Source organism: Maylandia zebra, linkage group LG17 (assembly GCF_041146795.1).
Source record: "Maylandia zebra isolate NMK-2024a linkage group LG17, Mzebra_GT3a, whole genome shotgun sequence".
Taxonomy (NCBI): Eukaryota; Metazoa; Chordata; class Actinopteri; order Cichliformes; family Cichlidae; genus Maylandia; species Maylandia zebra.
In genome coordinates, this window is record NC_135183.1 from 8,002,250 (window position 1) to 8,290,607 (window position 288,358).

Genomic DNA, 288,358 nt, shown 5'->3' on the forward strand with positions numbered 1-288,358 from the left:
TTTCAGTTTGACTTACTTACCTTGTTGACAGGCATACCTGCACAAAGTCAGGGCTCCTTGTCTGTTTTGGATCCACACTTTGTGCTTTGTCCTTTGTGTCAAAGATGCCCTACCTATCGTAAAAACCTCATAGTATATAGCACATCAATTCAATAGATCACTTCAATGAAGAACTTTGTTGTCAGACTCCAGGGTTACTAGTGGTTACTAGCGTATTTAAAAGTAGACTGGGTGGCAGAGGTTAAGCCATAAGACCCTCTCTACTTTTAAGATTAGGCTTAAAACTTTCCTTTTTTGATAAAGTTTAGAGTTAGGACTGGATCAAGCAACCCTGAACCCTCCCTTAGTTACGCTGCAATAGGCCTAGGCTGCTGGGGGCTTCCCATGTTGCACTGAGTATTTGTTCTTCACTCACCTCTTTTCACTCTCTGCTATTATTAAACTCTGGTTCTCTTCCAATTTTTTTCTTTTGTCCTATCTTCCTTCCTGCACCACAAACTTGTCGCAGCCGCTTCTGCCGGAGGATTTTTCCTGTCAAAAGGGAGTTTTTCCTTCCCACTGTTGCCAAGTGCTCGCTCATAGGGAGTCATCTGATTGCTGGGGTTTTCTCAGTATTATTGTGGGGTCTTTACCATATAAAGCAGTTCGAGATGACTGTTGTTGTGAACTGGTGCTCTATGGTAATATAAATAAACTGAGTTGCAGATTTTTATATTTGTTGGCACTTTAAACATCACATGATTGTGTTTTAAGGGTCTAGTGAATTGCTTTCAAATTAATTATTCATAAATAATGTCATTTTCTATTGTAGCTGAACGTGTAAAAGTACTTTTAGTTCAGCCTCGCTGTGTTTTCTCTTGTAGCCTATCCTTCACAAGAAATCTAGAGAGAAATAGCTACACTATAGGCTTGCATTTGAAACAAACCCCAAACTCTTCTTCTCTATCACTGTTGAACTAACACAATAACTGTTTTCTGTCCATTTGAATAATCATGACTTTTATTTTAATTGTCAGACTGGCTGCTGTTACGTCACCCTTGGAATCTGGCTCCATTGCATTAACAAAAAGGCCTTGACCTCCGCAACTAATTACTGTGCATAGATGTAACATTAATGACTTACCAGATAATGCATGATCTTGACTACATTAAAGTGTTCAGAAACGCCCTTAAGTATTCACCCAACTTATAATTTGTAAACTGCAGTGTAGTGCACTGCTTTACAAAAAAAAGAAAAAACAGAATAAAAGGTCTGGTTTTTAGTACACGACTCTACAAGGGCAGTTTCTATCAGGTCAGCTCCTTTGAGAGATTTTCACAGCTAACGTCTTCACAGAAACCCCTCTGAAAATGTTCAGCTTTAGAGGACAAACCTCTGTGTGCTTCGGCTCAGTCACATACCAGCTGCACACAAATTTTTTCCTCTTTCTATCTCAGCCAAACTCAGCTCAGTTTAAAATGTACTTCCGTCGGTGATCTTGTGTCAAGCAGAGTATTAATTTTAAAGTGCTTGAGTATGAGTTACCATCCTTCTACTTCCCTACATTTTAAGGAAGTATTGCACTTTTTACTCCACTCTTACATTTAGTGCTTATAAAATATATGTATTTTATAAAATTTAAACCACTTTACAGACTAGTCAAAAAAGAGTCAGTACCTTTATTGATTTGTTGACAATTGATCTGGTTTGAAAAGCAGTTAGTGTGATGGTGTTATCTTTGTAACTATTTTACCCACCAAATAATCAACATTTTATACATTTAAAAAAATGTTGCTCAAAATTCTGATAACTCATTAAAAATTCAGTAATACCTCTGGAGTAAAACCATTGTGCATGAGTCAGTGGGACTATTTTTATGCACTGTGTTCTTTAGCCTTTAATATTTAGGTGCACTTGCCTGGTCATACCTGCGTATGTAATGGAGTTTATTCATGCAGTACTTTTAGTTCTAATGACACACCGCTAGACTGACTGATCTGTCAAACAAGTAGTAAATGAATGAGTAGAAAGTAACACTTAGATACTATTTTATTTTCAGTCCAGTGGTGGGGTACTAACTGTGAACTCCTGACCTCAGTCTTAGCACTGCCTAACATGCAGATGACGTGTGAAATAAAAGCTTCTTCTCTTTAGCCTTCAGGATGGTGAACTCTGACCTCTGCTTTAGCCTTGTATCATTTATGAATGAATCAAGCACACAAATCATCATTTTCTTTAAAATGGGGGCATATTTACTTATTGCATTCCATTTTAAACAGAAAAAAAATCTACATGTAAATGTAGAGTTCTAATGTATACATTTGCAACCCTAGCCTTGACCTTTTGACCTTACCGGAAGTACTCCGGAAGTGACTAATCGCATCCGGTGAGAAAAAAAAGGAGGGGTGGTTCCTGGGGGGATGGTTGAGGGATAATTCTGATCAGAGAGGGAGGGGTATGGTTCCTGGGGGGAGGAAAAGTTCAGGGGGGTGACGCAGCAGATTTCTGATGAGTCAGTGGAGATCGGAGCGCATGCTGTATAGAGAGACAGAGCGGCAGTTAGTTTTTCACAGACAGACTCATAGTTTGAATTCTGTTCAAATGTTTCAGTATTATGACAATGATCTTGATAACCATTTTCTCGGTAAAGAGCTATTTCTTTTTTCCTATAGCGGTTTTTATTTTGCTTTCTTATATCATCCTTATTACAAACGCAATAAAATACTACAAAAATTTGCATTTCCTGCGAAAATGCTGTGTGGATGCTGTAAAGCTGAAGCTGTGTGCTGAAACTAGCTGAAAAAGCTGAAAAGTTGCAGAAATTGTAAAAACTTTGCCGAAATACTTAGAAGAAATACAATAACATAGCAGAACTTCTCAGAAATATTGTAACGTAGCAGAAATATGATAACTTCTCAGAAATACAAGAAGTTAGGGGAAAAGTATAAGATAACAGAAATAATATATTTAGCCAAAAATACTTAAACATTATAGAAATACTATGATTTAGAAAAATACTACACCATAGCAGAAATACTGAGATTTAGCAGAAATACTGTGATGTACCACAAACACTGTAATTTATATTATGTTTTTGCACAAATACGATAATCTAGCAGAAAGTCTATCATTTGGCACAAATACTCTGGTTTTGCTCAAATATAAAAACATAGCAGAAACACCATTATATAGCAGTAATGCTATATTTTAAAACAAACAAACAAATAAACACATAATTTAGTAGAAATACTATGATTTAACAGAATAGTAATAACTTAAGTGGAAATATTGGAAAAGTAAAATGACCAGCTGAAAAATGACCAACAATCTAAACTAATTGTTGTTCACTTGTGAAAAGAAAATAAAGAAATAAAAAGAAATTTAAAAAACAAAAACAAGAAAGAAAGAAAGAACAGTCAACAGATACACAGAATTGCAAATATGGACACATATGGAAACACACATGCACAGAGGGACACACACACACAGGATCTATGCCAGTCAACTAGTCTGAATATATTCAATTTGAATCCTACAATGAGATGCTACCAAAAACGGGTCTCTCTCTCTCTGTCACTCTCACACACACACAGCAGGAAGTGAACAGGGGCTGTTAATCCAGTTGTAAAGTCTGACGTCACTAGCAGTGTCTGGGCTCAAACTCCGCTGCAGGTCCATATATCAAACGATCACTATGGCAATACTGAGAGTTGAAAAACTGTCTAAAGTCTTTCATCTTTAATAAAATGATCAGCGTTCTGCTCTACCAGGTGTAACAATTGAGTTTAACATCCAGGCATCCATGAAAACGGAATTTATGACATTTAACGGAGTTAGAAGTTAGCAGGAAGTTAGCTCGCTAGCTTATATCTAAATACAATATAGCATGTCCTGATTGCGGGTTTTGGAAACAAATTAAAACGTACAGCTCTGTTATCACTTCCAACATAAATGAAGACAGAAAACTAAACAGCAGTGATGTTTGTAGGGTTACTGAAGTTTGGCTAGCTGGTATATAATGATGTGCTACGTGACCGCTAGCGACACAGCTATGTTAGCATAATATAAACAAGCTAACTTTTTTTCCACTCGATAAAAGTTAACCTGGGTGTTCTCGGTGGTCAGGAACAAATGTAATCGCATGGCAGGATGCTGTAAAAGGACCAAACTTCAGCCAGGAGAACAACTCAGATAATCCATCCACAATACAAGGTTAGTAATTCATATACTGCTGCATGGGCTGGGCTGTAGTTACATCCTAAGGTTTTAGAAACTGAGCTTAAATAAATGATTAGCAGTAATAAAAGCCGAGGGAGGTCAACAGTGATCACTGACTGTTTTAGGAACTTTTTGAGATTAAATAGAAGAAAATACAAAACATTAAACATATTAACAACACAAAAGCCATATTAAACGCAGACTACTTTAGGCCCGGAAGTAGGATTCGTCACGTCATCACTGAACGATCGGATAGTGTTGGCAGCATGTTTCTAGGTCAGTCAAGAGAAGCGAAAACTGCCTCGACTTGCCCTCAAACAACGTCTTGTAACTCTGAATCTATATGGAGCATCGATATCATTATTTCACCGTAAGAGACAGCAGGCTTTGGTGAACTGTCATGGAAATTTTCAGGTCTCTGTTTAAATCCATCAAAAAGATATGACGAGAGAAAAAAGTGCCTCATTTCCAGAGTTTGAAATCTGAAGAAACCTGAGCAAGGGACAAATTTCCTACTCTCAAACAAACGTAATTCATGGCCAAACGGTAATAGTCTTATGTCTTAACTTTGCTTCGTTAAGGAGATATGACGATTTGAAAATGTCTCATTAGAGAAGCAGCTGTAGACTTTGTGTTGCTCTGAGATTTGATAAAAATCTGTAACTCCCACAACAATAAAAGCGACATTTTCTGAAAGCCAGCAAAAATACCTACATTTTGATGTATTTTCTGAAAAATCATAAAAATGTGACCAAAAACTTAAACATGGTTTAAATGAAATTGGTAATAGATATGAAAAAGCTGAATTACCCATAAATCAGTGCTGTAATTTGCACTAATAAACCAAACAATTGTTATAACTTTATTTTTCAATTTATATATGTATATATAAATACATAAACAAAAAACTGTACTTTAATCTTAATAACTGGACAGTATTCTGTTTTTGTAACTATACAGGCTATACAGGCTCTTGGTAAATGCATTAAGGAAATTAATGACTGGTTGTGCCACAGTTTTCTCCAGCTAAACAAAAACAAAACTGAAGTAATTGTCACGGTCCTGGGTCTTATGACCCAGTGTTTTGAGTTTCAGTTCTTTTGATGTTCATAGTGTATGTTTAAGCTTATCAGGTTTCCTAAGTTTATTTGTTATCATGCCTAAGTGTTTCTAGTTCGTATTATTTCCCCCTCGTGTTCCAACTATGTTAAATCTCCCTTGCCCTTCGTGTGTTTCATGTCTGTTGTCTTATGTTGTTATGTCTGCCTCTCATGTTCCTGTTTCATTTTGGAGAGATCTCGTGTTTTTATATTATGGATTATGTTTTGAGTCCTTTGTGGTACTGTTTCGTGTTTCCCTAGATCTCAGTTATGGTTATCTTAGGTTTTGCTCTTTGGCTTCGTCATATGGCTTCCCTGTGTTCCATGTTATGTCCACTGTGATGGTTTTGTACCATATTTCAGGTTCCTATATTCTGTCTCCCCAGTTGCTGTTAAGTTTGCATGTTTAGAATTCAGTCAGTGTGTTTCCTGTTTTACTTTGAAGGTCCATGTCTCATGTGAGTGTTTCTAGTTTTGCTTCCCTTGCCTCGTCCTGCTTTATTACCCTCAGCTGTTCCTCCATGTGTTCCCACTTCCCCTAATCACCTCCTGTGTATTTAAGTCCTCTGTTTTCAGTGTGTGATGGTCAGGTCGTCTGTTGTCCACGCCATGCTTCCTATGCCATGCTTCCTATGCCATGCTTCCTATGCCATGCTTCCTATGCCATGCTTCCTATGCCATGCTTCCTATGCCATGCTTCCTATGCCATGCTTCCTATGCCATGCTTCCAAGTTTCTTGTCTAGGTTTTTCTTATTGTTTGTTTAGATTTCCCAGTTTAGGTTTGTGTTAATTTTGCTTCAGTTTGCCTTGCCCTTTGTTTGTACCTTTTTTACCAGCCATATTAAACGGCTCGCTTTTTGTTAACATTAAAGTTTTGTTCCCTGTTCCTTGGAGTCTGCATTTTGGGTCCTTTTTCAATTCATACAGTCTGCCCTCGCCAGACTGTGACAGTAATAGTCTTTGGTGCCAAAGAAAAACGATTACTTGTCACCAGAGAACTTGAATCTATACACCTAAAAACCTCCAACCAGGTGAGAAATTTGGGTGTAGTGATGGATGCAGACCTAAACTTAGAAAAACACAGACAATAACAAAATCAGCTTACTATCACCTCAAAAATATATCAAGAATAAAAGATCTGATGTCTCAACAGGACCTGGAAAAACTAGTCCATGCATTCATCTTTAGCAGGCTTGATTACTGTAACAGGATCTTTACAGGTCTACCTAAAAAATCAGTCAGACAACTACAGCTCATTCAGAACTCTGCTGCTCGAGTCCTCACTAAGACCAAAAAAGTGGACCACATCAGTCCAGCTCTGAGGTCTTTACACTGGCTGCCTGTCCGTCAGAGGATAGACTTTAAAGTTCTGATGCTGGTCTATAAAGCTCTGAATGTTTTAGGACCAAAATACATCAGTGACCTCCTGACCCAGTATGAACCTTCCAGATCCCTCAGGTCATCTGGATCCGGTTTTTTATCAGTTTCCAGAGTCAGAACCAGACACGGAGAAGCTGCATTCAGCTCATGCTCCATATATCTAGAACAAACTCCCAGAAAGCCTCAGATCAGCTGAAACACTCAGTTTATTTAAATCCAGTTGAAGACTCACCTGTAATACCGCTGCATTTGAGTAAAACACCAAATCCACACTTTTAAGCTTAAATTTCAAAACGTACATTTTTACTACTGATTTTATCTACTGTTCTGATTTTATCTACTGTTTTTTTTAATCAATTTTAAATCATGCTTTATATTTGTTTTTAATGTCTCTGTAAAGCACTTTGAATCACCTTGTTGTTGAATTGTGCTATATCAGGGGTCCCCAAACTTTTTCCAGTGAGGGCCACATAACTTTTTCCTTCTCTGATGGGGGGCCAGGGTCAGTTTGTAACAGAAAAAGTGTGACGATCGCAGGTTTGCCAAAAATGTAAACATTTATTGTTTTCCAGAAAGCCACACATAACCAAATATTAATAACCCTTTCCGAGATCAAATAACCCTCTCTGGGTTCTTAACAGAAAAAATTAACTTAGTGTAACGTGCGGTGGAGATGAAGCCAGCCGCGGAGGTGTGCAGGTGGATAGTGAATGAGCAACAGCTTCTGACTTTCCAAAAAGTACTCATTTATTTACAATATCAAAAATAAAAGTGCTACCTCTACCACACATTACTAAAGAGCACACTAGTCCGCGTACACACGGGAGCATCCATTACAGGAGGAGTGCGAAGAAGAACAAAAAGGGGGTGACACCAGTCGTGAGACAGGAGGCGCCGCCATGTGGTGATACACTGCATTACAATAGCAACTGTTACATAGTCCCCTCTGGTGAGAAAAAGGCTGTCCTCAGCCGTACACAGCTGAAAAAGCACACACCACACCTAACAGTACCCTATACATAAAGGTTACAGCTAAGAATGGTGCACACACACAGGGCAAAAGACCATTTAAAAATGAAATTGGTGAAAATAAGACGAATATGTACAGTGGAAAATCAGTTTTCTTAGTTTTTTCACTTTTTTTTTTTAAGTAAATGCCAAGAATGAACCTTAACACACTAAAGAGCCATAAAACTGGATTAAGTAAAGTAAACCGAAACATCTACATATCATGACTCAAAGTAGCAATGCAACAAGACAGCATCAAACAGGTTTAACCAAAACATTTCACTTCAGATCAAGCCTGGTTGTGTGAAAATCATTAGTCCATCTTTTGTTGCTCCAGCCAGACGTAACTCTGGGGCAACGTCTGGGCCTGAGATTGTAATGTTTACCAGCAGCTGGGTGCTGGACAGATCTGGGTGAAACACTCTCTGGAACAGTGCCCACACCAGAAGAAGAGTCAATGTCCGGTAAATCAAAGGGGAATGGCTCAGAGTCAATGTCAGTGTCTGCAGGGGGGCCAGGGTGGGCCTGAGAGTCAGAGTTCAGACCCTCTGCGGTCTCTCTCTCAGCAGGCGATGAAACAGAATGTTCTTTGGAAGTGAGAGAGTCCCAGGTATGGAACGGTTGCATATTCACAAGATGATAAACACCTGCATCCACACCGGAGTCCACCCAAGTGAGCCTGTAATTAACATCGTTGAGTCTCTGAGATACACACAATGGTCCCTGAAACAGTGGTGCAAGTTTAGCAGTAAAGTTAGACTAAGCGTCTGACCTGGGGTGCGTCTTAACTCTCACAAGTTCACCAACACGAAACGTGGCATGTCGATGTCTCAAGTCATAGTAATGTTTTTGTCTGTCATGGCTATAGTCCTTCTGTCAACTCATGTGTTTCGCCTCCACGGGATCCCCGCTGAAGTGGTCTCGGACCAAGGCCCACAGTTCACGTCACGTGTTTGGAGGGAGTTCTGCACCTCCTTAGGGGCCCAGGTCAGTCTCTCGTCAGGTTTTCATCCACAGACCAAAGGTCAAGCGGAACGGGCCAACCAAGAACTCAAAGCAGCTCTCCGTTGCTTGACATCCACTAATCAGACCACCTGGAGCGAGCAACTGACGTGGGTGGAGTACGCTCACAATAGCCTTACCTCGTCGGCCACAGGCGTCTCTCCGTTCGAGGCCTCCCTGGGGTACCAACCTCCCCTGTTCCCTGCAATCAAAGGTGAGCACTTTGTGCCCTCTGTTCAGCAGCACCTGCGGCGGTGTCGGCGCGCATGGCGGGCCACTAGAGCTGCCCTTCTTCGCACGGCGGACCGGAACAAACGGCAGGCAGATCGCCACAGGACTCCGGCCCCGGCCTACTCACCTGGACAGAAGGTTTGGCTCTCGACCCGGTATGTGCCTCTCAGAACAGAATCGCAAAAGCTCTCCCCCACCTTCATTGGACCGTTCGAAGTGACTCCGTTGTTAACCCCGTTTCTGTGCGTCTCAAGCTTCCCAGGACCATGCGTATCCACAATGTGTTTCATGTTTCCCAACTCAAACCCCACTGTTCCAGTCCTCTGCGCCCTCCTTCCGGACCCCCTCCACCCGCCCGGGTCATCGCTGGCCGTCCGGCTTTCTCCGTGCCCCGGATTATGGACGTCAGGCGCCGGGGCCGTGGCCTGCAGTATCTTGTGGACTGGGAGGGCTATGGCATCGAGGAGCGTTCCTGGGTCCCGCGGGTGGCTCTGCTGGACTGGGCCATGGTTCGGCGGTTCCATGAGGCTCACCCTGGGTCGCCGGGAGGCTCCCGTTGGGGGTGGGGGGGGTACTGTCACGACCTGCGGGATCGGCAAGGCGCTGATCAGCATCTCTTCACTCCTAGCCCCCCTTCTCTTCTCTTTTTCCTCTCCCTCTCCCCTGTTTTGCCGGGGCGGAACTCATGGCGGGTTCACGCCCTCGGTCCACGCCTTCTCGGATCGTGCACACCTGGGCCTCATCAGACCAGCTGGTATATTAGAAGGAGGAGATCAGCTGTTCAACGCTGGATTGTTGTGAAGACTCTAGTCAGTACACGTCAAGCCCAAGTTTCGCATGCTTCCGTCTCAGAAAGTTAACGTGTGTCTCTGTGTTCTAGATTCCCCGGACCTGTCCCCATGTTTCCCTGTGTGTAGTGTGGAAGGAGTGACTGGTCACTAGCGGAGAGAGAGAGGTTGGAGTGAGCGCGTGTGTGATTCCCTTGTTTTCCCTGGAGCCCTGGAACCCTGCCTCTCACATCTTGTATATAGCACTATCCTTGCACTGTCTGTTAATACACTTGGTGACGATCTTGTAAATAAACCATCTCTGTTAAAACACAACTCCGGAGTCCTGCGAGTGGATCCTCAGAGCAACCCGTGACAAATAAATAAATCATATAATACAAAAATCAACTATTTACATTTCAACTTTTAACTATTTAAATTTTCAGCTTTTTCCTTTTACAAATTTAAAGTGAAACAACACAAAACACTGCAAGCCACAACACAATTAAATATAAATTAAAATATGAAAACAAAAAGAACATGCATATTCTCTGTCATATGGACCTGCATGAATAAACTTTCTGAATCCTTTATCATCTGCAACTGAAAATAGTTGTGGATGATTACTATACCTTTCTAATGTGACGTTGTTGTCCCTGGCTCTTTCTCTCCCTCCTGCTCTCCTGTGTGTCTGAGTGTAACTACCGCCCCTCCTCCCTCTTCCCAGCATAAAGCACAAGGCTCGCGTGCGGAGTGAAGCGGGAAAAAGTGCGAGAGAGAGGGTGAGAGAAAGAAAAAAACCCTAGGGCTTGCGATAAGGAGCGTCGTTCACGTCAAAGACCCGGCTCTAAGAGCCATTTCGTTCGTGACCGACCCATCACTACGGCATAGAAGTCAACGAGACTGTTGGGCTTGAATGCGTCTTTCAGAACATCGGAGTTCTGTAACTCGGCCATCTCAAACTGATAAAAAGGCTGGGCTTCATCGATGTCGGCAACAAAGGGGTTTTGGAAAAGACGGATTTCTTTTGCATGAACATGTAGTTGACGGAATCGCACACTGAACACCGCCTTCAGCATTTCCAGTGCTTCCACACACTTTTCAGCTGGGAACAGGACCACTGGGTTCTCTGCAGAAACGTTTTGGGTAGCAGGGAGATGGGTGAAGTTGTGCTTTTTCACTTATTCCAAAAGCAGCGCTAGTTTCAACTCAAATGCTTTTTTGTGGGAATACATGTCGCAAGTGAGTTTCCCCTGGCCTTGTAGCTGCAAGTTAAGGCCGTTCAGCATTTCTGTCACGTCTGTTAAAAATGCGAGGTGCCACTTCCATTCTGGGTCGATCAGCTCTGGGACCGTTTTGCCTTTTGAATGAAGAAATGCGTTAATTTCGGGTAGCAGCTCGTAAAAACGCCTCAAAACTGCCGCGGTTCAACCATCGGACCTCTGTGTAGTACAGCACATCTCCCTACGCAGATTCCAGTTCAGACAGGAATTGTTGGAACTGCCTGTGTTTAAGTCCATTTGCTCTGATGAAGTTTATGCATGATACCACAGCCTTCATGACAGAATCCCACTTCAACACTTTGCAGCAAAGCGCTTGCTGGTGAATTATGCAGTGGACTTGTAGAGGGGCGGTGAGACCCCGTTCTTCCATCTCGCGGTTCATGCGTCCTATTAGGCCCCGAGATGCGCCCACCATACAAGGAGCCCCATCAGTCGTGATTAGGGATGGGTACCGGTGTCCGGTGCCATGATGGCACCGGTTCTGACATAAACGGTAGTAACCAGACCGAAAAGCAGCGCACCTTTCGGTGCTTTATTTCGGTGCTTTTTTTTCCTGAGCTGTGATACACTTCTAGCCAATCATTTTACGTTTCCGAGGATAGTAGGCGGGTCCAGGTACGTACCTTCTTTTAGAGCAGAACTACAGATTAAAAATGCCCAAGGCAAAGCGGTCAAAAGTCTGGCTGTACTTCACAGCAAAATATGCAAACTCAGCAGCCTGCAACAAGTGCTTTAAGCTGATACTGTGATATTGTCAAAGGAGGTAACACCTCAAATCTGATGAAACACCTGGCGACGCGCCAGCGTTTTTTTTTTTAAAGCCGAGAAATGCGCCGTATTTGATAGCTTGCTGTGAGACCTCACACCGAGCACATCTACTGCGGGTGTGGTGCCTGTTATCGGACCCAGATTTAGCAACATCCCCCAAAAACCCGAAGAGGAGAGTCCTGGCCCCTAGCCCTGCCAGTGTAGCAGAAATGATGAGGATGATGATGGCAGCAGCAGCCGTTCTTCTCTGCGTGAGTAGCTTAATGTTGTTCGTGTGTAATTTATGTTGAGTAGACTAACCACGTTATTACATTAATGCATGTAAGGTGAACTAGCAAACATCATCATAGCTACATGCGGCTGTCTTCTTGTTTGATGGCAGATACTCCCTGCACCCTGGCCAAAAAGGCTAAAATGACCAAAGAAAAAGAGGGAAACAGCTAAACATGAGAGGTTTTTGGACAAAGTTTGTGTTTTTTCCATTGTTTAAGCACTGCTTCCACCCAAGAGTGATACCATATATGCCCCATAGCTGCAGAAAAGGCTAACATTGTTATCTTTTTACAAAAAAAACAGCTGAACATCAGAGGTTTTTGGACCAATTTTGTGTTCTCCATTCTTTAAGCACCGGTTTGAGCACCGTTTGAGCACCGGCACCGTTTCTAAAGTACCGATTTGGCACCGGTATCGGATAAAACCTAAACGATACCCATCCCTAGTCGTGATGCTAGCAAGCTTTGCCCAGTCCAGATCCAACTCTTCCATTGTTTGACATACTTTGTCGAAAATATCCTCCCCGTCGTAGTGCCTTTCAGACTTTGGAGGGCTGCCAGCTCCTCACACATCTCAAAGTTTGCGCTAACTCCACGAATAAAAATAAGAAGCTGCGCTGTGTCCTGCACGTCTGTGCTCTCATCCAGTGCTAATGAAAAAAAGTCAAATTCTTTCGTCTTTTGCTGCAGCTGGGCATATACATTACCCCCTATTTCTTCCACGCGTCTGGTGATTGTGCTCGCCGATAGACTCACAGCATTAAAGACATCTTTCTTATCGGGACACACCTCCTCCACGACAACATTCAAACGTTTCTTGACAAACTCTCCCTCAGTGAAAGGTTTATCGTAGCTTGCTATCAGTTGAGCAACACGAAAACTGGCCCGAACTGATGACTGGTTCAGCTGAGTTTGGCGTACAAATGCAGTCTGCTGAGCTAACAGTCCACTTTTTAGCTTTGAAATTTTGTCTGTTCGCATTTGGCCTTGCAAGCTATCATACTTGTCTTTGTGACGGCATTTATAATGTCGGCGCAGATTGTATTCTTTGAATACCGCCACCGTCTCTTGACAGATGAGACAAACAGCCTTTTCTTTGCATTGAACAAAAAAATAATCGCGTGTCCACTGCAGGTTAAATACCCTGCATTCTGAGTCAATTTTTCTCTTACCTAACCTTTGTGCCATTATTCCGTTCTGGGGGGGGGTGTCACGTTCACGTTCTGGGCAAAGTGAGGTCGTAGTAGCAAAAAAATTTTTTAGCGTGGTTCACAATTCAAATCAAATGAGCTTTATTAACATGAGGAAACATTTCCAGAGATTCAGTCGGGCAGGCCCACTACACCCCAGTGTTCTATGGGTGCATTAGTGTTGATCGCGTGGCCAGACTGAAAAAATAATAATGCATCTCTAATATTGTTCAGGGGGCCGGGTCAAATGTGGAGGGCCCGCGGGCCGTAGTTTGGGGACCACTGTGCTATATAAATAAACTTGCCTTGCCTACTGTCCATGATGTAAATGTTTTGTTGTTGTTGTTTTTTGTTCCTGCAAAAATTGCGTGTTTCAGTGCTGTTTGCATATGTGCTTTTCTTCTGCTGCTGTTACAACCTAATTTCCCCTTTTCGGATAATTAAAGGGGTGTTCTATTCTATTCATATATATTTAAATATAGAGAAATAGCATTGTTTCATTTAGCCAAAGTCTCAGACTTTCCTTCTTTTTTGTTTTTGCTACACTAGACAAGAAACTAATTTTACATTTTTCTACCTTATCACCTAAAACAAAGCAGACAACAACGCTCTGAGCTGACTCTGAACTTATCATCATCAAGGTTGCATGATGAGAGCCACTTCAGAGGTAACAATACTTCTTACTCTGACAACTTATTAAAGAAAGATTCATACAACATGCACAAAACTCAGCATGAGACACAGAGAACAGCCACCAAAATTTTACCCATTATTTGAGGTCATTGAAGTTTGTTGTTAATAGTTTGGAAATCTAGCTATCGGCAGTTACGACGTATTTTGTATGCTGTTTGAGCAACTGGTTTAAATTCTTTGAACAAACCAGATTTGGTTAAAACCCTCTCTAAGAACTGAAACGTTTCTCTGTCATTGGCTTTTATTTGAAAATGAAATTTGAATTACAACATTTTAATATGCTTGGATAAGACTTTAATAATTTCATGAAATAGTTTTACATACATTCGTAGAAATGCTCATTTAGGTTCGAGGGATGGGGAGTGCCTGAAACGCCTCCTACACTTTTGACAGATGTTTCTCTCCAGTGTGGATTCGCTGATGATGCTGCCGATGTGATGACTGACTGAATTCCTTGTCACACTCATCACAATAGTATTGCTTCTCTCCTGTGTGGATACGCTTATGCCTCTTCAGATGTGATGACACACTGAAACCCTTTCCACACTGATTACAGGAGTGGGGCTTTTCTTCAGTGTGGGTATGCTGATGAACTTTCAGATCTGATGACTGACTGAAGCGCTTGTCACACTCATTGCAAGAGTAGGATTTTTCCACAGTGTGGATACGCTGATGACGCTTCAAATGTGATAAACTCCTGAACCTTTTCCCACACTGGTCAAAAAGGCAGAGTTTGCCTCCATGTTGGCTGGGAAGATCAAGCTGTTCTTCAAAAAAATCTACCCCAGCCTCCTCATGAAGTCTGTCTGGGATGTTCTGGTTTTAAAGAGAAAGAAGAAAGAGACAGAGTAACAACAATCTAAAACATTGTCACGTCAGCTGAGGCAGATGGTGTGGAGATGAGAAAGTGTGGACACAAATGCAGGAATCAAGCTTTTATTTTGGGCTGCACAAAACACTACAAAACAAAGGGCGAAGGGAAATTGAGATAAACTAATAAAACCCTAAATTGGGGAATGCTTTGGTAGACATAATTAGTGTATGAATTCTAGAGTAATGGCTGATAAAAAAAGTGTTTGGGTTTAACTCTAATATGTTCCTCCTTGGCAAATTTCATTCAAGTCTATTACTCTGTGTCACACACTAGCATCTCTTCTTCAAGTGTCAGCAGGTTATTACATAAAAAAGTAATGGTTGGACTGCAAACAAAAGCCAGAAATTTAAAGGCAAAGAAAACAGAGCATGTCACAAAGCCTCAAATACGGATGTCAGCATAAGTAGATGTAATCTCTGTGAGCTCAGCAGCCATTTTGGAATAAATTCAGGCAGTTATTTCACAGCTTTGACTTAAGTAAGTGGAGAGAGATGTGTTAGGCATGTGTTACGCCTGCCTATGTGTTGTGTTCTGGCGTGAAAGTAAGAGGCAGCAGACAGCACTGGGTCTTTGGCTCTTTACTGCACATCTGCAACATAGAAGTAAAAGTCTGACCTGAAAAAAGGTGCACGTTGTTAAAAACTGCAGCGACTCCGTTCACCTGCCGCTAGCGACCAGGCTAACTTAGCATGCTAACATTACAGCTGCGTTCTCGGCTAAAACTCATTAAAAACCTAAATTATCTCCCTCTCTGTCTTTCACTCACACAGATACGCACACCACCACCATCAACTTTGCTAAATTGCTAATGAAAAACACTGATCAGGCAGCTGTGATTGAGCAGCAATGTAAATCCAACTATTTTCATGGTTGTTGTGGTCGTGATAATTTTGTGAGGCCACATCGAAAAGGCTCGGATGTATGGGCTCAAATTGTGGTCATAAATATTTTGTACTTGTAAATCAGTTTTGTACTTGTAAATCAGGATTTGTATGTGTAAAAAGAATTTGTGTGTGCGTAAAAAAGATTTGTGTGTGGACTTAGCCAAAAAATACGTGTGGAACTCTGCACTCAACTTTCAAGTTACAAGTACGAATTTTGTCCCTATTTTTCTTCCTTTGATCTGATTGGTTAATGTCATGTCAATCACAAATTTAACTATCCAATCAGAGAACAGATGGGTTTGGCTGTCAGAGGGGCGCTTTTTTGAACTGCAGGTCCTTGAAGGGTAATACAGTTTGAAGCTGGAGGATCTCTATATAAATATCCGATAGAAGCTAGTTCCCCTAACTTTCAGTAGCTGTTGAAAGGATACAGTTGTGATATTTCAGTGGTTAGAAATACCATTATTACTTTATCGCGACCGTGGCTCAGGGGGTTGGGAAGCGTATCTGTAACCGGAAGGTTGCCGGTTCGATCCCCGGGCTCTCTGTCCTGGTCGTTGTGTCCTTGGGCAAGACATTTTACCCTACCGCCTACTGGTGTTGGCCAGAGGGGCCGATGGCGCGATATGGCAGCCTCGCTTCTGTCAGTCTGCCCCAGGGCAGCTGTGGCTACAACTGTAGCTTGCCTCCACCAGTGTGTGAATGCGAGAGTGAATGAATAGTGGCATTGTAAAGCGCTTTGGGTGCCTTGAAAAGCGCTATATAAATCCAACCCATTATTATTATTATTTAGGATTAGTTTAACACAAAGTCAGGGCTGACCCGGGACCATTGCTGTGAGTCACAGTGCACAGCATAAAGGTCCTTTCACATCGGACGCAGCATGTGCTGCTAATGCTAACTGCTAACTAAAAGCCAAGGTTCCAGAATTTGTTGTGCTGGCTGCTGAGCTCTGTGAGTTTTTGCGGCAGCTCTACCTGTATTAGATGCACCTGCTCCTTGTCGTTTCTATCTCTGACTTTATGTCCTCTACAAGAGTTTCTGTTTTTTTTGCTGGTTCTTCAAATGTTCAATAAAAACATGTATCACTAATCATAACGAAGAAAGCTTTGTAACTATCCCCACTAGTGAAGACTGTGTCATTTCCACATCAAAAATCACTAAACTCAGACCACCACCACACTGTTTTCCTCCCTGGTGATGAAGGAAAACGTTGGGCTGGCATGTAGAAGGGCATTTATTCCCTTCAAGGACCTGAAGCTCCATAAAGCACCCCTCCAATAGCCAAACCCATCTGTTCTCTGATTGGATAGTTAAATTTGTGATTGACATGACATTGGCCAATCAGATGAAAGGAAGAAAAATAGGGTCAAAATTCGTACTTGTAACTTGAAAGTTGAGTGCAGAGTTTCACATGTATTTTCACACACAAATCTTTTTTACACACACACAAATTCTTTTTACACATACAAATCCTGATTTACAAGTACAAAATATTTATGACCACAATTTGAACCCATACGGATGAGCTTTCCAAAGTTCTACAAGTTGTGCCTCCATCGCTTGTGTCCAGATCACACGCTGCACTGCCGTGCTGCTCCGTCTTTTTCACCAAGGCCCTTTCTCAATTCTCAAGTACGCGAGTACGTACTCGCCGAGACCACACGGGAGTACGGACTCTCGATTTGTACAATTGGAACACCAGCGTACTTGATGATGTCACAGGTCCGGAGTTTTTACTGCCGTCCCCTCTTAATTTAACTGTGAGTAATATGTTATGAAGCTTAACTTTAATCACAGCCAAACCGGTTTACTCAGGAACAAATAAAACACTGAAATAAACCAAACATTAACATTTAGAAGTGATCTAAGTGACTTATATATCATGTTTTACCTCAGTAGTGAAATCTCTATTAATAAAAATAGTGTACATGTACATACCTTAATAAAAACAAGCAGGTGAGATGTTAGAACGCTTTTATTTTTATTTTAGTGGACACTCAATACAATAGACAGCTACTGGGGTTTGTTTAACCTGAGTAGCGAAAAGACCGCGGCGGGGTTGAAAATGATGTGCCGGGAGTTTGCTGTTCTCGCCGGCTCTAATAATCCTTGACCTCGCTGTCTGCTATGGAGCTGGCGGCTCACAGACGTCTCCGAAAACGTCGGGGCACGTTTTGAAATATATGATATCTTGATGAATCGAGCAGATATTTGAAGTCTACACAGCTACATTCTCGCTTGAAAATAACTTAAAAGTTAATTTTGCGACCCAGAAAGAGTAATATTTAAAAGTTTTTAGCCCCGCTCGTCCGCCATTGTAGCGTTTGAGTTTTGGATGGAATGCATTCTGAGATATTTAGCTGTACCAAGTCCACACAAGTCACCACCGATGCATGCTCGATAAAACGGGCGGAGCGAGAACACATCTGGGACTTTTTCGCGTTCTCGGCTTGATGCGTACTTCGAATTGGAACAGTACTTGGTCTCCGACTGATGACGTATCACGAGTACACGAGAACGCAAGTACGCACAAGTACGCATATTGAGAAAGGCCCCGACATTTATGTGTTTGCGTGTGCGCAGTTTGAGCGCAGTCGTGAGGATTTCAAACGACCGTCGTGAGGGTATCACCACAGCCGCTCATTGTGGGTACGAGTGGCAATCAAAACACTGCATCAAGCGCTAGCATTTCCAGCACCGGTAATCATTAATTCTGCAGTTTTAATCCCTACTTGCATTTTATTTGCCCCAAAAACACACGACCGAGAACACGGCAGGTCCATACAAAGACAGACTTCACGAAAAGGCAAAAAAAGTACAAGGTAAAAATCAAAGGAGTGAAAGGGTTAGACTCATACGAGCATACAGAGTGGACTACAGACGTTTCCGTGCTGCCCAGCTTTCATCACGCACATATTTATAACTATATGGTCCTAAGTGTGAGTGCATACACTCACAAAATGTTTAGTAACTTCAGATCCCTGCAACAAGCCCAGGTCCAGTTTACTTTGGTGATTTGGACTACTCCATTTCACAGCTGTTGTTACATTTTTTTTCTTTACCTCCTGCACAGGCCAATGCAATCTATTTGTCTTTTCAGGTTGTATTATTAGGCAACATTTTCAGATCCAATAGAAATAAAATAAGTGTTTTGTAATTCATTCAATTTATTGTCTTTATTTAAAACTGGCATTATTATTTCCTTCTATTATAGAATCTTACAAGAAAGAGGCAAAATTGTATTCCATTGTGCTTTATTAGCTGCTTTGGTGAAAAACAAATTAACAATGCAACAACAACAACAAAAAAAACATTGCAAAACAACATACTGGAAAACAGTTATTAATCACTTGATTGCTTCAATACAACACTTGGGCACATATATGCAGGACTTTTCGTGGCTGTTTTGATCTCGCTCTCTCTCTTAACCGATCAAATCTGGCTGTGGTAGCAGCTTTAAACTCGGTATGACCCAGGTTGATAGAATCGCATTCCAGCATTTTGTAGGCTGGTTTTCCTACAAAACACAACAAACATTAGCCCGCAAAGCCACAGTGAACAAAGCAGCATAGCGCAACGAATTTAATTCAAATCAATATAAGACTTATTTGTAACCTACATCAACAATTATGTTATGATAAATTACGTAATGACTACAACAGAAATGCGGATTGTGGAAATGCTTGGAGCAGACTGACATGTGAGCTGGAGTGTGCTGGAACGTTATATTTGGTCTTCAAATGGCTGCAATCCAGGCCATCCGTCAGCTCTTTGTTACTTCGGAAACATGGCTTAAACAATTTCTCTTCCACAACGTAATCTGATAAAAACCGTTACGCGTTGGCTTCCCGTGGCTTTCATGCGACCGGCTATTGCAGTTAATAATATAACAGCTTCTTTTTTTTTTTTGCCTGTCCCATTTGGTTCTTTAGCCGTCAGAATTGTTGTCTGAAGACCAACAAGGATACCCAATGGATTTATAATGGATCATCATGGCATTGCCGTATTGGTCCATTTGATCAACCTTTGTTTTTATTATTTATTTTATTTTATTTTCAATTGTTACAGACGGGACAGACATGAGTGAGGGATAGGAAAGGGAGAAAGAAAGAGGAAGGAAAAGAAAAACAGAAGGGGAGAGGGACAGTGAGAAAGGGGGAAAAAAAATCTCCTGGATCACCTGTTGAGAGAAAAAGAATAGAAAACAAGCAAAAAAAAACAAAGCAACATACTAAACACAACACCATCGCATTAATCTAGCTAAGTGTAAACAGCAGTAAATACTAAATATTGAATGTTGTTGTGCAGCACGCAGGACAGACAGCGCACAATGTGCTTTGAAGTAGCAGCCAAGAAAGGTGTGATTTAAGTCCAAGAACAGTGAACACCCGTGTGCACACCTGTGTGGATCAGCGCGCTTGTATTCAAATGGTTTCCACATGTAATGGTCTGCAAGAGGATGTAGAGAGCCATAGCCCTGTCCCCCAGGGCATGAAGCAGGCATGGAGGAGATCCAGGCCCCAGACATCCAGAGGCCCCAGAGTGCGAGAGCCCAAGGAGGACCACCGGAGGGGCATCCGTGCCACCCTCATGGGAAGGGCTGAGGATCCCCAGACGAGGGGTCACCCAGTAGCCACCGAGCAGAAGCTAGAGGGGCCTGCACCGGCATGCCCGCCGGCTCTGCCGGCAGCCAGCTGTGCCCAAGTGGACCGTGCTGCAGGCCCAGAGGCCGGAGGCCCGAGGGCCCCCCACGCCCCGGAAGAGGCCTGACCGAGCAACAGGCGCCAGGCCCTGCCAAGTAGCCACCGGGAGTGAGCTGGTACATACCTGAGCGCCCAGCCCCGGACACCAAGAACCACCAATGCTCCGACCCCTGAGGGCATCAGTCACCGGCAGGGAGTGTGGTGAGGGGAGATAGGCCTCCACACTTTGGAGGGCCTGGGAGTTCCCAGAGAGGTGGAGTCTAAGACCCGACCTGACATATAGACACAGACAAACAGGCACACACAGACACAAACATGCATTCCCACCCTCATGCGCACATATACAAACACTCAGCACTCACCCAACGTAAGGATTGACATAAACGGACATGTACACACTCCCCAAACATACTCTATACCCCGGGTCCAGGTACCCTCGCCCCCAGAGGGGGAAACGGCACCCAGACTCAAGAGATGTTACCCTTCCCCTCGGGGTGGAGGCAAGCAGACCGTCCCAGGCTCCGCAGCAGCAGGGAGGCCAATCGGACAGCCAACATCTCCTCCCAGCCTCCCCGCCCCGATGGCTAGTAGAGAACAGGGGTGTGTGAAGACCCCATACCTCCCTCCTCCCGCTCATGTGTAGTGTTGCTGCGTGTTGCTCTAAAGTGCATTTAAAACAAGGGAGAGCATGGTGCTGCTGCCAGAGAGCAGCAGGTGTTAGCACGGCCCCTCCCGAGAACCCTCAATGTCTACATGGATTTAAAATTGAATATATTAAATATATATATATATAACAGCTTCTCACCATTCTTTGTGTTTCTTTTTATCGCTGTGTGACTGTTTTCATGTGAAAGCCTATGTGCGCCACTTCCGGAGTACTTCCGGTAAGGTCAAAAGGTCAACCTTAAGGTCATCAATCAAATTTTGACACAAGGTGGGTATCTTCTTTTTTTCCCAGGTAACCCCAGATAGATGTATTAATATAAAATAAAACAGAACTTTGACCTTGCAGTGTTAATATGTGTGCACGCCACATTGGCAGGTGTAATTAAAAAAAAATACATTTAATAAAGAAACAATATTGGACAATAAGTAGAATATATTTAAAGTGGTGACTGCAAAGTAAACGAAAGTGAATCAACTGGTGGTGAGGTGTGGAGCTTACCATGTGTGACTTGCCATCATAATAACACATATACACCTATACCAATTTCAAATTCCCAAACCTTTAAAAAGATCTGAGTTTTTCATAGAAGTAATGAACACCAGCATAGGATATATCGCAGTTTTGTTTTTTTAGCCCCAAAAGTTTTGGTGTTGAGTTAAAGTGAATAAAAATGACTCCTCAAACATCAAGTACTTTGCAGGGCTGCACATGCAGTCATCTGCCCAGCTACAATAACAACAACAACCTCCATAAAACAAAGAAGGGATGCTGTGGCTGCTGAAAGCTGAAATATTCAACACCCATCCACACCTCTGACAGAGAGAGAGAGGGCTGAGGACTTGAACTCCTTTTCTCTCTCCCACATCTCTCCTCCTGCTCTGCACCACATACTCACGCATGCCAGTGGGTTGCTAGGCAACTGTAAAATAAAGCAGTCAGCTCTGAAGTCATAGAGAGAGAGAGAGAGACACGGAGAGATAGGAGAGAAAGAGAGTTCACAAGTACTGCAATCCACTACTGTTTTCTTTGGCTGTGTACATGATCCCACCACAGCTCTCAGCACCCATCTGTAGATCTGCGAGGAGGACTTGTGACTTCTGGTTCTCTGACTGACGACCAATCAGGGTTGGCCAGGGGGCGGGCTCAGCAGTTCCCTGGGTTACCCGTGTGATTGACGTCCAGCCTCCTGCAGCGGAGCGCGCGGCAGTGTATCACTGATGCTCCTGCTTCCCCCCGGAGCCTGTGGAGAAATCTGGAAGAGAGGAGAGAAGGAAAGAAAACAGAGCAAGAGAAATGATAATTATCTGAAGTCCTTCACTCTTTCCCTCCTGCTCGCTTTGCTGGAAAGATGAAAGCTGGAGCTCTGGAAGAAGCCGGCTGAAGGGAGAGGAAAGGAAGGATTCTTCAACAAGGGGGAGATTTGTTGGTAAGAGAAGCCGCATGCTACTTTTCTGTGTCTTGGCTTTAGTCAGTCACCTGTCCTTGCCAGCACTGTGAAATATGGGATAGCAGGTAAAGTGGAGGGGGGAGGTCTCTGGATTGTGTGCGCTTGAGGCAGATTTTCCTGCATCCTGCGTGGCTGTACAAGGCTGTTTGGTGTTACTGTATGAAACCTACATCACACATTAAGCCCGTTCTACAGTCTCAGGTATGCAAATGTTTTAGCTGAGTAAGAGCCGCTGGGTCTGAGGCAGGGTGATTCCAAAGATTCTGTATATGTGAGCTCTAGCAGGAGTACAGTTACAGCTGAGGCCAGGAATTTAAGGCTTGTCTACTGTATCTGCATAGGAGGAGGAGTATTAATTACATAACACTTCATCTATACTCTTGTATCAGAGCTGTGCAGCACCATGCTGTCCCATCAGTCCAGAGAAACCTCACTGCTCCCTTCCTTTCTACTGTAACCTAGAAAGACACAAAGGCAGTTTCTAATGGGATAGGCTGATCTTCAAAGGACACTTACACCGAATTATCCATACCTCTTTATCTATATGTATGACTGCATCACCCTGTTTTCAGTTTAAAGCTTTGCTGTGCTTCAGCTGCGCTTCACTGCTGTGCGCAGGCGAATGTTTGATCCTCTCGATGCAATTTAAAGATCATAAAGAGAGACGGGTCATGCGCGAGGTCTGCATTGCTCTTAGCACCTGGGGTCTGTGCCACCAGGACTTCCTAAAACCTCCATTAGGAACCTCGGGCCAGGCGACAGCTGGCTCTCCCCCCTTGCCCCCAGGACTCAGCTCTGCACCATCAGGGACTTGGCTTTCTGCTCGGCTGCTCTAACGTTGCGAGTCCTCTTCCCGACCACCTGAGGACACCTCAAAGGCTTGAATGCTGTTTTGGATCAGGTGTGAAAACTTTCAGCAGGAGGAAGTCTTTATTTATTTATTTTCTTAATTGTCTGCTTTGGGGGGCTTTTTTCCTGAAGTAAAATAACCAAAACCTTCAATTTAGATCCAAAAATGTTAAATATCTGGAGTTTTCTGCAAGGTACAATTGATGTTATTCAAAAACATGATTTTAACATACAAAACTCTGAATCTTGTTATCACTGTGGTGATAATGCTGATATCTGCATGGTGAAATCAAAGTATTTCGTCTATGCTTTGGCATGTGAGTCACAAAGATACACATGCTAAAACAGTTTTATCTAGTGGTATAGCACAAAAAAAAGTCTTAACAATTTAAACAAATCTTACAGATGTACGTGATGAATAGATGAATGGATGAATGACGATATTTTCTATGCCAACCATCTTGATGTGAGATGACTCACGCCACTCATAAAACTCCATCTTGTCTCCTCGCTAATGTTGCAGCCTAACAGATTTTTGAGGTTTGACGTAGGCAACCTTTAACGATACCCTTTACAGTTTGGACCTGATAGTTCTTACAACACTGTAATCTGTTATCTTTGTGACTGCAGGTCTGGTATCGGTCCGCTCGTTGAATTCAGATGCTTGTTGCAGATACAAATCTAAAGAATAAATCTACGGGACGGCAGCTCGTACGGAGGCTGCTTTCTGTGTGCCATCACTGAGGCCTAATCAGATATTCCATAGCATGAGAGTAGCTACAGTTGGAGGTGTTTGGGTCTCTAGAGCTACTGCCTGTCTGCCTGCCTGCGTAGGAGGAACCATCTCTTCTTCACAGCTCTGTCTACCGCAGATATAAAGCTTTGGGATTCGTTTTTGCTTTCTGCTTGTTTTTAGAGCACTGCAGGGAAAGATGACAGGGAGAAAAAGCGAGGGGATAGGGGAGACCGCGAGCCAAATTTCAGCCCACAAATTCACAAGTACTGAGATATTCACCTTAACCCACAGATTCACTGGGATGTCCCTCAGCTGTGGAATTCTTCTAGCGAACTGTAAAGTAACATCGGCATAGTCCTGCGATTGCAGCCTAAAGGCTAACCTCAGAATATCACCTGATCAGTCCTGACTGGTAAAAGCATGGCAGTCGTGTTTTAGCATGCCTGTTGGATAACAGGATGACTGTGTGTCAGTGACACTGCGTAAGTGGCAACAGGAGGTGCAAAACTCTAATTAATGTCAAACTCAGTTGTTGAAAGCTAAAGAAAAAGCTTTTATATAAGAAAACAAGTCTGAAAATTGAACCAGCTTTGCATTCATATCACATAGCTTCGATGATACTAACATTGATGTGTGAAAAATGAGAGGAGGGGCAGTTTCTTGTGCAGCTCTTTACAACCTTGTAATATTTGGATTTGATACAGTGGCTCTCTTCCACTTTCAGCTTTTGGCCTGTCCTCCTCCACTTACCCCGGACCAGTCGCACCAGATGCCTGCTCGTCCCTGAGCCTGCTCTTCTGCAGGTTTCTTCCTGTTAAAACAGAGTTTTTCCTCCCCACCCTTGCCAAGTGCTTGCTCAAAGCGGGTCGTCTGACTGTAAGACTTTTCCTTCCAATATAAAGTGCCTTGAGGTGACTGGTATTGTGATTTAGTGCTATATAAGTAAAATTAGATGGATTTGATGGATTAATGCAGCCAATAAGAATAAATGTCAACTCAAACTGATTTAGGCAGAAGATGGAAAATTATAGTCAGAATGTTGCGGCTTCCCTTCAGTATTTGTTCCATAGTTGCTACATTGGCATACATGCAACCTGCTTCATCTGACAGATCGTCTTTTCTGCATCCAGGTTTTCAGCTTCGAGGTAAGGGAAAGTTTTCAGTTCTAGGAACAGGCATCCTTTTAACTCTGCACAAGTTATACTGCGTTTTCACTCTGTGAGCCCTATCTGCTTTGCGGCATATTTCCCTAAACAAACCACAAGTTCCTTTTTGCCTCCTCTCCTCCTGCCGAGCATGAAGGTGCCATCTGACACACCATTTAATTCCCTTATTTATACAGCTGATATCATATGGGAGAGCGTTGATCTTTTGCTGCTATTGGCACCTTGTCCTTGTGAGGTTACACGTGAATTTGAAACCAGGCAGCAGGACTTCAGGACTAGTGTACTTCTGCCAAACTTACTTTTCTCTAACTCAGGCTGCTTCACCGTTGATGCCGTGTTTTAAAGATGGATGTGTACCGCTACGTATTAATATTTTCCTCCAGTGGGTTAAAATGGAGGCTGTGCTTATTATTGCCATGGTGATTCATAGCATGTGAGCATCATGATGCCTTTCCTTTTAAAATTTCCCTTCACCATGCACACACACACTCAACTGAACTTTTAGATAAACTATTTTCTGAGCCCATGAACTAAATGAAGTCAAACCTGCCTTCTAGAACCGGCCCTTGTTGTTACTGTCTGTATGTATTTATATCCAGATGATTATCCTGTCTGGTTTCAAGGTCACAGAGACTTTCTAAAGGCGATCTGGTCATGATGACACCCCTGTGGTCCAACCTCCATTGTGGGATATTCTTTTTACATCCCACAGTCCGATGGCAATGTCAAAGCTGCGACAGCAGATGTTTGAAGCTTCAGCAGTATAACTGGTTATCTCAGGTTTACATTGTACGTAACCTGCTCAGCTGTGTCCGTATTCTCTGAAGGTGTTTTTCCACATTTGAACAGCTGTACTGAACTGTGCGGTGTTTGATTTTATCTGTGTTTCTCGGGGAAGATGTGTACTGTTGCTCATAAACCTGCTAATTAAGACTTCCAGGGAATGTGGGAAGGTTTGATGCAGATTGAAAGATTGGAAAGATTGTGGACTAGTTCTTCTGAGGTGTAGGGATCTGGGAGATGTAGGATATTCTGCCACTAAGATTTATTAGGTCTGGACACACAGACATGTTACCAAAGGAACTGCACTATGAAGTTTTCACTCCAATGGTGTTGCAGCAATACACTGTGCACAGGAGCAGGCCAGCAAACCCTTTTTTTCCCTTTGTCTGATAAACATCAATTTGACAGATTCAGATTCTCTAAAGAAGGAACTGCAATTTGTAAACAACACAAACCTAAAACAGAGGCACCTAAACCTCATCCGGACACCTATCCAGGATGTTAATCTTCCTTACAAGCTTTTATCTGTTTTTATAGTCGTCTTTTAACTTCTCCCATTTAATGCCACTTGGGTTGAAGCTGAAGGAATTTGCACATTCATATAGTCTCCGTTTTGGGCTGCCTTTTCACAGTTTTTTGTAATGAATGCAAGTAAGGTGTGAGCAAAGCAACAGTAACAATATAAATAACAATGCACCAGTGGCTGAGTTTATGAAATGTCAGAGCTGACCATCCAGCCTAAGCATGCAATATACAAGAGTGAGAGCTTTAAAGTGAGAGGTTTCAGGTTTGTACTAAAGGTAGTATCCAGTGTTTCTAAGCATTGTGGAGAGGGATGCATATAAATGAGATTACCTTAATCTAAAACTGACATTTAAGTGGAAGCTACAAGTCTCTTTCTTGCCTCAAAGGACAGCGGGGGACGCTTCTCCACCAGTTGCTTGAATGCAGTGAAAAAGAGAAAAAGGCATCAGTTATAATGCCTGCGTGTTTATATTCAGATACTAACTCAGTCTCAGAGCCCTGGAATGTAGCAGTTGTGTGGCTTGTAGTCTGTATTTTACTTCTAAATTCCATATATTTCTTTTTGTTTGTTTGTTTGTTTGTTTGTTCGTTTGTTTGTTTGTTTGTTATTTTTGGTGAGATGGGAGCACTAGAATTGCGCATGTTTCTGATCTTCTGGTGCCAGCACCAAGCCTTTGGCATGAACGTGGCTGCAGCCACATTCTGATACCCCCCATCGTGTGACTGCTTAGAGAAACCGGATCATGGGAACATATTCCGTGAAAACCTGAAATGGTTTTTTTTAGAGCAAAACGTAGATTAAATCATCTCAACTGTGGTGATACAGAGCATGATCATTCTCGCTCACAGAAGACACGTATTCATCACAGGATAATGGCTGATTCTATTTCACTGAGCTGCTTTGGTTTCAGGTCAGTGTGACACTGTTATGACTTCATGGGTAACTTAAACGGGACAGATGTATTGTTAATGTGATTGGGAACATCTGTGCTTATGCTACTCTGACAAGTCAACATGACTGCTGTGGAAAATGCCTGTTTTGTTAGGCTGCTATCTATGTTTGAGTCAGAAAAAGAAGTTGCATTTTATAGAAATCATTCAAAGATTTGTCAAATAACTTGTAGTTTGTAGTTTCCAACAGGATTGGCAGAATAAACGCTAAATGGCCTGTGCTGCAATACAACAGCATTTTTCTTTGTATTGTAAAAGAGTTAACAATTAGGGAACTGTCATTTCTTGGTTATAATACTGTATTTCATATTTTTCCCTTTTCTTTGATTGATCCACCTCAGGGTGTATTGATGATGACCACATTTGAAATATAATGTGTCAATAATATGTCAAGGATAATCGGGCAGTTGTTCTTTATGTATGTTACTATAGCACGAGTTTAGTTCCAGACTCTGGCTACCTCATTGCACTTTGAGTCTAATTTTCAGCACATAACAACCGTTGTGGTTCATTTTGACTCACTGAATGACAATAATCTTGTCACTGTGAACTCTTTTGGGGCACGATATCTGATGTCGTGAGCGTCCCAATGCACCACAGTAAATGTGTCCATGAAGTGAAATGTACATTGTTATCCAATTTTTAAACGATACAACACCAGCCCCTGTCCCCTCGATGCCTCTTTTTACTCAAAGGAACTAATTTTCTTGCTGCCATGTCTTGACAGAAAGTAGTCCGTGTGAGACCATAACTCAATCCTAATGTTGCACCCGTCATACTCTGTGCATCATGCACTGTACGTACCACATAGATGCCTCACACTTGTCATTAAGCTTATTGGCTCTCGTAATCCTACCCTGGATTTTACTTCTTTTTTGTTGTTGTTGTTTAAAAGAAAGTATAAATGTGCTTTTTGAGTGAAATGTAAACATAGTGGATAGTAGTCTAAGGAGCTTGGAAAGAAAAGCATCTGGACTTCTTTAAGTTTCCTTGAAGACGTTTCATCCAAGAAGCTTCTTAAGTTTTAAGAGCAACTGGTGGAGATAACCAGATTTCAAGCCCTATGGGAGTGCAGTGCCCCCAAGAGGGTCATGAACCCCCCTATGGATTTTCTACCTAATCACACGAGCCAAGGTGTGAAAGTGGGTGTGGGTCACAATCAGCCGAGGTTTTGGGTGAACCCATTGTGAAGCCTAGCCCCACCCTATCATGTGATTTCCTGAGGTCAAATGGCCCAGGATGTGAGTGGGAGTTAAGGCGTCTGGGAAGGGATCTCAAAACTGTATTATAGATGACAGACAGTTGGTGTCGTAAGCCACCGCCTCTGTTCATCCATCTAACACAGATGGTTAGAAAGAGTAGTGAAAGAAGCCATCGATGTCCACTGTGAACGACCATCTTGGCTCGTGTGATGAGCCAAGATGACCATCTTGGGGACACTCCCATAGGGCTTTAAATCTGGGACTCAATCACCAGTTGCTCTTAGAACTGAAGAAGCTTGTTGGGTGAGAGGTGAAGACTTAGACTACGATGACCTGGATGACTGAGAACCTTCACAGACATAATGGATAGTAATAAACTGGATTTTAAAAATTCCTTTTTTATCCGAGGACCAAAATCGCATATAAATTCAGAACCCATCGTGCTCTTTAAAGCTAATTAATTTCTAGTTTATTAAATAAGAAAAAAAATAAACTCTGTGTGGCCCTGTGCCATATGTTGGTCATGCAGTCCTTTGCTTGGAATATAAGGTACAGTTGCAACTTGGAAAACCACTTAGATTTATTTTTGAAATCCTTCAAAACATCACTTAGTGCTGTTAGACGAAATAAAAACAGCTCCTTCATTTGAAAGTAATAAGCAGAGGCTTTAGCGTAACTGATTCTGCTCCTGCATCTATTAGAGCAGGCATATGTGCTTGTTTTTAGTTTGTGAGGACTGGAAAAATCGGTAAGCATTCAGTGTAGGTACACAAGTCTAATCAGCGTAATAAGAAAAACTCTGCAAACCAATCTACTTAAAGTAGGCCCGGCTACAAGTGAAGCATTCTGACCCACATATATGAAGACAGACGTGCAATCCAGAAAAAGAGAAATGGTGCTAGAAAGAAGGTTTTTCATCTGTCCATAAAATTCAGGCTAAGTGCAGATGAATTGCTTCCTAAGTAGTCTGGTTTAGAAAGATTATGTGTGTGTTTGCGCTCGTCTGTCTGTACAGTTACTGTATAGTTGCATCATTCTCAGCTGGATTACGAAACAGTGAGAAATGAGCAGAGACTGGGAAGAAAGAGAGCGAGAGACAAAGGAGGCGACAGATGAGAGAAGCAAAGCTTGTCAGGTTTCCACAATATTAAACATAAAAAAACGATATTTAATTTTTCTGTCACAAGTTATAAAAACAGCAGAAAGAAAACGCTGGCACAGTTTAAGGAGCCTCGGAGAGGATGACTCATTCAAGTGATGAGCTTTCAACAGTTCCCGTTGCTGAAAAACATGTAAGCGCGTTAATCTGCGGTCAGCAAAAAACAGCCCATAATCGATGTTTCTGATTATCCTGCAGCTTCAGATAAACAGCATCTGTCAGGTGTCATTACTGCGCAGATTAAGGATTCAACACAATCATACGACAGACAATCAGACAGCCTTTTTAATCTTATGACGTGTTTATTTTGCAATTTCAGAAACAAAATCCCCCAGATCCATTTTTTTGATTGAATAAGAGAATAACAGTGACAGTTTCATGAGTATGAAAACCCTGCTTAACTGCAGTCATCCCTTAGGCTTACACAGATTCTTTTTCTCACTCTCTTTTGAGAACATGTCTTCTTGCGTGTCCTCTGCTATATTGAGACCAATTGCCACTGTTATCTCTGCACTAGTCTCCTTGTGGAAATGTGTTATCCACAGTCAAAATGGACTGGTTAACATTCACAGGTGCAGGGAGGATATTTACTTCCATGCCTGTTACAAAAAAATGCCTCACCCCGACCAGAGGTGAAGATAATAACAGTTCACAGACATGTGTGGATCACTAAAAAGAAACCTAGAGCGTTCAAGGTGAGGAGCCCCAGATTGAAATTCAATTAAGCTAAAATACAAAGACATGAGGGAGGCCCAGTGTATGGCGATTGGCACCAAATGTTCAGAGTTCACACAGATTCTCCATGTGCCTGTGTGTGTTTTTCCTCCCACACTTCAAAAACAGGTTCTCAATACTTTCATATTTGATTCTGAACTTGCTTTAGGTGCAGATCTACTCAGGATGTGCCCCAGCTCTTGACCTTTTGGAAAGGCTCCACCCTCAACCCCAAACATCCACACAATACTAATACGTTTAGACTCGTTTCAGCAATATTCCTTTTTTTCTAAGACCAATACTGATATTTAGGGATTTAAAAATATTTTCTGTATGTTCAGTGTTGGGTAAGTTACTTTAAAATAGTAACTTAGTTACATTACTAGTTACTTCTCTCAAAAGTAACTCAGTTACTTCAAGTTACTCGTTACTTTCAAAGTAACTAGTTACTAGGGAAAGTAACTTTGGTTTTACACAGAATTCTCTTGTTAATGTGTTTCTTCCATAACTTTGCCAGTCTTCTAGCTTGCTTACTTGCCACAAGTGCACTGTGCCACCGACCAATAGAAAGGAAAAGATAATGTGCATATTTCCACGAGAGAAATCCCACGCCTGGACCGTCATTGACTGCTGCCATGATTCTAGCCTACGTCACAGCATCATGCGCGCCTTTTACATCCAACACAAAAACTGCAGTCGTGGTGCTTTCGATTGTACACAGAACTCAGAAATTCTGCCTTCTGAATAGGAAGATGTAGGTAACAACAGACTGCAGATGAGCTGCATACAGGGCTGGACTGGGACAGAAAATTGGCCCGGGCATTTTGACTAGAGACCGGCCCACCATTATAGGAAAAATCATAAAGCCTTTGAATGAAAATAAACACTGTTGTGACAGTGATGTACACTGTTTTGATGGTATATATGCATCAATCTATCAATCGTTTGTTGTAAGATTCAGATAATTATTTTTTAAAAGCTAGACATTTTAAATGAGAATAAGAAAGAAAAGTATTTCTTTGTGCCCCCTCTCCCTGTTAATGCCCTACATGCACCCCTGGCAACACTTTGCTAGACCCGCCCCTGCACAGTTACCAGCTGTCAGCTACCTAAAAAAGGATCCTGGGGTTATTTGTCTCTCAGAAACAGTTCATAACTTCCCTTCAACTCATTCATGTCACCTAAAAGGTAAACCTGTTTCTCCATCACCTGTTCAGCTCTGATGATTCAGTAAGGACATCTCCTGGTTTCATCTTCATGTTTCCCTCTCACCAGATAACCAAACCATATCATGACCAGCAGGTTTACAGCTGTGGCTCCAGCAAACATCAGCTGATACTAGAAATTAATATTAAATAAACTCTAACAACAGCTGATCAAGCTTAAACGTGCTGCTGTTGTATAACGCGACATCCGCTGGTTTCCTCTTTCGGCGCAAAGTGAGCGATAAACAAACAAGAGAGCCGATCAGCTGATCATTGATCAGTTTTCATGACTGAAGTAGAAACGGGAGAGGGAGGGGGGAGAATGAAAGAAGAAGAGGCAGCTGTGCAGCAAAGACACAGAATAACTCCAGCTTTGTGCCTTTTTCATTGTAGCTGAATTACGGGACAAACTGTTCCTTTTCACCTCAATAAGAAACGCTTAATATTTTCTCTGAATACCAGACGGGACGGTTGGCAACTCTAATAACTTATGAACAAAATAAAGTTCAACATCATTAACATCATAGCACCCACCCAGCTGTATAGAAACTCCGTCATGCTAGCTAGCACGCAGTACGGAAAAAGTCAGAATAACAAAAATAAACTCCACCTAAACTTGGTTCATATCTGACCCAGAGAGACTGCAGGTCATAACTTCTTACCTGAAGTTCAGTTCACACTTGGACCGTCGGCCGCCTCGGGTCTCTTTTCCTTCTGCCTCCCTTTTCCTTCATCCACCTGCTGCCTCCAACACTTGCTAATGTTACTGAATCTGTGGAAGCTCCGCGATAGCCACCACACGAAGTAACGAGTAACGACCCTATCTAAATCCCAGTAATGAGTAACGCGTTCCTGATTTTGGCATAATAACTAGTTACCGTGCTCGTTACCACAATAATAACGTAGTTACTGTAACGCGTTACTTAATAACGCATTAGTCCCAACACTGTTTATGTTACATATTTAGTTTTGTTATGTTGCTGCCAAGTCATCGATTACTCCTTTGCCTGACTATGCTTGGATCAGCTGTTTGTTGTTGTTTGTAGTGTCACAAACCCATTTGGCAACAGGCGCATTGGAGAGTGCCCTCTGGTGAACAAACTGAGCAACATCCACACTCTTAATGTGGTTGAAGGGTGTTTCTTCGGTCTCTACTTTACTTTTTCATTTCAGTTTTCAGTTTTTATAAATGTGATACTGATATATCAGCTAATAGCTGACATCAGTCGCTATATCACTCGGGCTCTAAATGTATCTTTTAGTTTATTCAGTTTATTATTATTGTCCCCTTTTTAAATTATACAATAAAACAGTGTCCCACTCCTATTCAGAGGGCTCAGATCCCATCCCTGCTCCATACTGACATAGGACCATACCATGTTGTGATTAATTTGCTGCATTGCGCTCCAGGGCAGACATTATACGAAGAGAATTTGGAACAAAGAACTGTTATGTTTACAGCCTTGCAGTTCCTTTGTTTATGGCCTCAGCTGTCACAACAGCAAACAAAGCAGAAGTCCGCCCACAAACAGTTTTTTGGTGGTTGATTACAGAAATAGGAGGGGGAAACTGTTTCTGCCAGACTGCTATGATAAGATTTGGTGCGAGCAAGGTTGCCTCTTCTTCCTTTACTATGTATTCTTTTACAATATCCAAAGTTTGACAAAACTCTAAAGGAAAGTCACAGTGTAAAACATAAAGGTGTATATTTGCAGCTGTAGAGTATGTAACAATAAAAGTCTTGCATCTAAATACATTTAATTATCACCAACAATTAGATACTTAGTACACAAAATCGAAATTTCTCCTTGTTTTAAGTGAAATGCGACATTTATGCGATGTAGCTAAGAAGACTGCAAAGCTACAGGTTTGGGTTTTTTTTACTCTCTGATTATGATCACTGAACTGTTTAGACAATGGAGACAACCACTCAGAGCCAAAGCATTTTAGATAAAGACGTGCCATCAAAATGCTTCACTGACAATCTAAAAATATCGCTGCAGGGGTGGAAATCCACCTGATGCATGATGTATGCGTGTGCCTCTGCATCTAATATCACCTGCCAACAAAAAAACAAACCCACTTACAGCGACTGCAGGTTTAGACACACAGTGTGATTCAAACCGGGTCAAACATGGTAAAACACCGCCTTACTATGTTTTTTCAAACTGCTTTTGCTTTATCTTCCATTGTGATCGTTTTCCTTTGCTGAGCAGTATCGCGCAAGAGTTCTTGCAGGACTGAACAAGAGGAGCACTCCTGTGACAAGCTAATGTGAAGCAAATATAATGATTTGACATGATCACTGCATGGTTTTGCATTCTGACATTAGCTACTTAGCATCTGGATGGATGAGCAACTCAGTGGACAGTCAAACTTTTGACCCGAAAAATGGTCAGATCACTAAACTTCCTCTAGTAGTTGTTGAGATATTTGGTTTTGTCTAATGATGTCTTGTCTTGAGAAGAAGAAAACTCGGAAGGTTAACCAAGGTCACTTTGGGAGGAATATGTCTCCTCTCCTCTCCTCTCCTCTCCTCTCCTCTCCTCAGCTCTGTAGGTTACCATAGCACCCGGGAGAGAAAAAGTCAACCCACACAGAGTCTCCTACCACTCATTCTCTTCCGCTATCTCTCTCTTTCTCTCTTTCACTCTCATCCTAGTGCACCATTGTGTCTTTCAGTTTGCTCCTTCACTCTACCACATGTTTCTCTCTCACAGTCCTACCTGCCTCCCGCTGTTCTGATCTGAAGACCATCATTTTGTTGGATTTGTAGTTGTTTTTTTAAATACTATTTGCTCTACTCTAACGGTAAATTCGGCATTACCTGGGTATTTGCGTGCAGGTTTGTATGCTGTAGATGCTCAGTTATGAATATGCAGATATGTTCTGCCCAACGTGACAACTCAGTTTCACTGTCCACCCACACACACAGGATGCCCATGGACACATACACATTCGCAGAGCTCCACGGGGGGAAGAGTGGGCTCTCACTGAGGCTCTCCAGACTCCAGAATTGTTGGCAGTAGCAGGGACAGCACAGGCCACTAACTTGTGTCTTCTCTCGTATTTTTTTTCGTTCTGTCACTAGTCAAGTGTTGCTGTGCTGCTTCTGTACGATGCTAACATTTGCTGGAAATTTGTGTGAATCATAGTCTGAGTTGGTGTTTGCGTGCATTTGATGCTGTTGACAGAGTGAGTCATCTGGGACTTTTCACAGTTATTGCTCAGATAAATTGAACAATTTGGGATTGCCAGCTTGGACGACTATATATGCTTGTAAAGGTGTGCAAGAAAAACTCCCAAACATAACAGAAGTGTTCAAGATATTTCAGAGTTGAAGAAAAAGAGGGAAAAAAGGAGGGACCAGTTTGCTCTGGGAGCCCCTTAACTGGAAAATGCCATCTGTTGTCTGCTCTATCCAGTATTAACTGTATTAAATAATCCATGTGGCCGGATGATCATCAGGATTGTCCCAAGTGCTAATGAATATGGGAATTGTGGAATTTGGCCAGTTACGTAGGTATACTGCAGAGATCCTACAAAGAAAGATTTATGCGTGCATTTCAACCTATAGACTGTATTTAGATGATGAATGTTGTCATTGTAGTGTCACTTATTGGCTTGTTGAAGCCTCCCCTTTAAGTTTATGATTGTCACCCTGCTGGTTGTATGGACCCATATTTATGTCAGGTGCTAACTTATCTGTTAATGTCAGCAAGCTTTGGTTAGCAGGTTGTAAAATCATGTAGACATGCTAATTTCCTCTCTGGGCATTTTATCATGCAAATCTAGCTGATGTTCAGACTCGAGTGGCTGTTCAAGAGACTGCAGTTTTTAGCCTTGCTGCCACTTTGTTACCTTTACCTTTAAAAACCACCGCCAACAAAAGCAGTTACCTACCTAATTTATGCACGCTCATTTTATTTCATCTCATTGTGAGCAGCCATGTTGTGTTTTTCCATTGTTCAGATAATTAACTGTTGTTCAGGAGAAGTGCTCATGTTGTAGTGAGCACTTCTCCTCCACTCACCTCTTTTTCACTCTCCTCTACTGCACGTCATAAACTTTATTGCTTCTCCCTTGCATGGTTTGCGCTTTATTCACATTGTTGTTCATGATCTGTCTCTGCCTCTCTTTTATATTTTCTCTTCTAATTTCCTCTCTCATCCCACTGCTAGTCCCAGCAGATAACTGCCCCCCTCTGACCCTGGTACTGCCAGAGGTTTAATGGGGGTTCTTCCTAGTCTTCTTAGTCATTTCTTAGTCATCTTAGGATCACCGGATCACTCATTTCTGTCTCTTTCGCTAGTACCATAGTGGTGTTCTGTGCTATATAAATATAACAGAACAGAGTGTGTTTAGGTTCCGGTGGCACATCTTGGACTGATGCATGTATAGAAACCGTACATGCTATCACGCTATTACCAAAGTCGTTTAGATCTTTTTGGTGTTTTGGGGAGGGGTGTCATCCTCTGCCAGAAGGATCACCTCAAGTGTTAAAAGTTTCGTGCATGCAGGCATGCACTCATGATAGAGTTGACACATGGCAAAAAACATCCCACCTGCAGTTGAGCGGACCACCTGCATGTCTGTGTGGGAAGTAACAAATCGATTGATGCTGGAAACAGGTTGGAGAAGTTCATTGTTGCAAATGTGTATGTTCACAAGCCACAAGCAACTGACTGCAGAGGTGCATATAATGTTTGATTATTTTAAAGGAGGAGGATTTTGTGTGCGTGTGCATTGCCTGTTACCATGGGGTTTACACTGATCTGTCCTCCTGTCAGAATCCACACTTCCTGTTTTGTGAGCAAGCAGGGGGGAGGGGGGAGTACTGACAGCTGTGTGTGTGCACTTTTGGATGGCTCTTCTCTTTGAGGACCAGTCGGAGTTTTAGAGCTTGGGAGCGGAGACAGCTTGACTCACCCTCACTTTTGGGAATTTCAATAAAGGTTTGTTGGAGTTTTAGGGTTCAGCTTAGAATCAGGTGTAGGTTAGAGTCGCAATCAGGAAATTGATTGATTGACTATTCAAGTTCATAACGGGGCTCGTAAGGGGCTCAGGAATGCATTGTGCCAGTCAAGGTCCTCACAGTGATAGAAATATACAAATATATGTGTGTGTTTGTGTGCTCCGTCGTATGCAGCAGGTGGAGCTCTGGTTCCAGTGCTGGATGTCACACGTAAGCCTGCATCTCTTTGAGTGAACACACTAAGAGAATTTACCCTCAATGAAGTAAAATCCGTTTTTTGGGTAAAGAGGACACGTGTGTTGGTTAAAACAACACAACTGACCTAACATGTTACAAAACAATTGTGCTTGTGTGTAGGAGGGAGGCACTGAGGAACTTACCTGTTTCTCAATTACACAGACTTCAGAAAAACAAACTGTTTTCTCAACATTTTATGAGAAAAGACTCACCTGGAGGTTTAAACCTGAAATTTGCAAGAGAGTCCTGAAACGACAAAATATTAATGTGACATGCTTTTTCATTAGTTGGAGAAACTGGAGCTCCTGGAGAAAGCCTTGCAAGCACAGAGAGAACATGCAACCTCCACACATGGAGCTGCAATGTTACCTCTTGCTGTGAGGAAAAAGTGCTAGCCACTGAACCCCTGCTCTTGTTCTGTGGCCATGTCAGTGTCAAACGGGTCTTCGTGTTATCCACACTGAGCGCATGATGTCGAGATCAGGGTTCTGTGTCCTGTTGCTATGTTTCTGAACAGAATTTGGAAACCATCCTTTCTTTTAGTTCAGGCCAGAGTTTAGGAAATGCAAGCATTTGCATATATTGCCACACATTTCTTGCTGCGAAGTTATACTGTTTAATTAACTCTATTTAATTACTGAGATCTAAAGCAATTATGGCAATATGTAAAACTAACAAGCGAAAATTACTCAAGTTATTCATGTTAATATGCGACAATAGGTAGACAGATCGGAGATAGATCAAACTTCCTCTCCACTCTCTCTCCATTATAATCATCTTTTCTGTGCTCTCCTCATTAGTTTCCATGGTAACGGAGTGTTGCTGAGCTGGTCGTCAGGCTGCCCACTCAGCCCGCACGGCTTTCAAATACACACACACATGACACACACACTTATGTAGTACACAAACTCATTCACCTACAGATACTTATACACACACACACACACACACACACACATATGTATATATATATATATATATATATATATATATATGTCAGTGACACAGTTACATATAGAAGAACAAACACTGTGTTACATTCATACTAAGAACACAAATAGTAGATCTTCAGTAATCAAATGCTTGCAGGTATGCAGGTCCCCAACATGCACTCAGACACATACATATTCCAATTAATATGATCTTCAAAAGAAAAGGAATCCAAGAACGCTCACATATACAAAACTTGTGCTGGTGTACTGTGTATCAGTTAGCTAGCCCACTCAGAGCGCTGCAGAGACAAAGACAGAAACAGAAATACCAAAGTAGGTTAGAGCAAAGCATTCTGGGATAGCAGGATACCCCCTGGGCTTCTGCAAGAGGCTCTCTTTCTTTCTCCTTCTTACTGCTTCTAGCTCTGACTGACTCTCTGTTCTTTCCTTTCCTTTTTCTCCCACATGTTTTACTTCTTGCTCTATTTCTTCTCTTTTGCGGTCTTACTTCTCATTCACCTCATTTCTTTGTGTTTCTGCTGTTTGACTTGCTTTTGTCTGTCTTCATGAAGTTGTGTGTGTATGCACGAGTGTGAGATGAACATATCTTAATGACAGAAGTAAAAACAGATGTACTGAGTTGAATAAATATATTTTATCAGGTATTTTTATTACATTTTTGATTGGCTATTATTTCTATGACTGTATTATAGTGAGATTAGTGTTCCACTTTCGACCACTACTCGGAGTCGAGACAAACATATCGCTCTGTGTGATGGAAGGTACAAAGCCGATGCACACATAAGTGTTGAAACTCTAATATTTCATGATTGGGAACTTCCTAAAAACAAAGTTTGCTACTTTCTAATTTTGAGTTATTTTTTTTTAAATAGAAGGATCTACACAAGATGGCAGGGTACACAAGACTGGGCCTCATTTCTTAGAAGTATGATTGTGAAAATCTAATTTGCAAACCTTGTTAAGCTGACAAGGTCGTTCCAAAAAATCTAATTGCTGAAGATGTTTGTAGAAGTAGTCATAATTTACTAGTTTTGGAAGCAGTGAGGGTGTTAACAGGTCAAAAAACGAGCAACTAAAACTGTTAAAACTGTTTAGGCTCTTTTTTATATATGGACACCAACGTTTTTGGTAATTAGTGTGTAATGGACAATGCAAGACAATTAATCTTAGAACTGCAGCACAATACAGTTATTCTGACCAAATGCTTGAATACAAGTCATGAAGAAAAGAACAAGGTTGGCACATAAATCAAAGTTGATTGTTAAAAGCTGATTTCCACATATAAACTTCTATTATAAAGGGCTAATTTTCTGACCCTTTCTTTGGATACTCGGGAACAAGGAGAGCCGAACTGTCATCTGATCACTACGTGGTGGTGAGTTGGATCGGATGGCTGAAAGGCCTGGCACACCCAAAACTACAGTGAGTTTGAGCGGTAGTTAGTGTGTCTGGCAGAGTCCTGGAGATCTTCAACAGCAGTTTCCACACCAGATGGTAAAAAATGACGGTAAAGTGAGCTGTCAAGCTAACAAGGAATCTTTTCTTATTTAGCTTGTGGGACTCTGAAGGCAGCTGACATGTACCAGCAAGCCAAGGAAAGTGCTGATTTGGCAAATGTTGAACAAAAAACCTGGGTATAGTAGGAGTTTGGTGAGGCTGTAAAACAAGGCTTTGGATCAGCCTCAAAGAGATTTTGGCAAACACTCAAGAAGACTGAGGAAGGGGAGTGCTGTTGGTGTTGCGGTTGCTGAGCGCAACTTTGATTTGGCAGGCTGGGTTGTTTGTTCCCCTTTTTAAAAATGCGAATTAAAGGGTATGCTGCAGTTTCACACTTGGCACTGCTGGCTAGGTCTGTACAAGAATACTGAAGATGAGGGTCCTCCATGGACAGTCTCAAGACAACGCAGTATTACGCAAAACATGTAACACACAGTACGTCCACTGTGTCTATTTCACACTTTGCCTCCCCAAAGCATGATATGGACACGCATGCAGAAGTTGCAGTAACAGCAGAGATATTTTATTTCAAGCGACATGAAAATAACCACAAGAAAGCGTTTTAAGAGACATTATTATTAACACGTTTATATGTAAATACATATTAGCCACCTAGCTTAACCCTTGTATGGTGTTCGGGTCTGTGAGACCCGTGTTCAGTTTTTTTCAAAAGAAAAATTAAACAATTAATTATTTTTTCACGTGTAAATGTGTTGTGTCTTTCCACTCACTCCACTTGATTATAACTGATTTATTTATAACATTTTATATAAAAGAAAAACGAGAAGCACATTAATTCATAAATGTGATCTAACAAAGGTAAAGGGAAAAAATTAACCATGTTTGCTGTTCATATGTCTTGTAATTGGGATGAAGTAAACATCTGTTGAGTAATTTAACATAAAATTGTTTGATAGTGTTAATTTGGAAAGCCAAAACTCTAGCGGGTCCACCAGACCCATGAACACTGGCTGAGTAACAAAAATACGAACACCACACAAGGGTTAATTGCTGCTCGCATAGAAGGACCCTGGAATGTACTTCAGGCTTTCCTTGGTCACTACAAATTTCTTTGCTTTAAATATGTTATCTCCCCCAACTGGTACTGCAACCTCTGCATGCGTGTCCGTTTTGACGCTTTGGAGAGGCAAATGTGAAATGAACACGGTGGACGGGCGTGTGTATTACATGCTTTGCCCGTGATATCGTTATGGTAATACTCTCGGTGTACCAAACAATATAAGTTCCTGCCACCAGCCACAGGCAGCCATAGGTGTGTAATGTAGCAACGGATGCCTCTTATTTGAGGCATTTCAGATATTTCCTGGTAGCTCAAGGATCGAAGCAGGTTTTAGTCATAAATGCTGACTGCTGTTTGTTGCTGTGTTCACTGAGGTGTATTATGACCTGATGGCTTTTCATAATTTAGTGCGTGTTTTGCTTGTTTCTGTGCATCTTAATAAAGATTCACTCTGAGTCTTATCTTTAAAATCTGTCTCTATTTCCTTCCTAAAATGACCTTGATCTGTTGTATTTGCGATGATGATGATGATCTCTGTTTTTAGATGGGTGTTTTTAAAGTAATTTCTGTGACTAATGAAATGAGTTTGGGCACGCTTTTGGTTCTTAGAAACTTAGACAGGAAAGATGTTTTGCCTAATTAAAGTCGAGTGATGATTCTGTTATTCAACTTTATTTGCCTTCACCACCATTAGCATGTGTCGGCATATATCAACATTTAGCAGGAACTTATTAAAGGGACATAAATCCCACCTGTCACTTCCTGGTAGCACAGCATTCAGAAACAAAAGAAAACATAGTTAACTTTGCACCTTAAATAATCCTGTTGTAAACATTGAATCATCCGTACATTTACAAATTGCACTTCGCCTCTTGGTTCAGTCACTTAATTTCAGTCATTTGGCCCTTTTCTTTCTTTGTTTTAATTAACATATTGCTTGAAAAAAATGAGAGAAGAAAACAAAGTGATGGCCTGAGAGAGAGGAAAGATGGAAAAGGGAGAAAGGAGGAAAAAAGGGGGGGCTGGCAAATCTGTTATGGAAATCCAGAGAGTAGTTGAAGTCTTGCTGGCTTGGTCCCCAGTGTTTGACTGTGCCCACTATAACACTTTGAATTGCAATGAAAGTCTTCAGGGACTTTTTTCTCTGGCTAAAGGAGGCTTAATTGGTACCAGCTTTTATTGTTGTAGGCCATTGATAAACAATACTCCCACCCCCCGGCTATAAAGCAACTCGTCACATTGTTTACTGTATATTTGCAGATGAACCAGGATACTTACACATATGTGTGTGTGTGTGTGTGTGTGTGTGTGTGTGTGTGTGTGTGTGTGTGTGTGTGTGCATTAGATGGTCAGTAATGCCAGAAGCTGACAATAAAAGATACCAGGTTCAACTTCAGAGATGAAAGGTACAACTGAGGGTGATGTGAAAAAAGAGCAAAGAAAAGAAGTAAAAGGGTGAAGATGAAGAGGAAAGGTAGTTAAGGAGACAGGAGGTGCCACAAAGAAGTCAAACAAAAAAAAATATGGGATGAGAGCAGAACAAAAGGAGAGATGAAAGAAGACTAGAAGAAAGAAGAAAGTGGGGGAGGTGGGAAGTGAGGAAAGGAAATGGCAGGTGAGAGAAGGAAAGGCGGAAAGGCACATGCAGAGGACAGAAGTTTCAGGAAATAAAGACATGAAAGGAAAAGACAAAGTGATGAGGGAGAGAAAAGTGAACAGGAGAAGAAGAAATAGGACATGAAAGGAAATGAAAATACAAATACGTAAAGAAGAAAAAGAGCAACATGGAAGAAATGGGAAGGAAAGATATGAGAGTGGAGGAATCACAGGGAATATGGGAACATTGTGAGTTTCACCGCCTCGGGCAAAACTCTCCATGCATCCCTCCTCACGTGCCTCTTTGCCCACCCTCTTCCTCCTCCTTTTGTCTTCCTCATGTCTCCGCCTTTCTTCACTCCACCTCTTCCCCCAGCTCCCACATGCATGCAGATGATGGCATGTAAGGATTGTTGCCCCTCTGTGTCTCCTCGTCTCATTTTATCAGCACACTAAAGCCACACAGGCCTCACATTTATGTGTGTCAGGGTCTTTATGTAGATCGTGTTGTCATTCGTGCGCGTGGATCCCTTTCTCTGTGTGAGCGTCCCAGAAAAGACCGACCTCGGGGAGTTATGCTCCACTTTCCCTCCTTTATTAATTCACCCTTCGCTCTCACTCTTGTTTGCCAGGCTGGACGGCGTGGAGGGAGAGAGAGAGAGAAGGAGGGCGTAAGAGAAAAAGGCAGGACAAACAGAACAAGTTCAAATCAGAGCCGAGACAGACAGTAAACACTCGCTTATTCGGTTCCCTGGCACTTGTATTTTTAGTAGAGATAAAAACATTAATGCAAGTTGTACTTTGCTTCTGAAAATATGACACTGAACATTTTCGTTCTTTTAAAAGCAACCCATTTTCACCATCAACAATCGTTACACAAATCCTTGGAAAACTGCAGGTCTTTGTCCAACAGGAGGCAGTGGATTTGTTTTCTTTTTTTTCATTCCACAGATAAGAACAGGGTGAAGCAGCCAACAGACTGTGGGTGGGCAGGGGAGTCAGCACTGGAAAGAAAAAGACTGTATGAGCTTTTCAGTACTGATGGTGAAAACCACTGAATAGTTTCCTTCCATTTTTTTTGTCTGTGCACCCATTTGTTCAGTGTAAAATCTCCACTCCAGAGGTTGATGACAGTTTTGCAAATGCTGCCATAGACTGCTGAATTAAAGTTCTCATCCAAAGAAAAAGCTTGGCCCACTGGAGCCAGTTGTACATTCTTTGTTTTGTTTGATAGCCAGGCAAAGCTTGTGGTTTGTTCGGGAAATCAGTTACTAACGAGCCACAACCTGTCTCTTTGTGTTAGCCCTGCAGTTGGCTGGCACCCTGTCCAGAGTGTACCTCACCTCTCAGCCCAATGTCAGCCGAGATAGGTCCATTCTCCACATGACCCTGAATGGGATAAGTCATTTAGGAGATGAGATTTGTTGACATCACAAAACATTATTTATATCAAAGCCTCCTTAATGTAAAGTCGGCATTGTAAGACACAGTTGGAAAGCAATCATATAATCCTTGCATTAAGAATGGGCTGAATGGATATCACTGTGGAATAAAAACCAATTAAAAAAAAGTTTTTAAAAAAATCAAGACAAGACAAGGGCTAGCCCATGCTTGTTGCAACATGGAAGTGGCATAAAAGAATGCCAGAAAACACAAAAATTGATCGATTGCATTGATATCCAACCTGAAATCCCAGCATTAAAAACTGCCATGACCCTTAAAATGCTTATTCTTGACACTAGTGGTACATTCAAAAGGAGACTGCTGCTCAAAGAAAGACGAATGATCTGAGAATTTCACATTTCTACTCCTTTTTTGCAATGGTTACATTAATGCCTACTACCACCAGCAGAAATAAAAAATGATATTTGTTAATAATTGAAAGGTTTGATTTTTTTAAAGATTCCATCAAGATGTTGCATGTGAAGGACTTGCAAACTTTATGCAACTGTTTCAGCAAACATCATATATATACTTGAAATGTTATCACAAGCCCCTGAATTCATCACAAAAAACCACTCTGTGCCAAAGAATGACCAAAGCTCTTGCTGGGTGACCATGTATCGCTTAAAGTACCAGCTGATGCAATTTTGCATTACTCTCTTTGCAAGTCAAAAGTATCTGATGCAACCTGTAAGAAGTGTTGCCTTCTACTTTTGTTGCGTTCCGATGCAGACGACACTTCTAATTTTAAAGCAGAGTGCACTTTCTTTGAACTTTAAACTAGCTCTAAGTGCTTAAACTCATGTGATGCTGTTGAACTTCTATTATGCATTAATAAACACGGTAATATAAATGAACCAAAACAACACTATACTGATCACACACTGATCAGTCACACAATGAAGAATGCCGATAATGTGTGACTGATAAAATCAATCATAAAATATTGAGTAGACTGCCATAATAGCTCCAAAACAGCTCTGACCATGGACATTTGATATCTGAGGTTATCATTTGGCCTCCCTGAGATGAGAATCCTGGAGATACACCATTAGATTAGGATTTGAAAGTTGGAGACTTGTACCTCGAGCCATTACTGAGCAGTTTTTTTGCTGTCGAAGGGCACATTGTCCTACAGGGTCAACCAAATGCTGTTGGGGAATGTAGATGTCAGTGTGTGCTTTGTTTACATTATTGTAGGTGATACATTACTTTTAGATAAATGCCAAAAGAAGGCTTGAGTTGAGGCTGATCTGTATACTTGAAATTCAATCAAGTCTCAATGTTATCAAGTCTTTAAGTGATAACATATGAACCATGCTTCTGGGTCCAAACTACTCTGAGTTTATTAAGGCTGTTGTGCTTTTAAGATGTTGTAATGCTTTGTATCTTGTTCTGTTTAATCTGAACAAGCCCCTAAAAAATGCAGTGATCACTGTCGGCCTCTCTGTTTTTTTATTACCACTATTCATTTTAAAGCTCAGTTTTTAAAACATTACGATGTAAATACATGCAGCAGTATATTAATGACTAACCTCATATTCGGATGGATTATCTCAGTTGTTCTCCTGACTGAAGTTTGGTCCGTTTACAGCATCCTGCCATGCGATTGCATTTGTCCCTAACCATCGGGAACTCTCACGTTAACTTTTATCAAGCGGAAAAAAGCAAGTGTTCACCTTCCAGTGTGTGTGTTTATATTATGCTAACAAAGGTGTGTCACTAGGGCCGACCGTGGCTCAGGGGGTTGGGAAGCGCATCTGTAACCGGAAGGTCGCCGGTTCGATCCGCGGCGAGCCCTCTCTGTCCTGGTCGTTGTGTCCTTGGGCAAGACACTTTACCCTGCCGCCTACTGGTGTTGGCCAGAGGGGCCAATGGCGCGATATGGCAGCCTCGCTTCAGTTGTCAGTATGGGGCAGACTGACTGCAGCTGTGGCTACAACCGTAGCTTGCCTCCACCAGTGTGTGAATGCGAGAGTGAATGAATAGTGGCATTGTAAAGCGCTTTGGGTGCCTTGAAAAGCGCTATATAAATCATTACTAGCACATCACGTAGCACATCATTATATACCAGCTAGTTCAACTTCAGTAATCCTCACTGCTGTTTAGTTTTCTGTTTTCATTTATGTTGGAAGTCCCTCAGTCCCTCATGGTATATTATGTTTAGGTGGAAACTAGCGAGCTAACTTCCTGCTCATTTTCTAACTAACGCCATTAAATTTCATAAATTCTGTTTTCATGGATGCCTGGATTTTAAATATATTGGACCCGGAAACGGCGAATGACATCAGACTTAAAGACCAGATAGTTGGAAATCTTTAAAGATGTTTTTTTTGGTATATATAGCCTCTTAAACTAATATTTGGCATATCTCAGCATAGTATGCAGTGCATACAAAAACAAATCTGAGGAAGCTGATGGAGGTCAAAAGAAGATGTGGCGGGACTCAAAAACTACAGCAATCTACAGCAGAAAAAAAAGCAAAGATAAAATGGAACGAAAAGGAATCTAACATCCAAAGAAGACCTTTGAATGTCCTTCAAGAATCCTGGACTGTTTCTAAAAACTGCTACAATAAAGCTTGCCTAAGAGAGTTCAAGCTTTGTTGAATAATAAAGATAATCATACCTAATATTGACTTGTTGACTAGTTTTATAGCTGGTATTTCCATATATGTTTGCACATTTCAGTAAATCACTGCACATATTTCCCATTTCCTAGCAAAATGAGGGTGGCTCAAGACTTCGTGCGCATTCATGTAATATTTGATGTGATTTGTGTTTTTCAGTAAGCAGCAAGGAGATATCTGTGTGAATCATGTCAAAAGTTGATTGATTGATTGATTTATTTTTTTATGGATTTATAAGTTTGTACATGGCTATTCATGCTTTATTATTGCCAATGACCAATTTCCTGGGGAAACCTTTAGTTTTGTTGCTTTAAGCATCTGAACCCATCTTAATCTACTGACAGGGGAACTTGTTGAATGACTACTTTGGTACCTGAACTTGGCTAAATTGAAATGTTGATATTGTATGCCTGTTATACCTATCACACAAGATTCCCAAAAAGGTCCAGAGAAGGAGAAAATAATCTGTAGAATAAAGTGAAAAGTTTCACCAGTAATTTAAAAATATTTAGTTGATAATTGAAGCTCTCAAACATCAGCATGCTTTAGACAGTACAGCCACAGTAGTCACAATACAGAAAGGGGAGTACGCCAAATGCAATATAACCCTGCAGAACTGTTTGTATTTGGAGATTTTATTTAAGATGATTGAAAAAGAGAGGACAGTTCTACAGTGAGACTGCATTGTCTCTAGATGGGACGCTACATTTCTGTCAATATACAGTACAGCTGTGTTTGTGTGTGCTGGTATCTGAGCTAACCTACTCTGTCTCTAATTATAATCATACGTTTGACACAGCCTTTGTCTCCAGAACAGACCTCACAATCACTCATTCTTTATTCCCATGGTAACAAGCATCCCCATTATTGGATGTCATTTGCATTACTTGGACAGACAAATTGACCCACAGACAGACTGCCTCTGTTGCTGCTCTCTCATTGGTTAAATGTACTTCACTACCAATGGAAATTTTAATTTTACTTTGCTTAGCAATAATAACAGTTCACTTGTGATAATGAAGTGAGTTTGTACCATATTGAGGGGGCAGTGGCTGGGGCCATGTACCGTAAAATCTTGGTAGAGCACCTCTTTCCCTCAGCCTAAACATGAGTCGGGGATAGATCGTCCACCATGACAGTGACCCAAGACATACCATCAAGCCACCAAATGAGTGGCTAGAGAAGAAGCACATTAAGGTCATGGAGTGGCCTAGCTAGTCTTCAGACATCAGTACTATAGAAAGTCTGCAGAGGAAGCTAAATGGTAAATGGCCTGTATTTATATAGCGCTTTTACCCTAAGGACCCCAAAGCGCTTTACATATCCAGTCATCCACCCATTCACACACTGGTGATGGCAAGCTACATTGTAGCCACAGCCACCCTGGGGCGCACTGACAGAGCCGAGGCTGCCGGACACTGGCGCCACCGGGCCCTCTGACCACCACCAGTAGGCAATGGGTGAGGTGTCTTACCCAAGGACACAACGACCGAGACTGTCCGAGCCGGGGCTCGAACCGGCAACCTTCCGATTACAAGGTGAACTCCCAACTCTTGAGCCACGATCGCCCCAAGCTAAAGCTTAAAGTTGCCAAGCAGCAGCCAAGAAACCCAAAGGATTTGGGCCAAAAATGGCTCCTGAGACGTGTGCAAACCTAGTGACCACCAACAACAAACAGCTTTACCATGTGCTTACCAACAAGGGTTTATCCACCAAGTTCTAAGTCATGTTTTGCTTGGGGATAAAATACTTATTTCACTCAATGACACGCCAACCAGTTATGACTTTTGTTGATTTTTGCTCTCTCTCCATAAAATTAAGAGACTGTTCATTTCTTTGTGAGTTAGCCAACCTACAAATTCAGCAAACGATCAAATAATTATTTCCCCCACTGTAATCTTCATTAGTTTTGCATTATGGATTTAATGTATCTTTCATGTGACACGTTTTTAAAATATAGCAAGAAAGAGTGTTCAAAATATGTTTGTTTGTGTGGAGCAGTAGAGTCCATGAACTCATGAACGATTTAAATATATAAATTTCGGTAACAGCAGCACAGAAAATCAGAGGCATGTTGTACAATTTGGCTCAAAGTTGAATTTAACTGACATTTGCGATTTTTATGTAAAGCTGGCGATGGAAAGAAGAGAACCTTTGAAAGCTCACGGTCTAATAGCATAATATAAAGCCTGAAAAACAGATGATACGGCAACTTGGACCACAATGACATTCATAGCATTTAGATAAACTATGTTTACATCTATTGTGGCTGGGTAATTGGGGTCTGTATGCTCAATAGCAGAAAGAATATTATATCCTAAGAAGTATGCAAACAGAAGGCTCATGAAAGAAATCAAAAGCTACAGGAGCAGAAAAAAAACATCAGTATTTATAACCCTTCATTTCAGTCTTTACTTAAGACTGCTGTTGTCTTCCATCAGTGCCACAACACTCACTTTGTTATACCAGAGATCTGACAAAACACCATCCCAGCATTGTCACATTGAGATTTTATGCGCAGCCTAAATGATTGTGTTAATGTAGATAAAAGATCCACTATGTTTTTTAAGTGACAACTGAAATAGCATTTTGAGTTAGAGCAAACACAAAGTGTACCATAGATCCGTGTCATTCAGGGGGTTTTAAATAATATATGATATTAAAATTCAGTATATTATTTTATTGAATATAATACATTATTTGTGTTTTTTATTGTAATTGTGGCATTTTTCATACACATATAGAAGAAAATCTTTTCTCTATGTAATACAAAGGTTGCAATGTGGTAAAGAAACAGTTTTACTTTATCATTGTTGGGTTTTTCTTCATTTTTTGTTTTTAATCCACTTTCAGGACTTGAGTATGACAAATGAGATAATACTACATAGGCAAATATTAGCAGCTTGTTATACAAACAAATTGTTATTTAAAACATAAGAACACAGTATATAAATGATGTGTCATGTAAAGATAGTGCATATACTTTTAAATACTGATAAAATAAGCTAACAACAGTTATTATTTTTGTCATTTTTGCTAATTAAATCCAAGATAATGGCTTCAGCTGCTTCTGTCTGCCTAGGTCTGACATTTTTTAAATACTTTTTCAAAAACTTCTAAGAATGTAGGCGATAAATCTGCAATTTTTTATCATTAATTTAAAACATTGTGTTGTGGTACACATGTCCATCCCTGCTTGATTCATTCTCTCTACAGCGCACACTGGTGCAGGCTTGATAATTTGGTACTATGAGGCGTCCTGGTTTAAATGTGGCCACCTTCATCTGGCCACTGTCATCTTTGACTTTGAGGGTCCAACTGTGGACTCTTGGACTGAAATCTGTTGGAAACTCTTGGTCATATCCAATGACCATATTCTCACATAAAAGCTTTGTCATTTTTTAAAAGATCCAAGTGGTCCTAACATTATTTCTAGGGAGCGATATAAAAATAGCAGCTGAAGGTGATCCTGAAATGAATGAGATGATGACATTGAAGGGGAAATTAGCAAAAGTTAAACTTTAAAGAAAATAACATTTGTATTTGTTGATTCCCCAAACTTTTTGAATTAATTAGAGCATGACTGTCATGTTTCAGCCAGGATCCTCTTATTTGTGTGCCCATAGAGCATGAGCATTGCTGTGGTCTGTGGAGAGCATGTTTATTATAGACTTAAATTCAATAAGCAAGCTGATTTCCTGTTGGTCCTCTGATCGTTTGTGTTTGTGTGGGTCAGAATAAGGGGTCATCTACGCTTTATGGGCCAATATGAGCTGTAGTGGAACATATGACCATGACATTAAAATTGTTGTGTTGCCCAACACTGCCCCTGGAGGTTGCATTTGGCAGGTGTAGAGGTATGAACAATTAGCTACTTCACTTCAAAAACCATTTTCTTTTTTTCTCTTCACATAGGAAAACTGTATGAAGACGACACAAGAAGAATCAGCTCTGACAGACGGACAGACGGGGAGCTTAACAAAAACTGAGAAACAGCTCAACAGAACGACAAACACAAACATGTTCAGCAGAGTGTGGTACCCGAAAAGCCTTGTGGAGGCCCAGTGGGTGGAGTTATAAGGAAGCAGAGATGAAGCTGACCAACCACAGGCCATCACCCGGGGATATAAGCTCCACCCACCACTAATATCCAGGGAGACTGATAGACAGACCAACACCTCTTGCAGCGGCACCTGAAACATCATTGGCCCATAGAACAGGTAGGAATTGCATTTGTCAGTGCAGCAGCTTTTCATCTTTGTCCTTGATTGGGTCGGACTGGTCGGAGAGGAGGAGCACACAGGTTGCTTGGGCAACTCTAAAAGAGAAGCAGCCGGTGGATGGCATTTGTTTTGTCACATGAGCCATTGTATTGTCATCAGAACTTTTAAACAAAGACCATGATGTACAGCAACTTCCAGCCAAGTCAAGTTGGAGGCATATCATTATTAAGGTCTATAATCAAGAATGCCTTTATGAATACACATTCAGAGGGTTTACAGGAAAGTGCAAACCACTGGTTACACTCAAGAACATGTAGGCCAGACTACACTTTGCCAGAAAACATCTAAAGCAAGGCTGCCCAGCTTTTCAAAAATTTATAGACTAATGAAAGAAAGATAAAGTTTGTACCAGAAAGATGGGAAGATAAAAATACAGAAAAAGGAAGAAACATGATCTGAAGCATACCACATCATCTGTCAAATTTCATGGAGGCAATGTTATGACACAGGCATGTATGCCTGCCAGTGGAAACAGGCCACTAGATTTTAATTGATGATGGTGATAGAAGTAGTAGGATGAACATTAAAGTGCACAGGGCTGTACCCTTTGCTCATATTCAGCCATATGCTTCAAAACTTAATACACTTGCACTTCATAGTCCAACACAAGTTTCTCGGATGAAAAGAAATGAGATAAAACACCTTCCGGTTACTGAAGATAAAACTAAATGCAGAAAGACCTACAAAGAAGCAGCAACTGAAGGTAGCTGCAGTGAAGGCCTAGCAGAGTATCTAAAGGGAGTAGAGTTGGATGTCTCGAGACCGGTCTCAAGACCACTTTTACGTGGTCTTGGTCTTGTCTTGGTCTCGGATCCCTCGGTCTTGTTTAGGTCTTGCTGTCTCAGATCGATATAGTCATCAGGAGATTTGGAGTCAACAGTATCCATGACACACAACGTAACGTTCGATAATGTGTCATGCGCAAAAGCATCAGCTCTAAGAGCTGTGCTTAGAGAGTGCTTTGTAGTGAATCAGAAGAGTCAACTCCTCACTTCATTTCCTTTCGCTGCTCAGCTCTCACACAGTGGCTCATCTATGCTCCAATCCCTCCATATTGTGGCCAATCACATGCGAGGATATAGGATAATATCATTATGTGAAAAACAGAGAGGGTGAGGCTGCAGTTTAAAGACTTTTTTGTCTTGGTCTTGGTCTTGGTCTTGACTCGGTCTGTCTTGGTCTCGTCTTGGTCTCGGTCTTGTCTTGGTCTCGGTCTTGTCTTGGTCTCGATACCCTCTGGTCTTGGTATTGTCTTAGTCTTGGTTTAGGCGGTCTTGACTACAAGTCTAAAAGGGAGGAAACAGCATTTGGTGATGTCCATGGCTTCTAGACTTCTTGTTACAAAAATAATTCCTTTTTTTAAAATGATGTCCAATAACTTCCTCTAAATTTAAAAATGGGGCACTTGGGTAAAAATAGTTGTAATCCCTGAGCAGTTAAAGCAAAACTGCAAAAACTGTATTAATTTAAGGAACAATGAAACACAATAAAACTAATGAGTGTACTTAAAGTTGTAAAGTATACTTTTTTTGCTGTTGTTGTTAACAAACAACACAATAGGTGACATATATGTTTTGCACGTAACCCTTATTGGGTTTACACTAAAACGTAAAGAATTTATAATTCTCCAAATGTAGACCTTCATTTCAATGACACGACAGCTGCCATTTTAATAATATCAAACAAAATATCTGGATTATGTTACACATCTGATGAACAGACCTTTCAGTCATCAGTTCTCTGAACGAGTGATTCATTCACACTTCTTCTCCTCGAGTCCTTCTGATATTCATTGGATTGGAGCAAATTGCTTAGATAGCTAAATAAGCCTCAGTTAAACAATCGGAATTGGTGCAGCTTAATGGATTCCTGGCTTCCAACAACATATTAAAAACAGAGTAAACCATTAAAATGTGACCTTTGTGTCATGATACCACCCTTGGTTCTGTGTGTGTGTGTGTATTTCTCAGTGGGTGTTTGTGTGGGTGTACAAGGGCCAACCTAAAGTTGAAGTTTCATTGTGTTTTTCTCCCTGTGACTTTCCTTTCTCTTCTTCTTCTTCTCGTCTCTGTCACTCCCTCGCTCTGTATTTTCTGTCCATCTGGTGTTGCCATGGGAACCCTGCCTACTAATCCCTGTTCACTGAATCAAGAAATGGAGGGTGTAGTTTTACTGGGGTGGTCCTATCAGAATCACTAGATGGCATCTCAGACCCATCTATCAATCCTGATCTAGGTGCTCATTGCGGTTTTGGAGATGTCAGCCACATGTTTAATCTGCACACAAAGAGAAATGTAAAAAGGTCAGTTTGGAGTTTCTGGAACTTTTACAATTTGTTGATGGACAAAAGCCAAATACAAGAATGTGTGCTTAAGTCAGATTAATGTTTCACCAGCTATATCAGGCTTACCAAAGTTTCAGCAGATTAATGCATTGACTGAGTGGCATCAGGCTTCGCATCTCACTCTTCAAATGACACAGATTGATTTTACTTCTCAAAATGGCAACATAGCCCTTTACAAAATAAATAAATAGATAAATTGACTGCAATGGGGGAGTGGACAGGGCAGTGAGTGTCAGGCAAGTGTTAAAAATGCTAAATGTAAAAGAAAAATTAACACAAAACCAAAGGGGGGCAGTTATTTGTGCACGGTTTTCCACAATATTTCAATCAGGTTGAGGTCCGGGCTTTAACTGGACCGTTGTATCACCTAAATTCTTTTGTTTTTTCAGCCATTCTGTTTTAGATATGCTGCTGTGCTTGGGATCATTGTCCTGTTTCATGATCCAAGTTTGGCCAAGCTTTAGCTGGCCTCATATTTGACTCGAGAGTACTTTGGTGTAAAGATGAGTTCATGTTCAACTCAGTGAGTGCAAGGTGCCCGGAACTTGTGGCTGCAAAATTAGCCTAAATCATCACCACCGTGACAATTGGTATTAAGTGTTTGTGCTGATATGCAGTGTTTGCTTTTCATCGCCAAACTTTGTTTCTGTCTTTCCGAAATGCCTTGTTCCAGAAGTATTTGTGGTTTGCTCTGATGCAACTTTGCAAAAGAAGAGGCTTTCTCCTGGCAATGCTTCCAAACAAGCCATACCTGTTCAGTGCTTTTATAATGGTACCATAATGACTGTTAACTTTTAACATGCTGACTGAGCCCTGTAAAGTCCCTGTAAAGATGCAGTTTGGGGGGGGGGTTTCAGGTTCTCTGAGCATTTCATGGTTAGGTGTGAATTTCTGGGAATATCAGTAACCAACAATTGCATTAATTGCTTATGTCTTTCCTCCTTGGAAATGGGTTAAACACACACTCAATGCTCCAGACAAGCAAACTGCCATAACTTATTTTTAATAAGGTGCTCACACTTGCTGCTGATCAATAATCAAGTCCTTTTGATTATCATCACCTTCCCATGGAAGAAGAGTAAGGCAGTAAGGCTGTACTTACTTTTCATACACACTAGTGCAATATCTTGGGTTTGCTTTTATTCAATACATAATGGCATAGTGTAATATGGCAGGATTGGTAGTTCAGCCAAGGTTTCATTTACCTAATTTTAAGACCCGCTAAGGACCAGATTAGATTATGTCCTGTTATATAAAGCCTTAAAATTTAAAGAATGCACACTTTCCTTTAACAGTGACTATATGTGTTGTATTTAGAGCTACATGGCAGTCATTACAAATGCCATCTAAGCTCTGAGATATGAATGTGCATACATGTTAAATCCACATATGACTTGATGGCAATGCCCATGAAGGCAGTCTCTTGACTGTCTGAAGCCATTTTTTCATGCAAACTCGAATATATTTCTTGGTTTGAACTAGGGCTGGGCCATATTATACCGTTCACGGTAATACCGGTATAATGTTAGGCAACGATAGGAAAATGAAATATCGCGATAGAATGGGAGTAAAACGCGCATGCGCAGTGCCTTTGTTTTCATACGCACATGGCCGATTGTTGAGTGAAACAGATGAACCAGAATTGGTTTGTAAAAATGGTGCAACTTCAGTGATGTGGAACTGGTTTGGTGTTTGTCCGTCAGATACACAACAAAGCACATTTTTTTGCAGAACATGCAAGCGGCCGTTGTTATGTTCCGACATAAATGAAGACAGGAAACTAAACAGCAGTGACGTTTGTAGGGTTACTGAAGTTGGGCTAGCTGGTATATAATGATGTGCTACGTGATCGCTAGCGACACAGCTATGTTAGCATAACATAAACAGTGAAGCTGGAGGACGAACACTAACACTTTTCCACTTGTAAAAGTTAACGTGAAGGTTCTTCATGGTTAGAGACAAATGCAATCGCATGGCAGGATACTGTAAACGGACCAAACTTCAGTCAGGAGAACAACTGAGATAATCCATCCACAATACGAGGTTAGTCATTAATATACTGCAACAACATGGGAATAGAGCAGCTGCCAGAGAATTCAACATTAATGAATCAATGGTACAGAAGTGGAGGAAGCAAGAAGAATGAGTTTAATAAAGTTTGATTTATCTGACTGCTTTGTTTCGCTTAATGTGCCTTATAATCCCGTGCACCTTATGGTGCGAAAAATACGTACTGCACACTGCAGTTTAATGTTGCAAAGCACCTCTTTTTAACTTCAGTGGATATTATACATGGTTATGCTCAGGATATGTCAGCCCATTTCTACTGGAAATGCCTTTTGGTTAAACTTTCAGCAAGGAATTTGCATTTGCACTGTTACATTTTTATAAAGCTTTAATGTACATAAAAACCAGCTTCTTGTTTAAGTGAAAATAAATGGAAGGTTGTCTTTTTGCGCTAGTAATGTTGTGGAGTTGTATTTTGTCTCGCATCAATTATATCGTCGGTTATATCGTTATCGCAAATTTTCAAATATATATCGTGATAAATATTTTTGGCCATATCGCCCTGCTCTAGTTTGAACTTTATTAGTTATTCCCTGCTACCTTGATAGTCTTGGAGTCACTGAGGTGGTGTAGTAACCACATCTCATTAGATCTCTATCTCCTCCCGGCTGGAGGTTTCTTCCTGTTAAAAGAGAGTTTTTCCTTCCCAGTGTTGCCAGGTGCTTCCTCAAAGGCCGTCATTGCCCTAAATTCAATAAGCTTAATTGAGAGAAGTAGTTGCTAAAGAAAACCTTCTCTTTTTAGCTTATTTCACTCTCAAAAGGATTTTCCAACATAATGTGATTCTCAAGAAATGTTTGAGTCATCACTCAAATAACATTCAAAGAACAAGAAGCGAAATCCTGCAGAGAGGAGTGCGATTAAAGGTGTGTAAATAACCTTTATATCAACTGTGCTTTAACCAGCCTGCTACATCTGCAGGCTATGATATAATTAACTGCATCAGTGGCTGTTTTTTGGGGGTGGGTTCAAAAGTGTACACAAACACACTCCTGTGTTATCCCTTGAGAACTACGTTTTTTCTTGCTGAGTCCTCAACAGACTCAGTGGGGGACTCACTGACATGAGGGAGCTGTAATTAATACAGAGAGAAGGGTGTACTTCGTGTACCATGATACACATGCAAAAATGTTAATAATTTAGATTAGACTGTTTCGAGGCTTAATATGAAGGTGTGTGTATGCAAAATGATCTTAGCAGGACTCCTGTTTGTATTTGTTTAATCTGCGATTTAAAATGGCTCCCTTTATTTGCAACACATGCCATAATTTGGATGGTAGCGCAACAGAGAACAGTTGGGCAAGTCCACAGTTATTGAAGCAGTTGCAAATGAATCCCGTGAGACTGAATCTTCAGGCTGAGCTGAACTGAACTGAGTTAATGGCTTTTGTGAACAACTCCTGCGTGACTCACTCCTGGGGCCACATTACAGGAATATCCGAATGAGAAAATCCTTTCTTGATCTCACTTAAGAAAGCAATTTAGAGTTTCTCCGAGACAGAAAGAGTGTTGCTGAATGCAACGTCAATCAAGCTGTAAAGTAACAATCGGCAAATCGCGCTCAATCTGCTGCAGAGGCACAAAATAATTTGATGTGATAGCGCGATTCATGACTGACTGCTTCGAATATAGCAACAACAAAAAAAATACTGTGCATGGGCCTGTGTGTGCCAACAGATGAGCTGCTCTGAAAAGACAAGTCATGATTTGCTTCATTATTTTAAAGCTCATAAAGATGTGAGTATGAGAGGTTACTCATCATTATGATGGCTATCCTTAATAGATTTTTTGCAGTGTGTGATGTTAAAGGGCTGTTTAATTTAGAATAAATTCATTTAAACATTTTAGGAAGCTCACATTTGAATTGATTGATTTATCGCAGCAGCATAATTTTGCATCAAAGTTCCAAAAGCACCATTTGAATCAGCTGTGTTGGATCAAGGACACATCTAAAACCTGCAAGACACCGGCCCTCGAGGCCTGGACTTACCTACCACTGCTTAGGGTCAGGGGTCTCAAACTCCAGGCCTCGAGGGCCGTTGTCCTGCAGGTTTTAGATGTGTCCTTGATCCAACAAGGCTGATTTGAATGGTTAAATTACCTCCTCAACATGTCTTGAAGTTCTCCAGAAGCCTGGTAATGAACTAATCATTTGATTCAGGTGTGTTGGCCCAGGGTTGATATCTAAAACCTGCAGGACACCGGCCCTCGAGGCCTGGACTTTGACACCCCTGGATTAGAGGGTTGAAGGCAATACTGTATATATAAACTATGACTTCACCTATTGGTTTTGGGCTCTGCATTTTAAGGCTCTATTGGTGGCATATACTATATTGTTTTTCTTTTCTTTTTTTTTGGAGTTAGAAGTGGCCATATTTGGAAAAGAGGATGGAGTTCTAAGTTCTAAGGCTACTAAGATACAAAAATCATCTTGGATAGGCTGAACCTCACACTCCATAAAAAGTACTCCAAAAGGCCTCAGTACTTTGGAGATGTCCCCGTTCAGTGGTTCAAACATGTGGTCATGAGATAGATATCCACTCGTCCAGTATCCCCCCAAAAAAGTACAACTGTTGTATGAAGGGGGAAATTGCCTTAAGAGAGCAATGTGTTTTTCATACTAGGTTTTGTTGCATAGTCTCACATTTAATATGTGATTCTATATGAAAAAAAACCAAACATTTTTTGAGCCACCCTCAAGTGGCTGCTATATGAACTGCAACTTCTGATGCCTGGCTTAATTTTTCTGCACTTGAGGTTGCCACTTGGCAGCGATGCAGGGCCGCAGCAGCGCTGACACATCAGAGGGTGAGATGGGAAAAGTTGCAGCTTAAATAGACTGCCAAATTGGCAGGATGTGTTTGCTGTATCACGTGAAGAGAATGAGGCACGTTGTGTGTGTGTGTGTGTGTGTGTGTGTGTGTGTGTGTGTGTGTGTGTGTGTGTGTGTGTGTGTGTGTGTGTGTGTGACGCAGTGTCGCCGGCCTTTACTAACTTGCATGCGTCACTCCACGTAATATGAGGATACATATTTTCTTTTATTTTTTTATTTATACATATTCTCTTTCCTTAAAGCGACACAGGTTAATTGCACAGCGCAGTGACATGAAACACTGCAGGTGTTCATGTGTGTTAAATGGCAGCACTTACAGCAGCACAACTCATATGGCCGTGATTCGACTGAGGCAAGAACATGCTTAAGGCGTAGCCACTGTTATCACACTATGATTAAGATAATGTGATCATGCACTTAGCCTGAGCATTATCACATTAACATATTGTTGCTGCTGAGTAACATTAGAAAACACTTGCAGGGATGGACTAAAAAGAGAGCTATGCAGGTGAATAAATAATCAGCTGTAGAGATGTCCTGGAGTATAAATTAGAGTGAGAGAGTGAAAAGCAATCACGGCTACCTTCTAAACATGGATCATTTGGGGAATTCCCTCTTTGGCTAAAGTGTGGGGAGTTGGAGCCATTTGGAAAGCTCCCTGCTGGAAGTTTTTCTTTTTTGGTCCACATATATTTGGGAGTTTGGCCAGATTCATTTTTAGAGAGTTTTATGAGCATCAGTGAAGAAAAAACATAGAGTCCTGCCAGTGACTTAAAATGTAGAATATCAACGATAATCACTTAGTTTGCTAAAGTTATTTTAACATCAGTTTGCAAGAAGTCAAAGAAAATAGCCATAAAATAAAGATAGCTAATTTAATGTACATGTCTCCTGACGGTCCAGACTCTTTTTATTAAACGGCATTTCAACAACACAGGGTCGTTTATCCCCACAGGTATTTTTCAAACCACTTTGTCACTTTTTTCTGAGATTTTTTAGATTAAGCTGGACCAGTTGTTCTCAAAGTAGTCCCAGAACTCCTGGAGCTATTGCTAAGGGTTCTGCAAAACATTACAGTATGCCATAAATTAGCAAATTATGATGCATTAACAAAAATTGCACTCAGTGTTGTTAATCATTCGTGGCAAAGGAGCACATACTTTGTGTCTGTTGAGCCAATTCAATTTCTGATATGACCCCAACATTGTTCTTTTAGTAGAAATGATGGTATGCTGCTGCTTTATCAGTGTTAGGATGATTAGGAGTCCTTGGTTATCTTTCTTGTCCGTAATATTTCACCTGTGGTTTAAAAACCACAACTGAGTTATTTATGATGAAATAATTTTGTCATGGGTTTTATCCGGGTTTTTAATGCTTTGTGTCTTGTTCTGTTTTATCTGAACAAGCCCCTAGAAAAGGCAGTGATCACTGTCAGCCTCTCTCGGTTTTTATTACAACTATTCATCAACAGCATGTTTTAAAGCTCATTTTTAAAACCTTACAATGTAACTAAAGCCCACCCCATGCAGCAGCAGTATATTAAATACTAACCTCATATTGTGGATGGATTATCTCAGTTGTTCTCCTGACTGAAGCTTGGTCAGTTTACAGCATCCTGCCATGCGATTGCATTTGTCTCTAACCATCGGGAACCCTCACGTTAACTTTTATCAAGCTGAAAAAAGTTAGCGTTCATCCTCCAGCTTCACTGTGTTTATGTTATGTTAACATAGCTGTGTCGCTATCGATCACGTAGCACATCATTATATACCAGCTAGCCCAACTTCAGTAACCCTACAAAAGTCACTGCTGTTTAGTTTTCTGTCTTCATTTATGTCGGAAGTAATAGCAGAGCTGTACGTTTGAATTTTTCAGAAATCCCTCAGTCTGAACATGCTATATTATGTTTAGGTGGAAACTAGCGAGCTAACACGCTGCTAACTTCTAACTCCGTTAAATTTCATGAATTCTGTTTTCATGGATGCCTGGATGTTAAACTTAAGTGTTACCCCTGGTAGAGCAGCAACGCTGATCATTTTATTAAAGATGAAAGAATTTAGATTTTAACTCTCAGTGATGCTGCTGTGTTCATTTGACTTTGGACCTGAAGAGGAGTTTGGACCTGCAAGCGGCTAATGGACGTCAGACTTAGAGACGGGATAGACAGTTGTATTGATTTAAGTAGGAGTGTGTCTGTTCTACTAGACATGCGTGAGAACAACTTAAAAAAAAAGAGAGGCTCAAAGGAACCTCTTGTGTAGAGACAGTGTAGTGCTTGCGTTAGCTGTTGCATGGTTACATAAGCTTATATAGGTACACAGGGAGTTGTTAAATTATTAAGATTTGTGGTTTAGTAAAGGAATTTTATTAATTTATTTATTAATAAAAGTCAAAAAGTTTTGTCATTATATCTGGCCAATAAATCCGTCCTGTTACCTCATGAAATGGTAGCCTGTGACCCTTTTAAACTAATGTTACTGATATTTATTAGACTGACTTGAAGTCTATCTTGTCATTTAACTCTCGGAAGAAAGCAAATGTGCTCATTTCCTTTCATCTCCAGCTATCCTGTTTTGATCTGGTCAGCACATTGTATTATTGTTGTATTATTATTATCACAGTCTGAAGTCTAGAACTCAATGCATTCATCCATCCGTCTTCATCTGTTTGTTTGCTCCTCAGCTGTCTTCGCTTCCTATCCTCAGGTATCTTTTCCTTCCTCTGTGATGGCAGGAATGGTCGCCATAGAAACAGAGAGCCTATGGTGAAGTGAGAGAAAGACTGAGGAAGAAAAGAAAGACAAGCAATGCGAAAGATACAAAAGGAGGGTGGGCCAACTTTAAGGCCTGCACTTCATCCATTTTTGCCTCGCAGCAGTTCCCTACTCTTTCTTTTTTTTGGAACTTCTCCTGAAGCTTTCATCTGTTACTTCTATCCATCCCCCAGCTTTGTTTCTAATCCTTCATCTGTCCCTCTGAGTCCTGGAGTTAAGAGCCACTTATACCTCTTGGGTCTGACAAACAGTTTATGATACACATAACTAATGTGTGCTTTCCATGCAGCAAGACCACCCCACCTTGATTGTAAACACGGGAGGATAGATTCTCGTTAAAAAAGAAAAAGAAAAACTGTAAAAAGTGCTTGTTAGCTGCAGCATTTACTTCATGCTGTAGTTGCTCTGAGCTGATTTAAAGTGACAAATCAAAGTACAGCACTTGTGTCTCCTGAGTGGAAGGCTGCATCATCATTAAATGGCTTTCGCTCGGCATGTTTCTTAAAATAAATGCTGTCAGTTTAAGGTCATTGTAAACTAAAATAACTACAGCGATGGAGGCTTTAAGAGACTCATACCAGAAAAAAATGTCTAAATGGTGAAATGCTTATGCCCCTGTGTGGAGGAACCTATGTGCTGGCGAGGGAAAAGAGTATGTATTTGTGTGTGTGTGTGTGTGTGTGTGTGTGTGTGTTTCACTGTTTTAATCTCATTCATATATTCATCAGCAGGCAGAATGCTGACGCAAGTGAGAAGGAGAGGAGGCATGGAGAGAGTGAGAGGCAGAAAGTGTGAGATAAAGTGCGAGGAGGAGAAACAAATCCAGAAATTCATCGTCCATCTAGCTATCTATCCAGCGCTAATGTGACTCTGTTTTTTGGTGTACACATTAAACATACAGAAGGGAGAGGAATAGCAGAGGTACCAGCAGAAAGACAAACATAACAAAGGTGAAGTATCCCAGAAACATGTAGACATACGGAAAAGAGCTTCTCTTCTGTTTACAACAAATCCCTTTAACTGAATCTGGTCAGTGCGAGAGACATTTTTTGACAAAAGTCCAATTAACCTAACATTGTTAGCACACACAGACAGATTTGCTTCAGCTTGAAGGCTTACATCTGTGGGCCTCCTTCTCTCTGTTGTATCTAACTCTGTTTGCTCTGTGCTGACAATGTGAAAAAAACACAATGGAAAAAGTGCAAAAAAAATCACAAAACAGATAACAGGAAAACAAGGAAATTAGTGAAGAAACGGTGACTATGAAACAAGAGCAGACTACAATGACAGGATGAGTTCCTGATCTTTGACTGTGATCGTGTCTGTCATTAACCACAGTCCATCAGGACCCTGTCCATTCGCTGGACAGCTGGCTGACTCTGAAAGTCAAACAGGTGTGACATGTTTCTCAGACTAGAAAATGGCAATTACACTAGTGAATGATGACATGCTGGATTGCAGTAAAAATGCCAGAGAGAGGCAAAAGGCAAAATATTATAGTTATGTGATAAATACGCTCATATTTGAGTGACAAAGCCTACGATGACATGAACAAAGTAGATGGTCATGTGAATTAGTAATCCATACATACAGGGAGTGCAGAATTATTAGGCAAATGAGTATTTTGTCCACATCATCCTCTTCATGCATGTTGTCTTACTCCAAGCTGTATAGGCTCGAAAGCCTACTACCAATTAAGCATATTAGGTGATGTGCAACTCTGTAATAAGAAGGGGTGTGGTCTAATGACATCAACACCATATCAGGTGTGCATAATTATTAAGCAACTTCCTTTCCTTTGGCAAAATGGGTCAAAAGAAGGACTTGACAGGCTCAGAAAGGTCAAAAATAGTGAGATATCTTGCAGAGGGATGCAGCAGTCTCAAAATTGCAAAGCTTCTGAAGCGTGATCATCGAACAATCAAGCGTTTCATTCAAAATAGGCAACAGGGTTGCAAGAAGCGTGTGGAAAAACCAAGGCGCAAATTAACTGCCCATGAACTGAGAAAAGTCAAGCTGCAACATCACTGGTTTGGGCTGGTATCATCAAAGATGAGCTTGTGGGGCCTTTTCGGGTTGAGGATGGAGTCAAGCTCAACTCCCAGTCCTACTGCCAGTTTCTGGAAGACACCTTCTTCAAGCAGTGGTACAGGAAGAAGTCTGCATCCTTCAAGAAAAACATGATTTTCATGCAGGACAATGCTCCATCACACGCGTCCAAGTACTCCACAGCGTGGCTGGCAAGAAAGGGTATAAAAGAAGTAAAACTAATGACATGGCCTCCTTGTTCACCTGATCTGAACCCCATTGAGAACCTGTGGTCCATCATCAAATGTGAGATTTACAAGGAGGGAAAACAGTACACCTCTCTGAACAGTGTCTGGGAGGCTGTGGTTGCTGCTGCACGCAATGTTGATGGTGAACAGATCAAAACACTGACAGAATCCATGGATGGCAGGCTTTTGAGTGTCCTTGCAAAGAAAGGTGGCTATATTGGTCGCTGATTTGTGTTTGTTTTGTTTTTGGATGTCAGAAATGTATATTTGTGAATGTGGAGATGTTATATTGGTTTCACTGGTAAAAATAAATAATTGAAATGGGTATATATTTGTTTTTTGTTAAGTTGCCTAATAATTATGCACAGTAATAGTCACCTGCACACAGATATCCCCCTAAAATAGCTAAAACTAAAAACAAACTAAAAACTACTTCCAAAAACATTCAGCTTTGATATTAATGAGTTTTTTGGGTTCATTGAGAACATGGTTGTTGTTCAATAATAAAATTATTCCTCAAAAATACAACTTGCCTAATAATTCTGCACTCCCTGTAGACTGTAATGAAAAGATGGATGAAGCTGGGTAAACGCCTAGTAGCCCACAGGAGGCAAGTCCCTGCTTTCTGGATGAATTTGTGGGCTCTGGCTTCAGATGTTACTGAGTTAAGCATAATGTACATGATCTAAAATATGGGCATTGTTACGAGTTAGAAAGCGTTCCAAATTACTATGCAAATAAGATTTTAGTGTCATAAATGTTTTTGTGTTCAGTTAAACTCATGTCTCTCGGCTCTGTGGATCACTGATATCAATCTCAGACAGCTGTCATAATTAGTTTGGAAGGGGATGAGTCCAATAAAATGAAAACTAGTTAAGAAGGATGTTCCACATCATTAAGCATGCCACAGGTTTCAAGTAATATGGTAAAGTAAAAGGGTCTGTGCTGCAGATATGTGATGAATAGTGTAATACCTTGGAAGAGGTCTGAAAACATTAGGTATTATATGAAAACTTAAACGTGATCATTGTACTATGAAGAAACTTGTGGCTGAGTCAGAGCACAGACGGGTTCGTGCAGACTAAGGCATAGAGATGAAGGTTTCTGCCAGACAAATTCATCAGATTCACAGAACAGCTGCTAAAATGCCATTACAAAGCAGCAAGCAGGTATTTGAAGCTGCTGGTAGTACCGAAAACCTCAAGCTGTAGGATGCTCCAGAGGCTTGCAGTTGTGCATGAACCTACCATTCGGCCACCATCTAACCTATACTCACAAGCAGGAATGGTTCCAGTAGGCCCGGAAATACATCAAGAGTAATTTTCAAGCTGAGGAAGGCTGTGCAACCCTGGATGGTCCTGATGGATGGATGGATGGATGGATGACCATTTTTAGTTCATTACAACCAATAAAATGTTTTAAAACTCAGTGCATTTTGAGGGTTTTTTTTATTTGTGCAAAACCACAGCTATCAATGGGAGGTTTGTTCAATAAAATTTGAATTGTGCAGTTGATGACTTGAAAAGTACACTGACTGTCATTTGAATTGAATATATAGGAAAGTCAGTAACATATATCCTTTGCATTATGAAATTTCCCCTTGTGGGACTAATAAAGGTATATCAAATCAAATCAAATAATTTGAAAAGCAGTGTGTATCAGGCTTGCTCATCACATCTGTTTTCAAAACACCAAGATGGTCATTAGTGTTGGATATACCGTACTATGTGACTGACAGTATGTGACTGTGCAGTAACCCTCAGTGCTACAGTCAGCTCCACCCCATGTTTGTGATTTCTGGTTTCAATAATGGTGACAGGAAAACTGCTTAGCATGAGGCTTAAAAACAGGACTTCACTAATAAATGGGTGTTATAACTGTGGTTATGTCCATCTTTAATATACAATCTTGCTGAATTTTTTTCTTCCACTGTTGCAGAATTCTCCCATGTATTTCACTTCAGGATCCTTTGAGTGCCAAGTCTTTCTCTTATATTGCCTCTGCTTCTGCTTCAAGCCTCAGTTGAGGATCTGTATTTTCAGGAAGTGTTGCTTTGGCATCATTTTAGAGCCACAAAAGTTGCTGATTGTGCAGAGCAGCTATTACCAAGAGCGCTGTGGCTCACTTAGAAACCAGATAATCCTATGGGGCAAGCCCAATTTTAAATCTTCCCTCCAATCAAAATACAATAGAAAGTGATGCATTATTACTTGAACATTTTCTGACAACACAGGGCAGTTGGCTAACTGCTAACGCTCTCCAGTCATATGCAAACTGTCAAGGCCAATGCTTGACCACCTTGCCAGTGAGACACAAATTTCAATGCAAGATCAGTAAATTTAAGTCCTGCAAGATGGTTTTAGTGGGCAGGGATTTGGTTGGGGTAGATGGATGTGTCTAAGAAAGACTGAACCTAAAAACTCCTTCCTCATTTATACTTAAAAACAGTTATCATGCACTTTTATTTGCTTTTATTTAGCACTTTTTTCCTTTAATTGCATAAAGTAAAAATAAAGATCTGGCTACATAGCTCCGACCTGAAGAACTGCAGAATTTCCTGCATGTGGTCCCTGTCTAAAAAAAAAGCAAGCTTGAAAAGAATATTACAGCCACCCATGAGAGGATCAGTGAAGAGGAGTACAGATCTGGAACCAAGTTACTGCACCCACCTGCAGCTCAGTGTTGGAACGACTGGAGCTGCCATCCTCTGTCGCCATCCAGCATGAGGAGGTGGAGACTGCAGACTCGGATGCTCTCATCCGTCAGTGTGTGCGCTCAGCTGTTCCACATGTTGGTTGCAAGCAGTGCACCATTTTTCCTTATACTGTTCTGTCAGGTGTCAAAGCTGCTCCCAGAGGATTCAGAGTCTCTGATATCGGACCGCAGGAGCTTTCAAACTTGAACAATCTGGAGAGTTTATTTCCACAGCACTGCTCTGGCTAATCGCTGCTCACTTTCCATGACCTTTGCAGTGAAGAGGCGGATGAGATGAATGTCAGCTTGAAGGCTACCCGCAGAACTAAATGACAACAAGCCAGCAAACGCAATTTTGAGTTCAATACTGAAGAGTCCTTGTAGTCAAGAAAAGTTAAACTCACATGGCTCCTATATTCATAATTCTTCTAGGTACCTCTGTAGTTCCACTACTTAAAACACTTGTTTTAAACCTTAATCATCCTAAACACAAGAATCAAGTTGCCACGCTTTACTGCACTGCAGTTACCTAGCAACACCCATTCACAAAATGCCATATATGGCATAATGCAGTAGAGAGAGACTGAGTGTACTCTAAGATTCAGAAAACCAGGCAGAGTGAAAGGACATTAAAGAGATGTGGCTTTTTGGAGGATAAATAACAAACAAGAAAATAAGCAGTTCTACATGTGAAAGGTTAAAGCTGGCGTTTGTGGATGCTCTGCAGGCTGCCGAGCACTGATTCTTGCAAGGACGTCTAATCTGCACAGCACGTCACATGTCGTTCAACCTTCTTTCTTGCAAACTGTCACCGTCCTATAATCCTGTGTATTCCCCCGTCTTCTCCGTCTCTCTCCACTGTTAGTGAGTCGTTCAGCCTGCTGGTCAGCCAGCCAATCAATTAGTCATCTCAGTGGGAACAGACTAAAACTTGGTCTCATCCCACACGTAATACCTAACAGATCTTAAGGCTTACAATAGAGACAGAAATGGGCACTGTGCACAAGGCAGCAGAGAAAAAAAACTGTGATTGATAAAACAGTGTTTCCATAGAAACCCTGGATATTTCATATTGACAGTAAGAAGACATTGCTTTTTTTCCTCCTCTCTCTGCTCTAATCAATTTCTGTTGTATTCTTAGATCATTTTGGCATCAGACCGCCTGATTGTGTTGTCCTTGTCATGCAGATCCTGTGTGTAATCATTTCAGTCCTGATTAAATGTCTTTAAATGAACAAATTATGCATTTCCTGAGTCTGCAGTGAGATGATCCTGGGTGCTACTGCTGCAAGATTTGTTGCTACATTCAAGGATTTTTCTGACATTTTTCAAATAAATAAATGTACCTTCCACTTCATAGAGAGGTTGTAAAATGCTGGCTTTCTAAGTAGTTTATTGAATACTGCTGCATGTGTAATGTGTGTCATATTATGGGTAGGTTTCTTTCTAATGGGGTCAAAAAGGAAATGCCATAAATGTAAATTATTGAACATTATGGTGAAAACGTCAGCCTCCAGGAAATTAACATAAGTCACTTTTATCTTCTTGAAAATTCACACGTACACGACTGTGTGAGTGTGTGCGTACATGTGTGTGCATGTGAGGCGCTGCAGATTGGAGTTGTTACTCTCCATGAATCACATTGCATTAAGACTTCTCATCACCTATTCATAAGCCTGTGAGATAAAGAGCTCTTGAGAAATTCACCTGCAAGGACCATCATACTGTTGATGAGTGTGTGCCATGTACTTTTTACAGTTTGCAGAACAGCAGTTGTCTGTGGGTAGTTTGTGGTTTTCCTGTAAGACGGTAAATACTTACTGACTTGCTTCCACAAACTAAGAAAATGTGTTATTTGTAGAACAAAGCAGAGCATTCTTGAATTGTTGCTTTGTAAAACCATAAACCACAGAAAAATGCACAGAAATGGTTTAAAGATCTGTTTGTAATAACCAGTGTTGGGTAAGTTACTTTAAAATAGTAACTTAGTTACATTACTAGTTACTTCTCACAAAAGTAACTCAGTTACTTCAAGTTACTCGTTACTTTCAAAGTAACTAGTTACTAGGGAAAGTAACTTTGGTTTTACACAGAATTCTCTTGTTAATGTGTTGCTTCCATAACTTTGCCAGTCTTCTAGCTTGCTTACTTGCCACAAGTGCACTGTGCCACCTAACAATAGAAAGGAAAAGATAATGTGCATATTTCCACGAGAGAAATCCCACGCCTGGACCGTCATTGACTGCTGCCATGATTCTAGCCTACGTCACAGCATCATGCGCACCTTTTACATCTAACACAAAAACTGCAGTCGTGGTGCTTTCGATTGTACTCAGAACTCGGAAATTCTGCCTTCTGAATAGGAAGATGTAGGCAACACCAGACTGCAGATGAGCTGCATACAGGGCTGGACTGGGACAGAAAATTGGCCCGGGCGTTTTGACTAGAGACCGGCCCACCATTATAGGAAAAATCATAAAGCCTTTGAATGAAAATAAACACTGTTGTGACAGTGATGTACACTGTTTTGATGGTATATATGCATCAATCTATCAATCGTTTGTTGTAAGATTCAGATAATTATTTTTTAAAAGCTAGACATTTTAAATGAGAATAAGAAAGAAAAGTATTTCTTTGTGCCACCCTTTCCCTGTTAATGCCCTACCTGGCCCCCTGGCAACACTTTGCTAGATCTGCACCTGCACAGTTACCAGCTGTCAGCTACCTAAAAAAGTATCCTGGTGTTATTTGTCTCTCAGAAACAGTTCATAACTTCCCTTCAACTCATTCATGTCACCTAAAAGGTAAACCTGTTTCTCCATCACCTGTTCATCTCTGATGATTCAGTAAGGACATCTCCTGGTTTCATCTTCATGTTTCCCTCTCACCAGATAACCAAACCATATCATGACCAGCAGGTTTACAGCTGTGGCTCCAGCAAACATCAGCTGATACTAGAAATTAATATTAAATAAACTCTAACAATAGCTGATCAAGCTTAAACGTGCTGCTGTTGTTTAGCGCGACACCCGCTGGTTTCCTCTTTCGGCGCAAAGTGAGCGATAAACAAACAAGAGAGCCGATCAGCTGATCATTGATCAGTTTTCATGATTGAAGTAGAAACGGGAGAGGGAGGGGGGAGAATGAAAGAAGAAGAGGCAGCTGTGCAGCAAAGACACAGAATAAATCCAGCTTTGTGCCTTTTTCATTGTAGCTGAATTACGGGACAAACTGTTCCTTTTCACCTCAATAAGAAACGCGTAATATTTTCTCTGAATACCAGACGGGACGGTTGGCAACTCTAATAACTTATGAACAAAATAAAGTTCAACATCATTAACATCATAGCACCCACCCAGCTGTATAGAAACTCCGTCATGCTAGCTAGCACGCAGTACGGAAAAAGTCAGAATAACAAAAATAAACTCCACCTAAACTTGGTTTATATCTGACCCAGAGAGACTGCAGGTCATAACTTCTTACCTGAGGTTCAGTTCACACTTGGACCGGCGGCCGCCTCGGGTCTCTTTTCCTTCTGCCTCCCTTTTCCTTCATCCACCTGCTGGCCTCCACCACTTGCTAATGTTACTGAATCTGTGGAAGCTCCGCGATAGCCACCACACGAAGTAACGAGTAACGACCCTATCTAAATCCCAGTAATGAGTAACGCGTTCCTGATTTTGGCATAATAACTAGTTACCGTGCTCGTTACCACAATAATAACGTAGTTACTGTAACGCGTTACTTAATAACGCATTAGTCCCAACACTGGTAATAACTTTGGTAAGTCTCCCCTTCCATTATTAAAAATTGCTTTATGCACCACAATTTGGTTCCTGCAAAAAGCAGAGATATAGACCTGGTCATTTCAGGTTCAGTCATGGACTAGCCTTCCAAAGTGTAGTTGAGTGAGGGATAAATGCAGATTTACAGGTGTGGGGCTAAGGCAGACCTCTTCTTATCATATGTTTGCTTTAGAATTTGAGTGACAGCAATGTATGTAGTATTATTACAGTATTAGATATCTGTTTGTGTTTAGTAGTACGGAATATATACTTATCTATGGGGCATAACATTTTTAAGAAGGGACTAGATTTGTCTCCTGCTGCTGGAGACTTCTGCCCGTGCTTGGGCTTAGTCCTAGAAATGATGTATCTGACCCAGATATCCTCAATTACAATTTCTCTGAAATCCAAACCTCACAATGTCACCCAAAGTCTCTTTTTTTCCCTTTTTTTTCCAGTGAATTTGGTTAAATATCTCCCTTCTGGCTCTCACTGTATTTGTGTTGCTTGGCAACATTAACTTAGCGACTGTCTTAACAGGAAGCAACTGTGGAGGCTTCAGCGATTTAATGACCCAAGTCTTCTCGCTGGCTCGGCGCGAGGCTGTTCGTTCACAGCATGGCATCCTGCTACCTGCAGGGTCCCATCACATGCTCATATTGTCTCTCTGGGATGCAGTTATGTTTTTGCATGTTGAACAAACTCATTTTCTCAAGTTGCTTATGAATATGGTTCTAATAGTACAATTAGCTTAATGGTTATCCATTGAGGCGCACATGTTTATATCACTACATTTACCAAGACTATTATTACCCACAATCCTAATCTCAGCCATCATAAATTATGTTAAAAAAACAAATAGTATGCTTTGCTTACCATGAATCTAAACCTGCACCGTAACTGATTTTTACTCATTTAAGCAGTATTGTGATGTGGACATATAATAAGATACTGTATTATGTATACACCATACACATAATACAGTATTGTAAAAGGCAAAGTGGCAAAATAAGTTCATAACTTTAATTTTTCTTTGCTGTAATTGCATCAGAAAACCATAATGTTACTTTGTAACTGAAAAACAGTACTCATACTGTAATACTATACATTTAAAATACAATAATAATATTGTAAATGACAAAAAGTAACAATGTGGAAAATGAAAACATTAATAAGTAGTAACGGTATAAATGAAAATACAGGTCTATAGGCCTGGTGAATAAGAAAATGTAACCATGATGTAAATGAAAATGCAGTAATAATGCTGTGAGCAGTTTAACAGTAAATTCCCAGCTTCCAGTTGCCAGGAATTTACTGTCATATTTAGAACACCTACTGTCACCTTGACTCAAAACTGTGACTTTAAAGTAAGATAACTGGTACTCTCAAGGCACAAACTGATCCTTAGAAAGATGTAATAGTCCACAGTTTTGTAGATATGACCCAGCGCTGCAATAAGAAATCCATGTCCACTTTGTGTAATTCATTAGAGCCAGAGTTTGGACACCACTGATAAATCTACTGTATCAACAGAGCTGGGAATCCTGCCATTGTGTTATTATGGGCACTATTGTATTATTTGTGGATAGCACTCTTAGAATAAACTCAAGGTGTTTAAGGAGCTGCAATCTAGTGCCAAAAAATAGGCAAGCTATCTAAATGTACAGCTTTGTGATGTATGTTTATAGCAGATGCGTGCGTGGCTTCTAAACCAGGGTGCCCCAAAATAACCCCTGTGGGCAAAATCAGTTGAATCCAAAGTGCCTGAAATAGGACCTGTGTGCAGAAATTGGCTCTCATACTGAGTTTGGCCCACCAAAGTATTACACTGGGTACAAAATGCAGCATCTCTCATTTATTTTCTTTAAAACTGACATTTCCTCTGAGTTATTTGAAAGCAAGCTTTCTGTAACCTTTCCAAATAACCCCTTGTGAAAACTTGGGTCTAAAATGACTTTTAAATGTTACAGTAAAAATATATATCCAGAGATGCCACTTCAGGTTTTTGACTACAATGTTTTATCTTTTACAGTTTTAAAACATTTTGTCTCCAACTGAAGGATGCTCTTCTTGTATTTGCAAACTACAGAGACGTTCATGCACTCTTTTTTTTTTCTCCTGTTTTAGAAAGTCGGGCTGACATAAAGTAAAAATAAAAAAACTGTTAACAAGACAAATTATATAAATGGATGCCTATAGGAAGGACTTCCTTGTATGAAGTATCTGAAGTTAAGTGGTTTATTTATCCACCTTTTGGCTGGAACTGCTTGACTAGCTTAGCCGCCAGTCTGTGACCATCTGGTAACCACCGGAAAAATGTGTATTCCCTGACTGGATGGTCAGCAGTTGCTGAAGGTTGCTGGCACTCACTGTGAAACTGATTGCTAGATCTCCATGCATGCACGCCTGGCGACTCCTCTAGTAACCCTAGTAACAGTGACCCAGGTTACTAGGGACTCACAGGTTGCTAGGGAAAAGTGTGCGTTTTGAAATTTGGTGGTTGCAGCAATAATTTCCCCGTGACCGAAGCAATCAGAAGGACATTTCTGATGCATCTCTTTGTGACTGATTTCACTTGGTTAAAGCCAGCAACCACTACCAAATGGTGGGGAATCCCAATTTTCCTCTAGTGACCGGAGGTTGCCAGAAGGCCGCCAGCTGGTCTATGTGACTGTGTGAGGTCTTAACTGGACGCTATATACATCCAAAAGTCTTGATAATGTCCCTTTTTATGATGCAGACTGTCAAGATCTACCCCCATTTGTGTGATTGATGTCATTCATCCTCAGGTTTTACCTCAGTAGGCCAATTTGTTTTCTTGTGACCACCATAAACTCAAACATCCTCAACATGGTGCCACATACTTACTGGACATAGCCTCCTCTAACTTCTCTGTTTTACTGCACATTATTCTTCTTCACAGCAAGGAAGGAAGGAAGTGTTAAGGAAGTGCTCACATCTGTCACTTTGTGTTAAAACACAGGGACAGATGTGAGGTTAAAGAGATACTTGATACCCAGCTGATGGGCACATGCCTTGAACAACTTTGGGTGGTTTTAAAACCCTTCTCACCTTGTTTTGCAGAGATGGTCAGCACAGCACATTTGAGATATTATTGCTGTCTGGCAGCTAATCAGTATGATCTTGATGTTCCTATTGACAACTGGACTTTTAAGCAGTGATCTTCACTCCTCTCCAGCGCTCCCATTCGCTATGAAGAAATGGAGCTTGTGTCTCCATCTTTCTAGTCTCTTTTGTCTGGAGCAAGTATTAACGTGTTTTTTTTAAGGGAAAAACCCCCAAATCATTTCCAGGATGTAACAGCTCACAATGATCACAAGCAATAACTGAAAAAAAAAAAAAGAAATAAAAAAGAAACACACAGATGAAATAAATGGAAAAATAAAGCAAACTAAAAAAGCAACTGCAGCAGGCTGCACATACTGTACAGTCAGTGCATGTACACATTTTGCATTATCCATTTTTCATCTGGAGCTTTTTTAGTTTGCTTTGTTCATTTGCTTTTGTAATTGGTTATGTATCCATACCTGATTTCCTTTATAGAGTAAAGAAATGTTAGAGTTGTTATATCATTTTATAGATGTAGAAATTTAAAATGAAACCGTACCCAGTAAGGTCTGATTGATTGCCTCTATTTCTGTTTTTATTATATTTGTCCAATCTATTTGAACTGTTATCAATTTCAGATTATGCAGTGATTCAGATGTGACCCCAGATGTGGTTCCAGATGTGAAACAAGGCTATTGTGTTGTTTAGCCTTGTGAAACAAGGCTAAACAACACTTGTAGTAGTGATGCATTTAGGTTCTGACAGTCAATAGGCCAAAAACTGACCGTTGCTTATCTCTGTGTTTTAAAGGCAATGCAAAGCTAGTGTGTTAAGCTTTTACCTTGAGAAGCAAACATACGAGAGATACTGTATATCTCATGCAACAATTGTGGGGAAGACTGCTGACTTGACAGTTGCCATGACAATCTTTAACACCCTCCTCCCTTCTGAGAGTAAGCCACAGGAGGTCATTCCTGCAAAGGCTGGCTGTTTGCAGAGTGCTGTATGGAAGCATATTGCTGGAATGTTGATGGGAACAGCGTCCTCGTAGTAACAGGTGCTCAAGCAACAAAGATAACCAAAGCTTTGAGAGTATTGTCAAGGAAAGTCGATTGAAGAACTTGGGAGAGCTTCAGAAGGAGTGGACTAAGGCCTGGGGGGCCACAACAAACGTGGGGCCTCAGGAAAGGTGCTACTGTACAACGGTCAGATTCCTGATATCAAGCCAGGCCTGAGTCACAAACACCGTCAGAAGCATCTATCTGGGAAAAGGCACAAGAACAGGATTGTTACTCAGTGGTTCAAAGTCATTTATTCACATAAAACTAAATTTTATATTTCATTTGGAAATTGAAAATGGGAAACTTCATTGGAAATGAATGTCTAAGAGTATGGACCAAGCGTGGAGAGGCATAGACTCCAAGGTGTTTAAGGTCCAGTGTGAAGGTTCAGGGGCCTCTGATGTTTTGGGGTTCTGGTTTTGGTGGTGGTTGGTCCAAAGCTACCCAGCTACTGGGAGATTTTAGTGCACTTCATGCTTCCATCTGCTGACAAAACGTTATGGAGGTGACGATTTTGCTTTTCCAGCAGGACGCAACACCTCCCCACAGCACCAACATTACGACCAAAGGGTTTGCTGACCATGATATTACTATCAGCAGACAGATATTGCCCTCGAGTGACCTTGACCTAAAAGAAATGAGTTGAAGGTGGCTATCAAAGCAGCCTGGGCTTAAATAACACCTCCACATTGCCACAAGTTGATCACCTCTATGCCACCATGCACCGATATAGTAATTCACGGTAAAGTACTGCGTTTATAAACAAAAGTACTTTTCTGATGTATGTGTGTGACTTTCATGAGCTATAATAATAATGGATTGGATTTATATAGCGCTTTTCAAGGCACCCAAAGCGCTTTACAATACCACTATTCATTCACTCTCACATTCATACAACAGTGGAGGCAAGCTACAGTTGTAGCCACAGCTGCCCTGGGGCAGACTGACAGAAGCGAGGCTGCCATATCGCGCCATCGGCCCCTCTGGCCATCACCAGTAGGCAAGTAGGGTAAAGTGTCTTGCCCAAGGACACAACGACCAGGACAGAGAGCCCAGGGATCGAACTGGCGACCTTCCGGTTACAGATGCGATTCCCAACCCCCTGAGCCGCAGTCGCCCCTATAAGCCATAGTCATCAAAAGGAAACAGTAAATATTTTGCAATGTTTCACTTGTAAGGAGTATATAATACCTCAAAGTTGACCATGTTGTATTAAATAATGGAGAATAAAAATAACATTTTCACTTTATTTTTATTTCTTCAGCTGCACGAGTACATAATCAGTGGCTTGAGTCTCAAAAGAGGAGCTGCTCACCATCCTTTCAGCAGTAGACTGTACTGTGTTTTTAAAATGTTTTTCCATTTGTGCTGTCATCCGTGTTCTAAAAGTAGACTTCTTTATTGTAGGATGTCCTCTTTTGAAAACAAAATTATCTAAAAAGCCTCTATATTTGGTATCTGTTGTTGCCAGGCAACAAAATGCAGTCCCAGCTGAATTTTTTTTTTTTAGACCCTGAACATTTTAAGCTATTTAACCAAATACTTAAAGGACTGACATGGAGTTAAAGTGGATGTGTAGTGGGAAAGGAAAAAAGAAGGGCTAGACAGAAGAAGATGACTAGCTGAGTGACAGGGTGACGGGCTGGCCGGCTTCCTGGTTTCTCGCAGACTGTTGTCAAACTCAGTCGATCTTGGAGAATCCCAGTGCTGCCATCTGGGTTTAACGGGAGCTTCATCCTGGCACTGCCTACTGGTACAGATGGCATAAGGATACTATGTCACTGTTACAGTAGACTTGAGTACAATAGAATAAAGCAGAGCTGCAAAGTCACAGGTCGGTTTAAGTCTTCACGGGGAGCCACAAGATTTACTGTACCTATATCTAATTTTTTCCAGGGGCCAACATAATTACTCTAATTGTACTACTCTAATGGTACTTGTTATCATGTTGTCATGACCTCCCACACAAGCAGTCCAGACCTACAATATAATTTATTTCACACAGTGTTTAAATTGATCGAAAACACATCCTGACTGTCACTGCTGTTTTGGAAAGAAACTCTTAGCATTCGGATGATTGGGAAGAAGTATACTGAAATGCTATTAAAACAGTCTAACACCCAATGTCTAATCTTATTTATTTTACAGCATTAAAATGGGTCTAATCTGTTGTATTTGATTATCGAATCCTATTTTATTCATGGATTTGACTTCCTGTAGAGCAGATCTGCAGGTATGAGTGCTCTTCTGCAGTAACACACATAACGCACTCACACAGTTGCACACCTAAAGCTGCCTACTGCCAATGCACTGTGTCATGCTGGCCTCTGAGCAGCCTCACTATGCCGTTATGGGCAGTAGAAATAAGGCAGGGACAGCTGCTGTCACCCTCCTTAGGCTAATTTGTCCTGATGTTCCTGCCACAGTCCTGCTTCTCAGATCTCAAACCAGTGCCTCTCTGTGTGGAATGATTTGCAGAAATGTAAAGTGTTGATTTAATCGAGGATTTTGGAAAATGACGATGCTCATCTTTGCTAATCCGCATGAAACGTGCAGCTGAGGTGTAAAACCGCAGGCAACAGATTACACTTCAGAGTGAAACTCTGAGCTGAGACACAGGCGTACGTACAGGAAGTTTAGCTATTACTTCACTGCCAACCTGTTTGTACTTGTGTTGCCAAGACTGAAGAAAGTGGGCATTTCTGTAAAGTGGATTTAAGCTCTGCTGAGTGAAATTGAAATAAACAAATAGTATTGAATTGGCTCGTGCTGCCTGTGAATGAACTGATTAGACTTAGAAGCCTCAAAACAGCAGCCCACTCAGATGACTACTGAATGTAAGCAGCAGTTTGCACCACACTGAGCTCTGGGTAAGGCTGCTCACTTAGCATCCATCATGTCGTCCACAATGCCAGCAGGGTCCCCGGCTGCTTCCACCACTGCATCACATGTGTGGCTCGTCTTTGATGTTTGTGTGTCTTGTGTCATGCCACTATAGGCCAGTCAGTGTGGAGATAGGCATCATTACCAACAGTTGTGCTGTGAAATTAAATAATGAGCAAGCGAGAATAGCTTAAGATTCAATGACAACGTGGCACCGTTGCCTTTCAGATTCACATTTCACTTTGGATGCTAAAATGATGGTCAGGAGGAGGAGGGACACATTTATCACAGAGGCCAAAGATTAGTGTGTGTTTAGCAGGGTGGGTTCAGATACTGATATTGCTGGTGACTTGTCATACGTAATTTAAAGAAAAAGAGACGCTTGTTTGGAATGCAAATAGTTACAGTATAAAGCACAATGGATAAGTCATTTATAAATATAAGGACTGATGGATTACTACTGTCTGTTCGTATTAACTTCAATAAAGGGCTTTCTTGGTTTATCATTCTCTAATATGCCATCAAATCCAGTTATAAATACTACAAGTTGGTGATTAGTGGATTTTAGTCCAGGCTTATTTGCAGGACCCTTATAATTAAGTTAATAATTGTTAATAAGAATCTTTTAACAACGTGGCAACTCATAATTGGTTGTAGCTTGTAGCGGAACTATAGAGTTAAAAGATAATTTCTTAATAGTTAATAAGACATTATTACATCATATCATCCGTTAAAAGACATTGCCTTATAAGAGCGTGGCGTTTGTTTAAAATAAACCTTTTCATTGAATATTATCTCTAATCGAAACCGGGCTATTTTTGCGCACCAAAATAGAAAAAAAAAAACCTCATAGGAAAAGATGGAGGCAGCATGGCAACAGTCTCAGAGACAACCTCGACTTCACGTGCACGTGCACGCGCACCTGCACAATGAGATAAAAGACGACTTCTCCTCTTTGCTCTCACAAACTCTCACCCGTGCGCGATTACCGCACACAGGCACGCACATCCACGCGTCCTCGTTCCATCTTCATCCATCTTTCCTCCCCCTCCTCTCTCTTTCTCTCTCTCTCTCTACGAGGGACGTATGGGAGGGGATGCTCGTGCTGAATGTGTTTTTTCCTGCAGCGTGCTTTACGGTACCGGAGAAGAAGAAGGAGAAGCACGCCGCTCCCCTCCGTTGGTCACGGAATCTGTGTTGTGACATTGCGCGCCTGCTTCTTATTTTCTAAATGGACCGAAGGGGATGTGACTGAAAGCAGTGTGTAGTCTGCGCGCGTGTAACCGAGTTGGATTTAAACCTGACCCTGAGATGAATCACACTGCCCCGGTTGATGCGCTCATCTCCTCCGTCTTCTGGCTTCGGGGGCACTAAAGATGCGGCTGATAGCGCGGGTACCTGTCCTGGTTTCACACCGGTTCGGTTTGTCCCGGTAGACTGATCCCGTCCGGTGCTGCGGTTTCCAAAGGGGCGAGCTGAGTGATTTTTTTCTTTCTTAACCGGATCCGTCACCAGCAGCCTGCCAGATGGATAACTACTCTACTTTACAACGTAAGGCGACAGTGACAGACACATACCTGCTGCCGTAGCCCATTTCATGTTAAGTCTGTGCTAATGATGGAGTTCCCTTAATGAATAACCACATTAATCTGGGGTTAGCAAAGACTGCAGCTGAAGTCAGATTTTACTGGATAAAAAACAGAAAAAAAATAACTTAAATAAATATTAAAATATCCTGTAAATGTCCACAGGAGGGACATTTGATGGTTTTCCCTCATGTTTTGTCACGACCATACATTTTTCTTGGGCTGACATCACGTGACAACTTGAATGGCATTTTTCAGAATTTGGTGAGCTTTGCTACTGAGCATCTGAACAGTGGCACTGTACACCGTATTTAATAATTTGGCGCTTAAATGTATGCACAAATTAAGCCCCTTCATCCTTTCATAGACACCCCCCACCCAGGGCCTTTGAAGCTCCGAGATGAGCTAATGAAACAACCATGACTGCAGGATCAGGGAGAGGTGGGGTGTGTGGGGGGATAATATATGATGCAGTGTCACATACCCTCTTGTCTTGACATGTAGCCCCCAGCCCTGTTGCCATTATAACGTCATGCTTTCATATAATGCACCACATTCACACCTGTTAAATCCACCACCTTGAGGTATGCTGTGCTTATTAGACTATCTGCACCATTATTTAGCTGGATCGGTTTGTCATGCTTGTTGTGAGCCTGTAATGACAAAGGCTTATTAACCATCTGCCTAAATGGTTTATGGCTGCAGTTATGCACCTGTAGAAGGTTATGGCTTTTTATTAACTGGATCATAATTTTTACAGATACAAGCTCTAATTTGTTGTCCATGTCTCTTCTGTGTGTGTATGTATGTGACTTACAGGGCTGTAAACCAACAAAAAGAGCCTTTTTTCCTTTTTAAAATCAAAGAGAATATTTAATTCCAATCTCAACTGCAACATATTTTAAAGCTCCTCTGTCTTTGTTGCTCCTAAGACGGTTCTATTTATACACTCTTTTTCGACAGGGCTTTGAAGTCGCTGCTCATTTTGGTGTCATTTTGCAAAAAAACACTATTATGTGTTCAGCACTGGTTTCTTTCTTTGGGCACACTGATCACAACAGCTTACATGCTGCATGTGTAATTCTCCAGACATGGAGAGTGATCTGCCACATCTTCAGGATACATGAGATATAGAATACCATGTAGATTTTTTAGGGACTATAAAGGGATTTTTGAGAGGTTGTCAGGTAGAAATGTGTACCAGTAATGGAATCTAATCAAGTACCTTATAGCCATGGATTGTATTTAACGCCTGTATGTTGAAGATTACTTTTCAAACCAAACGTTCACTGAGACTTTCGAACACAAACCACTGGACTGATCAATAATTTTCAAGGGAACAATTCACAGGACTCAGTTACTGACAGATGGTTGTAAAACTGATATTTTTTTCAAATAATAATAAAAAACTGACCTTGCAAACACTTCATGAAGTAGTTCACAGCAGTTGATCTGTTATAATAAAACTCACACATTGATGAATCTCTGGTGTGGTTACATGTATAACCCCTTCTTGCATTTGCACATTGCTGCTCACACATTTCCTAAATTATCTCATGAATAGATAACAGAACACTTGCAGTAGTTTTCACTGTTTCCCTCTTTGTGGAATTTGTTTTCTCCTTTGAATGATGATCTGCCAGCTGTTAGCAACAGCTGGATTAGTCCAGTATTTAGCAGCTGCCACAGCTTAGTCGATATTGTTTCACCTTGTGAGTCTGTATCTGTAGCGCACAAAAATATGGTCCTGGCTACATCTACCATAGCAGGAACTACCATTTTGAGTACTTCTGCAGGTGTTTATGTGCCTATCTGTGGACAAGGTTTTTCAAGAATTGGTGTCATAACCCTACAAGATGCCGTCGTGATAGTTTACAAGTAAGCAGCAGTCATGAAAATCAAGTTCAAAGATGGTTGCAGTTTGACCCATGGGTAATGATTATTTTAAGAATGCACAGTGTGATACCAGTGCAAGATGGTCAATAGTCAGCAACTTAATAAGTGGATCTTTTGATTATTGCTTGGTTTCTATAGAGTAATATTTTCAATTAAAATGGCCAAACATTATCCAATTCCACCTTCTCAGTGTGAGAATTTGCTGTTTTTCATCATCTTATTGAAACAGCTTTTTGGTTTTTAGACTATTGCTTGGGCAAATCTGTGTTTTTATGCCTGTCTGTTATAGCTGAGCAAATGAATAATCTGTCAGTTGTCGAAATAAATAGCCATCTCATTTATACTGAAAACCCTAATTATTTATTAATATACTTTATGGTTGGTACTTAATCCCTTGTCTTTGGCATTTGGTGGTTCCCGTTTATGAGAAATACTAAAGACAGAAGAAGGTTTTACATACGAGCACTTAGTGATGGTGAAATAAATAATATTCAGGTAACTGCAATCTTGTCATCATCAGTTTTCCGTATTACTTACATTTAAACCCATCTATAGATGTACTCATTTTGTCAGTCTAAATTAAGCATGCCTAGTACCGAGTCTTCAGATCTAAGAAATGATAAATGCATTAACATTTCCTCTTCAAAGAGAAAACTTGCATACAGATAAAGAAGGATGAGTGGCTCAGTGTTCTACTGCTGCTCCACTTTAGCTCTGACAGGACACTGCTGTTTCTTGCTGCTGCTGCTGCTCCTGATGCTGCTGGTTGCCTAGTGACTGTATCCATGGAACCGGCTCCCATCGTCATGGTGATGGGCCAAGGGAGAGAGACCCAGTGAGGGAAGGGGGACAGAGATACCAGTACATCTGCAGTGTGTGCTACAATGATGAGGATGAATTGTAATATCATGAAGGATGATGATGATGAAGACTGTAATGCTCTGATTGCGATATTCTGGTGTTTTCAGATGTAGCGATACCACTGAAAAGCATGGAGAGGCTAGTTTGAAACAGAGAAAATGGTTATGTGGTTGCCAAAATATGAAAAATATGTCAAATGTAAATGGTTAAATGTAAAAGCCGTACTGCTATCCATGGATGGCTGAATCGATGGGTCGATGGTCTGTAATAGCATTGCAATAATTATCAGAGCTTAATTAGCAAGATTAACCTCGAACTATGTTCATAATATATTTATTAAGGTAATTTCATAAACAATCATGTTATGGCTAGCTGGCTGAGCACACATGTTTGCTAGTATTGTTGAAAGGAAATTTTTGTTGTATATTTTTACTTTGTTCCATTAAATGATTTACAGGTGTCTAAAGCAATACTGTTTGATATAGATCTAACAGTATCATTGTAATATAATTTACATTGGGTGGTGAAGGATATTTGCCAAGCTAGCCATTGAGATGAGATATAATTTTTCTAGTGCTAAGATTAGCAAGCAAGATACATTCATCTATCTAGCTGTAACTTAACTACACAGCACAAATCCACTGTTATCCACTTAAGACTTTATTTTGCTTTGTAAGGTAGTTTGCAGTTCATCTGTGTTAGCAGTGATGCTAGCATTAGCTAATATTAGCTAGAAGATAAAACGTCTTCTAAAAACAAAGCAATACCGCCATGTATCTAATGCCCTGCTTATGTCAGCCGTAGCTTTACCTGATAGCCAACTTCCTGAAGCTCAGACAGGTTTTGTTAGATAAAACTGGCTACCCTTCTGAGTTATGTTTGGGCTAATGGAGCCCAATTGATTTATTGGCAGGTCGATACCATCTGACGAACTATTTGCTGATCTATGTGTATGAAGTAATAACGGTCAAAAAGTGAAAAAAGAGCACTCTAGAACTTCCCTGTTGGCAACATGTATTTGGAATGCCACAAACAGGACAACCAGCTGATCCGAACAGTCGGACCAAGTGTAAACAAGTAAATAAAGAACTCCATATAACAAATGTCAGGGAAATGCCTATGGTTCGTGTGTCCAAAACAAAACATATACTTAAATACCATAGTTTTAAATCACCAAATATCAGACTGTAAAATCCTAAATCGGTCAGGCTCTAGCAGATAATTTGCTTGATACCTATAGGCAGTATACAAGATACATTCTGGGTCGGAAAAGTGAAGTCAGCTTAGACGAGGCTTACACCAGCGCTCGTTTTAAAGGCTACCGGTGACTGACAGCTGTGATTGCAAAAAGCCTTTGGGTCCTATAGAAGTGTGTGGCAAGTCAGCCCTTGCATCTGACCTCAGTAAATACTTTTGTGATAAGTTTAAGGGCTCAGTGACTTGTTTTGTGTTATAGTAAATAATAAATAAAGTTCATTTTGTAATTTTCGTCAGAGTCAGAAAGACTTCACAGTAAGAGTCGCCGCTCATACATTAAGTTTGTTTTCAGTGTGCCAAGATGGTGGAAGTTGCTTAACTTTCATTTATTGGAGCATGACATAACACTTTCATTGTGTTGATCAAAGCTTCAAAGATAAGTAAATACATTTTGAAAGCATAGCAACAATATCTCTTCCCAAAAAGCTTTACCTGGTTACTTAATAATGACACTCGCCAACATTTCACCCTGCAGAAGGAACCATCCATGTGTCCATTAGACATTAATAGCATCCCCTTTGGCTGAGCTAGTGGAGTACTTGCACTTCCTATGTTTGACAGGTGTAGTTTGTTTGAAGGAAAATATTTCCTACCTAAAAGTGCTGACAACAAGGTTTGGGTAAATGTAATCAAGAGAAAACCAGAGTCTAAAACTGGGCAACTAAAGTCAACCCTGGTCAAGAAATGGAATGTTTTAACAAGTATCAGAAAACATTTTTATATTTTTTTTCATGTAAGTGTTCATGTAAGATTTTTGGATGGCATGTGGCTTAAGCAGCCATGTGTAAGCCCAAAAGACAAATGAGACCATTTTTTTCTATGCTTCTTAAAACCATATTAGCTTACACTAGGAAACCCTTGCAGGATTTTAGAGGAGCTCAGAGGAGCAGAGCGAGGAGTAGAGTAGAAGGGGGAGGGAGGAGGAAGAGACAGAAACATTATCCTCTTCGTCACGGCACGTACTGTACTGTAGGTTCACACAGGCTGTATGAGTCCGTTCCAAACTGGTCTCACAGAGGATAAATTTATCTCAGTCTTGTTGTTCATTTCTCTGGTTTAATGTGATTTCAGTCTTTTTTAAAAATGTGAGTACAGATTTGTTCAGGGAGCATCCGTTCCGTCCCTTCTCTAGTCTCCGTGGCAGTGTTGCCATGGTTGCATCATTCACATTGTTCTCTTGAGGGTGACATAATAATTTGGCTCAAGTTAGAGATTGTGGCTCCTTCACAGTATAACAGGGACATTACATTTGCTGTTAATATTAGTATTTTTTTTCCCACTGGAGTTCCTCTTCATTAGTATTTTTTTAAAAAACATTGAACACTAAAGAATTGACCAAAACAATTCCTTGAAAATATTTATCCTGGTTCAGGCTTCTTAAATGCAACAATTTATTTTTTTAATGTCACTGGAAATTGAATGTCTTTGGATTGTGACTGTTGTGTAGATAAAACAAGACATTTGCAAAGGAAACTTGTACATTTTTTACAATAAATCTCAGTCTATAGACCAAATAACTGGTCATGTCATCTAATATGAGGTGAGTTATCAATACGTTGTCTTGTACTTATCACAGGTACACTGCCATATAAGTTGTTTTATACATGTCAGAGCTACAGAGCAGAGCTACTCTAACTCAGCTGTTGCAACAGGCCAGCGACAGAGTTTGAATTGAGCAGAGTCAAGCTGTGTCTTCACGGTGAGTTGCTAGTTTGGCAAATTCATTGCTACAAAGTATCCAGTGTTTCAAACTAAGTAATACACAAGAAATCAGACACGCACTGTGTTATTTCTGCTGTGCTGTGCAAGCATGTTACAGGAAGCACAACCAGATCCCTGCTGTAATCGTCCTTATTATTAAGTCTCCGTGGCTGCTGAAATAATATTCCAAACTGCAGAATGCCTGTTGTAGCAGTGTCATACGTGTCCTCGGGCTTCACTTTAAGATCCACAGCTGCGGTGCACCAGGAGCATCTTTTTTTGGAAACACTGACAGGGCAGGTCGAGAAGCTTCTGGTATTTCTTTGTCACAACCGTAGTCTCCCCTGATCTAATGTGACAGCTACAAGAACACTAAAGAAGATGACTTGTCATTGACAAAGAGGAAGTCAGGCCAAGAAGTCTGTTCTGAGATAATGGATCTTTTCAGGGGTGCGGAAAGTAGGACAGTGGTGCAGGCACACAGGTGCCACAGCACAGTTCTACAAAAACAAGGAACGGCTTTTTAGATGAGGACACAATGGTAGTGGGGTATTGAGTGGAAATGAACAGGTAAAAAACCCCCACCATAGGTAACCGTGCAGTTGCTAAACAACCTGGCAGGCTGGCAGCAAGCTGATTCACACGTTACAGTACGCACAGTGTGTGTAAGCGTGGATAATGGAAGTGTGGAAGTCTTTCACACTTGACCAGTATGTCACTCTGTACAACCTGCTGTGTTTGTGTGTGTACCTGTGTTTGTGTGTGTGCAGTTTTACTTTGCTCCATGTTGATGGGATGATGGGAAATGCCTTCATAGTAAAACAGCTTTTTTTTACGAGTTCCTCAAATTTCCACACCTTTAGAAGCTAGAGAGATGACAAGATTTTATGTGAATCTACAACTTGGTGTGAAAAATACAATTTTAAACTGAGGAAAAATCCATCAGTAACCTGTAATGGAAAATGTTAAAATCCTTATTGGCAGCTGCGGTACTTAAAGCTGAGAATCTGTAGTCAGCTTTGGACTAATTTTCTTGGTCTTAACTAAACACAAGTGGTCTGTATAGTATATAGTGTTTGGTCACTGGAAAATATGTTAAAGTTAACGCTCATTAAGCACCAGCACAGAATTGCAACCCAAACATTTTGCAGAGCCTCTCATGCTTTCCACGTTAGAAAGCAGGAGATGATCTCTTTTACAAAGATCTGCAGAGCTCGTGAACTTCCTTTGCTGATAAAACAGCAGTAGCATGGCTGATAAACTGGATTTTATTTTTTCTAAATTGGATGTTTAGCTCAGATGAGAGCATCAACATTCATTTCCACAGTCACACGGATACAAAACTGGTGTAAAATCACCAGTCAAATGTGATTTAAAAAGTGCTTTTAAAAAAGTGCCAGAAAAAGAAGAGGAATGGTTCAAATCCTTCTGCTATGAATGCACACAATTTCTAACATCGTGGCTTTGTTCGGTCCAGTACCAGTTCTGCTCCTCCCATGAGGGCACTTCAGAAACGCCATACTATTTCACCTTATGAATACAGGAAATGTCAGCCTGACTGAATTAATGGCTACGATGTTTCCTGTTTAATTGCCTCTTCGTGGGCAGCAGCAGGACAGCTGCCTTCTTTTGCATTTCAGAATTGTCTCGTAGATTTCTATTTGGGATCCTTTGAGTCGCTTCCTTTTTTGACCTCCAGTATCTCTCTCTGGTCATACATCATTACCTTACATTAATAGTAGCTGGCTTATTCTAACTCCCAGTCCGCTGTCTCTCAGTACTGGATCTGACAAATTAGGTCACTGAAAAATATAAAATCACAAACTTTTTCTTGTTTTGTTAAAAAGTCCAAATTTATTCGAAAACAGCTGGTAGGTCATCCACCCGAGTACAAGAGACTAAATTAGGGAGGAATAGTTGAAGATGATGGAAGCAGGTTGGGTGAATGAGCGAGTATTGGTTTGTCGGTTTGGTCCTGGTTTTAATAGAGTGCATAGAAAGCACTTTGCATCTTAGCTGTCAGCTAATCTATTTTAGATTATATGAAAAGTGACTACTACTTATGGTAAGGATGACATTTTTAACTCTTCCAAAACATGTGCCAAGTCTCAAGTGATGTAGTAATTGCTGGAGAGGACAGTGTATTGTGTGGGTACCTCCCAAGAGATTGAGGGATGAGGCAGGTCTTTTTGACCTTGTGCTGGTTTGTCCACGTGTTGCCATAGGCAACCCAGTCTCCTCTTAATGGGGCAAGAGCTCTGCCAGGGCGACTTTTAGAATGCCACTTTGTTTGAATTTAAGTACGAAACAGACCAAGAGCAACCCTAAGGCCTCTATCATAGTCTTTAAAATCCTTTCATCTGTTTCAGACTCGCAACATTTACAATCTTTTAGTGATGGCTGTTTCTGTTTAGCAAAAATAAGCGCAGCCAAGATGAAAATAAAAGCAGAACAGAATCTGACATGGGTACGGTGGAAAATCCATAACTGCAATTATTTTGTAATTAGAGGTAGTAGCATCTTTAACTGTCTGCATTACTCCGGCGTAATTGGAAAACAATTTGTGAAAAAGTCTCTGGAGAAAGTTTTGGAAAGCAGCAGAACAGAGTGCAGACAGACAAATGGGCAGGAAGGAGGATGGACGGGCGATGGAGTAATCTCCCTAAGTCGACAGCATCTGTCTACTGTCCCGCTCTGTCTGTCTCAGCTCAGCTGTCATGGCTATCAGACAGGAAGAGACTGTGAGATGGCGTGTCTCGGTGTTCGCTTGGGTTTGGCACACTTAGGCATTTTATCATTTCCATAGGACAGCTGTTTCTCTGTAACCATCACCTCTCCATGTTTATATTTTTAGGAGGCAACTGACATTTTTCTTTTTCATTTTAGATCAAGTACCAGTTCCATTTCACACCAGTCTTTGGCAAATGCTGCTCTCTGGAGACTATTTTGAGCTACAGGTTAGGTGCATTTATGAATAGCAGAGCAGTGTATGTTGGATCGACTCAATGTTCGTTCGCATATAAGGTAATAGAGGAACTGGAGGAATAGAAGAGTTTTTGGAGAGGAGCGCTCAGAAATAAGGATTTGGCAATGCCATCAGTACTCAAGAGTTCTTTGTTGGCAATCAAAGAATAAAAGGAATCCCTGAAGTTTAATATATAAAATGTGTTCAAGAGCAACTTTTATTATGTTGGTTTCACTGTAATTGATGGTATAGTTCTCTGGCCAGATTTACATTACAAATCATACGTACAAGGATCAGATGCCGAAGTGGTGCCATAGCTTGATGCCACTTCCTTTAAGACTGTGGAGGAAGGTTTTTCTACCTTATATTCATTGATGAGTTCTAAAATGCTTTACAGTCACAAGCTCAGAAGGATAATAAAATACAATGTTGGTTATTTCTGCAGTAGACAGGTCTTAAAATGTGCCTCCTTAGGTAGAGGTACATTGCTGGTGCTGCAAGATTGGTGCTGTTGCTGCCCATTACAACGTAGTGTGCTATCAATGATCTTGGTGACTGTGGTCCCAACGGCCTTCAGATCATTAACAGCCTCATCCCATGTAGTTTTGGGCTGATCTACCACCTTTCTCATGATTGTACCCATGAGGTGTGATCTTAGATGGTCGTTTATTATTTCTTTCATTTCCGAAAAATCTTCCCCCCAAGCGTCTTGCTGATGGTTGTGTAGCCCATTCCAGCCTGGTGCACGTCTACAGTCTTGTCCTTGATGACAGCTCTCTGGTCTTGCCCATGGTTGCCCAGAGGATGGAAACTGATTGATTGATTGAGTGATTGATTGGTTGACTGACTGATTGTAATCTATGTGCTCCATGGGCACAAGGCCAATCTGTGAGAGCAAGAATGGCGGCTGACTTTTAGAGGATCAAATACTTATTTCACTCAATGATATGCAAATCAATTCATAACTTTTATGTTATGTGTTTTTATTCTGGGTTTTCTGTCTCTATCTATTAAAATGAAGCTATCATAAAAGTGAGAGATTCTTTGTTTCTTTGCAAGTGAGCAAACTTAGAAACTCAGCAGGAGCTCAGATAATTGTTTCTTGATTATATTTTGCATCATAACTCTGAATCGCAAACTCTTCAGAAACTTGGAATATAAATGTACTGAATTAAAAGTACAAGTTTTCCAGTTTGCATTGCAATTGATTAGATATGCACTTTATACACTAGCAGAAAGGACTTTGAAATCACAGTTATGTAAACACACTGACCAGATTTCTCTCTAGCTTTGCATGAAAACATTACGAGCAAAACACCTCTTTTTTTTAAATTACACACAAGCATGCCTGACATTAATTACTGCAGTATCATTATTGCAGAAATCATTGCCTTATTTTCTCTTAGCAAGCTGTATTTTAAAAACTCATTATTTAACAGTTTTGCCCGTTAATGAGCTCATCTCCCAGATGAAGTGTGGTACAGTTGTTTTGTTTGACAGCAATTATTCTTTACATTTGAACAATGTCCTCAGAGTCACTGTAAGCACTGATATGTGGAGAATGTTAATAGACTGCTCCACTCCACGTGACTGAGGGGAGACTGCACTTTACCAGCAATTTAGCCATCCATGCGATTATATAAATCACATGTGTGTGTATCAGTGTATGTGTGTGATAGAGAGAGAGGGAACTGCTGACTGTGAATTTTCACGTCATGTCACCATTTGATTTCCTGTTCAGAAAATCTTTCACATTGACCATTTTCACTATTAAAACAACTGCAGTGATGGCATTTATTCTCGATTGATCTTGAGCGGTTGATCAAAGGACTGATTGTTCAATTAGAATTGAGTTTTGTCTGAAACAGTGTACAGATCTGCTGTGTGAACAACTCGACCTGTGTTCTTCGAGAAAAAAGCAAAGGAGTCAAGAGTGGCAAATGTTGCCATTTTGGAGTTTCTGGCATGACAACTACAAATGACTTGTGGTCACTCTCATCAAACCTTACTTTGGCTGTGTCATGGGCAGAGCAAGGAGGCACACTAAGCTGGTCATCATGTGCTGCACAACACAAGAGCCACTCACACTGAGCAACAGCTAGCATTAGCTTTCCTGCCCCTTCTTATGTGACTTACAAGTGTCCGCGCAAACATTTACCAGGTAAACGTGCTGTCGTGTGACACTGAGGGTCAGCTGCAGCCCTTTAAAAAGCAAACATTGCCAAGGTTAGTTAAGATGCCGATGCGGTCCTTATTATCAAGGCCCCAGTCACACAAGCGTAGAGATCTCCTAGCCACCATCTGGCAACCACCCATCGCAAACAGAGAAATGCGTGTTCCCCGACCAGTTGCAGTGTGGCTGGTGAACGTTTTTGGCAGTCGTGCTCCAAACAGAAAACTTGACCTCTAAATTTGACCTTGATGTCAAGGTTACTGAGATTCAACTCCTAGGTCGTCTCGATCTGTGTCCGCGCCACCTGCCCACCCGGCAGTATGACAACAATACCCATCAGCCTTTGAGCTGATGGGTAAAAACTAATCTTGCGTGTTCACTACATAGACTTCTTCCTTCATCCTCTCTCTCCTCATGTTGACTGTCTCTTTATCTCTGTAAAGCACAGATTACATTAGGACATGTGGCTCACGGGAAGTCCCAGACTTCTTGTGGGGTCTATAGGTTTGCTTTATAACAATTTCAGCAGGATTTAAGCTCTTTATTACTTCATACTCTTCGTTCTAATTACATTCAGAGCAAAGATTTTAGATGGTGACGGGAAATCTTGCTGCCTCTCATATGGTGACAGGACAGGCTTTGAAAACAGCACAAAAGCATCCATAAGGAGCACCATATGGGAAATAAGATATTAAAACAGCTCAAACTGCAGGAAAGTCAAAATTTCCCACATGCCAACTATCCAGCTGACTGCCCCCCAAACTGCACAGGAAACAACAACCGACCCAGCAGCAGACGTAATCAATTCAGGAGTAAAATTTGAGCCAAATCTGCGCAGTGTCTGCCAAGATTTACAAAGCAACATAAAAATGATGACTTGAAATTAAACTTTTTCATGAATAAAAAGTGCTTACAATTACTTTATATGTTTGCGCAGAAATATGTGGACGTGTTACTTCCTTTAATCGGCCGGCCTTCGGATCCTGATGCATTAGATATATGAGTGTGAGGAGTGACGAGCAAATACAGAGTGTGTTTCTGGCAGTGACGTATCATTCCTTATATTATCCACTAACAACTTAAGTGTGAATGCTTTGAGTTAAAGTAAAAAAAAATAAAAAATACTGCAGCAACAAAAAGTGTCGCTTCACTCCTCCTTAGTTTATTTATGAAACGCTGCTCTACAACAGTGATGTATTATTTGTGCGAATGTGCTTTCGGAGCTCTGCGAATCGTGACGGTGAGGTTTGATGGGCTCGCGGACGTGGGAGTGAAGCGCCTCGACCTTGACTGTCTGGCCTGAATTTGCCTTGTGATGCCCACATCGCCACAGCAGCGGCACCGCGTTAAAGCGTTTTCTGCAGCAACTTTGTGTCGTGACTCGTGGGCTTAACATCAGCGTGTTCTCACAGAGCTTGCTTCCCGCTCTCACTGTTTTCCTCTTGTCTCTTTCTGTCCAGACAGAGAAGGTGTCTGCATTTATTCTGCTGTGCAACAGGCTGTGCTAAAGCACCACATACCCTCAGTCAGACACTTTATTAGGTACAGGTTGTTATTACTGGGTTAGACTCTCTTTTTCCTTGAGGACTGCCTTAATTCTTTGAGGTGTAGATTCAAGAAGGTGCCTGAAACTTTCCTCAGAGATTTTTAGTTCATATTGACATGGACATGGTTAGCTGCATGTCCTTTTGAATATCGTAAGCGTAAACTTTTGAGAGGATTTTAGGTTTGTGACATGGCATGTTACCCTGCTGGAAGTAGTCATGAGAAGATCCGTGCACTGAATCCTTGATCCTTGAGCATGAATCCTTAGAAATAAGTCACAGAATAATTTATTTTGTGAGCATCAATACTATTACTACTGTGATATCACTTCTCTTTGTGGATTTACCCAAGTGAACATAATATAAGCAGATGTTTGACCAGCTGTATGTATGATTTCTAAGGGTATAAACAGTCGAATTTAGAGAGGTAATCGAATCAGCACCTCAAATATAAATTGGTGTCTGCTACCCTTGATGCGACCTAGATGTAACCAGTCCAGCTTAGTTCATCACTGCAAACTTTATCTCAATACTACAAACTGTGCAGTGTAGCCTGCACTAAACTGCCTGGTACATTCATGCTATGTTTAAGAGACACAAAAGTAGTGCACTTCAGTTTGTTTTGCTAGATGTTTCACAAAAAACTAAATCCAGCAGCACATTTGAAAACTAAAATGAATCAGGACATTACATATAAAATCAAAATTTGTCAAATTTCTTCTGCTCCTGCCCTCTTTGTCTTACAGCTTTCACCACCTCTCAGTGTTTCGCATTGAGGGTTTTTGTTACTATGTAATACAGGGACAAACTGCACAGAAAAAAGTTTGTGTGTTTGATGATATTTGTGAGTTGTTTGAAAAGCTGCATTTGAAAATTGTCTGGTGCTTAAAAAACATTAATCTGTTTAGCGAGAAGGAAATGAGAAGGAAAAAGAGATGTGTTTGGAGCTGGAAGCAGACTTTGGGAAGTCGCATTATTTTTCCTTATTTCTAAGCATGCTGTCTCTGGAGGCAATACCAGGCTGCAGCACATGAAAAATGAACTCATTCAGTAGTAACATGCATTAACCTGCCTATCAGATTTAATGAATCATTGAGTGAAGGTGCCAGAGTGCTGTTCTGGATCGTTCTGGCCCACTTTTTTGTTTTGTGTTCAGATATGCTGCTGACTTCCTGTCAGGCTGCCCTTTTCTCTCAGACTTGTATCGTCAACAAGGCGTTTTTACCCACTGGATATTTTCACTTTTTCACATCATTCCCAACAAATCTTAGAGATCCTTGTGTGGGAAAATTCCCAGCAAATAAACAATTTCTGAAATACTCAGACCAGCCAGTCTGCTCCACGAACAACCCTGCAACGTTCAAAGGCACTGAAATCACCTTTCTTCCCTATTCTGATGCTCAGTTTGAACAGCAGGTCGTCTTGTGATCGAGTGATTAGATATTTGCAGAAACGTGCAGTTGAACAGATGTGTTGTTGAGTGTATTTGTAGTGTGTAATTTAAACCTTATATGAACTTTTTTAAGGGGGCGTATGCCAACATCCCATATTACCTTGACATAAGCTAACTGTTATGTACAATAATAGAATAGAATAGAATAGAATAGAATAGAATAGAATAGAATAGAATAGCCTTTATTGTCATTGTACAGAGTACAACGAAATTGGAGTGCCACTCCCTTGGTGCAAGTTTCAATAATAAATATAAATGTAAAATATAAAAAGTACAAAAAAAACAATCGTAAGTACTCAAACAATAGTATGTACAATATATACAGGATAGCAGCATTAATATAATGACAGTATGAATAGCAGCATAATATAATGACAGTGACGGTATGGAATAGGTTCAATTGTTTTTGTGCTTATTTACTACGGTGATAGCTCTGGGAAAGAAGCTATCCCTGAATCTGTTTGTCCTGGTTTTATGTGACCTGTACCGTCGGCCTGACGGTAATAGTTCAAACAGTTGGTTGCTGGGGTGAGAGTGGTCCTTGATGATATTGCCAGCTCTGCTGAGGTACCGAGAGTTTGCAGTGACCTCCAGGCTGGGCAGATGTTAATAACTGGCAAATGTTGAGGGAGCTGGCAGCATAAAATATACTAGAAAAGCTGTTTGGTAATTTCTATACTTCTACTTTATAATGCTTTATTTAAATTAAACATTCACCGGTCGCACACAGTTGAAGAATGCAGTTATGTGAACCTGCGCGTTTGTGGTGATCACTCCAGGAAACGTGTCACTGTTTCCATTCATCAAATGCAACAATACAATGCTCCAGAATATATCGATGTGCTTTTTTGATTGGTACATTTTGGCCGTGTTTTGTTTCGCTTTCTGTCTGTGTGTCTTTACCAGCAAATTCAGAACCAGAGTTATTATAAAAGAGGTTTGGATTTGTCATTTTATGCTGTTTATGTTGTTTTAGCCGTCTCCGAGGAAGTTTAAGCAGCACTGAAATGTTTTCCTTGATGTATTTTTGGCAGATTAAACGTGTAAATAGTTTGTGAAACAAATTCAATGGGATGTTTTCCAATTTCAGTAGTTGTGAATGTCTCCAAAGCATGCTGATATTGACTACATAAACTAAGGTATGCATAAAATTGAATTGCATAAATCTTTTACACCCGTAGAAGAGAGATTGGTTGAAATGAATCAAGTGGTGGCAAAGATTTGTCAGATACACAAACTGAATATAAGACGGATGTAGTCACAGAGTCAATGTGCCAGTGCCCTAAGTCTGGATTGTTTCCAGTGCCCAGCAGAGTTTGATTACTCTAGTTGGGTGGCGTTATGGTGGGTGTTTCTATATTTTCCACAGTCTTAGAAGCACTCAACAGCTTTTTACCTGACATACTTCACACCTACACTCAGATGCAGCGTGTTCAAAGAATTAGAACATGTCAAACATACTGAAATAACTTCCTTTCCCAGTTTATTTTCCCCACCTGAGGGACTAGCTCAGCAGTGTTGCATAAAGCTTGTCAAAATGGTGCTCTTAGCCAAGGTTTTTGTAATTAGTGTTTTATGGTAATTTTGGGCAATTGAGTCCCCAGTTACCATAGCAACAGCTCAATGTGCAATTTCCATGGACTGTTAAGGAAAGCTTTAGGGATAAAACTTACTAAAGGGTGTTTATGCAAATGGAAGCTGTCATGCAGGATGAGCAAACCCTGCAAATGCGGGCAGGGTTCGGGGGAAAGAGACGCTCATAGGTTTGAACCCTGCAGGTCACAGTGTGCATCAGCATTAGTGTGACCTTGAGGAAAATAGTAAAGCAGATCTCACTGCTGAAAGAGCGTGTAAGCTGGAAGATACCAACGCGCAGATAAAAAAGCCGTGGCGTCTAATCTTTCTTTTTCATCTAGAGAGGAGAGGAAAACAAGATGAGGGGAGGATAGAGGAGTGACAGAGGCAGCAGCAGGTGATAGATGGAGTGAACGCATGAATAGAGATCCAGACAGTCATGCACAGCTATCAGCTGGCAGTAAAAAAGAGAGATTGACTCCCGGCCAGAGTGAGAGAGAGCGAGAAAGAGGGAGGGATGACAGAAAGATGGAGAGGTTATTCCAGATAGCAGCAGGTCTCACAGTGTGTTCATGGAGACTTTTTCAGGTGAAGGTGAACTGTTCTCTTGCAGTCGGGACTGTTGGATCTGTATTCATCACATAGCAGGGAGACAAAAGTGGAAACCACGTCACACAATGGGGCTCAGCAATGTAATCGAGGAAAAATAACACTGTTGAATAGCTGGAATTTTTTATTGAGCATCTCTCAGCTCACTGCTTTATTTTTAGGGCCAGTGACTCTATTGTTCTGGTTCACTCTCAACTACTTTTCAGCATCATTACCATTCTCTTCAGGCAGCTGCATTAGAAAGAAAATGATTCTGATAAACCCACGGCGTGCTACTGAGCAGGTCGATAAAGTGGTGCGTGTGACCTGCTTAACAGTCAGATAACTCTGTTAGGCATTGGTGGAGACCAGAGGGCAAACAAAAAGAAGAGTGAATATTAGACTTCTATTTCCCAAGTGGTTATAGATATGAGTTTAAAGTGGGTGATGCTTTCTCTGAGTCTCTACACGTGTACGCGTTCAGCTGGTTGTCGTAACATGCCGCAACCGCCTTTTACACGATGACATGCCAGCCCTGTGTTCCCGTTTGCACACGTTTGCAAAGTTGCCGTTTTATAGACCTTCTCAGATTGTCTGAATATTTTAGAGGTCTGAAAAAGTCAAACTATGTACTCCAAAATGTAAAAAAGTAAACCCCCGTAATAAATCACTGGATCAGATTGTACTCTACTTGAACTGGTGCATTTTGCGTTCCTATTTAGTCTGCAGAATCAAATTACCCTGAAACTTTGAGTAACAAGTGTCACTCTGTTCTATGATCTATGAATAGCTCCGAGCTTCTAGGTCAACAGTTTTGAAGACATGGCGCTGTTATCATAGACATCCGTATGCCTGTGTGTGTGTGTGTGTGTGTGTGTGTGTGTGTGTGTGTGTGTGTGTGTGTGTGTGTGTGTGTCTCTGTCTTTCTGGCTCTGAGCATTGGACGAGTTGCTGGGACACCAGCATGGCAAGGTGACCTCTAATAAATAACTAAATAACACGGAGACACACACACACACAGACTCTTACTGGCAGTCTGAGTCCATGTTTTCAGCCCAGAAGTCCAAAATGTATACAGTAAATCAACAGTTCATAATTTTGTTTAACTTTTCTTATCAATCCTAAAGATACACACACGCTCCAGAAGTATGTGGTGTATGTTTCATATCCTTTTTTTCCACATGATGTAAGATCGAGGAACATTTGAAACGAGTTGAGTGAGAGCAGCTATTTTTGTCAGTTTGTGCTTTAACCATTTATCACAGTTAGAAAAAAGCAGAAGGTCAAACTAGTGACCATCACATGTGCGCTGAAGTAACAAAGAGAGATGCAGGCTCCATTTGTGATCTAGTGCTGACCAGCTTTGACTTGTTAAACCCTCTGACGCCCAAAACCCAATGGCTAATGGGTCATCAGGGCTTTGTGTGTTGAAGTTAATTAGTGGTAAAAGAAGCATCTCTTACAAGAGATTTCAGCTTTATTGGCTGATTTCTGAGGGGGGGGGGGTTGTAAGTCTAACCTGCCAATTCTATTTTTCTTTCCCAGAACTATAACTGACAGCACATACAAACAAAAATCATTACTTCTTCAATTAAAGACACTGAAAGAAATGATTAAACTTTACAATTCTTCTCCCAAACTGCACTAAGTCACAGGATTTACTCTCACTGAAACAGCTGAAAATAAAGTGCTGCTGGAAAGTGGTAACCATAACTAAGTCACCCTTACCTGACATATATGAATTTACTAAACATGAGTAAAGGCATCAGATGTATATTAAAGCAACTGTCAGGTACTTGCATCATTTTCCACTGTGTTTATAACTTAACGGGACACTTTGGTCCTTTGCTCATACTGAGGCTGCTGGCTTGTGGTTGGCTCTGAGCTCTGGATTATTGTCACAAACGTTTTCGTGTTGGTGCCCCCACGGTTAACCTTGGTGAACTTTGTGTCTTCACTCAGAATGAACAGGTTCCATGCTAACAGTGTGTGTGGATTGAAGTGTGTGCACGACTATTTCCCACTCTGCTCAAGTTGCACATGCTAAAATGGACTGCCTTACAATCACACGTGTGGAAAGTCGATCGCTCAGTGGTCCGGGCCGAGAACAGGTGATTCTGTTCCTGGCCGGTCAGTAAAAAAAAGACTAAATGGGTAGTCTTCTAAGTTTATAATTTAAAATAAAAATATTTGTGCTTTTATTTAGAGGTTTTAATCGGGTTTTTTTACTTGTCCTGTTAACAGAACATATGTAGGTCAGCCATAATGAGCTGCAAAGTCTTTATTTAAGACTGTACACAGTCAAAGTAACCTCAGTGCTTTTAATGTGTTAGGAGTGTAGCTTTTACATGCTAAACAGGTCATTGTGAAATACAAAACAAATCCAAAATCTTTGGGAAAATGTGATCATATTCAGCAGAAATTGGCTTGTGCTGAGGTGAAGTTCTGCATTGGGTTTATGTGGAAAGACAAACTTTAATTTTGAAAAATAGCACAGATGCTTTCCTCTTTTCCTAATGAAGACAGGAGGAGGTTTTTTACTGCTCAAACACAGGATGATAAGTTTGCCTTCCCATTAAATTGCCTTCTGGAATTCAAAAATGGTTTTAGATCGAGCTGCTCCTGTATAGAAGAAACAAAAAGTGCTGTGCCTGGGTTTTAAGATGGCTCCCCTGCTTGTCTCTTGATAGAGGAAGCGATGGAGGAGGAGAAAGAGAAAAAGTTAAACCTGGAGACAGATTGAGGAAAAGCGCTGAGACACCGAGAGAATGAAAGGGGGAAAAAAGGAAGATAGAGCGAGGAGATGCGCTGGGGCATCTCAGGCAGAAAGAACTGGGCCACTGAGCACAACTCTGGAAGAAAAGAGATGGAAAAAAAAGAAAAGAGTGGCCTGGAAAAGAGGGAGAGACAGTGAGAGATGACAGAAGGAGAGGAGAGGCTCATGTGAAGCCTTTCCTCTGTGAGCTTCACATATAGGCTACTGAAGAACAGTTGGACGAGCGAAGCCTTGAAATGAAAAACCAAATAAGTTGGTCTGGTAATGTTTGAGAACAGCCAGCTGTCTCTCTGTTGATCAGGATATCACTTTGCACTTTCCAACAAGCTGTTTTCAAGTCTGACTTTGGATCTTTAGACGAGAAGTCCATTTTCTTGTAACTAATAAGCACCTACAACTAGTAAGCTGATCATCTTTATTATGTTGAATAGTGAAAAATGATGGAATTTCCCTGTCTCAGAGAAATGTTGTGGATTGTCATCTATTAAGTAAATCGGTGAAAATCTCATATCTGTTACTTTTGGGCTCTGAAGCCTTTTCTATAGGAAAATTACCAGAAAGCAACCAGCTAGCAACCAGTTTCCTCGGATTGTGCTCATTGACAGACTCATTCATACTGATGGCAGAGTGCTGGCAACAATCTGTCTGCACTCATTAATAAAATAGCACCTTCTGTGAGAGTGATTGCAGTTAAGTCAGACTGCAACTGTTTGCAGAAAGGTTGCCTCCTTTCAGGCGATCTGTGCAATCGCCTTCCAATCACAAGTTGTTCGGAAGGCGATTGCAATCAATCAGTCACAGCACATTGCAATCTGGTGCAGAATGACAGAAGTTCAATTCAATTCAATTCAATTTCATTTATATAGCGCCAAATCACAACAACAGTCGCTTCAAGGCAAGTCAAGGCAATTAACAGGCAGCCAGCACAGATGTCCTACTTTTTATCATTTGACTGATCCATTAGCGTGCTCTGAGTTAGCTTTTTGATACCAAGTGTGTCCAATGTCGGATGGTTTTTCAGTTGAATAAATGTAATGTAAGCTTGCTCAGCTAACACTATTTCAGGATTTTGGTGCATAAGATGAGCTCTCTTGTTCATAGTATTCCCAATGTATTTCATTTTATTGAGCTAGCATTGGCAACATCCGGTCTTCCCTCTGCAAAGCCTTGCAGCCATGGTGGTAACTGTTGTGGATGAGAATTGTGGACAGGACTATGGATAAAGTTATTCTTCAGATTGTCTATTACTGTACACCAACGTCAGTTTAAATCTTGCTGTAGTTTCCTGTCAGTTTTGAGCTATAAAAGACTGACAGCTTTTGAAGTAGTGTTCATAGTTTTTCTCAGTTTTTCTAGAATGCCCAGTAAACGGGTTCATGACTTTTATGACCAGATATTATCCATATTAATGAGAACTAAACTGGTACTTAAATATCATTTTCCTTCAGTAAATTAGTGCTCAAAGCCTGTTTTACAACAAACCACATTTACCTTTGACAAACCACTCACATCCCCTTTAAGCTCTTTCTAGGCTTTGGTGATAAAAAAAGTAATTTTTTTATATCAGTCAATATCAATAAAAATATCATAGTTAGTAGTGCTATTGTCATTATCATTTGGCCTTTCATGTTTTCTGTCAATGAACTCTTAATAGAAATATAAAGTTCACAGAAGCCATATTTCTATTGAAGAAATGTGTTTCACAATAATGATTTTAATAGTTTGATCGCTCAGCCCTACTTTCAGTTGCCCACGGCCACACTTTGGCATATGGACCGGGGAGCTTAGTATCAACCCACTGACCTTTTGATTACTTGGCAACCGTCTCTACCTTGTGAGCCACAGATGATAATGAAACTCGTTATGAGGTATTTCATGTGCTTAAGCCTACCAATTTGAGCGCTTTTTTTATATAGCTCAAAAATGAAGGATACCTTAAATGACACATCAGATCTTGATAAATTAAAGGTTTCATTTGAAAAAGGGTCATTAGAATTTTATGCTATTTATGCCTTTTTTTGCTGCTCTTTTTTAAATTTATTCTTTTTAAACTGTATTGCTTATTGCACTGTAGAGGCTGGTGAGGAACAGTATTTCCTTTCAGGCTGGGTAACACCATAAGGAATGATAATAAACTTCTTTAGTCTTCTTGAGAAGTCATGATCATCAACCCTTTGAGGTACAGATTTAAAAAATTAAAGACTTCCCTTTATTTTATTTATGTATTTATTTATTTGGAATGTTGCAGAAGCAAATTTATGAGAGAAAAGGCTGTGGAAACACGAGCACACTTCTCTTCGACGCCGATGCTGTCGATAAAATGTCAATAGTTGCCACCAGGGTTTGCTGCAGGCCAGGATGCGTCGCATATATTGCCCCAAACTAACAGAGTCATGTGCTATTCTTGGCTGACTTTTTAAAATTGCCAAGCATTCCTGTTGAGCAGCTAATTAATAAAAAGATCTATTAGCCGCCATATGAAAACAGTGTACATGATAGAATCCCTGCAGTAGCTCGGATACGTTCATATCTGACAGCATGATTCTCCCTGACTGCCTGTCACGCAGCCCTTTTCTGTCTGGCTGCTTGTTTATCTGTCTTTATTGCAAACTATTTATAAATCCCACTGTTTGTCTGTCTAACTTTCAGTCTGTCATTTGTGGGTACTTGTCACTGAAGGCAGTCACGTCCTAAAGTTTTTCTGTGTACACAGTGAGAGTCATAAACATCTTTTTCAGGTCACTCTGTGGTTTCGGTAACAACGCTTTGACTCATTTGGCGCGTTTGTATATTTGTTCATTCATGCATCTGAGCATAATTGATTGTCACATTTCGGGTGCAGGTGAATTGTCAGCTGTTCTCGGCTTTGTTGTGTCAGCTGATTGTTATTTTTAGTGTGAGTGATGCAAGGGTCGTTGGGTTTTACAGACGTGCCACCTGGAGCCACAGTGGCAGGCAGATTGGACTGGCTGAGAGTGTGAAAACGCCCAGACTGTGATTCATCAAGACCGTGTTGTGATTCCTCGAGGCTTTGTCCTCTTCAGAAAAATGCAAACCATTTGTTAGAGCACAGATAAATGTTTCCCTGACAGCAAGGCTTTTTAGGGATGGGAGCGACGGGATGGAATGAAACGGTGAGAACTGGGGATGGTTTGGGGGAAAAGTGAGGTAAAATATTTTATTTGTATCTGTTTTTTCACTTAAATCAACCTAAAGGTAGGGAAATATGAGGCGGGAATAAAACTAACCCACACAACTTCAGAAATTTACAAAACCTTCACACTGCGCCTAACTAAAATAGACAATTAAATTAAATGTGATCTCCAAAAAAAGCTACTAACTATTCAGTAAACCCTGTTATTAGTGATCTTCAATAAATATTACCACTGTTTTGTCTACGCTTATGAAAGATGAATTCATAATTAAATTAATTAATTAACGTCTCACTAAATTAAGTGAGACTTTAATTCTTATGAGCATTATAAAACTTCCAGAGGTAACCAGAGGTAATTCTGACCTTTTAGCCACTGATCAGTGTATTAGCAGACTGATATTTTTTCAAATTTATAATAGCCAGTAAATAAATCTTAAAACTGTAAAGAAGAGATGGCGGTGTGTTGATGTTGCATAATTCGTCCACAAGAGGGCACTCTCAGTTTCATTGTTGGCAATGCACCTGTTTGGAAGGACAAACGTAAACAAATAAATAAACAAATGTAACACATTTTAGGGAAATCTTTTTGAGTTTTTGTATCTAAAGAAAAAAGACTAAAATTGGGAATTATATCAGAATATCAGCATCTGTCTTAAAAATCCTACATCACTCCTGTATGTCGATGTTGCCATTAACATAAAAACCAGGATGTCACACATTCAGAATGTCAAAAAAACGAAGAAACACACAAACGAACGGCAATACTCGAGACTTAGGGTCTAATTTAAAAGAGCTCCTGTCTCATCTCCTTCACCTGCTTCTCGCCTCTCATGTGAGCTATTATGCATCATCTAAAATCAAATAAAATGTTAAAGATTTGCATTTTCTTTATTTAAGGAAGTACAGGATAATGACTACCATTTAAAACACTGAATTCGTTTCAGCAGTTGAAATTACAAGTTACAGCGCGCTGGACCTCAATGTGAACCAGCGGTCTGCTTCACAAAAAGGATGGCATAATAAGCTGGCAATATAGTTTTATACCACAACAAAAACAAGAATTATCATGGGAAATGACATGGCGGTCCTTCTGCCTCCCGTCTGACCTCGTCTGCATCTGCTCCTTTCCTGGAAAAAGACACCTCCCTAGCCTAACCTTGCTGCATTAAAATCAGCTAGCAATTCTTAGCCTGTTGTTTTCTACTTATTATCCAAGTCCGGGACAATCTGTTCAGACTCTCTTGGACCAGAAAAATTTCACCCTGACTTTAACTAGTTATGATGTGTAAGCATGTTTGCAAAATCCCTCTGCAGCTCAACATGTCAGCCTCAATAATTCAATTCAATCATAGCACTGAATTGATCCTTTTGACCCTATTTACACAGAGTGCCAACTCTTAATGAGCGCAAAGACAATGAGTATATAATAATCACAAAAAACAGCTTTACTTAATCATTTTATTCCTAACAGGTATGACTTTGTAACTTTAGACAAACAGCTTTGACCTGTGATGCCAAAAAAGAGCAATAAAGTCCTTCATTTTTTCTATATCAGTCGTACGGTTTTTCTATTCCAAAACAAGATAACACATTTTTTTTAATTGCTCAGATACATATCATGGATCAGCCTATCCGCTGTCTTTAATGCCTTTTAAGGTCTTTAACATTAACTTTGAAAGCAGCCCTGAACGTTGTGTGGGATATCTGGTTAAGTCAAGCTACCGAAGCTTAACCAGATCTTAACCTTTGAAGTAGCAGACGACAAGAAATTGTTTCTAATTTGATATATTTTCTGTGATACTTATGTTTTGTGATTATTGCCAACAGAGAAAATACCCCAGTTTTTTTCTGGGGGGTTTTTTCCATCAGATTATTCTTCCAGACTTTGCTGGCTTGCTATTTATAATATTCATCCGGTACTTATCAATCAGTCTCTTTACATTTTTTTCATTATATTTTTCCTACATGAACTTATGCAGTAAATAACCAAACAAATTGTTTGGGGGGGTCTGATATGATGAGAAGACATTGTGCAACAGACAACATCACGAGTGAGTTTCCCCACATTTTAATATGTAAGAAAATATCAGAAGATCGGGGCGTTTGTCATCACTGCAAAGTTTATTTGTGTGTTGAAATGTTAAAGGTTGTGGAGCAGCACAGGACAGTCTGACAGTCAAGCAGCAGCTGATACGGGTAGCCTGCTCCTTCTACTGGTTAATGCCTCATTCAGTGCTGGTTGTCCGGCCACGCTGAAGGGTGAACGGTTTGATTGTGCACCAAAGTTCCACAAAAGCAAGCGGAGGCAAAATCCACTCAGTGATGACGCATCGTTCAGACTCACTTTTTTATGACGACTCTCTTTCAAGCCTTTTTTGCAGCCAGATGCCTTGTTATCCCAGACTGTGGATTTGTCTAAAAAGCTTAATATCTACTATCAAAATCAGTCCTCCAATGATAAACCTGTGCCTCAGACTTATATAACTTTTCACTATTCCAGTGTACGTATGTGGGATGACAGCACATTTCTATAGGACTTTTCAAAAAGAACATCTTAAAATGATGTTCTCTGATGATCAGAGACTCAAGCACAATTGAAATCTGCATGTGTGTGTGTGAGTATTTTCATGTGGTGGTAGTACAGGTAACTGCCCAAAGTGCTTATTTAATGTTTAGTAAATGTAAAAAAAAAAACAACAACCCAACAAAACACAGAAAGTGGCAGAACAAGCTGTTCTTGGCCGCTAGATAACTAACTGCCTCCCACATGCACACACACACTCACACTCAGGGATTTGCTTGACAATGTGGAGCACTGGGATGTGAAACAGGATCTTCCGTGTCCTCTCACCGTCACTGACACAAGTAAATGAGTCAGCATGCATGACTGTTTGTGTCACTGATTTGTATGTGTGTGTGTGTTTCACATGTGCTCGTCCGCGATAGCGTGCGACTGTTGTGAGCGAGTGCAGAAACCCTGGGGCGATATCCACAGAGCGCAGCTCTCCCGCCTTTTGCGAGAAACAGAAAAGGAAACACGAAGCGGTGGCAAGGAGCTGTTCTCGGGCTCTTATTCAGGTGCTATAAAAGTGTCTGACATATCTGAGTCTACATTAAGCGTCGCAGAATGTGGAGCGCTCGCCCACCGAGTGCAGCATGTTCTGTTTTATGACACAGAAGAGAGAGACAGAGAGAGCAGGAGAATGAGTAAAAATACACCCAGCTCCTGGGAGACGGTCTCTATGGCAGCGGTTACCGTGGCGACAGTGAGGCTGCACGTGAAGCGATGGCTGTCATGGCACCCCTAGGGGAATTCACCCTCTTGAGCTGCTGGAGGACATGCACAGATATTCACAAACACACAAGCTTGAATGAAGAGCAGAGGGAGGAGGAAAGCGACCGCTCGAGGGGAAATTCAGGAGAACTGCCGATCGCTCGCTAGCTGTGGTAAAAACTTAACTCTGGGGGACTGCCGAGCTAAAGCAGAGTTTGCTTGAACATTTTATGAAGCTATATAATTTTAAAAGGAAATATTTTTACCAGCTCAGACAGTGCAGTTGAGTTTTGTGTGACATTTCAGCAAAGTGTCCTGCAATTCAGTAGTTGGGACCAACGTTAAAGATGGTTTGTTTTGACTTATTAGTAGACAATAAAGGGGGGTCAAAAGTAGTTTTTGTGACTCTGTGAAAAAGGTATGTGAAGAAATATTTCTTACATTGCTTGGTGTGTTCCCAGTGCTTACTGTATATGTACACTGCACAGCCAAAAAACAAAAAGTCCCACACTCTAATATTTTCTGGGACTGCCTTTAGTTTTATAGGCACTACACACTCACTGAGGAATTGTTTCGAGATATTTACAAAGTGTATTTAAATATTTTTTCAACAAGATCTTGTAACCATGATGAGGCAGTCAGACTGCTAAAGTCTTCTGCAGCACATCCAGAAGATTCTCAGTGGGTCTAAGGTCAGGTCTCTGGTGATCCCTGAGCCAGTGAATTCTGTCATCTGTCATCTTGGAACGTGCTCGTGCCGTCAGGGATGAAAAAAAAAAATATTGATGGAAAATCCTGGTCAGTCAGTACAGTATATTTAGCAGAAAAACAATTGTCTTTTTTTATTAACAAACACCTGATCATTTCAGTGTGGGCATTGACGGTGAAGGGAGGGAGGCAGGACAAAAGACACACTGTGGAAGAGAGCCAGAGATTAATAACAACTAATAATTAAATGCAGAGCAGAGTATTAAACACACAGAGAGTATAAAGAGGTGAATGAAGAAAAGAAACACTCAGTGCATCATGGGAAGCCCTCAGCAGCCTAGGCTTATAGCAGCATAACTAAGGGAGGATACAAGGTCATCTGATCCAGCACTAACTATAGCCCTTGATAAACTGTAAGGACCTTTTCACATAATGAAGTCTGCACATTTTTACCAATACTGCTGCATTTTTACTTTCTCCTGAGTTGGATTTTTGGCTCTCTCTCGAGTATTTTTAACAGCGTGCAGTGTGGCGTTAATACTTCTTCATCACAGTCTTCTTCTTTTTCACCCGCTGCTGGTGTGTAAAAGTGTACATGTGTGGAGGTGCTTAAGTCTGTGCGTGTGCACATGTGGGCGGGTGTATGTTACAGTAGCAGTTCTTGTAAACCTTCTCACTACATCTTTGTTTTCTGTTTTATGTCATAATTATTATGATGATTACCAAAGCTATTTAAATGTGTGTGTGTGGGGGGGGGGACTTGCACTTGCACACGAAGCATTGCCTCTGCAGAGTCAGTCTGCTCCGTCATGCTGTTTCCATAGCAGCAGCAAGAGCCAACACAGCCAACCACGCTCACTTCCTTGTTTCATCCTATTGGTACTGGCTCATTCTGACTCCCATCCAAATTGTATTTCTTTTTTTTCTTTTTTGTGCTGCATGCTATCTGGATGTCTGGGCAGGACTGGACACACTTCGGCACCCCCTTTACATTCACTCTAGCAGAGGTGATCAGTGTGTTAGAAATAAAGACAAAACCTAACGATGACTAAAATATTTCACTGCATCCATGAATGGCCACGTGGCCAAGTCCTTTGCACTGTTATATTGATATATGGGTCACACAGAGCAGTCTTCATCCTTGTTATTTGTCTTTTGGTGTGATATCTGTTGTGAACAGTGGCAGCACAGCGCCCTCTTCTTTTCCTCATGAACTTCAGATAATCAGTCTGTGCAGGTGTCTGTGTCATGAAGGTGACTGCCCACAAAAGTCTCTCACTGCTGCCCACGTAACCCCCCCCCCAACAGACACACACCCACACCCATATTTGCTATTTGTCACCCTGCTGTTGTTAATACTTGCCTGGGCGACATCAGCTCCTCTCTCTCGTTCCCTCTCCGCTCCGTTGACAAAAAGCTGTTATTTTTAGTCTACTCTGTCTTTGTAAATTAAGCTGTTACATCCATAACCGTGAGGGCAGAGCAGGCAGCTGCACTATCAGTAGCTTATAGAAACAGATTTCTTAGCAGACGGCGAGCTCATATTTTGCACATGTTTTCAAGACAAAAGTTTTTTTTCTGTGCTCCTTTTAGTGAGTTCTGTAATTACTCAAAGTCACCTCAGTCAGGAAAACAAATGTTTTTGCTTATGTGTGATGGATCACACACACACACACACACACACACACACACACACACACACATACACACACACACACACACACACACACACACACACACACACACACACACAATGAATAATGATAACTAAAGCCAAAAACCTCCAGAGTCAAAAAAGGCACGTTATAGATGGAAAATGAGTTTTAACAAACTCTGATTTGTGGGTCACGTCACCTGTGGTTAGTGTTACTGGTTTCTTTGGAACATAATACTGGGCCATCTGGCTTAATGATTCGAGGATGCTGTAGACATTGAAACTGATTTTGCATGTTTGCTAATTATGTATTTTTAAGCCCAACAAGCAGTCCGCCTGCCTTCTTACTCAGCCACTGAGAAGATCCTTAGTGCTGTGTAACCACGATGGAGTGTGTCAGCTGACTTCTGCCGCCTGTGCTCAGACAGCCACACTAGCAAGCTGATGTTCTAGCAAGCTGAGCGTGGACACATGTAGTGTGTTACCTCTTTGTTTAGGCATCTTTATATTGCAGAGAATCTAATAAAGATTGTAAAGAGCAGCAGGATGTATTGACCTGTGGTGTAGTTTGCTCCAGGCCCGGATACTGTTAACATTAAATGTTTCTGAGAAAATGCTGTTGGGACAGCAATGTTAAGTCCCAGCCAAAATGGTTGTGGTTTGATTGGGGAACTTAATTATAAAGCAGATGACCAGAGGGCACATTGTTTCCAAGTCAGGCCCTTTCTTAGAAATCAGGAAATATGGATCACATCAGTGTAGTTGTGTAGCTATGAAAAAAAGCAAAGCAATACATCTGTATGTGTTTTCTTTAATATATTTGATAGAGAGTCTTTTTGGTAGTTTATTTGGTAGTTAGGGTTGGATCAGGTGACCCTGAATCCTCCCTTAGTTACACTGCAATAGGTCTGGGCTGCTTGGGGCTTCCCATCAGTGTTTCTTTTTCACTCGCTATATGTTTATACACCACTCTGCATTTAATCAGTAGTTATTATTCATCTCTGGCTCTTTTCAGCATGTCTTTGACTTGTTTTCCTCCCCTTACCCCAACCAGTCTGACAGGTTGCTGCCCCTCCCTGAGCCTGCTTCCTGCAGAGGTGTTTTTCCTGTTTAAAGGAAGGTTTTCCTCCCCACTGTCGCCAAAGTGCATGCTCAAAGGGGATCATATTATTGCTTGGGTTTTCTTGTTTTCTTTGTATTGTTATAGGATCTTTACCTTACAATATAAAGCACCTTAAAGCAGTTGTTGTGATTTAGCACTATAAGTAAAACTGAATTGAATTGAACTGAATAGTGCCGCGCAGTACTGCACTGTAATACTTTCAATAAAAGGTAGACATCTGATGTTAGCATGGTTTACAGTTCTCATATCTAGAAGAGATATAGCATTAATATTCCATAATATGCAGTGTACATCATGATTATATTGATTATACAGTTTATGTCACAGTAGTGTAATTAACACATCAATTTCTTCAAAGTCTCCAAAGTGACGTAGTTAGTTATATATTTAAAAAATATATAAGAAAACATTAGGTTAAAACTTCTTACACTTTCTTAATAGCATCCACGCTATTTGCTTTAAAACTACACTCTCCAGCCACTTTATTAGGTACACCTAATTAACACAAATTAGCCAGTCACATGGCAGCAACTGCTTGCATTCAGAAATGTTGAATGTGGGAAGAAAAGTAATTTTAGTGACATTGAATGTGGGAAAGTTCTCGGTACATTTCAGAAACTGCAAAGCAGGAAAGCATGGATCCATCTGGCCTTGTATCGATATTTCAGGATGATAGTGGTGTAATAGTGTGGAAGATATTTTTTCGTTGTACTTTGGGCCCATTAGTGCCAACTGAGCCTTGTTTAAACACCACAACCTACCTGAGTATTGTTGCTGACCATGTCCATCTCTTTACAACCACAGTGTAGCCAACTTCTAATGGATTCTTCCGGCAAGCTAACATGCCATGTCACAAAGCCCAGTTTAGGCTCAAATGGCCTCCGATGGCCCTGATTTTAATCCAGTAGAGCACGTTTTGGATGTGGTGTAACAGCATATTCACACTGTGCATGTGCAGCTGATAAATCTGCAGCAAATATGACATGCTATCATATCAACATGGACAAAGATCTTTGAGGAATGTTTCAAGCATTTTATTGAATCTATTTCACAAATAATTAAGGCAGGTGTAACTACTGAAGTGGCCGAGTATCTGCGGTAAAAAATAATACACAGACAAGCCGCCGCCAAACAGCATCGTGAGAAGCACTGACTGCCGGGTTTACACATAGAATAGGCAAACAGTAAATGTCAGCTGGCCTCATTACACCTGCACTGAGCATGACTGTGGATAAGGATGCATTGATTTTAATGGTCCAGTCCTTTTAGATAAACAGTCCTGCAGGATCTGCGACCTTTTTATCTGATTTCAGTGGCTTGCAAAAAGCTAGAACAGATAACACAGTGTACTCGCAATGTTCAAGATTACTCTCTCTATCGTCTGAATTCATCTGGTCTCACTGTGCTGGACATGTGTGTGTTTATAGCCAGATAAAGCTGCAGGTCTTATCTCTGAGCCTCCTGGTGTTCCTCTCACTGCTCTCTACACCTTCTTATTTTCACGTTCTCTCTTTAGTTTCCTCATCTCTTTCTTTTCATGCCGCTCTGCAGCTTCTCATCGCATCCAGTTGCTGTTGTGCTCGATGGCAGTTGAAGATCAAGCAGGAAATTGAAGTCCAATCACTGAAAACTCGCTCTTTGTTCCGTTTGAAAGGGCTGGCGTTAAAATGTCTTTATTTGTCAATAGATTGAGCGCAGCGAGCGAGTGGGTTTGCAATGATAAAGCTGAATGATGAGTCCTCACTCAAGGACTTTAATAACCATGGTTAGCCTACTTATGCCATTCAGCCTCAAGCTTTTTAAATGGAGTTGTGTAATGGAGCGATGTTGTCGCAGAATTACAAAGGATTCGGTCTAATTATATGGCTCTGGCTTGTTGTTTGAAAAGACCATGTGTGTGTGTGTGTGTGTGTGTGTGTGTGTGTGTGTGTGTGTGTGAGACAAAGCGAGCCGAGCCTCAGCCTGCTGTGAACTGGGTAACTGCTGGTTGGCGGGGGATCACTGTGATACCCATCTGCCATGTGAGTTTTACATCTGCCTGACAGTCATGTGAAGCTTTTAAACTAATGTGGGTCCTTCAACACCTGTGACCTAAAGTATAATTTCACATTTTTCTCTGCCTTGGAACAATCTTCACGTATCCAATATGTACAGTGGCTGTTCAACACGGTTGAATTAAAACACAAAACAAAAACAAAACATAAAGGTCTGAATAAAAGTTGAAAAAAACAGAATGGAAGGGGAAAAAAAACAAAACTCACAAAACACAGCTGATGGATTTTTAGGTAAGATGGAAAAGTTGTGGAAGTGACAGAAACCAAAACATGTAAAAGAATTTACTGAGACATACTTGAAAAGGATTCAGAAAAAGATGCAAGGTAATGTGGGCGATCGTGGCTCAAGAGTTGGGCGTTTGCCTTGTAATCGGAAGGTTGCCGGTTCGAACCCCGGCTTGGACAGTCTCGGTCGTTGTGTCCTTGGGCAAGACACTTCACCCGTTGCCTACTGGTGGTGGTCAGAGGGCCCGGTGGCGCCAGTGTCCGGCAGCCTCGCCTCTGTCAGTGCGCCCCAGGGTGGCTGTGGCTACAATGTAGCTTACCATCACCAGTGTGTGAATGTGTGCGTGAATGGGTGGATGACTGGATATGTAAAGCGCTTTGGGGTCCTTAGGGACTAGAAAAGCGCTATATAAATACAGGCCATTTACCATTTAATCACATAATTCATATAATATTGTAAACATTTGTTTGCTTTTAGCCGTTTTCTGTTTTGTCTCCCCAAAACACTTCTCTCGTTCTTCTTTGTGAACTTTTACTGCATTATTTTTTCTGTTCTTCTGTTGTTTTTGCAGCCTTTTTCTATTTGCTGCAGTTTCAGTGCATTTGAACTCACAGGGCCACCGTACACATGGCCTTTTACATTGGTGCAGTTTTTTTCTCCTATCCACAGCAGGAAAATCCACATTCCTTAATCTATGCAAAAATGTCAAAGTTTACGTGAAGTTAATATGTCTCACTTCACAAAAATGTGGTGCTAGTGTAAATGATATCGTTCTCTAAAGTCACTTATAATACGACTTCACCTGCAGTTTTGGTTTGGTTGGACGGGGACACTTAGTGTCAATACCCACATTAGTTTAATTTTACTGTAAGAGCAAACCTTTAGCAGTGTCCATGTCTGATCTGGCTCAGAGTCGGTCTATTTCAAAAGGATGTGGGCACTGATTCCTGTACTTGACCATGGACTCAAATCTGAGTACAGCAGTAGTTCATTCAAATTCAGTGTAAGAAAACAGCTCAAATAATCATTCAGCAATTTTAGATCACCGCGTTTATATTTTTTGGTAGACTACTTTGTTTTTGTCTCTCACAGGGTTGTCAGTCAGCCACACTCACATTTACACAAACTCAATTAAGAGTCAGGATGAGGAGAACGTTCAAACTTGACACCACACAGAGAGGCTCGAGCCAACAGAACGATTTGGTACGTGCAGATTAAAATACTTTGTATGCTGATTTTGAACTATGGTTTAGATTTAAAAGGATCAGCTCACTAATTTTGGACATCAAGATTATCTTATCTTATTATTAATGTTGTAAACCACTAACCAAATTATGAATAGATAACAAAATCTGATATTGTTTATGTTTTCACAAGTAAAAATAATGTTTTGTGTCCAGTATTTTTATAGAAAAACCATGAACCATACCACACACATCCTGTGTCTGGAAGACCCTATCTCTACCTTTAGGATTAGGCCCTTAAGCCCAGCATAACTAATGCAGCATAACTCTCTTAGTTATGCTGCAGTAGGTGTAGACTGCTTGGGGAATCCCATGATGCATTGAGTATTTCCTCTTTAGTCACCTTTCTAACTCACTATGTGTTAATAGACCTCTCTGCACTGAATCATAGTTATTATTCTCTGGCTCTCTTCCACAGCATGACTTTATCCTGTCTTCCTTCTCTCACCCCAATCGGTCACTGCAGATGGCCCCGCCCCTCCCTGAGCCTGGTTCTGCTGGAGGCTTCTTCCTGTTAAAAGGGAGTTTTTCCGTCCCACTGTCACCAAAGTGCTTGCTCTTAGGGTGTCATATGATTGTTGGAGTTTTCTCTGTATTTATTACTGTAGGGTCTACCTTACATTATGAAGCGCTGTTGTTGTGATTTGTCACTGTATAAATTAAACTGAATTAAATTGAACTACAGCATTTGAAGCCTAAGCTAGTGTCTAATAGAGGTGGGGGGAAAAATCGATACTGTGTAGTATCGTGATATTTTGTTTGCTAATAATGTATCAATACAGGGACAGCAGAAATCGATATTTTGTTGCAAAAAAAGTTTTTGTGCTCTGACTTCAGAGCATGTTGATCAGCTCCTTTTTCTGAGCAAGAATCCTGACATTCCTTCACTGTCCAAATGTGTTTAACTTTTTTTTTGGCAGCAATAAACATGACAGTTTACTTATTTTAATTTAAGACATGTTTTATTTTAATTAAGTTTAAAACTTTTTTATGTAATGTAAAATTATATTTTGTTTTAATTTACTTTCAAATTCTTCAGTTGCTGAATGGGCTGCATAGTTTTCATAAATTACATAGTTCAGAATAGCTATAATTGTACCAGATGGTTGCATTCAGTTAAGTTGGACTAGACTGTAATACAAACCGTTCAGTTTGTCAACAATAAAACTGACTGAAATGAGAGAAAGACTGAGTGCGAGACTTTGTTATTAGATAAAATGAATATTGATAAAGTTTACCTTTATGTACAGAATCTGAATATCGCAAAATATTTTAAAAAATTGCAATAATATTGTATCGTGCGTTAAGTATTGTGATAATATCGTATCGTGGGATGTATGGTGATTCCCACCTCTAGTGTCTAATGCCTTTCACTGGCTTTGCATTGATTTGAAGGTTGAGAAGGGCAAACATTTCAGAAATTACTCTGTTGAAAGTAAAGGTTGCTCACCCCTCTCTCTTTATCAGTTGATATCTTCCCTTCTTTCCATGGTCAGATGAGGGTGCTATGTGTATTTGCAGCATCTGTTATCATCTGGTACACTTGCATTATTTTTTCTGTAGCAAAAAACACCAATATGGACTTGCCTCACCATTTATGAGACTTTCACACAGTCCATCAAACGTTTTTGGTTTCAGCCTCAAAGGAATGCTAGTTTCTTTTCATGCTTGTTACTGTTAGCTAACTAAGCTTGATGATGAATTTGGACAGAGGAACTCTTGTCACCCCAGACTTGACTGAAGCTATTGAAGCTTAGTAGTTTCTGCTGATACTGTTCTCGCTTTTCCTCAGGTGGTTATTGGTGGGGATCAAAGTGTTGTTAGTTGTAGGAAGTGATCAAATTTTTTTGTCACATATTTTGTCATTCTTCTTGTCATGAATTGGGGCTTTGATGTGTCACACTGTATAAATTACCACCATTTGGTGGGATCAAGTCTGAGCAGGCTTGATTACTTTTGACAGCTTGCTTCTGTATTTATGAGGACCTACAGAGTGCCTACAGATAGAACAAGTCAGTAATTCATTAAAAATTATATTGCAGTAATAATGCATGATTGCTACAAAATCCCAAGACACACTAACGTGACTCAGCAAACCATTTGGTCACCACTGGTTTCTCATCCTCTGCAAGGCTGTGGAGGGCTCACTATGCATAAGATGAACAGTCCTCCTGTCTATGCAAGGCATGTAGGTGATATTTGTACAATGAAAAGCTCCTATATCTGATCCCACTGTGTTTAACACATTGTTTTTTGCACTTTGAGATTCAAATAGGCACATTTTTTCCTTCTGCACAGTATGAATAATTTTGCAGTAGGTGGATTGTGAAAATGTTTCTTTGTGCATTTATTTATTTCATTACTCATCAAAAGATGCAAAATCTGTCACTGTGAATGAGTGCAACTCACATTTTTTATCACGTAGTTTTTAGAATTTGTTTCCCACGTTTTATAGAAAACCCCACTCACGATTTTTTCACTATCGAAACACTTTGTATAACTAGTTTCTTATATCAGAGCCTGTCTTTTAGTACGCTAATCTGCCCATATACTGTTAATGATGCTATCAGACTGACAAGGTTCTACACAGAAGAACTCCATCAGGTAGCATAGCATAGCATCTTTATTTATAACGCACTTTACATCCAACAGTGTTGGCTAAAGTTCTACAAATCTAAAACAAAGAGAAAACAGTTTAAATTACATATAGAATATCTACAATTTAAAAATAATATAATTAATAAGAAACAGGTACAACAAACCTGTTAAAATCACGAGCTGCTGAACCTTAAAGGCCTCTAACATCATGTCTGTTCTCTCCTTTTCTCACCATTTCAGTGCAGTGTCTGGAAATGACCACTAAACGGAAGCTGATTGGCCGGCTGGTGCCGTGCCGTTGTTTCCGTGGTGAAGAGGAAGTGATCTCAGTGTTGGACTACTCCCACTGCAGCCTGCAGCAGGTCCCCAAGGAAATCTTCAGCTTTGAGAGAACTCTGGAGGAGCTCTACCTAGATGCCAACCAGATTGAGGAATTACCCAAGGTACCCCTGAGTCATATGTTAATTTTTTCCTGATATAACTCTTCTTCCTTTTATTGACCTCTTTTGGGGGGTTTACTAATCCTTATGCCTTTTTTAAAATTTCTTCTTCTACTATTAAGCTTCTACTACTAAACTAAAATCTGCTTTTTCTGACAGTTGATCAAATTCACAATTAATAGCTGTTCATCCACTGGTACCCTGAGTAACAATTAGGGATCACAAACTGCCTTTTCACTTCACCCACTCAGGTTTATTGAGCTAGTTCTGCACCTTTTTTGTACAGTTGTGTGTATGCAATGCTGACCATTAGTCATGTTGCTTTGTTTATGATTTTTTCGAATTTGGATTTCGGATGTGAAACACTGATGCTAACTTAAAATGCCCTCTCACTATTTTGTGGCGATACCCTTACTGGGCAATATTGATACATTAATATCCATGAGTTCACACTGGGAGCTGCACAGAAGCAGCCCACGTGGGGACTGCTGATGCAGAACGCCCTTCTAAAATTTCAAGGAGAATTACAGGTGCTGCTTATTAAAGGGCCATCACATTTTATGGATATCCTGGCCTGGTTTAAATGACAAAGATGTTGAATTAGATTTCTAAATATAGCCAGCATGAATGGAGACAGTCTAATAAGGATGTATGAGATGAGATGTGCGACCTCGCATTTAACTTGCACAAAAACATTCTGCTCAGTCTTGACAATGTATGTCTGTGCCAGCAATGCATATTAAGTCTCTGGCTCCAATGTGAGTGAGTTGGGCAGCTTCTACATGTGTGTGAGTGTTTAGAAGGCTCTGTTACAGTGGCCTGCTGTGACCTCTCCACTCAGAGCAGATCTGTCCATTTTAGAATATATATGCTGTGGCTTATGTGCTGTACTTTTTACTGAAGAGAATGTCCTAGAATTAATGAAGGTGACATATTGCCTGGTCAATAAAATAACAAAAATATATATGATCTTCAGAATTAAAATCACCTGCTTAAGATTGGGTCAGTTCTTCCCCCAACATGCCTCCAAAGTAGCTTTGGTATGTCTGGGCATGGACAAGGAAACCATAGATGTGTCACTTGACGTTGGTCTACAAGTGATGGCAGCAGAGTCTTTGGATCCTGAATAAGCCCAGATCTTTAATCAAGTTTGGATCTGGGAACAGTGCAGTTGTTAGCACTTTCACTACGTAGCAAGAAGTGGTTTTAGATGTGGTCAGGGTTATTTCTGTGTGGAGCCCGTGCTGCCGTAGTTTCTTTCTAGGTACCTCCCACAGCCCAAAAACTTGCACATTGATCTGCAGGAAAGAGGCTGCTGCCTCTTCAAATGTTTTGAGGGTTTTGCAACAATATACTACAGCTAGCTAGTACTTTTTAAAGTAGCATAGAACACATCACATCAAGAAGGTCCTGAGTAAATGTGGTTATCCCAGCTGGACTTTTGTCAAAGTTGGGAAGGCACCTATAGAAAGTTCCAGCTGATCCAGAAGAGAAGGACAACTGCTGCCTAAGCGAAAACCCTTAGTGACCCATACGTGTCAGGAGTATCGGAGCAGTTGAGACGCATTTTTTCTAAACACCGTGTCTCTGTGGCTTTTACACCCCAAAAAACGCTGAACCAAAAATTGGTCCACCCCAAGGATTGGGTCCCCTGACACAAACAGAGTAACATAGTGTACGCTGTTAAGTGCCAGGAGGACTGCCAGGATTTATACATCAGGGAAACCAAACAACCTCTGGCAAAGCGGATGGCACAACACAGAAGACCAAACTCGTCAGGTCAGGACTCTGCAGTCTATTTGGGGCAGGGATAGCTCAGTAGGTAAAGTGGTCGCCCCATGATCGGAAGGTCGGCGGTTCGAATCCACTTAACGGCTACCCTGAGGTACCCCTGAGCAAGGTACCGTCCCTACACACTGCTCCCCGGGCGCCTGCTTAGTGGGCTGCCCACTGCTTCACTGAGTGAATGGGTCAAATGCAGAGAAAAACAAGTAATTTCCCCATGGGGATCAATAAAGTATCCATTATTATTATTATTATTTACAACTACAGGCCAGTGGACACTCTTTCAATGATGAGGATGCACACATCCTGGACAGGGAGGAACACTGGTTTGAACGGGGCGTCAAGGAGGCCATTTACGTGAAAAGGGAAAGACTATCTCTGAATCGAGGAGGGGGCCTGAGGGTACATTTTTGCCATCTTACATGCTGTGATTGCAGCCATTCCTCAACTCTCTGTGAATGGTACTCATGGCCATTGATCTCACTGATCAATGGCCATGAGTACTGATCAATGATCAATAGTCTTTGATCAGTGGTTGTCCATCAATGGTCATGAGAATTTGCATCCCTGCAAGGGCAGGGATAGCTCAGTAGTAGGGTTGCCAACCGTCCCTTAAAAAACGGAATCGTCCCGTATTTAGAAACAAAAGTTCACGTCCCGTATTGAGCTAATAAGGGACGCACTTTATCCCGTAATACAGTGAGAATCAAAAGTAGTCTATAACTTTTAATGGAATTAACACTTTGTTTGAAAACATAATTCCCAGCCCCTCTCCTGCTTTGTGACCAATGCGCTGACAGCACACTTATGACAATTCGAGTATGACAAGTCAGATTATCGCTTATCTCATTGGTCGAGGAAAGGTCGCTTACGGAGAAAATACCGGCCAACAGGGAAACAAACGCCGACACTGCGGTGCAAGTCTCGGACAGCACACTGTGCCTCCATAAAATGAAGGTTATAACAGAAAATCTGTCGCTCTCTCTCTCTGTCTGTCTTTCACTCACACAGACACACCACCATCAACTTTGCTAAATTGCTAATGAAAAACATTAATAAGGCAGCTGTGATTGAGCAACAGTGTAAATCCAACTATTTTCACGGTTGTTGTGGTCGTGATAATTTTGTGATGCCACATCGAAAAGGCTCGGATGAGCTTTCCAAAGTTCTACAAGTTGTGCCTCCATCGCTTGTGTCCAGATCACACGCTGCACAGCCGTGCTGCTCCATCTTTTTCACCGACGTTTATGTGTTTGCGCGTGAGCAATGTGAGCCTCACGAGCGATTGATGATCGGGAGCTGGTTGTGAGGTGTTAATCGCTTCTCGTTACCCCACGTATACTACACAATGCACGATGAAGGCCAAAATCGGGCCGATCACCAAATCGGTCGCACGACTCAAAAATCGGCTCAAAATGGGCCAAAAAATCGCACAGTGTAAGCCCAGCATTAGAGCAGCAATGTTTGTTCGCTCAGAGAAAGAAAAAAAAGGCTGCAAAAGTACAGGGAGGAATGGGAAAAGGAAAACACCTGGCTGGAAAAGTGCACTATAAAGCGCACTGCACTGTGTGCTGGCGCACTTTTTCCATAGGCATGCTTCTAATGGTGGGCACATGAAGAACACGAGGGGCGTGAAAGCTCGGGGAACCCTTAACCAATTTCTTGTCCACCAGGCCACGGCAGAAGCAGATATGGTATGTAAACACTGGTTTGTTTTTTTAAACCCTCTGGTTAAGGTTAATATGGGCATGTGCAGTGAATATCAGCGCTATGTGGCCAGAAGTGTAATAATATAATTTATTTTGTGTAATAAACAACTGCAAGGATAAATGATTACAACAAATAGATGACTAATACATAAAAGTAATACATAGATGAATGATGATGATGAGTTATGATGCGTAATCATGGGAACAAGCGGGTTTACAAACAGGAGCAGCTGATTAGCATTAGAAAAGCTGAAATAATACCTCAGCTGAAGCCAATTGTACTAAATGCACTATATGTGCACTGTTACAAGAATATTTTTGTTCTATTGCTTTCTATTAATTTATATAATTTTAAGTTAAGCAGGACAGAGTTCTTTTAAAGAAAGATTTACTTATATTCTCAAAAGTTAAGCATGACAGGCTTCTGTTTAAGAAGGAGACCTGTTTTACTGTGTTAATGTTGTCATTTTGAGCTAAAAATAAATGGCTAAATGATCATTTGTTTCACATATGGTCATATCACAAAGAATATGCATCTGCTTAAATCAAGTTCAAGTCAAATGGTTAAAAAATAATTTCACACACAAAAAAAAAGCTACCACACTGGGAAGGGTGAAGACAACTGGGTTGCCCAGCCCTGGCCACGAGGTGTCCCTTATTTATTTTTCAGGGAGTTGGCAACCCTACTCAGTAGGTAGAGTGGTGGCCCCATGATCGGAAGGTCGGGGGTTCAACTCCACTGAACTGCTACCCTGAGGTACCCCTGAGCAAGGTACCGTCCCTACACACTGCTCCCCGGGCGCTGCATTGGTGGCTGCCCACTGCTTCACTGGGTGAATGGGTTAAATGCAGAGGAACTATTTCCCTATGGGGACTAACACATACACATTACATTACATTATGTTACATTACATATTAATGATCTGACCTCACAGTTATTGTGCAATGTACTGTTTATAAGACTGGGGAAACCTGCAATCAGCTTAGAGTGAAAAAGTCACATGGATGAGTGACGAAACATTTCTTGCATTGAAAACGCTTTGTCCAGATGAACAGAATCAACCTTTTGGGACCAGGGACCCACGTTTCCAAAAAGCCATTGCAAAATAATAAGATTATTAGTTTAATCCACTTTGTATGCTATTGGGTTTTTTTGGTGTGGCTAATTACTGTATATTCATGAGGGTCATGTTGCATAAAACTAAAAGTGCAAGTACTACACTAAGAACATTCAATGTTCAATTCTTCTATAAGTTTGGGAAGAAGTTTAGAGAGACTGTATTGTATATGAGACTACATTAATTCAGGGTATGCAAATTTGTCATTTTATCTTGACAATAGCTGTTAGCATATCTTCCTGAAAACCAGCCCATTCTTTTATGTCTTCTTTAATAGACATTTGTTTTTGGTCTATATCTTTTGATGTATTTGAGTTACCCTAATAAGTGATGTTGCGCTCAGAAGAGGACATTGTGGCCTTTCCAATGATATCTCATGTGTTCAGGTGGCCTCTTTTAGCTCCAAATAGGCAGGACATTGAAAGATATTTGTTTCCTTAGGTCTCGGGAGGATATAATAGCTTTTAATTAGCAACCAAAACCGCTAATATTGCAGTTGCTTTACTATTGTTATATTTAAGCAATGAAAATATTCCCACTTTGATGACATTCATATAAAAATAGCCATATTGGCAAGCAAGAGGATTATAACCCAGCTACTGTAGCTAGCACAATGTTTATTTTTTAAATTGATATTAGCTAAAACTTGAAATATTATTGCTCTACTGGCTTATTATCAGCTGCCTTATTGTTGCTATATAATAATCAGATACATTTATGAAGAGAAACACCTTTTGGCTTCATACCATAGTGAGTCTGTAGAAAAACTGTCAAGGTTAGCTTAGCTTGGTCATTGAGAGTAATACGCTTGCTGAGCCCATATACTTCACTATTTGGCCTAAAACTCTGGCCTTATCTCTGGATGTTAAATGCAGCCGTTATTGATTCTAGCAGGCAGCAAGAGTGATTGAAAGTTTTGTTAAAATGCAGGGAGTGAAGATTGAGTGAAGCTGTTTTACTATCTAGTTACGTTTTTTCTTAACCATTGTGTTGCTGCTCATTTAGAATCTGGTATACAAGAATCACCTTTTAGTTTTGACCATTTGCTTTGTTATAATTTTTACATGGGTATTTCTGAATTCCTAGAGCATTTATCGCATTTACATACCCCCAAATTCTTTCATTTTTGTATATATTTTCTTATTAGCATAATTTTTCTGTTTAGGAGCACATTTGTCTAGATGTCTTTTCCTTTCAATCTATAATGTGTTTTGTCCTGTGGGAAGACATTACATTTGCATTATTAATAGACAAGTGCTGCTAAAGTGGCCTAGCTTTTTGAAAAACATTAAGTGCCTCATGCCTCCAGGTGACGTTCTACACCCTGCCAAGATCATAATTCCTTTATCGTCCCTCTTTGTGTTCCCACAGCAACTCTTCAACTGCCAGGCCTTGAAGAAGCTGAGCATGCCAGATAACGACCTGTCCAACCTGCCCACCACCATCGCCAGCCTGGTGAACCTGAAAGAGCTAGACATCAGTAAAAACGGTATCCAGCCTAAACAACCCTGGTTTAAAATAACAGGACGAAACCTCATAATTGCAATACCGAAACTTCACAACGAAGAAGAAGAAACAAAACCAGGTGGTCCAGACTTTTGTGAAACTAAACATCATGTATGACTCTCTTCCTGTCAAACAGGAATCCAGGAGTTTCCAGACAATATAAAATGCTGTAAAGGCTTGTCTGTGGTGGAAGCCAGTGTCAACCCCATCACCAAGTAAGACACAAACTGTACACTCTGCACATTACTGCACAGCTGAACCTGTTACACATTACTTCAGTCTCTGGTTTGATGGCTGTCAACCTTAATGTTTACAAGCTAGGTTGAAAAATTGAACATTGTGCATCTAATTACTCCAAGCACGCAGCCTCTGGATAACAACCACGGTGAAAACGCTGACTGCATCATCATAAGAACAAACATCTCTAAGACGTTCACTTTGGCTTGGTTATATTTAGGAAGCAAATTTCAGTTGAAGAAAGGAAAGCGTGGTTCAAGTTTGTTTGATTGCAGCGTTTCACACTTTTACAGGTCACCCTGCTTTTACATATTCATATTTATGTAGCACCAGAGAGGCTGAATATTTTATAATAATTGGCTGCATCCATAAACCCTGTACAGCCATGCTCTTGTATTCATATCCCGTAGAATCAGTATTGGCCTGCAGAAGAAGATGTAAGTATTTCAGTAGAGCGCTGGTGTTGTTTATCATTATACTTTGAGCATCAGGTGTTACACTTGTAATTGCTGTTTTCTTATTGGTGTGTTAATGCCACGAAGCAAAACTAGAGTCAACCACACAGTATCCTGCAGGTTTCCCATGCTTTGTGTGTGTGTGTGTGTGTGTGTGTGTGTCACTGTGTGTGTGTGAGGGAGCGTGTGCACGCAGCAGATGAGTCATCCGCAGGCTAACAGCAGTTAGCTGTTTCTGCAGGGGTTGTTTTGGGAACTTTGTCCGTGTCTTGTTCCACTGAGGCCGTTCAAGGACGCACACCTTTTTCATCTTTCTTGTTTTGCACAATTTCTTTCTGTCTTTCTTTCCCAGACTCCCAGATGGTTTTACGCAGCTCCTGAATCTGACCCAGCTCTTTTTAAACGATGCCTTCCTGGAGTATCTGCCTGCTAACTTTGGGAGGTAAACTGACTGTTTCTGATAGCTTGTGATTAAGTACTTTGGTGAACAGAGTCTCTATTTTTGTGCACATACAGGTTCATTAGCCTTCACAGTTTGCTAATGAATTTGTTTCCAGTTAACCAGTTATCCATCTTTACCTCATCACTATACATTTTAGCATTTTATGCAGGTGATAGTGTGCTACTGTTTGCTAGAGCATATGAAAATCTATATGTTGCAGGTATTCTCTGAATGGATGAATACCAGTGGGTGTTGATCATATGTAATGCTTTCAGTGTCAAAATGGGTTTGGCACTGTTTTGTACCAAATTAAACGGGGCTTGTTTCTCTTATTTGACCTGATGTAACTTCCCAAGCATTAGCTGTTGCAGTCGATAGATTGTTATTGCATTGAATTAAGTTTCATGTGCCTTCTGGCTTTTCAGACTCTCCAAACTACGGATCCTGGAGCTGAGGGAGAACCACCTGAAAACAATGCCAAAGTGAGGCAAACTGCCATATGTGTTTTTGAGTGTGTGTGTGTGTCTGTGTGTGTGTGTGTGTGTGTGTGTGTGTGTGTGTGTGTGTGTGTGTGTGTGTGTGTGAGAGCGAGAGAGCGAGAGAAACATTTAGTCTCATGTGTTCCTGAGTGTGCGATTGCATTTCCAGATCCCCGGATAAAAACTGTATTTATCTCTGCAGCTGTTTTCAAATACTGACGAAGCCTGATATAACATCAGTGTGTCACTCATAACTGTTTTAAATGTTTGCGGTTTAATGTTATGTAGCTGACTTTATCCTCACCATCACCACAGAGGACAGCTCCACTACAAACTGCTTCTAGACTCAATAACCTTGTACAGCACTTGCAGATTAACAGTGATTTCAGTAACAGTGTCTTGTGAAAAGTGGTAATATTAATGCCAGTTACTCTACCAATGCAATTGCTAAACTTAATCACAAAAGCTAATGAAATTTGTGTTCAGTTGATTATGTCTTTGTTGTAAAAATGCGTCTTGGAAATATATCTTATATGACTGGAAAGCCTGCTAGTTTCCCCTTTAAAGGATCCACATTTGTAAGGAAAATGCATCTGTGGGTTAAAGAGCATAGTTCAATATGTGGGTTGTGCCTATGAAAAACTTGCCAAATGTTCTCTGCCTGTGCTAAACAGTAAATTCTGCTGTATACGTATGCTACATGCTAAAGTCACCGCAGTACAGGGGTTTGCATGGGCTCAAAACTTCTAACAAACTGAGTAAGTTTGTCAGAAGTCACAGCGTAAGAATTCACTGTGTCCAAATTCAGATGAAGTATTTAAAATTTTAAATGTGTGCTGTGAGGTCTTCGGTGCGTACAATTTTAAATTTATGTACAAAATGTCAAACCTGTACTAATCAGTGGATTCTTTCCTCTCAGGTCCATCCACAGACTGACACAGCTCGAGAGGCTGGATCTGGGTAGCAATGAATTTTCTGAAGTGGTGAGACCAGCTAACGCATGTTTTAGAAATGAAATTAGCAAATGTGGACATGGAAAATTAAGAGAAGCAGAAACATAAAAGGTTGAACTATACAGTGCTGTGCATGCAGTATGTTTAAGCTACTAAACAATAAAGTAACACAACCAAAAGTGTTATCTGTAAATGAACTGCAGAAAAGAAAGGCTGCACCTGTACATAATTAGTAGTCTCAATATAAATGCGAAGTCTAAATGTATAATTTATAGCGTGTGTTCAGTGAAAATGTCGGTTTTTCTTTGCGCATGTCAGCCGGAGGTGTTGGAACAGATCCACAATCTGAAGGAGCTATGGCTTGATAATAACTCTCTGCAGACTATACCAGGGGTGAGCAGAAGTTGGGACAAAAAGCTTCATGTGAGCATATACAGTTGAACATGTCTATGCTTTTTTCCGATTTCTGCTTATTCGTCTTTACTCTGTTCTTTTCTCCCCGCACAATAGTCAATAGGGAAGCTTCGTCAGTTGCGGTACTTGGACTTGGCTAAGAATCGTATCGAGACATTGGACGCGGACATTTCGGGCTGCGAGGCTTTGGAAGACCTGCTGCTATCCTCTAACATGCTGCAGCACCTTCCTGACTCTATAGGTATACACATATGGACACGCAAACGCACACAAAAACACTATGAGTCATTCAGAAAATGTTACCTACTTTATACTTTTACCAAACTGGTCATTCTGTTGTGCTTTTGTGGAGGCCAATTTAAGATTTGACAAGTAAAGCTAACATTGTTAGCTAAGTAGCATAAATGCTGAAAACAGAGAGAAACAGCTAGCCTAAATTCTGTCATTTTCCAAACATAAACAAAGACTCTGGGTAGCCTAATGACTTTAAAAGTAATGAAAGCAAATGGAAATTTGTTAGCTTCATTTTAAGTATATACCAGTAGGGCAGCAGCACATATTTAAATAAAATATTGGATATTTTAGCATATTTTTATTCAGCGATTATTATCCACACAGCGTTATTGCCACAGGCAAAAGGCAGAAAAGTCACCAGCAGCACTGAGGGTAGCTGGCTGTTAGAGGTGGGAATCACTAGGCACCCCATAATATATTATATCAATACTTTGATACTATAGTAACATTGTACAATATGCCAAGTATTGCAAAACCATACCTCAATTTATCATATTGTTTCAACTGTCATCAGAGTTAAACTTTGTCAACAAGACTAAATTTATCTCACTTTAGTTATTTTTTTGCCATAAAATGAGATTGTCAAGCATACCGACACGAAAACCTCCCAAACCCTACCGTAAGGCCACTGTTGGGGGTAACGTGTTAATCACATTACATTTTTCAGTATTGCTGTAGTTTATTACATTCAGTAATTACAATACAAATATGATTATATTGTTACTGTCGTGACAAAGGTTCTTCACTTATCTAAGCTTCAGGCGGATAGAAAGAAAAAAAGCCTCAAACAAACATGTTTTGTCTTCCTGTGCGTTTGAGCTACAATCAGCTGATTTCAGTTTGGTAGAGCTGATGTAGGGAAATCTGGAAAATCTCATGATGGTGGTGCATGCGATGAGCCCTCTTGTTCATAGTATTCCCAGAGTATTTTTATTTTATTTAATAAAATATTGACATTGCCATCCCTATATTAACACAATATTGCAAGCATATTGATACTACTAATAAATGCCACACATTATCACTGTGCTGTAGTTTGAATTCCTAGGTGTGTGTGACTGTGCTGACTGGGGTGTTTTTCCATTCATTGCCAAGAGGTTTGCTGAAAGAGAATTTGGAGCTAAATAGTGCCTTGTTTACCTGCAACCTAAGCATCAGAAACTGTTCAGTAAATTGGTCATTGTTTTCAGAGATATTTGCAGTTACGATAAGAAACGCTGGAAACATTAAACCCCAGTTGTTTTTGATTGTGGCATTGCTTGGCTGTTTTTCATGTGTAGCCAGGATTCTTGGTCAGCTTTTCACAGTCTGTAGATAACGTAAAGCAGGGGTGGCAACTCCAGGCCTCGAGTGCCAGTGTCCTGCAGGTTTTAGATGTCCTTGATCCAACACAACTGATCCAAATTGCTAAATGACCTCCTCAACATGTCTCGAAGTTCTCCAGAGGCCTGGTAATGAACTAATCATTTGACATTTGGACACCGGCACTCGAGGCCTGGAGTCGCCTACCCCTGGTGTAAAGAGTCACTTTACACCAACGGTTGAGGTGTTTCTGTGTGGAGTTTGTATGTCATGGTTGTGTCTTGGTTCTCTGCAGATACTCTGAAATCCTCCCACAGTCCAGAGACACTCATACGTTTTTTTAAACTGCTGTTTATTTCCATATTCATCTATCTTCTTTTTCTAACAGCCACAGGGAGCAAGTGGAGATGAATGTACTGCAGCACCTGAGCCACAGGTTTGAGGCCCCTGCTCTAGGAACAGAGTAATTTTGCATGTGTGTGTGTTTGCAGGAATGTTAAAGAAGCTGACAACACTAAAGGTAGATGACAACCAGCTAACCTCACTGCCTAACACCATTGGGAGGTAAGAAAAATGCACACACACTCCATCAAAGCCAAATACACATCTATACTTTTATAGTGTATACTTTTTTTTCTTCAAAAAACTTTAAAAGCTCCTTCAGCAGAACCTGCTGTCATTTTAGATGATCTCGAAAGGTGACATGTATCGTTGGTGGGTTGTTGTTTTCCTTGTTTATTGCTGTTAGCTGCTGTGTTGTTATGCTGGCTGATGACTGGGGGGGGGGTTCTGTGTGTTGTATTTGCTGCATTGCCGCGGCGTTAGTCCGAAGCCCAAGCAAGGGTGAGTAACATTAGCCTCCTGGATCCGGGGGTGTGTTCAGAGACAGACAAATGTTCAGCTGTGTTACAGATACAAGAATTCCTGCTTGCTGCCACATGCTGTCCATGTGGGAAACATCTTCACATTAATACATGAATTACATGCAAACATAAACACGACTTTGCATTTTCTTCTTGTTGGGACATTTGGACGTAACGTTTGAGTAAGACTCTCACTGAAAAAGTAGCATACCAGTAAAAATCTGCAGCGTTCAGATGGAAATGATTGCATGTAAAAATGATTACAGTAATGTGATTACATTCTCATTATTATCCATCACAGTCCAGATTTGGTGGCAGTAATTCCATTATTTGTTTTGGGAAAATATGAGCATTTATTAAATTAGGCAGAAGATTTTTGTTTTCTTTTTTTTTTTAAATTCCACTTAAAGTGCTTTTCTTTCATCTCTCTCTCTATATTTAGAGATTAGTTAGAAGTTATGAGCTGGTAAATTGTTGACGAATGCAGTCCAAAATGGCCCAAAATTCGAGTGATATTAAACTACATCAGTTTGGATGGGAATAATTTGATTCTGTTGGGTTTTTTGGTTTGTTTGTTTGTTTTTACACGTTAAATCGATACTTTTTTCCATGTGGCTTTATGCATAAACATGTGCAGATGCCATGTTTAACATTATCATTACACTTTTGCAAGATTTGTATCTGAGCGCACTGGAAACATTTTGTCTTCCTGGACAGGTCCCAGGTTTTAGCTTCAATAAGTAGTGCTGTAGATCCATTAATTCCCCTTAAAAGGTCCTTTTCTTACCTTTAGTTTTTAAAGTGTTTCTTACTAATGATGAATGTGATCCCTTCCCAATGTTTCAGTTTCCATGTAGAATAAATAGACTTTACTGGATATGTGTCAAATCCACATAGAACATAAATAAATAGAATGAATACTGCTGCTGGTACTACTACTGTTATTGTTTTGCTTATTAAAGTCTTAAAATGTTTAAAGCCTCTGCTACATTAGACATAAGAAAGGTGCCATCATGGCAGTGTACACTCACTGGTCACTTTATTAGGTACACCTTGCTAGTTGAGTCCCCTTTTGACTGCCTTCACATTTGGTAAAGATTCAACAAGTTGCTGGAAACATTCCTCAGAGATTAGTAACAGACAGCTTCATGTTTACCAAAGTGTGTCAAGAATATATCCTAAAAATCATTACACCTACAGCACTGAACTGTTGATACAAAACAAAGTGGAATTTTATTCTGACATTATCATTAAAATGTTCCCCAGACCAGGCAATGTTTTTCCAGTCTTCAACTATGGTGAGCTCGTGTAAATTGTGGACAGAAGGGGAACTCAGTGTTGTCTTCTGCTTCTATAGCCCATCTGCCCTTCATACCTTGGTTGTACTGAGTGGTTATTTGACTCCTTCCTATCAGCTCGGAGCAGCCCAGCCATTCTCCTCTGACCACCGACATCAATAAGGCATTTTCACCAAGAGAACTGCCACTTGCTGGATATTTCCTTGAATTTGGATGATTTTTGTCAACCCTAGTGATGGTTGCTTGGGAAAACCCCTGTAGATCAGCAGTTTCTAAAGTTTCTGTCCTGCACCAATAACCACGCCATTTTCAAATTCCATAAATCACCTCTCTTCCCCATTCTGATGCTCGGTTTGGGCAGCAGTGCGTTTTGACTATGTCTATATGCCAAAATGCACTGATTATATTTGCATAGTAACTGCAATATTTGCGTTAACAAGCAGTTGGACAGGTATACGCAATAAAGTGATTGGTGAGTGTATCCTTTTATATATTTACTACGTATCTTAACTTGTTTGCTCATGACTAATGCTTCTATGAATGTGCATCTTGAGTATTTAAACCAGAGGGAACTGAGTTTTTTTTTTCTTTTTTTGTCCTTGGAAAAGGAGGATTATAATCTTGTGATTGGGAACACAAGCAACGCTAAATGAAAGAAACTTGAAGTTAAATGTGGGGTGTGAAAGTCCTTTCCTCTTTTCTCCTCTTGTCTCCTCTCCTATCCTTTTCCTTCCTGTCAGACCGTATGGTGGCCCAGATGGTCCGGTCTATCGGGAATAATAATAGCAGACTAATGCAATGTTAACAGTGACAGTACATTAATGTAAAATTGTTGTCTCATTAGCATTAGCCTGCTGTTAGCGTGATGCTAGGACAATGATGGCAGTCAAAGGGGGCGGTCATAGTGTCCTGTAGTGGGCCTTCTGTGGATCTTGCTGTATAACTGAGTGGAGTGGAGAAATTGAGATCCAGGTTGAAGAATTTTAAGATACCCAAAGGGGATGAGATGGGTGGCCATCAAATGAGGCCAAATTCATATTAAGTCATTTATTGATTGATGGATGGATTCTTCAATGTGTTGATCTTTTCCCTCTCTCTCAACACTCGCCACTTATTAACTGGTGCAAATTTTCCTTTTCATCATAACACGTTTAAAGATGTGGCAGCTGACAGTCGTCATGTTTGTTGCTGTCAACAAATCCCATGAAAAGTCTGAAACTAGGTAAACATGTCTGTGGAGCTTACTCCAGCACAAACCTAAGCAAAAAACTTTGAAAACATTTTGTGTGTAAATGCCTCAGAGATATACCTTCTGTACAAATGTTCATTTAAGTGAGGTAACACACTATTTTAATACTTTTAATTTATGGTGATAGTGTGTGAGGCTGACGTGTCACCAAGTTAAATGATGAGGCTCATTTAATGATGTGTGTGTTGGACAACAATAGTACTCTATTGCTCAAACAAAAAATATATATCAGGCTTTGGATACATATACAGTACTCCCCACCCCCCATCCATTCATTCCTTGTTTCAGTCTTATCACATGATGTGTTGACAGCTGTAGGAATAACGAATACTGCAATTCTTATTCTTTCATGTCTGAGTAATTTAATGTTACAGAAGAGATTGTGTTGCCTGCAGAATGATTTCCTTTCTATCTCTGTCATGCTCTCTCTGCCTCTTCCTTCCTGCCTTTGTTCCTTCCACTCAGTCTGTCTCTACTGGAGGAGTTGGACTGTAGTTGTAATGAGTTGGAGTCGCTGCCTCCCACCATCGGCTACCTGCACAGCCTGAGAACCTTCGCTGCCGATGAGAACTTCCTCTCAGAGCTGCCCCGCGAGGTATGGAGATGAAGACACATCTTGAAATCTTTGCACTTCTATGTCCATTACTTGAAAAAAAAAGCCTTTTGAAATCAGATGAATCTTTTTGATACAGCATGTATTATGTGCACGAGTGCACACGGTTACTTTTTTAACATGGCAGACTTCTCAGCAACAAACTGTGTCCGCTGGCAGTGACTTACTGAAGTCTCTGTAAGCCTGTGAAGCAATTTCTACCCAGTGATATTTTCTGGTTTCTCTTAATCTTTTAATGAGATTATGTGCGTTAGATGATCATCTCCTCAAATTCTTTGTAATTTTACTTTGCAAGATGTTATTATGAAGCTGTTGAACCCCTCCCTGTCCATAATTCTTAAAGCCAATCTGGGCCACTCGTTTTCCTCCTAACCATCTTCCTAATTAACCTAATTAGCTCCCACTAATGACGTTCCCCTTGGTGTTTCTTTACATTGAAGAACTTTTTGTCATGGTCCTGGGTTTTTGTGTCCTTGTGTTTTGGTTCATGTGTTGATCATAATTAATAATAGTAGTTTCAGTTCCCTCAGTGTTTCCTGTCTCTTCCTTCTTGTGTTTCAACTTCCTGTTAGTGCCTTTTGTCTTTTGGTTACTTCCTGTTTTACTTTGAAGGTTTGTTTTTTGTTGTTCTTATTCTAGTTTCCATTTGTTTTTCCTTCCTTTGAGATTGCCAGCTTTGCTGTAATTGTCTTCACCTGTTGTTGATTGATTTCACTTGCATTTGGGGTTTTTAGATCATTGCTGTTCCTTTTTGTGGTCAGTTATTAAAACGTCTTGTTAAACTACTTAGCCTTCACTGTACTGTACAGGGAGTGCAGAATTATTAGGCAAATGAGTATTTTGTCCACATCATCCTCTTCATGCATGTTGTCTTACTCCAAGCTGTATAGGCTCGAAAGCCTACTACCAATTAAGCATATTAGGTGATGTGCATCTCTGTAATGAGAAGGGGTGTGGTCTAATGACATCAACACCCTATATCAGGTGTGCATAATTATTAGGCAACGTCCTTTCCTTTGGCAAAATGGGTCAAAAGAAGGACTTGACAGGCTCAGAAAAGTCAAAAATAGTGAGATATCTTGCAGAGGGATGCAGCAGTCTCAAAATTGCAAAGCTTCTGAAGCGTGGTCATCGAACAATCAAGCGTTTCATACAAAATAGTCAACAGGGTCGCAAGAAGCGTGTGGAAGAACCAAGGTGCCAAATAACTGCCCATGAACTGAGAAAAGTCAAGCGTGCAGCCACTTGCCACCAGTTTGGCCATATTTCAGAGCTGCAACATCACTGGAGTGCCCAAAAGCACAAGGTGTGCAATACTCAGAGACATGGCCAAGGTACGAAAGGCTGAAAGACGACCACCACTGAACAAGACACACAAGCTGAAACGTCAAGACTGGGCCAAGAAGTATCTCAAGACTAGTTTGTCTATGGTTTTATGGACTGATGAAATGAGAGTGAGTCTTGATGGGCCAGATGGATGGGCCCGTGGCTGGATTGGTAAAGGGCAGAGAGCTCCAGTCCGACTCAGACGCCAGCAAGGTGGAGGTGGAGTACTGGTTTGGGCTGGTATCATCAAAGATGAGCTTGTGGGGCCTTTTCGGGTTGAGGATGGAGTCAAGCTCAACTCCCAGTCCTACTGCCAGTTTCTGGAAGACACCTTCTTCAAGCAGTGGTACAGGAAGAAGTCTGCATCCTTCAAGAAAAACATGGTTTTCATGCAGGACAATGCTCCATCACACGCGTCCAAGTACTCCACAGCGTGGCTGGCAAGAAAGGGTATAAAAGAAGAAAAACTAATGACATGGCCACCTTGTTCACCTGATCTGAACCCCATTGAGAACCTGTGGTCCATCATCAAATGTGAGATTTACAAGGAGGGAAAACAGTACACCTCTCTGAACAGTGTCTGGGAGGCTGTGGTTGCTGCTGCACGCAATGTTGATGGTGAACAGATCAAAACACTGACAGAATCCATGGATGGCAGGCTTTTGAGTGTCCTTGCAAAGAAAGGTGGCTATATTGGTCGCTGATTTGTTTTTGTTTTGTTTTTGAATGTCAGAAATGTATATTTGTGAATGTGGAGATGTTATATTGGTTTCACTGGTAAAAATAAATAATTGAAATGGGTATATATTTGTTTTTTGTTAAGTTGCCTAATAATTATGCACAGTAATAGTCACCTGCACACACAGATATCCCCCTAAAATTGCTAAAACTAAAAACAAACTAAAAACTACTTCCAAAAACATTCAGCTTTGATATTAATGAGTTTTTTGGGTTCATTGAGAACATGGTTGTTGTTCAATAATAACATTATTCCTCAAAAATACAACTTGCCTAATAATTCTGCACTCCCTGTATTTGGATCCACTCCAGGAGTGACACTTTTCCATGCTTTTGTTCCCATGTCCCAACTTTTTATCAATGTTTTTCTCCCATTTAGTTGAAAATGAGCATTAAATTCTTGTCCTTGTCCCAATTTCTGTTATGATTTAGTAATGATTTGTACCTAATTTCATTCTGTTTTTCTTAATCATTATTTTAGCAGTCAACCTTTTGGAAAGTGTTTTTTTTGTTTGTTTTATCTGGTTCAAAGTGTGATGACAGATGTCAGCCATGTTGCAGATGTTCTTTTTCGAAGTTATTATGATGCTAGGTATTACTAGCTTAGGTTGGCTGAAGCCCATTATTGAAAGAGAAGATGATAAATCTGGATGCATTAAATATATTACATGTTTGAATGGAAAACAAAAATTATGGTCACTTTAAAAACAACATTATTACATTTTGTAAACGTAAGGTGTTGAACATTATCAAACGCACCTTACAAAGATGCACAAAAGTCTTATACTATCTGTAATTTAACACTCATCAGTCTGAAGATGTCCAGTGTAATATAGGTTAATTGTGATGCTGTGGATCTTGCTCACTATGCGATGTTTATCTAATGTAATCTGACTGTCTGTGTCTCTGTGTGTTTCAGATCGGTAACTGCAAGAACGTGACCGTCATGTCACTGCGGTCCAATAAACTGGAGTTTCTTCCTGATGAGATCGGACAGATGACCAAACTGCGAGTCCTTAACCTCAGCGACAACAGGTACACCCACGCACACACACATACACACACGCAGAGACCAAGCTCCTTTATGACTCAGTAGTGAATAGATACAATGCACACACGAGCGCAAACTTTTTCAATGGTCGTTTCGGTTCGGTCTACTGTTTCCATGGGAATGGCTGAGTGTGTTGCTATGGTTATATGCTCTGCGGGCTGTACAGTGCGTGGGTGATGAAACATCTCTGTTTTTTTTTTTCTTTCTCACCTTCCCTCTCTCCCCCCCTCTCTGTGTGTCTCTCTCGATTAGGTTAAAGAATCTACCGTTTACCTTCACTAAGCTGAAGGACCTGGCAGCTCTGTGGCTCTCTGACAATCAGGTATCTCTTTCTCTCTGCCCACGCTCTCCAAGAGAGCACGTAGCTAACAAATGTGTGCTAACAAATGTGCAGCACAAACACACAACGAAATCGACATTGTAATTAAATTACCACAACTATGATATGGCATGTTTTATAAAATTGTGTTTCTCTGATAGACTTTCAACCTCTTTATCCTTTCCTTAGTTTCTATCACATATCTGAGTTCCCATATTTAACATAAGGTCAACATATGTTCAAGTACCGCCCATGAGCCACCTCTTCTACTCGTGGCTCTGTGTAATGTCAGACAGTACATGTCCCCAACATGGTCATCTCAGAGCACAGAGGCTCATCTCACCTGCTGTTCACGGCTGCTGCTCAGTTTAACCAGTCAGTAAAGAGAGTTGTTTTAAAAAGAATGGGCAAAGGAGCTGAAAGGGCCTGCACCGAGGTTCAAATAAGGATTACTCTTCACTTTGATGATGCAAAGTAACTCTGGCAGAGCTCGAGAGTATAAATATGGAGATGAGTCACTAACAGGTCCTTTTTACTTGCCTGTCACTGGAAGGTTTTTATTGTTAATTATCAATTAGTGTCACGTTTCATTTCTAATGGCTTTTTATCAAAACGGTGTGGCAAAGATAAATCAATAAAATAGGGAGATTTATTCACAACAGGGTGATAATGATGAAAAATACACATGCTAAATATTTTATGTCAGCTCCTGTTCATTTTCTCACTATTCTCTCCTTTGTTTTGTTTTTTAAAGACACTACAATGAACTGATAATTACTTGATTTTGTGCTTTCAGTGAGAGTTTGCTGCATGTTAACCTTCTCAGTGATAAGACAGATGCTACATAGCAATGAATCATTTTATGGGCCCTCTGAATTTGATTCTCTCTGCGATGAATGCGCTATATACAGCACAGAGTCCACAGAGAGGATGCAGTTTTAGCTGTCATTCAGAAAAAGCAGCCAAACTGTTCTTCAGCTCTTTGAGACATTTGCATTTTTATTTTTAAGTTCAATCAAAGCCATTAAACGAAATCATGAGTCCCAAGAAGCTCGGAGCGTTATTTACCTGCTGAAGAGGAAAGCAAATTTAAAATTCAAATGCAATTTGTTTAATGGCAGAGCGTTCACACATTTACATTTAATATCACCACTTATGTCGGCATATTCTGCCTCAGTAATGAAACTCATATTCGCTCATGCTGTTTGATGCATTACAAGTGGCGACTCTGACGTCATGGGAATTCGGTCCGCATTAAAGTTTGCGAGGAAGACAGAAAAGTTTACTAGCATTGTATCCGAAAATAGAAAATGTAAACTATAATGTCTTGGTGCAGTTTTAATTAGGATGTGTTGTGATATTTGTAATCTGAATGCAATGAAACATTTATTTTCCCTGTTGGGAAAATTGATTCGCAAATCCTTCCCAAGTGATTTGCATTAGCACTCGGCAGGTTTCGTTTGAAGTCGAGCTCTGCTGCAGCTGATTGTGTGAGCAATTTAAATGAGCAGCAGGCAGAAATCTTTGTTTTTAGGAAAAGGGGTAGGTGCAGGTTAAAATTAGACATAATGGAATAGATGTCATCAGTAAAAGTTCCTACAACAATACTGTGTGTGTGTGTGTGTGTGTGTGTGTGTGTGTGTGTTTGCAGTCCAAGGCTCTGATCCCACTGCAGACAGAAGCCCACCCAGAAACCAAACAGAAGGTTTTGACCAACTACATGTTTCCCCAGCAGCCGCGACACGATGAGGGTACGAACTCCTTTTGTGTGTGTGTGTGTGTGTGTGTGTGTGTGTGTGTGTGTGTGTGTGTGTGTGTGTGCGCGCGCGCGCGCGTAACCCAGGTAAAGATTACCTGACTATAATTTTAAACCCTCGGCTGTTAATTTATGGTGTGTGTGCAGATTATCAGTCGGACAGCGACAGCTTTAATCCTACGCTGTGGGAGGAGCAGAGACAACAGAGGATGACTGTGGCCTTCGATTTTGAGGACAAGAAAGAAGAGGAAGACAACTCTGGGAAGGTCAAGGTCAGCTATATCTGTTTTGGGGTGGGAGGTGGGGGGAGGGGGGGTCGTATGAGATGAGTAGGGTGTCTGTTTATCTTTGTTTTTGCTATTGGAGCACCTCCAATATTAAGATTAATATGACATTTTACAAGTAAAGCATTAGTTGACTGATTGAGTGACTGATTTATTTTGAATATACAAATATTAATATTAAAGTAACAACTATAAACATAGAAAACAGAAAAGAAAGTACATACAGTGGCTTGCAAAAGTATTTGGCCCCCTTGAACTTTTCCACATTTTGTCACATTACAGCCACAAACATGAATCAATTTTATTGGAATTCCACGTGAAAGACCAACATAAAGTGGTGTACACGTGAGAAGTGGAACGAAAATCATACATGATTCCAAACATTTTTTACAAATAAATAACTGCAAAGTGGGGTGTGCGTAATTATTCAGCCCCCTGAGTCAATACTTTGTAGAACCACCTTTTGCTGCAATCACAGCTGCCAGTCTTTTAGGGTATGTCTCTACCAGCTTTGCACATCTAGAGACTGAAATTCTTGCACATTCTTCTTTGCAAAACAGCTCCAGCTCAGTCAGATTAGATGGACAGCAGTTTTCAGATCTTGCCACAGATTCTCGATTGCATTTAGATCTGGACTTTGACTGGGCCATTCTAACACATGGATATGTTTTGTTTTAAACCGTTCCATTGTTGCCCTGGCTTTATGTTTAGGGTCGTTGTCCTGCTGGAAGGTGAACCTCCGCCCCAGTCTCAAGTCTTTTGCAGACTCCAAGAGGTTTTCTTCCAAGATTGCCCTGTATTTGGCTCAATCCATCTTCCCATCAAGTCTGACCAGCTTCCCTGTCCCTGCTGAAGAGAAGCACCCCCAGAGCATGATGCTGCCACCACCATATTTGACAGTGGGGATGGTGCGTTCAGAGTGATGTGCAGTGTTAGTTTTCTTCCACATGTTTGCTGTGTCCCCCACATGGCTTGTGGCAAACTGCAAACGGGACTTCTTCTGGTTTTCTGTTAACAATGGCTTTCTTCATGCCACTCTTCCATAAAGGCCAACTTTGGGTGGCTGTAGCTCAGGAGGTAGAGCAGGTCACCTACTGATCGGAAGGTTGGTGGTTCGATCCTTGGCACCTCCAGTCTGCATGTCAAGTATCCTTGGGCAAGATACTAACCCCAAGTTGCTCTCCGATGCATCCATCGGAGTATGAATGTGTGTGAACGTAGTTAGATAGCACTACGTATAGGTAAAGTGCTTGTGAGAATGGGTGTGATTGAGTGAATGTGGCATGTTGTATAGAGCGCTTTAGAATCAGTCCATTTACCACTTTGTGCAGTGCACGACTAATAGTTGTCCTATGGACAGATTCCCCCACCTGAGCTGTAGATCTCTGCAGCTCGTCCAGAGTCACCATGGGCCTCTTGGCTGCATTTCTGATCAGTGCTCTCCTTGTTCGGCCTGTGAGTTTAGGTGGACGGCCTTGTCTTGGTAGGTTTACAGTTGTGCCATACTCCTTCCATTTCTGGATGATCGCTTGAACAGTGCTCCGTGGGATGTTCAAGGCTTGAGAAATCTTTTTGTAGCCCAAGCCTGCTTTAAATTTCTCAATAACTTTATCCTTGACCTGTCTGGTGTGTTCTTTGGACTTCATGGTGTTGTTGCTCCCAATATTCTCTTAGACAACCTCTGAGGCCGTCACAGAGCAGCTGTATTTGTACTGACATTAGATTACACACAGGTGCACGCTATTTAGTCATTAGCACTCACCAGGCAATGTCTATGGGCAACTGACTGCACTCAGACCAAAGGGGGCTGAATAATTACACACACCCCACTTTGCAGTTATTTATTTGTAAAAAATGTTTGGAATCATGTATGATTTTCGTTCCACTTCTCACGTGTACACCACTTCGTGTTGGTCTTTCATGTGGAATTCCAATGAAACTGATTCATGTTTGTGGCTGTAATGTGACAAAATGTGTAAAAGTTCAAGGGGGCCGAATACTTTTGCAAGCCACTGTATAATCCCCCCAATGCTATTTAATTTACAATGAGCGTTCCTCGATATAAAATATAATCAGACATTTTATATACAACTCTACACACACAATATACATAAATAAAACTATATATACTCCACATATATAGTTCATGCTTTACATTGAGTCAGACACTCTGGGATTAGCACCCCTTTAAATCTTAAGAAAATAATCTCTGTTATGTTTGGACACAGTTCCATAATTATACACCACATGTGGATATAGAAAAACTGCTTCTGGTCATCCGCATACTTTGCACCTTAGAATTCAATTTACCCCTAAAATTAAAACGTTATCACCACGCAGATGTCATAAATGAATCCCTGCAGTATCACACAGTGCACATAAAAAATTATGCATTTAACAAGACATTGGTCAGGTAAATGATGTTATGTGTTCTTTTACACATGTGACAGGTCAGCTGTTACAGATTTCAGGTTTAAATGCTACTAGGATTCATTCAGAGATCAGCTGCTTCGTCAGACTGTAGATTTCCCCCCAGTATTGGAAGCAATTGTCCTCCAGTTGCCTCTCCTTGATTTAAGTTGCAATGCTGTTTCCTGACAGAAACACATGCAGAAAACTGTGCACTTGTATGCTGAATTATGTTTGCAAGATTTCAGATAATAAGTCGTGCTTATTCTTGCTCCCTTATCAGGTTTACTTGTTTGTGACCAACGCCTTTATGCTGATCTTGGCAGATTTAAATTTGCTACTTCACGCCCTGTTTATTAAATATAGTCCTAAATGTCATGTAGGTGGAGATAAACCTAAAACGCTATCCAACACCCTACCCTGAGGACCTGAAGAACATGGTTAAGTCAGTGCAAAGTCTTGTGGGCAAAAGCGTACATGCCGGACACGCCGGTCACGCCGTACACGCCGGACACGGGCACCAGCACCAGCACCAGCTGAGCACAGGCACCGCCACCTCGGCAGGAACCAACATGGAACATACACACCTCAGCAAAGAGCCATATGAACCACCGTGGCCCCTGCCTCCTAAAGAGGTACAGATTACACATACAGACACATACAGGAGGTCAACAAGCATTTAGTCCCAAATGTATTTATTAGCAACAATGTCGCAGGACACAGACATCATGCTTGTGTGTGATAATCTGATAACGGCTCTCACATGGCAAGAGCTTACCTGAAGTAAGTTCATCCAAGTCTCTGATCACTAAAACAAAAGACAGCTGAGAACAACAAAAGCTTTTCTTATGTTTGTGTTTGTCCGTTTGAAGCAAATCAGTGCACAACTCAAAAAATGGAGTTGTTTTTCAGGTGACAGACAGAGAGATGCAGGACTTCTCTCAGACTCAGCTAATGGATCAGGGACCAATGCACAACTCTGGCATCGATATTCCTAAGAGGAACGACAAAGAGGACTTGACAGAGAGCTCTGAGGTTTGTCTCTCACTCTCTCACAGAAACACACACAATCCAAAAAGAACTGTAAAGAAAATTAATTAGGTATTTTTACTTGGTTTGTGGACTTTTTATAGCTTTTATATCCAGAAGATACCACTGAACACATCCAAAATTCAGTGCTAGCTGTGTGACACTGCACAGATTTCATCACTCATATGTCTGTAAGTTCAAGATGTAAGAAAGTTATGATATCTTTTGAAGTCACTCTAACTCTCACTCACGCTCTGACCTTTAGTGTTGTGAGGGTTTTGTGAGGACCCCAGTGAGGATTTGCAGACAAACAAAAGTCATGTTTGCATTTAGAGCTAAACCATCAAACTTTGTCGGAATATGTGTATATACATCGTAATCAGTGCTTCAGTTCAGTTTTTACTTTCTCTAACAAGGTGATAATATCTTATTTTTCAGAACTGTATTCAAATAGTGCAGACTGTACTGAACTTGGTTGTTTCTTACAATAATGACTCCACGTGGCCTTACATAAGAGAATCTGAGGCATCAGTGAAATCAAAACCCCAGAGGGTTAAAAGCACGCTCCATGATCCTACTGGGGATCAGGAACTCCAGAACCTGCTGAAATACTTACCAAAGTTTGTATTTATTTAACAAATGTATGTATGTTTGATGCCAGTCAAGCAAAACGAATTGTCTACATGAGATTCGTAATCATTTTTTAAATCACAGAAGCTGCCTTTTCTTCTCTACTGTATATGCCTGATGCTTTTTTCCCCCTTCTTCCTCAGGATTCAATGGGCGGCTCTCCGAACGACATCCGGATCTCTGACATGAGGCCCACCCTGGTGGAGCCACCAATGTACAAACCAAAGGTGGTGTTGCTGGGGAAGGATAAGAAAGGTACTGTATTATAGCATAAACGTACAGCTTTAAGGGAACATGTCGGAGTCATGTACATACATGTCGACAACAAGGCTGCGCAGTTATTTAATGTGGGTCTTATAAAGAGCTTTGGGGCATGTTGTAAGATGAGGGCAGAGGGAGCGTGACGAGGAGTGTGCATAGCGAACCTCTAAAGTGAATGTTTGGCCATTTTTACATCATTTGCCCTGATGGCTTCGGTTTCATCAGAGAAGAAACAAAGCTCACTTTTTACTGCCTTATCAAAAATCTGTCTCCACTCTGAATAACTGAGTGTCTAATCGCATTTTCCAAAAGAAACAGTTTATTATCAGCTCTCCGCAACAATCGACAGCTTTCACTAATACGGAGCTTCATCATATGATCCACTCCTCCTTAAGAAAGCTTATTGCAAAATGATTAAAGCTCAAACAGCTTGTCTGCCTCAGTGGAGTATCAGTTCTTAGTGGAGGCTCTTACGAAGTAAATAAAAAGCTTCTTCTGGTTTGTTTTGTGAAGATTTGACTAAGTTTGACTCAGGAAGTTTTCAGATTGTTGGTATCTACACAGTGCACGTCTGTCTGCAGCCAGGTCAGCTCTCCAACAGCAGCTCTTGATTTCAGTTACAGCAGCCAAGTTAAATAAAGATTTTAAAAAGCCGTGTTTTATAACCAGGCCACGTCTTGCGTCAGTGCTGTGGACTAAATAGTGTCCACATGCATAATGAGAACACTGCAGAGATCTGGGTTAAGAATCTGATGACAACACGAAGGAAGCATGCAATCCCTTCACTTTCTAGTCAAGTGTTCGAGAGGCCCCTGAACACAATTCTGGTTAACGACTCAAAGAAGTCTTTGATCCACTTTTTGATTTGGTTGTAGTTCTGATTTGTTTTATAGGTTTGGGGGTTTAAAAGGTCACAGGTGAGCTTTGAAACTGAGCAACAGATGAGAAGTGTAAAGTGCGTTTGCATGTTGATTCAAATATTAGAAAAATATTAGAAAACTTTGAGATGCCAGAACTAACAGCTAAAGAGATCAAAAGTCATCAAAAATGAAGATGATTAAATATCTATTAAAATGACATTATTATTGGGATATGCCTTTACGCTTTCCTTTAATGTTGGTGGCCATTGGGCACTACTTAGCTCTGTTTAAATACAAAATATGTCTCGGTCATAGAAGACCGCATATCCCATAATTCTGTGAATTTTAAGACAGAAGGAGAGTCTAATCCTTACCTCAGAGCACATTTTTAAACAAGCTAGCTCTTTCCCTCTCATCCTTAACATGTATTCGTCTGTGTGAAATGAATGATGTTCAACATTTTTGCTGTATTTCCATTTGCGTCTTCCAGATAACGCTACTTTTTGAGAATGAGAGCTTTTAGAAACCACTACAGGGAGTGCAGAATTATTAGGCAAGTTGTATTTTTGAGGAATAATGTTATTATTGAACAACAACCATGTTCCCAATGAACCCAAAAAACTCATTAATATCAAAGCTGAATGTTTTTGGAAGTAGTTTTTAGTTTTAGCTATTTTAGGGGGATATCTGTGTGTGCAGGTGACTATTACTGTGCATAATTATTAGGCAACTTAACAAAAAACAAATATATACCCATTTCAATTATTTATTTTTACCAGTGAAACCAATATAACATCTCCACATTCACAAATATACATTTCTGACATTCAAAAACAAAACAAAAACAAATCAGCGACCAATATAGCCACCTTTCTTTGCAAGGACACTCAAAAGCCTGCCATCCATGGATTCTGTCAGTGTTTTGATCTGTTCACCATCAACATTGCGTGCAGCAGCAACCACAGCCTCCCAGACACTGTTCAGAGAGGTGTACTGTTTTCCCTCCTTGTAAATCTCACATTTGATGATGGACCACAGGTTCTCAATGGGGTTCAGATCAGGTGAACAAGGTGGCCATGTCATTAGTTTTTCTTCTTTTATACCCTTTCTTGCCAGCCACGCTGTGGAGTACTTGGACGCGTGTGATGGAGCATTGTCCTGCATGAAAATCATGTTTTTCTTGAAGGATGCAGACTTCTTCCTGTACCACTGCTTGAAGAAGGTGTCTTCCAGAAACTGGCAGTAGGACTGGGAGTTGAGCTTGACTCCATCCTCAACCCAAAAAGGCCCCACAAGCTCATCTTTGATGATACCAGCCCAAACCAGTACTCCACCTCCACCTTGCTGGCGTCTGAGTCGGACTGGAGCTCTCTGCCTTTACCAATCCAGCCACGGGCCCATCCATCTGGCCCATCAAGACTCACTCTCATTTCATCAGTCCATAAAACCATAGACAAACTAGTCTTGAGATATTTCTTGGCCCAGTCTTGACATTTCAGCTTGTGTGTCTTGTTCAGTGGTGGTCGTCTTTCAGCCTTTCTTACCTTGGCCATGTCTCTGAGTATTGCACACCTTGTGCTTTTGGGCACTCCAGTGATGTTGCAGCTCTGAAATATGGCCAAACTGGTGGCAAGTGGCATCTTGGCAGCTGCACGCTTGACTTTTCTCAGTTCATAGGCAGTTATTTTGTGCCTTGGTTTTTCCACACGCTTCTTGCGACCCTGTTGACTATTTTGAATGAAACGCTTGATTGTTCGATGATCACGCTTCAGAAGCTTTGCAATTTTGAGACTGCTGCATCCCTCTGCAAGATATCTCACTATTTTTGACTTTTCTGAGCCTGTCAAGTCCTTCTTTTGACCCATTTTGCCAAAGGAAAGGACGTTGCCTAATACCGTATTTCCCGGACTACAAAGCGCACCTGAATATTAGCCGCACAAGCTAAAATCAGGGGAAAATCCTGTTTTGTACATACATTAGCCGCACCTGACTAAAAGCCGCAGGTGTTTCAATGGTGACTTATCATATGTAAGAGAATATGCACAAAGCGAATTGTCAGGAAAGAGATGGCTGTTTGGAGATGCATCACTTTTATTAATATTTTGAAAAACAAGTTAGGGGTACATACGGGGGCCCCACAGGGAACGGTTCTGGCTCCGTTCCTCTTCACCATCTACACTGCAGACTTCTCCCACAATTCCACCCAGTGCTTCCTGCAGAAGTTCTCTGATGACTCTGCAATAGTCGGCCTCATCACTGATGGGGACGACAAGGAGTACAGAGGTCTGACCCAAGACTTTGTGGACTGGTGCCAGCTGAACTACCTCCAGATCAACGCCAGTAAAACCAAGGAACTGGTGGTAGACTTCCGCAGGCACAAGCATTCTCCACTGCAACCACTGAACATCCAAGGTATGGACATTGAGGCTGTGGACAGCTACAGGTACCTTGGTGTTCATCTGAACAATAGACTGGACTGGACTCATAACTCAGACGCCCTCTACAGGAAAGGGCAGAGCAGGTTGTACCTGCTGCGGAGACTCAGGTCGTTTGGAGTGGAGGGCCCACTCCTGAAGAAATTCTATGACTCTGTTGTGGCTTCTGCTATCTTTTATGGCGTGGTCTGCTGGGGCGGCAGCATCTCTGCTGGGGACAGGAAGAGACTGAACAGGGTGATCCGAAGGGCCAGCTCTTTTCTAGAATGCCCTCTGGACCCAGTGGAGGTGGTGAGTGACAGGAGAACGGCGGCTAAGCTGTCATCCCTGATGGACAACATCTCCCACCCCATGCAGCAGACTGTGACAGCACTGAGCAGCTCCTTCAGTGGGAGACTGCGGCACCCACGGTGTGGGATGGAGAGATTTCGCAGGTCTTTCCTCCCCACTGCTGTCAGACTCCATAATAAAGACTTTAACTGATCAAGCACACACATCCACACATATGCAATAATACTAAGTGCAATAATCCTTTCTGTCATCGTTGTATTTTTACTCAGTTGTATATAGTATTTGTATTTGTATTCTATTTTTATCTTATTGTATATTTATTTTATTTTATTCTACTGTATATAGTATTTTATTTTATTCTATTCTGTACAGTTGTGTACTGTATTTATTCTTATTGTATTCTAATTTTTGCCTCATAACTTTTGCACTGTCCACTTCCTGCTGTGACAAAACAAATTTCCCACGTGTGGGACTAATAAAGGTTATCTTATCTTATCTTATATTTGCATAACTTTTTAGGTATATGTACAAGTAGCGGTAATTACAAGTACGAAACATTTACTGTGATATCCTAAGACCAAGGAACCACGGAGACCATGTTTAGCTCACAGTTGCTTCTTTATTAAGAGAACCGGGGCATGCACCCCCACAGACTGAAAGCTCCCCAACCACCGTTGCCCCCTGGTGGACAAATCCCTGCCACAACATAACATTCCTCCCCCCTTAAACTGGAACTACTCTGTAGTTTTAATCACTACAGAAAATACCCATAACCAAAAACCTTCACCTTTATAAAAAAAAAAATGCAACAACCCCGTCCCCAACCTTTATTGAAATTTCACTCCGGAATAGTGAACCTTTAGTCCAACAGTCTTAGGTTAACCTATAACAGTTCACCGTAATCACGGCACAAAGTCTCTCAGGTGCTCCGGCTTTCTCTTGGTCCTTTGCGATCGCCGTAACCCAGTGGCAGGTGATTCCAGCGAATCACTACTCTCCATATGTGGCTTCACCACTGGTGTAACTTGCACCTCTATGTGTCTCTCATCCTCGTCTGGGTGGCCTTCAGGCATTCCTGCTGCCAGGCACGGCTCCAGGCGGGCAAACAGCTGATCGACGTGACGCCTCACCACTGTCCCATTGCCCAGCATCACCAAGTAGGAAACAGGCCCCGTCATCTCCTGTATAAGTCCTGGTATCCATTTGGGTCCTCTGCCATAGTTTCTGGTATATACTGTGTCTCCAATAACAAACATGCGCTCCTTGGCATGTCTATCATGATACAGTCTTTGGCTATCTTGTTTTGCTGTCACTTTTTGTTTCAAGTCAGGGTGTATGAGATCAAGAGTACACCTCAACTTCCGGCCCATCATCAACTCAGCGGGAGACTTCCCTGTTGTGGACTGTGGTGTGATTCTGTAACTAAACAGAGCCCTGTTTAACTTGGTTGCCAGTGTGTCTCCAGTACTCTTTTTCATGAGTTCTTTGAACGTTTGCACTGCTCTTTCTGCTAACCCATTGGAGGCGGGGTGATATGGAGCGGAGGTGACGTGAGTGATTCCGTTCTTTGCCATGAACTCTTTAGTTTGTGCACTTACAAAACACTGGGCATTATCTGAGACCACCATCTCAGGAAGGCCGTGCGTGCTGAAACAATTTCTCAGGCAGTCTATGGTTGCAGCTGCTGTAGCGGATGGAACTGGATACACATCTAACCATTTGGAGTGGGCGTCCACTATTACTAAGAACATTTTACCCAAAAACGGGCCAGCATAATCGATATGTATCCTTCTCCAGGGCTTTTCTGGCCACTCCCAGGGGTGTAGCGGTGCCTCTTGTGGCCTGTGTCTATGTTCTTGACATGTACTGCAGGACCTCACCTTGTCTTCAATGTCATTCTCCATATGCGGCCACCACATGTAGCTTCTGGCCAGGCCCTTCATGCGGCTCATTCCTGGGTGTGACTGATGTAGCTGTTCCAAAAGGGGGCGTCGACCTCGTTCTGGTATCACCACCCTCGCCCCCCACAGCACACACCCATCCTGCACACTCAGCTCCTGTTGTCTCTGTCTGTAGGGCTGAAAATTAGGATGCTGCGTAGTGGGCCATCCTCTCATAGCATACTCACGCACTCTGGAGAGTATGGGATCTTTGGTTGTCCATCTTTGCAGCTGCTCAGATGTCATCACGCCCTCCTGGTCCTGATCTACCATCAACACTTGGTCCTCAGCTGCCACCTCTTTAGGGAGGTTCTCTGGAAGAGGGAGACGACTCAGACCATCAGCATTACTGTTATTTTTGCCTTCTCTGTATTTAATGACATACTCATAGGCTCTTAATAACACTGCCCATCGCATGATCCTCTGTGACGCCATCTGAGGGACGGCCTTCAACTCATGGAACAAACTTATCAATGGCTTATGATCCGTGATAATCATGAACTTCCTGCCGTACAGGTACTTATGAAAATACTGTACACCAAATATCACAGCCAATCCTTCTTTATCCAGCTGTGAGTAGTTCTTTTCTGCTGCATTCAGGGTACGTGATGCAAACCCAATGGGTTTTTCCTGACCATCTGGCATGTGGTGAGCTAGTACTGCTCCCACTCCATAGGGGGACGCATTGCAAGAAAGAATTAAATCCTTTTGCTCATCATAGTGTACCAATACACTGCTTGACTGCAACAGTTCCTTTGATTTGCCGAAAACCTTCTCCTGTGCTGGTCCCCAACACCATGGTTCCCCCTTTCTCAGAAGCTTGTGCAGTGGGGCCAACAGTGTGGACAAGTTTGGCAAGAACTTATTATAGAAGTTCAACAACCCCAAATAAGCTTTGAGCTCTGTCACTGATTTTGGGGGTGGCGCCTCCTGCACTGCTTTCACTTTTGCCGGCACTGGATGTAAACCGGTCTTATCCACCCGATGTCCTAAAAATGTCACTTCCTTCTCCATGAATTGACATTTGCTCCTTTTTAAGCGCAGGCCCGCCTCCTCCAAGCGCTGCAGCACTCCAGCCAGTGTTTGAAGATGTTCTTTGTCATTCTTTCCCGTCAGGATGATGTCATCCAGATACACTGCGACATTAGTCAGACCTTGCAACACACTCTCCATGGTGCGCTGAAAAATGGCAGGACTTGAACTCACACCAAATGGCAACCTGGTGTATGTAAACAAACCCTTGTGTGTGTTCACTGTGACATACTTTCTAGATTCCTCATCAAGTACAACCTGTTGATATGCGTGACTCATATCTAACTTGGTGTATTTTTCTCCTCCCGCCAGCCCCGCTATCATGTCCTCCATTCGTGGAATGGGGTATTGTTCTACAGGCGACACCTTGTTAACAGTCAGTTTGTAGTCACCACAAATTCTGGCGCTGGAGTCTGGCTTTAGTATGGGTACAATGGGTGCGGCCCACTCTGAGAATTTCACTGGTTGGATGATTTTCTCCTCCGACAGTCTCTCCAGTTCCTGCTCCACTTTCTTTTTCATAGCAAACGGAACTGATCGGGGCTTATAGAAGCATGGTTTGGCATCACTGGCTACATGTATCTTTGCTGCAAACCCCTTCAGCGTTCCCAACTCATCCTTAAACACTGTTTCATGTCTGGCCAGTATCCGCTGTAAGGCATCATCTCCGCCTTCTATCTTATGTACAGGTTGCCAGTCTAATTGGAGGGCCTTAATCCATCCCCGACCCATCAAACTAGTTCCAGCCCCTTCAACCACCACCACATCCAGTGTTTTCTTACTGTCTCTGAATTCCACCTGCACTTGGGCTGCTCCCCACACGGGTACCTTGTGGCCTCCATACGTTCTCAGTTTGATTCCACACTTGCTTACTTTGGGCGCCTTACTGCCTTCAAAAAGTTTTTTAAATGACTCCTTCGACATGATAGTGTAACCACAGCCTGTGTCTACTTCAAATGTCACATTCTGTCCATTTACTTTTAGCTTCTGTCTGATGGGTTCTTCCCTTGGGATGCTAATCTCCTCATGCACATTATACATACTTGCCTTTATGTGGTGCATTTCAGCTCCTTCTTCCTCACTCTCCACATTCTCCTCTTCCAAGAAATGGGCTTGTTTACCTTGTCTGCCACGCCCTCCTTTTTGTTCCATTTTCATTCGGCAAACCCTTTTTATGTGTCCCACCTTTCCACAGTTGTGGCATTTTTCTGAAACAAACCTGCAGTCCTTGGCCACATGATTTAGCCCTCCACATCTGTAGCACTTCCTGACAACCTGTTGTGACGTCGAGCCGCCGTCCTCCATCTTGTTCACGGCTCCTAATCCTTTAGTGAATCGCGACTGTTCTGTCATGCTCTTCAAATCCACAATGTCTCTGTTAGCAGCCTCCATTGCTTGAGCAAACTTCAGCGCCTTTTCAAATGTTAGCGAATCCTCTGCTAACAATCTGCGCTGTATTCTGTCGTCGCTTATTCCACATACTAAACGATCCCGCAGCATCACCGTCAGGGAGTCTCCAAAGTTACAGTCCTGTGCGAGCTTCCTCAGCTCCGCTACATAATCGCCCACACTTTCCTCCGGCCTTCTATTCCGTGTGTTAAACTTCCACCGCTGCACAATTTCACTCGGCTTAGGGTGAAAATGATTGTTCAACAATCCCACCAACTCAGCATAAGAACGATCCCCTGGCTTGACCGGACTGAGTAGGTTCCTAATCAGGGCATAGGTCTGTGCGCCCACGCAACTCAACAGTACCGCTCGCTTCTTCTCCTCCTCCTTAATATCATTCGCCACAAAGAAGTAATCCAAAATCTCACAATATTCCTCCCAGGATTGCAGCTCGCTGTCGAACGGTGCCACCGAGCCCAAAGTGGTAGCCATTATTCCACACCGAGGGTTACGCTCCACTTCCCACAGATACTAGCGCTGTACCACTTGCCAACCTCAGTTCATAAGTCACTTAGCACGGTGTAACTTCACAGCAAAACCTGGCTTTTACCCTCGTCGCCATATGTGATATCCTAAGACCAAGGAACCACGGAGACCATGTTTAGCTCACAGTTGCTTCTTTATTAAGAGAACCGGGGCATGCACCCCCACAGACTGAAAGCTCCCCAACCACCGTTGCCCCCTGGTGGACAAATCCCTGCCACAACATAACATGTACTGTGCTTCATAAACGAGTAACAAATGTAGTACATAACAATAACCTACAGCACACCAGAAAAATAGATTCAGACCACCTTTTAGGCTCAGGTGCAGTGACACGGCTTTAACAAGAAGAAAAGTCAGTCATTCACCACCATCTTTCTCTTCTTCCTGCCCACTAAAACCACCAAAGTCCTCTTCTCCAGTGTTGGAAACGAACAGGCTCAGGATGGCTTCGTCATCCACTCTCAGCTTCTTTCCTTCGTTGTCACTTTCAAAACCAAAGAAATCCTCGTTGTCAGTGTCAGAGTCGAACACCCTCAGAAGGGCCGTGGCGGTGTCCTCCTCTCCATCATCAGTCCAGCCCTTAGAAATCCGTTGGTGATCGTGGATGTTTTCACACTTTTCCACGCTGTCAGAATCCACTGGTGGAGTTGAGCATAACTTGCTTTTCGCAAGTTTATCGCCGCTCATCATCTACGCCTCCCGCTGAACGCGTAGCGCTACTTTGAAGTTTGCTTTTCGTGCTACTTCGTACGGCACTACGTTGCCTGGCGAACGGACATGTGACCAACATACCACTCTTGAACCCCGATCCTTCCGCCAGGCAACGTAGTGCCGTACAACAGCGGAACAAATAAAGCAAATCGTCTTACAATATGACAAAAATCATGGACAATCCATAGAAAAGCCGCACCCAACTAAACGCAGCAGGGTTCAAAGCTTGTGCAAAAAGTAGCGGCTTATAGCCCGACAATTACGGTAATTATGCACACCTGATATAGGGTGTTGATGTCATTAGACCACACCCCTTTTCATTACAGAGATGCACATCACCTAATATGCTTAATTGGTAGTAGGCTTTCGAGCCTATACAGGTTGGAGTAAGACAACATGCATGAAGAGGATGATGTGGACAAAATACTCATTTGCCTAATAATTCTGCACTCCCTGTACAGTGTATTTTCCTTAATACCAACAGTGTATTCTAGTCTCTGTAGTAAACACTGGGGTCTAACAGGACAAACACAGAAATGAGTCCACTGTCAGAGGGCAGAATGTCATTCATAATCATCATTAGTGCTGTTTCTGTTTTAGTGTGAACTCTACATCCTGACTCAAACTTCTTGAAAAGATCATTCCTCTGCAAATGATGACCCAGCCATTTTACAACTGCTCTTTGAAGATTTTTCTGAAAAAAAAAAAGAAGATTAGAAATCGGCCTATAATTAGCTTAGACACCTGGATCAAGTAAAGGGTTTTTAAGTCGTGGTTTAATTATAAATACCTTAAAAACCCGTGGTATGTAGCTAGTTAATAGAAATATAATGATTGGTATTTGAAATGTAAGAATGAATCAATGGTGAGTCTTATTTTAACAGCCTTGTAGGAATTGGGTGTAATAGACATGATGATGATTTAAAGGAAGGCATTATTATTATTTCAGAAAGATTGATAGGAGAGAGAAATAAATCACCACAGTTATTAAAATTAGTGAACGTAATCATTTGTCCTTGGGACGGCTATGAGGGCTATGAAGTTTTTTCCCCTAATGATTAAAATTTTATTTATGAAGAAATTCATGAAGTCCTTACTAGTTAAAGTCAAAGGAGCACTGTTTGTCAGCCTGGCTACAGTGCTGGAACTAAACCCAGTGTTGTTCCTGTTTCATACATCCAGGCAGTGAGGATGTATGACACTAACAACAAGATAATAAACCTCTGTGGGAGTAAAGTTTAGGACGCTGCTCTGCGTTGTGTTGGCACGTTACATTGAAGAATTCTTTTCAATTGCTTTATATTGTAAGGTAAAGACCCTACAATAATACAGAGAAAAGCCAACAATCAGACAAGCCCCTATAAGTTAACACTTGGCACCAGTGGGAAGGAAAATTTCCTTTTTAAAGGAAACCTCCAGCAGAATCAGGCTCAGGGAGAAGCAGCTACCTGCCACGACCGGTTGGGGTGAGTTGAGTGAGGCAGGACAAAGAACACACAGTGGGAAAAAAGCCAGAGTTTAATAATAACCAAGTGAATGAATGAATAAATAAAGACAAAATGGTGTAAAACAAAGAAGAAGATAAAAATGAAGGGAGCACTTTTTACAATCTCATCAGAACATTTTCAGAAAGACGTCTAGTCCTTTGAAATTGTTTTTCTGGTGCTCTGTAGTCCATTATTGTAAAATGAAATGTTATTAGGATTCTCAGGCAAAAAACTGTGTCTATACCACATGTCAGTACAAGATCGTGCTGTGACCAGGTTACTGTAAAGCAAAATACATCAATATTTTGATCAACTCATGTACTGACAGAGACATAGAAGAGAGTTACCTGATGTTTAATAGTCCACATTTAAAAGTTTTGCTGTTTGGCTGGAATAGTAATATTTTTCCTTCTTTATAAGGGTTTGCTTTTCTTTTTGCTGGTATTTTATTTATTTTTAGGTGGTGTGGGAGGGGGGAGGTGTTTGGGGCAGTGATTCTGTTGGAATAAACAATTAAAGTCCTTATTAATCTCTTAAGATAAGAACTCTTTCATGCCATGCATTTTCAATTTTTCTTTGCTATTTGGGCTGATTGGGTCCTGATGAATATAAAAACAAAGAATGACCTGATTTTTTTTTTTTACCTGATTTTTGTTTCTGAGATCCACATATGAGGATATTCATTTTAAATTTTGATAGAACAGTGGCAGTATAACGTCCTCGTAAGTGGAAATCAGGCCCTTGTAGAGCAACATTTTGTATTTTGCTCTAAACAACCCAAAATGTGATGTCCACATATGTGGATGCCAGGTCCTAGGAGGTTAAAGTGCATTGGCTGAATTCCCAGGTAATTAAATTGGGGGACAAAAACTCAGAATAGGTCGGACCCAGAGGACATTAGATACTGCTCAATCGGTCACCTGATGGAGTGGAGCCTGATCTGTAATTGTAGCAATTGGGTGGTACATGTAAGGGGCCAGAGAAAGGTGCAGCATGGGAGTGACATAGATATAGTTGCAGAAAACATGTACTGGCGGTATACCGCAGTGCTCACCCTCAGTGCTCCCAAAACAATTTAAAGTATATCTGCCAAAACTGGTTTTGAGCTTCATTTGGTCATTTTTTTCAATTAGCAATATAGTAAAGATAAGTTTAATATAGTTAACTAACAATAATACAAAAATAGTGTGATTATGCTGTACTGAATCGAAATTTAAGGAAAGAAAACTAACATGAAGCAAGCTTCTGGTACCAAAATGCAATAGAAAGCAAAAGTTGAAAATGAATAACATGAAGAACAAAAGTTCAATGGAAAATCCAAAAATATAATGATGTTGATCACAAAGAGGATGTGCTGTGTGTTTGCTTCTGTCTGTCCAGAGTCTACAGATGAAGAGGTTGATAAACTCCACTGTCTGAACCACAGCGGCTCATCGGCCACCTACTCCGATTACTCTCCCTCACAGGGCTCCTCGGGCTCCTCCAACCCGCCCGGCAATACGCACTCACACACGCTGTCGCACGGACACCCCCACAATCCCGCCCTACCGCCTCCCAGCAAGGACCAGGCCCCTCAGACGCACTGGACCAACAGGTGCGCACGCCCGTTTCATGACTCCTCCCTCCCGCTGTCCGTCATCTCTTGTACATTTCAATTGTAACCCCACTTCAGTTTCTCTCCATCTGTAATCTGTCACATCCATCTTCCTGCTTGCTCTGTCAAGGTCAGAGAGGCTCACTGGAACACTGCAGACTTCTCTTTAGGATTTTCTCTCTCAGCTTCAAAGCTGTCTGGTCTGAGCTTCAGTCATGTTACTATCCAGAGGAGGTTTTTTTTTTTTTTTTTGCCCCAGTGCATTAGAAAAGCAAATAAAAAGGTTTGGGCTGTCTCCTGAAGTTTTAAGTCTGGGTGCAGTGCACTTGATGATGTTGGTTAGAAAGGGATAAAAATGTTATGAAAACTTTTTGGGACAGTTTTGAGTTCTAATCAGAAATGTTACAGCTATAAAAAAAACATGTCATCTTAGTCTGCCTGTCATATTTACGACACTGTCAGTGTAGTCTCAATCATATTGCTCAGACTGGATGGCAGTAACAATAAAATATCTGTCACTGATATATCAGCTATCTACAGCAAGACATAGAATAAAACAGAAATGTGCAATATATGTGTTTATATTACACACAGATGTTCAAATTCGCTCCACCGATAATCTTCGGTTTAGCAGATTGGACTGTCTGGCTGTACCTTACGGATGTTTTCTGTTTCTGTTAGACACCACAGTGTCTCCTTAGCTCAGTCAAAACATAGTGTCCAATAATGCTAGTTTTCTTCTCCTTGTCCTTCCCATGTTTCTTCTTGTTTTAAGCAGGCCCTGGAGGATGGTAGCTGGTTTTAGTATTGTTTGACACTAAATCTGTTAATCCACATGCCCTGAAGTGAGGTACAACTGCAGTATTTTATTTCTACTTGTGGAACATGATATTTGCAGTCTGTAAGTAGTAGCGAGGGAGTTTGAAGGCATGTGTTCTCTTGTAAACAATAACTAACACAAACATGGTTTCTGGCCTAATGGGTGTGACAGACATCAGAGAGAAAGGGAGAGAAAGTTGATCTGTCCTCTGAGCTCATTGTCTCTGATTGAATGTGCAACACACATCCACGTGGCATGTCGCCTGTTTGCAATTTTGATCTTCTTGGTTTTTCTCCCACAGTATAATCAGTGATTGATATTTTCTGTCTTTGTAGACTTGCCCAGTCATTTCCCAAGCCCATTGACTCCAAGCCCCTGCTGTCTCAGAGAGAAACTCCTCCATCAGGAACCCTGCAGCAACGTGGGGATCGGCGTCCACTTAGTGAGCCATTTGACTGGGTTGACGCACCTCACTACGACAACACGGGTTTCGATGCAGAGGAGTCTTCTCTGGATCCTCCTTCATCAACCACCAGTCAGGGAAACCCTCCGCTGGGCTCTAAGCCTCGCAGCTCATCAACACACGGCCGCCGCCCCCTCCTTAGGCAAGACCGAATTGTAGGGGTCCCATTGGAATTGGACACCCAGACGCTCCCCTTCCACGGCAACCAACGACCAAACCAGGACAATGACTCGCAATCCTCCGGACATCCTTCCCAGAATCCCTGGCAGAATTGGACCAGGACCCCGAGCCCCCTGGAGGACAGAACCGCTTTTCCTTCCAAGCTGGACCTTACACCTACTTCCAGCCCCAATCCTGATCGCAAGGACATGGATCCAAGGTAAGTGACTGACGGTCATTTACAATTGAAATACATAATTTTATTGGGAAAGCTTAATAATTCCAAGAGTTTGCAGGTCTCAAATCCTGTTTACAGTGCAGTCTTTGGGTTTTTTTTAGTAAATAAACATATCAGAGCTGTTATAACTAAAGCCGTTGATTTGAAAGTTTTACAGCTGTGACTGTTTTTATTTGCACATCAATAAAATAACAAATCAGCTTACTTATCGAATTTCCCAGAGGAACCCACCCGAGGGATTAATAAAGTTCTATCTTATCTTATCTTATCTTATCTTATCTTACTTAACTTAGTTTTGTTGCAATGCAAAAACACCAAAGTGTCACTAAATTGAGATTGTGAAAGCATTTCAGTTTTCATTTCTTAGTTTTATGTTACTATAAAATGTATTTCTGGGGACAGTGCAAGGTCATTTTGATATGCCAAAGAAAGTTAAAAAAAAACGTTAATTTCTAATAATTGTGAGCTGTAGCCTTAGTCTCAAATTTTGGTGCAGCTGCGTCACAAGAAACTGACCGATGGTGTGGAAGTAATTTGCATTAGTCAAAAAATTCAGTTTCTACTATTGTAACACTCCTCTAATCCAGCTTGTTTCTGTGCTTCATAATTGAAAAACACTTATCCCTATCATCAACTCATAATCCTTGATTATTTCTTCCCCCAAGGCTTCAGCAAAGCACAGTGCCTTTGCCCGGCAGCTGGACATATCACGACAATGAGGGGGAGCAAAACAGGAAGGATCAGCTCAGTGTAGGCGGGGTCAACAAGGTGACCGTGGTGATGAGTAAAAGCTCAGATCGCCTGTCCCCCATGATGAAGGAGACGAGATCCAAGTTTAAGAAGTCACAGAGCATAGACGAGATTGACATTGGCTCCTACAAGGTCTACAGGTAGATATTGTTCTGATTCTTCTTAAAGAAAGCTCAAGCTCGATTGCAGCTACTGAAGTTGATTTCTAATGATGCCACGTTCCTCTGCAGCATTCCCATGGACAGCTATAGTTCATCCATTGAGCAGCAAACTAGTTTGGACCGTCCAGAGCTCCCCGGTTCTATGGAGCAGACCAACATGTCACGGTCACAGTCTGCCCCCATGTTAGATGAGGAGATGGGATACCCCGGACACGGATCTGGCGACCAAAACCAGAGACAGAACCAAAAACCTGCCATCCCACAAAAGGCTTACCACTTTGACCACAACTACAACCCGCAGGTTCGATGGAGTTGTGAACCATTGGTAGCGCTCATATATTACGTTTTTAGACATACACAATAAAACTAAAATAATCTGATTGAAACCAAACAATACAAAGTTAAACAAACAATTCTGTTCTTACCAATCAGGTGACCATGGATCGCCGGGTCCCTCCCCCTTTCCCAAACACACCAGATTATGTCAACCACTCATCGAAGGCTTTGGAGTACCTCAACCAACCAGGGAAGACACTACCCAAAGAGCTAGTGAGCCCTCGGTATCGTGCATATCCACCCTTGGAGATGTTTTCTTTCCCCCAGTCGCCAATCAACCAAGATGGTCCGCCCAGCCAGCAGCAGCAGCCAATCCCAAGTCAGCGCTCCAGACCAGGATTTCTAAGAAGAGCGGACTCACTGGTGAGCTCTACGGAGCTCGCCTTGTTCAGACGGGTTCATGAAGCTCAGCAGGAGGCGCTCCAAGAGTCTCAGTACAGACAACAGGTAAGCACAACAAAACAAGTAATGCTCATATTCCATAAATGGATGTGATTTTCCCTTTCATGTACTTTATTGAAATGTAAAGTAAATCATAGAAATGTGTTTCTTTCAAACACTATTTATTCCCTAAGACCCAAAATTAGTTTTTGTTAAGGCTCTACTTGAAAGTCATCCCCATCCCCATGCATTTATTTGAGGCCAGGATGAAAGCTCATACTTTTGTTTTTTTTAAACTCCCACTCACTTCCCATCTGTGACCCTCAGGTGGATCCCCCTCTTTATGGCCGGGCTGTCTACTCCACTCCCATGGAGCACTCCGCGATGAGTAATATGGCCGACAACCAGAGTCAGATGCTGCACAACAAGAGAAACGGTCGTTATGACGACGACTACCCCACTTACCAGGAGCAGAAGAAGCCCATGATTGGTTATCCAACCAAGAGCCTGACTCAGCGGCGTCCCCTGTCTGCCAGAAGTTACAGCACCGAGACCTACGGAGCATCTCAGGTACACTGTTTGTCTGTGTGTTTATGTTTCTACTTAACTGAGCCCTTTAAAAAGAGGCAGTATTAAAGTGAAAGAGTCATGTTACAGTTATAACATAATGGCTCCAACTAACAGTTATTTTCCTTACAGGCAAATCTGCCAGTTTCTTTTTGTTCACTTAAGTATCACTTGCCTTCTTTAAAGATGCCTTAAAACAATAACAGGGGCAGATCACCATTTTCAAAATCCCATCCTGACATTTTCAAATATCTTGTTTTGTGTGGTCAGCAGTCAAAAGCCACAGTGATTCAGTTACAACACAGAAACACAGCAGAATAATCTGCCCTGCTTTTAATATGCCTGCTTTTATGTCGTCTCTTTGAGGATGCAGAATTATAGCTTTGTTTCACTTCCATTTTCTTATAGGTACTCAGGTTCAGGTTTTTGTAGTAGCGAACTAAGAGGCATAGCACTGGTGTCCTTTGCCTCAGTCATATCTCTGAAGGCGATCCCTCGTCCATAAATAATCCCTTCAGGCTATTCTGGATTTCCCTCAAGTTAGACTTTCCCAAATTAGTCACAGTGAAGTGTCCAGCAGCATACTGATTAGATGTGCAGATCACTTCATCTGGCACCTTTCAACAAGAAGAAGCTGGGCATGGGAATGAACGTAAGGGCTTACATAGAGCGCTTGTGGCCGCTGTCTTTTTCCTGCCATCATTAGCCAACACTCAAAACTGAAGGTTGGAAAACACACCAGCTGTTACACAAAGAGCCTCACCTTTAGGCAGCTGGTGTAATGTTTGCATCGCTGTTGTGTTATCTTCGTTCACATGTGCCATGTGACCCAATCACATTGATCGCTATTAGTAATATTTCCAGCTTTGCTAAACAGCAGCAGTATCACTCAGTTGATCAGACCACCTATTGATCCAGACTGAAATATAACAGCTGCCGGTTGGATCACCTTTCAAAGTAATTCCGTCTGTCCATCGATCCACTTATCCACTCACACATGTACACACACATACACCCAAAGACACCTTTAAAGCAGATAGCGATTAGTCTCAGAAGTACTGTGTTTTTAGTGATAATTTCTTATGGGTCATACTGGGACTGGAAGCTGTCCCAGCTGTAATTGGATGAGGGGCAGGGCACACCTTGGATAGGTTGCCAGTCCATCGCAAATCGATGCTAAACTAAGAAAGCAAACAGTGAGACTATTATACATTAAATGTTTTGCATTGAGTTTTGAGTCCTTCCTGCTTTTTAGTACACGTAAAGTAACAATTGACACAAAAACCTATCTGTACACACTCACAGAACTAGTAACATGCTGTAGGGTTGATACTGATTTAAACAACTGACCAACACTGTCTTTCCTTTTGTGATTGCAAGTGGTTGGCAGAATAAAACAGCAGTTTAAGTGTTCTAGTCCTTCTGAGGAACATCCAGTGGTACTAGTCTGTTGTTTATTTAAGTCCTTAAACCACTTTGTGGGAGTGAAACAAGCTGTAAGCATCATAAATAGCATTACATATGTCATTTAATACCTAAAAAACACTAATTTGTTGCCACTTGATAAACTGACACTTGGTCTCCGTCTTGCATTTAGCTTTTTATCCACAAAATGTTCCAATATGAACACTTGTTAATTATGAACCTTGTACATTTTTATGTTTAAATATTAACTCCCTTGTGTTCAGGCACGTCCGGTGTCTGCCCGTCCCACCATGGCCGCCCTGCTAGAGAAGATGCCACCTGACTACACCCTGGCAACCTGCCCCGAGAAGCCACCCGATGACACCATCAAAGTAAGACCTGTTGTACCCCAGAAACCTGAAGACATCACCTCCAAGATGCCTGCCGACTGGAGGCAACAGCTACTCAGGCACATAGAGGCGAAACGACTGGACAGGGTATGTCAGTGCAGTGCACACACACGTAAGAGAGAAACACGCGTACACATAGAAAGCATTCGGAAGCCCTCCCTGTGTGTATTTGTGCAAGTCTGTGTTGTAAGGTTAACCAGATTCATGTCTGGCTTCATGTGTTTCCACTTCACACCGTCACTCTGTCAGCCTGACCGACCACAAACTCACTACGACAGACAGCGCAGTAAATTCTGTATTGTGATAAATATTTTGATCTTTTGTCGTGTCCTCAAATCGTCTTTCTTTTTGTGAACAAATAAAAGTCAGCAGGATCGTCTCCATATTAGGATTTTAATGGCGCTGAAAAAAAACTGTATTTTCACCTTTTTGTTTGTTTTGCACAATCACATGTTAAGGATCGTGCAATAGTATCACTGCAAAGGAGTAACATTTAGGAAAATACTTTCGTGACAGCTCAGTTATACTTTAGATTGATAAATAAAAAGCTACAGACTTGAAGTGCAGCTTAAACTGTCTAAAGGCAAAGTAATCCAATCAAATTCTCACATTTTGAGCACTGAGGATGGATTGAGCTGTTGAATGGTGTTTTCTGGATTTCTATCTTTCTTTGGCCTCCAGTTTTATACTTACCTGCAAACATGAGAGTGCTATCAGTCCTTTCATCTAACTCCCAGCAAGAAAGCGAATGAGCCTATTTTTGAAAATGTCAAACTAATTACTGAGAAGCAGTACCTCAGCAGACAGGACAATCAGACATGCTAGGGAGGAGGTCTGGAGCGTGCAGTTATGAAAAAAAGATAAAAACCTGCAGAATCTAAACAATATGATCCACCAAACCCATCACACGGTGCCTGATGCATCATCAAAAATGAAGTCTTTTGGTTATAGGTTTGGTTTAATTGTTTGTCAGATATGTTACGCGACAGCTAATCTAAAAGCCTTACATACAAATGTTGGAATGAACTGATCCACCTGTTGTTGCCTGTATGACGCACTGTTCTGTGTGTATTGACCGATCACTAGCTAACATTTCTCTGTGCTTTCAGCAGCTCTGCACTCTTGTTGTTGTTGCTGTTGTTGTATCTGTTATTATCAGTGTTATTGTTGTTTGTTTGTTTGTGGAGCTCACAGTGTGTTGTCGCCATGCTACAGCCCGCTGTGTTGGCTCCGCCCCTTCCTCCTCCTCCCCCCCTCCCCACATTCACCCATGTCGTGTGATGTTGTCTTCTCCAATCAGAGTGGTGTCCTAAAGCACAACACGCTCACGCTGGGCATGCTCTGTCAGGGCGGGGGTCACGGCCAGGGGCGCAGCAGCACTTTGAACTTTAACCTTTACAATAACACTAAGCATGAGCCCTCTGCTGGCCGCTGGCTGCCACTACCTCCACCTCCGTCTGCTAACGCTGTGAGTATCCCTCCAAGAACAATGTTACTGATGCTTACAGTATATGATTAAAGACAACTTCAGCTACTCCCTCTTTACATTCTCGCCGCTAATACAAACTATTATTTAAACAAAACAATGACCATGCAATCTATTTTAGTCACTGTTATATGTTCCCTGTCTACAACCCAACAATAAGAATTGGAGAAAGCCATTAAAATCCCGTGGGTTTTTTTGTTTTTTTTCTCAGCATGACTTGAAATCATTCAGTGCCCAGTGTGGCAGCCTGGTGGTGGCTTGTTTTAAAGGATTTAAAACTTGAAATATGTCACTTACCATAACAACAAACAGAAACTTGTTTTTCCTTTCTTGCAGCAGTCACAGTCTGTCTGTCAAATTTTGTCTGACACATGTTAGGCATTCCTCATTTACAGCGTTTTCAATCATCTTAGGCCAGCTTAGCTGTTACCAGCTTTTAATATCGCTGTCATTTCTCCACGAAGTGGCACTAAACTCTGGAAAACAAACAGATTACTACTCAGGTTATTTTTCCAGGGATAAACCAATATATTGTTTCAATATCACATCAGCCTTATGAAGCTGACATCTTCTGAATGTAGTGCCCATTGATTTTCTGATAATCATTAATTATCGGTTTTGGACTGGTTTAGAGGCCCAGAGGAAGGGCAGAATGACTTTAACCCTCTAAGGTCTGACTCATGAGTGCTAGGTGATAGCCTAGCACTCATGAGTCTATATTTACTCTATATTTTGGAGACAGATAGAATTGACTCTTTTTAAAAAAAATTTTAAAAAAGGGGGGGGGGTGGCTATAGTTAGGGTTGGAGCCATCGCTGATGATGTCTTAGAAGGTGAAAACAAGTACTTTTTTTAAAGACACATTCTTTGTTTCTTTGCAACAGCAAAAAACCCCCAATATAAACTATAAACATCAGTATCTGAAATGGCAATAGACCAAATTGCTATTTCAAACTTTTTAAAGTTTCAGTCGCTATTTCTGTGAATATCTCAGTGGTTTGATGTGGGCACGGCTCATTTAGGCTTCAGTCACACAGGCCTGGGGACCAGATGGTGACAATCTAGCAACCACCAGTTGGTCACTAAGAAAAACTGTGTATTCTGCAGTCACTTCTCGAGTATTTGTAGGAGGTTGCTGCCAGTCACTGGTTGAAATAGGTTGCAGGTTGCCATCGTTTGCCAGCAGTTTATATGGAAGATGGTGATTTGTCTGCAAAAGTAGTACAACTGGGGAAAAGTGCTACACAAAATGGAAATGGAGTCTAAGTAAAATTAACGCCTGTTGAAATGTGTTACTTTTATTTTGAAGGGCATTTTACTTAGACTCCATTGGCATTTTGTGTTACAATTTTTCAAGGTTTTTTCTGAAAAACTCCTCTCATTTAAGCGGGTTTTTAGGGGGGCTTTTGGTGTGAGAAAAAGGGGGAATCATAAAAACAATCTGTTCACGTTGAGCACGATATCACAGGTTTTATCACCGCCTAACATGACTTCATCTCGAAGGAGAAAAATCTGTTCCAGCTCTGTTCATTCTTCCAACTGAATCTCAGATGAGCTGTCTGAAACTCCAGGAGATAATAGGAAGACATGACTGGGGTAGCTAGAGTTTAATGTTCATTGTCAGTAATGACCACTTTGTCTCTTTCAGACCCCGTCTCAGCAGGGTGGCGTGCTGGACAATGACCAGGAGGGGGTGTCAGGAAGCAACCAGTGGGCTCCCTATTCACTAGGCAGGAGGGACGTCCCACCTGACAACCTGTTAAAAAAGGTGAGACCTGTTCACATCTCAGTGAAGCATCTCATCTCTGTTTTTATGCTGAGCATCTTCTCAGTGATAAAGATAACTATTTGTGCAATTACTCTTAATCACACGTTACATGTATTCCCGCTCTCCTTCCACAGAGCGCCCATTCCCATAACCCTTCCCATCAATCACACAACACCATGATCGTCACTTCCTCTTCCTCCTCCTCGGCCACTACACCTCATCGTGTGGTGGGTCAGCAGGGCTACGATGGGATGATGAACAAAGGAGGCCAATACAACCAAGGGATGCAGCTGTCAGTGGTTCCGTCTGGGGGGCCGGGACAGTACCAAGGCAACATGTCCCAGGGTATTGGCAATAAAATCATTTTATTTCTATTTATAAATGTTCACAAGGAGACTTTTTTAAGCAAGAATGTAGAAATCTTGATTAGCAGCAGTAATCCATGGGCCTCACATTAACAGCATGTACACATATCTATTTTAGAAGCTTTGTTTTAGAGTTAGATGCTACCAGCCTGTTTTTCTCCATACAGCCCCTGGACAGGCCTACCCCAGCGGTGGTCTGCCTATGGCCCTGTCCCAATCCGGAAACCAACCCCAGTACAACCCCCATACCTCTCACACCTCCCATCAGCCCGCTACCAATCCTCAGTACCATGTCAACCAGGGCATGGGCCATAGCAACCAGGTCGTTATGACCACCCACACCAACCCACGGCCTCAGAGCGCTCGCTGCCTGTTGCAGACTAAAGGCCAGAAGAGCACGGATGGTTTTCAGGAGCAGGTATCTGTCTGTCTGTCTGTTCATGTGTCTGCCTGCACCAACCACACCGAAAGCAATATTGGAGGTCTTTTCAAAAATGGGCTCTTCTAATATTACTATATACAGTATTACTTATACTACTATTACGTATGCAGTATAGGGGAAGGGATATTTCCGTAGCAGTAAATGTGAATGCTTTGATGGAATAAATATGCTCCTGCATGTAGGGTTACCTCTCAGTAACTAATTTCAGCTTTGTTTAGCTCTATCTTTACTGGAAAAATAGTTCCCCTTAATCTCCATGATCCGCTGTTTGGTAACTAACCCGCAAACTAATCTCTCATAGAGTGATTAGTGCTTGTTTACATCAGTTTCATTAATAGGAGGACACGGAGGGTTCAGATTAGATGCTCAGTTTCGCAAGGAGAATTTATTGATACCAGATATAACCATAGTTACCGGAGTTACATTTTCACAGTAGCACTCACTCTGTTAATAAAAAGAAAGCTAGACTTTGCCCCTGTGGCATCACACAGTGGTTTTTTGGAGTTCTGTGTTGAAGCTTGACGATTACGGCGCCATCCTTCACCACCTTTCTTTGGATGAAACCAAAAGGGTGGAACACTAACTTATCAGCTAACACTAGTTAGTGTTCTCTCACAGACTAGCTAGGTTTATTCAAAGATTTGATGTGTATATCATACAAATACCTACTAGTGGCTGCTAGTTTGTGCTAATTACAATTAAAAACAAGATGCTGAAATATTAATTTACAGATTTACAGACTTGGATGGGCTGACCAGAACCAAAAACCAAGTCTAGATGTGTAGCTTTTGACAGGCTGTAAACATGTTTTTTTTTCTGATATAAACTAGGCCAACATTGGAATCCATGGGGAATTTACTCACTTTTGGAGCCAGCCTCAACTGGCCATTTGGGAAATTGCAATTTTCCCGCCCGTACAAGATTAACTTTTAAACTGCAGACCTTGCTTTGCTCTTGGATTAGACCAATACAAGGCAGCAGTCAACTAAAGGGGGAAATCTTGAGATATCTCATGCTTCTAAATGCAATTTTAGCCACTTGACTGCAACAGCCTGGGCTGAAACATTTTAAAAAGTGACAGAGATGGGATTAAATTAGATTAGACATTTCAAAGCATGAGATTAGAGTGCCAGTTGAGGTGGGAACCTGAAGATCTAAACAAAAAGCAAAGATCTCAGTGCCTCAGCTGTTGCTCCATAAAAGACCTCCAATACAGCATAGGTGCCAAAACATATTGCCCGTCACACACGAGCGCACTTCCACATGTTGTCTGGTCACTGTCTGTCTGTGCGGTGATTTTTCACAACTTTGTATTTCACTTTCAGTTGTTGTCTTGTCTTTTCTTTTCTTTTCTTCCTGTATCTCTCCCTCCTCTCTCTGTAGCTGTGCGTGAGAATAGAGAAGAACCCTGGTCTCGGTTTCAGTATCTCTGGTGGCATCAGTGGCCAGGGGAACCCCTTCAAACCCTCCGACATGGTACGACCTGACCCGGCCTGCCAGCCAATCGCAGCCTCCCGGTTTTACCTCAGAGTTGCCATGGAAACTGCTGCTTGTTACTGCAGTGTTTTCTTTCTCTGTCTGTTTGTCTGTCTGTGGGGCAACCGCTTAACGTGGTTAGCTGTGGGTGTGTTTGAGTGCATAATGTTACATGTAGGGCTGTGCTATTAATTTGGTAAAGAAACACTAAGGTGTGATTGGGGGTGTTTCCAAAACTAAATCTGAGCATTGTTAGACTCACTAGTGATTATGATACTTGAGTCTGACATACTTTAATTTTAGGGTTGTTTTGATGTGATCTAAATACCTGCACAGCATCCAGGGCAAAGCTCCTTGTTTGGTTGGTCAGCAAACTTTAAACAGCTATGTCCACATGCATGCAAATATAAGATAAGCCAAACTCTCTTATCATTCCTACTTCTGAGTCTGACAGTGTCTGTCAGTGTATGCCAGGACAGAGAGCCTGTTGGGGTTGCAGCTCCCCAAGGCCTGCTGCACATGGCAGTCTGTCCTAGAAACACACTGCTGCAGTCAGTCTAAAGGAGCGATGCTGCTCGTGGTGCTCTGACTGCTATTTTGGGAAAGCTGCTCAGTTCTGGGACACCGTGGGTGATTTCAGATGTTCACCACTTTGATCTAAGGACAGGGTTATATGACAGATTTTGACTGACTGTTATTCTGAGCAACAGAGGAGACGACTGCCCTATAAATAGAAAGCACACAGAAAGAGTGCTTTCCATTGCACCCTTGCAACAAACGGGGAAGTTTCTTCCGAGTCGGGAGTAGACTGATTATGTGGAAACTGTCAGTTCATCATTTTAGTTTTTGAAGCAGACAACTGGTGAAACAGTTGCTGACTCGTGCAGTTATTTTAATCCTCCCTCCTCTGCTTGTATCCATAGGTCTTGCACTAGCTGCAGTTTGTACATTATTAATGCCGCGTTACACGGGCAGAAAATGGAGTCAATGCAGATGAACATTTTGTCAGAGGAATACGAGATAAGGTTACGTTATCTATCCAGTTAGTGTGGAGCAGTGGGCATTGTGGAACACTTGGTGACGTTTCACTTTAGAACCGAACGCTTGCTTTTACCATACATACTGTGGCGTCCGGCGAATGGCGAAAGTGGACGTGTCAGTCAGTCACTGCTCATCTGCTGGATATTCGCAGTGATTCCCACTGAGTCGTCAGCATGTATGGTTCAAAGGAAATGTTCTAAAGTGAAATATTGATTTAGATGTCCCCTGTGTCATGTTATATAGACTGTATGTCTGCTTTATCTAACTAACCCACAGGGTCACATGGAGGGAGCAGATGGAGGATATTTGTCTGCTGTCAAAGTTACAGTGCCGGGATACAACCGCAACTGTTACAAGCATCCTCCTCTGAATCCTTGTTCTCGCTGTTGTTTCATTCACACGTGAGAGGCATCAAGCGGAAGCCATTAACGGGTGCTTCGGAGTTTTATCAGCGGTAGTCACCTCGGGCGTCAATTTGTCACCAAATTCAACTCAAACTAGAAGCAGATGCCTTTGATTATTCTTTGAATCTCTTTTCTGGCCTATTCGTGAGAGTGTATCTGTTTGTCGTCTGATGTGTTTGCAGCTATTTTTGGTTAAAGCCAGTGTTAGCTTTCAGATGAACTCGAGGTGAAAGAGTTAACAAGGGCTGTATGTTTGAAAACAGCTTGACTACTAAATTATACATCTGTGGTTTTGGATCCCCAGAGCCTACTACAGCTGTGGCTATTCCACAGGGCTGTGGCTCCCCCTGGTGGACAGCTTGTTATTTGCACTCATGCTTTGATGGGTCTGGGACATGCCCACATGTCCAGGTGAATCACAGATGGTACAGTAGGAAATTGGTATCAAAACCACCAAATATAACACAACTATACAAAATAATTAAATCTATATTTGCTTTTAACTCTTTACCTAACAGAAAAAAATACCTTCTTTAAAAATGTAGCTTTATCTGTCTCTGTTTTTTGCAGAGAAACAGAATAATCTCCAGGCTAGATCTCCAAATAATTGAAAGTTTACAAAATATACCTCTTTAAGTACCGCTCTCATGTACCTGATGATAAATTTTTTCCTCTTTCAAAAATCTATCAGAAGTCATCAACAGGTGTCTAAAAAGAAGCAATGATGATAATAGCCTCGATGTTGGACTTACAGGACTCACTGAGGCCCTCTAAGCCACTGGGCCAGTTTTACGTCTGCCTAATTAGGACTCGGCAAGCAGAGACAGGGAATTAGTTCATGTATCGACCAGATTGGGATCTGGGCTTTGATCTTTGAGCTTCTCAGGGTCGGTTTAAGAACAGAAGACTGAAGGTTTTAAGGATCAGAACACGGATTTTATTATGTTTTCTTTTTGTTAAATCTGGGTCAGGAACATTTGAAAATCCAATTTTCTGTCCCTTCTGTTGTTAGATGTACTGTTGTTGCGCACTGAGCTGCTGAGATACAAACACATGTTACATGTTTAAAGGAAAAGTCTAAAATCCCCGTGTGAAACATTACTAATATTGTTCCCGATTGTGTAGAAGTTTTTTTTGGAGATGGAAGGATTTTGCAAGATGCTGCAGCTCTGTGTGCAACTGCTCTGTTGTGTGTAAATGTTTAATTGGTGTGACTAATGCTACACAGTTTTAGCCCCTACTAAACTTTTTTGTAAAGTACAGTGAGCTTCATATTAGATCAGAAAGGCCACGCTGTCGTACCCGTTCGAGGTGCCGACGCCGTAAAGAATGGACACAAATAACGGCGTCGTACACAGCATTTTGCAGGCAAAATGAAACCAGTTTGTATCCTGGTGAAGAAATTATTTTATCTGTATATGCATGCATGAGGCTCACTGTATACTAAATGTCACTGTTTTCACGTGGAGTCACTGAACTAACCCTTCCCCTGTGGAATTGTTTAACATGCAATATATGTGTTTGTTCTTGCATTCTCTCTCACAGACTGTAGTATGTAGGTGCTGCTGCACTCTCACTACTACACGTCCTATTTGTCACCTCTCTATGGCAAATATATCCGTGTGTTCAACACAACCTGTTGAACCGTGTTGAGTCGATACAGGTGCATTGTCCTACACTTTCTGTGTCCAAAAACATCTTTCAGCTCTCGGTGAAAAGATGTTGGTGTTTTTACAATCTCTGCCTTGGGTTATTGAGGGAAAATATGGGGGATGAATTTTTCTTCTGCCCTGCCCGCGACCTACTTCCTTCCCATAGTGAGAAACCCATCCCACGTCTACTCTTCTTCCCATAATCTTTAAATATTTACTGTATATATTTATATATTTATATATATGCCAAGTCTATATTGTTAAAAAGAGCTGCTAAATCTTTTTTGTCTCTTCGGGAGGGCTTTATCACCCAGTGTTTGTAAATTTTAAGAGAGCCGCTAATCTGAAGGAAACACAAGCACCTTACAACATAACAGTTTCAGTGTCAAAATATGTATGCAGTATTTGCATGCCTCTCCAAATTGTGAACAAAGAGAATGCTTTGATGAACTGGCCATATATTTAAAAGTGATTTATTTATTTATTTATTTATTGGGAGGGTTGGATATTGAGTTGAGAATGAGAAGGCAAAGATTCTAAACCATCGTGTCCCTGTGTTGTCCTAACGGTGTATCATTTTGACTTATAGGGTATCTTTGTTACTAGGGTACAGCATGACGGGCCTGCCGCCTCCGCCCTGCAGCCCGGAGACAAGATACTGCAGGTAACACCCACTCACTCGCCATCACATAGACATCACAAACATCCACATCTTGTCCCTTCCATTCCCAGCCCCACCCTTTTTTCTTATTAAACTGTGAGGTGAAAAGCAAGGGTGTAGTCATCCTACTGAATCTTTATGTTAACTGTAGATTGTGTGTGTGTGTGTGTGTGTGTGTGTGTGTAAGGCTTTCCTGCTAAATATTCTACCTGTATGTGTGTGTGTGCGTGCGTGCCACCTCAAAATATCAAGCACCACCCCCCACATACACCCGTGCGCCTTTGAGTCAAAGATCACAGTCAGATTTAAGTAGCTTTTAGCAATGTGTCATTTGTTATTCATTGCTGTAATGACAATGGGAAAAGCTGAAATTGCAGTAAAAGTTACAAATGGAGCACATGTAATCTCATAAAAACAGCTGAACTGACTTCTAATCTACTCGGATAAACAAAACTGACAGGCACCTGAACCTGTCACTGGAGATCATCCTAAAGCAAATTACAAAGAGCATTTAAATCCCATAAAATGTAAAACAGTTGAACTGGACATCTTATACACAGGATAAAGGTAGGGTAATTGCAGATATACAGGTTCGCCATTGTAGTTTTTCAAGCGTGGGAAATAAATAAAATGGCACAGGAGATTTTTACAAATGGAAAAAAAACCCCTCTTTTTGCTTTAAATAGCTATTGGTTGGTATTTCCTACAAAGGTGCAGTGTTAGTTTTGTTCACTTGTGAAATGCCATCAGAGCACAGAATGTTGGGAGGAGGGTATTGAATCACACAAATGTGATCTACTAAGACGTACAGCTTAGTTTTCTGCAAATTGCACTGAATTTAGCACCAAAAGGAAGCATGTCAATTTTGGACCCTGTGTGGCTGTGATAGTTGCTGTTAGAAGTGTTAATTTGTTTAATGGGAAGAGGAGAGGTTATCAGAACAAGTGTGTAATTTGCATAGGCGCACGGTTTAAAGCTTTGACTTTGTCCTGCAGCTCTTCACTGAGTCCTCACCGTGAATGTTTAATATTTCTGGTCCTCACTGAAACTGGTGTTTTAATGAAACAGAGCAGAATTGAAATGAGCCAAACTTAATGTGTAGGGAGAATCCCAGTATGAGGGGTATGCACACTTTTTAAAGGCTGTGAAGTTAGTTTTTCCAGTGAACACTGTTTCTTTTGTTAGTCCCATTTCTACAGAGAGGTTGATATACAATTAAAGTGTGTTGGGTGTCTGCTCTTCCAGCAGTTTGACTGCAATGAACTATTTTTTTCTTTTTTTTTACTGATCTGTGGTTTTACATCCATTACCAACCAAATTTAAAGGGCTGTCAAAATACAGCTTCTGGAGCTCAAACAGATCTGAAGTGTGTTAGATTAATGTCTCAGTGCAACCTTGCAGTAAAAAGCACCTTGAGGCAACCGTTGTTGTGGTTTGTTGCTATATAAATAAAATTTAATTCAATTGAGTATCTTCAGCCTCACACAGAAAAAGAAGTAATGCGCACATTTGCGAATGCGATAAACAGCGACTTCATTAACACGCGGATGGGTCAGGATCTGATGATAAATAATCTTTGTGCTCTACTACACATTGTAAAGGTCAGCTTCCTGCATGTTCGCTGGATGAATTCTGCTTTACATTATGTGGTCTGCAACCCAGACGACCCAGAGAATGCCCGTCCTTATAGTTTCCTCCCGTATAATTTTAATTTTAATCCTTACATAACGCCCAGTGAAGCAGTGAAAACTCACTGTTTGACCACAGTTATTTACTGAACTCCAGAAGCAGGATGTCAGAAAAAGCCTGAATATCAGGTACAATATAAGTGGCTTGTGATGATTTCTAATTAAGTCAATAAACGTCCATGTTTTAGGACTAGCGACCACTTGAATAAACAATTTCAATGATCAGTAGAAATCCATGGGTTACGTCTTCACATTATTAGAAAGCTGTTCTTAATATAAAATAGCTTCAGCCGAGGCCTTAGATTTGAAAGCACCTGAACACAGCAGGTGGGTTATTTTTTTAAAATGTATTTTTACCCATGAACACAATCTAACATGGTTTCATTTGAAGTAAATAGGAGTAAAACGATGTAAGTACGCAAGTACAAGTTATTTGGATTGATGTGCCTCGCAGCAATGTTTTCCCCATCAGCCAAATAATAATTGAACATCCGCCTCCCATGTAAAGCAGTCCAATTGAATCAATAAACAGTAAACAGCAACAGTAGAAATCGCACTCTCGCACCACGCTACACGCATTTTATTGAGATGGATTGAGGTCAAAATAAGACGTCAGTGCTTTACGGTAATAGCTCAGCCTCCCTCACCCCCCATGTGCCATTCCTTTCATGTTTCCCTCTCTCCTCCCCCTTCATCTTCTTTCCACAGACTTACAGTGTAGCTGGATGAATTCATGTGAAAGCCCTTTTTTGTCTTTACCCCTTCTCTCTCTCTCTCTCTCTCTCTCTCTACAGCATGACTGTGTAGCTCCTCCTCTTCTCTCTCTTTTTCCCAACAGTGATGTGTTACTGAGATAATGATGGCAGTGACCCTCCATCCTTCCACAAAACACTCACACATAGACATGTGTATGGGAAACTTAAACGAGCCGCAGCACATATACCTCTATACACACGTGCACCCACACACATGCTGTTGACTGTGCTGCGTGTTTGCCTTGCAGGCTAATGGACATAGTTTTTTACACATGGAGCACGAGACAGCCGTCTCTCTGCTGAAGAGTTTCCCGCGGACGGTGGACTTGATGGTTCTGAGAGACAGCAGCACGCGCTAAAATAGTTTTTAAAAACAAACAAAACAAATACAGCAACGCTTCTCTACTCTGCTCATCGCCATCCCACGCCATCCCACCTGCCCTCCTCTGGAGGTTTATGGAACTGAAAATTGAGCCACATTTTCCCCCCCTTTTTTTGTTTTTTTAAAACATTTTTAAGGGAACAGTCAGACATTTATTTGCCTATTGCTGGACCAAAGGCAAATACCAGTGCCAAATGTACCATAGGAAACATATCGGCTCTTCTGTCTACCGGCGGTCAGCGATCTGATCTGATCGACGGCTGGACGGACCGCAAGAGGACTATACACTTTAAAGTTCCTACAGGGCTGCTGCAGTTTGGATTTTGTGGTTGGTTTGTGATTTAAGCTGCCATCTGAGCGGTCAGTCTGAGTAGTTTTTGTCGGTTAGTTAGATTTTGGGATATTTTTCTTTCTTTTCTCCACTGCCGTCCATTGTGAATTTAAAGTATTTTGTTTGGTGTAGCACATGGTTCGCTTTCCTTGTTCTTCACAGCTTTATTGTTTCTTTCGCATCTTCCGTCTTTTTCCCCACTTTTCAGTCCTTTTTCTATCACCGTCTTTGATTTTCATACTCCTCCGATATATTTTTTGTTCTGTTCTGCAGGTTATTGCCTCCACTGTACAGAAATTGAAACTTAAGACTCTGCCTTGTGTACATACATAGAGATTCAGCTTGTTAGAACTCTCCTTGGGGCCTGAGCAGACAGCTCTTAAAAGTTTATGATTCTTATGATTATTGTTGATAAACTATATTCTCAATTCCCTCCTGTGGAAATACAGGGGTCGTTTCTTCAAATGGTTTTCTAAAGAGTATATCACCGTTTTATCTGTATAGAAAACACTTTTCATAGTTCATCACTGCTACTTGTTTTTTTGTTTTTTTTCTCTTAAAAAAAGCTGTTGCTTGCACAGCTGTGCTGAAAGGAGCTAAAGCAATATTTCTGAGGCTCGGCCCATTGAGCTTTTCAGCAGAGCCTTACTTGTCCTGCAGTGCCATCTATTGAGCAAGTCATGCTAATGTTTACACACACTGCCATGCACATAAACTAACAGGCAAATACACACATAAAATTACACATATCTATTCTCTGCAATGTTGCATAATGCATCCCTCATTTTAGAATATCATTTCCATTATAAAACTGGTCCATTAATATTAACGGTGCCATCTTTTTAAAGTCCTGTCTTATGTTGTGCAGTGATGTCACATCCCTTTTGATGTGTTTATAAAGTCACAGCATGCTTTTACATCACTGGACACTGACAGATGTCCAGAAGCCAACAGAAAATGGCTGTCTCTACTCTCTAGAAGACTCTAGACGTATTAAAGCACTAAGTGCTGCTTGTTGATCTGTGCCATATGCAGCCTCCTCGGCTGTATTTACAACAATATCAGAGCTTTACCTCTTTGTGGCCCAGCACACACTAAAATCAAAAACGTGGCTTCAATGAGCCGGTAAGCTGTTCTATAGTCGTTGACCCGGCTTCAGCATCTCCTCTGCTGAAGTCTCCTGACCTTCGGCCTTCCTGTGGAAAGCAGTGTGAGACACTAATGCCCCTACAAGCATCTGCAAGGTTTCATTTTAGGAGGATAAATCAGATATCGTCTCTTTTTTTGACAATCGGGGAAACATCTGATTTGTGTCACATGTGCTTTCGGTTACACATGAATTGTAAAAGGTGGTGCTGATTGATACTCGGCATACACGGAAGGCTTGCTGAATTTGCTGGTAAATGCTCAAACTATTTAAAAGAGCAGGGAAAATGAAAGTTACGGTGGACCTGATGGGTCAACAGTACTGCAATTTAAGAAAACATCTGCAAACAGAAAAATGCTACAAAAGGTCACGAAAGAAAAAATCTTGGAAGAACACAATGGAAGTGTATTAGGGGAGATAATAATGTGACAGAACCAAAACATGCGAAGGGTTGCACCGACACACGCTTAAACGAAGTGGAGGATTCTTGTGAGGGGAAAACAAATGCAAGGTACTGTGTGTTTAAATCGCATAATAACATAAATATATGTTTGCTATTAGCCGATCACTGTTAGCTTCTCACGTCGGCAGCTGTTCCGTCATGCTATTGTGTCCCCAAAACACTTCCGTTGTGTTTTGTGAGGGTTTTTTTGTTTTTTTGTTTGATTTTTAGCTTTTGCAGCCTTATTCCATTTGCCAAAGTTTCCTAAAATTGCAGTGCATTTGACCTCTCAGGGCCACCGTAGCAATAGACTCTATGTAAAAAAGCAAAAAGAGGAAAAAAAACAAAACACCAAAACAGAGATTGAAAGCCTTTGCTCTGTAGTCTGACTTTTATAGTCACGCTTGAGAAGATATACTGACTAAAATACAGAGTCTCTTTTTGTCTTTATGTAAATGCACCATGGGTCTTGAAGGCATTTCATGGCAGTGAGTTTTGTTCTGTTCTGCATAACATCTGATGTTTCATCCGGAGCGAACCATCCTTCACTGTCCTTTTGATTTCACTTGACAGGTACCCTTTTTGTGCCAACTCTCCAAATACGATTTCCATCACTTTGTCAATAGGAGACACAACACGGCACAGTTTAATCATGTGGTTAGGAGATTTAACCACAGGTACCTACCCCGACCCTATTCAGAGTTTGAAATATCAAAGATATTGTGATGAGAACAGAGTAAAAGGTTTGATAATATAATTATTTTTTACTACATGTTTCAGGTAATTCTTTCTAAATATATTGATATACCTTAGCTTTGCTCAAAAATTGTGATATTTTATAATGACACTTATAACAAAGTTATGGATGGAAGTACGCACAGTATGACTTGGAGACCTACACATGTACTATCCAAAACTGTATAAAATGTATTTCTACTGTAATTGTGAATTTGTGTTATACAAATATATATTATATATATGTATATGACTATTTAAAAAAAATTCAGTCATTTTCTATGTGTTTAAACTGCTAAAAGAGCTGAACAAATGAGGGCGGTGTCACTGTACATAGCTGTGAATGAAATCCAATTTAAAAATGACTCATATTGATTGTGAATGTACTCATGCTTTCTGCAGTACCTACACCTACCCAACTTGAATGCTGCTTCTTCTGTTGTGTGACAAAAAGTACTTTGACCTCCGAAGAGAGAAACGCTGTCGAGTTTATAAGTTGGACAAATTTTAGTGACGATTTAACAGAAACTATTTATTTCTTTATTTATTTGCACATGCAAGTTGAAATCCTTCCAGTTTTAAGTTTGAGTATTAATGCGGAGAAATGTAATTGCCGAAGTATATATAATATATATCATGTGTTTAGAATGCATTTTGCAGACGCTATCTGTACATACTATTTAAGATACAGTTTTTACAAAAAATAATATATGTATAAAATTGAAAAAATGCTGTGCAGCGATTATACTGGAGCCATTTTGGGCTTTGGGACGTACCATTTTTTCAGTATATAAGAAGTGTTTTGAATAATGTACTAAAGTCTCTATTGTACAAATAATAAAAATGTCACTATTGGTAATATGGGCTTCTCCTGGTGCACTGAGCTGTTTTTAGGAGGGTGGAGGAATAAAACAACACTTTTCTTTCCATATTTATGCGTAAGGAAAAGGGGAGGCAGGAGAAAGGAGTGAGGAAAAAAATGAGTTCAAATGCAGATGCGGGAAATGCAGGGGCCAGAATAAGGAATGAAAGTAATGCTGCAGTGAAAGAAGCTGAACAGAACAGAGAAGATGGTGAAAGGTGAATATGGGAAAAAGTGAAATGGGAAAAGAAAAGGAACCGATGGATAAATTATGTGAAGGAAAAGACAGTGATGAGGATCGCCTCAGCAGGTCTGTGGGAGATTACAGTTACCTCTGTGGATTAAACTCAGCAGGGCCTCTCATCATCTCTGCAGATGCTCCTTTGTCTCTCTGTCCATTAGGCTAACAGCCTGACTCCTCTTCATCCCTCTTGATCCATCCATCTCATCTATTCTTGACACTTATCTGAGCTGTAGATCGCAGAGGGTCAGCCGAGTTCTGACAGGTGCCTCACAGTGTGTCTCTTCTGGGGCTCAAAACCCACGTTGAAGAAAAAGCTTGGCGCATCGCGGTAAGTATGAAAATCTTACTAGTTCATGCACACAGGTTACTCTGCAATTAAGGCAAACGATTTAACATGATAATTCAAATCCAGAAAGTAGTAATTGGTTCTTGTTGGGTCTGTGCTTCCACAAGCCCCGCTAGTTTAGAGACTTATTCCTCATGAAGAACACAAGACATAACAGAACATCTTCAACCGGTTTTTCACTCTCTAACGAGGGAAGTTTTGGTCAAGAACCAGCTCTTGGAGCTCACGCTCCTTACCTGTCTCATGCCCAAAATCCTTCAAAGAGCAGCTTCCCTCGCAGCTATTTACTGACAAACTGTTACAATACACAGCACAGCACAAGCAGATCCCTCAGTAAACTCCCCAATGGTTCTAAGACAAGGCACTATGTGTGTGTATGTGTAAGCACCTGTATGCATGTGCAAGAACGTGTGTGTGTGTGCATGACTTCCTGCTCACCAAAAGGATCATAAAAGCAGGAAGCAACATCACAAGAAACAGATCTTTCAGATAGGATGTATCTGCAATAAAACCTCCCCCTGCACAGAGTGGCTGGAGAGGTGGTCAGAGACAAAGGGATGTCTTGATCCTATAGATTGAACTCAGACTTACAAATTTAAGAAACCCAATGACAACATTCAACAATTAGACTTAACAGTTCTATATGGAAATCTTAGTTGAAACCAAAACGTTTTATGAACTTAACCAGAAGCCTTCAATGTATGTAGTGGGAATTAGTGAAAAGGAAATTTAATGAGAATGAATCAATGAGTTCATTTGTAGGCCAACGAAAATCCCAGCTTTGAGGAGTTTGCATGTTCTCCTTGTACTCTGGGGTGACTGACAGACTGATAAGACTGTCCAGGATGCACCTCGCCTCTTGCCCTATGGCTGTTGGGATATGATCCAGCCCTCACAGTGATCCTGAAATGGATGGATGGAGTCCATTGCCCTGTGTGTTCAGTTACTCAGCAGTCATTTTGTCTACATTACACAGTATGGTGAAGTACGTGGGTTGTTTTGTAATTTGCCATTTAAAATAAGGCAAATGGGTTTTTTTCTATATATTTTCAAATTTTTTTAATATAATAAAAATTTATCCAAAAAGGTAATAAAGAAAATATGTAATTTCCTCAATGACGTCCAGTATTTTTGAATGCATCACAGATACATTAGTAGTTAGTTTTCAGTTTAACACATTGCACTCTAAACATGTGAGCAGCTCATAAAATATTTTGACTTACCTGCATAAAGTCAGCTGCATTGCTCAATCAACTATGTGCATCATTAACATTCAATACAAATAAATGCACATGTAACTGTAAACAAACAACACTAACAGATATTTGTCAAGAGGAATTTAAGTACCTGTTGATGATGTGTGTGATGTGTATTTTTAACACATCTGAGTTTTTGTCTCTGCAACCAAACTGAAAGTTAGATGCCTTTTTTCTAAACTCTCTATCCGGTGGCAGGTTTGTACCATTCCCGACTGTTCTCTTGGCATCAGAGCCCACTGTAGAACAAGTCTGCTTACTGTGGTATCAGCCGACAATAAACAATAGAGAGTAACACCGCACACACACACACAGGCGCCCACACACTAACGTACATTCTGGCAAAAAGCAGAATGACGCCCTTTTGTTCCCTTCCCTCTTTACTCTGTCTTTTACACACTGCATTGGACAAAAAGATACTTCTGTTTGCCACATGACCAACCCACTTACACAATCATGCATGCATTTACTCCCCACTCTGACTCATATATTATACTGGAATCAGAGTGACTGCTGGCGAGAATTTGTAAGAGATACAGAGCGAGAGTTTATGTGCACCCAATGGTCAATAAGCTCTTCTGACCTAATCAATAACAATACCAGAGCCTGGGTCCATGACCTGCATTCAGCTGCTGCATGCTTATGCTGATGGAAGTGTCCCTACCACTGCTCTACTGTCCACATGAAGACACAGGCGCAGTGTGTCTCCAGCATGCATGAACTCTGCTTTTCTAATGTCACTCTCTGAATGATTTCATCTTTTTAGTCTTACGGTTGTCTCTAAAGGTGATTTATGCTCACCCATTAAACACACCACGTCACAGTAAAACAAAGATAAACAAGGCAGTGGAACAAAAGGACACCATATCATTTAGGAAAAGCTACTCTTTGGCTAGTTGGATGAAATGATCAATAACAGTTTCCTGTCTATTAAACCAAGCATAGATTGCTTTTCATAGTTTAACATATCCTGGAAGTAGAGCTCTTCATCTTATATATCTATATGTAACTTTTAAAAAATATAGGTTAGCTAAATTTAGCAAACAGGAAATAATTTGAAAATGACTCTGAAAGAAATACTAAAATTAGGTGATGAAACCATACCATACGTGTCCATCTACTATGTTGATGACCTATGTAAGAGATTAAATGCTTCCAGTCGCATAAGTGTGCTGCTTAAGGTAAAAGTGGACAGTTTATTGCCACTTCCTCTTAATAACTGACACAGTGACAGAGATACAAATGTCAGCTACATTCTTTAAAACAGAAAGCTTGCAAGAACCACTTAAATAACCACATTTATTAGTTTATTTATTTATATCCTTGCTATAATGATAAGTGCATGTGCATGTTTGTATTTACACTATGTGTTTCTTAATGGGTGTGCCAATGTCAATAAAACTTTGCACAAATATCATTGCACATACAGCAATTATACTTCACAGTGACCAAAATGTATATCTGCAACAGAATTTTGTTCAAGTCACAACTAAATACAAAATGAAGAATGTGAAAAGTGCAGCAGACCTGGCAAAAATTCCCCTTGGTGTAGGTTTTTGCTAGTTATGACTAATGAGTTGGCAAAATCTCTTCAGCTTTAAGTAACGACTGAAGCATTATGGATTCATATTTATTATTACGCTTACTTATTACTTCAGTGTTTCCCAGTACAGCTTGCTTAGCTTGCTGTTAGCTCTTGTGCTAGGCACAGCTTTTTGTGATGTCCTAACAGATGTGTCAGTGGTACAGATCAGGAGTTTGGGCTTCAGGTTTTCCTGAGCAATATTAATTGTACTTAGTTAGTCTGTTGCTTAGCAAAAATTAGCCAACAGGTGTATCTATTTTTTACCATCTCATAGTTTATGATTGGACATTGTCAACTGAGCTAATTGGTGTAGCAGGCAATAAATTAGCAATCCACCCATTGATCCATATAAAGTATATTCTGGGTCCAAAAAGCCAACATGGAAGCAGGAAATGAAATACAGACCCCAAAACTAGTGGGTGATATTGTGGTGGCATACTGTCTATGTGTAAAACATCTTGAGTGTTATGTTTTTTAAAAGGAAATGTTTCACAGTCCCACTAACCTGTCAGGAGACGTTTTAATTAATTATGAAAATTTACAGTTACATTCAAAAACACTACTCTATATAAATTTCCTCTCAAGGGTGGCAGTTAGTAAGTGTCAATATATGGCAATATATTCATTATTCGTCATGACAATGATCCCAAACACAATGCTGAAGCAGTAAATGCATGGGTAGAAAAACAGCATTTTTCTGGCTTGTGTAGCTTTAGGATCCCCACTTGATCACTGATAGCAAAACACCTCGCTTTTAAGAAACTTAATTCATGCAAAGGGCAAAGACAATAGGTCAAAAATACTGATAAATTTTGATTTCTATCACACAGAGTTTTATTTTTTTCACTGAATGGAGCAGCAGATGCTGATACTGATTGAGCATCCCCTGTGTCGCTCTGACTGGAATAGCAAAACTTTTTGCAACTCTTGCTCAGAGACAGCCAGGAAACCAGGCTATGGCTCGCATAAAGGTAGAAAAGGAGGGACAACAGACTGCATGCTAAAGCTGAATGGGCATTATGGCTCTCTATATATACTCATATAGAGTCATTAGATTCTAAAGAAAGGCTTTATTTCTTTCCACTACTAAAGAGGACTTGCCTGGTAGGGATGTGGATCACTACAGTTTAGTGAGACAGGTCTGGTACAGGGGATGGTTTTCATCTACTCAGCACACTCAGTTTACCATGACAATATGGCTAAAACCACACAGGGATGAAGTGCCTGGACTTTTGCTGGGATTGCACCAGTGACATTTCAATTGGACCCCCTTGTATTTTTCTTTGTATGCACCCATGTAAGCTCCATAAACAGACATAACTGAGTGACAAGAGCCAAAGACTAAGCTGGGAACAGGAGAGGAAAGCTTTCATAGATTTAATGTAGTTAGATCAGTATCTGTAAACCCAAGTCTGTCCTCGGCATTGAGTGGATTAGATGTGGATAGGCAACCCAGAATAGACCGGGCTTTTATCCACTCCATACAATATGGCTGTTTAACATGACAATACCTGCAAGACACAAGCTCCTTATGAAGAGCCCCTCCAACCTGCTTCATCTGTGGTTTTGAGTGTGTGTGTGCGTGCGTGTGTGTGTGTGCGTGTGTGTGTTCGTCTCGCAGGACCGTTCAACCGGTCGGACGGCGTTTTGAGTCAAGTCATCTGGGTGAAGAAATCGGTATTAGTTTAACCAAATGGTGACACAGGGAGCCTTGAAGTGAAAGAGGAACAGAGGGAGGGGAAAAACAATCACGCTATCATTATTACTCCGGGTTCTAAGTCCACGCGGTGATTGTCAGCGTTTGTTGACAGTGTCTGTGTCAGTTTTCTGACACTTTTTTCAACACTTCATTGAATTATATTTTCTCTTAACTACCGGACAGGTCGGTGGTGCCTGTTGTGGTGACAGTTTGGTGTCCCAGTTGGGTGAGCAGGCTGTCGCGGGACAGACGCTCACATCTGTGATAACAGAGTCGGATCGGTGTGAGCCAGGGGAGGAGGACTCGGCGTGCGTGCCACCATGCCTGTGCGACAGAAAGGTAAAGAAAATACTTGTTAGGAAAATGGACTTTCGGTCTGTAGTTACACGTCTATCTTATAATACTTCTGTGTTAATATTCTTATCGTATAACGCATTTTGTGACACCGAACGTATCACTTTTAATCACTCAAAAAGGTCGCGTTGATGTTGCGCTAGCTCCGCGAGGCGCTCTTATGCGTTAGCGCACGAAACTTGTGTGAAACACCTGCACTTTTAAACGAGGAACTATTCAGTGTACGTGTACACGACTTTTAGAAAATAGCTCCAGGGCTCTTACTGCATACTCGGACGCTGTTGTAAATTCGGCATACATAATATTTAGACAACAACACGTTTGCTGTTTTTTGCAGTGAAATGCAAAAAACAGCAAAGCTGCCCACAAATAGAGCTCTTCAATATAAAAGTGCTTGCAGATAGATGCATAGAAATTGAATTGCCACCCTTTTAATTCATTTTGGCTTTACGTATTGTCATGCAAGTGTAAAGTTAATGTACGCACTGACACATTTAGTCGAAGTTTGACGTTGATCGTCACTGCTTCCGGTTTAATCAGCTGTTCAGAGACTGGAATTTGCAGCCTGCACCTTCCCTTGCACCATAAACTCTACTACCCTTCTGCATGAGGACATCGGGGCGATATAAAGGATGGCAGTAAAATGTTATAGTTTATCTTTAATCCATAAAATGTGCAAATACACGGGTTATGAAGTCTTAATTACCATTTTAATTAAGAAGGCTTTCACTGATCATTACAAACCCTAATAGAAGTTGTGATCTAGTAGCCTGGAAGGAAAACACAGAGTCATCTACTTTTTTTCTTTTCTTTTTTCCCCAAACCACCCTTTTTTCCCCAAAGTGTCTTCATTCATGAAAAAAATGAATGAAGACACTTTATTTTTCAGACAGACATGCAGAAATTCTCGATTTTAACCGTAGTTATCTGCAATTAAAAGCTTTTAACATCGAGCGTCTCCTTGCTCTGCTTAAGAGCAGCTGGATATTGTGTTTTCCAGAAGAGATAAAAACCATGTTTTTTTCTATTTATTTATTTATGTTTTCTTTAGACGCCCAGCGTGCCCTGGAGCTGCTCCAGCAGTATCGAGCCAAGCTAGACCAGAGACAGCAAAAGGCCAAACAGGGACCTGTGGAGGAAGACCACCAGCTGCAGCAGTCTTTGGACAAAGTCATCAACGTCTTTCAAAGTCAGCTCTTCAGTGCACTTCTTGGTAAGAAAATTTGCTTTGGTCAGCTTTGATCAGATTTCCTGGATTTTGACAATTTAGGCAAACTTCTTTTATATTGACTTTTTTGGAAATTAAGCTGTGCTTGAAGTGCTTTCTGTCAGGCATTACGTGTATTTTATGTTTAATTTGCTATCAGTTTAACGCATACATCTGCATAACTTCTTGCACTTTATCTTAACACATCACAACATTTTTGCACTTCTGGTGTCTAACCATTCATCTTACGTGCAGATTAGTCCACATGCAATTATTTTATAACATTTTACATCATTTTTACAAAAGTAGAGACAGTGGTTTTGCCATTTGTGAATTACATTATGTTAGTTCATTGACTAATAAAACAGAAAGTTTCAGCAAAGGTAAATATCAGTTTTATCGATCTTAAAGATTTGAGCCTTTCGTTGGATTCTTCACTTCCTCTTCACAATAATGCAATAATCTCAATGTTGTGCATGGATTTTGTTCATTTATCAAGATTCGTGTCTTACAGATACCAGATACCACACTACAAGCATCGTCATGCTGTGTTTGGGATTGACAGGGACTGACTAGATTTCCAACATTAGGCTTGCAGAAAATAGGCTGAATTCATGAACTGTTTCATTTCTGTGGGGCTGATATAGTTTTTACAAGATGTTTGAGCTGTGCTGTCACTGGATCCCTAACCAGAAAATGTAGAGCAGAACGTAGGGTGTCACAGAAAGCAAGCACCCACCTTTAAAATCTAAATCTATGTACAAATTCCTCTAACAAAGTGACAGTCTAACCAGCAAAGTTTCCTTTGATTAACTGTTGCTTAATCACACGAGAATCCTCATGGTAATGTTAATGGTGACAAACTGGTTTTCACTCCCAGGCCCCACCTGCTTTCTACCCCGCCCACACCTGTAGCTATTACAGCAGCGCACCTTCTCACGTTTATTGTGCCAGCGTTTGTGTGCTTGTTTATGCTGTTCACTCAGTTCCTCTTTTGAAGCTTGACTTTTTACTTTAACCAAATTGGATCTGATGGGTTGCGAAATAATGCTTCCCCTGTTTTGTTGCTTGATATTCTTATTGATCCTTCTTTCTGGTAAAGATTAGAGAAGACTTTGTGTATGGGTTTGCGTTCCTGCTGCTTGCACTGGATTATTCCACTATTTACATTTCACTGTCCTTTTTTATTCCCCCTTATCATCTGTGTTATAGCCACCAAACTCATTTGAGATGTGCTTACAGGATGATATATGATTTAGTGCAGAACTATTTGTCAGCTGTACTGTGGATTAGGGGAAGCGAACCATTGCTAGTAATATTATGTCGCCACTAGAGGTCCTCAGAGTATTAGCTATGTTTCATTAGGTAACGCATTCTCTACTGGTGTACTCTGAGATATGGAGCCTCTTTGTGACCATCTCGGTTTTGCTTGCATCTGAATAATTTAGCATATACTATAAAGTAATAGTTAAGCTCTGCTGGAGCAGCTTTTTTTTAACATCTCAGCCTCTGTCCAGCTCACGGTGGGGACTCCCTTAACAAATTTAACCAATCCTGGGACAGTTGCAGATAGTTGTTTTCAGAACATAGGGGCTACATTTAAATAGGGCATTCATTTGTTAGCTGCCAACCTGCAGTTGACTTAACAGTCACGGCAACATGACTTTTAAGGGAACAACTGACTGTAAATAAGAGGCAAGCATTTCCCCATATCTGCACCTTTATCTACGGCCACTCAGTAACTAAACCTGTCGTACTGTATAACAGGCTCTCTTACACCCACCGGTACCAAATCCCGACACACTGGAATACAAAGCAGGCAAATCAGGTCATTCTACGGGTGGAGTAAACTTATCAAATCTCATCTGATAAAATTCACTGCAAACAAGTTAGAGAGCCACACACAGAAAACAAAAAAAGCTGGACTGTATACCCGTCAAGATTGCCAGGTTCTTAACAAATAAGTATTTATTGGCCTTTTTGGTTAAAACTGGTTAATTAGTGGTGATGCTTCGACACTTAGTGATGTCTGTTCTCCCCAAGCACATCTAGCTGTCATGGTGGCCTTTCCACCATATTCAGTAGTTACTTTAAATGCAGACATACCTAATAAATACTTAGGTAGATGTCTAATTACACTACCTTTGAGGTGCAAGTCCTGAAGATCATTCATATTTTATGCTTTTTTGGTGTGTTTTTCTATCCATCTATGTTTTTCCGGCATTGGCATTGTGCTTGGTATTAGCTGGTGGATCAAAATCTGACAGTACTTTTCTGTGTTCATAATTTCATCGGTTTTTGACAAGATCCCCAACGCCACCGCCTTCACCCCGTCCAGCCTACAGATGGCTGTAGGCTCTTACTATTGCACCTCTCTCCTGAGAGAATGGCTGGATTCTTCATTCTTCAGTGAACAGTTGATGGATCAACTGAGAGAAACTCTGGCTCTTATGAAGCAAAATATAATGAAATGTGGGGTGGCCCCAGACTTTTGCACAATATGATTTTTAAAGGTTAACTGATTATAAATTACACCATGGATTTATTTTTATTAATGATCAATTAATCTGTCTTTTGGTGAATAAATTAATGTATCAATTAAACACTCACTGTTTGCACTCAGTGATTTGCCCACTTCTGTAGGGTTTAGTTAATCACTACACCCGTTCACATTGTTACTTTCCTCCTTTTTCCAGATATCCAGGAGTACTATGAGTTTACCGTCCTTGCAGACAGTAAGTGCTCTGCGGACAGTCCCAAGAACCTTGCTGCCTCCTGCTGGCTGCCAGCAGAACCCTCAGCCCAGCCACTGTCCTCCACAGGTCCCTTGACCTCCAGCATTTCTGATGGACAATCCCAACCCAAACCACTCGTCTCCAAACCCAGGTCATTCAAGTATCCTGCGCCTCCAGTACCATCAGCAACACCAGCAACAAAGCCATCTTCGCCTACAACACAGTCCAGCACACCTGAGTTGCAGCTGGCCAAAGTGAAGTACCGTGCTCCTCTTCCTCCTGCTCAACCGGGGGGCTCCAAATCATTTGAAGCGGAGACTTCTAAACCCAGTGTCACAGTTAGTAATGCAGAAACCTCGACCGGCTCCACAAATACATCTCCTGGAGTGTCGCTAAATGGAACAAAGCTCACTGCCACCAGCTCTGGCGTTTCTTCAGAAAGCTCCACCAGCCCACAAAGCATTCCTGCTTCTTCTGACCTGGTGACAGTCTCAGCCCTCGTCTCGAGCACCATTCAAGGCCTTGTGTCTCCAACTGCTCCGGTCAAACCTGCCCGCACCAGGATCCCTTCCAGCACAAGCCCAGGTCCCAACAAAGTCACAGATTCTGTCCCTACTGCTCCTCTGACCAGCAAGGACTCAGGATTCAGCAAAGTCACTCCCATTCCAAGTCCGACTAGTCCAAGCCAGGGAAAATTCACCTTCAGCGGACGCAGGTCCACAAGTCCTCCTGGACAGCTGAACAAAGGACCTTATGCGTGAGTGCAGTCTCTGGTAATATGAATGTGCATTGATTGCTAGTGTAATATCTTTATATAGTACTTCAACATGCTATTAGGAATTTAGATATAGAACAGAACACTAATGGACACATATTTGGAGTTCACCTATTTGCACCCTCCCTTGATCTCTTTTCTCCAACCAGCCCAACCAGTCCTGGACCAGGACAGGGCCCTTCCACTAGCCCAACCCATGGTCCAGCCCTCTCCAGGCCACCCACGAGCCCAGTGACCCACAACAAGGTAAGACATCTCTTTATGTTTTGTTGTAAGGACCACAGGAAAGCTGCAGCAAATCTGTCTGTAGCTGACAGAAAATGAGATAGAGGTTGTGTCACGAGTCTGTAGCTGCAGACTCTTGGAATTTGCAGTGTGAACCCAGATGCAGATAAACAGAAGCAAGAAAACGAAATCTTAACAAAAAAGCGAGCCGGCAAAAGGAGACCATAAACGCTAACAAAACTGTGAGGAAACTAAACTAAGAATACTTATTACGAGACTAGCAAAACTGAACACAGGATGTGAGACTATCAAAATAAAACAGGAAACACGTTTTAATTCATTATATTGTGATTGTTTAGAACTGCTATACAGCTGAAAGTGTAGCAATGCATGTAAACACTCTTCATCTAATTCTTGTTGTAGTGGCCAAAATTGCACCATCCTTTTCCACAGCAGCCCACATTACACTTGGTAGGTCCTTTAAACTATTCAAAATGTTACTGCCTTGCCATCATGACCTTGTCTAACTTTAGCCAGCTAATAAGAACTCACTTTTGTTTGGATAGTGAAGAATGTTTAGGTTTTTTTTTTCACCCCAAAGCTATTAATAATGATTCTGGTTATCACAGCCCAGTGCAGACAGACTGACCACTTTCTGTTGGCAACGGAGAGCATCAGGAAAAAACAACAATGAGTGCAAGCACAGGAATAGGACAAAAAAGTAGAGCAGATACAAATGCACATGTGAACTCGAAGACATGTTGCACATGTTCATGCTCTGCTGCAGATGTGAGTGTTAGACATGGATTTGCTTACTCCAACTTTCCCTTCTCTCTCAGCGCCACAGGTAGTGTATAGTATTTGCTCTATATTACAGCATTTACTGTATATTGTACACATACAGTATATTACAGTGCCAGCTGTAGTAATGTTGTGTATCAAGGAAAAGCAAAAGAGTCAAATCGCAGCTCTGCGTGTAGCTTTGGGCTACATATGGAGCTTTAACTTCACCCACAGTCAAAAAGTTGAAAGTAGAGCATCCATTGCTATACCGCTGTTACTGTTCACTCAAGCCCCCCCACTTCTGCCAAACAGAGACCTGACCTGATAAAAAAAAGCAGAGAGTGGTGTGAGTGTGTGTGAATCTGTTTGTGTATGCGCTTATGTCTGTGCATACACGTCTGTCAGTGTGAGTGTTTGCCTGTGCATCCATGTGTGTGCGCTTCTGCGGCTGTCTCCAGACGTTTGCCGCTTTTTTTTGTGTGTGTTTGCGTGTGTATGTGTGCTGAGTGTTCTGCATGCGTGCCGATATATATTCTGAGCCATGCACTCTTCGAGTTCAAAATGTGGCTACCAGCTGCCATAAAACGAAGAAAGCAGCTGGAAACCAAGAGGGCGGGTCGAGGTGCATCGGGACAGACTCGCCATGTTTCCGATTCGGCCTCTGTTTTAGGAGAGAAGTCCTATCTGGCTGCTCCGATGAAAGGACAGGTGGAGAGGACACAAGAAAGGGAGGAGAGAGAAACTGAACGATGAAAGGAAAGGAGGAGACAGAGACAGACAGACGGGAAAAACGTGCCACCAAAAGCAGCAAACATCTGATTGGTGGAACAGGAAAGTTGGAGCCACGAGATGTTTTGGTGAAAGTTTGCCAGTCGAACTGGTGAGGATGGATTGCATCTGTATCCTCACTACCAAGGTGAGACACGGGAACAGAGCAGGCTACTGTAGAAAGTGGCGGAGAAGAGAAATCAGGGCACAGGAGTACAGGGTGTGTCAGTGTGGTCATTAAGACAGTGAAAAAAATTTAAATAGCTAAAGTTTTATAATTTTGTGATCGGTGTATTTATTCAGTCATTACAGCAATGCCTTAATTTTTAATGTCAAACTCATTCTGAATGAATCATTGATGGGAAACTTAGCCATATCAAATTGGGGACACGGTTGCTTCATGTACAGTTGACTTGCTTTAGTTTGTGAATAAACAGGTTATAAGAGTAGTAGGCTGTGCTTTTGTGAAGCGATTCTAATGGGAATGCTGATCTGATGTACAGTTATTGGTCTGACATCATGTGACACCCAGAGAGACAGCAAACTAGGTTGATAGGACAGACACTTCAAAAGAGCGACTGCCTGGCTGTGAAGGTATGCGACTGGTGCAGTGGTTGACTGAATGACTGACTGCTCTTGAGGCAGAAGAGAGAACTTGGCTAAAAAAAAACTAGGCTGGCAAAATTAAACACATGCATTATGCACATATGTTCATGCTCAGAAATGCATGACCCATTTATAAGGAGTTGAATCAGTGTGAGCTGGGACAGATTTAAAGCCTGCATGTTGCAGCAGGCAAAAAGGTGACAAAGATATTTGTGTGTGGACTTGAGAAAAAAAGTTCAAGTTTTGTATACTGCAAAAAAATCGACAATCTTAAAATTTTTGCATTTCTCAAATAAGTACTAAAAGTACCCTATCATGGAGCACACTACCTACTGTCATGGTTTGTTGTGTGGCAGGCAGGATGTAGGACCCAAACACAGGGCTCATACATGGAGAGGAAACTCAAAATGGCAGTTTTATTGCAGGAACAACTCTTACACTAATACAGAAAACAAAAACAAAAATAAGAAACTAGAAACATGAAACTCAAACCAAAAACACTAAGAAACTAGGGAACTAAACTGGGAACAGAGAACTGGCAAATACCAGTAGCATGGAGAGAACAAACACAGCACATGGGGGTGGTGATGGAAGGAAAACATAGGGCTTAAATACACAAGGGAGTAATGAGAGAATGGGAAACGGGAGGGAAACACAGCTGTGAGGAATAAGGCATAATGAGGCAAGGGGAAGCAAAACCAGGTACTCTGACATAGGACATGGGACTGTCAAGTTAAAACAGGACACATGAGACAATCCAGCCCGTTCTCACTCCTGAGGCGTAATATACGGACGATTTGTCACGTCCCAAGGTGTTCCTGAGGAACACGAAAGGTGACATTCCACGCTCCTATGCTACGCGCCGGGTTATGGATGAAATCCAGTAGAATGATGCTCTCGTGGTAATACATGTTCCAGCCATGTATTCCAGCCCTAACCCTACCCTTATCCCTAACCTTAACCAGCACTTTAATGACATTAGATATTGTTTTCCAAAGCGATTTAAGTAAAACAAATGCACATGTCTAGATTCATTCCAAATAGTTCTCATGTTTCCTAATTTTTCTGATCTGTGCATGTGCATGCACCCGGAAGTTTAATATATCGACGATTTGTCACCTAGTGTAAAATGTTATGCTTTGGGAGTGAGAACGTGTTGGAGAATCAGAAGGAAGCAGACTAGACACTGAGACATAGAGACACGACTGGATGCCATCCAGTCATCCACCCATTCACACACACATTCACACACTGGTGATGGCAAGCTACATTGTAGCCACAGCTGCCCTGGGGCGCACTGACAGAGGCGATATTAACATGTATTTTGTAGGATTTTGACAGAGCACTGTCTGAAATCCAACACTATGAGTTGTACATTTTCCTGAAATGATGCAGGGTTTGACTGCAGTTATTGTGCTACCTGCTGTTTTTTGGGGACATTTGATTCTTGAACCTCTGTATATAATACCAAATTCTTATACATAACACATACATTTGAAAAAAGATATAAAAACTAAGCCATATCAGAACACATATAACTTGCCTAAAATAGATATGCTTCTTCCAGCTAGCAACTAGCGTCTTCTTTTGCCACTATGTAGCTAAGATTGTAACAACTGAGCTATTAAAACTCAGTTTTTGACTTTTATGAATACACCATAGGGGTACTGTGGTACTTGCCTTTATGCACCCAAAGTCACGAGTGAAGGTGCACAATTTGAGACACAGAGAAGGAGCTACTGTAAATATATAAAACATTAACTCTCTGTTTGTTTATTTCTTTAGTTTAGTGACCAAACTGGGACATCTTAGACCCTTGAAGGGTCTTATCTGTATCTGATATTATAACGTTATCATGTTCCATGGCAATTACCTAACAAATGGCTAATTTTTTTTTAGCATTTTTACACATATAACATGTTATACAAGTATTATATTGTTTTTAATTACTCACCTAAAGTGTTTCATTTATATCCATGGATGCCTAGCAACTTCAGAGCAGTGGGATAAAAATGACCAATTTTAGACCTTCCACCCATGTTTTTTTATTTTCTCAGACAGTTTAAGTATATCAGTCTGCCAATAGTACGGACAGGCGAAACACTACTGTAGCATGGAAATGTACCAGTAGAATTAATTAGTAATGAATGCGTGAGAGAGATCCTGTCAGTACAGTGTAATTATGTCCTCAACTTTCTCCTGATTTTGCTCACTTTTTTTAGACTCCAAACATTACTCCAACTACTTAGCTGTCTCTCCTGTGTCTTATTTTCAGCACAAAAACTGGGCATACATGTAGCTGAAGATGAACTGTATTAATTACAGAAGATGTTCTTTCCCCTCAGTAATTTCAAAGTAATAGACACCCCACAAAAAAGTAAAAACCATCATAAAACCTACAATAAAGTTTCAAATCAATGTCTCCCTGCCAGTCTCACAGCTTGTCCTAGAGCTTCTTAAACTAAAAACAACATCTTGAACAGAGTGAAAATAATTTTGATCATAAGTTTTTCAAGATGGCTTCTGGCTTATGAAAATAGTCTTCATTATGGGCGTGTAGAGGGATTTGGCCTTGACAGTTACACCTAATATATTGTGGTCTGGGCGTTTGGTGGTTTGAACCTTACTGTCTATGTAAAAGGTAAACATGCTGACTACTCTGTCGTCCTGCCACCTTAGCTAGAAATACTATGTGTCTGCCAGATCCTGAGCTTATTTATATGAAATTAACTCTTAGGAGCGTGATCTTCTGTCTGTATGCACAGAATCAAATCCAAGGGTTTATGATTAACTTTAGCAGAACTGTCAGTTCTACCAAAAACTTCCAAATACAGCCTGATTCCAAGATCATTCATCACAAAGGAATCTGGAGAATAATAGGAAGTAGCAGTGAAAAGCTCACTGGCAGTCATCGCGAAAGCTTGATTGCAATTCTTGCTGCCAAGTGTGACAAAACCACTTCTTAGGTTTAGGGTATAATTACTTTTGCATATTGGGCCAGATACATTTTTTCTCTTTATAAATTAAATGAAAAACTGCATTTTATATTATTTGGGTTATCTTTGCCTAGTCTTCAGAGTCACGCAGTCTGGGTATTTAACTGTGTATGAATACTCTCCTCTCTAGCTTGCCCAATCCTCTTTTGCTCTCTGATATATCCAGTCTTAAATCCCACTCTGGTTTTATTAGTGACTGATTATTGTTTGGTCTGACTGAGTGCCTTCTGTGCACCAAGAGAGCAAGAGTCTCTCCTAAGAGGCTTACCTTAGGCTGCTAATAGACTTTAAAGAGGTGGAACTATTTTAGGATGGACAAAGAGGAGGATAGAGAGAAAAAAATGATGAGATACACAAAGACCTTGGAAAGAAAGCCAGAAAAGACCATGGCTGCATGAACACTTCATGCAGTCATTGCATGCCTAGTTTTTCAGGGGTACTTTACTTGCAATTGCCAGGAAAAGGCCATGATAAATCCTTTCTGTAGTCCTACCATCTGAACAGCTGTCCAGCTGGCATCGTGATGTAACTGTGAGGAGGGCTCAAACATCAGACGGAGTAATCAGCAGAGAAGCCATGTGAGGAGAGACGAGCGAGAGAGAACTTTGTAAGCAGCTGTAGGACAGTTGAGTTCAGTGACATGCATCTGCAGTAGAACGAATATAGCGACTCAGGACCGCTGTTACAGTTTGGTGAAACGTCGTCTTGGCTCTGTATGGCCCACACCTGTAGAGAATTGGACTATGTCTCTGGACTGGCCTGCCTGTAGGACAGCCGATACTACTGGGCCACCACGTGGGCTAATTGTGAAAATGGAGCACTGCCACTCTGCGGTTTCAATCAATGTAATGTATATTATATTATTTCAATTACACTTTATGACTTTGCAGTTCACATAGAAGAAACAGATTTGTACTGTAGTTGAGTAGCAGAGGCAAATAAGGTGTAACTTACTTTAGTAATAAATAACCAGCTGTCCATTACCTCTGTATGTGTTGTGTGTTATTGCATGCACAATTTAGGTACGCTTAAGGATTATATGACATTAAACTCAGGTGTGGAATTACATGTTTACCTATAATTAAATGTCCTCTGTTTATTCTGCAAATGCATTTTAACACAAGAATGCAATATAGTAGGACTATTTTTATTATTGCAGCCTAGTTTTTCACAGTATTTAGCTCATTTTTAACCATATCTTAGGTAAAGTGTAGGTTAACACACCTATGTATGCAAGGCTTAAAAACTATCTTGGAATTAGTTCCACAGAAGTATATCAGCGGTACTAAGAGGTACAGGAACTGGCTGAAAACCAAGAGGAGCTCAGTAATTAAGAAGAATTAGTACAGGGTCAGAGGTTACAGCTTTAACATTACTTAGCTGCATTCTAATGCTAAATCATGAATGCTAACCACTAAACTAAATTCTTCTAAAGTACTTAGGAACACTCTATATACTTATATGCATCAGTATTGGCCACAGTGGATCGAATGCTGCAGTGTAGTCAATGAAAGTGATCCAGTGCTAGCTAACTGGAAATAATTGCCAACCCAAATCCATCCAAAATTTCTTGAATAGGAGCTGTTCATGGGTGTGAAGCTCCCTTGACGACGCTGAAACATGACCACAGTGTTCATTTATATTTTAGAGATGCTTTGTTTCACGTTATAAGAAAGTTGTTTTGTAGGAACACTTGAATTCTGCAGTGAAGCAAATACTATAAATGCAAAGGGTGCAGAAGAAATAAGATTTAAAAATTACAGTTGAGTGTCTTAAAGACACAGAAACTTTGACAAGTTTACATCCCTGACTTTTGCATTAGCCTACTCCGGTTATATGATAGATTATTTTTTTTCTTTCTTAGTACCTTCAGTCAGCCAGTGATATCTAATAATGCATTGGTTAAATGTATATTTTTTAATATTACAATTTAATAGCTGATTATTTAAATAATTTGCATGAATTTCAGAGTATTTTATATCTTAAAGTTATGTCCTGTACATTTTTATTCCAGCATAATCTGTCAGTGTTGTGATATTAGGAATGTTTGGCTTTGCCAGTCTGTGACTGGTAACTGTGGAGGAAAATCTGTGACAGTCAGCGCTCACTGGTTTTCGCTGGTCTTCGGCTGTTTCTTGTAAAGCTTCGGGGTGTGTTTTTGGCTCATTATCCTGCTGCAGTGTTAACCTTTTTTTGGATTCAGGTCACTTGTCTAATTCCAAAGAAGGCTAAACACCTCCAAACTGAAATAACCCTGTTACCTCTGCAATTGTTGCTTTGAACCTTTGTGATTTTAATCACTCAGACCTTCTTCTCTTACTATTTTAAATCTACGGGTCCATGTGTGGCTCTATATTGATGTCCTTGTACACTGAAATTGTCATGAATAACTAAAAAGTAGTGCCTTAAGATCAACTACTAATCTGCAGTGTCTGCGACTCTTTGTAGATGCTTTTACAAGGTAGTGTAATCTGACCTTATCCAACTCTAAGCAGGTAACTTTTAAGGAATTGTTTAGAGACCTCTCCTTCTTTAGACAAGCAAACTCTGAAGCAACTTTTTTTGTGCGTCAGTGAACAAAGTTCAGTGTATTGATCCTCTCTTTTTGCTGTTCCTGGTTGTTTTTGCATATTAATGATTCAATAATCAAAAAGGTTCTGAAGTCCCATGCACTGCCCTTCAGTCTCATCTTGATTTGACATTGTTTAGAACAACGTTTGGATTTCTGATATTTTCACTTTCTGCTAGAAGCTGGTGGACAATAACTCCAAGTTGATTTAATTAAAGAAACCTCTGATAATCAGAATTATTTGAATGCTGCTTCAGACAGTCACAATTAAGGAAACGTGGCCTTTTGTTTAAATGAATTCTTTGCTTTTAATGTAGTTCCTGCTTAGTGCAGAGCGGTGATTGAAGCAGACTTCAGTGGACATGTAGGTGAAGGGAACAGGGGTGAGATGGAGTTGGGTAGCTATGGTGTAAAGGATGGCAGTGGATTTTGTGAAAAGGATAGAAATGGTTGTGGTGAACACATATTTCAGGAAGAGAGAGGAAAGTTCATTGATGCATAAGAGTGAAGGAATCTGCTCCAATCTAAAAGCGATATGAGACTGCAAGTCTGGGTCAGGGGAGGCAGCACTGGATGGTAGCCAATGAACTTAGAGGCAAGGATTAAATAGTGTAAGTTGAAAAATGTTCAGGGAACAGTTGAGACAAAATCTGGTCGGTAAGGGAGAGATCTCTTGGATAGTACAGCTAACGTGGTGAGGGAAGCTGCCTAGAGGATATTTGGTATAACCTCTGGTTAAAGGAAAAAGACACGAAGACTTGGTGGTTCAAACGAAGAGGTTGACAAAGGAAAAGTGAGATACTCTGGGAGGTAGACAGGAATACTGGGAGGACAGGACAAGAGAGAGGTGACAAAGGCAAAGGCTTATAGTTACATTTTATGTGAGGCTGAAGGAAGAGAGTCCAAGCTGGAAAGAGCAGGTTAGGGTGATTAAGGATAGAGGTGGAAATGAACTAATGAGTGAAGGAAGTGTGCTTGGAAAGTGGAGGGAGTACTTTGAGGAGCTCATGTATGTAGAAAATGAGAGCGAGAGGAAGGATGGAGAACAGCTAGTGAATCAGGAAGTCCAAAGGATTAGTTAGGAGGAAATGAGGGCAGCTATGATGGAGGATGAAGAGTGTAAAGGCGATTGCCCCCGGATGACCTATCTGTGGTGCTATGGAGATATCAAGGAAAGTGGGCGGTGGACCTTTTAACCAGACTGAGTCTTCCACAGCCAGGAGAGTGAGAGGATTCCTGACGAATGGGAAAGACGTGGCTGGGCAGAACTTGAATATAACATCATTTTAAATAAATAACAGGGGCATAAATGATAAACTAAAATCTTAATTGTGACGAGGAAAAATTTTCAGGTGTTACAGGAGAACACAAACAAACTGGAAAACCAAATTCTTTGGTCAGTTCCAAAGAAATAAAATGACTAAATAGCTAAAACATTTCCACAATCCCAAATTCTTCAACAGTGTCCTCATCTTTTGAGCCTTGTGCTGTGTCCTCAATTGGACCAAGCATGCGGAATATGGAAGCAGACAAGAGAAAAGATCACAGAGAAGATTCACGTAAAGGATGCAGTAAAGGAGAACATGCAGAGTGATGACAGAAGAGGATGGTAGAGATAGGGTGAAATTCAGATGATCAACTGTGGCGATGCCTGAGAAGAAGAAGGAAGAACATTTGTCATGTCAGAAATTTCACTTGTTTTTTCCCCACATTTACATGAATAGATGACAGATGTGTTAAAAACTAAATATAAATATATAAGGAACAATAACCAAGTACTGCAGTGCCTGTGTTTTGCCACATTGTGGCACTGTCTGTCTAACAAATTCAGTGACATGAGTGGGTTTCACATTGTTTCTCTGCAGTGACTTAAAACATCCACGTTTGCTATTTAAACACACAGTCAGCTGACATGTCCCTTGGCATTATTTATTATAAAATATTCAGCAGATAACAGCAGATGTCCTATAATTCATTTCTGCCTCATGTTTATTTTGCTACTGCTACAAGGTTTCAGCAGGAGTCTGATGCCCTCACTCAGCTTTTAGAGGAAACAATGAGCTCTATTTTAAAGGGAATTCACTCATGTGTAAACTGAATATACAGCTGGTAAAAGGTGATCATGTGACCATATTTAAAATCTTGATGTATGGTGCCTTTTTAAATTGGTTGGCTTGTAGAATGGAGAATCCACAGCGATTGGCTGGAAGGGGGTGTATGAGGTTATTACACACACACATCCGCACAGCGTAGTTATTTCTGTGCTGGCTGACCTACTAATGTTAACATGTAGTGCATGCCTGCTAGGCTCATGAGGTAGCATCCTCTCTCTCTCTCTTGCTTTTTCCCATTTGTCATTTATTCCTTTTTCTTCACTCCCTTCATCCTCCTTTCTTTCTTTCTTTCTTTCTTTCTTTCTTTCTTTCTTTCTTTCTTTCTTTCTTTCTTTCTTTCTTTCTTTCTTTCTTTCTTTTTTGTGTTCTGCTGTTATTTTATTTCTGTGTTTCAGGAAATTTGGTCTGTGATCCGATGTGAGCTTTACTCTCCCAGTACATTCTGTGAGCCATATGATCTAGAACCCCTTAGGTCATCCCAGATGTATGCATGTTTGTGTGTGTGGTTGCACACAGATCAGCAGGAGCTCCATCTGCTCTTTGCCAAACAGAGGGATTCACTGTATCGCTGGTCTCCGTGCGAGGTTATCACAAAAACCAAGGCTATTTGAAGACAGGCACTTCAGCCTGTGCTGACTTCTGGAGAAATCCAGTCTCAGGTTTCTGGACTGAAAGAGAGACGTGAAAGACGTTAGTGTATGAATCCAGAATAACTTAGTAGTAGTATATGGCCAATCTCTCACTCATCCAGTGATGTCGCACAGTCCTGACTCACTCTAAATCTAGTTAATGAGAAATTTACATTTTCTGCTCTGCACACTACTGAAAAAATATCACCGTAACACAGTAAATATTGGAAAGGAAAAGAAGGGCATTTGGGGTATATTCAGGATATACAGCTATAAAAACAGCAGTCTGGTTCACTACAAAAAAAATGCAAATTTTCCCAGACTAGGATAAATTAGGAGGTTTTGAAATGTGTCAATAATCACATGGTTTATAGAATGACATCCAGGAAATATAGCTTTTAAAAATCTCACAGTGGATCCAAAACACAGTGTTTCTCCCATGAAACGCTTAAAATAACCTCTTGTGTCATTGCATTATTTACAGGACTTGTCTACCTGCATTAACTTCTAAACTTTTTTAGCTCACCCAGGTGCTTCCTTTATCTGTGTACAGCTGGAATAGCATCTAAAAATATTTTGCCATTACTAACACTCAGTTTTAAATACAGCCATAATCTTAAACTGTGGCTTGATTAGTTTGCCAATAAGCCTATAAAATGACCGTAAGATGGTATCAGTTTATTTTTCCTTTTGCTTCTCCTCTATTCCGTATTATAAAATTAGCCCCTGTGACCTCAGAGTCACCGTTTGTTCACTTCAGCCCCTCTGTTCGTGCACAGTTTCGCCTTCTCTGTTTTCTCTCTCATGCTGTGTTGTTTGTTTGCAAGTGGAGGTGAGAAGGCAAAGGCAACCACAGAGAGACTACTGCGTGTGTCTAGGTCTGCATGTTTGCATGTGTGATGGTCCAGATGGCTCAGCCATCAGCATCAAGAGCTTGATTAAGGAGTACGCTTTGACTTCTTTGACTTTCTCTGCCCTTTACCCCCCATTTGCCTGCTCCGTTCTCAGACTTGGCATTTACAACACGTAAAACAGCTACACGCTGTTGTGGAGCTAAATTAATTAGTGGTTAATTTATCTGTTAGTGGATCAATTAGTTGATTAATAGAAGAAAATGTGCTGAACTGTGACCCAAGTCTTGAAGGAATTTCTTTAAATCTATTGACTGTCTTTCTGTTAAAAATAAGTTTATCCTTGGACTCAAGGATAAACTTATTTGAATTTCATGGTCACGTATAACAGCCACAAAATATTTTGGCTGTAACTCAAGAACACCGGCACTCAGTTCAAAAGCTTTTCTTTGAAGCTGTGTTGCAAAAAATGATGAAGTGATGACTTCTTTATTATCCAAAAGGTGAGGTCAGAGGTCAGTTTTGCTTTAAATTCACCATTATTCAATACGGGAGCAGAAGTGAATAATATGTTTTTGTGCTTGCTGTCTTTGTCTTTGATGCCCACCTGTTAAATTCCTGCAAATTCTTTATTACATACTATATGAGTCGGCACAGACATGGTTGTAAATTGATTCAAGTAAGTTGGTCAAGTTGAGCGCTGCAAAGCGTTAATTCTGCTTATCTTTTATATGACTGAATTGAATATATTTGCTATTGGTCTGGAATAAAAAACCCTAAACAACTGGAAGTTTTCCCCTTGACTTTATTGGGAAAGTAACAGGTTAAACTGTGGCCACTACAGCGCTAAATTTACATACGTAGGGTGGGGGATTGGCAAAAACTGTGCACAGCATAAGTTGAAGCAGAACACAAAGCTCTTCCTGGCAACTCAGCAGATTTCAGTTCGAGGCCACCTCACTGTTTTTATTTAGCTGATAACAGATGGCATAGCATCCAATTGAAAAATCGCATCGAGGACACGGTTCAAGTTGGTTTCGCTTGTTTACGGTTTCTGCAGGCCATTTTGTAACTTATCTTGACCCAAGCTTCTCCTTCCATGCTGTATCTAACTCGAGACAGACATCAGTCTCATACCAGTTGTCAGTCATAACTGCTCTGTGTTCAGCCATGGTCTTGTTGCTGCTCTCCTCAACTCCAGCTTTCCATGCATGTCCACGGAAATGCAAGGAGTTCCCTGAATGGAGCCAAATACAAACACCAAATACATAGCACTTTAGGTAGAAATAACTACTTTTAACTATAGCGGTTCTGACTTTAATATTTTTTAATATTTATTTAATAAATAGTATTATTAAATGAATATTTAGTTTTAATGGAGTTCTTTACCCTAATATGTATAGTAAACACATAGTAATAGGTAGTGGTTTACATATTTCCCTAAAGGACACACATATCCCTTTGGGGTTGTGCACGGTGTAAAAATATGCCACATCACTCATGCAGAGCGACCTGCTGTGGTGCCTCTTTGTAAATAAGGGAGCAGCTGATAGTAGCTTTGTTTTTGTCACAGAATCAATCAGAACTTTAATAGGTTCTTTAGACGTATTTGTTCATTCATTCGAGTTAAGACTTCTATTCGTAAGATAGTTTTGCAAGGATCTCAGTTTCCACTACATACTAACAGTGTGTTTGCAAGGAACCTGCTCATGTTTACACCAACAATAACAGTAGCCCTCTCTGTCACTGTGGAGATGTACCAGCAATACCATCAAACAGGTTTTTTACAAAAACCCACAGGATTGTCCAGATGTAAAAATTGCTCAGCTGTTGCAATGCAGAATGACGTCATCAAAAAACGGACTGCAACAACAGCTCATAAATGATGAATGTGCACTTGCAATTGTTGCAGTTAGTAGAAGATTAAATAATTGATGCTATGAGCTAAAAAATATCTATATTTCACTGTATTAAAACCTGCTATGACATGCACAGATATGTTTTTCACCTTTCATCCTAGAGCAGCACACACATATGAACAGCACTTCTACTATGTGCTGTTCATTGTCTGATTGAATCAACAGAGTGAACTGAAGCATTTTAACTAGTTTGAAAGTTGCACTTTTTGGTGGTCAGCTGACCAAAACAGTAGAATTCGCTTGAAGTCATGTGATCACTTTAATTCAACAATAACTAAAGTAACATAACCTTGTAACTCTTCAGGACCCTGCACAATACTGTAACATAATAAAAATGAATGATGTTGTATATTGGGACAAGCTTTTTAACCAGTGGTTTAAACCCCACCTTTACCCACCCAGTGGGTTTTTGCCTCAAGTTTGTTGTTTCCACCTTTAGCAGGAACATTTTTAGGAGCTAAATTGTCATTGGAGGCTGTGACTCTGCTCTCGCTCTCAGACATGTCTGGACTTTCATCAGATTACACCTTTTTTTAATCATATAAAACTGTGTAGCATTATTAGTGTGGGCAGTGTGATACAGCCAAAGCCCTACCTGCGATCTGGGTAGCTTGCAAGTAGGAAACCACAAAACAAGATGATGTTAAGACCAACTTATTTTCAGAATAAAACACTTAGATATGAGAACTTTAATATGATTTTTGTGATTCTTATGATTCATCTGTGTGTCAGACCCAAATTTTCACCTTGCCTGCTTCTGCGCTCTGCTTTGTGAGCAAGAGGCAGGTTCATTTTTTATATTCAAATTTTTTCAGCTGTTTTTAGTGTTTTGGGAAATCTGATGACTTTTTTACACCGTGTTTCCTCTGATCCGTGATCACACTGTCACCTGTGGTTTCAAATGGCTCAGTGCCACCAGCACAACAGCGCTGTGTTCAAATGTCAAATGAACGAGTTATTCCAGTGGTATTTCTTTGCATGTATGTATCATGGATTGTGACTCTGGATGATGTAATAACATTGTCTCTGCCTCACTTATTTACTCTTTATGTTTCCCTTATTGTGCAATATTCTATCAGCTCAGTTTTCACTAGCCGTTATAATACTATATCATTTCCTTACTCTTCCTCACTCTGTGCATATAGGAGTGTATGGATGTACAAATCAGAGCATTACTGCAGCAGGGAGAAAGTCAGAGAGGTGCAAAGAGTAAAAGAAATGCAGGGAGAGAGAAGACACATTTTTAATTCTCCGTTTACCTTTGCAAGCAGGTCTCTGCTCTTTCTTTTTTTTCTGTCTTTCTTTCTTTTCCTTTTCGCTCATTGATCTCGCTGTTGAAAGGCGGGCCAAGAGAGGCAGTGGAGCAAACCGAGGGAAAGTGAACAAGGCAAGCAGAGGGAGAGAGAGGGACATCGAAAGAAAGCAAGCAGGAGAGAGAAAGCGAGAGAGTGAGAGAGAAGGGTAGTGTTAGAACGAGAGAGGCAAACACTCACACTGCTCACACTGATAGAGAGAGAGGAGATAGAGGATTGGGACTGCTGCTGCAGAGGAGGACAAGAGAGACCACATCCATACTTACACACTCACAGATGCACTCACACACTCATTCATGCACACACACAGACAGACTGACCCACACATGCTGACAATAACAACATACTGAAAACACACTCACAGACACACATACACACACACACACACACACACACACACACACGTGCTAACATTTTCTGACACACTCACATACATACATACATTTGCTGACACACGGGCAGACAGTGACCATGGTGCTCCCTGCATCCTGACCAGCTATGAGGATTACACTGATGAAGATGATGGGAGCGATGAAGAGCGTGAGGGAGAGGACGCTGGCCTGCCACAGCTGAGGACCGTAGTCAGGCGGTGGGGGGTGGGCAGGGGGTGGGAGGGCAGCAGAGTGGGGGATTGTGGGACAGGATGGAGCGTGGTAGATAGAACACATGCGTGTGCATGTGTGCATGTGTCTGTGTGAGTGTGTGGAGGTGTGTGAGTGTGAAATGTGTGTATGAAGGCTAGGATGCCCCCCAAGTCTGGGACCAGCTAGCTAACGTTAGCCACATGTTGTGCCACTGCAAAGTAGCATGCACCAACAACACCATATCTCTGATGTTTGGATGCAAGGTAGGTAGAGAGCTATGCATGTTTGTGTTTGTGAGTACGGCAGAGTTAGAGGGACACACAGGTGAAGTTATGGACTGTGGGAGAGAGACACTGACTTAGGCAAAATGTGCTGAGAGAGAAGGGCAGAGGTAATGAGTAAGTTTATTAATGGGCTTGTAGGCAAGGTAAACTAAGGTAAGAGTTAGAAGCTGGAAAGAGAGCAAGACAGAAAGCGAGAGAGCTCCAGCTGTGTGTCTGTGTGAGAGAGCGAGAGAGAGAAAGAGAGAGGCAGGTTTGTTTTCTGCTGTCTGATTTGATATTACAAGGTCTACAGGCAGCTTATTACCAACATCTTCCTCTTAATTCCTGATACTGCAAATGTGAGCAGCTAATACGTGCCTTTTCAGTTCATTTAGAGATCACGCATAGTACGCAGGGCCTCATTTTAGACTATCGTATCTAAATGCAGACGTAATTTTGATATCTTTGGTATGATGGTCTGTTACTTTAATTATCATTGAGAATGAGAACTTAATAGTTGGTTTTGGCCTAAAACTTATGATTGTTTTCACTATCTGACTGCTGTTTTGTGATTGATCTTTAATTATTTGCCCAAGTAGCATACTGACCTCATAATATATCAATTTACGGTAACTTCTGAAAATATTCAAAGCTAAAACTGACTTGTCAAGAGCAATCATTAAAAAAGTCTTTGTCCTGTTTGCTGGTGAGGCCTCTCAGCTTACACATTATATTTCTGTTAAAGATTCCCAGTTAAGAAAACATCCAGTAAGTAAAGTGTTACTTCAGGCAGGTCACAAAGTCAAGCTAAGCCGCAAACCCAACAGATCAGCTGATCTCAGTGCCAGCCCACATCAGTCGATGGCCTAAGTGATACACTCCTACACATCAGGATATTACACTTCCGCAATTTCTTGCTGCTTTTGCCAAGTTGATTCTTTAGCTTTCTTACTTATAAAGCTTACCAAATATATAGTTTGCAACCCTATCAGTTGACTTTTCAACATATACCAGGAGCATGAATGTTGACATCATATTTTAAAGTGTTATACCTAGAGATTTTCTTAACGCATCTTAAGCATATAATAACCCTCTTGCACTGCGAGGGAACATCCTGTATTTTCCATGGTGCATGCTGGGACAGCCTCACACACCTGCAAGGCTGAAAATACTTAGACAATGTTATGTGTCCCTTCTTTTGTTTGTCAGTAGAGCTGTATTCTAGCTATTGCTACAATGTTTTAGTTCATTCCTTTTTGAATGTGAAAGGCTTCAGAGTTCATTTCTAATCCATTATTAAATGAATACATTTGTCACCATTATACTTTGTTGTTAGTTACATAACACTAACCTGTGCTAAACGAATAAGCTTGGGCTAAAATTGGCAATCATAGTCGTACCAAGTACTCTGAAACAGTTGAGTGGAAAATCAACATATGAAATATTAAAGCTCCACCCAAGCGCTTCAGGAGCAGTGCTTTGATGTGGAGGAAGTGTTAGTACACTGTGCTGCATCTTTGAATAGTCATTAAACACGCAGCAAACCCCAAAATGGCTTCATAAATGGGTCTGTACACTTGCCTAAATAGTGAAAAGTAGACCTGATCTTGAGAAAGGGGTTTGAGACACAAGGGGAGAAAATTATCAGTCATGATAGTTTTAGTTTAGTTTTATTTGAATGTGAAAAACTTTGAGGCAGTTTATTTTACAAAGAGATGTACGCTACTGCGATTCAAGAAGATGCAGTAGGAGCATTGGTCTTTGAAAGTATTTGTGTGTGTGCATGCTTGGCTTGCTTTTGTACAGTTCAGCAGTTAGGCCATAATAAAGTGTATGGACTTCACTTCTGTCCTATTAGATCACCTCAGTATGACAGCCTGCTAGATAGAGGGAGGCCAGGAGACAACTGTTAGACTGGAGCTTTAGAGAAGGAGCCCGAGTCAACACGGGTGTGGGTGCAATAAGAGCTGTAGTTTTGTCCTCTGGGAGTAAATCTGGACAGGGTGAAAACTGAGTGTATCCTGAGGAGAAGAAGAAAGTTGCACGGTTAGTATGATGTTTCTGAGATTTTAGAAAAACTGTGTTGTTGTAGTAAAGCTTCCATCTTTCAGGTGCAGTTTTCCAAATACGTATACGTGCACAGTATTTGCATATGTCATAATGCATAATTACACTCCTGCAATATTTGGTGATTTGATAAAATTTAAAATAAGATTTTTATTGTTATATTCCAAAACATATATTTCTTTCAAAATATTGAAACATAAAGCGATTTCCCTAATATTTGTCATGTGTAGTTATTCATTTGCTTGTTTACGCTTTGCCTGACCTTCGTCTGATCAGCTGCTTTTTCTGTTTGACATTCCAAACATGTCTTACCAACACCAGAGGGTGGTCAACACAAAAAAACATGTTTGCAGGGTGTTTCTCAGAACTCCTCTTTGCGTTTTAATTTTAATTTATTAATACAGATTCAAATAAATTGGCAAATAGCTAATATTAGCCGATGGTCTATAATAATATAACAAACAGTAGCATCGCAAATAGCAGCTTTTTTGGCCACTAGTTACAGGTTAAATGTTCAAAATTTGTTGGGCTGTAAGTTTGAACACAACAACAGATAACTGAATATTACATGAGCTTCAGATGGGCTTTTGAATGTACCATTCACTTTCCTAACTTACTAAAAGCCTCGAACAGCGATGAGAGATAAGTAATTCCTGCATCAAACAGCCACAGTGTACACAATAGAGCAGAAATCAGTCTTAGAAGTTATATTAGCTTGATGTGGCATCATAAAAACTAGCCAGTCAGCCAAACATTAAGGGACTGCTACAATAGAAAGCATAGTGGTCAACTGATGATCATGCCACTGTAATATATTCTTTTGCCACTGAATAATTACAGAGCAATTGGTGCACAACTATGGAGTCCACCCTTTCCTGACCTGGACTCTCTGTCAACTTACTAGGTCAGGTTTTGGTAAGATGAAAGCAGGACAGTGTCTAATGTTTTGTATACTCACTCCTAGCGTGAGAAAGTCTAACTTTTTTTTTTGCTCTGACCAAAAGTTGGCTGAAAAAAGCAGGGGAACAGCTGATCTGCTTGGGCTAGCCTTTAGCTTAGTCAGCAGCCTGGCCCACTTACAGCGCTTCTGCTTCCATCTGCACCACTTCCTACCTTTGAATCAAAAAGCATCTCAAAATACCTTATAGTTGCATGTGAGCAGTGACTGGCTATTGCTGGCCATCTCAAGCTACCATCTAAAGCTAGCTAAAAGCAAGGGAGAGTATATTTTAAATACATGAACTGTTGCCGCTTTTACCTTGCAAGCAATGTGTCCATTTTGGATGTTGTTTAAGTGCCTGAGAAGATAAATCAAAGTCACCTTAACTAGGTCAGACATTTGAACACATTCAAAATAGATGAATGTGTTCCTCTCTTTCTTTTAAGGCCTGTGTTTTTGCTGGAGACAATTCAGTCACTGTGAAGTCATGCGAGGGAAATCTTCTGTAAAAACATATTTTAATTCTTAGATCACATATTTTAGCTTTGACAGACATTATTGACTAAACAGCAGCTAATGTTACTTTACCTTCTCAGCTGCATGCTTAATTTCATCACGTGTTTTTATTCAGTCCTCCTCTTAATGCCATCGAGGCTTTCAATAGTATAATTTTTGCTTCATATTCATGTTGTTCATAATAATTACATTTTTATCAGAGGCTATTGAAAATATATCAATAGTGTGCGGATAGAAAATCATTTGTAAGCTGTCATAATTGTTGTACAAGCTGAGAAAAAGCAATTTCTTTGACAAATGTATCCATTGATTTATTGATCGAGTAACATTTTGTTTAACCATTTTTCTCTTGCTGCCTTTGTTGATAAATCAGTGTGGTCATCACCTTTTCTCTGGAAATAATTGCTTTATGCTTGATTCCAGTGAACTATTAGAGAGAGAGCGAGATGTGGGAGAAAAGAGAGAAGGATGAAGGCACATGTGTGTGTGTGAGAAGTTCCTTACGGCAGAGGATCCCCTGCTCTTTCATATCTCACCAAGCGTGACTAATGCCTGGCTTTACGCTGCACACATACACGCGCACACACTCACACTCAAACACACACAAACTAACACATAAACATGTACTAGGATGCTGAATCTGCTCCCTATCTAGTCACGTTTTTCTGGCTATGCAAGACTGGCTGACACACTAACACATGACAGTCTCAGTGCGCACGCCTGTCTTTCTGCTTCTGTGTGTGTATGTGTGTGTGGTCAGCGGGCTTTCTGCAGGCACAGTCCTAGTCCTGATTAGGAATGCTCAGCTGCTAATAGCCAAGCAGCCAAAAACCCACACACTGATGTGAAAAGAGACCTATTTGGTGTCTCTGTTCATTCATGCATCCATTCATTCAGAGGTGTTCTTGTGCCATGCGAAAAATAAAAACACAGAATATAGGATTATGACTGAGTATGTGTGTGCGCGAGTGCAGAGGGCAGTAGAGGCAGTGTTGTGACAACAGTTTGAGCCAGAGCCTCTTCATGGTCTTAGCGCCTGGCTGTTCAGACGCTGCTTTCAGGAGCATTCTGAGGCATTTCTGACTAATTAGCAGGAAGATCTTAGCAAGCGCTGGAGAGGAAATGAAATATGCTGAAAGTCTTGAGATCGAGTCAGATCACAACGGTGTTTAGTCCTTATCCTGGTGTAAATGAGGTTAAAGTATGTAAGGGGGGGTGTACAAGACAGGGTGCACACATACACACAGCCTTGTCCATTTGAATTCTCAGAAATTAGCTGATACTGTTCTGTGCTCTCCTGTGAAAAGCAGCCACCCACTCACAGCCTCTGAACATAATATCCAGAATAGATTTGGCATCTTGTTGCTGACCAAGATGGCAGTCAGCTGCAGGGTCAAATGTAGTGATAGTGCTTTAGTGCGCTGATGCTCTGGTGAGCCCTTGTCAGCTAATAGTTGTTATAATCGGTGTGTTAATGTATTGGTTACATTTCTTGAATGAACTAATGTTTAGTCTGTTGAATTAGGAGTATATCAGATTTGATACTGAATAATTCATAGTAACAGTTTTTAACAGTGTGCTCAGATCTGCACAAACTGTCTAAAATACTCTCTTGGGAAAGAAGTTTAATTAGCACTGTGGGCTGTGTAGTTACTGTAGAGTCACAGTGGGAGGTCTACAATAAATCACACAGTCACACTTGTTCCTGTAGTTTACTACGACATTGTATTGACATAGAGCATTATCCAAATGCCCAACCTAAAGCCATTTCTAACCTATCTCCCTCAAACTGTATGGTTATTATTCTGGGTGCCATATATTCATCACCAAAACTTTGACAAGAAGTTTAAGTCTAAGGAAACTCTTAGTGCTTTCTCTTTGCTGTCTTAGCTGCTAAGCTTAGCAGCCTAGCTTATTGTATTCTTATATATTAGTAGATAAAATGTCCCACTCACCTTTTTTTGCCTTTCAGTACGTCAAGACCTCAATGCAAGATATGGTGAGACAGAGTTAAAAGCAAATGCAAACAGGGCTCAGAAAACAACATAACAAAGATCTGGAAAACATATGGGACACAGACAGGCAGGTACACAGTAAAGAGGGACAAATGAAAAGGCACAGCTATTTATACAATGACCACTGAGAGCTAACACAGAGAGTGGAAACAGCTGGGTAACAAGAAAACAAGAAACCAGTGACGACAATCAAGACAGTGAGACAAGACAAAATAAAGACAACTCTCTGTCTCTGTGTAGGTTCTTTGTCATCTATGTCGTTGAAGTCTTGAGAGCTTGAAAACGAAGGCAACAAGGCAACTGGATCTCTTTGGGTTTATTACGGTTTATTCCAAGGACAAAACACATAAACACAAGCAAACAGAAATTTTCTGTCTTCTCTGTCCCAAAATTCAAGAACAGAGATAAAGATTTAGCTCTATTTCACATTTGTGGTACCTAGCTCCTAAATTCTGACAGAGCCTTAACAGGAACTCTCACAATCTTCCTTATTTTCTGTGAGATGTATATCTTTAGTTCTGATTCAGTAAAAGGACTTGATGCTACGATCCCTGATAATGCGTTGCTTCCAATGGAGACAGTCTTGAGGGTTGGCTGTTGTGAGGAAAGGCAGCCCAGAAACTTCACCAACGGGACACATCGTTGTGTGCCTCAACTTCACAGGGTATTTGAGTCCTTCATCCCAAGCTAATCTGCCATTTTTAACTTTCCTTGGTTATGTTTAGGGATTAGAGATCTGATCTAGATTATCTTATTAAAAACTGAGACACATCGTCAGTAGTAGACCTTGAATTCATCGGGTGTTTCGACCATTATCACTAGACACCCTCATCCAAGGAAGCCTTGCCAGGGTTGACCAGGCCCTGGAGTGCGTCACTGATTTATGTTAAATTGTTATTTCTCTTCTACTTTCTTCTGTTTAGTTTTCTACAATTTATTTTCTTCTATCAATTCACTGCAACTGAGAAACAATACTTACCTCTTTAATATTTATGAAGCCTCACTTCTTCACAGGGATAGAAAAGGTGATAGAAGGAAGTAAGAAAACAGTGACAAGATAGGAGAGAGCAGAGAGGAGGGGCGCCCGATCTGGCATCCCACACCTCCCCACCGGATCGGGCTGTACGCTCTCTACCTCACCACTATCACAGCAGTGATATACATATTAAACTTGGACAAAAATAGAAATAATATGGTCAGCATATGTCAGCTGCCAAAAGCATAGGTTTCAGCAAAAAGTGTAAAAGATGTATGTAACTTCCTGGTTTGAAAAATAAAGCCAACACAGAAGTGCAGTACATCAGAAATATTTGAGGGCCAGAATAAATATGTGGAGTTAAAAATTAACACTTTTTAAAGTATTTTGTATGAGTCTTGAAAGACTGCAGCGTTAATGGTTGGTGGAAGTGAACAGAAATGTGCTGACGGCTAAGACCAAAAGCATGTCAGTCAGAAGTAGAGAGAAAATAAGAGTCAAACAAGCGTCTTTCCTGCCCCTGTGGAGGCAAGAATGGGCACATTTAATATATCAGAGAAAACTCTGATATATTAAATGTGCCCATTCTTGCCTTTAGACATGCCATTAGTAAACTTCTCAACTGGTGTATGTCTTGCTATAGGAGCAGTACACTGAGTCTGCATGCAGTTAGCTGCCAAGTAGTCTACCCTGGGAGAGCAACAAACCTCTTAAAGGAGCTTTTCACACTGTATGCAATCCATTCTGACTTCAGTTTCACACCAGGGTTTGGCTCAAGCTGCGAGTCCAAAGCCCATAATATATTATGTGGAACTAGATTCTATTTAGATTATTTGTTTTTGACTTGACTTGCTATATTAGCTGAAATTACTCTGTTATCATGATATGATCGGAGGATTCAGAATCAGAATCAGAATCAGAATACTTTATTGATCCCTGGGGGAAATTATTTATTCAAGTTCCATTTGTCTTGAAGCTTTAAAACCCATTTGTGCCTCTTTATCAGTATCTTCTTTTTGCGGTTGGTTTAGATTTTAACAGCAAAATTAATGAGGGATAAAGGATTTTAGCCAGATCCACCTAATCAGTGTACAGGAGCGTGTCCCTTTTCTTGCTGCTCAGCTGGCTCAGTTTTTACACAGTATACACAAACTGTCATAGATTCAAAAACTAGCAAAGGACCCGGCATCCCTCCCCCACATGCTTCACCAACTCCCTCTGCTTTACTCTTTCCAGTTAGGCAGAAACATCATCAAATACTTTAAAAAAAAGATTAAAAGGAAGCCAGTGAGAGTGTGTGGGAATGTGGAATCAGAGCAAGGAGAGAAACTCATAAGACTTTGTGCAGTGAGAGTCATAGATGTGGAAGGCATAGAGGCGTGATGAAGGTATAGAGCGATGACAAGGATAGAAAGAAACAGTTTTTCCCTGAGGCAGTCAGTCAACTACTCACTGTCCTTATTCAGTTTTGCATCTTATTTTGCCAGCAAACTTCTGTTCTTTCCTCTATATGTGTGTGTGTGTGTGTATGTGTGTGTGTGTGTGCTCACGTTCACATGTGTATGATATGGAAAGCTCAGGAAACAATTACTCCCATGCTGAGTGTACACCTGGACTGGGCCATGTGCTTACACACACAAACTGTACTACAAAAACATCTCATTACACATGCATGTGTGCACGCACACTCGTGCTCTGCTATGCTTTTTTATTCTGGTTGCGGATTTGCACTAATGCTTTCTTCTTTTCCAGCTTTACTGAAGCTTTTCTGCTTCTGAACTTGTCTTCAAACTTAATCTCTTTCTTCCTCTTTTTCCTTTTTTCTCCTCCTTTTATCCCATCTTACTATATTCCATCTTTCCAACCATTTCTGCCCTGTTGCTCCTGTGTCTCTGGGGGTCTTTTCCTTGCCCTTACTTGCTTTTCCTTCGAATTTCCCTCTGGTTTCCTCCCTCCTCGCATTTTTTCCCCTCCATTCTGACTGTAGAAGTATCGGTGTCAAGAAGAGGAAGGGGCATCACCAGGTGCCCCAAAACTCCACCATCACCCCTGCCAGCATCACCAAATGGGAGTAGCCAGAGAGCTGAGGGAAGGAAGTACCCTGGGGAGGGATGGAGGGACCCTGGGTAGGGAGGGAGGAACCTGGAGGAGAGATGAAGGGAGTGCTGGAACCATGGAGAGAGAAAGGGAACGGTCACTGGGGAGGGACGGCTCTCTCGGTCGCCACAATGACCTCCGGGGAGCGGAGCTGGTTCAGGTGGCGGAGCGTCAGCTATCTCAGATTCAACACGTTCATGGATATGTCACTCATACACACATCACGCCTGCTCAGGTAACTAACCCTGGCCGCCTGTCTCTGTGACTTTGACTCTACAACACAGACAAACATAGTGTCATACCTGAAGCTAGCACTGTATATATTCATGCATGAGTCAGTTGCTAATGCCTCACATGACAGCTCAGGATTTTGTCGTGTTTGCAGTATCTATAATGCTTTTCTGTATTTATACGGGCAAAATGATACATGAGCATGAATGCTGCTTTTTTCATAGTTTTTATGCGCTCTTGACTCTGTACCAAAGGGTCACTTCAGACACATGTTGAACCTGATGTTCAAACCAGTTTAAGAGAGACAGCCAATCAGGAGAAAGTTGACTTAAAGGTCATTAAAGAAGGGAGCTGAAAGAGCTTTTTTCAGACAGCAGATGAACTGAGGGGTTGCACCAAGGTTCAGTGTTGTATAAATCAAGACTATTGTCCCTGTGAATCATGCAAAGCTACTCTAGTAAAGTAGGCGGAAGTGAGCATCATGGGTCTCCCTTAATAATTTGGTATAATTCCTATTATTAGGTATATACACAGCAGTGTTTTGTTGGATTGTTTTTTGTTTTTTTCCATTAAGCAACATGTTAAAATTGATTCCAGATTTGCAGGGTGTGGTTCACATTCTGATCACTGTGTGTTGTTAGTTTTCGGCCACAAAACCATTTTGAGAAGGGCTATGCGGTTGTGGCTCACATTAGTAAAATAAACATATTCATCCCTCCAGCCCTGGTTGGTCTTTTCAGTATTTAACCAAGACCACAATATTTTCCAAATGCTTTGAGTTGCCAGAATATGAAAAAGATGTGTTATTCTTCAGCTATTAAAAGCAGATTTTGTTTTAAAAAAGCAGAAAACGTAGTAAACTGAAAGTCAAGATGGTGCACATAAGTGGTCCGCAGGTGCACATGCGCTGTCAAAACAAAAGACACGCACCAGATAAGAAGTTGCAACGCGCGTCTGCGTACATAGGATTTTCTGGAGGAGGACACACATTTGTTTAGAGGTAAAGATGTCAAAGAAGCTCCTTTAAGCAATTACTTTGGTGTTCCTCCACCTCCAGAGAAATGTCAGAAGGAGTCCGGAACGCAAAAGAAGCACGTATTCTCAGAAAAGTGGTTGCAGGAGGTGAGCTGGCATTTGTTTGAAGCCAGCTGTCCCCCTCCAGAAAATCTTATGTACGCAAACGCGTGTTGCAACTTCTTATCTGGTGGGCATCTTTTGTTTTGACAGCGCATGCACACCTGCGAACCACTTATGTGCACCCCTGTCTATAGGAATGTATTGTTGGAAAGCTTGAAGTTTTCAAACTAACCTAACCCAAATATTTACAGCAAAAAAACCTGTTTAATTAGCTGCCATCACATCCCTGATGTTCACTGATATTGTCTAAATTGATCTAATATTACAGTCCTATTGTTGATAGGGTGATAATCCGCAAAACATATTGAGATTTTATTCTGCAATGGGGTCTCATTACTCTACCTTCTATGTTTGGAGCTGATGACTTTCTGTGGTGCTGGTCAAGGTGACGCAGACAGCTAGAAAGGGGAACATTTTCTATGACTTCAGAATTAGATGGGCCTCTTTCGAAAGTACTTAGAAGTCACGGATACTGCCCTAAATTTGCTTTCATGCACAGAGCCTTTCTTTGTACCAGGAGAATACTTTTGCAGAACTGTGCATGCAGGGGATTCAGTCGAATGCTTGTCCCATTTTTTAGTAATGAGGCCCATTACTATCTCTGTTCTGCACTCACTCTGCGTCTGTCTGCCTCCCCCCGCTTTGTCTTTCTTTCCTTTCTGACGCTCTATCGCTCTCACACACACTCCTAATCGCACCGCGTAGCCTGGTAATCTTTTTATTTTGGTTGATTGGACTGTATCTGTCCACATATTAGTGCTCGCGTCTCTGTACTCGCACAGCTCTGAGAGCACACTGTTGTGTATTCTCTAACACACACACACTCGTTGGTCACACTCTATGCATATCCATAATGTATATGCTTTTTCCTTCTGCTCTATATTGATGTTCTGTGTATTGTCAGCTTTACTGGTGTCTGGTAAATTATAATTATGGTCTTTTCATTAAATAGACAAAATTATATGCACACTGATAATGACAAATTACTTCCTATCACATTGTAGTAACGAATGTAGGGTTTTTTCACAAGGATAAGCAGATTTTAATATCACTTCTTCACTTTTCTTAATTCCTTTTTTTTAACTTGTCCCCATCACTGTCGTCTCCCGCACTAATGCATCCTTTTAAAACTCTGGCATGTGTGATTATCAGTTTATTTTAATATATCAAGTCTTTATTTTGTCAGTAGTGGTACTGTGTCTGTCTGTGAGTAAGTTGCGTCCGCTCTCAGTGCTGGCAGCCAAAGCTGAGGAGGATGTGTATTAGTGGGGTGTCACATCTAAGTCATTATATGCTGTAATCTGATTGTCTCTGCACTGACTCAGTTGTCAGTCAGCACAAGTTCAGTATTTGTCCGCTGAGAGATCTTTGGACCAAGCTGAAGCGCTTCATTTTGTCAGCATGATGAAGACACAGTTGTCATGGAGCTCCACCTTGTGGCTGCATGTTCCCTTCTTGTCGTTTTATATTTAAAACTTTTTTTCTGTTGTTGTTGAAATTACACCAATTCTTCTGTTGACAATAATGACAATCATCAATTACTGCATGCCCCTGCAGATTTAACCAAAGAATTTTGGGCTGCCGTTCTTGCTGGATGCCATCTGCACTTAAGCTCATTCCCCTGTGACCTTCTCTTATCACATTTATCTCCATTTACTTTATGGAGATGCATTCGAGGTCTTGATATCCTGGCCCTTACCACAGCATGGCATCATTATCTGCATTATCATCATTGCTTTCTGCAGAGCGGTCCGTTCCGGCAGCTCATCACCTGTCTGTCTGTATAAAATCTGTGATGGGGAACTATGTGTGTGCGTGTATTTGGATATTTGGTTTATTTTGAGAACTTCTGCTCTCCAAATGGTGTGTGTTCATGCATGCATGTGTGTGTGTGTGTGTGTGTGTGTGTGTGTGTGTGTGTGTGTGTGTGTGTGTGTGTGTGTGTGCGTGACCACAGGTGCTGGATCTGGCTTCCTTGTGTATGACAGATGGAGCTGCCATCCTGTTCTCCCCATGTTCACCCCACCACCCCCTCCACCTTTTTTTCCCTTGTCTTCACACATACACACACACACACACACACACACACACACACACACACACACACACGCACACAGACATACTTTTCTGTGTTTATTATCTCTGATTTATTAATATAATATCTTCCTGTAAATATTCCAAGCTCACAATTTATCATACCTCTTTTTCACCATAATTTTAAATTAAATAAACTTAGCACAAAAAGTACGGAAATTTATACAAATAAATTTGATATGATATGATATGATTGGAAACTTTATTTCCCCTTAAATGAAGCCACATTTTTAAGGACAATGCATTTTTGGTTTGAGCAGTGTTGAGTGTGAGACTTGTCAGATCTTGTCTGTCAATGCCAAACAGTTTAATCTGTTCTGAGATTCTGGTGCCATGACTGGTGTACACCATCAAGCCTTTTTGCGCTGGTACATGTGCACTAGAACCTGAACATCTGGAGGAATGTTATGTTCAGCGTTGTTACGTCCAGATTCTGACTACAGCAGTTGGATCATAGTGTCAAAGTGATGGTGTGGGGCAGAATCTTCCTCAATGAAAAAACGAGGCGTGTTCTCACTGGTAGCAATCGCAATGCAGAGATATCAAGAAGAGGCTCTGCAACCAGTGGCAGGTCCCATATCTCCACAGTCTGGGACCGAACTATGTCCTCCAAGATGGCAATGCTTGCCTCCACATTGTGGGATTTATCAGACTAACTGCAGAATTTGTGAATGGAGAGGATGGAGTGGCCTGTCTGCAGGTCAGACCTCAACCCCACTGAACACTTGTGGGATCAGCTTGGCTGTGCTGTTTGTGCCAGAGTGACCAACACAGCCACACTGGTTGACTTGAATGCTGGTCAAGGAATGGGATGACATCCCACAGCGGGATATGACTGAGCTGATGACCATCATGAGGAGCAGGTGCCAGGCTGTTGTGTGTGTGGCAAGTTTTTCATTGGCACAACCCACAAATGCATTTTCTTTACAAATGTGGCTCCATTTCAGGGGAAATAAACAGGCTTTCAACAGCATAGGATTTTGTAGCCAATAAACATTGTTACAACAAAGAAATAATCCACCAAACACAAATTTCTATACTTTTTTTGCCAAGTTTACATTAATGATCATTGACTATGAATGAGATTCAGCTATTTTAATTTCCATTGAACACAGATGTGACCATTCGTACTTTCTGTTTTCTCCCTTTGCTTTGCACAACCATCATTAAGAAGGAAATATATTCTAGATAAAAGTATATGTCGGTCTTACACCTGTGCAATGATCAGAGCGCAGTGCACCTAAACATATTAGTTTGTATGCGTGTCGAACTTTGTTGAGCTCATGTCTGTACATTGTAGGTAGAATCACCTGAGGTTTCCTTTGATGACGAGGCGTGGCCTCACCCAGAGGGAGAGAGGCTGAATGAAGTCCCAGCCCCACCTTTCTCCTCTCTCTATTCTCAAAGTCACGCCTACTACCAGGTAATCCTGGCATGCGTTCGTAGCTTCATTTGTTTGTGTTTTTGGTCGTTTCTCATTTGTAAACTTCCGATTAAATGAGCATGCAGGTTTCTCTGCGTTTCTGTGAGACACATCTGCAGAATGTCTTCACTGTACTGGGTGAAATTCAAACATCGTGTTTTAACAGTGCACAGAAACTTTGTAAGGTGTTCCATGCAGCATTTAAACATTAACAAAATGTTAGTAAGTCAACGTTAATAGGATACTCTGTGCGATCCCTGTGTGCAATTACTGCTACAGTGCCAGAGGTCTAAGCAGCAGATGGCAGAAGGAATGAAAAGTGAGCATGTTTATATTTTTAGAAAAAGGGCCACAACTGGAGGGGAGGCAGTGTGGAGGGATTGGACCATTTTAATGTTATCTTTAAGAAACGACACGACTTCTAAAGTGTGTCTTTGATGGTAGCTATACCTTATAACATAATTAATTTTACAATGATATACTTACTTTGCTGGTGTTTAAAAATGCTACATGTAGTACCTTTAGTAGACAAATCTACTCAAACTTTCTGTGCTGCATTCATTTCTTGAAACCACAACCAAAACATTATGTTGTTTTGTTTCTGTGGACCATGTAAAAAATGTTTGAAATGTTTCTGTGATGGTGCCCACTTGTGTTTGCACACATGGTCTTGCATGGATGTGGCGCGAGCACATATAGTCTTCTGTGCAACTGCAGTGTCGATATGTAATCATGCTCTTTACGATAAATTGTAGGTTATAACCCATCTTATCTACCCCGTTTCATGTCACCCATGTTAAACTTGCTGTGTCTGTATCTTGTGTGCTCATTAGAATGCAGTTGGAGGAGCTCTGTCAAATCTCCAGTTTGAGCTCCTTTCAATGCATGTAGTTACAGTTTGTGAACTGCAGGGGGCAGAAGAGGCCTCCCAAAGTTCACAGCTGTTCAGGGTTATGCCTTCACAAATTAATATCTGACTGAATTCTATTCATCAAACTGTTTAATATGATTTGGCGACTGAATGTTGGGATAATGGAAATGCTTTTTATCAATACTGACAAAGCTGCTCAGCAGTTTGTCGCTGAATAGAGGGTAAGAGCAGTCGTATAATTGACTTTGCTTTAAAAAGTCTCTGGCAAACCGTATATCTATTGCAGAGACTGAAAGCAGTGGAACATAAAAAGCGTTTTGCTCTCTGTGTTGAACACACAGACTGTAAGACATACATGGTGTACTCAGAAGCTTCAGTGGCTCCTAGTCATTAAGCTAATGCAGATAATTAGGCAGGAAGTAAAGACAGAGAGGGCCAGTGATGGGAAAAAACGGGATGAAGGGAGAATTATGGGCAGACAGACACAGAGCACAGATTTGTTGCTGGATGTTAATCAGCCTGTCAGTCAGCCAATTCATTCCTCTCCAAACAAACTCTTTTTCCTTTACAGTAATAGTAATTAACATTGAGTAAGACGTCCGCTCACTGTAACATTTCAGGGATGTTTGCTTCACTGTGCCGGTCCGGCCGTTTAACGCACAGCCTTTGTCTACCTTCAGGGAGAGACCTGCCGCTCAAACTTAATCCCATTTCTAAGTGCTTAATAGGACAACATCACAGAAGTAGCTTGCCCTTTCTGCTAGATTCTCAAAAAGTTAGTTATTTAAACATTTGGAGCTTACAGATTTGATCCTCCCTATACTGCCACCCTCTTGTGCTCTGCTTAATTAACACTGATGTACTTTGCTCAGTGTTGGTACGCAGCCATGTAGCTGAGTGCAATTGCATCAGCCCACAAGGTAATTTAATTTTCTAAACTGCAGTGTTTTTCTAAACGAGTATGAAAAATAGTGAGCCGGGCCACCTAGCTAGTCATATCTGACTGAAAATAGCTGTTCAATGCTTGCTGGTCACAAGGAAATGAGAGATCATCAAGTCCTTAAAAGCATTAAAGTGGAACTGTGCAGTATTAAGATTCTCGTAATTTTGTTAGTACTGAATGATAGCTAGAGCTGGCAGTCATCGACTTAATATAGGTAGGACACAAGGGCAACTGGCATGTCTAAAGGGCAACATGTGCACCCTGTACAGAACGGCCCTGTGAGACTTCACATGAGTTAACAGCAGTTGTGAAAAATGCTTTTCTCTGTCTGCCTTTTGATGCTAAGCAGATATTGCTCTTTTAAAAAATGCCCACGTGCTTTGTCACAATAACAACAACACTGTAAACAATAACCGTCAAGTTTTGGGCCAAACAAAGAGCTGAATGATGCTAAAAGGTTCTGAAGAGCTGAAGAGGGAAATCTGATGAATTGACATGTCACTATGACCATAACCTTGAGCTGATAGTTATTTGAATCGTCGTCATTGTCATATTGATTGTTGTTGCTTTAAATCACAAACTTAGACCGTGCTGCGTAGCAAAAAAAAAGCCAATCCTGACCTCAGTCAGAAAAGCCTAAATATCCGTCTTGGCCTATTGGGACTCTCTTTTTGCTTGGGTTTGTGCTTGTCTATGCTACAGTGTTTTATGTCCATTTTTTTATATACCCAGCATTTACAAGGAAAGCTTGACATAGCTCTGCAAAATTCTCCTTACCAGAATCGAAGAGGAATCTAATGGAAGAGCTGGTGAGGAGCCAAAATGCTTAGGAACCACTGCACTATAGATCTGTATGGCGCCTGCTTTACAGTCCTTCTGACTGCATCATGGTCCCTTTACGGCTGTAGACAATGTAAGATAATACATATTAGAGTTTGACAGAGAGCTATCTACAAGCTGGCTATTGCAATGTGAGAACAAACAGTGCAGAACTGCATTTCAGGTGTTGGTCTGTGTCCATGTTCCAAATGTATATTCATTCTTTAGAGAACATGACAGCACTTCTATGGGTCCTGTTACTAGTTCAGAAAGTCTAGAAAATTCTGGGTTACTGTGCTTACAGGGTCATCCTGTCTAGAGTCTGTTGAGCTGGGACAGAAAATAGGTTCTAGGTCATTCAGCCAGATCAGTAGGAGAAAATAATTTGTTAAAAAAAACAAAAAACAGTAAACACAGCATTTGTACACGAGGCTATCTATCACCAGCCTGGCCTACCTGTAGAGGACAGAATGGCAAATTTGGCTCTCTCAGCAGGCGAACATTAAACATGCATGATGTGTGCTTTTATTTAATTGGTTCTGAAATATTAATAGAGTTGGCATTCACTTGCTGACATTTGACTGGAGAGAGAGAGGGAAAAAGTGAAAGAGAGAGAGACACACGCACATTAAGGGTTGTGATAGGGACTGTGTGCTACAGAAATAATGCTGTGTCAGCTGACGTGTGTGTGTGTGTTTTGTACTTTGTGTTGTAGTGGCTAGTTGCAGACAGTATGAGAAGGTGACCAGGGGAGTCTAATAATATGCCTCCAGCGTTAATTCATGCCAGTTATGAGGATAATATGCTTTAACTGAGTGTTTGCACTGCAGGCGGCATGACTGATTTGGCGCTCCACACCCTCTGATAGTGGGTAATGCAAGCGGCTGAGGTTCCATCAGTGCAGTGTTCTGCAGATATAGTTGTTTTACGTTTGTGTTGTGTGTGAAGTGTTAAATTTCTGCTATCAGTTTTTCTTTGTAATGTTCTTAGACAATTAAAAACTTTTTCATAAATAGAATATTTCCTTAAAAAGGTTAGAGGTCTTTATTTTTCTCAACTGCAAAATGTGACAGGCGTATATTTTAAACTGGCTTTTATTCATGACTTCCTCTAAGACGTGTAATTAATCATATTTGGCAATTTTCCACAACAGAAAGTTGATTTTTGATTTCTGCATGATGCTGTTAACACAAATGCAACACTTACTGTTTCTAAATAAAACCCTTCAGTGTTTCAGTGGAAGAAAACACTTAATTTGGTCTCAGTGACATATGCAACACAGGCCCAATAGGAAAGAAAGAATGAAACTCAAAATGAATGAGCAGGAATGAGTCAAATTCAACAAAGAGCATATAAGTACGCATATAGAGAATTTATTAATTTAAAGCAGTATAAAACTACAAGCATCCACCTTATATTGGAAGCACCAGAGGTTTATCTGCTTTAATATTGTGGACTATAACTGGGCCTGCCTTTTACTTCTTTGTGATATATCTGTATCAGAGCCCTCTTCATTTGACTACCATTTCTTTTTTAAAAATGGAAAATAAAGTTAAGTTAGCATAGTGCTACTTTGACTTAGCAATGTTAGACAAAGGCACAACAATAAAGCACAAGAGTCTGATACAGAACGATTTTGTGAGAATGCACTAGCGCCACAAACTTCACATCAACATGTTAACATGCTCACAGTGATGATCCCAAAATGCTGAATTAGCAACTATTATGCTTGCTTTTTTATTCTGGGGATTTAGCGTGCTGATATGAGCAAATTAGCAATAAGTGCAAAGTATCCTTTTGGCATCTCCAGTTCATGTACACCAGGGGTCTCAAACTCAGAGAAGCGGCGGCCCGCTGCTAGCACCGTCATCTCATTGGATGGAATCATGTTAAAGACACCTCTGGTTAACATGTCGGGTTCTGTGTCGTAGCCGGTAGCTAACTAGCTTTACTGTCTAGGTCAACTTTGCTAGCAAGAGAAAGACAGAGGCGTTAAAAGGCTGCTCCAATGGAACTTTATTGTTTAGGAGGCAGCAAACACGGTGTGCAGTCAAGTCTTAACAGTGTACTTATAACTGGGCTCGTCAGGCACTCTACACTGGCTGCACTGGTTATTATTATATTTTACATGCTTTGATCTCTCGTCGGTAGAAAAATTTTCGACTCTCCTGTTTCTCCCTCCCTCACGCTTGAATGTAGCCTCCTGGCCTGAAAAGTTAAAGAGTGTTTAGCGTGTGGCTACCATGTTACTGACAAGAGGCGAATATTGGGTGAAAGTGAAGTGTTTGTAAAAAGTCAAGACTCAAGGCTTCAAAATAATAGTGCCTTTAGTTTACTGTTTCCATCTTTTATATACAGTTTATATTATGTACTGAGCCCAATCTGGGATCTCTGGTTTTAAATTTATTTATTTATTTTTTGCTGTTTGGTTGATTTTAGGCACCAAAGCTGCTTGGCAATGTTTATGTAAAGACTGGGATTTGGGTTAAAAGAGAGAAGCTACCTACTGAAATGTTAACTGCTCAAAAAAATAAATAAATAAATAAAAATACTTTGCAGTGTTCACAGAAGTCCCATGCAATTTAGGGCAATTCAAGTCAGATTTAGAGCGATCCTCTATATTTCACACTTGGTCTAGGATCCATCTTAGACTCTGAAGAAGCCTAACAAATCTCTGAGATATCTGTTCAGATCTTAGGAAACAACACATTAGTCAGCCAGCACCAGGTGTATTTCAGGAGTCTCAAAGCTGTTACTATAGTTACTGTTCCCTAGGAAACACAGGAAAAGGCTGTGACAGGGGTCCCGCTCCACCTGTGGCTAATCCTCTAGGAGGCTAATCTTGCTGTGTAGGCTAACTGTATACACCAGAGATAGAAGTCCACATCACTTAGGATGAGTCGGCTTTGTTGTAAGAGGGTCAGTCTAACCTGTGTACGCCCATCTTTTGTTTGACCTTTGACCCAGATGTGCCAGCCAATTTTAATGCATGCTAAAGTCTCTAGACTTCCATGCCATGCTTCAGGGATGCTGTGAGGACACTTGTTAGCCTGCTTGTCTTGCCTCTCTCCTGTCTTCTCTTTTCTTTTATCTCAGTTGGTGCCCAGCAACAGCCTGTTGTTTTCCATTCTGGAGTCATGCTCTATGTGTGTGTGTGTGTGTGTGTGTGTGTGTGTGTGTGTGTGTGTGTGTGTGTGTGTGTGCACGTGCATTAAAGAGTGAGTGCGAGTGTGTGGGAGAGCTGGGTGCTGCAGTGTCTGGAAACAGCCTCAGGAGAAGATCTGTCTCTTTCTCACACATTAAAAAAGAACCAACATCACCTCGAGCATGCATGTACTTCAGCGCACACACTCGCACTGGGAGCATACCTGTTATTACTGTGCCTTAGTGTCTCTCGGTTTCCAAGATTGTCTCCCCCCCCATCCCCCCACCCACTCTCACACACACACACAAAAGCACACAGACACCTCAGCACACCTACACACACAAACACACAAACATTTATCTCGTTATCTGTCTAGCCAGTGCCAGCGCTCACCGTATTCTTCGGTGGCATTCAGCTTTCTTTCCACCGTGTCTCCTCCTCACACTGCAACAGGCATCTTTGCATATGTGTGTACATATATGTGTGAGGGTGTGTGTGTATTTGGAGTATGTGTTATGTGTGAATGTACTGAGGGGGGTTCTGTTATTTCATTGGCTGGCTGGAATGTAGGGGCGTGGCTTGCACCAGTAATGATATCTAACAGTGGGAGAGAGAGAGGGAGAAAGAGAGCGAGAGAGAGAGAGAGAGAAGGGGCATCGGGTTGCAGCTCCAATAAAAGACTGGAAAAGACAATTTGCTGAAAGATAAGCGTGCGAGAGAGAGAGAGAGAGAGAGAGGAAGAAACAGACAGGGTGGGTGGGGGTTAGGTAGGAAAAGAAAAGGAGACTGAATAATGTACTGAGTGAGAGAGACGAGAAGAGAGAGAGAGACGGAGAAACAACTGAGATGTAAGAGAGAGGGGAGGAGAAAGAGAAGAGTTGCAGAATGATTCCAACCATCCACCTACTTCAGATGCTCTTCTTCTCGCCTGCATCCTTCCACCTCCCTCCTTTCATCCGTTCAGCCACCCATCACTCCCTCCCCTGCTCCTTCCATATTTAATGGGAGCACACACAGTGACAGCAGGGAGATTGACTGGTCATCTCCTTGGACTCAGAGAGAAGGCGGGAGGGAGGGAGAAAGAGGTGGTGGGGTGGAGGAAAGACAGAGGGAAAGAGTGAACTCCCTTAAATAATCAATCTTCATATCCTTGTGTGCCTGGCCCATACACCCCCTCACTTTGTCTTGTCTCTGAGGAGAGGCAAGAACGCAGCTGAGGAGAGGAATTTTGGATTTCCAGAGATGTGGATGTTGGACCTTTCTCCTGGCTAGAGAGAAGATGGGATGATGGACCAGTTGATGGAGAACAAAAAAAGACGGGCAGATGGATTAATGGGTGGACAGACACACAAAGAGCCTGAGAGACAGACTCACGCTTCAACTCTAAGTGGACCCTGTCTACCTGTCCTGCACTTTCTACCTCCTCCTCATCTCTCCTTCCACCAGCTGCTCTGTTAATCCTGAGCTAAAGAAGATAAAAGGGACATTATTAAGAGAAAACTTCGGAAGAGGAGATAAAAATATCCACAAAGGCAGCATCATTTTCAGAAAGTGTTGCAAGAAAAGGGAAGCTGGACTGTATATTTAGACAGGGACACTGTGAAAGCGATGAGTGACAGATGAGAGAGACTGGAGATGAAGCAGCAGAGAAGCGTTACCACCTGAACTCAATCTTGTCTGTCAAAGGGAAGATCAGACAGCAGAGACGATGAACTATATTTTTGGAAACAACACCCTGTACCCTCGCAGTTCGAGGGTAGGCGGGGCATCCGGGGGTCAAGGGGCGGGCCTAGGTATCAAACAGAAGCTGGGGCCCAAGCGGGGCTCCTCGGAGGAGCTGGCACCTCCCCACACCTCCTCCCCCTCCACCTCCTCTCCCGCCTCCTCCTCCCCCTCCACGTCCTCCTCACGCTGGCAGCAGCTCCTTATGTTCTTCTCCAGGAGGAATGCCTTCACTGACTGTATCACTGCAAGCCAGGTAACACACACACCTCAACCTGTGTGTGTATGCCCGCTTGTGTGTGTGTTTGTGTGTGTTGTGCTTTAGGGATGGTGGGAAGCATGAAACCTTACCTGAGTTTTTGTTGAGTGTGTGTGTGTGTGTGTGTGTGTGTGTGTGTGTGTGTGTGTGTGTGCCATTATTTAGCTAACATTCTCCAGTTTCAGTTTCTTAGCCAAAAAACAGGGAGGCAGCGAGGGGCAGCTTTAAACTGAAGCTGAAGCAGCACTCTGTTTATGGTAGAGATTTTGATAATGTTGTCATGGAAATGAGCCCTGGCATAGTGTACAAGACCCAGAGAGCCGGTGTGTTGCCATGGCAAAGCCATCATTTAGCTGAGCAGTCTCCTCACTGCAAGTCTACAGTGAAATGAAAATCTTAGCACTGAAGGTGTGTGACTGACCTGATGAGAGGCATCACTGTCACCCCATGTGTAACGGTTCATTTAGGACGTTATTATAAAACGAGCCATAGGAAGTCTATCCGTGTTTGTGAATTATATACAAGTGAAAGATAGATGATGTTTTTTAAACTGCCTTTATAGCACTTTATTTAGGGGCTGGTGTTGAGCTGGTGCATTGAATGTAAGCAAAAGTAGACAAGTTGAGCATCATCAGCTTTAGGGGACAATTAACATTTTTTAAGGATTCTTTACAGTTGTCAGATTTCTTGGGACAGAGACTTCAGGGACATTTCTTGACATATCTTCACAAATTCATATCAGATGTAAATAAGAATACTTGTGAGACTCTGTCCAGATTTTCTCAAGAAAATATCATAAACCGATCCTGATTAGCTGTCCTATCTGATTCTGAGGTCACATAAACTGAGGAGAGAACTTTCAGTCTTTGCAGAGATATGTAGTCTCAAACTGCTCTTGTTTGTATATTTACTTGTATAATTCCCCTGGGTTCATACTTGATCTTTCTGGTTTTAAACGACCTCTGAATACTTAAGTAAGTAGAATATTTTGTGTTTTTTATGTTATCAGTGCAGTGTTAAGATAAACTAAATAACAACATATAAATAATGCATCAGTTGGTTCGTAATGACCGGATTAATCTATAATTCTTATAGCTGTCTTCTGGAGCATATATATCCTCTGTCCATCCATCCATCCTCTTCCACTTATCCAATTCAGGGTCATGGGGGGAGGGGCAGGCTGAAGCCTATCTGAGTTGACATGAGGAGCGAAAGGCAGATTGCATCCTGGATAGAGCAACATCATTAATTTAATCAAATTTTACAATTGTTTTACACATTTTTGTACCAAACAGTGTGAACGCAGTTATTGTGGAGAGTGTGCCGGACTGGACTGTACCTTCAAATTTGTACCTAACTATAGTATGATGAGACTGCCATTAACCCAGCTGTAAACCCTGCTTTATGTCCAGTTAGCTGTCTAGTGCTTCACCACTTTATTGAGTTTCCACATGCTGAGTCAATAATGCTCATGTAGTGTGGAAAAATGGAACAAATGTGAACATGCATGATGTACATTAGGATCTTCCAGATGTTGAAATAATTTGCAGCAGCTGACTTTGGTAATTTTCTATTTAGATTGTTCTCGTCTTTTTTAAGCACCACCTTTTGAAACCCTTTGTTTCCACAGTGTTATGCAATCTATTTTTATCATTACATTATGCAAAAATATAAAGAGACATTTAGGCCATTCTCTACTTTGCATGAATGTTTTGGATGTTGCTTGTTATTGATATCAGATTTTTAAATGGAGGAAGCTGTGCCTTCCACTCAGCATCTCTTGCAGATATTAGACTAGTTTTCTGAGGGGTAAAATAGCTTGAAACATCAGAACATTAGGAAAGTGCTGCAGATGTGATGATGTGATTGGCCATTAGTGAGTCCTTCTACTGATATGGTATAATCAGCACATAAAAAGCATCAGTGACATAAAATAAAACATGCATAAATAAATGCATGAATGCATGGATTCCTACCTTAATTACAAGATTCCAGACAGATTTGTAAAGTGCGGTAGCATGTGTAACAGTCTCAAACACTTATTTTAGTATTTGATGTTTTGTGGTACTGTAGCATATGTGTCAGAATAAGAATTTCAACATCAAGATTTAAAGAATAAACCCCTTTTTCTGCTTTAATGAGAGAAATCCAAATGAAGCATTTTCCCGTAGCTTCTTATTTTTCACAGCTGATTTCTTTCTGGGTTACAGAATAGTAAATGGTGTCTGTACTGAATAAAAACATTATTGATCTGACACTGAATGGAAGGCGAGCCACTCTGTGTTCCACCCTGCAGCAGTTTTACAGTTGTCTACAGATTTACAGCTCAGTCTATGAAAAAAGAAAAAAGTAACCCACCTCCTTGCAATAATCATATTGGCCTGTGTTCTCCCAGGGTGTTACCATTTCCAAGTCTCAGACACTTACTGCATGACTGATAGGGCATTATGCTAAACACGCCCTCACTAACACAACTCTAGGTCCCACAGAGAGAGTGTATGGATATAAATGTGGTGTGATACATTTGACACTGTGTGTGTGTTGGTTATATCAAGCTTCCATTATGATACACAGAGCTTTGCAGACCCATGTCTATATGTAATAACTTTCTACTGTCTCCAGGGGGCAGCATTAAAATATATAGCCCAACCAGTATTGTGATGCTCCTAATTTCTTGCTCTTTTGCTCTTTACAGCAAAAGAGAGTTGAGGCAGAAGTGATCATAAACAGTATCTTTGTAGTGGAGTGGAAGCACTTCAGCCACTGTCTGTGCTTTTTATCTGTGCTTTTTCTAATCTTTGATGATTTCACTTGCACTTCTTCCTTTTCGTCGTAAAATCATCTGTCACTTCCTTTCCTGATTATAATAATAATAATAATAATAATAATGGATTGGATTTATATAGCGCTTTTCAAGGCACCCAAAGCGCTTTACAATGCCACTATTCATTCACTCTCACTCTCACATTATACCTAAATGTTAACCAGCATTCAGCCCACGCATACTGTCATCTCTATAGTGCTATGCATTGCAGGACTCCCTGTAGCTTGTGAACTGGTTCTTAGTCTTTCTCTCTTTGGGACTATAAACCCCACATTAACTTGCAAGTGCTAATGGCCAGAGCCAGTTAAGGTTTTGATGGTTTAGATTGTTGAGCTAACAATACACAAATGTTCATTAATCTTTAATCAAATTGTTTAAAATGTTCAACACTTTTTGAAAAAACCATATAAAGCATAACAGTATGATATAGTTTTGGAATCATATGGATTTTAGACTGGACTTTATCTCAGTGGTGTCTGTTGCTAAGCCTCTTCCTCGATGACAGTAATGTTATTGATTCTAAACGCTATCAGCGCTCCAGTCAATCCATCTGTATAGGTAGCCTGGATGTTGACTTTTGGCTGTACTTTGATAGTGTTATTTGCTACCAGCAGGCAAATATAGTTTGAGTCTCTTTATAGCACACACAAAAGGTTAACCCTACACGCTTAAAATGGGTTTTTTTTGTGCACACAAACAGCAGTCCTCTCTTTCACTGCCCCACCCATTTCTTTCTATAATTGATGAATAGTAAACAAGAGGTATGAAGGTCATACTGGCTCTCCAGAAAGAGCTCTAAAAGCCTTAAAGATGTGTTTAGTGGTCAAAGGAAATGGGTGTGGAGAGGGTTGGGCAGAGTAGGGAGACAGAGTGGGAGAGAGAGTAAGACACAGACGGAGACAATTAGTGACTGATTAGATATCCGATCCTAAAATCATAAACTATCCATCATAAAATGTCCGTCTGAGCATACAGCGAATCAAGCGACAGAGGTCAGCTTGTCGATCATGTTAGGACTGTTAGTTGGAATAGTCTGAATGTAAAGTATCAGCAGGAGAGGCAGTACATCGGTTTTCTGTTTGGTTTCACATTGTCTGCTGTCTGTCAGATGTTCCCACTCAATAGAAAAGTGTTAAAATGTATTTAATCACAGCAGATTCCAGTATTATCACAAGCAAAAGGTGTAAAAGACAGAGTAACAAATTTACAGTGGTTGTTTTATTCTAAGAATGAGGTCTAAAAATATCCTCTATATATGTCGGTAATATTAAAATGGAAAATGTGTGGGAGCTACGTCACAAATGCTTTAGCTATACTGCCTTTTTGCACAGTACAGTTCAACCTACTCTCCCCAGCACACACACACACACACACACACACACACACACACACACACACACACACACACACACACACACACACACACACACTGCTTCAGCAGAGAGTGGCTCATTATCCTCCTCTTCCTGAGAAGACTTTCCACTCTCCCAGCACCTCATGGGATACCAATGTGCATGTGTAGGCTTTTCTTTCACAGCTGATTGTGGATTTGTCGTTCCTACTATTTCACCTTGTACATTGGTCTGATGGGAAACCTAGGACCCCAGTATGCTTGTGTGCGATTAAACTCCAAGTCTAATATTTGAGTGGGCACTATGTAATTAAATAAAGTAAGTTTTTTTTTTTTGGAGTCTTCACACCATAGCTGTGAATTTTCACCTCCCACACTCAGAATCTATACATCATGGCCTCATGGAAATGAAAAAGCGCTTTAATGCTGAATAAATGAGAAATCACAAACAGGTGCCGCGAGACAGAAGTGGTTCTTTATTCTTCTTCTGCTGTGATAGTGCTCTGCTCACATCATATGGAAACACACACTGGGGCAACTTGAAGGTTAAAAGCAATGACTTGGAAACATTAACGTGTTCAGACTTGCTCGGAAACCCTCGGGGCATCATGACTGACGTGCCCTGCCTGCTTTCTTTCATTCTGATCAGCTGCTACATGAAATCGTAAATGTTGTGTGATTCTGCAGAACAGAAGGAATGATCTCAACAAAGTAGCCTCGCTGTATCTTCCCTCTTTTATTATAAATGATAGCGCGGTGGTGATGTCATGAGTGGGTGGGATTATAATGCAAATGTATACCGTCCGGACCGTCATTGTGTGTCGTAACTAATGAGCACCGCCTCTGATGCTAGCCAACGCTGCAGGTGGCATCAACTGTTGTCATGGTGATACTGCTGCGCTGATCACCAAAGGGAGAAATTTGGGTTTTTGTGTGTTTTTGTGTGCACGAGAGAGTGTTAAAGTTAAAAAGGAAAAAGTAGATGAACATTTGTATATAAACTTGCTATCTTTATATGTGATCTCACACACACGCACACACACACACACACACACACACACACACATTGTGTTGTGGCCATGAGTAGTGCAATGGATTTGCGCTGCTTGAGAGTGTGTGAGGTGTTGCGTCACCTTCTGTGAGTGGGATGAAGCTTGCATATCAGCTCTCTCCCACACACACTGAACACACACACACAGACATCTCCACACGCTCCCTCTCCATCAGTCTCCTACCTCCAGCCTGTTCTCTGGTTATGCTGATATAATCAGCACAGATTAGCTGACCACAAGCAATCACTTAATATGTCCACTAACTAATGAGACTGAACACAACATAACGATGTCTCCATCCATCTTGTGTGATTACTATGGGATGGTTTGACACTACAGGTGGCTTGACCTATTCACCGCTACTTGAGAAATTCATGACTGGATATAAGTGCTGATTGTGATGTAAATCAGAAGCCTTGAGTGTCACTGCTTCATTAGAGCATCGGCTTTTCATTTTAGAGCAACAATGTCTGCTTGTGTATTATTATTACTACCAGGCAGAATAATATTGGCACCTTTGTTATGCAGTCACACATGGATGTGCTACAGTAAGTGACAGGCTCATTACTGTACACCATAAGGCACAGATTATAATTGGAAAAGCTTTTGTTGCACAGAGAATATGAGCCAGCAAACAGCAAGCTTTGTCCCACGTTAATGATGCCATCCCTCTTGACTTGTAATTGTGCCTCCTTGTAGGACAATGAGTGTGCGTCTTGATTAAAATTAAAGTTTAATCCTGTGACAGAAATGAGCAGCAGCACCACCAGTAGTGGCTTCTCTCACAGTTTGTCCCTTTCTTCAAGTAGGTATGATCAAATCTTTTATATCACTTCAGCAAATTGCCTCTGGAAAAAGTCCTAAAACAGATATGAATATGCAGAGTCAGCAGGGAAGGGATTCGATTTTGGTACCAGAAGCTTTCTTGTATTTGTTTGCTTGTATTAGAGCTGGCTGTGGTTGCATGCAGGTAAACAGTCCATAATAAGAGCAAGACAGGGATTGCATTTTGAGAAAGATAATATGCAGAGTGACAGCAGAGGAACTAGTGATGTCAGCTGGCTTCCAGAAACGTTCAAAATCTGGTTCCCAGATTGTAAATGAAATGACTTGTCCGTGTTAACAACCAGGCCAGGGTTTCTGTCACTTGGAAGCCAAATATGCACTAGTTCCAGTTAGTTTTTTAATGTTCTGCATGATAGGTACAAGTGGGTGTCTTCTGATGTTTCTTCTTTAAGAAAGTAACAGCATGAGACATTTTAATGTCAGTACTAACACTGTCAAAATTTCCACATATCCTATGAGCAGCAATACCATAAAATTTCAGTAAAGGTAAGATTTCAGCATCATGATGCTGCAGTGGTTCGTACTGTTGCTTTAAACCAAGTAGGTCTTGGATTCAAAGCACCATCTGCTCGGTGCATGGTGGATTTGGGGGCCTTTCTGTGTGGAGTTTGTGTATTCTCTGTGTGTCTGTGTGGGTTCTCACCTGGTACTCCAACTTCCTCCCACAGTCCACAGACATGCAATTAGCGGGGTTAGGTTAACTGGTGAATCGAAATTTCCCAAAGGTGTGAATGGCTGTCTGTCTCTGTGTATCAGCCCTGCAACAGATTGGTGGACTGTCCAGGATGTACCCTGCCTCTTGCCCTATAGTCCCCGCCCCTCCTACAATCCTGCATTGGACAAGTGGAAGTAAATGAATAGATGGGACAGTAAGACTTAAAGATATCAGCTTTTCAAGAGCATTTTGTTAAAATGAATTTAACTTATTAGACTCACTCACCAAGAATGTACAGATCCGGTCTCTATTTCAGCTGCCTGCATCTTTAGGGATGTCATTGTTTCCTTTAGAAATGATCTGTGACACTGTTTTTCCTTGCTGTGTTTTGCTGTTGGTGGGGGCTTTTTTCCCTTCGTTTTTCTTTTGATGCGTGCAGTATAGTGCTGCACTTTCATCATTCCACATGTTGTTATTGTCCAGAATAAAATATGGCCAGGTTGTTGAAAATACCATAAAAACTACTGGTACTAAAGAAGCTTTTGTTATGACAGTTGCTTAGATAATAACAAGCATTTTTCCTACATCGATTTAGAAACGTAATATTTTCTTTGTAATTTTTATTTGACATTTTTGCATTTTTGCAATAAGTTTAGTGTAAAATGGTCAGCAGATAAACTGGTAAGTAGTTGCTGCTTATCCTCCTGTCTTTGGATCTTTGGCAGTGCTTTAATATGAGTGTGTGGTTGTGCTAGAGTAATAAATGTATTCAAAAGGAACTAATGAGTAGAAGTTTTTTAACACCCACAGTTTTAAGTCACTTTTTTTGTTGCACTGCTGTAAGGACTCCAGCTCCTTCATCTCTGCCAGGATTAGGCAGAGTGCCTAGAGACTGAAAACAGAGTTTGTAATTAAGTCATGGAGGAAGAGATCACCATCCTGGCAGTCACAGTGGGCACACTGATAGACAAAGAAAGAAAGTGTCAGTTACAGTGACTGTAATTGACACCGAGACCACTTTCTTAACAGACAATACCATTACAGCATGTATTACTTCACTCTGAGCTCTGGCTCACAGTTGGAGGGATGCACATGCAGTCTAGTTAACAGAAGCTATGGTTTCACCAGCATGTATGAGTGACACAGATAGATGGGGAAAGAGAGCGCGGTGAACACCACGGCGAACGAACCTCTCAGTAATTGTTGAACCTTGCGCGCTTAATTCAGGAAACGATCGTACACAACATCCCCACAAGTAGGATCGCTTCCTGAGGTCAACAATCAGAGGAGGAGGAGGTGTTTACGACAGTACAGAAGACTCGGCCCTGCTCCTGTTGACCCCACTAACTTTCCTATTACAGCATGTTATCCCACTTGTAGTATTTATGATAAGGAATAGTGGCATGAGATTGAAAATAAGTCACTATTGCAGTAAACAAATCCTCCAGAAATCATTTCTTTCTTGTCGATCAGTGCTTCACATTAGCTGAAGTTAAATCTTCAGAACTGTAATAATCCCATTATGTTATGATAAAGGCCACACTTCTGTGGGTACAACGTGTTTACAGTGTGTTTCTAAGCCATGTTCTTATCGATACGCTAAGACGCTGTCGATTCAGGATGAATGTTGTTTCAAATAGGGATCCACAGACTCTGAATCTGTGGGTTTTTGTTGTGGTTATTTATTTACATGACAGGAAGCAATTTGATCCATATGAGAAATAAGGGACATATTTCAAAGTCTTTTCACCAGCTCCTTGTTTTACCTGCGCCTGAAGCCCAGGTACAGTCTGAAAGAGTGTAGATGTAGTTCATCCACAGAATGAGGAAGCTGATAATAGTAATGTATTGCCACAAGTAGTTTCTTTATGAAAATAAGATGTATGTCAATGCTTGTATGTCTGTGCACTACTGATTCTGTGGGAAACACTGATCGTGCAATTTTTGAACATGAACAACACTGATGTGTCGCAGCATATCTTATTTGTTAACGTTGTGATATCGGTCAACAGATACGGGTGGTAAACAGGGACATCCATTTCAAGTTATGTTAGATTTTTATTTAAATAAATAGAATTTTCTTGCTGTCAATTTCCTGAATTTCAGCTAAATAAGCTGTTAGAGCTCAGGTAACCATTTGCTATAGAATATTTGTGCTCTATTAAATTTCTGGCTGGTGAAAAAAACTGAATGAAGTGTCTGCCAAGCTTGATCTCCTCTTTGTCTCAGTTAGTTAAGGACAATATTAAATCTTATTATTTTACAGACAGACAACATTTAAATCTTTAACAGCAAAAGCTTGTCAAAGCCTTCCAGCTCCAGCCCAGAGCACATCTCTGCTCTAGTCATAACAGACTCTGTAAATTAATACTGATTTCTGCTGCTGGTGTGTGATATATGATAATGAAGATCTCAGGCTGCAGCCTCACATGTCTGATCACCCACTGGATCCATGGAGACCACAGCTCCTGTTGGTCTTTTTTACAAGCTTTACTTGTGGATCGTGTCAGAGCATCTGCTGCCATTATTCAGTCGATTTGTGTCTGTTTAGAAAAGTCAGTGACATGACAAATAGTACGCGCATTTGTTAACAGGAAATGCCTTTTAAATGCTGTTAGACCTGGTGCCAGTGCTAATTGGACTGCGCACTTCTTGAACTCTTCAGGCCGTATAATTACACCGAAAATGTATTTTACAGCCTTTACCGTAATATTTACCGTAATATGTACCATCAGTTTCAATTAAGATGAAGTGATTCCAAGATGAAGCCAAGCACTCGACAACTGAAGCTTCAAAATACTCTGAATTATACCATTATACCATCAAGAAACTACAAAATGTAACATTTTGTGGGATTGGAAAACTGGACAGCATTCAAAGCTCTATACCTGTGTGTTCATTATTATGACAATTATTTTGCTCACCTAAGAGTCAGTAAATGATTTGAATTTTTTGAGGTGTGGGGCCTCAGTATCTGAGTGGGACACTACATAAATGTAAGTCAGTACTCATGACGTCACCTTCATCGTATCTGTGTGCGTGCATTCTAGCCTCCTCTCAGTTCTCCATCTGTCTGTGGAGTCTGAGGCCTCCTGCTGGGGACAGCCAGGATTACAACCTAGTCTCCAATCTGGAGAGAGTGGAGTTTATTGATTGTAGTTAATTGTTTTCGGAAGTCTGTTCTGCAAATCCTCTCAGCCTCCAGCCAAGATGCTGTCTCCTGTCACATGTCTGTTTTTGCTGTCAAACACTTGATCCTCGCTGACGGCTCTTGATGTGGTCAGTTTTTGGCTTTTAGAGATAAATAGTAAAACATTTTGCTTGAGTGAAGCATGAAGGAGCAAAAAAGACATGGCCCACATCTTCACTTTTTACAGGAAAGAAAGGATTGTGTGAATTCAGTGCTTTGAACATTTTTCATGTGTGTGACTGTGTGTGCGTGTGTGCATGTGTAAAAGAATAATTAATATCTATTACAGTAATTGCATGGAGCACAAAAGGTTTTATACTCAGCAAATAAGGTTGTTTTTTTTCTCCTGGATAGTCGGGTTGTTCTGACCCAGAAGAGAAAATAACTACTCAATTAAACCAGTGTGCAGAACTGATGGTGTAACGTTGGCTGATTTATTATTTTCCTAATGTTTTTCTGTTAAAAAAATTAAATTAAAACATTACATAGTGGTGTCAAATTAGAGTGGGGGTAGAAAGCTAAGTAGAGCTTGACACAGTGTAGGCAGGCTGAGTCAGATGATTTCTAATAAAAAGATTTGGGGGTGCAGTGTCAAGTTTGTCCCACCTTTAGTACTAATGGAGTAATCACAGCAGGGACTAGAACCTGACTGACAGATTATACTTCTCTCATATGAGCCTCCACACTGCAGCATTGTGGATTAGGCTCTAAGATGTGAAATATCTTATTCTCACATCCTTGTTTCTTCTCCTTGTCTGCCCTCTCCACCCCATCCCTGTATTTTCATGTTTCAGCAGCAGCCTCCACCCCTCCCTACCCCGCCCTCTAGCACTATATTAGTGCTGGCTTCATTTAGCGCTGTGATGCTAACAGCCTATTCTTCTTGCTCATCCTCTTCTGACTGAGCGCTTAGCCTGCAGCGCTAGCAGTACTTTACACAGGGAACACACACACTCTCTCTCACACACACACACACACACACACACACACACACACACACACACACACACACACTCATAACGCACTGGGCCGCTACAACAGGCTTTCTCTCTGCCACCCTCGCCCTCTCTCCATCTCTTTGTGCTCTCCACATGGGTGCTGCTTTTTAATGTGCCTTATCTCTATTTGCTTCTCTTTTGCTTATCAGCTTGGTTTGGGGCCAGTTGTGCTATATATTAACTGACATTATAAAGACATCAGGCTCATAGCTACAACCAGATGGGTGTATGTGTGTGTGCATTTCTCTTGCTCCAATGGCAGATCCTGTTCTTTCCTAAATACCAACTGTAGGCTGCCAGAAGCTATATTTAAACTGATCTGGGAAAAAAAATAAGCCTTTTCTCAGTCACTGTGCACAGGCTCAACTGATATCAGTAGGGTTTTTATAGTCGTATCTATGCATCTACTTAAATGTAAAAAAAAAAGAAGGTGAATTTATTGATTTATTTTTAAGTGTTGCCAAGTGTTGACTTTAACCCAAATCAGTTAATAGTATGAATTCCTGCTGGTTATCTAACCAAGTCCATCTAAGTTTGTTAAAGAGACACATACATTTTTCTAAACATGTAAACTGCAAGTTCTTCAATAACCTTGAATATCTGAATGTTTTCTGGGGTATAAGGTTGCATAGGTATATAATTAGTTCCATCTGAACAGGAAGAAAACACAAGAAGTGTCAAGTTTATACTTTACTAAGATTATACTGGTCCTTGGTGCTCTTTCACAGTTCATCCACTGTTAGAAACAAGCCGATTTTTTTCCAACTTTCCTCATAATGAGAAAGTTTGAACAGCAGATGGATAGTGCTTCTGTGTTTCCAGCCAGAGCTGTGTCCCTGAAATGACCCTCTAGCTGACATCATATGGAGCCAAGAATAGAAAAAAGAAAAAAACCTGTCTGAAACGTCGCAAAACAATGAACAACAAAGGAAAAGCTCAGTAGGCCCACAATGCCAAATATCTTTTTTTGCATAAAGGTGCAATGCCACATCCCATATTACTCGTTATTACTTATACTGCAACACCTCTTCAGCGCTGCAAGTGTAGTGCAGTGACAAAGTATTTGCCCCCTTCCTGATTTCTTTTCTTTATTTGTCACACTTTTATGTCTCAGATCATCAAACAAATCTTAATATTAGACAAAGGAACTTCTGTAAATACAAAATGTTTGATTTTTTGTTGTTGTTGTTGTTGTTCATTGATCGTTTATTAAGGGAAGAAAAACCTACGTGGTCCTGTGTAAAAAGCAATTACTCTTCTTTGCTGAATTATTTTAATCCAGTCACATTGGAGGGTTTTGGAGCATGAACGATGTGGTCATGCCAAAGAATCTTAGTTGGCTTTAAGTCAGGACTTTGATTTGGCCACTCCAAAACCTTCATTGTGTTTTGTTTTTTTAGCTTTTCAGGGGTGGACTTGGTGTTTCCAGTCACTGTCCTGCTGAATAACTGAGTTTGAACTTCAGCGCGTGAACTGATAGCTGGACACTTTCCTTGAGGATTTTCTGCAGTGGGACAAATACTTTTTCGTGGCACTGTATGCAAGAAATAAATAAAAAAACACAATTTAGATGGTTATGTATTAAGTTTCCATACCTGACCACAACTGTAAAAGATCAAAGGCGTACCTTCTGCCATAGATAAATTAAAGCCTGAAACATATAATAAGCAACCACATCATGATTCACAAAGAGACAGTGAAGTAGGCCAAGGCATACACACAAAACGCGCTTGCAAACACTGCATTCCAGCTGACCCGGCCTGTCTTGAGATGCTTTAAAAGAGCAAGACAAAGGTTGATGGAAGCGACCGCAATCCACCAATCACAGCACTCCCTTCTTTGTACACACACACACTGTGACTCTGAGCGCTGTATTGCTGTCCTCGGTTGCCTATCGATTAGTTATGCCTGGCTGCTGTCATGTGCAGGAGTCCGGGGAAGCCCCCTAATTGGCCAGTCCGGGAAAGAGAGAGAAAGAGAGAGAGAGAGAGGTGGATGCTGAGGGAAAGAGGCACCATAGAAAGATGAGAGCAGCTGAGGGATGTGGCTAATTCAATCTATCATACCATGAAAACAAGACAAGATGAGAGAAGGAAGATGATGAGAACTCTTTCAGACCTTTTTTTAAATTTCTGCTGGATTTAAAGAATGAATATAAATCTTAAGAGAAAAGGGAAATGCAATATAGGACTTTTTGGAATATATAAATGTGATGAATGCTGAGGGGCCAACACTTTTGATACAAAACTGGAGTGTGCTGTCGGTGGATAATGTGAATTACTCTGACTGAAGACTGGAGTAGACTAACCACAGGAGTGAGAAATCTTCCATTGGAGCACTGTCTACAGAAACAAAGCAGGACTGGAAGGAGTGGTCAACTTGTCCAAGTGGCTTTCCTGTTTCTTTTTGGGACCCAGCTTTTATTATCCTACTGCTACCATACCACTGAGAGATGGTGAGAGTGTTAAAAATGCTAATAAAGGAGGATGCTTTGCTTTTGACGACTAATTCACACTCAAATCCGTAAGGGAAAGGAAACACGAGTAAAGTTGCCTAAAGAGGAGGGATTACTTTATTTTTTTTTATTCCGGTGAGATTTACTTATTGACATATGAGAAAAAAGGGCTGAAATACCTACTTTGTACTGGATGCGGAGAGGGATTGGTTGTTCTTGAGAGGCATGACCTACATTATTCAGACAGAAGTGATGGTGAGGAGCATCTCAGTAAAGGAGAGAGTGTGGTAAGCGATAAATAAAAAAACAAAACATAAAGACGACAGAGAGGATTTCTTTGTGTTTTTATGAATCTTTGTCAGTATGAACACTTATTTCCACAGCCATGAGTTTTGTTGTAGCCCTAAAAAGCCCAGCGGTGGCACCACAAAGGGCAAATCTGGCAAAGGGAAGGCCAAGTCGAGCAAGAGCCACTCTCACTCGAAGCGTAACCAGAATTTATTGCAAGTACAGACGCCGAGTAACCAACTGCAATCTTCGCCTCGACACTCACCAAAGCGCCACCCGCATTCACCAAAGCCAAAGCAACGGCATCCGCCAAAACAGCTCACTCCGTCTCCCTCTCCCAGCTACTACCACATAGCGCCACCATCTTCCAGTCATCAGCTATGCCCGCCATCACCAACTTGCCATCTGGCCCCACAGTCCCCAAACAGTCTATTTCCTTCGCCAAGCCACCATCAGCTTCACCTATCGCCAGGCCACTATCACTCCCCCAACGACCACTTGCTTCACCTGTCAGCAAGTCATCATCAGCTGCAGCATCATTCTCACAACCAGTATCACCCATCAGCCTCGCCCAGTCACATGCTCTCTTCACATTCGACTCATCAAATCTACCACCAGCAGCAGCAGCTCCGCTCCCCCAGTCACCACTCACTGTTCCAGCAGTACCAGCACCACCACCACAACTGCCCTTCTCCTCTTCCTCATGCCTCCCAGTCGCTTTCTATCCATCCTTTTCACTCTCCACAGCTCCCCTTGTATTCCGGGCTGGGGGGTAATGGGTGGAGCACACTTCCTACCAACCTCGCCAACAGGGGCTGTAGAGGGAAGTTTCCCAATCTTAGAGACAGCGTGAAAAAGAGTCCCATAAAGAGCAAAGGCAAAACAGGAGGCAGGCTGTGGCCCAATGACACGTATATCTGGACTGCACACTCAATGGAGACACCCCCACATGTGCCACTCATACACCACTTCCCACGAATACAAGCCCATGTACAGGTAGGTTATAGGTGGAAGTATGTCAGACGTGGACAGCAAAGGCGGGAACAGCGTTATTTCCCATCTATCTCTACTGAGTGAGATGCTGATACCAGAAACAATTTTCAGTTATGCATTGTGCAGATGCACTTGTGGTGGATTTTGCCTGTTATTAGTGCTAAATAAAGTCCTGAACAAATACTTCCCGCTTTTTTTGATAAGCAGTCAAGCTAATGATTGATTATAAAAGAAAATTAATCATTTACTATTTCATCCTCAAAATTTCAATAGGTGTAGAAGTAACTATAGCCTTGGTATCTAGAACTAGGTTTGGGATGGGGGAGGGTGTCCTGCATGTACTGTAGACCATTCTGCTAGGTGGATTTATTGGTATTGTAAGGAAAGGGCCACCTTTAGTCCATTGTATCATTTGAAAGATAACCTCATGCTAACTACAAAGAAATCTGTATTATTTCTTTGAGTATATCACATTGGTCTGTAGTTCAGTTTCAGAGAGCATATACTTCTACTTAACATATATTTCTATGTCACTATTTTCCAGCTATTTTATTGGCCACTGCATTTTGGGCAAATTGCTTTCTTAGTGTTTGTTTGTAGAAAGATCTTCAAATGAAAAGCTACACACTTATATAGGGGTGATATAGAGAGTGTGTTACAAAAAGGGAAAAAAAACACATGGCAGTAGAGAACGAGACATTCACTGATTTTATACAGGACACTGTGTCCTTTACTGACATAACATCTGATAAGAGCTTCAATTGTATGGAAATAATAGCATTGATTACTATGTTCAAAGTACTGCTAGAATCAATATAAACTGGCTACATTAGTCCCTAAAAGAAAGATGGAACAGTGAGCAAGGAAGAAGTGTAATTTGTGACAACAGCCTCCTTCAGACTCAGAGTATTGCTATCTCATTTCATTTATTTATTTATTTCACACTTGGTACAACAGTTTCCACAGTTAGTTCTTTCAGACAAACCAACCACACTTTCTATCGGTAAAGCACTGCAACCATGTGTGAATAGGAGCAGGAAGAAGAAAATATTCTTATTAAACCCTGCCCCATATCTACAATACAACTTATATTGCAAGTGGGCACCAAAAAGCAAGGAACAAACTAACATTTATCTCCGGTCCTAACGCAAACCAAACAACAAATTTACAATCAGAATATACCACTCCACATAGTAACAAGGATAAAAGATAAGTAAATAAAATAAAATGAGGCAAAAAATAATGGAGGCAAAAAATAATGGATCCTTTTTTAATTAACTCCAATTTCGTTCACGTTCTTCATATTGAGTTATCGTTTTAGACATGCAACACTTTTTAAAACACTATAAATTTATACAGTTCTTTAAATTATAATGAAGAGAGTTCCACAGTCGTATACCCCTAACCGATCGACTCATTAATCTTTGTGTAGTCCTAGCTAGCTGATGCTTAAAATAAAATTTGCTTCTGCTGTCTTCTCCCCCCGAACACATTGAAAATAATCTTTGTAACTTAAAAGACAAAATTTTATTTTTAGCCTTAAACATAATTAATAGTGTCCGTAATTTCACTAAATCTCCTAATTTTAATAATTTCAATTTTATAAATAATTTATTTGTATGTTCTCTATATTTAACGTTATGAATCATTCGTATCACTTTCTTCTGCAATAAGTTTAGAGGTTTTATAGCATTCTCATATGTATTCCCCAAACTTCCACACAGTAACTAAAGTATGAGAAAAACAATGAAAAATATAAAATGCGCATTGTTTTGTCATCTAATAAATCTCTTACATTTCCCAAAATATAAATGTTTTTAACCATCTTCTTTCTAATACTCAATATGTGATTTCCACGTCATATTTTCATCTACTATTACACCCAAAAAGCGAAATTCAGCAACTCTTTCAATCAATTCTCCATTAATGGACATAATGACTTCTTCCTCCTTTACACGATTGCCAAATATCATGAATTTCGTTTTTGTCAGATTCAAAAATAATTTATTTACATCAAACCATTTTTTTAATCTTAACATCTCAGAAATCATAATTTCAAATCTTTCAAATTCACTCCTGAGCAATAAACATTTGTGTCATCTGCAAATAAAATAAAATTTAACCTTTTTGATACGTCACAGATATCATTAATATATAAATTAAAAAGTTTAGGTCCCAAAATAGAACCTTGAGGAACGCCACATACAATCTTCAATCTTTCAGAGGTATTGCTGAGTTAATGTACATATTGGGACTTATTTTCTAAATAACTCCTTAACCAATTCAATGCCACTCCTCTCACACCATAAGTATACAATTTAGAAATCAAAATAGAACGTTGTAACGTGTCAAAAGCTTTTTTTAAATCAACGAATACCCCGACTGTGTATTTATTATTATGGGTTGCAGATGAAATATCGTCAATGAAAGTCAACAATGCTAATGCCGTTGATCTATTTTTACGAAAGCCAAATTGATTTTCATTTATTAGTTGATTTTTTTCAATAAAACTATCAAGTCTTTACGCAAAAAGTTTTTCAAGCACTTTTGAAAACTGTGACAAAAGAGACACTGGCGTTATTAAAACTATGCTTATCTCCTGATTTATATAAGGGTATCACTTTTGCCACTTTCATTCAATCAGGAAATACTCCTGATTGTAACGAGAGATTAAAAATATAGCAAAGAGAAATACTTATACAGTCTAAAGTCTTTTTAATTATAACCATGTCTATACCATCACAGTCAGTAGATTTTTTATTTTTAAAGTTTTCTACAATTGCTACTATTTCTTTTATGGTAATATCAGCTAAGAATATAGAAGTAACCACTCTACTTTCTCCTTTCTAGACTTCCTCATATTCTGGGTCGTCATTTTTTCTAATTAAATTTGCTAAAGTAGGTCCAACATTTACAAAAAAGGAATTTAATTCGTTTGCTACTTCAGTCCTGTCATCAACAACTTGACTATTCTTAATGAAATAAATAGGCCGATCTGAGGGTGTGTTCTTGTTACCCAATACTTACCCAATATTCCAAATGCCCTTAATATTATTCTTGTTTTCCTGATGGGAGGTCTACAAATACATTGGCTGCTAAAAGCAATCTCCAAGTGTTGTACTTATATCTGACCACAGTGTTATGGACAATTTAGAAGCATAAGGTCACTACAGTATTGCTGCCATTATCTTGAAGCTTCGAGTGCTTTGCTGATGTTTTCCACACAAAACTGCACTCTGGGCTGTCAAATGAATTGTAATATATTCATAGCTTGTCTCTCTTTTACTCTGAGGGATACTGGAAGTAATTCAGAAATACAGAGAAAACAGATTTAGAGCAAATGAAAGGTTTCAAAATAAAGCCTGCAGTCAATGGGACAGCACTGAACGATGATGGGCGCAGTGCAAGAGCGATTCCCAGTAATACAATCAAAAGAGCATAGCCATCCATGTGTAACAGGAAATGTGTCGTATTATATAAACTCTACAGAGATGAAGAATAGTAAAGGAAATGAATGTAACAGTGTAGCTCTCTTCTACTTGCTATAGTTATTGCGGACACGGTGATCACAGAGTTAGAAGGTAGCGATGGTGTGATTAGTGTGATTAGAGTGGTTGTTCTGAGTGGATGGAGTCATGCTCCATCTGATTAAGTTATCTGATTTTCATTGCTTGTTAGGAAGTCAGAACGAGCGATGATGTTATGATTGTATGAATGTTTGGGTCCATGTTCACCTCTGTGTACAGCCAGTGTGAGTTGGTTTTAGAGAAACGCAACACTTTGGCCTTTGTATGTGTTTTGCGCGTTCTTCCATATGTGATTGTGTGTGTGTTAGATTGCTATAGGATTCTTGATTTCTGTTTCTCCAATCATGAGTCATCTGCTAATTAATAATTACGTTGATGGTTTAGAAGCTGATTAAAGCCCGCTACACTAATGGAAAATCATTTCCCCAAGTCTACACACTCGCGCACACACACACACATATGCAGACCTCCTTCAGGACCTAATCACTTGTATGTCTCTCTGTGTGATAAGACAAACGTGGGATAGTCTGGATCTCTCTCTAAGCTGTCCTGTGTTGGACTCAACCAACCATAATGCCATGATAACACAGCTGGTGTAACACCCCTTATGTAACGACTGACAATCACTTGCACAGGATAACTAAACACTGTCTGGATATGGATGTTTTGTGTACATGTGTATTTGTGCACCGAGTGCTTGTTTGTTTATATTTGCACATTTGTACTTTTGGCCTTTTCATGTAACACAACTCTGTCCTCACACACTCAGACACACACAAATTCAAATATGTATTGATGTTACATAAGGGTGCAGTCTGACATGGCGTGCCAATGGAATCACCAGCTGAGTGATGGACTGGATTTGTCGCTTTGTGAATGGTGCGCACAAACAGAGAAAGAGACACATACGCAGAGCTTGTCTGCACTGTGCAACGCTTTTCCTCTGCTGAGGGAGTCACATAAGGTTTAGGCAAAGCGGTGGACTAGCATGCATAGTGGAATAAATTCCATACTGTGGTTAATAGGTGTTAATACAGTAGCGTCAGCTGAGGTGACTCCGTCAGTGTGTTTCATTGTCTAAGACTATTAGAATAAACAATTAACTGGTTATCTTTGTTGGTATTAACAGGTTAAGCCTACACGATAATTACAGTGACAAACAAGTTTTGGCTGGTGAAAGTCAGGAGTGTAGAGTCTGTCGTCCACAGGCTAAAATCTGGCCACCCCTCTGACCACCACACCCAACCAATGGGAAAGCCCACAGGGGGGCTGTGCATATACTCAGAACTGGAGTTACATTCAGTGAGTGTGTTTTTTCTAGCAGAATTTTTTCACTGATTGATTTTTCTGCCACCATTATACCCACACACTGACACATTTTGACAATGCAGCTATCCTTATCCTTATTATAATCATCATATGAGCTTTTACATATAAAAAACAACTTTATCGATTTTCCTAGATTATTTTTGTCAGTTGAGGCTTACATAAAAGCGATAACTTGAAGTAATTGTTTTTAAATCAGGAATTTTAGCCTACTCTTTATATTGTTGCTTCAGTTCATTGAGGTTTGCAGGCGTTCATTTATGCCTAGCTCTCTTTAGTTCCTGCTACAGCATTTCAGTCAGTTTGAGGTGTGGACTTTGGCTGGACCATTGCAACACCTTCACTCTTTCCTTTTTCAGCCATTTTCTTGTACAATTGCTGCTTGGGATTGTGTTTGGGATCATTGTCCTGTTGCATGACCCAGTTTTGGCCAAGCTTTAGCTGTTGGACAGATTGCTCCACATTTCGCTCTAGAATACTTTGGTATATAGAGAAGTTCATGGTCAACTCAGTGACTGCATGATGCCAAGGTCCTGTGGCTGCAAAACAAGCCAAAATCATTAGTTTTCCACCACCATGCTTAGCTGTAGCTATGAGGTGTTTGTGCTGATATGCTGTGTTTGGCTGTGTATTGTGGCCAAACATCTCCACTTTGGTTCTGTCTTTCCAGAGGACATTGTTCCAGAAGTCTTTGTGGTTTGTCCTGATGCAGCTTTGTAAACCTAAGCTATGCTGCCATGTTTATCGACACAAGGCGTTCTCCTGGAAACCCTTTTCAACAATTCATATTTGTTCAGTCTTTTTCTAATTGTGCTCTCGTGAGCTTTAACATTTAAAAGTCTAATTGAAGCCTGCAGAGTTGTAAAGAGGCATTCAGTTAACCCCCCCAGACCAACAAAATGCTAAAACCAAATGACAGGTGGTCACACATGCCAATGACTAATGAACCAAGTGCATTTGATTCCACTCAATGCCACCCCTAGATAAATAACAGCTTCAGCCAGGCCACCCCTATAATATCGGTCCCTGGTTACTTTGTTACAGGTTGTAGTCTCAATGTGTGCATTTGTTTGGGATCAGAAGTCATTAAGTTTTTTTCTTAAATTTCCTTATGTTGATGTGATTGATGTGAGCTTTCTAGTGGCAAAGGATAAAGAGGGTTGGTGTCCTTGTTGCAGTGATCTGCAGTGTGTTTTTCTAAAGCTTTTAAAACTGTCTGAGCTCTCTTTGAAAAGCAGCAAACTTGAGAGATCCTATTTTTGCTTTAGGTATACATTAACATTTGAATAGTGTTCTCCTAAATCAAATAACAGTCCAAAAATATTTAATACAGATATTTTCCTCTTCTCTGACATAAATACAGGTCCTCATACATCCTGACGACAACAGCTGTACCTGTCAGCATGGCCTCAGTGCCTCATTATGCAGGACTTAACCTGCTGTGTCCCAGCCTCCTTGTATCTATGTCTCTCTGAACCTTACTCCAAATTTCTTCTCACGCTGTTATTTATTTAATTTTTTTCTTTTTAAAAAAAATCCTGTATCCTTTTTTTTCTCCACTCTACATTTCTCAATATTGTTGACCAGCAGGCGGATTTCACTCCTCCCACCATACCTATAATCCTCCACACCCCACACTACCCCCTTCTGTTCCCTTGTGGGATCAAGCATCCAGCCAGCTTGACTGACAGTTCCACATGTGGCAGTGAGAGAGGAGGGGGTGGGGGGTGGGGGGGAGGCGACAGGGTGGATGAGAGGTAGAGATTAGTAGAGACATAGATGCTGTTGCTGCTCTGCTGCATGTTCATGGTTATGGTGGCCTGTTTGGTTCTCTTGCTTGTTTGATGCTAGTTTAACTTGTTAGTTTGGCAACTTTTTTTGGCGACAGAACAAGAAGCGGAGTTCTTAAATGGACTGGCACGCTGATCGCTGGGCTGTTTGAGAAGTCTAGAGCCAGTGTTAAAGGTGGACGTCAGGGCACTAGATACTCTCTGGAGAGAAAGTGAGAGGAGACGAGGGAACAGGAGTCAGTAGGTTGGAAATGGAAAGAAAAAAAAGGTGTTCATGTTCTTGCAAAATGACAAAAACGACATCCTGTAGGTATTAGTGAGTTTCCTGCCTTTTGCTTTGCATGTGATTAGAAAATAGGAAATGGAAACCAGTGTCAGTCATCTGCAGCTGCCACAACCCTAGCACAGATCGGTCCAAGCCTCTTCTTTAGAAGGAGACCGGGAAGAAAGAGGAGGCTGATTTTGGGTGCAGAAGAAAGGAATAAACACTTGTTGTAGAGTGCAGAGCGCGCATGGGAGTGAAGGGGAGATTGCGGTCGGTGGATTTATACAAAGCAGATGGATCTGGGAAGTTGACTTAATTTAAGAGATTAAATATGGATGACCTACAATAGGATGGTGGTGTAAAGTACTGTGCAGCAGTGTACAATGTTGTACTATTTTACTATTAGAAAAAACGTCTAAAATGTATCGAGTGTTTTGTGGTCCAGTTCTGAATTTTTGTTGAGACACTTTATGGCACAGTGGCAGAGCTTTAGTAAGTTGTCCTATAGCGTGGTTTGCCGTGTAGTACTGTAGTACTGCCCAGTATAAGGGCTGTGCAGTATGTCATGCAGTGTATGCCGTCGCTCCAGGGTGGTAATCTGTAGCAGATGTACTCGAAATGCTGTACCAAAACATGAGACGAGTAAGTGCTTATTGCTGCTCTCTGTGTGTTTCTCTTTGTTCTCAGCAAGAGTGCTTTGATATTAAAAGTAATTAATAATAACACCGACATTCTCTCTTTCAGGCCAACCCCCCTCCAGTGGTGGTCAACACCGACAGCGTCGACACCCCCCCATATGTGAGTACGGCTTCAGATATAAGGCTAGACTATAATTATATTTTTTAAATAGTAAGGTTGAATATAAAAACTTTACATTGAATCATTGTCTTTAGTCCATTAATTTAGTGGGTTTTTTTCTTGCCAAAAAATGTGCTTCACATGTGCAGTAATTTGAATATTTTAGAAACAATTAACGTGCACGGAGTTTTAGGTTGAAATCTCACTTTAGAATTACATGAATACAGAAAATCAGTATCTGTGGTTGTTAGATAAGTTTATTATGTAATTACTGTGGAATTAGTCCCTGCTGAACTAAAACTGAAATTAAACACAGGCAGTGAAAGATTTGTGCGCTTGCAGGTTTCACTTATTATTTCGCTGATATCATTTATGGATGCTTTTCTCCAGTAAGGACTAACTTTTCTGACACCTTTAGAGACCAGGGTATTCTGGAGCCAAAAATGCACCAGGTGCATTGCTATGTTATAATACACATGCTGTGATGCTATGATATTGACACTTGTAATGATGGTTGTGCTTCACAGTAAATAATCCAATAATTTTAAAGGGTTTCAAAGGAATCTAAGTTTTTCATCATATTCATAGTAAGTTCAATTCCATATAATCAGGCAGCACTCACCACTATGTGAATAGTGTCAGATATTAGTAGTCACAGCGTACATGGTGGCTGATGGATGATCGTGCCCTCTGTTTGAAACGACAGAAATTCACAATCTAAACTAATCTGAGCGCACAGAGGCACAGATTACAGCCAAGGGGATTACATGGGCCACTGGGATGCCGCTCGACCACTGTGTTTACGTGTTTATCAACTATGTGTGTGTGCGTGTCATCTCGCCCGCAGCAGCTGTATCTCCTAGTTTCAACTGAGCCGGACTCAAAATATATTGAGATCAGATTTAATTCTGTGCTCTTTACATTCAGTCTTAAAACGTGGATGTTAATGTGATTTATAGTACAGACGGTCCAAGCTGAGCCATGTGATTGGCCCACGGGCAAGCCATCAGGGATGCTCTTAAATATGACATCATAGACGCATCATCGCATTACGGATCTAATCTGCGGGATTCATGCATCAGTCATAAATAATCAAATTCCTAAATTCTCATTTCTTCAGTTCACATACTTGTTGCAGTCTGTCGTACCTACAATAGGCAGTGTGTTAGTGATCAGATAATCAAGTCACATTTTTAGTTAGAAGTAAACAAACGTTGTCAAGCTCCTACTAATGTTCAGAGATAGCAGCTTACTTTGGTGTGCTTCAGTGTCTGCTGCACTAAGACAGGGTTTTACGTTTAATCTCTGGTGACTTCTAACTACACAAAATGTAGTTTCTCTTTTATGTGAACAAATTTTACCTCATATTTTACTTTCACCTCAAGAACATTTTTACATGATTAAGATTGAGGGGTTTTTTTTTTTTTAAACATTTAAAAAGTTGTGGTCTATGTGACATTTAACTTGTGATGTAAAAGTGTAGGCGGTCTCACCAAAGATGCTCTGTTCTTCTTAACATCTAAAGGGTAACTACTGCAAAGATGAGTGTAAAGCCCAGATTTGTACAATAACTTCATGACATATTTTGTATCACAACTTTCTTTCTTTGCAAACATTAATCTTTCAGTAACATTTGAATGCCTGACCTGAAAAAAACTGAAGCAGTCTGAATCCTGAGCTTATTTGATTGATTGATTGATTGATTGATTGATTGATTTTTTGGCTTGCAGAGTTTTTATGTTTTGAAACATTGGCCATGTTTAATATAAACATCCAGCACTGTAACAGTGACAGAAAATAAGGAAAAGCGAATGTGGATTAAAGAAAGAGTTTACTCTCACTGTTCATTTTCATCTCTCTCTTTTTTTATCTTTCAAACAGGTCAATGGAACAGAAGCAGACTATGAGTATGAGGAAATCACGTTGGAGCGGGTAAAAACATACAACACACCATCACCATGTGTGGCCATCACATAAATTCTACATGTACTCAGCTCGACGTACAGTAGTCACAACACGGCAAAAACTAAAATGAAAAATTTATAATAGTTCAGCCTTAAAACCTGATAAAGATTCAAAGTTTTTTGTCTGTTCTTTTTCTTAACAAACTAAATATGTCACAAAATTAACTAGTTTTTTGACTCTAAAAAAATCTAAATCCTTAATAAGGCTGAGAAAACACAATGATTTAAGTCAGAAAACCCATCCCTGTGTTAGCTGCCTTTGTCCCCGGTTATTTTCCTCTACTTCAGCTCGTCATTCTGCTTTTCCTTAACTTAGCCTGATCATTGGTCTGATTCTGTTGGACCTCTTTCCCTGTCCTCTCTTTCTTTTCCATCCTTCTTCCCTTTCCATGCCTGGCCCCTTCCTCCTTCATTCTCATTACATGCCCCTTTCTCTCATGCCTAAGGCTGTCTCTGCACCTCCCTCTCTCTCGCCCTATTCTCCCATGACCTGGTTCTGTCTGCTTGACTGGATCTGCTTTAAAGACGCCATGGACGTACACGCAAACACAGGCGTAGACATTATACTTAGCCATTATACTAGCCTTGAATCCAGTGACAGAGTGCAAGTGAGAAAGCACCATGCCAGTGATCTACTATATGCCAGCTGGCGATATCTGGAAACATCTGTATCTCTTTTACATGTTGACTTTTTTTCCACTGCAAATTACTTTGGAAAGAGAAAATGATCCATTAACAGAAAAAATTATGCATTAATGTCTTCTTTAGGAGACACACATATCCCTACACTTAATCTCTTATTCTTCTTTGAAGTGGAACTAAGGTAAATTTACAGTAACCCCTGTCCAGCTTACAGTTTGGCAGACTGAGAACCCATCATCTAGTCTGCTGACATAGCCTCTTGGGGCAAATGCAGAAATTGCAGAAGTCAATCTTTTTGTGTGTTCAGCAGATATATAAATCGATTTTCTGTTTTCATTAGCCCGGTTATTGCCTATAAATGCATATAAATTTTAAAAAGCCAATAAGAAAATTAATTGTTGTTGATTTATCCGATCATGTTTTAGACCTTCCGTGCAGCTGCTCTTTTGCTTCCGCACAGTTTTGTTGCATGTTTTTTTAAAAGCATTCAACCAAAGTCCGATCAGAGGGAATCTTTTCATATGAACAAATATTTTGGCTATCTGCACTGTACCTTCTGCCTGGGCGCTCTTCCAGAAAGCAAGTTTAGTGAAAAGAGTTTGTTTCAGATTGTCTGGGTTCTCTCTTCCAGAAAGAGAGCTGACTGACACACCGTTTCATTTCCTTATAACATTTTATCATTTTTGCAGCTCGTCTCTGAGCATCTTGACTTGAAGAAGTTTGATCTTTACAAATATGAAATCCTAAGCAGACGTTACTTTTTTTAATATTTAACATCAAATCAAATCAAATCAAATCAAATCACTTTTTATTGTCACATCACATGTGCAGGCACACTGGCACAGCACATGCGAGTGAAATTCTTGTGTGCGAGCCCCACAAGCAACAGAGATGTGCAGACACAACAACACAAACGAGCAAAATACAAGAATGGCCAACCTGAAACTAATAAATATATGTACAATATATAATAGTGTATGCATTTCTGGATGTGTATACTAAATATTTTCCTACGTGTGTGTGTGTGTGTGTGTGTATACACATTTTTACAAATTAAATAGTAAAAAAAAAAAAAAAATAATAATAATAATAAAATATATAAAATATACAGAGTTGAATATGTGCAAAACAAGTGGCATTTATATACAGTGTGGAGTGCATAATGTTGAAGTTCCAGTAGTGAAGCTGAGGTGTCTATGACGTGTTCAGCAGTCTGATGGCCTGATGGAAAAAGCTGTCTCTCAGTCTGCTGGTACGGGACCGGATGCTGCAGAACCTCCTTCCTGATGGAAGCAGTCTGAACAGTTTATGGCTGGGGTGACTGGAGTCCTTGATGATCCTCCCCGCTTTCCTCAGGCACCGCTTTCTGTAGATGTCTTGGAGGGAGGGAAGCTCACCTCCAATTATCCGTTCAGAGCACCGCACTACTCGCTGGAGAGCTTTGCAGTTGTAGGCGGTGCTGTTGCCATACCAGGTGGTGATGCATCCAGTGAGGATGCTCTCAATGGCACAGCGATAGAAGGTCCTGAGGATGCGGGGGCTCATGCCGAATCTTTTCAGTCTCCTGAGAAAGAAGAGGCGCTGCTGCGCCTTCTTCACTGTTTTGTTTGTGTGTACTGACCACGTAAGATCCTCAGCCAGATGTACACCAAGGAACCGGAAGCTGCTCACTCTCTCCACAGCAGCGCCGTTGATGGTGATGGGGGTGTGTACTTCTCTGCACCTCCGGAAGTCCACTATCAACTCCTTTGTCTTTGCGACGTTGAGGGTGAGATGGTTGTCTTGACACCAGTGGGTCAGGGCGCTGACCTCCTCCCTGTAAGCCGTCTCATCACCGTTGGTGATAAGACCCACCACTGTAGTGTCGTCCGCAAACTTCACAATGATGTTGGAGCAGCGTGAATTAAAATGAAGGCTCTTGCTTTTAATTTACCTGTTACCTGTTACCTTGGTGATTCCTGGCGTCAGAGATCTGAACTTACTAAACCTGTGTTCAAATCGCTTCAGTGACTGCTCTGTAAAATAACATTATACTTTTTCCCTCTTCATGGACTCTGAGCCAGAAAATGCAAACAGTGATTCATTCATGAACAAACACACTCGACTTGATTAGCCCTTTGTGGCTTAGAATGAATGTTTTTCTGTTTGTACATTCTTACCAGCTTAACTTTCGCCTTTTTTCTTTTTTATATTTAACATTAAGTTACACGACTCATTGCTGCACCACTTCATCTGGTTGAACAACTCCTTGTAAAAGAAAAGGAGGCTGCACTGTGTAGAAGAGCACCAGTACATATAACCTGTATGCCAAAGAGAGTTCAGCTTCACCTCTTTCTGTGGTAAATGTATGATGATACAGGGATTAAGCTTGCTTGAGGTAATTAGAATAGTAGAATCTAGTTGGGATAGGTCACATATTGTCATGGTTTGCTGTGTGGCAGGCAGGACCCAAATGCAGGACTCATAAACGCAAGGATCAACTAAAAGAGGCAGCTTTATCTTGGATGTAAGTGATTCTTCAAACAAACAGAAAACAAAACCAAAAATGAGGAACTAGAAATACGAACCAAAATCAAAACACTAACACTGGGAAACAGAGCTAGAAAACTACAAGGAGCACAGCGAAAAAACGCACAGCATAGTGAGGGTACAATGCAACAACTAATAGAGAGAAACACAGGACTAGGACGAGCAGGTGGGGAACAGGTGGTAACACAGCTGGGACAAATCAGACCCAACGAGACAAGGGAAGAAAAAACCACACAGGGACAGGGACTATCAAGATAAAACAGGAAACACACGACAGGCACAGAGGCACGGACTTGCCACTGAACAGAGGGAACACGGAGCACAGGGACAGGAGTAACAAACTGCGACATGAGACACGACTGACTGGGGAACAAGAAAATAAACACAAAGACAGAACTAAACCTACACTAAATATGAAGGGCACAGAAAAACTGGAGATCAAAAAACAAAGAAGAACTAGAGCTAGAAATACAGAACCATAAACCAAAAAGACTAGTAATGAGAAACCATGATGAAATCAAAGATTAATAATAACACAGAACACTGGGTCACGACACAGGACCGCGGCACGTACATTGTGGTCCATCCTTAGTCTGCTATAAAACCTTGGCCACAGCAACTGGACCAGTTGGTTTTCTGTCTTCTGTGTTGGATTACATGAAGCTGAACAGAGCAGAGCAGGCATAATGTCTACAAATCTGACATGAACCAAGAAACTGTGGGCTCACTGAATCAACTCAAATTCTGTATGAGGTTTACCAGTTGGATGTAGGGAAGGGCTAAGCCGTCAGCTGATGTCTGTTGACTTTAAGATCACTTGATCTGAAAAGCAGCTGAGCTCGACTTTATGGCCTGCCCAGACTAACATTAATCAGTTAATATCACGGTGCACAGTAATCTTTTAAAACCTGTATAAGTGCTTTTTTAACCTTTAAAACACTCTGTGTATCTGTGTATATGCGTAGGGTAACTCAGGCCTCGGCTTCAGTATCGCTGGAGGGACCGATAACCCCCACATTGGAGATGACCCCTCGATCTTCATCACCAAGATTATACCTGGAGGAGCTGCAGCCCAGAATGGACGACTCAGGTGCAAACACAGACACTGTTGCTTTCATTAGACGTGAGCAAGAATTATTTGATTACATTATGAGCAGGTGCAGCGCTTCTTGGGTGCTACATGCCCGAGCTCAGCTGCTGCCCTCAAAGTTAGAAATTGAACCATCTTAGTCTGAACATTTATCACAAGTGTTTGCAGAAATTGGGCATGCAGAATGGATTTCTAGTCCTCTAATAAGCCTCCTTTTTCACATTCAAACTGAAGCAATACTGTTCATGTGTGTAGCGTCACACCTGTGGCAGCAGATTTACCTAATTATTGGTGTGGCATTGATCGAGCAGGTAACATTATTGTTCCGGAGTTATTGAACTTAGACAGCAATGCTTTCAGCAGCTGCCAGCAAACTCAGCTAACATTGTGAGAGGCTGCTGTGTGGAGAGCATCTCCAATCACAGTAAATTGGCTGTCTAGCTTTACAACAGACTTCACCATGAGAGCTTCGGCTTGTTATTATACTACAGAATAAAGGGATGTGAATCCCTCGCAGTTTTTCTCTTTACCCATACCAAGGTAACTACCTTGGTAAAGCCAGTGGCTCTAGACAATCTTTGAAAATGAACAAGAGATGTCTGATTGAACCAAGAACTGTCTATTTTCAGTTTCTGGTATTTGATTGTGTTCACTCACCCACTCCAATCTCCCCATTTCAGGACGTATGTCTAGTCTAGCTTTAATTCTCAAAAAGAAAGCAACCACTCACTGTCAGCAGCTCCGTTCCCACTTTGGTCTTAGACTGAGCAGCATAACATTTGTTTTTCCTCCCAGTTCATCTCCCCCATCCAAGGCAGTTCACTTCTTTACTTCATGTATTGTTGCCATGCAGGGTGAATGACCGTATAGTCCGGGTGAATGAGACGGACGTCAGAGAAGTGACCCACAGCGGCGCCGTGGAGGCTCTAAAGGAGGCAGGTGGTCTGGTCAGACTGTGTATACGACGCAGGAGGAGCCTCACCGAGAGAATCCTGGATATCAAACTAGTCAAAGGCCCCAAAGGTGAGACTGTGCTAGCATAGCAACAGACTGCCAAGTCTACAATTAGTCCAGCACAGATATATTGCAGTTATTGTTGTTGTGGTACTATAGCAGAACACTTCATAAAAAAACAGTGTTATGACTTACAAAAAAAAGTATCAGATGTTAAGAAAATATTCAAGCGTGTGACGTAGTGACTTATTCTTCCAGGTTTAGGATTTAGTATAGCTGGTGGAGTTGGAAACCAACATGTCCCTGGCGACAACAGCATCTATGTGACCAAAATCATTGAGGGAGGAGCAGCACACAAAGATGGACGTCTACAAATAGGCGACAAGCTTGTTGCTGTAAGAAAACACTTCCTCTTTTTTTTTTACTCTGTTCTCTTTTGTGCAAATTTGATTTAAAAATCTAATTATACACACTAAAGTGCATATGAAGGTTGCACTTCATATTACTGTTAAAAAAGAAGTTACCCTAAAAGGGGTACCATCCCCATGAACCTGAATGGATGGATGGATGGATATTTATCATGTGTGGCGCATGTCTGTAGAAAATAATACCGTTTATGTCATTTATGTTCAGGTAAATGGTTCCTGTTTGGAGGAGGTAACTCACGAGGAGGCAGTGGCCGCCCTAAAGTCGACTCCTGATGTCGTGTACCTGCGTGTGGCCAAACACACCTCCCTTTTTATCAATGACAACTTCCCTCCGCCCGATGTCACTAACTGTGAGTACACAAAAAGAGCTCTACGTTCTGAACGTTGACTTTTTTATATTTTAATTGCACAACATGTATTTGTGAAACCCAGTTTCATCCGTCTGCGTAGACTCTCGCTATTCTTGAGAAGTTCAAAAACAACTTGCAGTCAGACAGCGTGCCGCTGACTGTTGTACACATCGTTGCCACCAAGATGGTGAGGCGTTTTAGAGCCAGATGGTGCTGAACAAAAAAAAAGAAAAGAAAAGAAAAAGAAAGAAAACAGCAAGGAACAAAGCTGAAATTTGTTTGCTTCCCACACATAGAGAGCTGCTTTTTACTGAAGCCCTGAACAGTGACTCTTACTCAGAGCTTGTCATGAATCATGAAACTCGACCAGCAACCAATCAAGGAAACAAAGAAAAGTCAAGCAAAGGTGAAGTAAACTGTAAACGGGTACATGGAGTTAAATTAGCTTTCGCGTAAAATAAAAAGGTACCTACAAAAACCATTACTAACATCTGCATGTCCTCCCTTTACATGCCATCAGATATACTCAGCTAAGATATAATCAGATATAGTCTTTCTTTAATCACGCAGTCCCATTGAGGTTCATATCATATTTTATAAGACACCTGAGAACAAGAAATATTCAGAAAACGCAATCAGCAGGTGAAAAACAACACGATACAGACGTAGACTCTTTAAAAAGTAAATTACATCAGCTAATAAAGCTCTCCGAGGGGAGAATGGAGCAATCGTTATCACTCGACTTAGATCAGCACAGAGCTTTATACATGTCAACTGGTCATACGGGAAACAATGAGAACAAAGTTATGAGGATTAGCTTGCAACTTTTATATCATATGTTGAATATTAATATTAAATGAAAATCAGCTGTCAAGCTGATGCAAGCTCGGTACCTAGTTATAAGAGCTATCTGTATGTTAAAGAAACGGTGCATTTAAAAAAAGCAAGCCAGAAGTGTGAGATCACAGTTGCATATATTTTTATATGTAAGTTATTTATTAAATAATAATAAGTAATAAGTAAATATTAAGACTACTATAGAAAGCTGTTTCAGGATAGCGATTATTTGACATCCATGAAGTTTTCTGTTAAATATGTGACGTCACTTTAGTCAGTTTGGGATGATAGATTAACTGGATTGGAAATGCACATTACCTAGTTTGATTTACTAGTTTTATAAAAGCAGTTTCTTATGAAAGCAGTTTTAATGATCTTTCACATCTATGTGGTAACATTAAGAATATATTCTATAATGATCACATCTCCCAGACAGTGTTTTTTGTTATACAACAGTCCGATTAACAGACTGGGTAAATTTGGTTCTCTGGATTCCTGCCACTTGTCATTTCTCCAACAGAGCATATTAACAGAGAGCATGTCATTTATCACTGCTGTGAATCTACCATATTAACAGATTCTATATATCACGCTGTCTGTCATTTCTCAGGACGTTTCTTGGCTCTGCAGTACTTTTTTCAAAGTACATCATTTAAAAACTGTGTACATAGAAAAAATGTTTTTAAAAGTACATTTCTAAGTGACCTGTATATACTGTTCTTGTTATCTATCTATCTATCTATCTATCTATCTATCTATCTATCTATCTATCTATCTATCTATCTATCTATCTATCTATCTATCTATCTATCTATCTATCTATCTATCTATCTATCTATCTATCTATCTATCTATCTATGTTGGTTGTTCGATTACATAAATGCAGCTTACTGAAATCACATTTGAATTCATGTCTTATGTGTAACACTAAAATAAGACAAAGAAATGTCTGTATTTGTTCCCACAGCATATTCCCCACACCAGGATAACCACATCAGCCCCTACATGAGTGGCAGCCAATCTGTAAGCCCTGCCCCACTGACCACCCCCAGATACTCACCGCTGCCCAGGTCCATTGCAGGAGACGATGATATCACCCGGTGAGATCTCAGTTTATCTTTGTAGCGCACAGAAAGAAATGAAATTTCTGTCAAATGAGATAATAATTCAAGATAAAGTTTCTAAAGTTTTAACTGCCTATTAAAACAGACCTGTTGTGATAATTTGGAGCTCCACTGAAGCAGCTTTGGATGATTGAAAGTTGAAAATAATCTTTGGTTAGCTCAGTTCATGCGCTGTCTGAAAAAAGCTGTTCAGAAGTTAATCACAAATTAATCAACAGTAGATTATCAGTACTGTTAAGCATGGCAATATTTGGCTGTCGATTTCTGCTGTACATGTTGGTTTACTTGAAGTTATGTTAGATTAAACAACTTTCCAACATTTGCATATTAACATCATATGATGGTTATAAACAGTCTTTGTCAGAGTCACATTTATTCACAGATGTCAACCAAGAAAAAAAAAACGAAAATAATTTGACAAAATTTGAAGAAATAGTTTGTTAATGGTTTAGTTTTGCATTTTATAAAATGACAAAATCCACAATCAAAATCTTGTATTTTCAAGCTTCTTTCCTTTGTGCTCTGAGATCTTTAGTGAGAGCAGTGAAGGATGACCTCAGTTCTTCCCTGCTCTGCCTCTGCATCCGTGTGTGTGTGTGTGTGTGTGTGTGTGTGTGTGTGTGTGTGTGTGTGTGTGTGTGTGTGTGTGTGTGTGTGTGTGTGTGTGTGTGGGGCAGTGAAAGGCAGATGGCCCTGCAAATTTTGTCTGTCAAGTAAACTCAGGTTACATACGTGTACAGACACACCACACACACAGATACACCCTGAGTGCTGCTCTACTGTCTTAATCCATTTTAATGGAGGGATTACTGCTTATCACAACCCTCGTCACTCGACTGGCATCACCGTGGTTACCAGAATATGACCTATTTCGTCATAGACCTTTTGGGCCAATCAGTGCGCTTTGATTATAATAAATCTGATAAGCCTCAGACAGACTGCAGAATGGTCATTTTGACGTGTGTCCTTCTCTTTTCTCCAGCTATTTTTCCTCTCTCGCTCTCTGATTAGTCACACAAATAGCAGATCATGGGTTTTAAAAAATGTCCACTGAGTGAGCAAAACTTCTGCACAACAGATGAATTCAGGTTAAGGATCAGATGGAGGGACACGCTGGTTCATTTCTATCTCAGCAGTAATTTTCATACATGCTCGGAGTATCTGCCCGTGCTGACTTTTTTTCCAAATGTTGTATCTGAAAGGAGGCCAGGATTTGCTGTTGCAATACAAAATTAGTCAACAGCCCACATTTGTGAATGTGTCTGATTCTGAATACACACAAAAGAACTGTTCTGTTTTTAGAAGAGACATGAACCAAGCTGAAGCGCTCTTGTTATCTTGTTTTTACACATGCTGACGGTGTGCGTAAAAACTTTTACCAGTGGTCGACTTTATTTGCTTTTCATCCATTCATCCAGCTGCTTCATCACTCGCTTGTGTTGACTTGGATTCTTTTCTTTCGTCCTTTTTACGAGACGTAGAGGCTAGACCGGCTCTCATTGTTCACGCTGTGCCACAAAGTGCGATGCTGACATCTGCTGGTGAAAACAGAAAGTAATCTTCGGGTTAAGCACTGTTTCCTCCTGCAGAGACTAAGCATTTATCACCACAAATTTTTCCACATTCAGAGAACATCATATAATGAAGTACAACATTATTTCAAAATGTGTGTAGTCACCGACTCATCAAATGTATTCATACATTACAAAACTGATGAACTGGTGTCCTAAACAAGGAGAATACCAATATAAGTTGCCGTGATGTGATGTCTTTGTTCGATTTGTGTTTCTGTCAGGGAACCCAGACGGGTGGTGCTGCAGAGGGGATCTACAGGTCTCGGATTTAACATTGTTGGAGGGGAAGATGGAGAAGGGATCTTCATTTCCTTCATTCTTGCTGGAGGTCCAGCTGATCTCTGTGGGGAACTTCGAAAGGGAGACCGCATCCTGTCGGTATGAACTAAGACACCACACATACAGATCCCTGAGAAGTACGACACAGCGTTGGTGAATAACTCCTAATTCTGTTTATATTAATGTTTCACAACAGATTTGCTTTGTAAGGATGTTATACCTTAAAACGTAGAGCCATTGGAATCAGTTCCAGATGCTTATTTGCAGTGATTTGTTAATCTGAAGATGGAGTTAAGCTTCACATAACTTTTCTTTGTTTTTCGTGCATTACCAGTCAACCGGCGCCCTCCGATGACTGAGTGCATTCTCGCGATGTGGTGTGTGTCCCGTTAAAATGAAATATAGGTTTAATTTTCTTCACACAACATTCACGCTAGATTTAATCCTCAGACTGTCGGGACACTGACAGTCCCTGTAGAATTACTGTGATTTTGAATTATCGTATGCGAGTTCTATCAAAACAAAACCTGCACTTGTGAGTGTTTCCAATTTGCTCGTGTCAGTGCAAATTTAGCTGCTAATTGTGTGTGTCTGTATTCGTAGGTGAATGGAGTGGACCTGTCCAGTGCAACACACGAGCAGGCAGCCGCAGCTCTGAAAAATGCAGGACAGACCGTCACCATAGTAGCCCAGTTCAGACCAGACGGTGAGTGCTGGAGATAAAATATTTGAAAAATACAAATGTTCTGGCTTGAAGCAGAAGGTGGTACGTCATTTTTTCCAATCTTGATTGTGTGAGACGAGGTAGTTCTTCATCTTGGTTTTGGTAAAGGCTGAATGTTTGCGGTGATCACAGAATCAGCATGTTGCTGCCCTCTATAGCTACAATTCTACCACTCTGTGGGAAAACCCAAAAATCGGAATTCAGTATGTGTGGGCAGAATGTATAAAGAAGACAGAGAAACCAACCTTCACTGCCTTTGTAGATGGAAAGTGACGTCTTCTCAGCATGTAACAGCGTGCTTTGTATTCTTCCTAATAAACAATAAAAAAAGTAGTACAGTCTTTTGAATATTTGCATAATATCAATAAGCGATTTCCATATTATGCAAATATTCAAAAGACTGTACTGGAAATTCACTAACTGTGGAGCATCTACACTTGTGAAGGCCCTCGCTGATATATTCCCTTCTTTATCCTTTAATCCTAATAGCACATGTATCATTTAATGTCTGTGTAAGTAGCTGTGCTGTGTGTTCTCATAGAGTCGGTTCTGGTTAGGCATCAAAATGATTTCTCCTCTTTATATTAGTTTGAGATATTGGGCATTTCACATAAGTCAGTAATAATGACCACAATTTTGAAATTAGGGACTGAGCCCGTACACTCATCAGGAAAGTCACAGAGCAGAGGTGCCGAGAATCATTTTCCCATAGACTTCTATGAAATTATTTTTTACCTTCGAAGTCTACAGCCATTCTTTATATTTTATAATGCTTTGCTCAGGACACTACATTGTGACACCCTCACCAAGTATCTGCAATCTGAAGAAAAATAATTGGTGGATATATATTATAACACTAAAACATATAATAAGATGCCCAGCCCTGCCCTTTACTCTAAACAAATCCTACATTTAAATCTAACCTTACTTCTTATTCAAATCTGAACGCTTACGACAGTTTTGATGGTTCATCCTAAAGGGAGAAGCACTCAGAATATCCATTATGCCTGTGTCTAACACACATTTGTCCTCATAAAGTTACAATTAATACAGACTCTGGCTGAGTTTTCCAAAAAAGCATCATCCTGAATATTTTTTTTACTGGAAGTGACTTAGAGGGCCGTAACCTTGGAAACCAGGTTATAAATGCTGATAGGCTAATGGGATGCTGCCGTACCGGGAGACCTGAGGATAGCAGACACTATTTCACAGAGCCGAAACAATATCAGGAGAATCAGTAATCTGTCTGCTGGGGAGGGTGTGCGCGTTTGATTTTGGCATCAGTCAGAGAGCTTGTTCATAAATGTGTTATTAAGGGCATGAGCAGTGTATTACACACCGGATTAGAAGACCTTTACAGAGTCTGCTGTGAGTATGTATGTTTTCCACATGAACAAGTTGTAGCCTATTGATAAATGATTTAATATATTTGATAGAGTCAAACAGAAATCCTTCCTACCTGGCCCTGTGTGAAAAGATAATTCTCCCCTAAACCTGTGTTTGTGCCACCCTTGGTAGAAAGTAATGCAATCAAGCATTTGTGATCACTGGCAGCGAGTCTTTCGTATCAATGTGCACTTGTGAGGAATTTTGCCTCACACTCATTGCAGATTTGTTTTAACTCAGTGACATTGGAGGGTTTTTTCAAGCATGTTTAAGGTCATACTAAAGCATCTCAATCTGGTTTTAGTCCAGACTTTTTTTGATGATGATTAAGCCTTTATATGTCGCTGCAATGATACACGTACATGTTACCTGCAGTGAAATTGGCCCCCTTCCAACCATACATACATTGCACAAACATCACATTGGGAAGACAGGTTAGAAGAGGTAGCATGGTAAGAAAAACAATGGGGGGGGGGGGACTCCACCCAGACTCCACCCAGAGCTTCTAAGAGAAGAGCGGTTTGAGAACAGAAGAAAATCATCAACATGTTTTTCAGCTTTCCAAAAAAAAAGAGTGGTTAATCACAATTAATTCATGATTTAACAAGAAGGGCCAATTACTTTTTCTCAGAGGAGCAGGCAGGTTTTGATAGCATTTTCCCCCTTAATAAAATTTTTTTTAATTACGTTGGTTATCTTTGTATAGTATTAAGTTAGCATTATGTTTGATGATCTAAAACATGTAAGTGTGACAAATTTGCAAAAAACTAAAAAATAGGGAAGAGGGCAAATATCTATTCACAACACTGTATATGCAACAACTCTATAGAAGCCTGCAAAGGAAAAAGTGATTGCAAAATATATAAGTTGATTCAGTAGTATTAAGATTTGATATCATCAGGTCAGTACCAGGCATTGTGCTAGAGTTCAGGGAGCACATGAGAGGGAGGTCACACTTCTGAGTGGGCAAATGTAGTCATTATTCAACATATAAACTGTTGGGAGTACAGTGTATGTCTTTTTTTATGTGATATGAAAAGGGACTGAATCCATTAACAAGACAACAGACAAATGTCAGCAAGCACAATAGAGATTTGGGCAAAATTTGAAAATATGAGTTAGAGCCAGAATATCACCTTGAAATGTTGCATAGTAATTAGGATTTAAATGACTTTATAGCCCAGATATTCCATCAAACAGTTTGCTGGCCAAGCTGATATTAGTCTAAACATAGTCTAACAGGGCAACCACACATTAAGACTGGGAAGGCACTGTCGGAAGGTAATGAAGTTCTGCAGCAGCTGCAGTATGCAAATATCTTGGAAGCTTATGAAGGCCGTGCAAGGATATAATCCATACATCATTCTGAAAACTGTGATGTATGGATTATGAATTCTCAAAGGTCGTACAAGCATGATAAATGGATTATGAATTCTAATTTCAAGAGGTTAATTGAAGGTCCTAAATGAAGTTTCGTTTAAGGTGCACAGACTTGTTACCGGACAAAGAAAGGCTCAGACGGCACAAGCTTGTTTGTAACCAAAGTTGAAAAATGCAGATCCGTCTCATAGCTCACACACTGTAGATTAGTTAAAGCTGTGGCATGGCGGGCAAAAAAGAAGAAGATTGCTTTGTTGATTCCTTAACAAACAACCTGTTCTTGGAGGTAGTCTTATTAGTCAGTGACAGATTTTCCTGTCAAATCAAAATGCCTCTTAGATTTTCAATATAAGCTCTTTGCAGTAACTCATATAAATCACATAATCTGATCAGATAACCATGCCGTTTGCCACTGATGACTGGGAAGATGGCCAGCTGTTGTAAAATCCAAATCAGGTCCTACAAACTTTAGTTCTGGTTTGAAGTTTAACCACTTTATTAACACAACTTCTAGCAAGCAGTCAGTCTGTGAAGTTATTATGTGGATATCACATAGTGTTTATTGAAGATATCTAAAAATAAACTCAAAGGTAGTATGTTTTCAATGCTCTGGCATTAATATACTAGTGGAAGTGAATGTGTAGTGGTGCTGATAATGCTGTGTTTGTTTCTGACACTTCATTTATTTCTCACTGGAACTAACTAGTGGGAACATCGGAGCATATCCTCTTGGTTGTTCACGTCTTGTATGGGGTATTAAGTGGGATCAGCACCATGGATAGTGCCCAAAGAGCTCATAAGGTTTTAAAGGAGTAGTCTGCCTGCTTCCATTTACCTCCTATTGATCTGTAGTATATGATTAGTGTGTTCCCACTACTTCTACAACAACTAACTTTACCCAAGTGTTAGCTTTCAAACATTCAACATTTGGTTTTGTGGTTTAAAAATCTACAAACATTGCAGTGAGTCTTTCTTTGATTTCCTAGAAGGACATTTCATTTTACTTTAACTAACTGTAAATTGTGATTAAAAGAGTAACTAAGATCCATAAAAAGGAGGTAGCCAGAACACGAAGGTACTGAAGGTACTGAAGGTACTGAGGGATCTAAATCTAAGAGAGGAAGAGGCTAAAATAACGGTGAGAAAACTGGAGCAACTGTAACTATAAACCGATCAGGCTAATTTCCAGTCATCTTTGACATGTTTGCTAATACCCTGCTGATACACAACTAACCAGTGATCAGTATGGTTCAAAAGTATGTTGGCTTATATTCGACCAGCTCTGCCTTGGCATTTGGTCTCTCATTAGATAACATTATCATCAGTTAACCAGGCTTACATGCTGCTCTGTATCTTAATCTAAAACAATCAGTAGAAGAACACCATTGTGTCTCTGTGTCGTGACTCTCCTATACACCTCATTAGTGACTCTCGACTGAAATTTTATATCAAACCTTCTGTCCATGCTGGGCTTTGGTCAGCAGTGTGTGTGTGTGTGTCCATCTGAGGTCCGTGTTAGTCCCATTCCTGTGGCGATGGCCAGCAGTGCTTCGTCTGTTTCACAAACACTCTTCCTGCCAATGGGAGAAGAACTCATAACGACCTCCACCAGGAGAGGAAGAGAGTGTCTGTGTGCAGGTCTCCTTCTGTTATTTATATTAAATATGTTGGGCACTGTAGCCAAACGCAGCACAGCGATACCCCAAACTGAACTGTTCTGTGTGTGTGTGTGTGTGTGTGTGTGTGTGTGTGTGTGTGTGTGTGTGTGAGAGGGAGAGAGAGAGAAAGAGATTTGGTTCAAGCTGATGCACCAGATATGGATCTGTGTTTATTTGAAGTACAGCAGATGGAGCGTGTTTGTCTGAAGTCTTCCTGCTGCATTAATATTGTTGGCATCTGTCATGTTGTTTTAGGGTGTTTGAAGTCATTTCATATGTACACTCACTGCCAGGTGAGACTGTAGAACCAGCCGATGTCTGCAGTAACTTCATAACGATGGTGACTGCAATAATGATTTTGTAAGATCTCATTTCAGAGTAAACTTGACGTGCTTTGTGTGGCATTTGCAGGAGATAATAGGAGCATAAGATTTACAGTTGTGTGTGTTATTATGCACTCAGTGTTTGTAATTAATGGCACCGGTAACAAGGTATGAGTGGAGAAAATTGATTCTGTTCTCAAAATGTTGTAAGTCATTGTAAAAATCTTCTATCATCTTTTGAGAAAAAGAGAAACAAGATTATGTTGCACACACTCACTGCGTACTCACAGTTACACAGTGGGATGAATTGTACACTCTCCTATCTATGAGATTGTTTGTTCCTATTATTTTTAATTTATATATAAGATCACTTTGTAATGATCTGAAAGCCTACATTACCCATATGGCAACTTGACTGTGGACAGGTGATATAAGTAGCAGCTATCAGGCTACAGAGGAATTATTTTCACTTCTGCAATCTCCATGCAACCATTTATCACCCCTTTACTAAAGTGAAGTCATCCTAATGACTTTGTATCCAATGTTCCTGTCGATGAGTACACAAAGCCTATAATTTATCAGTTGTAAACATTTTTACATTTGTTTTATATTTTTGAATATAGAAATTTCATCAAACTTAACAATGTTTTACAACAAAGTTTAACAACAATGTTTAACAACTATGTATAAATCTATTATTTCCTTTACAATTTTGCATTTGTTGTCATGGATCGCTGTGTGGCAGGCAGGATGAGGACCCAATCGCAAAAACTCACGGACTCAAGGGATAAACTCAAAATGCAGCTTTATTGCTGACAAAAGATAATAGGAAAACTAAACTGGGAAAAACTAACATAAAGTTCACCAGGAAACACAGGGGGAATCACACACAGCATGAGGGAGAACGCGACGCCGAACAGAGGGAGACGCAGACAGAAATACACAGAGGGTTAACGAGGAAAGTGGGAACACACGGGGAACACAGCTGACACAGATAACCATAACGAGACAGGGCGGGGTGAACATAACACTGACGGGAGACAGGCAGAGTCAAACAGGAAGTACAGAGGTTCAAACAGGAGGAGAGAGAGCACGGGGAAAACACAGACATAACGGGCTGAGGAAGACATGGAATAAAACACGAGGGCTCACAGTTACACAGGGGCACACAGGAGGTAACCAAATAAGGAACATCTTAACAGAAGAACCTAGGAACCAAGGCATGACTAGGGGATGAAATACAAAACATACAAAAACTGAGAATACCGGGCCCACATGGCCCGGGACCATGACATTTGTAGGACAGTCCCAATCAAAAATGGCAAAAAATCGTATTTTGAATGATTGGATCTTAACAAGGTTCCAAGTAGAGCTTCAACATGCAACAAGAATAAATGGGAGTAGGACAAAACATTTTTTGAGCATGTAATTTATTTAAAACAATACTTAAACTGAAACAGGCTGTTTTACAGCTGATTGGAATTTAAGACCACGTGCCTTTAAAAGGCCAAATGTGTGCAAAAATGTAGATTCATTGTCATTTTCTGTCAGGTAGTCACACTGTTATGATGTTCTCGCCATCGCTGCTGAGGTGGGACGCAGTAAGACAGTCATTTGGAATTTCTTAAGTGATCCTGAGGGTTATGGAAGAAAAACGTCAAGTGTAAGAGACAAAAAACTTCACCAACACTGAGCCAGAGGATCCAATTGGGTGTCTGTTAAGACACTGGACGATCCTCGACCCAAATTAAGGCGTTACTGGTCCTGACTGCAGCCCCATAACCATCAGACGGCATCTGAGACTGAAGGGCTTCAAAAACCAAAAATGTCTTCAAAGGCCTCGTCTACTTGAACACCACAGAACCGACCGTTTGGACTTTGCAAGAGAGCACCAAACATGGGGCATTAAATGGTGGAAGAAAGTTTTATTCTCTGATGAGAGAAAATGTAGCCTTGATGGTCCTGATGTTTACTGGCATGACAAGAAGATCCCGCTGGAGATGTTTTCTACATGCCACAGTGGAGGGTGCGCCATAATGGTCAGGGGTACTTTTTCCTTCAGTGGGACAATGGAGCTTCAGGAGGTGCAGGGGCATCAAATGGCTGCTGGCTATGTCCAGATGTTGCAGAGAGCATCCCTCATGACTGAGGGCCCTGGTCTGTGTGGTAACAGCTGGGTTTTTCAACAGGACAATGCTAATGTATGCAATGCCTGCAGGACAGGGGACTTCTTCCAGGAAAATAACATCACTCTTTTGGACCATTGTGCGTGTTCCCCTGATCTAAATCCAACTGAGAACCTTTGCGAATGGATGGCAAGAGAAGTTTACAAAAATGGACAACAGTTCCAGGCAGTAGATGTCCTTCATGTGGCCGTCTTAAGCTTTTAGAGAGATGTTCCCACTCACCTCATGGAAACACTTGCATCAAGCATGCTGCAACGAGTTTTTGAAGTGATGAACAGTAACGGTGGAGCTAATCATTACTGAGTTCCTGTTTGGAACTTTGATTTCCGTTTTTTAGGGGTTAACTGTTTTTTTGGAGGTGTGGTCTTAAACTTTCGATCAGCTGTAAAAGAGCCTATTTCAGTTCAAGCGTTGTTTTCAATAAATTGCATGCTCAAAATAAGGTTTTTTTCTCACTCCCGTTTCTTCTTGCTGCATGTTGAAGCTTGACATGGAACCTTATTAAGATCCAACCGTGCAAAATATAACTTTTTGTCATTTTCAAGTGGTCTTAAACTTTTGATCGGGACTGCATTCACATAATGGTCATTTGTAGTTGTCCTGAAGTTCAGTATTGTTTTTTCATGTTCCTCTCCAGCCACAAAAGGCTTTCTGTTACCTATATTCAGCTCTCGGTGTATAGAAAACACAGTGTAACCACTGTTAGACATTTTCCTTTGTATTTTCAAGACCTAATTCCACTGTGACTCCTTGAATGTAATCTTTAAACTCAACAACATTTTTGAGTCAGTTGCTTAGTGCTAAAAGATTCGAACCATGATTGTTTGGAGTCAGATTGCCTGTCACCAAGCACCTTGTGCAGCCACTTTGAGATCCAAACTTGTGGCACATTCAACTTCTGAGCAACAACTAGTTGCAATCAGTCGCCAAATGTGAAAAGATGAGGTGTAATCACTTGGAAACAACTGATCATTAACCATTACCGAGGCATTAAAATGTGCAAAGGTTTCACAATGAATTTTCAGTTACATACCATTTCTTTTCCAAAGTTGGCTGTTATTAGCGAACAGTAATATGTAATAAGCTGAAAAGACCATTGGCTCATGCTCAAAACAACAAAGCTTTAATACATAGCGAAACAATAAACTGGGAATTTGAGCTGAAGTTTCACGGCTTCATTTCTGTTTTTAAGTATCCAGTACAACTGTTGATTGGAAAAAAACACGATGTTTGGTTAAAACAATGTTGAGTCGCTGTGCTGACCTTCAAGCTCGATCTTCTCTGTGCCATTAAGTTTCCTGATGTGGGAATACAAATGCCTGCAGGTTGACAGCAGTGTTAGTCACTGGGATTACACACGACTGTCAGAGACACACAGTCACACACATAAACACTCACACGTGACCCACACAGCTAGTGTCTGTCAGCAGTAATACTGAGGTGATGTACAGAGGATTATCCTCACTTCTGTTAGTGTGCTTATTGCACTTTGCGTGCGTTTGTGTGTGTCGTGCACAACTTGTTACATAGAAGATTAACAGTAGCTCCATCACGGGGGCTTTCAAATACAGTGCTGCTGGATTTTCTTCTGCTGAACACCCAAAGTAAAGGACGTTACTTTTTTTTTCTAACTCTGTATATTAGCCCCCTCTTTCCTCTTTTGCTTCCTTTCTTTCCTCTTCCTTTTTTCGCTTTCCTTCCTCTCCACCTGTCACCTCCTCCTGTCTTCCCCAGTGTTACTGAAGTCTGTGGTAATGGTCTGACTCTCAACCCACGATGTGTGATTTGGGGGATTTGAGTTGTCACTTGTAACAGGAAGGCGACTGATTTAGGATTTGGAGTGTGTCTCTTCGTCACTTTGAGACACATTTTTTCACTTCCAGCTTTTGACATTTAAACTTAAATCAGTACATCAAGACATTTTTGTCTTAAATTGCTTTAGTTACGTTATTCTTCTATGCCTCTCCTGCAATCTGATCACTTAATCAATACCAATGTAGATTGCTGAGCTATTGTTTTAATTATAGATGAGCCTCTTGCAGCACTGCTATTTTTGGAGCCAGGGCTTATTGTAGACGTATAAAGCAGGCTTATAACGTGAAGAATTTGGATTGGGGTTTTATTTTGTATGTGTGTGGGGTTTTTTTTTTTAATTCAGCTAATGAACCAAGAAGAGGTCTGTGTCCACTACTGGAGTTGTGGGAGGTTGCAGCCTTTCCCAGCTGACACTGGGGTTATCGGAGGAGTAGATCCTGGGCAGGTTGTTGGTGCATAACAGGGTAACGAAGAGAGGCAGACAACTACTAACGTTCACATCCAAACCCACAGCCAATTTAGACTCACCAAGTTACTGTGGGCACCCGAAGAAACCCATGCAAGCACAGCAAGAACCTGCAAATTATTTACGTCCTTGGACAAATTCAGTTTCTGAAGAATTTTAAAAATGAGTGAAAAAGAGTCAAATTGAAGCAGTTCAGTGCAGTTTTCTCGTTATGTGTTTAGTATGTGTTTCCTTCTTTTTTGGGGGCATAATTTAATGGTACATTATTTAAATAAATGTTTGCGAGCTAGCAGTCCTCTTCATTGTTTTTGTTACTATAAGCTTCTCTTCTTTCAGTATGTGGAGCAGTGCTGAACTGGCAACAAGGAGGTGTATTGTCTGCATGATGCAAGTATGCAATGGTCTGCTGATTAAATTATTTCTCCATAGTGCTGCAAGTGGAAACAAGAAACCCTCGGGAAACATTTAAATGTACAAGAAAAATCCAATGATGACATAAACAGTGGAAAAAAACTGCATATATGATCCATGCTTCTTCCCGTGGGACATAAAAACTGAAGGGAAAAGTATGTATATTCATTTAATGAATGAGGATCAACCCTTTGAGAGATATTGTCCTTTTTCTTAGGGGTTCACTCGTGGCAGTTATTCACAATTAGGGCGGTCTCTTTCCTCTGTTAAAGGAAAGGGTGATCTGAAAGGAGAATGTATTGGTGCAATGCACACAATCCTAATGATGTGAAATGCCTATCTCTAGCGGTTTTGTGTTGGATAGCACTGAAGCTGCACAATGCAGGGAAAGGCCTCTGCCAGCTGCTCAATGGAGTAACAATGCTCCTCTAGAGAGAGCAGAGGAGAGGAGAGGAGAGGAGAGGAGGGAACACAAGCCATTAGTCTCTGCCATCATCATCTTTCCCCCCACTGCCTCTGCCTCCTAGTTTCCTCACCTTCTACTTACCTTTTATCCAGCTCCACATTATCCCTGTATATTATATACCTGTGTCTGTCTTGTTCTTAATCTGTTAATGCTACACTGCGGTGATCTGTGTTGGCAGTTAAATGCCGATGATATGAAACCCACATGATTTCTGTTTGTCTACAGAAAATTGTAGCACAACCTGTTCACTTTTACATGGGAATATTGTTATAATCTTTAAGATTTCTTAGAAGCCAAACACATGCAAGAAAGAACCGTCCCAACTGTGGAAGTGGGGAAAGTGAGACAGATGGAGGCGCAGACAAATCATGCAGCGCAGAAAGAGTTTAATTGCGTATACTTATTAAGACAAATGATAGTGTCTCATTTTTTATGTGACTGCTATACAAAATGAAAAGAAAATCCATTTAAGAGCTATGAATTGACCTCTTAGTTAAACTTCCCAAAAATCAATATTCAGAATGCTTGGTCAAGCTTTACCATGTGTGTGTGTGTGGCTTGTAGACTGATTCCCTGGGCCAAAGTAGGGCAGGAGAGCCTGGCATTGACTCAGCTTTCTGCATGAGTGACCTGAGGAAACAGTGTGTGTGTGTGTGGGTGGGTGTGCTAGCTGCTGTCAAAGAGGGGGAGGAGCAAAATGAACGCACCAGCGAACGGGAGATGGAGCAAGAGTGGAGTGTAGTAGAGACAGAGAGAGAGAGAAAGAGTTAGCATCTGTTGTTTCTCTGGCAGCTGAGCCGCACTGGACCGATTTTACGCACACATATTTTTTCCCCACTCCACCACACGTTGCTACATACCTACGTAGACACACATTCGCATCTTTCCTCTCCTGCTCTCTCCTGTGCTGCATCCAACGTGGAACGGGCTCCCTCTCTTTCTCTCTATCCTTTTCCTCTCATTCACGTCTCAGGACTCTAAGCTTCAAACCTCGCTCTCCCTGGCTTAGACACTGATCTGAGAGCCCCTGTGACGGTATCACATCGCGGACGGTGTCTGCCAGCAGCCTGTGAGTACAGCAAGAGTGGGAGAAGCGATTTACTTCTTTACATCTCGCCTCTGGTAACAACCTAACAGCTGTTTCTGGGTAACATTGTTGGGAGGCGTTAATGGATAAATGTCTGAGACTCTAACACTGTGTTATCCATCTTGTGGCCACTGATACAGCAGTGACATGTTAGCTTCTGTGTAGATGGCTAGCAAGTTTTGATGCCGATAACTTCTCCCACTTTCAGCACTTCTGTTTTTTTTCTGTGCTGTGCTGCTTTTGCTCTTTCACTAAACTGGACTTTAAAGAATGATCAGGATTTCAGCTCCCACTTTAACTGCATCAGCATTAGCTTGGGTCTGAAAACAAAAGAAGATCAGAGCTGCATCCTTGGCAGCACAGGCTTTGTCTTTGCATTCAAGATCAGGAGTTAATAGAACCGATATCTTAGCTGCAGCACAGTCTTTGTTGCATAGATCAGAAAGAAGAGGAAAAGCGTATCTCTGTAGCTTTACAGTAGCTCTGTCTTTGTTTATATTGATTCATAAACTGCTTTCATTCTTTGTTTTATGAACAGATTTTTATTCTGCTGCATTACATCTTTTCTGCTTCTTCTCCCCCTTTGCCTTTTCTCTCCTTTCTGTTCTTCTTTTCCTGCCTCCTTCCCTGACTTTTCTCTCTCTCTTGCTCTTGATCCTGTGTTGTATAGATTCACTTTGTGTTTACAGTCAGTTGCCGAGGATGTGAAAGTTTTTCGTCTGGTCCGTCAAGCTGAAACTGAGAAAAATACATATGTTAATCCACCAATTCGTGAGGGATTACTGCTGATTTCGGTCTAAATCTGAAAAAGCCAGACTGGGGTTGCCAATGAAAAATATGTAAGATTAAAGGAATAAATTAACACATGTATTTCAGCAAAAGGCTCTTGAGTTTCATCTTTTTTGGAAAGATGGAGGCAGTTTGCTATTTTCTTTTTTAGATTATTCAAACATGTCATTTAATGGAGACATCAAATGCAGCAATTCAGTCATCCTCGGAGGGAAATATCCTAATCAGAAACAATATATTACGGCTCTATTTTCTTTTTTCTTGCTTTTTTATCTGTGGAAAAATCAAAAGCTAATTGCAGATCATGTTGCTCGTTTCACGTGGCTTCCAGCTCTTTCAGCGCTGTTTAGTTGTTCGTGTCAGTGTGTCAGTCTAATGAGAGCTTTGTGGGGATATCAGCTCATATCTGGGAAAGAAGAAGCAGGAGACACTGCAGGTTTCGGATCAGCGTGTGTGTGTGTGTGTGTGTGTGTGTGTGTGTGTGTGTTCATGACCGTGTGTACCTAGAGAATGATTGAATTACTCAGGGTTAATTAGATTCTGTAGTCCACAGCAATGGTTCAGATACACACATACGCACACTCACTCACAGGGACATCCTTCAGAGGGGCTTTTTCAGGCTTATTGCCTGCGGCGTTGTCATCCGTGTATTAGTTGAGATATTTTCTGGGAAGCTGTGTGGTGCTAAGCAGAGTAGAAGACAGTCAGGAAGGATTTATTACACATTTCTGCTGCTTGTTCAGCCACTCCGGATCAAAATACTGCCGTTTGCGGCAGCTTGCTAAAGGTTAAAACTATGTACTTTATTGCTAGAGGAAGTGTGTCCAGATATTGTCGAAGCCATCATTGCACATCAGCTGAAATACTTGTGTTTCCACTTTGTGTATACCGCAAAATACTTTAGCTTATAAATAAAGAGGCTGAATGACATTTTAATGGCCACTGAAATATCGGGTGAGACGGTAAAGTGTTTTTGCTGCATCTAGCAGAAGGACACTAAAGCACGAGGCAGCTGTGCTGAGTGTTTGAGCAAATCAGTGCACTTTGCATTGATTGGCCGATCGGTCGGCCTCGCGCAATTTACTTCATGCCATTCAAGGGAGATGAGTATACAATTGTTCCCAGCAATTAAACTAAAAATGCTGTTTGGAAATTCAGCAATGTATTTACGGGTCCGCACAGGTTTACTAAGAAAAACTGCATGCTGTGTAATTGCATTTGCAACTGTGGTGCTGAATGGCGAGGATGTGAGTGCAAACAACTCAGCCGTTTTCCCATCCAATACGTCAATGTCATTTTACTTTGGGCTCCAGTATTGTGTGCCTCTTGCAGATCTGTAACATTTCAGCCAAGGAGTAAATAAAAAGTTAATAACTCCATGAAAACGCTGCACCAGTGATGCTGTGTCACACCACTACTGAGCGGCCGGAACGTCACTATGTGAAATCGTTGTGCATGTATAATGGAGCTCCTCAGTGCAGACTCACCCATTTTCCACCTACGTCTAGCCCTAATATGTCCCACTGCTCTCTGTGTCAGCACTGGTCTGAGTCACATGAGCTTATGGTATCATTCCAGTTCATCTCCCAAAGAAACTCACTTTAAACATTTTTTGTGGTCAAACTTTACATGAATGATAAGCTGAAGAATGTGTTTAGATCTTTTTATGCGAGGAAAAAAAAGGACAGAATGAGTGTGAAGTGCTGCCCACATCCCAGAGTGGTTCATGCGGGCCTAGGGCTATTTTCCCAGTTTGAGAAACAATTAACCAGTCTGGGTTTAGTGTGCATTATTAAGATTGAGAATTTCAATTTAGTTAGTCTGCTACCTAGAAACATTTGGAAAGGCTGAGTATGATATGGCAAATTAAAAACAATGTCTCGCCACTTGCCAGCCATCTGAAGTTCTCCCGACACATCTTTTAACAGTTATTTCAGAGTGTTATCTTTAATTTCAGTGGTCACTGGAGGCACATGAGCTTGCCTGTTACAAAATGATAAAAACTGCATAAAAAGTTTGCTGACTTTGCTCCAAATTGAGAGCCGTATCTCTCTCTCTTTTAATGTTTCCGTTGGTACTCTAAGCTTAGGCGGTAGAGCAGGTGATCTAATAGTCGGATGGTCGTTCGATCGCTCGCTGCTATGTATGTGTAATGTGTGATAGTGATGTATGTCATCACTTTCACACTCAGATAGCAGCATCCTATCTCAATTCTGAATATAATCGTGGCAAGTTATTAATCTTGGCCTGACAGATCCGGTGGTCTTTGTCCTTTACCTGGACAAGAGACTCTTTTCTTTCTTTCTTCTTTAACATTAAGTTTATTAGAAGTCTTTTTTACCAGTTCAGTCTCTGTCTCTCTTATGGAATATAACATGCATCTTAGTTTTTCATCCCAGCATCTTTTCAGAAAGGTCTGGCTTCCACCTCAGATGCTGTTGCTTCGCTTTCTTCAGTCTCTCTTGTAAAACATCTCTAGGCAAGCATATTTCCTTACGTGGAAAAATCAGGGGCTGTGGCGTTGTCTGGATTAAAAAAGAAGCGTGAAAAATGCATTTTCCACGATTTGATTTCAATTATTTTGCTTCCTTAACATCCACTAAGTGGTAAGAACAGTATTGCGCATGTGTCATGAATCCAACTGTAAGTTTGCAAGTGCACTTATTTCTTTGTATATGTGGCCCTTTAAAAGGATTCAGTTGTTTTCAGTTGCACTGTATGGCACGTTTATCTATTTAGGTCTGAGTCATTTTGCATCTACGTGGAGTTTAAAGCACACTGTGCACGCACGACTGTAAATGTATGTGTTGATGACGATATTAACATGGATCGGGTCTGATGTAACAGGAGTTAACATTCACATCAAACAGACTGTTAGATTATGGCTGTAGAGAATCCGTTGATAACTCAGACTGTGCGTGTGCTTGTCTGGGAGAGCAGTGTGTTTGCAGCTGAGTGGAGTAACTCAGCACAGAGGGAATCCTTTCTGATCTTGAATGCAGGGGAAAAAAAACAAACCCTACTTTCTGTAGTTGTCGTCACAACTCAACTACTTGCTGCCGCCATTTGTAAAAATGTGTTTTTCCAGTTTGTTCTCGCTCTGTTCTTTTCTTTGATGAAAAACATAAACCATATTTTGTTTAAATAAAAAGGTAAGGTTTGTTATCTCAAGCCCAATAGGTCTAACAACGTTACTGTGTGTCTCTTTGTGTGTAGAGTACAGTCGTTTCGAGGCAAAGATCCATGACCTGAGGGAACAGATGATGACCAGCAGTGTCAGCTCCAGCTCCACGTCTCTCCGCTCCACACAGAAGCGCACACTTTACGTCAGGTACAACACAACACACGCGCGCACACACACACAGGGCAGACAGAGGTGACTGATTATCCAGTGTTCATCAATGTGGCACAATCATTCGAGGACCTTATCTCAGCTGTCTACTGTGTGAGGTTATCACATCTGAAATCACAATTAGACGTGTGTGTGGCACAGGGTCACACTCACACATCCACCAGCCTGCCACCTCTGTGAGCGTCCTTCTGTCCTCGTGTCATTCTTGTCCTTGCCCGCCCGATTCCTGGGTTCCGTCTTTAGAGCCCAGAAGCGGTTTCAGCCGGAAACCAGCTCCACTTTTTGATGTCCTTTCTTCACAAGAATCACAGTCTTTGAAATATTGATTAAAACGCTGGGTCGCTGGGTCCACATAAGTCACATTGGAGCTCTTGGAAGATCAATCACATGGAAAGCAAAGACAGGAAAAGCAGCTCTAATGGCAACACTAAATGAGGCTTTAGGAAGACAAGCACTTTCTTTTAGGTTACTTCAGTTAAGCAGAAAAAGCACCAGAGAAGGTGGTCAAAGAACAAATCTGTGGGTATCTATTTGACTTTTGGATTAAAAAAGCGATGCTTTCTCTAATCATGGCAAGAGATGTCAAAGAAAGAGAAGGCACAATCAATCTTTGTGCATTTCAGTAGGCTGTGCCACTGGCTGATTAAAGACCAAGCGTAACATTATAATGAACATCTTCCAGCTGAAATGTCATTGAATGTTGCTCTCTCCTGTATATTTATCATGTCATATCATATTTGTCACTTAGAACAATTCAAGCTTTCAATATTAAAGAGTTTGATCTCAGGATCAGGAAGAAGAACCTTTTAACTGGCACAAAAAAGCAGAACTGTTAAAAAGGTTGGATGGTTTTCATGTTTATAAATGTTTTTCCATGTCTTTCTTAATCTACTAACTCATGTCTGTCAAGTTTTACAATTTTCTTTTGATACAAACAGTAAAATATCCTGCACCTCTGTATTTTTCATGTAATTTTTAGCTCAGTTGAAAAAAAAAAAGAAACGCAAAATTGAGTGCATTCTAGACGAAAGGAATATCTGACTTGAGCTGTGTGCAAGTGACCTGAAAGGAAAGAGTGGGTGCAGCTGGGATGAATGTCACCTTCAATAACGCACTCTCTCTCCGCCGAACACGCACATTCTGATCAGACGGAGAGAAAGAGCGTTGCGTCAGAGTCTAAACTTGGAGCTACAGGCCAAAGGTCGCAGTCAGCTATCGGGGAGCTGTAGACCAATAAATCAAAAAGATTTATCCCACTGACTGATCGTCTGCTTCATCTGACTGAGAAACAGGCTGATTGATCCCCTTTCTATTTAATTATAAAACCCTTTAAGTTTGCTTTTCTCGGTTTTTATTTCATAAAAAATTGATTCCTTACAGCAAGATGCTAGAGGACTCTTGATGCTTCTGCCTCAAATCCCCCCTCATTAAAACAAATCCTCATACTGAACTATATATCCAGTGGCTCATTATCAGGAAACATGGCATTGCAGCTGTTTGACATCATGTTTGTTAAATTTTTAAGTAGTTAGCCGCAGGCATGATTATCATTAGCATAAATTAAGCGTGCCCCCATCCACTGTTTTCATTTGGCTCAGGCTAAAAGTGAGGAGAAATGTCCACTGCTCACTTGATTAAATGATTAGAAGCCTGCATTAGAATGTCTTCTACCAGAGTGCACCTAAATTAAATTCTGCTGTGGAGAAAAACTTTTAACTATGTCTGAGGGGACTGGCCACCATCCATTTAGGGGGCTCTTTCTCAACAAAGTTAACACGAATGAAACTGAGAGTCTGCTGCATGTTGCTGCTTTAACGAGGCATCGGCCAAGCAGTGCTTCTTAACATTTCCTAATTATCCTTGAACCCAAAGTACAGATAAGGCTGATGTCATTAATCACGAGTCTGTAAGAGTTTAGTTTTAACCTGATAATAGTGTCGTAAGAAATGACATCACAGTTCACCGTGACATGTGAATGACACAAATCACACTTTCACTGTACAAAACCCCAAAGTTACAGACGTTATATGCATGTTTCCATAAGAATTATCATAATACATATTTTAAGCCACCACCTCGTCAGTGTTAACGGCAATCTTCCCCCAACTCTTTTCAAAATCAGGATCTTTCACGGTTGCAGACAGTAATGTAATAACCCCTCCAACAGCCCACGTAAAGCATAAATCAATGTCGTGCAAGAACTTCCTATATCTGGACACTGCCCAGAAGTGACCAATCAAATTGCACTGTGAGACTGGCAGCTGATTGGTCGAGCTGAGGATGTCGGCGCATGACAGATGGCTTTGTGTGTGCGTGTGGGCTGCTGCCGTGTGTACTTGTGTGTGTATACAGGATCTGTGTGTGCATAAATGTTGTGTGTAAAAGACAGGCTAACCTTTCGTCAGAGGAAATGTCACTGAAACAAAGTGACACACTGTATGTGCAGCTGGGCCTTGCATAAAAGGTGAGCATGTGTCCTCTCCTCCATTCTTCTTCTTTCCTGCCTCATTTTACATTCACACCATTATGGTCTATTTTAAACACAGCCTATGGTTCAGTAGCATTGTAATTGTATATCTCACTGCGGAAAGGCTCAGGGGTTGCTGCAGTAAAAAGATGATGTCCTGTCTTCATTGAAGGTATAGAGTTTATTTTAAATGTCTGAATCCTTCGTTGGCTTTTTTATTGTTTTATTTTTGTATATTAGAAAGATTCTCAGTCAGCTGTCACCTGTCGGTGTCCATATACTATATAAAGATCATTTTATTCTTGCTTTGGTCTGAATGTGTGCACTGAAAAATCAGAGCTGTGTCTGCTGAACTGAGTCCTGCTGCAAGCATTTTAAAATGCTGCAGCAAGTCCTGAAACCGAGTGTTATAGTTTCAAAGTTTAGTTTATTTTATGGCTTTTTTCAACCTAATATAGTGACATTTAATGTTAGAATTCATTTTCTGCTGAAGGCTGTGGGAAGGGGAGTTGTATGGTTGTATATGTTACAAAGCCCTAAGGCAAATTTTGTGTTTTAGGCTGTACAAACGTTGGAATAATGTACGCTCAGGACCAGTTATGCAAATAGTTTTTTACTACCACCCCAGTAACTCCGGTGACCAGACGTTCATATATTTTAAAGTGAATCTCAACATAAGATCTGATTTTTTGTGTCAAAATGGAGAAAGTCAAAAGTATTTCTGATAATCTGAGAGATCTGTGAGTATCATTTAAACATTCAATTCAGTTTTATTTATATAGCTCCAGATCACAGTGAGAGTTGCCTCAAGGAGCTCTGTATTGTAACGCGGAGACAATAATATGAGAGAAAAACAGGAACAATCAGAGGATCATCTATGAGCAAACACTTGGCCACAGTGGGAAGGTAAAACTCCCTTTTAACAGAGGAAACCTCCATCATAAGCAGGCTCAGAGAGGGACGGGTGTTTGCCACGAGCCGTTGGGGGAGAGGGGAGGAAGACAAATACACTGTGGAAGAGAACCAGAGGTTAATAATAACTCGTGATTAAATGCGGAGAATAAACACACGCACAATGAAAACAGGTGAGTGAAGAAGAAACACTCAGGGAGGGTTCAGGCTCACCTGATCTAGCCCTATATGCTTTATCAGAAAGTGAAGTCTAATCTTAAAAGTAGAGATGACGTACCTTTTCTTTTGATGTTTTAAAGAAGAGGGGCCTGAAAGCTGAAGGCTCTGCCCCCTAGTCGACTTTAAAATATCTTAGGAACTACAAATAAGCCAGCACCCTGACAGAAAAGTGTTTTATTGTAGTGATATGGCACTAAGAGGTCTTTAAGTTAAGATGGGGCCTGATTATTCAAGACCTGTATGTGAGGAGGATTTGATTCAGGATTTAACTGGGAACCAATGAAGAGAATCTAATATGTTAGAAATATACTCTTTTTGACCCACTCCCTTGGTGGTCTGGGGCGGCTTGGAGCTGTGGGGAGCTCTGCTGGGTACCAGACGGGTATTGGGCACCTGGAGCCCTGGGGCCCTGATCTCAGTTCGTACTGGGGTGTTTGGCCTCTGGCAGGGTCAGCTGCCCATCGCCTCTGGGCTTCTGGGACTCCCGCAGATATCACTGAGATCTGTGGCCTTAGGTCTTCCGTAGTCTTGGGGGACTGCGGAAGATTCTGTTCTCCCAGATCCATCTCTGTGTGCCTCCGGCTCCTGGGGGGAGTTGCTGCAGCTTTCCACCCTCATTTTTAAGTGCATTTCATGACAAAGACACACTCACACTCACAATCGACACTCTCGCTTTCTCTCTCACACTCGTACACACACACACACACACACACACACACACACACACACACACACACACACACACAAACACACACACACACCCCACAAGAAGATTGTTGATTTATGTACCTGTGCATTTTCGAATGTTTGTGCTGCAGGTGTTGTATGTTTGTTTTTCTTACAGATGCGGCAGTTGCCGATGCATTATGCATTTCTATTTGTATTACGCCTTCCACTACACACCCGCCCCCACCCCTTTTTTTTCTCCCCTGACTCTCCTGCCTTAGACATTGTCATACTATATTCCACAAATAATGTAAAACTTGAAATGACACAAATAGAAATGAAGAAATAAACAGATAAACTCTGAAAAAAGGGGATTATTTAAAAAAACAAACAACAATGTGCTCTCATTCTACTTCCTCAGCATCAACATACAGTGCATGCCTGTTAGGGAACATGACTGAGGCTGTTACATGTGCTGCTGTAATGTCAGTTAGATGGTAAGCTGTTCTCTCTTAGCTTTGTGCTGCAGAATGTTAATGTCTGTTATCACAAGCGTGCAGTTAATGTTGTGTGATGTTGTGTACCGCTAATCTACATGTGAATGGGGGTTTACTTTAATTTGGCTGTTTCGCCTATGACAGCAGTGTCACACAGCCGTTTTCACCTCTGGAAATAATATGCACATGTGCAGTAATTCTATATGAGTATTCATTGGAAAGTTAAACTGCAGTGCTCTTTGGACAAAAGGCTGCTGGCTATGCAAAATCTCTAACACAATGGGTGTGCGTTTCTTTTACAGACTGGTTACAGTAATTCATGTGTGCTTCCCCACTGGACAAATTCCTCAGAGGAATTCAAATGAATGTAATACTGAGAACAGGTCATTGATTTTAGGCACACGGGCACACAATTTAGGCAATAATCGGATTGCTGTACAAAAATAGCATTTACATGTTATGTAATGTTGAAAATGTCCACAGGTTAACACACACACTGTGCTATAATTGCAGTCTGTTAGGTGGCTACACGCTGCAGTAATTAAATGTGTGTCCCTTCCCTCGAGTAATTAGATTTCAAAGGTTCTCATGTACAAATAAACTGAGTGTAATTGATAACCTGTAACTGATTTAACAGAATTATATTTACATAGCTGCGACTTTAATAACTCTGCACACCATCCATCATTGTAACTTGGTGGCTGCAAAATTAGGCGGGATGTGTTTTTTATTGTATGTTATATTTTCTGCTTCTTGTTGCAGCAAATATCCACTAATTTAAAAAAGTACTTTATGTTTACAGCTTGTGATGTTCATCTACCTTGTCATGCCATTTAGAATACCTGACTTTCCTTTGACTTTATGGGAACATATCTAAATATCTCACTGTACAGTAGCTCCCATTACAACAGATCTATAGGCTGCATGTGGTCTACTAAAATCATTTTTTAAACACTTTTGTAGAGTTTCTTCTGATTTTTCCTACAAAGATCAAAATGAGTTCATGCTTATCATAAATATAATAGTGAGTGGTCAGTTTCTATACTTCCATAACCTATCATGACCACAGCTTAGCATTAAAAAATATGACTGCCTGTAAAAATGTTTATACAGAGGTTTATATAATTATACGTCTATAATAAGTGGTTGTCTTGCAGTAAATATCAAGTATCACAGCATCGTGCTACCATCATTGTCACAGGCAACATATTGTGTTTGATGATTACTGTACACAGTTTAAACCGGCTTCAGGTTTAATCTAATCTAATTATCGCTGTCACCAACAGAGCAGCTTAACTAAAGCTTTTGTGCTGTTGCAGCTAATCAGCGTCACCCTGAACACTTTAGTGAATTCACCTGCAATCCTTCTGCCCTGCTCGCAGTCCTGGTAGACAGCGCCTGTTAACTTATATTACAGTAATACTAATGCAGGCTGTCAGTTTTTAGCCTCCACCTAAAATTAAAGCACTCAAGTCTTTTCTTTTATCATCTTGATGTATCGTTAAAAAAGCACGAAGTGCTGTGTTTTTGTACAAATGTCAGGCTCTCTGTTGGCCTGTCTGTGTCTACCTCTCTGTCTAATTTTCTTCTGTTTCTCCTTCTCTGTCTCTGTTCTGTTTTATTGATGAAGGCAGTAGGGACTTTAGGGGATGTTGGTTATTTCAGCTCTACTTCCTTTGCACACACACACACACACACACACACACACGCTGGCCTACTTTCCCAGGTCTTTTCCCTCTGGATGGGTTTGCATCTCTGTGGTCACAGAGACGGACTACTGCACACACATACACAGTGACACTCACACAGACAGATGTGCACAACTTCAGACACATACGCGGTGCCATGTGCTCCAAGACAAGGTCATAAATTAGTAATTAAAAAAATAATTTGTTGTGTAGAAAAACAGTTCTCAGCTGTTTTTCATCTTGTATTTATTCCAGCACGTCTTTCTATCTGTTTAGAGAAAAGAAATCTAGTTTCAAACTTCAAAATGAAATGTATATGTCATCAACTAACCTGTCCTCCAGCAGAATGGCTTGTCGCGCTGAAGCTGAGCGTGTAACTGCATGCGTCATTTGTTTTCTGTCCCCCTGCAGGGCCTTGTTTGACTATGATGGAAGTGCTTCGGATCTGAGCGCGCCCAATCAGGCCCTGCCCTTTCATTTTGGGGATATCCTCCACGTGAGCAGCGCCAGCGAAGAGGAGTGGTGGCCCGCCCGTCACCTCAGCCCCCCGCCCCCAAACTGCCCGGAAGTCGGGGTCATCCCCAGCCGCCGGAGGTCAGAGTTCAAAGGGTTTCAGATGGGAGTGGGTGGATGGTTTTATTGATTTTTGTTTTATTAACTAAAGTAGAAGCGTTAAAGTCAAGTCCGCCCATTCCCTCAAATCTAGTTTTGAGTTGTTGCTATCAGCTAAAAATGTTCACATTTGAATCTTTGTTCAATACAAATATTGAATGATAACTTTTACACTTATATTTTCTTTCTGTTCATCTGTTAGAAATCTGAATCTGACTCTTTTCAGAAGGCTTTAAAATGAAGTATTATTAAGTTTTTCACACATACAGATTAAATCAAATGAAAACAGTCCAGACCAAAATGAGCGTCAGTGTGGTCTTCAGTCATTTCATTAGGATGAGGATTATTATAATACAAGTCTGTCCAGGCTTATTGTGATAGGCCACTATACAGCAGACCCTGGAGTCAACCATAAACCTTCACAAAATTAAATTAGAAAACTAAGAAGACTAATAAGAAAACAAACAAATGTGTTCGTCCACAGTGTTTGTTCACATTGGCACCTTTCCATGAGGAATATCAAGGTGGAAGACTGTGTATCTTCTTTTCATGATTTACTAAATGGGTTTTTCTTTTATTTGTTTGTTGTGGCTCAAAATAAAAAAGACAGAGAAAAAAATCTACTTAGTTTCAATGTGTCATCCCATTCTGACTTAATTTGACGCTGGATTTCAGCTCCGTGCTGTTTAAAATACAGACAGCTTGGCAGCTGTTTCCTGGGGACAGCATCCGTGGTCGGAGATTCATTTTCAAATTAGCTTCAGTCTTTACACCAGAGTGTCGTTTTTGTGTTGACTCATATCACTGCGAGCATCATCATTACGAAGAATCTGCTGAATGTAATCCTGTGGCGGAAATATATGCCAACTTTCCTTCCTTCTACCTTCTCCACTTGTTTCGCCCTGGACGAGGTGACAGACAGATGTTAGATTTCTGAGGTGCAAGGAGAAGACAATTTAAGACGAGTCGTTTTACCATCCGTGACACAGAGGGAGGCGATGACCAGGGGCAGAGGGATGTGGAAAGTGATGGGGTGTAAGGAAGGAAAGTGAAGGAGTGTTAGAGAGGAAAGAAGAACAGCATTCAAGGTGGCAAGGAAGAGTAGGAGTGAGTGAAATGAGCAGATTGTCACATATGGGTTTGACAGAGAGGTATTAATAGACTGAGGTGTTAAAGCAGAGGCTTGAGCATTAGGGCTACGTAGATAACTGTGTTATAGTTTAAAAAAACAGCCTAGAAACAGAAGTAATAGAAATTCATATATTACAGGCTGTAGTTTGAAAATTGTTAAAGATGTTAGAATATGTCTGCCAGAGATTTAGATTTTACAATTTATCTGTCTGCAGGATATTAAAAATGATAAGCTGGATTATGCGCTATTAGCATTAGTGTTATGATGAAAGGTAATTATTAAAGTTCAGTCAGTCTTTTAATGTAAGCTGTGTTCAGCCTCTGATATAACTGTATTCAATCATCCCTCCTGCTGCTCTCCTCTCTTCTTTTCCATGGAGGTCTCTTTATTCTACTCCTCTTTAACTTCGACTCCTTTTCCTCTCGTCTGCTGCTTTTCTTCTTTTTTTAATCTTGCTTCTTCTCCTCTTTCTGCTCACCTGCTCTGTTTTTTTCCTCATGCCTTTTTCCGAGGACATTTTTTAGAGATAAAGTTAATTGTAAGCATGCTCTTATAAAGATGTCAGCATTCAAAGAACAGGATAACCCAGAATATATCTTTAGTTATCATTGCGATGTTCTTTTTTATTCACTACGTTATTGCTGGTTTGTCAATGACAGTTGTCGAGCTGTTTACAGACATCAGGGGGCTAAAAGCTGTATTACATAAGACTTTTTACAAAGACACATCTGGCTTTTTTAAATTAAAAAAGAAAGCTAAGCAGCAGAGAAACAGGTCCCAGAGATTCAGCTTATTTGAAATTCTAGAGTTGGATGTGATCGCCAGCAGGAAATGGTCCTGCACAGGAAGTGACAAAGCTAAATTTAAACACAGGAGACAAAAATGTCCCCACAGCAGGAGCAAGTGAAACCTTCACAGGGAGGAAATGCCTTCTACACCCGAGTATGCTGGGGTGTTTCGATGCCGTCTCGGTCTTTTATTCCTTTGCACCTGTTTTAAGGTGATCACAGCCCATTTAGATTAATGGACACGACCATGCAATCAGCTCTTCGCTGTCAACTTACATAACATCTGGATAAGTGCACAAAATTCCCTCTGCTTCCTCTCAGTGCTATTTTAAACCCCCGTAATCTCATACTGATGCTTAAAGATATACAGTTTCAACATTCCAATAAAGTAAGCTGCAAAATTACTTTTCAGATGAAACAATATTTTGTGGCTTTGTTCGAATCATTCTTTCAGATCCATAACAACCTGAGACACTCGTTGTGACGTTAAATTAGTTTTACAGTTTCAGGGTGTTAATTGAGCTGATTCGCTGTTCATATTTTTTTCATCCTCTCTCTGCATGCCTCCTAACGTTTGCACCTGTCTTTTGCTTTATTCACAGGGCAGAAAAGAAGGAGAGGTCGAGGTTAAAGACAGTCAGAGTGAGCAGGTCTCAGGACAGATCAGTGAGTATGAATGTTTGTCATAAATCTTAAAACTCAAACCAGTTCTCAAACCAGTATACTTTAATTCAAGGTGTTGAACATAACAGTAAAATGTCAAAAGAAGTAAAAAGCAAAGCTTGAGCTCTTTACTGTTTTGAAAAAACATGACATTAAATGTCTTATTTTAATTTTTTTCTTACTTTGAGCAGTAAGGTGGATATTGTGTTGGTTTAAGAACTGTAGGTCAGATGAAACAAAGCAGTTGGTTGGTTGTTTTCTGACAGTTGGTAGATTGACAGCTGAAGGTAGACACCACCAAAATATGATGGGGTTTTTTTGTTGTTTGTTTTTTAAATGATTAATTGAATCTGATTACAGAGAAGGCACAACGTCAGGCTGTACTTGTGTTAAATATTTTGTGCGCAGGGTAATTGCAGAGAAAGTACGGTTACGCTGTAACCTTGGTTCTCTGAGTGAGAGACTCTCTCCACATATTCCATATGTGGGGGGGGTCATACCCCGAACTTATGTAACGGAGTGGAGAGATAGTCTCCATATGACAGAGAATGGTTTTCTCTCTAAAGGCTTCAGCAACATTTGAAGCACAAACAGCAACTTTATCATGCTGTTATAAGGTCACATGTGTGAGCTTAAAATAGTACAGATGTGTAGAGTGTCAGTAAACATCTAAAAGCTATTTTGTGCTCCACTACAGGCAGGCTCAATCGAGAGGCACAACAGCTTGTTATTTCCTCCAGTCGCATCAAACATTTGCTTTTACTCTCACGAGACAACACCTATATCTAGTGGATATAACAATCACAATGATTTTCTGTTGGTAGTGTTGATAGAAGCAGCGTGATGCTATTTTGATGTGATAAAATCCACAAAGAAAGGAGGCTGGGTGTTAAAACAACAAAATTAAAGTCATCTGATTGCCTGCTGTGTTCGAACAACAATCTATGGTTTCTTCAAACCACAGCAATGTTAAACTTGGCATTTTTACCGAAAACCATGACTTTATCGCAAAACTACATGAGGGATTGCTATTCCTGAACTTTACCAAAACTCAATAAGGACTGTTATTGCTCATTTCCAGCTGATTCATTTTATTCCAGGACTTAAAGGAAATTTTCAGAATGCAAAGCAAAAAAAAAAAAGGCTGTAACTAAAGCTGCTTCAGGCTGAGGTCAGCTGTGTCACTATTTAAACCTTTGGTCATGATTAATGCAAACATCTAAAATTTCCAACAGTACACACCTATCGTAGCTATAACAGATAATAAGGGGAAGTGCAACAACAGCTGAAACTGATTGCTGGATTGATTAGTAAATGACAGAGACAATAAAGGTCGCTTTTCAGAGAGAGCTACAGGCAATCATGAGTGCTACTGTTGCTGATATCGATTTAGTTTAACCTTGTGTTATTTGATAGGTTGTCTGTTTATGAACAATGAACAATTTTTCTGGCATCTGGCATTACTTTAATAAAGTTTAAGTTCTTAATTGGCACTAGAATTAAAAAATCTATTCTTTATGGAGCCTTTAAATCGCATTTGATTTGTAGTTCAGTCAGTGACTGGGTTGGCTGCATTGCCCCTGTTAGTGACAGCCACACCACCTGTTAGTAGATAAAGAATTGCAGGGGGAAACCTTAATTCAAAGTCAAACTACAGAGAGAGTGGCAGCTTTCTCTCCATTTTTTAATTAGATATTTGTGACGTAGAAAAGTTTCAGTCTGAGTTCATAGGTGAGGCAACAATGTGACTTTATTCACACTTTACACAGTGTGATGCTGAGCACAGGTTTAACACATGCTGTTGATATCACCGTGTTGTCAGCGCACACTCTCACCCTTCTTCTGTTTTCTTCACACTGTTTGAATCAGCAACGCTGCAATCAGCAGCTCCGTGTGGTGAAGAGATGATAATTAAAAATTGCGAAGCATGCACACACACACACACACACACACACACACACACACACACACACACACACACACACACACACACACACACACACACACACACACACCCTGCTGCACTAACACTGTAATTATTCTTGCTCTCTAAAACTTTGGGTATATGCGTTCGCAGTAGAGAGCTCAAAGCTTTCAAATAGGCTTCTGTTGATAATAGTCAAGATACTCCTGGAATAATTTTCAATATGATAATTAATTGTGTCTTTACCACCACCCCCTCCCACCCCCACCCCCCCCTCTCTGTCTCTCTCCGTCTCTCTTTGTCTTTGTAGGATCAGGATGATAAAGGTAGGTATTCTCTCTCTCAGCGACACCTGCTGGTCAGCACATATGATTCCACCTTTTCTCAAACCTGACCAGACCTAAACTCTGTTAAGTTTCCAGTTGGAGGAGAAGTAATAGGGTGCAATTAAATATAGAGTTCATTACACACCTAACATACAAAGTCTGGAGCAGTACTCCAAAAACCAGTTGTTCAGTACAAGTCTACCTTAAAGTAAGTCGTCCTTAAAATTTACTTTACAAAGTTAAAAAAAAGTGTCAACTTTGGAATAAGTTATGTTCAGCTAAATGTCCAAATGTGCATTTGCACAGAAGAGGTCTGGATTGTTTTACTTTTATGCATCAAGAAGGCGCATTTAAATGTCCAGTATGAATATTTACAGCAAGTAAAAGCTATTAGAAAATTAATACTGGCATCTGAAATGTGGAACTTGCCCATATTTGATGGTTCTTGATAATAAAGGTTTGTGTTAATTTCCAAAAGCTACAACATTGATAATTTAGTTAGAGTCTATAAATAAGCACAGACAGGCTCCCTCAGAAAAAGTGCAAGACAACTTAAAATATGCATGGTAATCTCCTGAATTTTTTATTCAATTTAATTGCCCATTAAATTGCTCAATCTCTAAACTTTTCTAGCTTCGTCATGAGTTAGCTGTGAAACTATTGCACATCATTTTCTAACCCTCAAACGAGCAGAGCGAACTAAACGGGCTCATTGGAGTCTGTTATGCCTCCTTATAGTTTATAGGGAAATATTTTTTTAAATAGCTCTCTTATCATGACAGATATTTGTAAGATTGTTGGGACTGCTTTTTTAATATTTTACGCTCTTTATCTTATAGTATGAAGCTATTTGAAGTGACTGTTGTTGTGAATTGGTGCTGTACACATTGAATTAGTAAGATAAAATAATCAGCGTTCTAATTCGGTCATGGTTTTCATTATTTTTTATGCTAAAAAACGAAAATGTACAAACATAATTGAGATATTATTTGTGTTTTACTTATTACATTACAAAATGTCTTTGTTTCAGTAATGCTAGAAAAAAACCCTTTTTTTTCTTTTGTTACTTAAAACACAAATTGCAAAATCAAATCAAAAAAGCAAAATATTAAAAAATCACTAATTTACACAAATATATATAACACCATGTGTGTACTAGTCTGTGTTTAATTTGCAGATGTAAGGAAAGAAGTCAATTTATACGTAGATATAGATCCTGCTCAAAGGTGCCCTTACAATAGCCCCATTTAATCTGAGACATTGGAAAAACAGTTTTGGAGTAAACCTTAGAAATTGCCCTTTATTATATCAGAAAAAATGCAACTGGTGTACAGTTTGACTGAGTTCTCTGAGCATTGTTGTACTTTTCCTTGTGTATTAAGCAGTAGATGTTATAATTGAGATATTACAGTGAAACACACATATAGAAACTGGATGGATGGAATTCTGTTTTGAAAAGTGAAACCACGACAGTGAATGCAAGTTTGTACATGTGTTTACATATGTGTGTGTGTGTTGTATGTGTGTTCATATATATATGTGTGTGTGTGTGTGTGTTGACTCTGACCTGTCTTGTCCTTCCAGAGCTGGTATACTCTGGCACCAGTGATAATGAGAGTAGTTCCTGTAAGTCTAGCCCCTCCTCTGTCCCCTCTCTCTCTCTCTCTCTCTCTCCTAAATGTACTTTTCTTCTTCACTCTGTTCTTGATCTTTTAAACTTTGCCTCTCAGTTCATCACCTGCTTGATGTAGCTGCTGGGCTGTAGGTTTTCCTCTGTGTGTGCTTGTGGGTGTGTCACGCGTAATTGTGTGCTATGGTTTACTTTAGTTTTACGTGCATGTCTTTGTGTGTACAGTTTACATTTCTCTGCTTCTGCAGCCTGCTTTTCCAGAGCTGTTGAAGAACTCTTTTTCCAAAAGTAGAAATCAGGGCATGATATGTTGTCAAGTGTTGGTCCTTTTAATGTGTCCTTCATTTGTGTTTGTTTAAACAGCCGGTCAGGAGGAGATCCTTCTCACCTACCAGCCTGTCATGCAGCATGAAGGTCAGTGGCTTCCCTTTCCTCCTCGGTTTGTTGTTGTTTTTCATGTGTGTTAGCTTAGCTTATGTAGGTAAATTAAAGTGCTTCTCTACTCAAAACTGTGTTTCAATCTTTATCATTTCTCATTGGAAAGAATTTGTCATTTTGACAGGGAAATTGTGTTGAAAGTGCTCGCTGTGTTTGTTTAGTGTTTACCTGCAAACAGCATTTTTGAAGCGAATCCGAGGCCGTTGCAAAAAAATCTAAAACTTCAAACCATTTAAATCAGTTGATGTAGCTTTAAGAATCAACACATCTTAGACAATGTATTACTAAAGCAGAGTACTTTGTAACATCTTTAAACATGCCTGGGGGAAGTAATTAATTGAGTTTGTAAGAATTCATTATTTTAGAAAAAAAACAGTCGACCGGTAGTTGGAGAACCTTTCTGTAGCTTGCTTAAATCCCACTGAAGCAGCGGTGGGTCAGTCATTACAAACTTCCTAGCTGTATTAAATAAATCATCTGGAGCAAGCTGCATTAAAATTTTTATAGATTTTAGGGTCCTCTTGATGCACGCTTTCCAGTTTTTTTTTCTTTTGAGTGAGGTGACTTAAGGTAAAAATGACTGATTTCAGACAGGCAGCGTTAAAGGGCTGGTATAAGTTTTTTAAAACTGTGAATCCTTCAAAGACACTCCAGAGGAGTGGATTTTACACGTTGACGGAACCTGTTTTTTTTTTTTTTTTTTTTGTCAATTCTCAGTTAATTACACACGGCCAGTCATCGTGCTTGGACCAATGAAAGATCGGGTTAACGATGACCTCATCTCCGAGTTCCCTGACAAGTTTGGCTCCTGCGTCCCACGTGAGTGCCTTTAGTTCATTATAAATCCCAGTAGAAACCTGCAACAGTTACTGGAGCTTTGCAAACCTTATGACCTTGAGGCAATAAATCAAAATCGCAAAGTCATGCCTAATTTTAATACATTTTTTATGAGCTCAGTGAAGGGTCACGTTTGCCTCATTCAGTTTTTTAGATTAGAAAAAAACTGACAAACATTTTTATGAGACTCCCAAACCCCCAAAAAATGGATGTCCTACCCTGAAGACAGATGAGTCCCTAATGCGACATAATGTTGTGTTTTTGCTTTTTAATCTTAATGTTTTAGGCTAATATGTGCACTAAGGTGCTCATGAGCAGGATACTGCACACTAAGATATTTTATTTCTTTGCCTGAGTCTGTGTAAATTCTGATCTTTAGACACAACACGGCCACGGAGAGACTACGAGGTGGATGGCAGAGATTACCACTTCATGTCCTCCAGAGAGCTCATGGAGCGAGAGATTCAGGAGCACAAGTTCATCGAGGCTGGACAGTATAACAACCATCTGTATGGAACCAGCATACAGTCTGTCAAAGAGGTCGCTGACAAGGTGAGACAGAGACACGATCAATGGGAAAAAGAGAGCGAGGGTATGGGAAGAAAGAATGTCTGACTCCGTGTCTCTCCCACAGGGCAAGCACTGCATACTGGATGTATCAGGGAACGCGATAAAGCGTCTCCAGATGGCAGGCCTCCATCCCATCGCTATCCTCATTAGACCACTCAGTGTCGACAACATTTTGTAAGTGACACAACATAACTGTTCAAAGACAATCTGAGCATCTGTCTTGCACTGTTTTATCATCTGTTCTTTCAAAGCTCAAGTAATCAAATGGAAAGGTTAAAAATATGATAAGTATAGCATCCTATAAGCATCTTATAAGTAAAAACTATCAGCAACATAAACAAAGCCAGTAACATTGTATAACTTCTCTAAATAAGTGCCACAAAAATGTTCTAAGAGACGGTTCAAGGTTGACATGACAAATATTAATTCTCAAAAGTTCTGCTTTTATGTCATACTGATGAAATACCTCTCATGAAGGTACTTTTTTCTCATTTTCCATTAAAAAATGTGTAGCTGCATTTATTAGGGAAAAAACTCAGTGAACTTCATTTTTACCCCTGAGCCGTAGTGAGTTTACTGGACGGCTGATGGGTACTGCTGCCGGTTGACAGTATTTTTATACAATATGCAATAAGTCAAACGCCTCTACAGTGAGAATGTTGCCTATATTATTTTAAATGAGGGCTAAACTTCACTCATTTAAATAAATGTGAAGCCCAGCTTCTTTTTTGCTTATATGTTCCTTTACTTTTGTTCACTCATCACTTTCCGTTTTCTAAAAGTCACTGAGTCATCTTAACACTGCTGAACTTTACGAAAATATCAGTAGGGCTATTTTTGCATAGGGTCTAATGGTTTGTTTTTTTTTACAGAAAAATAACTGTAGTCTCTTTCTGCAGAGAGATGAATAAGCGTCTCAGTGAGGAGCAGGCAAGGAAGGCCTACGACAGAGCTGTGAAACTGGAGCAGGAGTTCACAGAGTACTTCACTGGTGAGTCACCTAAACAAAACACATACCTTTAAATCTCCCCCCTCAAGGTTGTCTCCATGTGCACATCTGGACTGCCTCCAGAGTCACTGCTACTACTAAATCACTGCAGAAATATTTTGCCCTAATAATATCAGGATATTGTGAGTGTATGATAAATACTGTACAGTAAAGTCTCACCTGTGGCGGTTATACACTTTGAAAAGAAAACTGTACACATGAGCTGTATAACTTTGGAAAGTAGGGTAAAACTAACATTTTCCATATCTGCTCAACTTTTTTTGATCAAAGATTAGTATGCTTTGAGGTGTAAGTGAAAATGTGATCAAGTTTATTTTTGTGTTTGAGGAGAATCTGTGGAGGAGGCAGCTTGGAGAAACTGTTAAACATGCAGCAGGGGCAAGCTGTGAACCACACTGGCATATTGTCACCTTTAATGCTGATAAAGTTGTTGGCAAGCTGTGATTTATTCACATATTTACACACGTCGAGTAGTTTTAAAGCTAAGCTATTATACATGTGGGATTGTGTTTTTGGTCCATAAAATCTCATTTAGCTCAGGTTTTGATCTTTACCAACACCTGAAGAGAATATTTGGCCATCCATCCATCTACAGTAACTATTTTCTTCCTGTGTGTCACATTATTTGATTTAAACACATCTTTTAATCTTTAATATTTTTCTCTCTCTCTCTTGCAGCAATCGTCCAGGGCTCAACTCTAGAGGAAGTGTATTCGCAGGTGAAGCAAATCATCGAGGAGCAGTCTGGTCCTTACATCTGGGTTCCCACCAAGGAGCGACTCTGAATAAATACCCATATACAACATACTCACTCACACACACACACACACACACACACACAAACATCAGCCTCTCTGCACACTTCCTTCTTGTCTAATTTTCTATTATCAGCCTGCTTCCTTGCTCTCTTTTTCTTATGCACGCACATCACTACATGCATTGACACATTTACATAAGCACATTCAGTGGGACGAGGCTGGGACTATCTGGGACTGCTGCTTCCTGAAGTGGGAGGAGCTCATGTCTGTCCAGCAGCCTATTGGTGGATCTTCCTACGGCTCAGTTCCTTAATGTTTAAGGAGGTGGTTTAAATCAAGGCGACATGTACCATTATCTGATTTGATTTCATTATTGTTCTTCTTATTGTTGTTGTCGTTGTTGTTTTCATATTAACGAAGGGTAATGCATTCATGTATGGGTTTGTAATGATTATATTGTCACCAAGAGGCAGATTTTTGCACGCTGTAGCTTTAAGAGCATGTTTTTGGGACAAAATCTTGATCTCCTTCCCTCTCTGTCTGTCTCTCCTCATAGCATCACTCTTGTTTACAGTTTCTTATTCATGTTTTTTCTCAATCCTCAATCCTTTCATTCCCTTTCTTCCTTTGACTATCCACAGACTTTAGATATGAGGTGAAAATCATTATAAAATTTTCAATACGCCGCAGAATTTTGGCATCAAAACAAATACTGTTTAGAGATGTAGCAAGAATATATTAATCATTTAATCTGTAAGCAATGTGTGACATAATAATAATTATATTAAGAAGCAGCAGTTCTCGATCCGATAACAAACGAAGATTAAATTCAAATAAATAAAGTGCAAAGCCCTCTATCAGTAGTTTGCTATTAAAAGATCAAAAACAAACTGCCTCATATTGATGATGGAGTACGTTTGGAGCTCTGGGCCTGCATTTATCACATTTCTGAGAAATATTTTTAATATAACTCACAGTTCTCCATGGTGAGTAGAGACAAGGTCATATTTATCAGGCAGCTCACTGCAATTTACAGCCAAAGAGTAAACACGATAGAGCAGCTCATAAGGCCATCGAACAACCAATCACCAATCAGAGTCAAGTCATCTGCACTGTTGCTCGTTACTTTTCACAAATTCTTATCTTCAGTAGAAATGTATCGTCTAATTTACAAGATACATAAATACTTTGTCTGGAATACAAAGTACAGATGAAGGGAAAATGGTGAAAATCTTTAAAATGTTCAAATCAGATACAAATAACAGATTATTGTACAAGCTGTAGTTTGTGTAAACACTCCAAAACAACAACATTTAAGTCAGAATAAAACCATAAACTGCTCCAGTTTGTTAGGAGAAATAAAATAAAACTGAATTTAGACATTTTTCTTATTACTTAAGTTCTAAAATTGTACTCGACAGCTCGACAAACAGTGGCCCAGATTCGAGATCGAGTCTGTTTCGTAGAAGCTTTCATCTCAAAGAGGCTTCTCTGCCTTTTCCTTCCACCTCCGCTTCCTTCTCTCTGTCTCATGCCTTCGTGTCTCCTCCTCTGCGCAGTGTGACGTTAGTTACGCACGCCAGCATTAAACAGTGTATCTTCTGCTTCATCATCACTATCATCACGATCGTAATCATCATTGTTACGGCTTTCCTTCTTACCGTAGTTGCACTAATGAGGGCTGGTTTCTTAAAAGCATCTTTACCCTCCCAGTGTTTCCGGTCTGCGCACGTGATGCACGACACACTCGCTTTTCCCTCAGCGATGATTGAGCTGCTTTGAGACGAAGCTGGTCGACGCGGTTTTTTTGGTAAAGGTTAAAAAACACGTCATACTGTCGTTGATGAGTATTTTAGGGGTATCGAGTGTACTCTTCTGGAGAAACTTGCTGTTTGGATTAACCATTTAACTGTAATCCACTTTTTCCCCCGCTGGATTTATAAGTTTAAGCATTGACCCCCCTTTTAAGTTTAAGCCTTTATGTGTGACCTCCGCACTCCATCCATAATTATCCAAGGGTTATATCTTGGAGCCTGTTTTCATTATTTCACAAATGTCTACTTTATGCATTGAAGGATGAAATGTTTGGCTTTTCATTCATTTAGGAGGCCACACAGCACGAGAAGCAAACCTAACCCTGTTAAGCCTGAGCCATTCCTTTCCTTCTGACAAATGAAAAAAGAAAAAAAAAAAGAAATGAATTATCAATACACGAGTTTCAATCTGTATAATTTTTGCTTTATCTGACATTTTTTAGGTTGATGATATTTAAAGAAGTTTAAAAAAACTCACAACTCATGTGTTAAATATGATACAGTTGGCGTTATGGGGTTAAAGCTACTCAGTGGAGTCTGTGACCACGTTAACAGCACATGTAACCTAACAATGGCGACTCTGTTGGTCATGTGAAGCTTGCTTAGTGCATCTGTTACCTGTAGTAGTCTTTTCAGAGGCTTTGCTGCTTGTCGCCAAGGCTCAGCTTAACAACACGTGACTAAACTCTACTTGTACTGAAAACTAAAACGAAAACAACAACAAAAAAAATCATAGCAGTGTTGTTGAGTATATCTGTTTTTTAGCATTGCATCTGCTTTATCGCAAGGGCCATTTAATGCATTCTACTCAGTGGCCTGAAAGGTGCTGTGGAGCAATATTATTTTCACTTTCTTGCAATCCAGGTTGCACCTGTAAAGTTTGTCGCATGACTGCAAAAAATTATTTACACTCTATCCGCCTCATAGATATTTTGTTATTCGGATTAGAGCGTACATTCTTGAGAGCCCTTTGCTACGTAATTGGCGTTGGTGTAATAT

At 40.8% G+C, this 288,358-nt stretch overlaps 2 protein-coding genes across 26 annotated transcripts in view; both read left to right on the forward strand.

The window, feature by feature from the left end:
• The first annotated feature begins 22,065 nt into the window (after positions 1–22,065).
• lrrc7 (leucine rich repeat containing 7) lies at positions 22,066–171,158 on the forward strand. Of its 13 annotated transcripts, XM_076875655.1 has the most exons (34): positions 22,066–22,450; positions 50,028–50,332; positions 112,831–113,033; positions 119,014–119,131; positions 119,285–119,363; positions 120,193–120,282; positions 120,708–120,764; positions 121,681–121,744; positions 122,033–122,137; positions 122,225–122,369; positions 124,216–124,288; positions 124,550–124,567; positions 127,600–127,729; positions 130,731–130,846; positions 131,115–131,184; positions 132,833–132,932; positions 133,085–133,209; positions 136,014–136,265; positions 136,543–136,665; positions 137,433–137,544; positions 149,622–149,835; positions 150,991–151,497; positions 152,181–152,405; positions 152,496–152,751; positions 152,859–153,209; positions 153,471–153,713; positions 155,399–155,611; positions 156,825–156,992; positions 158,659–158,778; positions 158,913–159,123; positions 159,311–159,561; positions 160,969–161,061; positions 164,748–164,822; positions 167,511–171,158. In XM_076875655.1, the coding sequence occupies exons 3-34, from the start codon at positions 112,845–112,847 to the stop codon at positions 167,619–167,621; spliced, it is 5,004 nt and encodes a 1,667-aa protein (XP_076731770.1). In that variant the 5' UTR covers positions 22,066–22,450; positions 50,028–50,332; positions 112,831–112,844; the 3' UTR covers positions 167,622–171,158. The 13 variants fall into 13 exon arrangements, with proteins under 13 accessions (XP_076731770.1, XP_076731766.1, XP_076731769.1 ...); XM_076875651.1 differs by lacking the exons at positions 22,066–22,450; positions 50,028–50,332 and adding an exon at positions 77,176–77,731; XM_076875654.1 differs by lacking the exons at positions 22,066–22,450; positions 50,028–50,332 and adding an exon at positions 77,176–77,731 and having other exon boundaries at positions 152,496–152,727.
• A 5,144-nt stretch (positions 171,159–176,302) lies between these two features.
• The window catches only part of LOC101468517 (discs large homolog 1-like protein), a 112,651-nt gene continuing 595 nt past the window's right edge, over positions 176,303–288,358 (forward strand). The window contains exons 1-26 of one of the 13 annotated variants that reach the window (XM_004562104.2): positions 176,303–176,630; positions 177,697–177,858; positions 180,549–181,344; positions 181,512–181,608; positions 205,484–205,828; positions 210,356–210,478; positions 240,542–240,595; positions 242,477–242,527; positions 246,696–246,820; positions 247,674–247,843; positions 248,033–248,169; positions 248,408–248,552; positions 250,357–250,489; positions 252,309–252,465; positions 252,970–253,072; positions 268,274–268,388; positions 275,270–275,452; positions 277,993–278,056; positions 280,288–280,303; positions 281,888–281,929; positions 282,297–282,347; positions 283,089–283,190; positions 283,588–283,760; positions 283,843–283,952; positions 284,678–284,769; positions 285,466–288,358. The exon at positions 285,466–288,358 is cut by the window's right edge and continues 595 nt beyond it. In XM_004562104.2, coding sequence (XP_004562161.1) covers positions 176,612–176,630; positions 177,697–177,858; positions 180,549–181,344; positions 181,512–181,608; positions 205,484–205,828; positions 210,356–210,478; positions 240,542–240,595; positions 242,477–242,527; positions 246,696–246,820; positions 247,674–247,843; positions 248,033–248,169; positions 248,408–248,552; positions 250,357–250,489; positions 252,309–252,465; positions 252,970–253,072; positions 268,274–268,388; positions 275,270–275,452; positions 277,993–278,056; positions 280,288–280,303; positions 281,888–281,929; positions 282,297–282,347; positions 283,089–283,190; positions 283,588–283,760; positions 283,843–283,952; positions 284,678–284,769; positions 285,466–285,572 — 3,672 coding nt within the window. In that variant the 5' untranslated portion in view covers positions 176,303–176,611 and the 3' untranslated portion in view covers positions 285,573–288,358. Of the gene's footprint in view, positions 176,631–177,696; positions 177,859–180,548; positions 181,345–181,511; positions 181,609–183,241; positions 183,287–187,188; positions 187,586–196,315; positions 196,983–205,483; positions 205,829–210,355; positions 210,479–217,021; positions 218,235–231,238; positions 232,893–239,511; positions 240,440–240,541; positions 240,596–242,476; positions 242,528–246,695; positions 246,821–247,673; positions 247,844–248,032; positions 248,170–248,407; positions 248,553–250,356; positions 250,490–252,308; positions 252,466–252,969; positions 253,073–263,945; positions 264,251–268,273; positions 268,389–275,269; positions 275,453–277,992; positions 278,057–280,287; positions 280,304–281,887; positions 281,930–282,296; positions 282,348–283,088; positions 283,191–283,587; positions 283,761–283,842; positions 283,953–284,677; positions 284,770–285,465 lie in introns of those variants that run through there. The other 12 variants (XM_076876218.1, XM_076876219.1, XM_004562105.2 and 9 more) reach the window with 12 other exon arrangements.

Excerpts from the sequence above, each read along its gene's own strand:
- lrrc7 (XM_076875651.1), top strand. The coding sequence starts at position 77,707 with ATGGATAACTACTCTACTTTACAAC. Across the intron at positions 119,132-119,284 it reads GCTAGACATCAGTAAAAACG|GAATCCAGGAGTTTCCAGAC; the intron begins GTATCCAGCCTA and ends CCTGTCAAACAG. Across the intron at positions 152,752-152,858 it reads GATGGAGTTGTGAACCATTG|GTGACCATGGATCGCCGGGT; the intron begins GTAGCGCTCATA and ends CTTACCAATCAG.